The following is a 253,919-nucleotide window of genomic DNA, read 5'->3' as shown; positions in this document are numbered from 1 at the left end:
ATATGACCTATATCAATTTGGTAAAGGTAAAATTCAATATAAGTTTTAATATGGAAACATCCGTGTTGCCCCGATAACACTGCCCTCTATCTCAAAAAGTCAGGGAAGCCTGAAAAGGAGAACTCTCCGATGGACTGTGAAAGTTTTACACCTTTTTTGAAGTGTTAAAAGTCTTAGTTTATTCTGAAGATCTAAGTGTATCTTTCCTATAAAATGGAGCAAAAGATCATGGAGATGCGTGAAGTTTTATCGGCAAAGTGAAGATGGCCGAAACGAGAAAGAAGACCAAAGAGTTGTAGAGTCCAATCATCATTCATGCAGAAGAAGGCTGGATGTGATTCCAATATCCAGAAGATGTATTCGTGACTCTCCCATTAACCCTTCTCATACTGTATTGTCATTCTACATATTCCCAAGACATGAAGAGGTGTTCAATATTGTAAATAACGTTCCTAGGGGTCTCCGGGCTTGTATCTGTATCTCTGTAGGAGTAGTTTAGCTTTGGGCACCTGTCATTTCATTAAATAAACATATCAGATGCATCTCTGACGCTGCTCCTTGCTAAATGTTTCCACTTCTTTTTACTTGGTTTGTCGAGGAAAGAAACCCATCCACATCTTACCTCATAAGATGCCATACAATACTTTTTAACCCATTTATGGTCAGCAATGGCCATGTTAATCTTGACATACTCCGTGAACGTTGCGGAATTGGGACCCATGCCTAAGGGACTGGATTGGTTGACATAAGTTGCCCCATTCACCTTAGGTTCTGTCCTGTACTTTGGATTACTCTTCACAGACCTGGTCCGTCCAGAGTGGCGTGACTATTGAATTCCTGTACTGCTGACTAGTAGTGTGGAGCAGACTACATTCTTCAAATCTAAATGCTTGGTATTTGGCTGTATACATATTTTCCAGGACTCCCTAGGGCGGAAAATGTTTGAAAAACGCTGCCCAACACGTTGCATACATTGGAGAAAGACTTCTATACCTTAATCTGGATCAACATTGGCTGCCATCTTTTATCGTGTTAGAAGTTGTACACTTAGTTATAAGTCTGTGACTCCCTATTCTTTTCTATTAGAGGAGTCTCCCTTTAAAACAAATACAGCCAGCTATCACCATAAGATAACAAGATACACTACTGTCACACTGCTGCTCCAGACAACCCTGCTGCTTCCACTTACCTCCCCTTGATGGCGTCATCAAGGGGAACTCAACAGAGAGACTGAAACATACTGGTGTGCTGTTTTTTTATTTTTACAACCATAGCGGGCTGCCATTTTTATGTTTATTTTTATGTCAGACAGCACTTTAATAGAAATTTAAAGGAGAAGTCCGCCATTTGACAAAATGTCTTTTGCATTGATCCCCCATCTGTAATTTATAGGTAAAACCCATGCAGATGGGAGAGAAGAGCGAGACAAAGTAGACACTTACTAGAAGCAGTGCGTTTGTCTTAGCAGTTGCTTTCTTCTCCTCTACACAGAACAAGCGACATCCACTCATTATAAGGCTTAGTGGCCAGAATGGAAACTGCAATATTTTTTTTTACTATTTTATATTATGGATAGTAAAATCAAAAACTAGAAAAAAATTACCAAAAATCCATTAAGAATATGTTTAAACTTGATTTAAAAAAAGAAGTAATTTCCCTTTAAGATAGAGTCAATTAAAATGAGGAACCTTCAGGGATTTTTGGGTCATAATTTCCTTTTATTAAGTGGAAATAAAAACCAAACACACACAAACTAAGAACTGATTCTTGTAAAGACACCCAAACATAAGCCGATGATGGAGTTACATAGTAGCAGCCAGTTCAGCCAGGGCCTTGGATTAAGGACACAAGGACCTGGCGCTTGAACCTCCTGCTAATGTCGGAAGATGGCTCAGAGATTGCTAAGCATTCATCTTACCTCACGCTGCCCCCTGGCTGCCAGTGTGGTACGTGACCGAGTTCTGCTAGTAGTGAACTTTTGTTTAGTAATATGGAATAGTTCAGAACTAGCGGAATTCCTGTCAAGGACCCACAGAGAGAGGGAGAGGAGGTCATTGTTTTCAGGCCCAGTCTAAAATTAGAAAGTATAAAAATTTCCTTTGGAATATTTTTTCCTTCTGATTCTTTCTTCAACTTTTTCTTGTAATATTTGCATGCCAGACAACCATAGCCATGTTTTATATCCTGGGAGGACTGGTTTACTCTTCGGTTGAATGACACAATAGAAACAAAATAGAATGAAGTAAAAATCATGTAAAAGTTGCATGAAGTCCAGGCCTAAATCTAGAGTAAGTAGATTCGGGTGAATGCATATGCAACAATTTCTACTGGTCCCAATGAATTCTGGACACGGATGTTTAGCAGTGATCTATAGGGATAGTCTGCCATATGAATTTAAAGGAATATCCTGGTTCCAGCAAATAAATCATATTTATAGTAATAATTTTCTATTGTGCCTTATGTATCAATTCAAGATATCTGCTTGTTGTCGTTCAATGAAAATCTTTCAGTCCTAGTCATATGATGGACGCAGCTTTGAGAACTATTTAACCCCTATGTGTCCATTACATGACCAGGACCGATTCCTATTGAAAGGCTTCTACTGAATGGCAGCAAACAGAGATCTTTCAAGTCTCGAGGAACAGATACAGAAAGTATATTAGAAAATTATATGTGAAAGAATATCATTTATTTGCTAGAATTCTAATATCCCTGTAATCTTATGTCACCGGACACGTTCAGTGGTGGAGATCGTCGCATGAAATTGAAGTATTTTTCAGGTCCTGGCCTATGACCAGGCTCCTAGTGTCAGAATCATCTGTAAAAAAAAATCTCTAAAAACACTCAAAAACAATCTGATACAATCATCATAAAAATCAGAATTCAAGATTTTCTCGTGTATTTTACCATGTTAAAGGAGAAGTCCGGCAGATTATAAAATCCGGCAGCCTGCAGGGACAGGGGGGAAATTGTTTACAAGTACCAACTTGCCTCTCCTCGTGCCTGCAGTGAGCGGTGATCTTCAGCGCTGACAGTCACGACCCGGCTGATAGGCTGGCTGATGGGCCAGTCAGTGACTGGGGTGGGACACCGCCACAGTCACTGATTGGCTGAGGGTCCAGTCCATAAGCCGGGATAGGCCTTTTCCCCCCGAGTCAATTCGTCATCACAACTCAAGGGAAAATTCCTTCCAGCGGGGGTTCCGAGGCCCGTCCTACCACTCGCGGCGGGCACACGGAGAGGTTAGTTAGTACTTGTAATCAATTTCCCCCCAGATTTTATAATCCGCCTGACTTCTCAGGATATTGTTCATTTTGACAGCAATTTAGTAGCCAATAGTAGTGGCCACCACTTGGACTCTCATTTATTACACAAACTGGTTTCTCCTGGTTAGTTGGAGTGTTGGCCGGACCGGAACTTCAGAAGAAAAGAACTGTTTCATAGGTATAGTGGTTGGTAAGGAGGCCATGACTGTTAGTGCCCCAGGGCACCCAGGAGACAACCCATCTGCTCCAGTTCCCACACAGATCAGATCCATATGAATTTTAATTTTTGTATATAAAAAGATTCTCCTAATAAATCTGTCCCCACTGCCAATGAAGTGAAAGACACACACCTGCTTTATCCGAACGGACCTAGGGAATCTCCTACAATATAAAGAGTTCAAACGTGCAAAATCACATATTCTACTTTGGAAAAACTTTTTTGTGCCATTCACCACCGCATGGTAATGCTACGGTCCACCTGCCCGGGACGTCCCCCCTTTCCCACCTCTGGGGACACTTATGGCCACCAGTGCACTGACCTTAATGGCTGAATGGGCCAAAACCCATACCAGGGGTCTCCTGTACATTTTTTGTATTTCTGCTTTGGGTGTGGTATAGATAGGTCCACCTGGATTTGCTTCAAGCTCATTCGATGGGGCTATTCTGTAATAAGGGATATGTAACTTATTTCTGCTGCTCATTTTTTCCCTGCCCCAGTGACAACATCTTACTGGATGGTTGCGCCCCCTACTGTGACATCACGTCCTGCTCTGAAGCTGAAGCGGAGGTTCACTTCCATTCCATAAATCCCTTACTTTGTGGTCCGGATGCATAAAGTAGCCTGGTGAGACGAGGCCAAGTCGGTATATGGCATTGCTACCCCATTACAGACAACCTATGATCATCGTCCTCCTGGTTTTGATGGTGATAATTGCCAGTGACTGATTATTTCTCCTGCGGTCTGCACTGGTGGTCCATGTAATATATGTACAGCTGAGTGAAGGTGCTGCTTGTTATGGCCCCTGACCAGAGGCGTCCTCATACCCTGTAGTGGTTATCAGGGACGAAAAATGCAGGTGAAAACATAAGGACAATGTTGCACAAATGTAGCGTTTTCCCCCAAAAATATTAATGTAAGGTTAAGAAATGGACAGAGGTGGCAGCAGAGAGCACTGTGTCAGACTGGAAATAATACACCACTTCCTGCAGGGCGTTAAATTTTAGTTAATTAAAAATCTTTATCACTTTCTGAAACTAGTTTATTTGAAAAAAAAAAAAAAATATATATATATATATATTATAAAAATTATTAAAAAATATTCTGATGGATTTTAGAAGAATTAATATAAAGTTTTTGGGGGATTTTAATTCCTGGCGCTGGATATGACTGATATATTTGATTTTCTGCTCACTCACAAGTCTCTGGGATACGTAGAAGACTGCTGCACTGCTCATTTATGTGGTGAGTAATTTTTATTATGTTGTAATAATTTGCCTATAGATGATGATCACATAATGATTGCTACTGAATGATTAGGTCTCTGTTCACACTGGGGTAACTAAAGTGTTACTGTCACATAAAAACTTATGACTTTACACAGACATCTCAAAATTTTGATTGGTCGGGGTCTCAGCACTGATCACTAGATATAGTCGGGAGAAGCACATGGTTTCCATCTCAGTCTAACTCCATAGACTTACAATGGAGCCTGTCTGATTGAGGTGGGAAGCGAAGAACACAGCCAGGTGCTTCTTCTTACTATAGGTGGTGATTGGTGGGAGTGTCAGGCTGTCAGCACTGACATTGAACCTATTAAAACTTTTGTCTTGTCTATTTAACAGCTAAAGCAACAGAAACTTGATGGTACAGAAGTGTAAACACAGGTTAAAGGTATTTTGGTCAATATTTTTAGCCAAAACCTCAAGTGGGTCCACTTGAGGGTAAGTAACTGGGGCTCTACCAGGGGGTCGGGGACGCTCTGCCTTAGTATTGGGGTGAAAGGTTTCCTTTAAAAATTTAGCAGGTCGATGAGGAGGGTGGAGGTGGGGAAGTCATACTTACCTTCCTTGCTCCTTAGCGCACATCTGTAATGGGCCTCTCCGCACTGTACTTCCTGGTTAGTGGTTTGAGCAAGAAATACTTAGCAGCCATTGTCCCACCTTAGCTACTGATTGGCTAACAGGCATGTCGTATGCCAACCACTAATAAAGAAGTGCAGAGAGTGGGCCACATTACAGTAGCATGGTGAGCAATAGGAAAGGTAAGTATGCTTCCCCCTTCCCTACCTGCCTTAAACTAACAAACAGGATGGAAACCCCCTTTAAGGTTTTTAAAGATTTCACTAAAAGGGGTTGTCTGGGGGGGAGGACCTTTTTCATATATGCCTGGGGGGATGGGGTTTCATGGGTACGATTGAAAAATATTAACTACAATCGCTTCCCTGACTTTCACGCTGCCAATGGTATCATACCTCTCTGTCCCCGCTGTGCTGCCACTTCTGTGCTCTGGGGTTGTGACGTTGCAGGCCTCCCTCAGCCAATCCGTGAATGAGGTGGGACACTGGTGCAGCCAGTGACTGGCTAGGTGGGCTTACAGTGTTGCGACCCCAGAACACAGAAAAGCTATGTGGAGACTTAGCAAAAAGATACCAGTAGCATTGCAGTAGCCAGGAATGAAGTTTAGTATATTATTTTCAATTGCTCCCCTCCCTGGGCATAAATCAGAAAAAAAAAACCTGCCCAGACAACCCCTTTAATAACATAAATAAATTAATATACATAAAATAAATTAAATAAACAAAATAGGAAATCATAATAATTTTAAAACTTTTAACTTTTTACCCACAGCAACCAATCACAGCGCAGCTTTCACTTTAGGCCTTTTTTTTAAATCCGCCCACTTTTGTAAATTCCTTATGCTGGACAGTAAGTTCGGTTTCACGAAACCCCCAAATGCTCGGCATTTGACTCCCAGTGGCTGGAGAAGATGGGTGCAGTAGGGCAGCATCCGTCTTCTCCAGCCACCGGGAGTCAAATGCCGAGCATTTGGGATTTAGCAAAACCAAGCTTACTGTATTTGACGAATAGATTACTATAGAAAATTACCATAAATCCATCGTTCTATGGCTGAAGAATACACCATGTATAGTTAAATAGTTAATAGATTAAAAAGCACAAAAATAATAACTGGAAAATAACCAGAAATATCCAAAAGAAAGATTGTCTTTGTTGCCCGAACAAAAAAGCTCAGCTATCACATATAGTGCTCTGTTAAAATGAAAGCTGAGCAGTGATTGGTTGCTATGGGCAACAACGATTTTCAGTTACTCTCCTCCCTATATTCAAAAAAGGCTGAAAAAAAACTGCCGACATTTGAAAAAAAGAAAATCGAAATTTGTATAGAACCATTTTACATAATAATAGAAGTAAGAATATACTTAATGTAATATCATATCCATCATTACAATAAATTACTAAAAAGTAAAAACCTAGGCCTCATTTTCTAACAAATTTTCTGAATAATTCAATTAAAATTTATATTTTTTTCAATTAAGATCAAATACATTAAAACTACAAATGTGCATTTTGTTTTTCTCTTATTTTTTATATGACTTATAATAATAATAATATAATGATTCTATATAACCTAATGCTTAATAAAAAATAATTAAAAATAAAAATGCAGCTAACTACGGGAAGAATGTAAAGCCAAACGTTTCTATCTTTTATTCTTTAAAGTAGAGAGAAACATGGAGAATTTATCAAGAAAACTAGTTAACAAAAAGTTATATTTGTGCAAATTTTTGAGCACATTTTTTTATTTATTTATTTTTTAATGCTAGAAATGGGCCATGCGTGCCTTAACAAATACCCTCCATAAAGTACAAGCAAAAATATACAGAAATATATAAAACTGATTTATTATATTATATAAATTTTCCCTTGACTATTATTGCTGTTTTTGACTTACTTGTAGTGATTGTGTTACCTTTGGGGTTAGTGTCATTGCTTCTCCGGCCCCGTGGCTCCTCTGCTTCTTGGATGCGGTAAGACTCGTCCTTGTTCCTCATCCCTCTACATCCTTCATTCACATTTGCTGTATGATTTTCCTCCGCTTTTTCTTTCCTCTCCAGACTTAGCCTAAATTTCCGAGCCCACGTCTCCTCAGCATGGCAGATTAAAAATTTCCTTAATCTGCCTTCCCTGGCCTGAACCAAGAATCCCTAGGGGGATTAGCGACACTCATGGACATTTGATGTCAGTCTCCATCAGTCACTTACAGAAAGTGTGACACGTTTATAAGATTTAGGGTTATTTGCACTAACTGGCTCCTAGTAGAGAGCAGAAAGCGGAGATAATCTCAGGTGCATCTGTCAAAAGGCATCTGCTAAGACTCCGAATTCATTTACTCCATTAAATGAGAGTTCTAAGTCAAGGTGAAATCCTTACACCGGTACAGGGTGTTTTCCTATTGCATAATATACGATTTTATTGATAGCAGACAAACATAAAGGGGTTCTCCAGGTCAATAGAAGTACAACTGGATTACGCGGGCAGTAGCAGTGCCCTCCTTTCCCAAAATATCATCTGTTTCAATTTTGTGTCTGGGATCTCAAGGGGTAAATTGGTGCAGGCAATATATTAGAAAGTGAGGGGACTTCCACTACTTGGATCACTCTGTTTAATTTGGGATGTCCTTGTGAACCACTGTAGTGAAATCTATTTCCTTGCCATCATATTGTTTTGTGGTGTTGTAGCCACCGGGGGCACTATAGCTATGAATTGTATATATTTTTCCAGCCCGTAATGCTTAAAACTCTAACTAGGTCAGATGGCCCGAGCTATATCTATGTTATATTGAACAGGAATAAATATTAATGATTCAGTTCTTATTAACAGACTATAGCTGTGCAAATCTGTACCTTGATGGCCACCACAAACAGCAAGCTATGTATCACAGAATAGAATTTAGTGGGAGAATAATTTAATTCTATAAAAAAGTTAAAGGGGTATTCTGCTCAAACATAACTTTTCATATGTTGCTGCCCATGGTGAGAGTAACAATTCATTCCATACTAGTTATTATCTTTTCAATCTCCTTCCCCCAGTTCTGAGCTGCTGCTTTCTGCTGAAGACACAAAAAACTGCATGTGAGCTTTTTTCTCCATCTCTTTAGCCATTCCAAAACGACTGATATAAGCAAGTCCCTGGCAGGCTGTATGTGCAACTTTGTAACTTCTTTGTAATGCTGGAAGGGTTAATCGGAAGTCAAGTTGCTAATGAAGTCCCTGTGATTACCATCCCGGCATTACAAAGTTGCAGATAGGGAGTTTTTTACATCAGTGGAATGGAGGGGGAGACGGAGAGAAAAGCTTACACACAGTTTTTTTGTGTCTTCAGCAGAAAGCAGCAGCTCAGAACTGGGGGAAGGAGACTGAATAGATAACAAGTATGGAGGGAATTATTAGTCTCACCATGGGTAGCAACATATCAAAAGTTATGTTTGAGTGGAATACCCACTATTTGCCTCTACATTGACTCTTCATAGTGCAGCTTGAGTAGCAGCCTCAAGGGCAGTGGGTAGAAAGGTTTAAAGTGGGAAGAACAGGTGTAACCAACAAAATGGACTGGGGAGGACACCATTGCAGCCATTAGTTGTCAATGTCTGAGGGGTAGTGTATTGTGCTGACCTCAGCACCAGGAAGTGGAGCGCAACGGAGACACCATGATAACTGAGGCTGCGGGGGAGCGAGGGAGGTAAGTGTAGTCTATTATTATTTTGTTACACAGCCTGAGTATATTTATGTTAAAGTTTTTTCCAGACATTCCCTTTAAAACTGTACAGCAAAGAGGGCGAACATTCGTGCTGCACCATGACATTGCACGTATTTATCCCACAGCAGTGACAGCACAGACAGCTTGGGGTAGAACGTCTCCAACTCCTCCTTACAGATTTGACGCCAAATGAATATCACATTTGGTCCACTAAGGAAGGTGCCTGGTCTTAGATTTAACCCTGATGTTAATGTAAAGGGAATGGTGCTCCCAATACCTTCTTTTTTTTTTGTGCAGGAATACAGAAGGTTACGGAATGGGACAACAATGGCGTCGCCTGACATGGAGATTGTGTGGTGAGTTATTTGTCCAGTCGCCCACAGTTACTTCCATATACTTAACCTTATTTTCTTTATTGGCATTGTGTCTCATGCCAACCTATTCTTAAAGCATGATAAAAGTAAAGTAAATCATTTTAAGGGGAAGCTTCACACGTACCGGATCCGCAGCGGATTTCATGCTCCCGGCTCCCCTCGCTCCCCATCAGCCAATCAGTGCTGCCATGCACTGATTGGCTGATGGGGAGCGAGGGGAGCCGGGAGCGTCACACACAGCCGCGTCGCCGAGCAGGTAATGTATGCTCGGGGCCGGTGCTGCCGGCGGGGGTGTTAAAGGGGCCAGGTCCCATACAGGAAGGGGATCCGCTGCAAACTCGCAGAGTGAAATCCGCTGCGGATCCGGTACACGTGAAGCTACCCTCTAAAAGCAATGGTCTTGTGGGTATGTGTATATATAGCTATTAGAGATGAGCGAACCTGGAGCATGCTCGAGTCGTTTCGAACCCGAACTTTCGGCATTTGATTAGCGGTGGCTGCTGAAGTTGGATAAAGCCCTAAGGCTGTGTGGAAAACATGGATATACCTTAGAGCTTTATCCAAGTTCAGCCGCCGCCACTAATCAAATACCGAAAGTTTGGGTTCGGATCGACTCGAGCATGCTCCAGGTTCGCTTATCTCTAATAGCTATAATATAGATGTATAGAGATAAAGGAGGAGTTTTATCAAGGTTCACCCCAAGTGTGCACCACAGAAAAGGGGCAGATTCGCCAGCCATATCCGCCATGCGCCTGATGGGCGGGGGGCATCAAGGCGGAAAGGAGGCGTGGCCTTCTCCCACGCCTCATCTATCATTATTTACGTCCACTCGCTGGTGTAAATCATGATACAAATCTACACTTGCAATGCATTATGCAATGTCTGCACCAGGTACAGGGCCGGCAGCTTTACTAAGAGGCGTGCGCCTCTTAGTAAATCTAGCTGGGAAAAAGGGTGCGGGGCTTTATTTAAGACTGACGTACAAGTACACCAGTCTTGATAAATGTCCCCCATAGAGAGTCTTGGCAAAAATATTTTACTTGACGAGTCCTACAGGTATAACTGCGTTAGTTGAAATGGGAATATTCCTTTAATGTATCTTTTTAAAGGTCTGTATAAAGAGGCAGAATTCTAGCTACAGTTCTTGTTTAGCTCTTTGTGGGAACACTATGGAGGAAGAGCATCAGGCTGTTCTTCTCACCTGACCGGTCCTTGGGTTCTCTTTAAAGGAGAGATTAAAGGAATTTAAGCTCCCTGTAGTGCATGGGGCACTGAGGATGAAGGTATGCCTCTTACCTTTATCCTCGGTGCAGTTCCCGTGCAGTTTTAATGTAGAGCTCCATACGATAAAGCCCTTTGGCGCACTGCCCCGTGCCCCAGAGCGCTGATCCGGCCCGGCTCCATTGATAATCATTAGTCAGGGGCGGGCCGGCCGTGGAGCTCTCCAAACGGTCTTACCATACAGAGCACTACATTAAGGCTATGTTCACACTACGTAAGTTCCGCAGTAATCACGGCCATTGTTGGCGATTTGCAACAATGGCTATGATTACTATGTAGCTTACGTAGTGCTGCAGCTGAGGGAATCCCGGCCGGAGTGTATACACATAGTATACTCTCCGGCCGAAATCCCTCGCGGTGCCCCCAAAAAATTAACTGTCAGTTTTCTGCGGCTGCTATTCAATGAATAGCGGCCGTAGAAAACCTGTAAGTGCACACAATGGAGCGTGTGGCTCCGGCCGCATGATCCATTGTGTGCAGCGGTGAAAAACGGATGCGCCCGCATCCAAATTCAACTGCAGGGAAGATCATCCACCCGGTACTGCAGTACCGGCCGGGATGATCTTCTCTTAAACCGGCCATTCGGTGACTCGGCCGGGTCACGGAACAGCCAGTTTCTTATGCCATGTGAACAATGGCCTAAAACTACATGGGAACACCTCTGAGGATGAAGGTAAGAGACATACTCTCATCCCCAGCACCCTGTGCACTATAGGAAGATATCAGCAGGTTCGATTTGTCTTTTTTAGAAAGAAAAAATAAATTCTGTCCTCTTGCAAAAATAGCTAATTTCGATTTAGACGGGGCGGTCCTATTTCCAGCATATGTAGGGCATCTAACTAGGCTTCACATTATATCTGCTCATCTTAAAGCCGTAATCCTCAGTCAAGAAAGTGGCACCACTGTCCCAGAAAAAGTAAATCCGTAGTCTGGTCTTACTTAATCCCTAGCTCCTCTCAATTGTGGAAGTTTTCTTGATTTTTCTTATTAAAGCGTCAGCGTGAAATCTTTGTTCGAATCGTCTCTCGACATTCTGACCGTACTTGGTTCGGTACACGTACACGTATAGCCTGGACACGTCACGTGTGGCCCTTTAAAACTTTGCCTAAACGTATCTCGCAATTTCACCGTTACTCGATTACACAACAGCGAATAGTTTCCGAGAATCCAGGCCTCCAGACAGAAGGTCATTGGGTCTGGCCCAGTGATTTCTATTTTATAGACAATTTTCACTTCCCCTAATTAACACAGTGACCCCAATTTCACAAAGTGAAGGGTATTAGCAAATGGACAGACATGGAGAAGATGAGATAGGATTTGGTTGCTAAGAAAGCCCAAGCCATTCCCCTCCTTCTCTCTCTTTCATTTAAGCAGACTCTTATCCTGTCACCCAAAGTGTCCAGAAAAGTCATTCTTAACCTGCTCAAGTGACGTAAACCCGCAGTACGGAGCCAGAAAGATTGAGTGTGGAAAGGGGTGGGGGAGTGAAGTTAAAACTCATATGCCAATTAAGAGATAAAAAGTTTAAGGGGGCTTGAGCTGGTCTGTGAGTGTCTAGGCTAATCCATCTCAGCTGGGTATATAACTGGAGAGAGGTCACACAATCACCCAACCAAGTGACGGCCAGGTTAGGAGAGCGAGGGAGGAAGAGGAGAGAATTTAAAGGCGAAGAGTGAAAGAGCCAAAGCTAGATCTAAGAGGAAGGAGAATCTGGTGTTGGAGGGACACGCAGGGCATGGCGGCATCATGGAATGAAGCTATATATGCTGCCCGGAGAAAGCATGACGAGGACGAGACCACCAGAAGTAGTATTTTTACATATACTAACAGCAACAACACACGGGGTGAGTAATCCATGCCGTCTAATGGTGCGAAGAAACAGTATACGTATAGATGTATAACCCAACAATTCAAATTACATTAACATTAAAGGGGTTCTCCAGCGTTAGAAAAACATGGCCACTTTCTTCCGGAGACAGTGCCATTCTTGTCTCTAGTTTTGTGTAGGTTTGAAACTCATTCCATTGAAGTCAATGGCGCTTAATTGCAAACCGCACCTGAACAGGAGACAAGAGTGGTGCTGTCTCTGAAAGAAAGTGGCCATGTTTTACTAACACTGGATAACCCCTTTATAGATAGTTGTGATCAATAGTTAGAGTTATGGTGAGATAAGTTACTTTTACTAAAGATTTAGTCATCTTTTGAGTTTTGGTTATGTGACTGATCGGAATCCTCTGTGACTCTTTATATTGGATGGCAATGTTGAGAAGACTATGGGGTTCTACACAATTATATGGTAGTGTTGGGATGACTATGGGGTTCTACACAATTATATGGTAGTGTTGGGATAACTATGGGGTTCTACACAATTATATGGTAGTGTTGGGATGACTATGGAGTCCTACACAATTATATAGTAAGGTTGGGATGACTATGGGGTTCTAAACAATTATATGGTAGTGTTGGGATGACTATGGGGTTCTCCACAATTATATGGTAGTGTTGGGATGACTATGGGGTTCTAAACAATTATATGGTAGTGTTGGGATGACTATGGGGTTCTATACAATTATATGGTAGTGTTGGGATGACTATGGGGTTCTCCACAATTATATGGTAGTGTTGGGATAACTATGGGGTTCTACACAATTATATGGTAGTGTTAGGATGACTATGGGGTTCTCCACAATTATATGGTAGTGTTAAGATGACGATGGGGTTCTACACAATTATATGGTAGTGTTGGAATGACTATGGGGTTCTACACAATTATATGGTAGTGTTGGGATGACTATGGGGTTCTCCACAATTATATGGTAGTGTTGGGATAACTATGGGGTTCTACACAATTATATGGTAGTGTTAGGATGACTATGGGGTTCTCCACAATTATATGGTAGTGTTAAGATGACGATGGGGTTCTACACAATTATATGGTAGTGTTGGAATGACTATGGGGTTCTACACAATTATATGGTAGTGTTGGGATGACTATAGGGTTCTACACAATTATATGGTAGTGTTGGGATGACTATGGGGTTCTACACAATTATATGGTAGTGTTGGGATAACTATGGGGTTCTACACAATTATATGGTAGTGTTGGGATGACTATGGGGGATGACTATGGGGTTCTACACAATTATATGGTAGTGTTGGGATGACTATGGGGTTCTCCACGATTATAGGATAGTGTTGAGATAACTATGGGGTTACCCACAAATATATGGTAGTGTTGGGATGACTATGGGGTTACCAACAAATATATAGTAGTGTTGAGATGACTATGGGGTTACCCACAAACATGTGGCCTTACTTTTTATCTGAAAATATACTACAATTTTGTAAGATGGGCAAGAGATGGTAAGAACCATCAAAATTGGTTGACATCCTAGTTAACCTAAAATTGGACATGTGCCAATTACATGTATTGGAGTGGCTTTGGTTGGGCTCTTACCTGTGTTCGAGGCTTCGTTGAGTGTATTTGTCATTGGTTCTATCAAAACTACCATACAAAATGATGGCATTTTATTGTTCAACCCCTTGGTTCTCAGAGAGATAAGCTGCTGACAGAGCTGCCTGGCTGCAGATTACACTTCCCTTCCCCATAAAGAACACAGGAACGTTCAACCATGCTGAACATTCCAGTGTACAGGGAGGATGGGAAGATAACATTATTGAAGGTGTATGGCCACTTTAGATATGGAGATAAAGTTAGAATACTACCCCCATTTTGGTAGAACAAAGACAAAGAAATTGTAATACTGAAGGATATTAAAGGGGTACCCAAGCAAAAATTTTTTCTTTCAAATCAGCTGGTATCAGAAAGTGCCAGAGATTTGTAATTTACGCCTATTAATAAAATCTTCCAGTACTTATCAGCTGTTGTATGTCCTGCAGGAATTTGAGTATTCTTTCCAGTCTGACACACTGCTCTCTGCTGCCACCTCTGTCCATGTCAGGAACTGTTCAGAGCAGCAGGAAATTCCCATAGAAAACCTCTCCTGCTTTCCAGACTGGAAGAAATACACCACTTCCTGCAGGACATCCAGCAGCTGATAAGTACTGGAAGACTTGAGATTTTTTAATAGAAGTAAATTACAAATTTTTGGCACTTTCTGACACCATTTGATTTGAAAGATTTTTTCTTTTTACTTAACTACCCCTTTAATGTTCAACTATAGTTCATGCCTGGTGGCAATCCAAAAAAAATGTAGTGTTATTTCTTTTACCAATTAAAATTCCCAACATTGGCATAGATTTATTATCTTGTACCCATGGATACTGCATTGGTAGTTCACAAGTATAATTTCCTATAGTTGCATGAAACAATCCCCACCAGTGGGCTGGGAGATCTGTAGCTCTTTGACAGAGTCCTTCCATAGGAGAGTTGGTGGGATACGTGGCCTCCGCAGGTATAATCTTAGTGATCATAGATACTTGGCCCCCCGTGAGTATAATCTTAGTGATCTAAGATACTTGCCCCCCCCCCACGAGTATGATCCAAGTAATAGCGGGATACGTGGCCCCCGTTAGTATAATGTTAGTGATCTTAGATACTTGGCCCCCACAAGTATGATCCAAGTAATAGAGGGATACGTGGCCCCTGCGAGTATAATCTTAGTGATCTAAGATACTTGGCCCCCCATGAGTATGATCCGAGTAATAGTGGGATACGTGGCCCCCGTGAGTATAATGTTAGTGATCTGAGATACTTGGCCCCCACAAGTATGATCCAAGTAATAGAGGGATACGTGGCCCCTGCGAGTATAATCTTAGTGATCTAAGATACTTGGCCCCCCATGAGTATGATCCGAGTAATAGTGGGATACGTGGCCCCCGTGAGTATACTGTTAGTGATCTGAGATACTTGGCCCCCCCCACGAGTATGATCCGAGTAATAGAGGGATACGTGGCCCCCGCGGGAACAATCTTAGTGATCTAAGATTCTTGAAATTCTAATTTTTAAGCCTTAGTTTGAGCTTTAATGATGGGACCTGTACTAATGGGGTATTCTTCCTATAGAGGAGGTGGTTGCACTGTATGATCGGAGAGCCGACATATACAGCACTGTGCAAGAGCTTTAGGCAGGTGTGAAAAAAATAGTTCAGACTGAGACGTCACCCATCAGGGAGCAGGACAGTGACCCAGGGAGTCCAGCCATTGTATAAAGAGTCCTGGCAGTGATGATATGGCGGCGCAGAGCCCTCATCTCACATTATCCAGTCAGTCTGGAATTACATGAAGAGACACAGGGATCTGAGTAGAGACGTCCACAGAAGATCGGGGGTCACTTCTCCAAGATGGTGGAACAATTTCTCCTCATACACTGAGTACTTAGAAGACCTGATGCTGGAGGCAAGGGTCGCACCAAATACTGATGTGATCCCGATTCCTCTTTTCTTCCTTCTCTTTACATTTTGTTCTATGATAAACTACTATGACTTTTATTAGTAAAAGCTTCTTACTATGCCGCGTCCTTACCACACCTGCCTAAACCTTTATGTCCCATGGTCGGTATCTTAAGAAGGACGTGCTCTAATCTCCATGAAGATGGAGATGTCCTTGAAGCTGTCAGCAGAGCGGATTACTTTCTGCCCAGCTCATGGCTTTTGACACTTTGAGGTTACACTGCTGTCCAGTGATGTCACTAATCCTGTCCGTGGGGGGGGCCAACCCCTATACTACATACACAGATCATATACACTTCATAGCTACAGCTTTCTTTACAAATCATGGAGATTGGGAATACACTATAACATATAGGGGAGATTTATCAAACATGGTGTAAAGTAGAATTGTCTTAGTTGCCCCTAGCAACCAATCAGATTCCACTTTTCATTCCTCACAGATTCTTTGAAAAAATGAAAGGTGGAATCTGATTGGTTGCTAGGGGCAACTAATCAATTCTACTTTACACCAGTTTGATAAATCTCCCCCATAGTGCTAGTAATCTCACTGCTTAAAGGGAATGTGTTATCAAAAAATCGATTATTGTTTAAATAAAGTTTTTAGGTTAAACATATTTTAAAGAATTTTTGGTGACATTTTTTTCAATTTTTCTATCCATATTATAAAATAATCCTGAGATTTTGCAGTTTTCATTCTCACCACTAGGGCCAAAACTAAGCTAAGACTCCCTGTTGTATCTATGGCGATAAGAGGAGGCTGCTGTAAGGTGATTTGTACAACATTGCAGCGGCATGTGATACCGGTAGATACAGGAGACAATAGCAGCTCGCTATGACCTCTTCAAAGATCATAGAGCGCACTCAGCAGGGCCGGACTAAGGTTGGTGGAGGCCCCGGGCGGCAATCCCCCCCCCCCAAAAAAAAACCTATGCCACAATCTATACAGATGGCTGCTTACTGTAGGCGACCTAGCACAGACCCCCTCCTCGCTCCTGGCTGTATTGCTAAGCATCCTCCTCTGTTGCGCATGTGATGATTACTACAGGCTGCAGTGCAGAGGAAGATGCCAGACCCTAGAGACAGGATCGGGGAGGGCTAAGTATCAGAGTGTATTCCCACATTGTGTTTGTGTTAATAACGCAATGTGAGAACACAGCACTTTCTGTGCGCTGTGGCCCTCTGTGTTAGGGTCCTACTACAAGGTCTGATATCCCGGGTAAGCAGCACCGTTCTGCTAGGGTTCCAGCTGGTGGGGGCCCCTAAGTGGTGGAGGCCCCGGGGCACGTGCCCCGGGTGCCCTCCCTTTAATCCGGCCCTGGCGCTCAGTAATGTTTCACATTCGTCTAAAGGGGACAAAGTCTGTCTATTGTGGTCTATGTTCATGAGTCTTGCTGTAAAGCATGTCACTAAATGCTGTTAAGAACAGCTCAGGCAAGATGGCCGCCCCCATAACAATGTGCAAAGAGTGAAATAAAGAAAATTACAGTCAGAAAATAGAAACAGATTAGAATAAAAGAACAAGTTTTAGTTTCTGACTCTAATCAGTAAAAGAAAAGTTAGGTGGCACATTCCCATTAAGACAAGCCACAGATCAATGCATCACCTTTAAGAATTGTTATTACAACAGGTCACCAGAATTAGATAGATTTATTGTAAATTATTCCCATTTTTTGTTCTTTACCATTTCTAGGTCCATTTGAAGGTCCCAACTACCACATTGCCCCTCGATGGGTATATAACATCACTACGCTCTGGATGATCTTTGTAGTATGCGCCTCCTGCTTTACCAATGGTCTGGTCTTGGTAGCTACATTCAAATTTAAAAAGCTTCGGCATCCCTTGAACTGGATCCTGGTCAACCTTGCTATTGCTGATCTTGGGGAGACAGTTATTGCCAGTACCATTAGTGTCTTCAACCAGATTTTTGGTTACTTCATCCTTGGCCATCCATTATGTGTGCTGGAAGGCTACACCGTCTCAGTGTGCGGTAAGTTATAGGGACAACTATATGTGGTGGCTTGTATGCTATATGACGTATATTGAAACCATGCTAGGGGCAGGAAAATTGACTGTAAAAGTAGATCTACAATATGGAAAATTATAAAACTTATAATGGAATCTCATTTTTTTATCGTGCTTAAAAATCAAGTGTCAAAGAGGCTGTGCTGAGCTGCGGCATGCATGCCGTCTCCCTCCCCCACCCTTCCCTGCCTTGACTGGGAGGAGGTGTGCATGCTGCAGCTCAGCACAAACTATAATTGTAGCTGTGATATTATATATAAGAAAGCATTTAACAGGGTATTTTTGAGGGGAAAAAATGTTTTCAAATTTACTCTACTGGAGAAACTCACAACTTCCAGCACTCATCAGCTGCTGTACGTTGTGTACAATGCTCCCTGCTGCCATCTTTGTCTACGCCAGGAACTGCCCACAGCAGGAGCAAACCCAGCTGGACAATTCCAAGCATAGACAGAGATGGCAGCAGGGAGCACCATGTCGGATTAGGAAGAACTACATGACTTCCTTAAAGCCAAACAGCCAATAAGTACCAGAAGCCATAATTTTTTCTTTAATTAGAGGTATTCTACAGATATGTAAAACTTTATGGCACCGGTTCATTTAAAAATATTTTTCTCCAGAATACCCCTTTAAGTGTCAATTTAAAGGAGCATTCCATATACTGTATTATACCTAGTGTTGGATCTAAGGGAAAAAGACACATTAATAAGCCTTTTTAGATGTGTAAATGGACACGTTTTTGGTTGTCATGCTGCTCACATTTTCCTGACATTACATAGTGGTTATACGTTCCTGTTCACACTCTTATCTTATTACGAATTTTGGTTAATAAAATGTCTCCTATAGGAATCACTGGTCTCTGGTCCTTAACTGTAATCGCCTGGGAACGGTGGTTTGTGGTCTGCAAACCCTTTGGAAACATTAAATTTGATGGAAAGTTGGCAGCCGCTGGCATCATCTTCTCCTGGGTTTGGTCTGCTTGCTGGTGTGCGCCACCAATATTCGGATGGAGCAGGTAAGTTTGATCAAATGGGCAGCAAATCTCTGGGGATCTCCTCCGTTATAGGGGTGTTTGCCTTAATTTTAAAGGAGAAGTCCGGCGATTTGAAAAATTGTTCAGCAACCTCTCGCCATGCTGGTACACGGTACTGGATTGGCGCTGTGGAGGATCTCCTCCACAGCCGACATCACGCCCCGATTGATGGACTGCCCACTCAGCCAGTCAGTGACTGGGGCGGGACACCACTGCAGTCACTGATTGGCTGAGCACACAATCCATCAGCCGGGTCAGGCATCAGTCATGACCTCATCAGAACTCGATGATGGCTGTGAAATGTTTTAAATCACTGGACTTCTCCTTTAACTCCCTGTTCCAATACAGTTTTCAGATCCTTAAAGGGGTACTCCAGCGGAAATCTTTTTCTTTCAAATCAACAGGTGTCAGAAAGTTATATAGATTTGTAATTTACTTCTCTTTAAAAATCTCAAGTTTTCCCATACTTATCAGCTGCTGTATGTCCTGCAGGAAGTGGTGTATTCTTTCCAGTCTGACACAGTGCTCTCTGCTGCCACCTCTGTCCATGTCAGGAACTGTCCAGAGCAGGAGAGGTTTTCTATGGGGATTTGCTGCTGCTCTGGACAGTTCCTGACATGGACAGAGGTGGCAGCAGAGAGCACTGTTTCAGACTGGAAAGAATACACCACTTCCTGTATTACATACAGCAGGTGATAAGTACTGGAAGACTGGAGATTTTTTAAATAGAAGTAAATTACAAATTTATATAACTTTTTGAAACCAGTTTATTTGAAAGATCAATATTTCCACTGGAGAACGATCCACAAGCTCAGTCCACTCCTCTGATCGATGGCTTCTCCATGATCCCACAGACGTCCTGTGCTCACATCAGCTCCTCATTGATACAACAGCTGCAACACCAACAAGAACTTACCTCGACTATTCTAATATCTTCCTATAGGTACTGGCCCCATGGCTTGAAGACCTCCTGTGGTCCCGATGTGTTCAGTGGCAGCACCGACCCTGGCGTCCAGTCCTACATGATGGTGCTCATGGTCACTTGTTGCATTATTCCCTTGGGTGTTATCGTCCTCTGTTACATAGCTGTATGGTGGGCCATCCGTAAGGTGAGTGATGATCTGAGATCATACAGGATTGCCTTCTTACCTATAGAGATATATTAAAGGGGTTCTCCAGCACTACAAAAACATGGCCACTTTCTTCCAGAGACAGCACCGCTCCTGTCTCCAGTTTGGATGCAGGTTTTGTAACTCTGGTCCATTGAAGTGAATGGAGCTAATTTGCAAACTGCACCTGAACAGGAGTGATGCTGTCTCTGGAAGAAAGTGACCATGTTTTTGTAGTGCTGGAGAACCCCTTTGAGAAACTGTTCAGCATAGACTTGCATGGTTGTGCATGGTCTACAACTCTTTCTGTATTCTCCAGGTTGCACAGCAGCAGAAGGAGTCCGAGTCCACCCAGAAAGCTGAGCGGGAGGTGTCCAGGATGGTGGTGGTCATGATCATGGCTTACGTCTTTTGCTGGGGACCATACACATTTTTTGCTTGCTTTGCTGCTGCCAATCCGGGCTACAGCTTCCATCCTTTGGCTGCTTCCCTGCCTGCCTATTTCGCTAAGAGTGCCACTATTTACAACCCCGTCATCTATGTCTTCATGAACAGACAGGTTGGTCCAATGCTATGTTGTGGTATATTATGTAGGCCTCATATATAGAATAGTCAGTTATTTATGGGGTAAGGTCAGGGACTGTTCACACTGCTTACTGACCTGAGATCATAGGAAGTAATAATATCCTTTAGTTCCATATTGGATCAGAAGATGTGTGGCCCTTTTTTCGGGAGCGTGCACACTACGGAATTGCCGCGTATAACCCGCAACGTATTCTGTCGCTTGTCCCCGCACGCGGCGGCACGCTTTTCCGCCTGTGCCATACACACTATTCTGTGCACGGGCGGATTCCGCTATCCGCCGAAAGAAGTGACATGTCAGTTCTTTTGGCGGATAGTGGAATACACCGGCCCATAGAATGGTGTCTATGGAGCCGTCGGAAAGGCGTGCGGACAGACAGCGGAATTCCGCGGACATTATCCGCGAGAATTCCTCAGTATAAACCCACCCAAACAATGGAATTTCATGTCAGGAAATGCCCAAGGGTGGGTTCACACTATGGAAGCTGCGCAGATAAATTGCGGTGGATTCCTTCGCTAGTACGTGCTCACGGCCATGCGCCTCTCCGCCGGCTTTATAGACACTGTTCTATCAGCCGAAAGAATTGACATGTCTGTTCTTTCGGCGTAATGCGGAATCTACCCGTGCATAGAATGGTGTCTATGGCACGGGCGGAGAGGCTCGCGGCCGTGAGTGCGTACTAGCGACGTAATCGTAATTTATCCGCACAAATTCCGTAATGTGAACCCACCCCAAAGCAGGAAAAGTTTTCTGTGGGCATTTGCTACTGCTATGGACAGTTCCTGACATGGACAGAGATGGCAGCAGAGAGCACTGTGTCAGACTGGAAAGAACACACCACTTCCTGCAGGACATACAGCAGCTGATAAGTACTGGAAGACTTGACATTTTTAAATAGAAGTAAATTATAAATCTATATAACTTTCCGACATTAGTCTATTTAAAATAATTTTTTTTCCCCTTTAATTGCAATAATATATAGAGGAAGGCAACACAAATTCAACCCTAGGCATACAGTACTGTTATTGATCCATATTACATGCATTTTATAGGCTGGAGGTGTCTCTCCTAGAAACATTGCTTCCAGAATTACTTAAACGTTTAATATTTCATCTCTGTTCCCTGTAGTTCCGGAACTGTATCTACCAACTATTTGGCAAAAAGGTTGACGATGGCTCCGAAGTGTCCAGCACGTCCCGAACAGAAGTCTCCTCGGTTTCCAACTCCTCGGTGTCGCCTGCATAAACGTCCTGTGAAATCCTTCCTATGGTCTGCACATATTGTATATACTCATTTGCGGGAGCAGCTATGATTTTTTTTTTCTCCTACTGACACACGCATTGCTTGCCCATTGTCACTGTCCATTGTCACACTATTACTATGACATCTTGTAACTAGCCTGAATGTTACCGATTAAAAAGATGCTATGAAAGATTTCGCAGACAGCAGGACTGTCCCTATAATCTACTTCTATTGAATCCATCCAGACTTGGATATTCAGTGGGGTATCCTAACCAGAGCCACTGCGTCCTGAACTACTATGAAGTCAAATGGGCAACCTATTGAAGGGTAAGGTGAATACAGTGATGGGTGAGGCCTGTGCCTAGGGCGGCAGTGTTGAAGGGGGCAGCAAAAAAATTGGTAAATACTTAATGCAGCTGCTGCCGCCATGCTGTGGCCTGGAGAAACAATTCTATGGGTGAGGGCATGTATATAGTACAGAGGAGAAGGCTGTGGATCTGACCCTCAATGCAGAATACACAGAGAGGATTGCCCTGGGGTAACACTGGGGTAAAGAAGGAACGCTCCAGGTTATGGGAAGTGTGTGGCTGATTTGGTTTTCCTGTGGAATGAGACTCTTATGGTTGGCCTATAGCCGGCCATAGATAACTGTCAATGAAGCGACAGAACTGAATGTCATTGTGTCCAATCCGTTTCTCTCCTTATGGCAGGTAGGGGAGGGTCTGTTGTTGACCATAGGCACGATTTTGCTGAAATTGGTGGGATTTGTCTTCACTCGAAAAATATTGTGTGTATTTTAACAGTATGTATGAAAATAAATATTTCATCCATAGAAATTGCTTAAAAATTCAGTTTGTTACATGATGATTACAGTAGTGGCGCCCCCTGCTGTCCCTGGGTCCGCTCTCCTGTGGACTTACAAGTTCTGTTGCTGGCCATCTCACCAGGTGCATTGATACCTTTGTACATTTGTATAATAAATATATATATATATATATATATATATATATATATTTCATGCACTTGTGCAAAAGAAAGAGAAGACAGTATTAGGCTATATTCCCACAACGTCTTTTTTTGGCACCAAAATGACATCCGGACAAAAAATTACATAAACATAGGTTTTACACTCCATTTAAAGGGGTTGGCCACTTTATAGTAAAATTGTTCAGTATACAGTATTAGTAAGTGTACTCACTGTATATACTGACAGCAGCTCTCTGTGTACCTCATAGAACTAAAATCACACTCCCCTTTTCCAGACTGTGCTGTCCTGTGGTGAGTCTGTCCATAAGATGGCTGACATGGAGCAGCATGTGACAATGCCCCGCCTCCCCAGTGCCCACTACTCAATCTATGGAGGACACTGGGGGCGGGCCATGGTCACATGCTCCTCCATGTCGGCCATATTATGGACAGAATCACCACAGAGTAGGACAACACAACTTGGAGGAGGGGTGTGGAAATTTAGCTCTTTGAGGTACATGGGGAGCTGCTGTCAGTAACTGTAGTGAGAACACTTGCTAATACTGTAGACTGAAGAGTTATATTGTAAAGTGGCCAACCCCTTTGACAGCTTCGGCTGTCCAGACATGATGGGAATTGTAGTTTTGCAACAGCTGGAAAGCCTGCGTTTGACAGGTATCCTGTACTCTTTTAGTAGATAAAAAATAGGTTGAGATAGTAAATATTCCCATTATAATTATTCATTAGGTCTTCAGACTGTCCTGTGAATTATCATTTTGAGCACTACAGTTTCTATGAAGTTCGTTGCTTAGCAACAGGCACACCCCTGAGTAGGTGACAATGCTATGAAGGGATACTCTGGCGATTTTTCTGAACTTGGTTCAGAACGTTATATAGATTTGTATTTTACTTTTATCTAAAACCTCCAGTCTTCCAGTACTTACCAGTTGCTGTATGTCCTGCAGGAAGTGGTGTATTCTTTCCAGTGCTGCCACCTCTGTCCATGTCGGGAATTGTCCAGAGCAGTACCAGATCCCCATAGAAAACTTTTCCTTCTTCGCACAGCTCTTGTCATGGATAGAGGTGGCAGCAGGGAGCACTGTGTCAGACTGGAAAGAATACACCACTTTCTGCAAGACATACAGCAGCTGATAAGTACTGGAAGACTTGAGATTTTTAAATAGAAGTAAATTACGAATCTATATAACTGTTTGACACCAGTTGATCTGAAATAAAAATGTTTTGCTGGCGTACCCCTTTAAAAGATTGATGCTATTTGGTCCTATTAGATGTTGGTGTGCAGGTCGCACCCGGTGAAGGGGAAAAATACTAAATATTAAATAATAAATTATAATTTTTAAGTTAGGATTTGTCCCACAAGTAAATCTCTTATTCATCCATTGTGTATGCGGTTTGATCTTAACCCAACCTGGGTTTTCCTGCTCTGCTCCTGGAATATTCTTCAAATCATATGAAATAAACTAATTTTCAAATTGTTTAAAAAAAAAAAAAACAACTGTAACAAACTATTTGCTGTCACTTTTTTTGGGGGGGGAGGGGAAAAATTATTGATTTTAATCTATGGCATGGTGTAACTCTCACCACTAGAGCACCATCCAACTTCTTCAGCTAGTGGTAATCAAATCTCAAGTCTTCCGGTACTTATCAGCTGCTGTATGTCCTGCAGGAAGCGGTGTAGCAGGAAGAGCAGGAGAGTTTTTCTATGGGGTTTTGCTACTGCTCTGGACAGTTCCTGACATGGACAGAGGTGGCAGCAGAGAGCACTGTGTCATACTAGAAAGAAAACACCATTTCATGCAGGACTTGAGATGTTTTTAATAGAAGTAAATTACAAATCTCTGGCACTTTCTATGACCAATTGATTTGAATGATTTTTTATTTTTTTTTGTTGAACTACCCTTTTAAGGGTTTTATATCTAGACCTTTTCATATCTACTGCCTTCAAGAAAGGAGCCCCCCTCTTCTATCTGGCGTAGCCGGCAGGATTGCAGAACCAGATGTCAACAGTGGCCGACATCATAAGCAGTAGTGCTGATGCCACCAACTTAAAGTGCAAAAAGGCACAAAAGGTAAAAATTGGCAGGGACGGCCGCGGTCAGTGATTGGCTGAGCGGTCTGTCAGTTCAGACAGGCCGCCCTGAAGCTGATGCTGCCGCGCGGGATCGGGAGAAGGAGAAGACCTGCAGCCTGGTGAGGTAAAGTATGAAACAAGGGCTGGAAGGACATCGGTAACGATGTCCCTGCAGCTCTCTCTAAACGATTGTCAGGCTGTGGAATAGGCCCAGTAAATAAGCGCCGATCTAGCGCTCGTTTACATCGTTGATTGGGCCTTGGTCGGCCCGTGGAATAGGACCCTAAATCTACACATTGACTCCTGTTCTCAACCTAATGGTGGATAACCCAAATTCCAACATGTCAATTCTTTAGGCAGACGTCGGAATCTGCCCGACCATAGAATGGAGTCTATGGCATCGGTGGAGGCAAGCGTCAGAATCCGCGGGGGGTTATCCGCCCGGATTCCTCAGTGTGAACCCACCCTAAAAGAGAAAAGGACCCAACTTTAAAAAGCAGTCTTATGGTGACAGTCATACTCTGCCAATGGAAACCTAGTGTCTTGGCTGACAGTCTACAGGAGGTCTGAGCTTTAGGGCAGAGAGGCCACAGAGCCACTGGCCATATAACCAGATGCCATGTAACCCAGTGATATGGGGAGAATTATTTCAGGGTCAGAGCCTGGATCACAAACACAGTCTGTAAAACATATAACAAGACTCCAAAAAAAAGGCTTGAACTGTGGAATCCATGAAAAACAATAGGTCCAATACATTATGTGGACTGTAATTTACAGGAGTGTGTCAGGGGCCCTTCATCTGCAGAATGCCCCATGAGGAAAAGTCATCCCCTCACACCCCACCCCCACACACAACTGCAATGTTAAAACCTTGGTTGGCCATTAGCTTCAGCTTTGCCTGAATTGTAGTTCCCAAGCAGAATATAGTAAAATGTAGGTGTATGCTTGTTTTGTGATTGGAGCGTTGAACATCTGATGTACACGGAGGAATAATCCGCTGTTGATTTGCTATGGTAATGCATTCTGCATCTGACTAGGAGAAGATGTGAGACATCGGAGAACAGGATGACAAGAAACAAGAGCTGCTGATGAGAAGCCGCCTATCAATGACTCAGCCCATCCTGCCATTCATCATGTACTTTTCCCTACTATGATTATGAATGGAGAATTTTTATATCAGAGGTTTTTTTTCCCAGTTATGGTTGTAGATCCATGAGTCAAGTATTAATACCAGTTAGTGAGTAGTTAGATTCTCTATAATGATATACAATGGGGCCCAATAAAAATGTTACTCGCTAAATTAGAAAAAAAAGGTCAAGACTTTGATAAATCCCACAAATAGGCTCAACTTGTTTGAATTTCTATAATTCCATTTAAAGGATTAGAAAAAAAAACATGGCTGGTTTCTTCCAAAAACAGCGCCACCCCTGTCCTCAGGTTGTGTGCAGTATTACAACTCGGCTCCATTCACTTCAATGAATTGTATGTTACCACGGGGGGACTGTGCACGTAACATTGCTCGTGGCTGGTTTGGCTGTCAGTATAAGATGTATGGGGCTCCCTCGATAGTCCACTGACAGGTGGTCGGGCAGTGATTTTGTTTCCTTAGAGCCTGGTTTTGTTAAAGGGAATGTGCCATCAGGTACATTTACGTTAAGTGTTAAACATGAATAGAACGGCACGGGCGAGGGGAAGCCGATGCTGCGGGGTTTTTTTTCAAACCACAGCCTGGTTCCTGCACACGGCGCTGGTCTATTACCGAGGTTCGGCCCCGGCTGAAGCACTGAAGGTGGCCCGGCCTGTCTCCAGTGGGATGAAACCCCAGCACCTCTATAATGCAGCACCATTAGCATCATTGGAGCCACGTCATAGAGGGGCGGGGGGTTCTGCCCACTGGGGACGGGGCGGTCCACCTCCAGTGCTTCAGCTCAGTTCGAAAAGAGGACTGCAGCATTGGCTTCCCTGTGCTGGTGCCGTTCTATTCATGTGTAACATTTAAAGGGAATGTACCAGATGGTACATTCACTTTAAGCCGCAGCCTGTTAACCCTGTAGAGAACACAGGAACACTCAGCCATGGACTGTGAGGAGAGCATACATGGACGGTATCTTACACAGGTTGCATATAGGGAGGAAAGCAGACAAAGGCTGATTGCAGAGGTCAATCACATGGGCTGTGTATGGAGAAAGCAGAGCACCCACAGCGCCACTCTTGTTAATAGGCTGTGTCTGGTAATGCAGTTAAATCACTTCATTTTTTAGGTTCCATAAATGTTGTCACCCTGAGAAGCATAGGAACTTTAACGCCTTTAGATTTGATGTTGCTTAACAACAGACTTTAATAAAACACATGAACAATATTCATCAACATAAGGGTCAAACAGGTATAAGGAGGGGTGTAGGCTTTAGATATTGGGGTGCAAGTTTCCTTACTGCATTGTCATTTTGATCTTATCTAGACCCCAAAACATAGTTCCAAAGCTTCTTCAATTACAATATTGTATTCATTCATCAGCCTATTAAATAGACGCATAGCCTGAGTAACCACCCAAGACCTCTGAAGTGCGGCAGACATGGTGCTCCAGTTGTGGGGGTCACTATGTAACAGCACCACTAGGATCAGTGTGATGATGGCATAAAGGGGGTCTGTAGTAAAGGGGGTGCCCTGTATGAAGACTGCAGAGAGGCAAATCAATAGGATGGTCACCATGACTGGGAAGCAGTTCATCATGAATTTATCATAGAGGCTTCGGCAGGTGTTGGTCACGCCGCTTGGTATTAGGTTTATGACTTTGTTGTATACTATTTGGAGGCCGTTCACCGATGCCGGATTGTTTTTCTGTTCAGCCTCAATGTTGGAAAGGCGACTGTGAAATAAAACCAACTCTTCCTGTGAAAAGAGAGAAGTAATGATAGTATATAGATATAGTATATTATATAGATAGTATATAGCCGAGGCTCTCAGGTTATGCTATGTGGACTACAGACATGCCACATCTCTGGGGCTACTTACACTGTTCTCATGATAAATAACCATTGATCACAATAGGTTGCTTGCTAGACATTATATATAAGTAGTCCCCCAATCTCTGCAATGTCATATATATATATATATATATATATATATATATATGGTAGAAGCTGTGCACTGACCCAGATGTCCCTGTCTCGCTCGCAGGAGTGGTAAGACATCTTTTCCTCCATGAAGAAAATCACCTCCTTCATATTTCCTATCTCTGAATGTTGTTGCTCCTGGAGGTCGTTCATATTTACCAGCAGCTCGCTGTATCTTGTATTGAACAAATAGGAAACAAATCTGAGCAAAGTTCTGACAAACTAGAAGATCCATAACAGGAAACTATATATATATATATATATATATATATATATATATATATATATATTACACTGGTTATATATAATACTTTATGGAGATCGGTTGGTGGCAGATACCTGTTGGGGGTCTATTATTTTAAAAAGTCAAGGAGCGCTCCGTAACCCACTGGATGCCCCTGGTAACTAGTGTACCCTCCTTTGCAGACTAGCCCAGAAGGTTTACTTGGTAGATTCTAGGATTCTACATTCTGGTGTATTCTACAGGTGTAGCCCTGTGTACATAGGTAGCCCTGTGTAATGCTTTATACATGTGTAGTGTCTGTATGCATATCTGTAGGGTATATATGTGTATAGTGTACATTTCTATCTATGATGTATATATGTGTACAGGGTGTATGTAGATCTGTGGTGTATGTGTGTGTATAGTGTGTATGTATATATGAGGTGTATGTGTGTGTATGGTTATCTGTGGCGTATGTGTGTGTATAGTGTGTGTGTGTGTATATATATTGTGTGTGTGTATATATTGTGTGTGTATGCATATATGTGTGTATAGTGTGTGTGTATGTATATATGAGGTGTATATTTTGGATATGCATATATCTGGTGTGTACAGTGTGTGTGTGTGTGTGTGTATTGCGTGTATGCATATATGTGGTGTGTGTGTCTATATTGTGTGTATGCATATATGTGGTGTGCATATGTATGTATGTATGTATAAGGTGTATATTGTGTGAAGGCATATATGTGGTGTTTGTAGTGTGTGTATGTATATATGAGTTGTATATTGTGTATGCATATAAGCGGTGTGTATTGGTCTATATATGTATGTTGTATTTGTATATAATGCGATTGCACCAGTTTGCAGAATCTCTATGTATGTGCTAATCCGTACGTGTGCTGCTGTCTGCATATGTGCTCAGCTCTCTAAAAAATGATTATAAAGTTATATTTCCCACTGACTGCCACCAGGTGGCGATGTTTCTATGTTTGGTTGAAGCAACGCGGTATAACCAACTCTGGATCATACTTACGTACGGGTTAGCTTTGAATTCTGACTTCCCTTTTGACTTCAATGACTTTTGTACATGAACAATGATTTTTGGTCGTGTATACACATTAAATTATCAGCATACAAGACCATGGTCGAGTGTATCTAAGCATAGACATTTATTGGCTCTGTTATTTGCAATATTAAATCTGCCGCCATGTTTTCACCTACCTGAGATGTTGTGCTCGCAGAAATTCCATAATATTATTATAGTCAGAATAATATCCACTACTCAGATGCAGGAATTGTTTTTCTAGGAGATCCTGTCTGTTTTTCACTGCAGTAATCTCTGTGGTGAAGGGGTCAGTACTGCTGCACTTACTGCCTAATGTCCCTGTTATTCCTCCTGCTTGGCTGGAGGATGGAATCAGTGTCAGCGATGGGGCTCTTTTATAAGAATATGGTGGTATGTCTTGGACAGGACAAGCGTATGATGTAGACTCTTGACTGAGGGGGAGGTAGGTGGATGGATTTTCGAGATGGTCAACTGCCTGAGGGCCAACACTCTCTTCCTCTTCATGAGCCAAGTATGGCTGATTCCTCATGTGACCTTGTTCTGGTTCCAGAAGCTTTATTTGAAGTTGCAGTTGAGCGATTTCTGCAGCTATCGGACAGCGCCTATTTTCCAGTCCTAACAGGACTTGAGCGGCCTGATTCTGTTCAGCTATCGGCCACACGTCCAGATATCTGGTGTCGTTCTTCAGTTGGCTCTTTTCCTCCATCTGTAACTGCTCAGATAGCTCCACCATGGTCTGCATAAAATATGGCTGCACGTCCACTTCCTCTGCCCATTCTGGACCGTTCTTATTCTCCACCAAATCACCTACTACCGGACACAGAACAACCTCCTTGACTGCACATTTGCTTCTGCGCATAAAGTTTTCCATCTAAGATTAACAGACAACACTTACTTTACAGCACTACAGTAAAAAACAACAACAAGTTACATAAATGAAAGGAACACTAATTCTAGAAATGAACGATAAAAGTTTAAAAACAGGATTGTCCTGAAACTTGTATAAACACAATTGTTAACGTTGTCTGGGCAAAATAAAAAAGATGGTGAGGGGGTGGTAAACATAATAAGATCAGCCAATCAGTGATTGCAGTGCTGGATACAAGGCAAAGGGGGGAGGCTCCTGCTGCAGGCATCTGTCCTTAAAGCCACGTATAGAATAAGGAGGGCGGGCCTCTGTATGCAGCTCTCCCATCATCCCCTGGACTCTGGGGGAGAGGCTGTACATAGTCTTTGGGGGAGGGGCTATACATGGTCTCTGGTGGAAGGGCTGTACACGGTCTCTGGGGGCGGGGCTGTACATGGTCTTTGGGGGAGGGTCTGTACATGTTCTCTGGGGGCGGGGCTGTACATGGTCTATGGGGGAGGGGCTGTACACAGTCTCTGGGGGAGGGGCTGTACCCTAGGAGACTATAATAATAATTAAGTAACCATTTTTTGGACATTCTGAACAATTACATTTTTCAGCTTCATAAAACACACACACCTTACTGACGTTTCTATACAGGAAATAAAGGAAGGAAATGTGTGTCCAATATGGCTGCCTCAAATGAATATGGAAAAGATAAAAACATTTCCTTTAATTGGTGGCAGTAGACCCTCATACCTTATGATTTAGCTTGGACATCTTGTCATGGTTGACTCTTGGGCATGCATCTTCTGTCTTAACATGAATAAAAAGAAAAACAGTCAAGACCCACAAATTAACTGTCACTATTGCGCAGGAGGCGTCAATAAGAAAGCTATGTCTCTTACTTTCATCCTCAGCGCTGCTCCCATGCACTTGGTCGTTCACGCCACGGTTCGGTAAGACCGTTTGGAGCACTGGGGCGCCATTAGAAGTACTGCCCCACGCCGATAGCTTTAAAGCCCCTCTCCGGCTGAGCTCTTCTAATGATTATAAATGGAGTAGGTGGACCGGGGGTGGGCTGGATCGTGGCTCGGGGGCGAGACAGTGCTCCTAACAGTTTAACCGTACTGAGGAATAATTGACGAAGTGCATGGGAACAGCACCAAGGATGAAGGTAAGAGACATATGTTCCTCCTTGGCGCCTCCTGCACAATAAAGACATATCAGCAGGTTACATTCTTCTAACCTGATGATTGTTCTCCTTTAAAGAGACCCTGTTATTATCAATTTCATGCTGCCTGAAACATAAGTCATCAGGGCGGTCCCCAGCGACTTCTCCCCGCCCTATCAGCCTTGATAGATAGACATCCATCAATCTGAACTGATGGGTCAAAGAGACCCAAGAGTTTTGATCGGTCAGGGTGTTCAGACTATGACTGATCAGGAGAATAAGTTGGGTGAAGAACGCTTTGTGCGTTTATTTCCTGGCTCTGTAACACAGGACCTAGATGTAAGCCTCCTAGTGCAGGTCTATAGGGCCGGCCAGGTTTCATAAACACAGAGCACGGAGAGTAGTGCATGGCAGAGCGGTCATCTCCTCACTTGCTCTTTTGGACCCCGTTCACACTGAGCAAAAACCGCAGAATGTCGCGGTGGAGCTCTCAACTGCGGAATCCCGCCGTGATCAGTGTCCTGCAGTATCTCAATAGGAGGGCGCGCGCCTCTGCTTCCTCTCCGACATGTCAATTCTTTGAACAGAGAGTGTCAGGAACGGAGGCACACGTGCCCTCCTATTGAGATACTGCAGGACACTGAGCGCGGTGGGACTCTGCGGCGGAGAGCCGTTTTTGCTTAGTGGGAACAGGGCCTTAATGGATCAGGGTCTGAGTGTTCCTAGGACGTGTTATTTAGTGACATGTGCAATTTAAAGTGAATGTACCACTAAGTACATCGCTTTGTTTTTTTACATGAACTAACCGGTGCAGAGATGCCGGTGCTACAGTCCTTTTTTTTAAATGCTGCCCGTTTCCTGTGCACAGCGCCGGTCTATTCCTGAGCACTGGCCCGGCATGAAGCACTGGGGGTAGGCCCGTCGGCCTCCAGTGTGATGAAACCCTTCTCCTCTGTGATCCCCGCGCTGGCACCGGTCTGTTCATGTAAAAAAATCTAAGCGATGTACCTAGTGGTACATTTGCTTTAAAGAAAACTTTTGACAAGTCCTAAAGAGGTGTTGCTAGAACAAGCCAGCAGAACTGCTCGCTAAGCATGTTCTCTCTCTATAGTAAAGGCCCTATTACACAAAGCGAATATCGGCCATATTTGTTACAGCCTTTAATCGCTAGAGATGAGCGAACCGAGATGTATCCCAGTTTTCCAGGCGGTCCTCAGGCTGTATCCACCCTCTCCACGGAGCGGGCAGACAGCGGGAATCAGAACCCGAACCTCGGCTGGTTCGCTCATCTCTAATAATCGCCTTGTGTAATAGAAGACAACGAACAGCCAACATACACAATGTTGGCTGATCGTTGTCTTTTAACATGTTGAAACATCAACGATCACGTTGGCAGCTATCTGCTGCCATCGCTCCATGGAATAGGAGTGGCAGCAGCAGACCGCTGCTATCTTCTATGGGCTGCCTAAACGATCTAGTGATTACCCAGGCAGCCCTCCCACAGCTCCGCGTCTCTTACCCACTCACTGCCGATGTGTATATTCGCGCCAACAGTAAGCAGGGAATGAGGAGCACGCGAGCGCTGACTTGACAGGTTGTCCCCACTGACCTTGTCTTCATAACTTTCGGCCTTTTTGGCGTTTGTTATAAGAGGCTTCCTCTCTTCTTTGCTGGCCTTTGTCATCTTTTTGAAGAAGCTCGGCCTCCTGGACAGCCCTGTCCATGGGTATAAGATTACTTTTTTGTGTTCTTTGAGTGGAGGCCACTTGACTCCAGTGGATGGTCCATCATCATCCTCATCTTCGTTCAGTGTAAGGAGGCTGACTGTCTCAGATGTTCTGTCATCGTAGTTGCCACTATTGGTCATACCATTGTCATAGTTGGTGTCTTCACCCTTATTCATAGCTATGATGTCCATAGTTTCTGGCATCTGCTGTAAAGCCATCTTTATTGAGTGTTGACCAAGACTTGATGAATCCTTTTGACTCTGGTCATCATGTGCCAAAATATTGGTTAAACTGTCCCAGCTTTTACTATTTTTCAGCATGTCTAACCTTTATCTTAGATAGTTTACCAGATATACTGTTCTTAATAAAAGATGATAGTAAAAGTACCTGGGAAGATAAATATGCCAAAACTGAACAGGGGGGCATTGCTTTAATGCACACACCATAGAAAAGAGACAGCATTACAGGACTATAGTAATAGTATTCACATTAAAGACACCAGATACACTGCAGTGAATGCGATTTATTGTCTCGAGGCATGCTTTCATTTTCTGAAAGCAAGCCCACTTGGTTTTGTACATGTCATAATGGGATGCAGAATATTTTTTTAGAACAGGGGTCAAAATTTACTAATACTGTCTAATTCTTAATGCAATCTCAGTCTTCAACTATATTTGCATTTCCAGCGCCCCTTTAACAGTGACTTCCTTTTAGGAGAAACTTTATCCCCCGGTGCTGTCCCTTTAAGAGCGACTTGGGTCCTGTCCCTTTAAGAGCAACTTGGGTCACGTCCCTTTAAGAGCAACTTGGGTCCCATCCCTTTAAGAGCGACTTGGGTCCTGTCCCTTTAAGAACCACATGAGTGCTGTCCCTTTAAGAGCGACATGGATCCCATCCCTTTAACCCCTAGGCGACCCTGGACGTACCCGTACGTCCAGGGCCGCCTCCATGCGTTTAGAGCGGGGCCGCGCGGCGGCCTTGCTCTGAACCGCTGCAGTCCTGCAGTCAGACGTTGTCCCAGAGGAGCTACCCACACATCTTACCCCGTCCGGGGTCAGCGCCGTAATGGCGCTGATCCCGGCTCGGCACTCGATTGCTTCTGGCTGCAGCAGTCAGAAGCAATCGATGTGCGTATCTCATCGATCTATGCTGCATATCTATGCAGCATAGATCTCAATTAGAGATCAGTGCACTTATACTAGAAGTCCCCCAGGGGGGCTTCTAGTATAAGGCTATGTTCACACTACGTAAAATAACGGCCGTTGTCCGCGCCCCAAAACTACGGCCGTTGTTTTGAGGTTCCCTATAATGACTGCAATGCAATGTAACTACGGCCATTGAATTCACACTACGTATCAGATAACGGCCGTTGTTTATACGGTCCCGTGAAAAATGAAATGTCAATTATTTCCGGCTGGTAATACTGCAACAACGGCCGTGGATTTCAATGCGGCCGCGAACGTAAAACTTATATCTGCCGAATTAAACTTGATTTGATGTAAAAAAATTTCTGAGTGGTTTCTCGGGCTGGGCGCAGTATTTAAAGTAAATGACCTGTTTCATCCCGTTTATAATCATGCTAGGAATCAAAATGAAACAACGACTAGCCCGTACGATAGTAATTCTACGGCCGTTGTTTTGGTCTCAAAATAACGGCCGTTGAAAATAACGGCCGTTATTTAACGCAGTGTGAACATAGCCTAAGTGTAAAAGTAAAAATAAAAGTGTTTTTATTAATAAAAAGCCCCCTCCCCTAATAAAAGTTTGAATCTTCAAAGAAATCAGAATTATCACAGTGGTTCAGCCTGTCGGATAAAACTGGCACATATTGATCTATTAATGATTTCTCTTATGCCGATGTATACGTTTTATTTGCGGGATAGAATAGTGTTATCAGTTTATAACTTAAACCGCTGTAAAGCAAACCAAACATCACAAATATACTGTTTGATCTATTCAAATCAATGGTAACAAGTCTGTATGCCAAAGTACATACCATTTTGTCATTATTTTACCATATACGAGCAATGTGGTGCTGAAAATAGATGTAAATGAGGTCTTACTTTGTGGGAGAAGCCATGTCTGGCCATGGATAAATCGGCATCACGCACATTACACCCCCGCACCTTTCCCACTCCTCCCTACTATGGACCTACGCCCACCTCCAGCTATTGATGGGGGAGGGGGTCGGGTCACCTATTTAGTGAACTGATCCAGGTTTTAGACTCAGATACCCCTTTAATGGATAAAATTTATTTTAGGAACCTCTAACATACTGACATGGCAGAAGATTAGACTGGTGGGGTCCGCGGGATCCTCACCGATTGAGTCATCTGTCCTCGTGCGCCATGTACGGATTTATTATACGTCCAATAGACTTTCTATGAAGTTATTATTCTGCTTTTTAAGGGGAGGCTAAGAGAAATGTATGGACACAGCATCCGGATCAGCGATGACCCTCCTTTGTGTTAGAGATCAGTGAGGGTCCCAGTTGCCAGACCCCCCAGTCTAATGGTATCCTTAAAGTAATAATGTCTCTATGGGTGTAATATCTATATGTGCTTTACCTGCTGTATATATATACCTGCAGTCTCTATGTATCACTGACCGCCTATAGGTATGTGTTTATCCAGTACAATTTTTCCGTTGAAAAACAAACTGCTGGGTTGCCATAGTGATGTAAATGGGAGTGGCTAATTGCTCACTTGTCCAGTTTACATTAAAGTTTGTTTGACTTTAACATCCTTGTATCCTCTCAGCTGCATATAAGTGTATGTTCACACTATGGAGTCTACTAAAAAAACTTATGGCGGATTTAACAGAATATCAGTGGCAGGCAGCCCAGTCAGAGGCTATTCAATGCCGCATCACATGTCATATCCATGGTGTTAAAAAAATAGACTCTACATAAAATTTATAAAATGGGAAGCATTGCAATTAGAAAAAATGGAAAAATCCATGTGAAAAATACACAGTGTGAACATAGCCTGATACTAAATATATGCAGTTTTTGGTGCCTCCCCTGTCTAAAATTTAAAAAAATTGTGCTTTTCATACATTTATTTTTGCTTTTTGTGTTTTTCTCACTACAAGTCATGTGTATTTTTGATCATGTGACTCTAGGCCCGTGATGGCGAACCTATGACACGCGTTTCAGCACTAACACGCAGCCGCCATTCAAGCTCCAAAACAGCCCCCCAGCCTTACAGTGGGGCCTGACCCCACCACGTATTCCCTGCCCCACGTACCGCCCAGACACAGCTACTGTGACGTCACCCGGCACAGCAGCTGTGTACGGCCGGCCGCAGTGGAACCGCGCTCCAGCCCCGTCTTGCTCCTGCCTCCAGCCCCGTCTTCCTTTTGCCTCCAGCCCCGTCTTGCTCCTGCCTCCAGCCCCGTCTTGCTCCTGCCTCTAGTCCCGTCTTGCTCCTGCCTCCAGCCCCGTCTTGCTCCTGCCTCCAGCCCCGTCTTGCTCCTGTTTCTAGCCCCGTCTTGCTCCTGCCTCCAGCCCCGTCTTCCTTTTGCCTCCAGCCCCGTCTTGCTCCCGTCTCCAGCCCCGTCTTGCTCCTGCCACCAGTGTCGTCTTACGGCGCCACAGCCCGCATCCTGGACCCCAGCAATTATGTAAGTTTGTGTGGGGAGGGATGGGGGTCGGGGGATTGGTGTCGGGGATGGGTCAGGTGGGGTAGTGTGTGTGTGGGGAGGGAGGGATGGGGCCAGGTGGGGTATTGTGTCTGTGGGGATGGGGTCAGGTGGGGTAGTGTGTGTGGGTGGGGATTGGGTCAGGTGGGGTAGTGTGTATGTGGGTAAGGGGGTCAGGTGGAGTAGTGTGTGTGGGGATGGGGGTCAGGTGGAGTAGTGTGTGTGGGGATAGGGGTCAGGTGGGGTAGTGTGTATGTGTGGGGAATAGTCAGGTGGGGTAGTGTATGGGGAGGGATGGGGGTCAGGTGGGGTATTGTGTCTGTGGGGATGGGGTCAGGTGGGGTAGTGTGCATGTGTGGGGGGTCAGGTGGGGTAGTGTGTGTGTGGGGGGGGGGTCAGGTGGGGTAGTGTGTGTGTGTGGGCCAGGTGGGGTAGTGTGTGTGTGTGGGGGGTCAGGTGGGGTAGTGTGTGTGTGTGTGTGTGTGTGTGTGGGGATGGGGTCAGGTGGGGTAGTGTGTGTGTGGGGTCAAGTGGGGTAGTGTGTTGGTGGGTAAGGGGGTCAGGTGGAGTAGTGTGTGTGGGGATGAAGGTCAGATGGAGTAGTGTGTGGGGATGGGGGTCAGGTGGGGTCGTGTGTATGTGTGTGTGTGGAAGGGTCAGGTGGGGTAGTGTATGGGGAGGGATGGGGGTCAGGTGGGGTTGTGTGTGTGGGGAAGGGTTAGGGGGGGTAGTGTATCCAGAGGGATGGGGGTCAGGTGGGGTTGTGTGTGTGGGGAAGGGTTAGGGGGGTAGTGTATCCAGAGGGATGGGTCAGGTGGCGTAGTGTGTGTGGAAGGGTCAGGTAGGGTAGTGTATGGGGAGGGATGGGGGTCAGGTGGTTGAGTGTGTGTGGGGATGAAGGTCAGATGGAGTAGTGTGTGGGGATGGGGGTCAGGTGGGGTCTTGTGTATGTGTGTGGAAGGGTTACGTGGGGTAGTGTATGGGGAGGGATGTGGGTCAGGTGGGGTAGTGTGTGTATAAGGGTCAGGTAGGGTAGTGTATGGGGAGGGATGGGGGTCAGGTGGGGTAGTGTGTGTGGGGATGAAGGTCAGATGGAGTAGTGTGTGGGGATGGGGGTCAGGTGGGGTCGTGTGTATGTGTGTGGAAGGGTTAGGTGGGGTAGTGTATGGGGAGGGATGTGGGGCAGGTGGGGTAGTGTGTGTGGAAGGGTCAGGTAGGGTAGTGTATGGGGAGGGATGGGGTCAGGTGGGGTAGTGTGTGTGGGGATGAAGGTCAGATGGAGTAGTGTGTGGGGATGGGGGTCAGGTGGGGTCGTGTGTATGTGTGTGGAAGGGTTAGGTGGGGTAGTGTATCCGGAGGGATGGGGGTCAGGTGGGGTAGTGTGTGTGGAAGGGTCAGGTAGGGTAGTTTATGGGGAGGGATGGGGGTCAGGTGGGGTAGTGTGTGTGTGTGGTTTGTAGTTTACTTCACACGATAATTATTTTTTGGTTTATTGAGTACAGTTATATATTACAATTACATATTTTTGTTATTTAAACTATAAATATCGCGAAATTATGGTGTTTTTTTCTTGAAGTGACACACCTTCCGAGTTATACTATACACCAAGCTCAAAAGGTTGCCCATCACTGTTCTAGGCACTGAAGAATGTAAAGACAAAAAAGCTGCTAAACAAGCACAAAACAATAATGAAGGTTTCTTCCATACTCTATGGAGGAAAAAATGTCCAAAACTGAGTAAAAACAAAAAAAAACAAAACACCATAGCTAGAGCATGCTTTAAAAGTCCAGTGGGCTGTCCTAATCAGTGACTGACAGTCTTCTCTGTATGAGTGTGTATAGCTGTCAGTCACGGATTAGGACCGCCTACTGGACTTCTGTCAATAAATTACAAGTTCTACTGAATCTTTTCTTTAATACCATATATCAATCTGCTCAGCTCCTCCTGCTCTATGACATGGTTCCCATAGATTAGATCGTATTGTCAATGTGACAGCTTTCCCTTTAATTTTCGTGCAAGAGTGGGAAAAAAACAGACCTTGTTTTCTGATTCCAGAAATTGTATGTGAACATTACTTTAAGATTTTATTTTTTGGACCACAGAGAACCCGATGATTTGCATTGATATCACATTAGACGCTCTCCGTGCACCTGTCAGGATGAGACCAGTAATTTATCGGACGCCTGGGTGGTTGGATACAACATGAATGACGGATGATGTGATGTACAATGATTATTCTCCTCCCATCATGCAGTTCAGGGCTGAATAAAAGATTTCCGTCCCTGTGCTCAGCTGGTCTATTACAGGGCAATCATCTAGTGAGTGGGATCACTGCGGAGGAGTGCGGGAGAAGAGAAGAAGCCTCTGTATACCACAAGCAACCACTGGCATACCAGGTACCATATTTCTCCATTATATTACAGGTTATTAGGACATTGATTATACGATACGCAGTGATGGAGAGCACCGGGAAAGGTTATCCTGATCTCACAAACCGGGATCCAATTCATAGCCGCACTTGGCACTGCTACATCGCTCTGCACAGAGCCGTAATACACTTGGGTGACCATGACGTTCTATTAGCCGCAATAAGTTACATTCGGCTGACGTCATCCGATTATTAGAAAATTATCTCCAATTATTAGAAAACTATCACATTATCCTATAAGCAGTAATAGGCTTTGTATTTTAATAGGGGAATTATAGGATAAATGGATACAAAATCTAATCACTCTCCTTATATACTTAGTGGGTGGATTTTTCACCATTTTCAGGACCTCTGCTTGCTGTCGGGAAATAGAAACATCCTTGTTTGCAGGCAGATGTATCCATTCCCCTTAGAATCAAAGAGATTGGCTCATAGATTGTAAGCTCTTAGGAGCATGGTCCTTACTCCTCATGTTTGATGGTTACATGTGTAACTCTGTAATGTCTGATTTTGTCCATATATGTACTGTGCTGCGTATATGTTGGCGCTATATAAATAAAATTATTATTATTATTATTATTATTATTATTATTATTATTATTATTATCAGCAAAAATCTAGATATTACCCAGAGACATTTTGCTACAATGTACCAGTCCAGTCTGGATTTTTGGCTGTTTGGCTCATTGAGATCTGATTAGACTGGGTACAACTGTACCAAACCCTCAGCTCTTAGAAGTATCTGTCTAACGTTTATACCAGGGGTAGGGAACCTTGGCTCCCCAGCTATTTGAAAACTACAACTCCCATCATGCCTGGACAGCCACAGCTAAAGCTTTGGCTGTCCAGACATGATGGGAGTTGTAGTTTTGCAACAGCTGGAGAGTCGAGGTTCCACATCCCTAGTTTATAGCCTCTGGCTATAAACATGAATCTGCTCATTCATTCACAGCAAGCAGAGATCTAATATATAATGTTTCCACCATGCTCCAGTCACGGCATGACTTTGGGGATGCTAGTTGAAGGGCAGCCTGACTACTTGTACTACAACTCCCAGCAGTCAGCTTTGGCGGACTGTAAAGCAGCATGCAGCACCCTGGGGCAGACACTCTTTATCGCCAGCTCCTATGCTTGTACCCTACACACATGGAGGATGCAAACTCAGCTAATACTGTGGTTGGTTTCTGAAGCATGACCTAAGGCTGCAATGCACTATGTCTATAATATGGAGCTGGGGAAATGTACAGTATTATCAGGGGAGTATTTATAGGCGGTAACTTTTCTCTGCATCGCTGAAAATGTTAGCTCTAAGCTTTTGTAGCTGATATGATAATATAGAATTCAGGTCTAGTGCACTGAAGGCTATTGTCTACATCCCTGGTGGTCTAGGGCAGTGAAGGGTTCAAGTGTGTAGACCAGGAGAAATCTGCGGCAGTAAAACTGCTATTGTCAGCATTCTGAGTGATCTGGGGAAGGGGGTTAATGGCAGTATTGTGAGTGGTGTACAGCAATAAAGGGGTTAATGTCAGTATTCTTGGTGGTGTACAGCAGTGAAGGGGTTAATGTCGGTATTCTGGGTGATGTACAGCAGTGAAGGGGTTAATATCAGTGTTCCGGGTGATGTACAGCAGTGAAGGGGTTAAGGTCAGTATTCTGGGCGATGTACAGCATTGAAGGGGTTAATGTCAGTGTTCCGAGTGATTTACAGCAGTAAAGGGGTTAATGTCAGTATTCTGGGTGATGTACAGCAGTGAAGGGGTTAGTGTCAGTGTTTCGGGTGATGTACAGCAGTGAAGGGGTTAATGTCAGTATTCTGGGTGATGTACAGCAGTGAAGGGGTTAGTGTCAGTATTCCGGGTGATGTACAGCAGTGAAGTGGTTAATGTCAGTATTCTGGTTGATGTAAAGCAGTGAAGGGGTTAATGTCAGTGTTCTGGGTGATGTACAGCAGTGAAGAAGTTTTTTTTTTTTTTTTTTTTATTTAATTTATTTCTTTTTCACAATATAAAACATAATCATATAATATTATACAAATGCCATACAGAATTAGAGAAACAACATTAGCATCTAACAGCGGGTTGCGATTAAATCACCAAAATATACAATATTGTCTAAACATATAATTCCGCCTCCTAGCATAGTTTCTCTGTTATTTCAGAGACATATGGTCCCACCACACATATTTCCCCTAACCAACCCCCCCCCCCCACTCAGAGAGAGAAAAGGAAAGCAAAAAAAAAAAAAAAAAAAAAAGAAACTTCCTCAGTGCCAACCCAACCACTTCCCCCGTCTAGGTCCCTCCATGCTTCTAACCCTCTCCACCTGATTTAACCATTCCTGTTTTGATGGACCGGAGTCACTCAACCAGTTCCTCAGGACCACCAACCTAGCTTGAAACAGAAGAGTATTGACCAGAGCCTTTATTTTTTCCCCTCCCACCCTATCTTCCCCAAGTACCGCATTCTCAAAGGAGAGAGTTCCCACGAGTAGCTCCCTATTCTGTAACTCCTCTGAGACCTGTTGCCAGAACGCTTTTAAGGACTGACAGGCCCAGAAGGAGTGAATCAAGCCAGCCGCTTCCGTACCACATCTAGGACAGCAGGAGTCCTCACGCAAACCAATGCGTTTCATAAGGGCAGGGGTATAGTAAGATCTATGTAGGATTTTAAATTGGGTAAGTCTGTGCTCTGGGTTCGAAGAGGCCCTCAATATCCCTCCTAATATACTTTCCCAACTCTCCTCCGTGAACGGACCCAAGTCCTTCTCCCACTGTTCCCTAAACCCCTTTAGTGCGTTATCATATTTCTGTTCTATTAAAATTTTATATATTTTAGAAATTAAGTGTCTACCCTTACCTAACTTTTTTATCCTATCTATGCCCTCTACATGTGAGACCACGAACAATTCCTTATTCTGTGTTTTAGTAGCCGCTCTTTTTAGTGAATGATATCTAAATACATGGGCCCAGTCTTGACTGTCCCCTAATACCTCAATCCCTTTAAGTGTACCTTCCAAAAAAAAATCCCTAACCTTAAGTAGTGACCTCTGTTTCCAAAAACCCTGAGAAGGGAGCTTCAAAAACTCCACAAAATTACAGTTATCCCATAATTCCGTGAACTCTAAACTATGCTTAACCCTACATATTCTCCTAATCTCCTTCCATATTTTAACTAAGTGTCCAAAAATCCCTTCCTTCCCCTCCCCCCTCACCCAGAGAGCACCAGCCTCCAGATGCACAAAGATATCTCTACAGGTGGCACCAGGCCCTGCTTGATTAAAGAGACCCACACACTCCCCCCCCAATCAGGGGCGGGCTGGGCCGGGGGGCAGGGGGGCATATGCCCCCCGGGCCAGTCTTCCCCCAGCTGTCAGGGCCGCATGGCTGCTGACAGCTGGCTGGAGTCCTCAGTGCCTCCCCTGCTTACAGCCCCGCCCTCTTCAGTCATATTTACCTGTGGCTGTGGTGGATCCGGACTGTGATGGAAGCGGCCGCTGAAGCCCCGCCCCCATGCCGGTAAGCCCCGCCCCCTGTATGGCCACTATGCTTTCTATAAGCCTAAGAGGCTTATGGTAAAAAGCAAACTGCTGTAGGCAGTATCTTCCTCCGGCCACCAGAGGCCGCTCTCTCCTCCCAGCTGGTTCTTCTGCAACTGGGCTAGAAGAGCCTGAAGACAGAGAAGATGGTGTCTGCAGCAAGCAAGGTACCTACACAGGAGGAGATCTACACAGCAGGACATAAGGCAGGGGGAGGGAACCAAGGCTCTCCAGCTGCTGCAAAACTACAACTCCCATCATAGCTGGAGAGCCATAGGCTGTCCATGGATGATGGGAGTTGTAGTTTTGCAACAGCTGAAGAGCCAAGGTTCCCCCTCCCTGACATAGAGGATACATATACACAGGAGACCTACACAGGAGGATACATATATACAGGAGACCTACACAGGAGGATACATATATACAGGAGACCTACACAGGAGGATACATATATACAGGAGACCTACACAGGAGGATACATATATACAGGAGGAGACATACAAAGGGGTACATAGAGCATACATATATACAGGAGGAAGCATATATACAGGGGTACATAGAGGATACATATATACAGGAGGAGGCATATATACAGGGGTACATAGAGGATACATATATACAAGAGGAGACATACTGAGGAGTATATAGAGGATACATATATACAGGAGGAGACATACAGAGGGGTACATAGAGGATACATATGTACAGGAGGATACATATATACAGGGGTACATATAGGATACATATATACAGGAGGAGACATACTGAGGAGTATATAGAGGATACATATATACAGGAGGAGACATATATACAGGGGTACATAGAGGATACATATATACAAGAGGAGACATACTGAGGAGTATATAGAGGATACATATATACAGGAGGAGACATACAGAGGGGTACATAGAGGATACATATGTACAGGAGGATACATATATACAGGGGTACATATAGGATACATATATACAGGAGGAGACATATACAGGGGTACATAGAGAAAAAGAAATGGTGTGGAGACAGCATCCATCAGTGAAAAAATATTTTTACTTTATTTTAAGCCATTGCATATAAAAAGATTACCGACGATTCGGCTCTAACACTTGAGAAAGGCTCAGGAGTGTTAGAGCCGAAACGTCGGTAATCTTTTTATATGCAATGGCTTAAAATAAAGTAAAAATATTTTTTCACTGGATGGATGCTGTCTCCACACCATTTCTTTTTCGCTATTGAGTATCAGGTGTGGGCCCACCTGACGGAGACTGTGCATCCCTGGGAGGTTCTGCTGTTCCAACCTTGGACTTTACCAGGGGTACATAGAGGATACATATATACAGGAGGAGACATATATACAGGAGGAGACATACAGAGGATACATATATACAGGAGGAGACATATATACAGGGGTACATAGAGGATACATATATACAGGAGGAGACATACAGAGGATACATATATACAGGAGGAGACATATATACAGGGGTACATAGAGGATACATATATACAGGAGGAGACTTATATACAGGAGGAGACATACAGAGGATACATATATACAGGAGGAGACATATATACAGGGGTACATAGAGGATACATACATACAGGAGAAGACATATATACAGGAGGAGACATACAGAGGATACATATATACAGGAGGAGACATATATACAGGGGTACATAGAGGATACATACATACAGGAGGAGACATACAGAGGATACATATATACAGGAGGAGACATATATACAGGGGTACATAGAGGATACATACATACAGGAGGAGACATATATACAGGAGGAGACATACAGAGGATACATATATACAGGAGGAGACATATATACAGGGGTGCATAGAGGATACATACATACAGAGGAGTTAGGGCTGGGCGATTAATCAAATTAATTTGCCCAGAAGGTTAGAATCAATTTCGATTAAAACCGTAAATTCAATTTTCACAAAAAATCATTGCAGGTGGAGCAGCGTAGAGTGACGGGTTGGCGGCCGGGCAAGAGGTGCAGGTCAAGCAGTCGGCGCGGAGGTGAGGTGCATGGCGGGCGGCGGTGCGTGGAGTGTTGGGCCGGAGGTGAGGTGCAGGGCGGTCGGCAGTCCGCCTAACAGAGCCGCGACTGACCTACCCCAGCTATACATATCACGTCCTGCTCCCCTCCCGGCCACACGTGCAGGTCCCCGGTCTCTGGAGGAGGCTGCAGGGACTGTAGTGGTGATAACGTTGCTTCGGGTCCTGGAGCTGAACAGCGGGATCTGCATCCCCCGATCCCGCTGTACAGCTCCAGTAATGGCAGTGACGCTATCACCTCTACAGTCCCTGTGGCCTGCTTCAGAGACCGGGGACCTGCACGTGTGGCCGGGAGGGGAACCTGTGTGCCGGGGTGAGAGGAGGAGGGATATATGCACTCCTGCCCCAATCACCCCCAGCTGCCCAATCCCTCTAGAGTCACCCCCAGTCTGCCTCAGTCCCCCTCTGTCACCCCCAGCTGCCCCAGTCCCCCTAGAGTCATCCCCAGTCCCCCTCAGTCATCCACAGTCTGCCCAGTCCCCCTCAGTCACCCCAGTCTGCCCCAGTCCTTCTCAGTCATCCACAGTCTGCCCAGTCCCCCCTCAGTCGCCCAAGTCTGCCCCAGTCCCCCTTCAGTCACCCCCAGTCTGCCCTAGTCCTTATTCAGTCAACTCCAACTGCCCCAGTCCCGCTTAAGTCAACCCCAGTTTGCCCCAGTCCCCCTCAGTCACCCCCAGCTGCCCCACTCACCCCCCAGTTTGCCCCGTACACCCCCAGCTCTCCCAGTCATCCCCAGCTGCCCCAGTTTCCCCCAGTATGCCCCTGTCACCTCTCATCTATACCTTTATTCCTACTACACCCCTCATCTTTACCTGTACTACTACAGCCCACATCTATACCTGTACTACTAATCCCCCTCATCAGTATTACTAATACCCCCCATATCTATACCTGTACTACCTCACCCCTCATCTTTACCTGTACTACTACACCCATTATCCACTATACCTCCACTACTACACTCTACCTAGATGGAGGCACCATGTGTCCCGCTACCCCCCCCCCCCTCGCTTATCCGGAAATGCCCCTGCCTGCATGTGTCCCTGCTACATAGAGGATACGTATATACAGGAGGGCATAGAGGATACATATATACAGGAGTACATAGTGGATACATATATACAGCAGTAAATAGAGGATACATGTATACAGCAGTACATAGAGGATACATATATACAGGGGGAGGCATATATACAGCAGTACATAGAGGATACATATATACAGGGGGAGGCATATATACAGTAGTACATAGAGGATACATATATATATATACACAAGAGTACATAGAGTATACATATATATACAGGAGTACATAGAGGAGGCATATATACAGGAGGACATAGAGGATACATATATACAGCAGTACATAGAGGAGACGTATATACAGAAGTATATAGATGATACATATATACAAGAGGAGACCTACACAGGAGTACATAGAGGAGACATATATACAGAAGTACATCGAGTGATATAAACTATTGTAAAAATACAGTAACCCTAGCTTTCCCAGCATCTTGCGTAGTAGTCAGTATAATGGAGGTCACCCAGCTTTCCCACCATCTTATCCTCAGTATAATGGAGGTCACCCAGCTTTCCCACCATCTTGTACTCAGTATGATGGAGGTCACCCAGCTTTCCCACCATCTTATACTCAGAATGATGGAGGTCACCCAGCTTTCCCACCATCTTATACTCAGTATGATGGAGGTCACCCAGCTTTCCCACCATCTTATACTCAGAATGATGGAGGTCACCCAGCTTTCCCACCATCTTATACTCAGAATGATGGAGGTCACCCAGCTTTCCCACCATCTTATACTCAGTATGATGGAGGTCACCCAGCTTTCCCACCATCTTATACTCAGAATGATGGAGGTCACCCAGCTTTCCCACCATCTTATACTCAGTATGATGGAGGTCACCCAGCCTTCCAGCATCTTGTACACAGTTTTATGGGGGTCACCAGCTTTCCCACCATCTTATACTCAGTATGATGGAGGTCACCCAGCCTTCCAGCATCTTGTACACAGTTTTATGGGGGTCACCAGCTTTTCCACCATCTTATACTTAGTATGATGGAGGTCACCCAGCTTTCCAGCATCTTGTACACAGTATTATGGGGGTCACCAGCTTTTCCACCATCTTATACTCAGTAGGATGGAGGTCACCCAGCTTTCCCAGCATCTTATACTAAATATGATGGAGGTCACACAGCTTTCCCAGTATCTTGTAGTCAGTATGATGGAGGTTACCCAGCTTTCCCACCATCTTATACTCAGTATAATGGAGGTCACCCAGCTTTCACAGCATCTTATACTCAGTATCATGGAGGTCACCCAGCTTTCCCAGCATCTTATACTCAGTATGATGGAGGTCACCCAGCTTTCCAGCATCTTGTACTCAGTAGGTCACCCAGCTTTCCTAGCATCTGTCTATGGGACCGTTCTGTGTCATCACTGAGCCGCCCCATAGACTTATACAGGAAAGTGAGTTCTGACCCTTTCACAGGGCACAGTAGGATATTTGGTCACAAATGACTGGAAGGACCAAAGATGTTATAGGTAAGAGGTAAGAGGCCAGAGTGGTCCTTTAAGGATGGGCTGCCAGCCTGCTACTCATGGGCCAGTGCTGTGTACTTGCCCCCCGGGCTAAAATTTGCCAGCCAGCCCCTGCCCCCAATATAAATGCCAACTGAGTTGCCACATAGTAAAGTCTGAAGTCAGGGAGACTGAACCCCCCGTCCTGTATTCTAGGACAGAAATGAGAGTACTTCAACCTGACTCTTTTCCTTCCCCATATCAAACGATTTAGTACTCGTTCCAAGCTCTTAAACCATTTGTCCTTGATATAAACAGGAGATGCGGATAGATAGAACCCAACCTGCGGCAGAACCACCATTTTAATCAAAGCAATCCTGGCTGACATAGATAAAGGGAGCCTCTCCCAAACCTTCACCTTATCGTCTGTTTTCTTCAATATTTTATTGAGATTATCTTCCTTAAATTTGCAAGGATCAGCTGAGATAACAATCCCTAGATATTCTAACCCCTCATCCGTAGCCAGAATCTTAATATCCCTAATAGGATTCTTTAATGGACCATCCAGAGGGAGAACCGACGACTTGGTCCAATTTATCTCCAGACCCATTGGGCCTCCAATTCTCCGGAACCCTTCCATGATTCCCTCCAGGCAGTCACTGGGGCTGGAGACAAAGAGGAGCAAATCGTCAGCATACAAAAGAATTTTTTCCCTATGCCCCCTGATCCCGAATCCCCGAAAGGGACAGCATTCCCTCAACTATTCTGCCAAGGGTTCAACATAAAGACAAAACAGCAAAGGAGAGAGGGGGCAACCTTGCCTGGTTCCTCTATTGATCTTAAAAGCTGAAGAGGGGGTCCCATTAATACTGACCTGAGCTAGCGGGTTTTTATATAAAAGTTGAATCATGCCCAAAAAATTACTCCCAAAGCCAAATTTCCCCAGGGCTTTCCAGAGATATGCCCATTCTACACGGTCGAAAGCCTTGGTGGCATCGAGAGCCACCAAGGCTCTATCGACCCCCTCCCTTATTTGCATATTCATATAGGTACGCTTAATATTAGAAAAAACGGTCCTACCGGGCATAAATCCGCTTTGATCCTCTTTAATTAACCCCTCAATTATGGTCCCCACTCTTCTAGCTAATAACTTGGAAAATAATTTATAATCAGTATTGAGTAATGAGATTGGGCGATAGGCCTCAATCTCAGCTGAATCTTTACCCTTCTTCTTTATTAGAATAATATTAGCCTCTTCCATAGAACCAGGCAACGCCCCCCCTGCACAGGATTCATTAAGAACCCTTGACAGAACTGAAAGGAGCAAACTAGAAAATCTGCGATAGAATTCGTAAGGAAGGCCGTCTGGACCAGGAGCAGTGTTCCCTTTAATAGAGGCAAGGGTCTCTGTCAGCTCAGAAATGGTGATAGGGTCTTCTAGTTGTAATTTCTGCTCGGGTTTAAGGGTGGGTAATTTTATCTGGGCAAACAATTCTTCATCCAGTACATCCATATTTGGATTGGAGGAAGTGTATAAACCCTCAAAATAGTCTCTAAAACTTGCCAGAATCTGATCAGGATCCCTGACTAGCTTTCCACCCTCTCCCCTAATCACTTTAATCTCATTTATTTCTCTCTGGTTTTGAACTAGGGACGCCAAAAGCTTACCTGGTCTATTCCCTTCTTGATATAGCTGTTTATCCCTAAAAAATCTTTTATTCCTTGCCTTCTCCTCTAAGTAGGCCGAGTACTCCCCCTGTGCTTTTCTTAGGGCCTCTAGTCTGCTAATCTCCGCATCTACTGAGTATCTCTCCTGCTCCAGATGTACATTCCGCAATAGCTGGGCCTCTCTAGCCCTAAATTCACGCTTCTTGACACAGATCTCTTTAAAGTACAGTCCCCTGACAAAGGCTTTCAGAGTATCCCATACCATCTGAATGGATGCGGAGCCCAAGTTCGCCTCCAGGAATAAGTTAATCTCTTTGCCTATGCGCTCATCATTGTCCAGTAAGCGCAACCACTGTGGGTTCAGTCTAAACCGCTTAGGTGACCTCTGGTTACCTCGCACTCCCATGGTTTCCCAAATCAGCAACGCATGATCCGAGACCGATTTAGGCGCATAATGAACCTTACTTAATTCCCTGAGCCCACACTGGTTGCACAGCAGGAGATCTATCCTAGACGCTGAGTTATAAGATGTGCTAAAACAGGAGAAGACATTAGTACTTGGGTGTAGAGTTCTCCACGCATCTACCCAGCCCCCTACTTCCGTAAAGTTCTTTAACGGGGAACTAATTGGCCCTCCTCTTATGGCTGACGACCTCCTATCCCGGGGTTCCATAACACAGTTATAGTCCCCTGATATAAAGATATTCTGGTACTCTTTATCTTTAGCAAAGTTCACTAATTCCACCAATACCTCGGTGGAGAAGGGTGGCGGGATATATACAAATGCCAAAATAGTGGGGACTCCCTCCAACAGGGCCCACAAAAAAACATATCTCCCCCTACTATCCACTCGCGACTTCTTGACAACCACATCCACCTTCTTATGAACCAATACCGTTACCCCCGCAGAGTATGACGACCCAAAGGAATGGAATACTAATGAGGTCCACCTCCTAGCTATTAGATTAGATGTGGGAGCCGTGAGGTGCGTCTCAAGAAGGCAGACAATGGCCGGCAGATACGCATTGACCCTGTCAAATATACTGCACCTCTTGAGACGCTCCCCCAGGCCACGCACATTCCAGGTGATCACCCTAACCATCTATCCGTAACTACACTTAACCACAGACAAAAAAGAGAGAACATGAGTGGGCCAGCAAGAGGAAGAAAGAGAGAGAGAGAGAAGAAAAAAAAAAAAAAAAAAACCCCTCTGAGTGGGGACCCCTCCCAACCCCCCCCCAGCCCTCCCCCCTCCCCCCAGCTCCCAACCCCCCTCCCCCCAAACCCGCACCACCCTCCACCCCCCCCATGGACCCATCCCCACCAGCCAATCTCTGCCAACCAGCAGAAATCCCTAAACTAGCAACCTCCATTGCTCCCGCCCCCCATCCACCCGCAACCCCCAGCCGTCCCCACAGAACTCAAAAACTGCTTTTGGAATATAATTACATCTCCCCTTTATCATAATGATTCCTTATCTAACCAATCTGCTGCCAGCTGGGGAGTAGAAAAGAACAATAGTGTATTATTATACACAATTCTCAATTTAGCCGGGAAGAGCAAAGAAAATTTTATTTCTGCTTGATGCAGCCGTTTCTTAACAGCTGAAAAACTAGCTCTCTGTATCTGTGTGGACCTTGAGAAATCAGGGTAAACCGCCACCTTGTTGCCATTGTACTCCAAACTGCCCTGCGCTCTCAATTTCCTAAGGATAAGATCTCTATCCCCAGAGCACAGCACCTTGGCTATGAGAGTGCGTGGTGGAGCGCCCTGGGGAGGAGACTTAGATGGCACCCTATGGGCCCGTTCTATACCAAACAAAGGGGATAGTGTAGACTCTCCCATTAATTCTTTAATCCAGCTGCAGCAGAATTCAGACGCATTGCTCCCCTCTGATCCCTCAGGAAGTCCTATAATTCTAAGATTGCACCTCCTAGACCTATCCTCAAGATCCTGTATTTTAGTTCTAATATCTGTATTCTCTTTTTTGAGACACTCAACCTCCTTTTGTATATGTCTAACTAAGTTATCTAGGCCAGGCATATCTTTCTCAATATTGACCACTCTGTCCTTAACCTTGTTCAGGTCATCCCTTATCAAGGTGATATCTGAGGATACCTGCAGTACTTGTGTAGACAGTTCGGAGATAGCTTTAAAACATTTTTGGACCTCACTAAGAATTTCTACCAATGCAGGCTGTGGATGACATTCCTCCCCCCCAGTCACCTCGACGGGAGGAACCTCGTCAAGCACTAAAAACCTTGAGCCTGACAGTTCCCCCGCAGAGGTGAGTGAGAGCCTGTCCCTACCGACCACCCCCTTCCCTACCGGCGGAGTCTTCAAAAATTTATCCAGCTTGTTAGTTTCCCCTTTATCTTTCGGAGATGCTTTTAAGGTACCCCTATTACTTGACTTAGCAGGCATTCTTAGCCAATATCATTAATATGTATCCCTAGATAATAAGTATATCCAAGCGAAATCACAGTACAATGCACACACTAAAGATAACAGGTGAGGATGGTGCAAGCTTGAGCTATAACAGCTTCGTCAAAAAAGCTTAGTACCAATAGCATAGGTGTTAAATTCATACTATATTACATAAAGACCCATCTACAAAAGATAACATGCATAAGATGGCTTAATACATGCCACCTCCTGGTGCCACTCAATCTCTGGATAATAAGAAGGGTGAGTATGTCAAAACAAGATTAGAGTACACTGCCCCCTTTAAAGATAATAGGTGAGAGCGATGCCGGCTTAAGCTATAACAGTTTAATCAGAGATACCAATAACATAAGCGTTAAATTCATACAATATTACATAGAGACTCCTCTACAAAAGATAACATATATAGGACGGCTTAATACGTGTCACCTCCTGGTGCCACTCAATCTCTGGATAATAAGAAGGGTGAGTATGTCAAAGCAACATTATAGTACAATACACACTTTAAAATAACAGGTGAGAACAATGCACGCTTGAGCTACAGCATTTTCATCAGAAGAGCTTAGTGCCAATGGCGAAGATTTTAAATTCATACTATATTGCATAGAGACCCATCTGCAAAAGATAACATATGCAGGACGACTTAATACGTGTCATCTCCTAGTGCCACTTCAACTAAGAAATAGTGCATTCAGGACAGGACGGGAGTAACCGGCCATGTAGGCCATCAAATGTGTCCCGTGACAAATTAAAAGCTTCAGCAACTATAGCTCTCCTAGTCCAGGATCGACAAAAGCACCAGGTGAAAGGACTCTCCAGGACAGCCTCAGGGGGAGCACAGTTGTCCAACACGTAGCGGGGGCGAAAAGGGGGGCCAAGCGCCCAGCAAGTCAATGTTCACAAACCGCCACAGGTGCCTCTTTGGTCGGTATACCTTGGACAGGATGCCACAATACCAATCTGGGGGGGGGAGCAAACAAAGCATGAATGTAGGTGTGGAGCTCCTCTCCCCCCAGTTGAATGGAGGGAATCAACAAATTTCATACCTCCCAGCAGGAGACACCAAGTTCAGTGCGGCCCAGTCCGGTCCGTTCCCCAGCGTGGGAACCCAAGGAAGACTGCTATCATGCCCTGCCCCCGGTTGCTCTTAAGTACGACTTAACCAGGCAGCCCCAAACGATCGCCGAGCACTGAGTCCCGGCCTGGGCTCCTCCTGTGGATCCGACAGCTCGTGGGGACCCACCATAGCCTACCTCTCGGCGGAGGGCGCCCATTCTCACTCCACAGGTGTGCGAGGCGTCCGAGATTAACTCTGTGCCGGCGTCGAGTACCTGCGGGATCGGCTACCTCGGTCTGGACTGCCCAGCAGCACTTGCTCCCGTGCCTCCGCCAATCCAGGGGGATCCTCCAGACCACATGACCCAGCAGCGTCAGGATCCAACCAGCGGCCGCCTTCCTCCGGCCGACACCGCCAGGCACCGGCCCCCTCCGCGTCCATAGCTCCCCTCGCAATCGGGGCCCCACGAGCGGCACGCGAAGCTCCATCGCTCCCCCCGGAGCCATCCCCCGTCAAACCGGCGGCTGCCGGCACATCAAATCAGCGGGCGGTCCCCACATGCGGAGAGCCGGGCGGCGCGGGTGAGTAGGAGGCGGGAGCAATCGCAGCGGCGTTACATCATGCCGCGCATGCTCCCCGAGTGAAGAAGTTAATGTCAGTATTTTGGGTGATGTACAGCAGTGAAGGGGTTAATGTCAGTATTCTGGGTGATGTACAGCAGTGAAGGGGTTAGTGTCAGTATTCTGGGTGATGTACAGCAGTGAAGGGGTTAATCTCTGTATTCTGGGTGATGTACAGCAGTGAAGGGGTTAATATCAGTATTCTGGGTGATGTACAGCAGTGAAGGGGTTAATGTCAGTGTTCTGGGTGATGTACAGCAGTGAAGAGGTTAATGTCAGTATTCTGGGTGATGTACAGCAGTGAAGGGGTTAATGTCAGTATTCTGGGTGATGTACAGCAGTGAAGGGGTTAGTGTCAGTATTCTGGGTAATGTACAGCAGTGAAGGGGTTAATGTTAGTATTCTGGGTGATGTACAGCAGTGAAGGGGTTAGTGTCAGTATTCTGGGTGATGTACAGCAGTGAAGGGGTTAGTGTCAGTATTCTGGGTGATGTACAGCAGTGAAGGGGTTAGTGTCAGTATTCTGGGTGATGTACAGCAGTGAAGGGGTTAATCTCAGTATTCTGGGTGATGTACAGCAGTGAAGGGGTTAATGTCAGTATTCTGGGTGATGTACAGCAGTGAAATGTCGGGATCCCTAGTTGTGTAAGGGCGGCTTCACACAAGCAGTTTCTGTGTTGCGCTTTTCTGGCTTTTTCTTTTTTTGCCTTTGGTATTTTTGAGACAAACAGAAGAAACTTCATTGAACTCTATGGGAGAAAAACGTCACAGTTTGCAGCAGGAAATAAAAGAACGCCACACAGTTTTTGGATAAATAGCCACAGAGCCAAAAAATATATAAAATGCCGGAGAGAAGAAAAAAATACAAAAAAAAAAGAGAAAAAAACAAACAAAAATAAAACACCAAGTATGTATGCCAATTGATAAAATGCCATTGACTTACAGTTAAAATCTGACAACGGACGCTTTTGTTTAAATAAAAGCCATGGCCGCGTTTTGTTTGCCACTTTTGTAAAAATTTAAGGCTGCATGAAACCAGCCTTAGGCAGCGTAGAGGTTAATGTCGGTATTCGGAGTGATATAGGGCAGCGAAAAGGTTATTGTTAGGATCCCCAGTGGTTTAGGGTAGTGAAGGGTTAAAGTTTCTATACGTGGAGATCTATGGCATTAGAGCTGCTATTGTCAGCATCCTAAAGGAATTAGGGAGGTGAAGGGGTTAATGTCAGTGTTCTGGGTGATGCAGAGTGGTGAAGAGGTTAATGTCAGTATTCTGGGTGATGTACAGCAGTGAAGGGGTTAATGTCAGTGTGCTGGGTGATGCAGAGCAGTGAAGGGGTTAATGTCAGTGTTCTGGGTGATGCAGAGCAGTGAAGGGGTTAATGTCAGTATTCTGGGTGATGCAGAGCAGTGAAGGGGTTAATGTCAGTGTTCCGGGTGATGCAGAGCAGTGAAGGGGTTAATGTCAGTGTTTTCCAGGTGATGTTGAGCAGTGAAGGGTTTAATGTCAGTGTTCTGGGTGGTGCAGAGCAGTGAAGGGGTTAATGTCAGTGTTCCAGGTGATGTACAGCAGTGAAGGGGTTATTGTTAGGATCCCTATAGGTCTAAAATAGATTTAATGTCAGAATTATTGGTCCCTGGGAGTAAAAGAGTTAATGTTGGTATCCTTGGTTGTTCCAAGAGATGTTCAAAGAGAGAGAGGGGTTAAAGCCAGAATCCCTGGTAATCTAGGGAAGTGAGGGGTTAATGTCAGTATACCTGGGGGGCTAGGACAGTAAGAAGATTCAGTCATCCTTTCTGATCAATATAAGTATGAATTATTGGCAACATACTGAGAGGCCTAGGGTAGTGAATAGGGTCACAGGTGGTCTGGAGCATAGAAGGGGTTACTGTTATAATCCCTAGTGATCTGAGGTAGTGAATAGGGTCACGGGTGGTCTGGAGCATAGAAGGGGTTACTGTTATAATCCCTAGTGATCTGGGGTAGTGAACAGTGTCATGTCAGAATCCCTGGAAGTGAGGGGGTTATTTCCAGCTTTCCTGGTGGTCTAGGACAGGGAAGGGGTTAATGTAAGAATCCCTAGTGGTCTATAGCATTTAGGGGGTTAATGCTAGTATACCTGTAATCTAGAATAATGAGGGGGCTAATATAAGCATGTTTGATTGTCTAGAGAAGTGAGGGGGTTAATGTCAGTATTCCTGGAGGTCTAGGACAGTAAGAGGGTGAATGTGAGGATGGTTGGTAATATAATGCAGTGTCAGCATACCTGGAAGTCTAGGCCACTGAGGGGGTTCACGTAAGCATCAGTAGTGGTCTAGAACACTCAGTGGGTTAATATAAGGGTCTCTGGTGGTCTAGGGCAGCAATGGATTTAATGTCAGAATCCTTGGTGGTCCCTGTTGGTCTGGGGGTAATTTCCAGTATCCCTGGTGGTCTACAGCAGGCAAGGGGATAATTCCAGTATCTCTGGGGGTCTCAGGCAGTGAGGGGGATAATGTCATCATCCCTGTAAATAAGGAGATAATTCCAGTATCCCTGGTGGTCTAGGGCAGTTAAGGGGTTAAAGTAAGGTTTTCTAGAGAAGGGCAGTAAAAGTGTTAAAGGGGTTTTCCCACAATCCACAAGATAAGTGATAACTAGCAGATCCGCTGGGACCCCCACTGATCAGGTGACTTTAGACCAGTGGCGAGGGAGGCATCTCTTAGAGCATAATCAAAATTGCGACCGCTGTTGCTTCACCACTGCATATTGGTCTGCATAGAGGTCTGACTGGTACCATAACCTATACAGTTTGCCTCCATCTGTGGTTATTCACTGTTTGTTATAAGGCTTAGTAGCCAATGTATTATGTACATGTAACAGGGCTCCTGGGGCCGGTGACAAATCTCTAACACGGCCCTCTACCACCCCCTAGTGGCAACAGAATTCACTGTATCATTTACCTTGAATAGCTTGAAGTTCGGGGGGGCTGGTGGAGTATGGAAAAATGAAAATCTTACTATTTTTTATTTAGCACATTACAGAAGGTACAGACTTAATGCTACATCATACCAAGCCAATAATGTAGACAATAAAGTGGAGGGTCCTGCTTACAAGAGCTTACAATCTATGAGGAGGTTAAGTGAGAGTTTATAGGGCTTGATTTGTACGATGGTCCAGCTGTTTTTCAAAAAAAATGTTTGAGTTGGTCACCCAGTCAGACTGCTTATATACATATATTAAAGGAGAAGTCCGGCCGCGAATTAAAATCTCATTACAGGCCAGGGGTGGAGGAAAATAAAAAACAAGTTATAGTCACCTGTCCCACTCTTGTTTTCTGAGCTCTTTACGGTTAGGTCACAACTAGTGATGAGCGAGTACTAAAATGCTCGGGTGCTCGTTACTCAAAACGAATATCCCCCGATACTCGAGTGCTTGTTTCGAGTAACAAACCCCATTGAAGTCAATGGGAATCTCGAGCATTTTTGCAGGGGACCCAAGTTTGGTAGAGAGAAGGTGGTGTGAAAACCTGTCAACCTCAGAAAATGGACGGAAATAGACAGGAAACAGCAGGGGCAGCATGTATGCATGCCTCTGAGGCTGCCTAATGGCACCATTATGCCTAATTCTGTGCAACAGCCTGGTTAAAACAGAGGTAGGCATATGAACCACCCAAAAAACTCAACCTGACACAGCATGGCAGTGAGAACACCCAAAAACTTTGCCTGACACAGCATGGCGGTGAGGACACAGAGAACTTAAATATGGCTTGAGTAAGAAAGACAGAAATCAGAAAATATAGTAGAGGGCCCACTAGTTTTTAGGGGGCTGTGAGGTACAATCTGTTGGTGGCTGCACCTATATATACTCTGTGACACCCCCTTTACACTCTGCAAGCAGTAGTGAACTTAGATATGCCCTGTGTAAGAAATACAGAAATCAGAAAACATAGTAGAGGGCCCAATAAAATAGTACTGAGCACTTCTTAGGGGTCTGTGTGCAACACCTGCTGTCCCCTATCTGCCAGCAGCCAATCAGCCAATCATCAAAATGCACCCCTGGGATATGCCATGAAAAAGGGGCAAATTTGCCCCTTTTCCATGACGTATGACAGCCGTATCCCATACTTGCCTTTTTTTTTGGGGGGGGGGGGGGGGGCTGCTCCCGATTTGCCTGTTAAATGTCCCCCACAGAACACAGGACAACAATGAATATTAGGGCCGCACAAACCCATCGGATGGCTGATGAACACGGCATTGCTTGACAGTCAGCTGATCCCAGGTCTTTTAAACTTGGGAACATATACTCGCCCCATGTAGGTGGTGACTTAGACTTTGCTGAACTACCAGCTGCTACCAGTTAGATTTTTTTGAAATTGTGCACTATAGAAGTGGAAACATTGCCATTAGCTCTATATATAATATCTATATGTCCCGTATCGAATGTTGCCTAGATCCTGTCTTTCACATTTCCTAGTATTGCTGGGGGGACGAAATGTACAGAACAGCAGCTGAAGTCATAAAGATCACGTATCACATCCTTCATACAGAAGTCCATGCGGTGTGACAACAGCTGCAGCACAACGCCAAGGAAAGCCATCTCTCTTAGTATAATTCTGCGGTGATGTCCGCTATGCTGGATAATATGTGCCAGGCATATAATTCTCAGCTCTTAAGAACACGGTTAATTTTAGGTTGTGTGCATTAGTTTTTTTTTTCCTTGTCTCCTAAAAGCCATAATTATTCCATCTACAGAGATGTAGCAGGACTTGTTTTTTTGTGGAACCTTTAATTAAATCCTACAGTATACTGCATGTCACACTCCTCTATATAGCACCTATATCCCCCTACAATAAAAATACATTATGCATGTCACACAAAAATTAAGATTGTAATTACGCCTACAGTTCAGAAGGAAAGTACATAAAAAGACATTTAAAAAAGTAAGCTAGAGGGGGGTCACCTCGACTATATAACACCTTTCCTCTTTGTCCTTAGGCAGCACACATATATCGGCTGTGCTGCCTCCGGACTCGAGGAAAGCAAAATTACAGATAAGACAAATTTTCTCTATATCCCCCACCAACCAACATACAGATGCTCAAATGCAAATACAGTGGTACCTTGATTTAAGAGTAACTTGGATTGAGAGCTTTTTGGTTTAAGAGCTCAAAGTTTTCCAAAATTGTAACTTGGTTTAAGAGCATTGCTTTGGTTTAAGAGCTCCCTGTATTGGGTGGGAGGGAGAGTGGGGGAGGGGCATGGTCTGCATAGTGTGGTCTACAGCACTGTACTCTGATCCAGAAAGTCTCTGTCACCTTCCAAATCATAGCAAATCTCCTTCAGGCTGGGGCTAAATCATAGGACAGGATTGTGGAGGTAATCTCTTCATACCTGTAACCCCTCTATGTGCCCACATATGCCCTGCTCATTCCTTCATGCCCTCGGCAGTCTGTCAGTCCCTATGTTTTCCATCCTTTACATTTCTGCTATAATGTGCCTGCACCTACATTCAGCTATACACACTGCTGCTCTAATGTGCCTGCACTTACACTCAGCAATCCACACTGCTGCTATAATATGCCTGCACCTACACTTAGCTATACACACTGCTGCTATAATTTGCCTGCACTTACACTCAGCTATACACACTGCTGCTATAATCTGCCTGCACTTACAATCAGCTATACAAACTGCTGCTATAATATGCCTGCACTTACACTCAGCTATACACACTGCTGCTATAATGTGCCTGCACTTACACTCAGCTATACACACTGCTGCTATAATGTGCCTGCACTTACACTCAGCTATTACACCAACAGATTATTTTACAGATTTTTGTAAGCCAAAGCCAGGAATCGATTTGAAAAGACGAGGAATGTCAGTCTTTCCATTGTTACCTCTTCTCTGTTTATAGTCCATTCCTGGCTTTGGCTCCAAAAAAATCTGTCAGATAATCTGTTGGTGTGATAAGACCCTTACACTTATACTGTGCCTACACTCAGCCATTCACACTGCTGTACAGAAAAGTTTCTGTCACTGTCCTCCTACACAGCTCTGTGATTCTCAGTTCCTGATTGGTCAATGCTGAATACTCACCCCTTCCCCATTGCTGTCATGTGACCACACAGACCTCTGACAGCAGCCCTGCTTTTCTATTCTAGCCTGTTGTACTACACTACTGCATTATGGGGATCTGCAGTTCCATCCTGTATCTACAAACTGCTGCTGTGTTATCAGGTTTATGCAGTTACTATACATTATACACGACATGCTGACTGTTATACTGTACAGTAACTTATAATATCACATATTCTGCTGTTTCTCATTGTTTGTTTCATCTGTTTTACATGTTGTTCACAATTAAAAATCATTATTTTTGGGGTGTGGAACCAATTGTCTGCATTTCAATAATTTGTTATGGGAGTGATTTGGAATACAAGCGCGGTCCTGAAACGAATTATGCTCGTAATCCAAGGCACCACTGTAATTCAATCTTTATTAATAGCTCTGTCCACATAAAACACAATTAAAACATAAAAAAACAACAGAATTTACAGGTGTGGGGTCTTATATATCCACACAGTATACAGTTGTAATACATAAGTGTCAGGCCAGGAAGTATGAGTACATAGTATATACATAGTACTGAGTATATATAAAGTGCATACAATAAATATAGAACAGATATAGCAAACTGCCAATATAACCTATGTACCACAGACTAATATAAATGAATAGCCTAATAACACATTATGATGGAACAAAAGAAAGGGAAATAAAAAAGATCCTCTAATTGCTGGCCAAACCATGTAATATTGTGAACAAGGGCGACCCCACCTTGGACCCTGATTCAAGTTTCGCCTCTGCGGCTTCTTCGGGAGGTCAAGAAAGCCATGGAGGCAAAACGAGCATTGGGGTATGATGTGGGGTTTACCTTGTCCACAATATTAAATGGAATTATTTGCATTTGAGCATGTGTATTTTTGTTGGTGGGGATATAGGTGTTATATATTTAAAAAATTAAGAATTGTTGGGGTCTTAGTGCTGAGCACATTTTATTCCCCATTTCCGTGCTCTGTCCATCTGATTGTTTTGTAGTGTAATTTTAATAAAGAAAATGTATATATATATATGTAATATGTGTACATTTTTACATTGAGTGGCAACAGTAAAAGGGCACTTGGCCCCTTTGCTGCCACCAGTGGCTGTGTAGGAAACTGCAGGGCTGCTCAAGCCCTGGTCCTAACACAGTTACATTTTGCAAGAGTATGCCTCCCCTGTTGTCTATATAATACATGTATATATGTTACTTTGTTGGGGCCAGGACTTGCACAGAATAAAAAAAAATAATCTTCAGCACTATACCCCTGTAATCTTGTGGTAGACCCGTGTAGCAGGCCAGATTAACCCTGTCTAGATTATACCCGGGTATAGTTTGGCCTAGGCCAGAGTATATCCCGGGGTATAAAATAGCCTAGGCCAGAGTATACCTTGGGGATATATTCTATACCAGGGGGTGTAAAATAGCCTGGTTTTCTTACTTTATCTCTAATTTGTTGAAAAGTGCACATTTTTTATTAGTTTTTTTGTTTTAATCATACTCGGACACACAGCTGCTTCCTCTTGTTGGGATATACAGTACAGTGCTTACATGGAAGTTAATGGAAAAACTCATCAAAACGGAGGCACGCAAGCACTTCCCTTTTTTCATCCACTTTTCAAAAAACGGATGAGAAAAAAAAAAAAAAAAGAGGACTCCAAAAACAGAGCCTAAACCCAGCCTAAAACAGCTTGGCTAAAAAGCTAGGCTAGGGGTGGATTTTGCCCCCAAAAAATGAAAATTTGCACTTTATAAATCTAATGAAAACTGGTTAATAGAACAACCACCACCCCCCGCCCCCTCCTTGCAAACATTGAAAAAGGGTGCAGGCATTTGAAACTGATATTGAAATTGCACAAAACCCTTAATAAGTCTTGCACAGATATTTATGAAGTGCACAAAATCTCCTTATTAGCCCCCAAAAATTATGCAAACACAATGATAAATGTCCCCTATGGGGGAGATTTATCAAACATGGTGTAAAGTGAAACTGGCTCAGTTGCCCCTAGCAACCAATCAGATTCCACCTTTCATTCCTCACAGACTCTTTGGAAAATGAAAGGTGGAATCTGATTGGTTGCTAGGGGCAACTGAGCCAGTTTCACTTTACACCATGTTTGATAAATCTCCCCCCTATGTGTTTAGATTTTTAAGATTTCCATCAGTAGCTTCTCACTAAACTCAGCAATCCCCAATAAAATGATGAAAAATTAAGTAATTCTTGTGTATATCACTCACTGCTGCCGATTTTATGGGGGTATAAAATGGCCATAGGGGGTATGAATTGGACTAGGCCAAAATATACCCTGGAGTATAATCTAGCCTAGGCCAAAATATACCCTGGGGGTATAATCTAGGCTAGGCCAATTTAACACCGGGTATAGTCTGGGCTGGGGGTATACTCTGGCCTGTTACACCGGGATGAAGGAGAAGTAAGGTGAGAGGAGTGAGGCGTAGCGCTGTTGATCACCTCTGCTTTCAGGATACATTGGTTAGGTGATATTCAGGTGAAGGGGAGTGATGAGTTATGGGAATCCAGATGAGGTGTCTACTTAACCTGCATGTACCCGGCGACTTGTGTCAGGTGAGATTATTGTCCGGTTGTCAGCCAGGTCTCATATCTTTCTCCACTCACAGCCAAACTTTACACTCCCCCCATTAAATATCTCGCGCCTCTCAGTGTCGTGAGGAAACCCTCTCATCCGAAAACGATTTGATTTAAATACAAGCTACAAGCATGAGAACGGAATGGGAGATTCACATCTTATTACTCAAGCTGAATGAGCAGCAAGACATCCATTTCTGTCCGTGCTGGAGACATATCCCCGGGAGCTGCCACATTATCAGATCACCAGTTTCATTTACTGTCATAGCAGACAATTCATTTGGCCGCCTTCCCCTCACTAGAACTTTCACTGTCACTGGCTTCCAAGCTTATATGTCTTGTCAGATTGAACTTCGTTGTGACTTCTCAAAGTTTCTTGAGCGCCATCGGCTGAGGTATAAATTCCACGGTCATGGACGCTGCATAAATATCAGATAAAACGGACGATCCTACTTGCCATGTAAATGATATCTTTTATACCTAAGTTGATTAGCCTGACGTTAATGGTGTGAACGGCCAACGTTATGTTAATGGTCTAATAATCTCTTTTACAGATATTCCAACATGAGGACTTTGGCGATGTTGGGCTCCGTACTGCTGCTGGTCATCTTCAGTGGAATGGATTCCTCACATGGGACCAATGTTTTGGGGAATTCTCTGCCAATTTCAGAGCGATTGGTACTGCAAGAAAGGGATGAAGAACCTCAGTACCCAGGTAAAGCATCAATAACTATCCATCATTGGTTCCACCAACAGCACGGTATTCTGTTGTATACAATGTACCTGTGGCAGGTCCCTTGAGCTCAATGGACGCGATGTGGTCTACCAGTGACTATGTTTGGTATACAATTTTTTACAGGACTCAATTATGTTTGGCCCATTGGACTCAAAGGATGCGACATCGGTATGCCAAGGTATACAATGGCATATTGCTTTGTTGGTATGCCCATGTATCTCCTGAACAGAGGGTGGTTAGTAGATTAGTAGACCACTATGACTTGGCTCCAGGAACCCTTGGTGATCAACTGTTATGGTCAAGAGAAGCTTCCAGTGTGTCCAGGCTTAGGATGACACGGCACTCACTGAAGTCGGAAGTAAAAAGCCTTTTTAGCACCATTTTTTTTAACTAATGGAGGGGGTCTGGGGTAAGGGGTAGAGTTGATCGAACCTTGGGAAATCCTAGGTTCGATCGAACGCGAACATTCACGAACCTGCCGCATTTTATTTCCGATGCCTTCCCGGTCCGTGGGAAGGAGGAGACTGCTCGGGTACCGCCTGGAATTCCAGGATTCAGCCTATTACCTAGGCTGAATCCCGGAATTCCAGGCGGTACCCGGGCACTCTCCTCCTTCCCAACAGACCGGGAAGGCATCGGAAATAAAATGCGGCAGGTTCGTGAATGTTCGCGTTCGATCGAACCTAGGATTTCCCGAGGTTCGATCAACTTTAGTCAGAAGTAACCTATGGTTATGACCATATATACTGGAAAAAAAATTCCAATTGGGGAGGGGAGGGGGGGGTTTCAATAATAGTGTCAAATTTTCATCCAAAATTTTTGCAAATGTATAGTTTCTCCTCCATTTCTGAGTTTAATGTGGCTCCAACCATTACTTTAATGTAAAGGGGCTCACAAGCACCAAAAAGTTTGGGGACCTTTAAGCCATATAATATGTTCAGTAATCAACTCACATGTGATAAATCAAGCTAATTTTACCCAACATTTTCAGATTTTGACTCAGGAGAGCAGGATCGATGGCCAACATTGGAGGAGTTGGGCTTGAACAAAAGGTTTCTGGCTCACAAAAGGGAAGAAGAAAATTTTGGAGGGAGCGAAGGACGAATGGCTTATGGAAAGCGTCCAATAAGTGTGAACAGACCAGGTCCAGAAGAAGAGAAGGAGCACGTTGTGAGCAGCCTGTATGACCTTCTTTCCTCACCACCAAGACCTGCACCACAAAGAAGAATCATTGACAATCTTAAGGACATATATGCTGCTGAACTTGTGAAGAGACATCGCCTCCCCCGCAGTCCAGAAGACAACACCCTCAATGTAGAACCTACCAAAGGAGAGAAACTACCAGAACAAGAGACACATAGCAATTGACAGGTGACAGAATAAGTCTGTCACAAAAATACTGGGGAGTAAATATGTCCCTGAGCTGTCGTCCACTGTCATCCTCCTGAAGGGGTTTTCCAGGATAGGGGATAACTAGCTGATCAGTGGTGATCTGATTGTTGGGACCCTCACAGATTATAAGAACAGAGGTCAATGGCCACCAAGCAAGCACACTGCCGAGTCCAAAACTCTGAAATATTTCTATCCCATAGACAGTGCTCCAATCACAACTGATAGGGACAAATGACCTCCGTTCTCATGTTGGATTGGGTTCCAAGCAGTCTGTCCCAAAGTGATCAGATGTTCATCCCTATCCTGCTGACATACTTACCTTCCCTGTTCCCCCACTATTGTCAGATCTTCAGTTCCCTGCTGCGGTCCTGTTCTTCCAGCTTCTGATTTTCCTCTTGTACACACTACTCACTCAGCTCTTTGGCTGACTGAGCAGGAATCGGAATCTCATTGGAAGGTGATTGAACAGGAGTAAAGTGGGAATGAGAAGATCTGGCAGTGGCAGGAGACCGGGAAGGTTAGTATGCCAACTTTTATTGTTTTATCGCACAAGGAGATATGTTGTGAAGTATTAGATTTTCCTGGAAAAACCCCTTCATGGAGCTGTAATTAAAGCCATATAACAATAAGACTAAGGAAGACAACTCAAGCACTTATATTTACTGCTGATCAACTACTATTATTCTATGATTTTTTTGGTTACTATTCCACAATCAGATTATTTTGATGTTTTTGTCCCATAATGGGGTGACAAAGGCTATTGAGACATACTGAAATTATCAGCCCCCTATGGGTTTAAAGAAAATATATAAAAAAAAATGTAGTTTGTATAGAATATTATTGCACTGAATTGCTTGTACAATGATGCAAGGATATCAACAAGCTCTCAAAATGTTTGCATGATTTACTTTGGGGGCATTATATACATATATAGGTTATTAATATGATTTGTAAATGCCATGTATCTGAGGGAGGGAGCTGATCACAACCTGCAGACCCTATAGCCTCTTATAGATCTGCATGTATGGCCTTGTCCTGTGTAGTTATATCAGTGTTGCTTTGTGTGTATTATTGCATAGTGTACAGGATTAGATAGGTGCATGGTTATTTATACCCTTATTTGAAGGGTTATGCTGATGCATCATTTTTCTAGGATATAGCTGCACAATTGTTGAATTGTGTGAAAATCTTGTCACAGCATTTAGGACAAGAGACCCAGTCCCGGCTTATCAGACAGGATGCGTCACCTGTTAATACTATAGGGGACACTAGGGGGTCTTATGGTCAATGTACCCAGAGCTTGCATCCCAGATGCCACAGTTTTTGTTCAATACTATGCAAAGACAGCTGCACAGGTTGCAGCGTGACTGGACAGTGTTATGTGTACACTGTATGACTGTAGAAGGTACGTCGCAGGGTCTTATTCAGTCTTAGACCACCACTGAAGAGATCCTCCAGCAGGCTACATTTCATGCAATAAGTTCACAATGCTGTTTGCATGGACCCTGTGCAGCAACAAATAGGGTCTGTATGGGTCAATGTCAACATATGGTGCCTCCAGGGGACACTGTATACTTATCTTAGAAGCAAGGAGAGGGGAAACGTTTTAAGGCTGGAATCATACATGCAGTTTTTAGGTATTATTTAGACACTAAATGATACACCATAGCGAGAGCATGAATAGAACAAACTGCACAGAGTACTATTCAGTCTGAGACTGACATTGAAAAGATCCTCCGGCACATTAGATTTCAAGTATAAAGGCTGCACTGCGGTGTCCATGGACCCAGTACATAAAAAAATAGGTTCGCCATGGGTTGGTGTCAACATATGGTGTGAGTTTAGGGGACACTGCATACTCCCCTGCTGGTCATGGTGCTGCTGTGTGCCAGACCCCATGAAGCAACAAATAGGGTTCATATGGGTTCATGAACCATTATATGATGCATCTGTGAGACACTGTATACTCCCCTTAGATGCAATGAGAGGAGAAAAGATTCCTGAATTTATACATATATATATATATATATTTTTTTTTTTATTTTTTTTTTATTTTGCATCAACAGTTGCACCAAAAACTGCCTGTGTGAGTCCAGCTTCATACAAATCCCCTATGTGCCTCTGTATGACATAATTGTCGTATTACGGATCAGTGATATTGATCTATAATATGGCTGTGTGAATGAGGCCTTATGCTATACTATATTGAACAATATAGAACAAATGAAAAATGCATCTAAATTTAGTAAATTTCTCTTCAGCATGAACTAACCAGCGTTATAAATTAGTGGTGTAAATGGTGATATTTGTAGATCTATTGTCACGTAAGCTCGTGTATCGAAACATTTTTTTGGCTGCTGAAATAAAACTGAATTCAGGAAAAAATACTTTGGTTATCTATTATTTTAGTGTACTGGACCACCAAGCCCACTGACTATAATGGGCACTTAGAAAAACTGAGTGGATGAGAGTGCCACTTCTTGGATCAGTGGTTACACCCTTCCATCAGTGGCATAGTCCTTAAAGGAGAAGTCCAGGCAAATCGATTATTTTAACAAGTGCTGGGGAGGAGTAGGATAAAAGAAATAATGTGTTCTTACCTCCCCACTCCAGCGCTGGTGGCCGCGTACCGCCGCTCTAGACCCTGCTGGCTTCCTGGTGGGGACCCGGAACGTGACATGTGCTGTCCGCTCAGCCAGACAACAGCTGTAGCGGGGTCCCGCCTCAGCCGCTGACTGGCTGAGTGGACCACACATGTGATATACTACGGACTGGGAGAAAAAGGAACGGCCCTGCAACCCCACTGCTACAGGACCAATCCCCAGGGGCCCCCCATAAACCCAGCAGGCACCGCCGGCAGAGAAGGCTGCCGCCAAACAACACAAGTATGAATAAGGTCTAAAACACTCACCATTACTCCTGCAGATAGAATGGGAAAAATAGGAGGGACTGGTTATGTGTGCCCAGGTGTCTCCTGCTGATTGCGGGTGTCATGTGGTTCTTACCAGGAGAAGTGAACACACTGAGAAAAGAGAGAAATGTAAAATACAGACTGGGAGAAAAAGGAGCGCTGCACCTCACACCTATGGCTGATACTAATGCCACTTGGCTACATTTAAAAACCAACGCCAGGATGTTGTTATATAATTTGATCAAACCATATTGCCCCATGTACCACTTGCCGGTCTCCTGGTTCACATGGGTCCCTACACTAACTCACCACCGTGTCAGTCAGCGACCGCCAACCCTGCAATGCGTGCACAAACAAGGAAGGGAGGCCATAGAACGGCCCTGCAACCCCACTACTACAGGACCAATCCCCAAGGGCCCCCCCATAACCCAGCAGGCACTGCCGGCAGAGAACACTGCCGCCAAACAACACAAGTATGAATAAGGTCTAAAACACTCACCATAACTCCTGCACATGTCAGGTTACAGGCAGTTATTTTCTCCTCCACACAATCCTCTCTGAGCTCTACAGGCGGTTCTCTCCTCCTCCACACAATCCTGTCTCTGAGCTCTACAGGCAGTTCTTTCCTCCTCCAGACAGTTCTGTCTCTAAGCTCTACAGGCAGCTCTTTCCTCCACCACACAATCCTGTCTCTGAGCTCTACAGGCAGCTCTTTCCTCCTTGGCACAATCCTGTCTCTGAGCTCTACAGGCAGTTATTTCCTCCTCCACACAATCCTGTCTCTGAGCTCTACATGCAGTTCTTTCCTCCTCCACACAATCCTGTGCCTGAGCTCTACAGGCAGCTCTTTCCTCCTCCATACAATCCTGTCTCTGAGCTCTACAGGCAGCTCTTTCCTCCTCCACACAGTGCTGTCTCTGAGCTCTACAGGCGGTTCTCTCCTCCTCCACACAGTGCTGTCTCTGAGCTCTACAGGCAGTTCTTTCCTCCTCCAGACAGTTCTGTCTCTAAGCTCTACAGGCAGCTCTTTCCTCCACCACACAATCCTGTCTCTGAGCTCTACAGGCAGCTCTTTCCTCCTCCACACAATCCTGTCTCTGAGCTCTACAGGCAGCTCTTTCCTCCTTGGCACAATCCTGTCTCTGAGCTCTACAGGCAGTTATTTCCTCCTCCACACAATCCTGTCTCTGAGCTCTACATGCAGTTCTTTCCTCCTCCACACAGTCCTGTCTCTGAGCTCTACAGGCAGCTCTTTCCTCCTCCACACAGTGCTGTCTCTGAGCTCTACAGGCAGTTCTTTCCTCCTCCACACAGTGCTGTCTCTGAGCTCTACAGGCAGTTCTTTCCTCCTCCACACAATCCTGTCTCTGAGTTTTAAAGGCAGCTCTTTCCTCCTCCGCACAATCCTGTCTCTGAGCTCTACAGGCAGTTCTTTCCTCTTCCACACAATCCTGTCTCTGAGCTCTACAGGCAGTTCTTTCCTCTTCCACACAATCATGTCTCTAGGTTCTACAGGCAGCTCTTTCCTCCTCCACACAATCCTGTCTCTGAGCTCTACAGGCAGCTCTTTCCTCCTTGGCACAATCCTGTCTCTGAGCTCTACAGGCAGTTATTTCCTCCTCCACACAATCCTGTCTCTGAGCTCTACATGCAGTTCTTTCCTCCTCCACACAGTCCTGTCTCTGAGCTCTACAGGCAGCTCTTTCCTCCTCCACACAGTCCTGTCTCTGAGCTCTACAGGCAGTTCTTTCCTCCTCCACACAGTGCTGTCTCTGAGCTCTACAGGCAGTTCTTTCCTCCTCCACACAATCCTGTCTCTGAGTTTTAAAGGCAGCTCTTTCCTCCTCCGCACAATCCTGTCTCTGAGCTCTACAGGCAGTTCTTTCCTCTTCCACACAATCCTGTCTCTGAGCTCTACAGGCAGTTCTTTCCTCTTCCACACAATCATGTCTCTAGGTTCTACAGGCAGTTCTTTCCTCTTCCACACAGTCCTGTCTCTGAGCTCTACAGGCAGCTCTTCCCTCCTCCACACAATCCTGTCTCTGAGCTCTACAGGCAGTTCTTACCTCCTCATGGCTTGGTGTTTGCTCTGAAAGACATTGTAAACTGTAGGACCTTTCCATAGACGGGGGCGTGTCTCTCCTAATCCTGTGCAATCAGCTGAATTTACCACAGGTGACTCCGATCAAGCTGCAGAAACAACTCAGAGATTATCAAGAGGAATGGGAGGAGCCAGAGCTAAATATCAAGTGTCATAAGAGTCTGAATGCTTATTTGTAATTTTTTTTTAAATATATACGGCTAGGTTCACAGGTTCAAGTGCACTTTTGCAGAGCGTTTAAGGGATCCCTTTTTAAATGGTTACAGAAAAACGTCAACATGTACAGGTGTACAGGTCAACCACATTTTTGTGTACGCTAAAAAAATAAAAAATAAATCCATTTTGAGATTTCTTTTTTATAATGGAAGTCAATGGAAGTCAATTTGCATTAGTTTTTCGCATAAAAGATATACATTAAATGGACTGCAAAAACTTAGTGTGAACCCAGCCTTACCAACTAATTTAAAAAAGAATAGGTTCACGTTGCGTTTTTGCAGTCTGCTTAAAGGGAACCTGTCACCCCCCCGTACCGGGGTGACAGGCTCCCGACCCCCCGTTAGAGACCCCTATACTTACCTGATCCCGCCGGGTCCCGCTTCTGGATTCGGTCGGGTCCCGAAGATCTCAGCCGCTGCAGCCCGGCGCGCGCGCTGAGAGATGAGTCCAACACCCATAGAGAATGACAGGAGAGTCCAGCGCTCCGTCATTCTCTATGAGCGTTGGACTCATCTGTCAGCGCGCGCCGGGCTGCAGCGGCTGAGATCTCCGGGACCCGACCGAATCCAGAAGCTGGACCCGGCGGGATTAGGTAAGTATAGGGGGCTCTAACGGGGGGTCGGGAGCCTGTCACCCCGGCACGGGGGGTGACAGGTTCCCTTTAACGTATTGGAGAAAAATGGATGCAACTGGGTGCATACCTTTAGATCCATTTAAAAATGGATCCTTTTTTTTAGCGTACACAAAAACATGGCTGACCGGGTTTTTCTGTACGCTAAGGGTACAAACACACACACTATATATGCAGCAGATACGCAGCAGATTTGATGCTGTGTTCAGTTATATAGATCTAATCTGCTGCGTATCTGCTGCGTATCGCAGCAGTAAATACGCAGCGTATACGGTGTGTGTGTTTGTACCCTTAAAGTAACTTTAACAACTGATCCATTAAACAGACTGCAAACACGCTGTGTGAATCCAGCCTGACATTCTGTTCTCACATTACGGGTATTGAGAGCTGAATGATGGGGAAAACTTTTATTTTAATTCTAGCACAAAATAAAACCTGAAGGAATATATATATATATATATATATATATATATATATATATATATATATATATCTTAGTTGATGTCTCTGGCCATTTGTGTAATACGCTTTGCACACTTATATTACTACACCGACCCTCAGCAGCCCAGCATGGCTGGCGGCTCTATCAGCGCAGTGTGTGTCATGGAAGACACCAGTGGATACCGGCCAAAGGTCTCAGCTGTAAGTGCAGGAATGCCCAGCAAGTGCTGCCAACTATGCCAGGCACTCCCCGCACATAGTGACAGCTTTGGCATGCTATAAATGAAATATAATATGTGCAGCGGCAGCAGCAGCACGTTCCCTGCTGGCACTATCAGACATGAATGGGCAAGAGATACTCCTAACACCGTACACACTCCTGCCGTCCTGTGCCAACATGTCCTCATCCTCATCTTGTTTTACAGGAGCGACCAGTTCTAGTATCTAACAGGCTCCGTGTATAACAGGAGGTGCCAAGACACCTGTCTACTGGGTGATGAGCCAGGAGAGGCCCTGTATACAGCGTATAATCACTATATATACAGCCCTGTGTGATGTACATAGAATAATGATGTGTTATATACAGCCCTGTGTGCTGTATATCTAATAATGATGCGTATATAACACATCATTATTCTATATCTATCACACAGGGCTGTATATAACACATCATTATTCTATATCTATCACACAGGGCTGTATATAACACATCATTATTCTATATCCATGATACAGGGCTGTATATTACACATCATTATTCTGTATCCATCACACAGGGCTGTATATAATAGAATTACTCTATATCCATCACACAGGGCTGTATATTATAGAATTATTCTATATCCATCACACAGGGCTGTATATTATAGAATTATTCAATATACATCACACAGGGCTGTATATTATAGAATTATTCTATATCCATCACACAGGGCTGTATATTATAGAATTATTCAGTATACATCACACAGGGCTGTATATAACACACCATTATTCAGTATACATCACACAGGGCTGTATATAACACACCATTATTCAGTATACATCACACAGGGCTGTATATAACACACCATTATTCAGTATACATCACACAGGACTGTATCTGATGGCTCCTCATGTATACAGCTGTGTAGTCCAGTATACAGAGGAGGACAGGGGGTGTGTGGGGTGATGGGGAGAGAACACGCCCCTTGCCCCTCCCCTCGGGTGAGCTCATTTCCTCCACAGGGGGGGAGGTCCTCCCTATAAGCCCGGCCCCGTGGTCTGAGCCGTGAGCGCTGCACAGGTTGTAGGAGAAGCCGCATCATCCTCCTCAGCATGGACACCTATCAGAAGCCGGAGGACAAGGAGCTGCAGGCCCTGAGGGATGGCGCCAACCGCCTCAGGATCCACTCCATCCGGGCAACCTGCGCCTCCAACTCTGGGTGAGCGTCCCTCTAATATCGGGGGCCCCTATGTGCTGGGAGCCGGGGGTCCTCCCTACACGTGGTGCCCGCTGGAGACCCCTGCACCACGTGGGCGGGTTATAGTCCCCTGTGCGCACGTGGTGGTGGTCGCCGCCTGTCCCGGAGCCCGGCTGCACGTGCGGCGGCCCCGGTCTGAGGCGGATTGCGGTGTATGGGAGGGCCCAGGCTCTGCAGGGCTGCTACTCCTTCATTGCTCATTGGGGCCCTTCTCATTGTACTAATAATAACTAATAATGCATTGAAACACTGGCAAAACTACAAGGGCAGGGCATGCTGGGAGTTGTAGTTTTGCCACAGGATTGTCTAGCACAATGATCTGACACTTACTGGATGATTTTGGGGACTTACAGTACATAGCAGCCCTGCACTTGGCTACTGATTCTCCATCACATGCTCCCCGTCCGTCCGTTATCCTAATCTTACTATAATAGGCTGGAGAAAGATGATCCCGCTGGGGGTGTAACCTTGCTGCCTATTGCCCTGGGGGCTTATTAGCTGATTAGGATAACCAGTAGATACATGCAGAACTTTCCTCCGAGGGGTCATTGCACTCCGGTCAGGATGGAGTTAAATATTATCCTCCGTCCTTGGGTTTTGAAGGTTTGGAAATTGCAGCATTGGAATTTCATGGCTGTTTGTCCAAAGAATTGTCGTCATTTGGTGGCGGCCTTATTACATGGTGGTGGTGGCGGCCTTATTGGGTGGTGGTGGTGGCGGCCTTATTACGTGGTGGTGGTGGCGGCCTTATTACGTGGTGGTGGTGGCGGCCTTATTACGTGGTGGTGGTGGCGGCCTTATTACGCGGTGGCGGCCTTATTACGTGGTGGTGGTGGCGGCCTTATTACGCGGTGGCGGCCTTATTACGCGGTGGCGGCCTTATTACGCGGTGGCGGCCTTATTACGCGGTGGCGGCCTTATTATGTGGTGGCGGCCTTATTACGTGATGGTGGTGGTGTCGGCCTTATTACGTGGTGGCGGCCTTATTACATGGTGGTGGTGGTAGTGGCGGCCTTATTACATGGTGGTGGCCTTATTACATGTGAAATCTAGGAGTCAGAGCCGGTGGTGATGGGGTCCCTGGGAGTTAAAGGGAGACTTCAAACAAAGCTGACAGTGAAGGGCCTGAGGGGAGGGCGGAGCATGATTCTGTAACACTTACACCTGCTCAAGCATTGCTCTGGTGTTCCTTGTATTCTCCAACCTGTTGCTTTTGCAGAACTACAACTCCCATCATGCCCTGACGAGTCCAATCTGGTGTATTCCAGGAAGAAAAAAGTAGGAGATTGCGGGGGTTCCATCCCCTGTACCCCCTGGCGATCTCAGTTTCGGGTCCTGTCGGCCCCAGGTTGGCATGCGATCTGTGGCTCTATTCATTCCTATGGAGTGACGGAACAAGCAGAGTACAGTGCTCCTCCAGTATACTCTCCTCTTTCTGTCCCTCCATAGGAATGAATAGAGCCGCTGGACCTGAAATGGAGATCGCCGGGGGGTTCAGGGGTCAGATCTCCTACTCTTCCCCTTTCTTGTGAGTAGGGGGAAAAGTAAAAAAAATTTCCCCAGAATCCCCCTTTAACTTTGATCATGCTGTGAAATAGAAAGTCTATTCCAGGTGTGCAGCCCTGTAGCTGTTGCAGAACTACAATTCCCATCATGTCTGGATGGCCAAATCTTTAGCAGGCATGATGGGAGTAGTAGTTCCACAGCTTGACCACCCTGTATTAGACTCTCCTTACAGCATGATGAACTTGTGACTGGTCGCATCTACATGACCATCACAGGACGTCCATCAGTCTAATCAATGTTCCTCCATAACCCTCATCTGTATTGGACATGGTCTATAGTCCCGCTAACTGTGTCATGTCCTATCCTTGTGACAGGCATCCCACATCCTGCTGCAGCGCTGCTGAAATCCTGTCCGTTCTCTTCTTTAACACCATGAAATATGACGCGGCTGACCCTGGCAACTGTAACAACGACCGCTTTGTTCTGTCAAAGGTAAAGACGGCCATGCCAGCTTCTGGGGGGGGGGGGGGGGGGGTCAGATGTCTAGCTAGTTTCAGAAGCATGGGTATAAAGGGGTCATCCAGGATTAGGAAAAACAGACACTTTCTTACAAAAACAGCGCCACCCCTGTCCTCAGGTTGTATGTGGTATTACAATTCAGTTCCATTCACTTTTATGCAACTGAGCTGCAATACCCCACACCCAAACTGAGATTTTTTATTTTATTTTTTTTAGACCATTTTAGGTGGATAACCCGGTAATGTGCCCCCTATCAATAGCTATATCAGTGGAGGTCTGACCACTGCTCACAGTAATGGGGGTCATTTGCCCCCTGAGTGGATGCAATGGCAGCACCAATGCTCAGGCACCGCTCCATTCACTTCATATGCAATATTCAGCAGAGATCGTCTCTTGGCCGTGGTCTGAAGTCCCATAGACGGTGAATAGAGGGTTGGATGAGGTTACATGCTGCGTCTCCTTTTATTTACTGGGACCGTCCTTATGACTGGTGGAAGTTCCTCGCTCATCAACTAGTCATTCCTTATCCTGGCATCTTTAGCAATGACCCTGTTATCCATCTTGCCGTAGGGTTGGTTGTATTCTACATAAGTGACTAAATTACTTGGCCGGGACCCCTAGCCAAAAAGAGTGAAGGGGCTCTGGTGCATTGGGCCCTGTACACACAAGCATGGATGTGCCTGGTACTGCAGCCTGGCCCTACCTGTATGGGACAGCGCTGTAGTGCCTGTATAAACAATTTAGAGGATGCTGGAACCTCCATGCTCTAATAGATAATATTGGTGAATATAATCCTCATGTTTCTTATAACAGGGTCATGCTGCGCCCATCTTGTATGCCGCGTGGGCAGAAGCCGGTTACATCAAGGAATCTGAGCTGCTCAACCTGAGGAAGATTGACAGTGACCTCGAAGGCCATCCTACACCGGTGTGTACCCGCAGGCATATATACTGCTCTATGAATGACTAGAATAAACTCCATTGATGTCCATAGGGTAAACTAAGTCCTGTGAGTCTCCCAGTCAGAAGAAATACTCTGGGGAATGCTGGAAAACTCCCCATCCATATCTGTGGCCTGTAGTCCCATCCTATTCCGGCATTGGCTGCATTACGTATCATGCAGCCACGTAACACTGAGCTGTTATCATTTGCATGCTGGCAGCCAGGGCATGCTGGGATTTGTAGTTTCTCGAGACTTATCAAACATGGTGTAAAGTGAACCAATCAGATTCCACCTTTCAGTTTCCAAAGAATCTGTGAGGAATGAAAAGTGGAATCTGATTGGTTGCTAGGGGAACGGAGTGAGTTTCGCTTTACACCATGTTTGATAAATCTCCCCCATGTTGTATATTGTGTCTTCATCCACCTACATAGACGTTAAGCTTCACAGCTTTCATCTGGGCTTTAAGTGTGAAATGTTAATAGCAGAATTAGAACCTCAGCATTATAGCCGCTGTTTCAGCTTGATAACCCTAGGAGACCAGTCAGCTGATGGTTGGGGGATACGTATATTGTTGGGAGTTCTGACTCCATTTTAGTGAATTTAAGCTTAATTCGCAAACCACAGCTGTACTGGAGACAAGAGTCACAAAAAAGTTTTTTTTTAAACCTGACATAGCCCCTCCACCAATAAGTTTAAGCCATTTTCAAAATAAAACTCTTAAAGGTAAACCTAGTACGGCGTATCATGCATGATTGTTCAATCTAGTACAGTATTCCCACACTGAACAGCGTGAACGAAAAAAAAGTTAAGGATTTTGTCACATTGTCAATCAGAAGAAAATTAATGGCCATTTAAAATTCTCATTTGCACAAATGTGATAAAAAAAAAACTAGAGATTATAACACAAAAAATGATACCTGACCAGCCCTGTAGGTGGAAAAATAAAAACTCTGACAAAAACTTCTCCAACTTCAGCAGCCACCACTAATCAAATGTCGAAAGTTGGGGTTCGGATGGACTCGAGCGTGCTCCAGGTTCGCTCATCTCTAGTCTTATCGCTATAGAGGGGAGTGCAGAACTCCATGCACATCCCGCTAAGGCTATCCTGTTCAGAGAAATGGAATGAATTGGTCACAGAAGCTTTTGTGCCAGTTGCATGATATTAGCAGATTACAGCTGATGCCGGAGGGTCGGGTTGCCATTTCCTGAGCTGGGTGAGTTCCGTATATGGAACTCGCATGGGACATATTTGTGACAACGAAATCTTCTGGTATCTGTTGTGGTCTGGGGATGGCACAGTAGTGATACCCTTTAAATGTCATGTATACCCACCCAGTGGCTTGTCTAGAACCTACATCTGGTTTTCCATGTAAATGACTTCTTGCTTCTCACCAGAAACTGCCTTTTGTGGATGTGGCCACCGGCTCACTGGGACAAGGCCTGGGGGCGTCCTGCGGCATGGCTTACACTGGGAAGTACTTTGACAAAGCCAGGTAAGAATTATGTGAAGGAGGACATGTTGGCCAAAGGAAATCCCAGCCCGATCTCTCCTTACTGTTGTTACTTCCTCAGTTACCGGGTGTACTGTCTGCTGGGTGACGGAGAGTCCTCAGAAGGTGCTGTGTGGGAAGCCATGGCCTTCGCGTCTCATTACAAGCTGGATAACCTGGTGGCCATATTTGATGTCAATCGCCTGGGGCAGAGCGAGGCGGCTCCTCTCCAGCATCAGACGGACATCTACAGGAAGAGATGTGAAGCCTTCGGGTAACCAACCCCCTTCCTGTACACCATCACAATACTGTATCATAGTCTGCCCTTCTGTAGTAACGGTTGTCTGATACATCTGCAGGTGGAACACCTATATTGTAGATGGCCATGATGTGGAGGAGCTGTGCTGTGCCCTATGGCAGGCTGCCAACGTGAAGGATAAACCTACTGCCATCATTGCGAAAACCTACAAAGGAAAAGGCATTACTGGTAAGAAGCGGCGGCTCCTGTAGGAGGCGGTGAGGAGCAAACACTTTTCTTTCTATGAAAGCTACTTTGCATAAACTTCCCATGGGGCCTTGCATGGTTTATAAAACTTTATACACCAGTTTGGTGGTTTTAAAGGAAATTTGTCACTAGGTTTATTCTACCTTAAATGAGGGCATCATAAACGAGTTACAAATGCTGAACAGAACAAATTATTACTTGGTTTTTTAGCCGTTCTCCTGATATGTAGAAAATGGACTTCATGCCGCGCCGCTCCCTCTGCCCTTTTTGGCTGCTGTTTAATAGCTGTGCCTATGCAATGTGTATAGACACAGATGTGCGCAAAAACTCTGGGCAGATCCCTGCCAATCAGTGGCTTGGGGCAGGTGCAGAGGGAGCTGGTGCTCATGAATATTGAGGACAACTTCTGAGCACATGCAGATAATGGAGAGGACTAGGAGGGTCCTTGCAATTCAGAAGCATAAAACCTACTTGCAGTCTCTTTGAGACATTAAGTCCCTGTAAGGATCTGGAAGAAGCGTTACCGGCTAGATAAAGCCTAACTTTTATATAATTTTGTGTTTTCTAGGTGTTGAAAATCAAGATAACTGGCATGGAAAGCCGATGCCAAAGGACAAGGTGGAGTCGATCATTAGTGAGATCCAGGGCCAGATCCAGACCAACAAGACCCTGACCCCTGCAGCCCCAGTAAGGGACGCCCCAGAGGTCAGCATTGCTGATATTAAGATGCCGACCCCACCAAGCTACAAAGTGGGTGATAAGGTAAGAGAATCGGCAATTATTGTGAACACAGATTAATCTGTACCAGTCATCTATCGAATGTCTTGTCAATTTTTAAATACCATTTATTGCAGATTGCGACACGTAAAGCATATGGCCTGGCTCTTGCCAAACTCGGCCACGCCAACAGCAGAGTTGTCGCCCTTGATGGTGACACCAAGAACTCCACTTTCTCCGAGATCTTCAAGAATGAGCATCCCGACCGCTTTATTGAGTGCTTCATTGCCGAACAGAACATGGTAGGTCACCCTGACCGATGTTTTATCCAAGATTAGAAAATTTTTGCTTAAACGGCACAATATGGGGACAACCTGATCATGAGCTACAACTCCCAGCATGGCTGTCAGGGCATGATGGGGAGCTGTAGTTTTGCAACAAGTGGGAAAACACTGCATTAAAGTGTGGGATACTTGAATTACAAACTGAGGAGAAAGTGTCAGATATGAGAATTGCCCAGGGCCAACATAGATATGGTATGTGAACATCAACACATGCTTTGGAGATTAAAGGGGTTATCAGCGCTACAAAAACATGGCCACTTCCCCCTACTGTTGTCTCCATATTGGGTGGGGTTTTGAAACTCAGTTCCATTGAAGTAAATGGAGCTTAATTGCAAACTGCACCTGAACTGGAGACAACAGTAGGGGGAAAAGTGGCCATGTTTTTGTAGCGCTGGATAACCCCCTTTAACTCTCCACTTCCACCTATGGGTTGCCACTCTGTAAATCGATGTATGACCCATAAGTCCAAGTGTATTGTCTAAGGGTCCATTTACACAGAACGATTATCTGACAGATTATCTGCCAAAGATTTGAAGCCAAAGCCAAAAACAGACTATAAGCAGAAATCAAGTAATAAAGGAAAGGCTGAGATTTTTCCTCTTTTCAAATCCATTCCTGGATTTGGCTTCAAATCTTTGGCAGATAATCTGTCAGAATCTTTCTGTGTAAATGGACCCTAAGGCCCAAATTCCTTCAAAAGGAAACTGGCTGTACTTGGGGATTCTCGACCCTTTGTTGTGGTCTGACTCTAAGCAACTGGTTCTGTGATTGAGGAGATCTATCGGGTGTATGGAGACTTATATATGCCAGAGGGAAGAGACTCATGGGAGAGACTAAGGGTCCATTTACACAGAAAGATTTGAAGCCAAAGCCAGGAACAACCAGGTCATAAAGGAAAGCCTGAGATTTCTCCTTTTCGTCTATTCCTGGCTTTGGCTTCAATTCTTTGGCAGATAATCTTTCTGTGTAAATGGACCCTTAGGCTGCCTTTACAGAGAGGTTTATCTGACAGATTTTTAAAGCAAAGTCCGGAACAGACTATATACAGAACAGGTCATAAAGGAATGACTGAGATTTCTCCTTCTCAAATGCCTTCCTGGCTTTGACTTAAAAAATCTGTTTAAAGGCATCCTTATAAATGCTCATGATCACTGCCTCAATGAGAGCCAGTATCCCAAGAGCTATATAGCTGTATATTTTATTCCTGTATTCAGCTTGTGTTTCTCTCCCCCCCCCCCCCCCCCTTTACCTTTTTCAGGTCAGTGTAGCTATGGGCTGTGCTACCCGCAACCGCACAGTGGCTTTTGCCAGCACTTTTGCTGCTTTCCTTAGTAGGGCTTATGATCACATTCGCATGGGGGCCATTTCTCAGTCCAATGTCAACCTCTGTGGCTCCCACTGTGGAGTTTCTATCGGTGAGTACTGCTTCTATCCACCTCTTGTACTGCTGCAGCTCACTGTAACCTTTCTGAACATTAGATTTATACCATACCAGACTATTTTATAGTCTTTAGGTATGTGCACACTGGGGGTTCTGGCGCAGACCCTCGCTAGAAGTTCCATCCGTCCCTTAGGCTCCATTCTCTGCTCAGGCAGATCCCGCTGTCCACCCAAAATGGAATCTGCCTGAGCATATAATGGAGACTATAAGATGAGTGGAACGTCAAGCAGATTCTGCCACATGCCCTCGCTAGAAGTTCTCCGCTCGGAATCCATAGTGTGCACAAACACTTTACTTGTAAAAATGTTAGTTTATTACTAACAATTGAAATGTATTGGAGTAGGGCTGCATTCTCATGTTCCATGAATGTCTGTCCTGGAGTGTTTCCTCGCATGGCATGATCAGTGACTTGTATTTCACCTTCGTATGTCTTCTAGGTGAGGACGGTCCCTCTCAGATGGCTTTGGAAGATATTGCCATGTTCCGTGCCATTCCATCCTGTACAATCTTCTACCCCAGTGATGGTGTTTCCACGGAATATGCAGTGACTCTAGCCGCTAATACTCCAGTAAGTGTTATCAGCCTCACCTACTATGTGTCATGTATTCTATAGTAATCTGTTACTGTCCATTACATGGTGTAAACCCTTGTCCATCTACATTGCAGGGTATCTGTTTCATTCGTACCAGCCGCCCTGACACTGCCATAATCTACTCTCCAGAAGAAAAGTTTGAAATTGGTCAAGCCAAGGTAAAATCCAGAGTCCTTGTGTTGTCTTCCATAGTCACTGCCTTGTTTGGAAGCTATAATACTTTTTGTCCTCTCTATACAGATCGTACGTCAAAGTGATGCAGACAGGGTCACGGTTATCGGTGCTGGTGTCACTTTACATGAGGCCCTGGCGGCAGCAGATGAACTTGCCAAACAAGGTGACACATCACAAAACTTAATACTTACCTGCAATGTCTAGAGCGCTGCAGCATATCCCTACTTGCTGGAAGTGACTGGCCATACAGATACTATGCAGAGATGACTGCTCTCCTGACTAGTTGTGTTCCTCAGAAAACATCAGTGATGGAGCAAAGTTGGTTGTGCTATTCCACTGTTTTCCCTAGAATTGCAAGACCATTTGGGTCTGATCAGTTGGTATACACAGTATGATGCCCACTTAACATTATATATACACTTATAGGAGCCAGACAATACAATGCTGTCGTACTAATGCTAGGGCACAGTAATACAAGTAGGTGCTATGACTGAGGATTAGGAGAACTGATGAAGCCCATCACCTCAGCAAAGCTTCATTTGTCTTCAGGGAGCCGTCACAATAGACTTTATGTCTTCTTCCTAGTGTATTTGAGTATTGTACAATTTAGTATACTCTTCTGCAATTAGCTGTTGGAGAAACAACAAGTCCCAGCATTCCCTAATGGTTGTAGAGCTACTAGTGTGTTAATGTAGCATTGCAAGAAACAAAATGAGACTGCGCTCTATAGCGTAATTCAGACAGGGCTGAAGTGGTGAAAGTAAGGCACAACTCTTACTGATAACATGTGAATGAACCGCAGCCACTCCTGACTAATCCCCCACAGGAATTAAAGACAATCAGTATCCTCCTCCACTCCCAAGGAGGGTAAAATAGACGCAGGTCTAAGAGGTAGTCTTGATATAAAATGTCATCAAATTAATTAAAATTGTGCCAGACACAACGCGTTTCGAGTCCAAGTCAAGTGTCTAATACCATAATCAAAGGTAAAGTATAAGGGTGGAACCACCTCTGGTTACAATATCATGGGGTGGATAACTCTTCAATCCTCCATGATAGTGTTGACATTGGTGGTTCCACCCTTATATTATGGTATTAGACGCTTGATAAAGAGACCGGACCAGTCTCAATGTGTCGTGGCATAATTTAAATTTTTATGAACTTTTATATCACTATTACCCCCCTTGGACCTGTGCCTGTTTTACCTGTCTAGGAGTGGAGGAGGATACTGACTGTAGCATTGCATCACTTTACCTCTGACCGACCCTGTTTGTTTTCTCTAGGCATTAACATTCGTGTGATCGATCCGTTTACCATTAAACCTTTGGACGCAGCAACCATTATATCAAGTGGCAGGGCTACCGGCGGACACATCATCACCGTGGAGGACCACTACAAAGAAGGTAATGCTCAGGGCAAATGCTTGCGTAACGGAGGACAGGTCTGGATCTCTCTATCTAGGGTCTAAGTGGATCTGTCTGCAGCAGTTAACGTTCCAGACTGCTGATGCTGTTAGGATGAGACGACACCTGGTACACTTCATATATCCAGCTGTGTGGTCACTGAGATTTCTAGAAACTTCCATCTATGATTCCTAACGCATCTTGTAAATCATTACATAAACAATATCTCCTATTCCAGAAAAACTGCTAGAAAGTCACCTGCTCCTATCCATAGAGGGTAACTTGGTCCATCGTTCCTGGCTAGGATTGACATCTCTGATGTGCTGTGGTCCCCTCTGCTTCAGATTTACATCCTCTGTGTAATGTTGCTTGTAGATGGGGGTCACTAGCATTTATTCCAATATGTTGTTTTTATATTAAGTGATCTGGCTTTGTATAACAATCTCCCTCTCCTCCTTATTCCAGGTGGTATTGGGGACGCCGTGGCTGCAGCTGTTGCCGGAGAACCTGGCTTCATAGTCCAGAGCCTTGCCGTCAAGGGTGTACCTCGTAGTGGGAAACCTACGGAGCTCTTAGAAACATTCGGAATCAGTGCAAAAAGCATTGTGGAAGCTGTAAAATCTACATTTGCAAACTAATCTGAGACCAAACTCCTGTCTGTCATAGAGCAGCTCATCCTTCTGTGTAAAGCACTTCTCGGCTGTCTGATACTAGTGTGTAACTGGCCTCCCCCTTTTAAAGTGTTGTCCGGGGTTAGAAAGAAAAATGGCTGCTTACCTCCAGAAATGGCACCACTCTTGTCTTCAGTCTGGTTGTGGTATTATTGCTCGCTTGCATTGATGTGAATAAAGCTGAGCTGTAATACCACACACAACCTGAGGACATGTGTGGCGCTGCGGAGGAAGCTATGCTTTCTAATCCTGATCAGCCCCTTTAACATGTCTGCTACCTCAGTGTGAACATGTGTAACCGTTCTGACATTTCCATACCGCCATGTGACACTAGCTGGTTTCTAGAGTTCCTTATGCTGTTCCATTCCTGTTGTCTTGTTTTGCATCACCATGCACTTAATAAAGAGGAGACTGATCTGAATCTGTGTGCATGTTGTGTGTTTTTTTTTTTTTTTTTTTTTTTTTTTTAAATAGATTTACATCTAGATTCTATGTTAAAGGGAACCTGTCACCAAGACAATGCTATATCATGTTATAGAGCAGTAAGAATGCAGCAGATGGATATACTAAGTCTCTTCCCACAAAGAGCTCTCTTTTATATATAATACAGTGGTGCCTTGGATTACCAGCATTATTCGTTCCGGGACCGTGCTTGTAATCCAAATCTGCTCTTAAACCAAAGCAAATTTTCCCATAAGAAATCATAGAAGTGCAGACAATTGGTTCCACACCAAAAATAATGATTTATTTTTCTGAATTACATGTAGAACAGATGAAACAGCAGAATGTGTGATATCATAAACTACTGTACAGTAATGGAGAGGATGGGAAACACAAGAGCTGACAGACTGCAGGGAGCATGAAGGAATGAGCAGGACAGATGTGGGCACAGTATAGCAGCACTCTGTCTGGGGAGAGAGGGGTTACAGCTATGGAGAGATTACCTCCACAGTCCTGTCCCCTGATGTAAGCCCCAGCCTGAAGTGGATCTGCTATGATTTGGAAGGTGAGGGAGACTTCCTGGGTCAGAGTACAGTGCTGTAGACCCCGCTATGCAGACCATGCCCCTCCTCCACTCACGCTCCCACCCAGAACATGGAGCTCTTAAACCAAAGCAATGCTCTTAAACCAAGTCATAATTTTGAAAAACTGAGCTCTTAAACCAAGGTACCACTATTTATAATTTTTTTTTTTTTTTTTCCTTGTAACTTGATGAAAATCCCTCCTCCTTCTATAATGAGTCCAGTGGGTGGTGTCACTCAATGGACTGGACTCTTCAGCATGGAAACATCATAGATTTCAATCAGTAAGTTATGAGATACTAAATTCTTCCCCATAAATATCATTCAGCTCTTTCTGCTCTAACATGATGGCAATAGCTTGGGTAGCATTTTTATGGTGATGGTTTCCTTTTAAATTGGAAAGTGAATCCACAGCTAAGGCTGTGTTCACATGCAGTAAAATGCAATGTGAATGCATCACTTTTTATTATAGTAATTGCTCTTAACGAAATGAAAATGTGTGAACAAGGTCTTGGCTACTGAATGCGGGTGTGACTTCCCATCTCAGAAGCACAACTTCTAAGACTAGGAGGCAAGTGTAGTGTGCAGCTGTGTTCCTACAGTCTTTGCTTTCCTTGAGTCTCTGGGCAAGTGCGTATACCTAAGTGTGCCCTCACACGTTTTAGAGGTGCTTTTCTGGCTAACTTTAAAAAAAAATAAAATAAAATTTTAAGTTGGTGTTTTGACCCGAACATAGACTTAATTGCTGAAGTCTTTGTTCAGGTCAAGATTCCAACCTGGATGCACCAGCTCCAGGAAAAAAGGGGTTAACCAGTGCTACAAAAACATGGCCACTTTTCCCCCTCTCATCTCTAGATTGGGTGGGGTTTGAAACTCTTCCATTTAAATAAATGGAGCTTAATTGCAAACCACCCCTGTACTAAAGACAAGAGTGGGACAAAAGTGGCCGTGTTTTTGTAGCGCTGGATAAACCCTTTGAGCTCTGGTGAAGAAGGAACTGCATCCATCCCAGCAAGGTTGGGGCACTTTTCTGCTTGTATAGGTGCAGTGTGAGATTAGAGTGGCTCCTCGGGGTTAAGCTTAAATGCAATGCATTGTGCCACACTGTAAGCAGCAAAATGATGTTAAGCTTCTACTTTTTTTTTTTTTTTTGGTGGGTATCCAGTGTTAAGTTTGGAGCCTAGTGTTAGCCAGTATAAAATGGCCAATGCTACCGCACCCCAATTGTTGCCCCAGTACCCACCGCAACAGTGGTACTGGGATTGGTGTGTAGGGTTCCTTTTTATTTTTATGAAACCAGCCAGGATAAAAAACAGCAGCAGCCTGGTAGTACCAGGGCGGGAACCTGGCTGAGCATAACTGCTCAGCCAATTGTGGCTGAGCAGCTGATGATGCGCTAGAAGGGGGGTGGCTGGAGTGGTCTGGCTGTCCTCCCGAAGATGTCGTTCGACCCAAAGTCTGTGTGTAAGGCATATCATAAACTTCCATTGACTTCCAGCTAACATCTGGCCCCTGGCATTCTCGCAAAAGAAGAAAGAGGAGTTTTTTTTTTTGTGTGTGTGTGTTTACCAACTTTTAAGGCAGTGTGAAGCTAGCCTAAAGCTGTAGCCTACACTACGAGAAAATTTTATGAACTCCTATGCAGGTGTGATGTCTTCCACTGACACACGCACTATAATGGGGAGGAGGAGAAGGAAGGTGGGGGGGGGGGTACCTAAGGGCTTACCAGCCAACAGGAATGAAACAAACCTACTTAGGGGCATACCTGCTTACTGGAGGATGGACAAAATATACATAATAAGGGAACTGTCTACTGTAAGGGCCAGTTCACACTGAGCAAGATCGTTGGAATTCTGCCGTGCTCAGTGTGCTGCTGTAGGTGAATGAGAGGGCACGCGCTCGTCCGCTCCCTCTCCTCTCCGCTCAAAGAACTAACATGTTCTTTGAGCTGGAAGCGGTTGCAGCGGACGAGCGCGCGTCCTCTCATTCACTTATGTAGGGAACAATATGTCTACTTAGGACATGCCTACTAATCTGCCCACTGGGACACCTAAGATGTTTGGCAGATGCTGAAGAAATAAGACTTTTACCGGAAGTAGTAATCATGGTGTTTGAGGGGTTAGGTGGATGGTAGTGGTCTCCTGTGAGTGGCGGGATACAGTGGCGTAGCTATAGGAGTTGCCACTGTGACTACAACTGTAATGATTTTTATGGTATACAGGTGCTATGTAGAGCTGTCATTTAGCATAATATGGGCAGTGTATAGTGGTTATATTCAGTAACAATATGGTGCGTTAGTCAATTCCTGGTATGTAATAACTATAACTATTTTAGTGAGCATTATGTAGAAAATTGTCTACCTATGTTGTCCTGTACTCCTGCACTGTGTAGATTAGAGAGGAGTGAATTTACAGTACAAACAAAGCGAAACGCTTTATTAGCTTGGCAATCTGCTTATTAGCCGGTCTGTGCCGCTCTGCCCCGGGTACCTAAAAAAAGCTGGATCCACTTTCCCAGTACTGGATCCAGCTTTTCCAAGCACCTGGAGTGGAGCGGCATGGACTTCAAAAGCCGCCGGCTGATAAGCAGATTGCCGAGCTAAAGAAACGATTTGCTTTCTAAATTCGCTCATTTCTGGTGTAGATCAGACTGTACAGACACTATCACAAAATGCTGAGTGCGCATTCAAGCTGCGTGATTACACGCTTCACCAGCCCTCGCTTATGCAGCTGGAGGATCGCGTTCTCTCAGAGACTGATATGATGATCCACCAGTAAAGGATGTCCACCAGAAAGAGCACCTGGGTATAAGGCATAGGATATATTATCAACTTTTGAGGAATACATTCAAGTACTGTTACATCATATTCCAACATACCACCAAAAATGTGCGTGCTGGTATAACGGGGATGGGACGTTACATGTATGTACACATATTTGTCTTGTCTAATTGTTGAATTTTATGTCATTTAACAAACTAATGAATTCATTTTATTGTGGAACTAATTGATATCACTAATTTTACGGAGATGGTTATTGTTGTCTATGTCCTTTTACACAGAAAACCATGACTAAGGACCCAGTGGGGTCTGAAACGCTTCGGTGTTATATGTATGTCCAATAAAGCATTCAATATTATCTGAGCTGGAGAGGAATCTGTCTTCTTCTTTTTGTATATTATACCCCGGAGTCCAGGGGAAGTCTCTCCGTGCTCAAAAGTTTCGGGCAATCAAGCCAGGAGACATGACCACATATTCGTCTGAGTGCTGACCTCACATATGTTGTTTTTTCTTAGCCGGCTAATAAGCCGACTGCCAAGATAATGAAGCACTTTGCTTCGCTTATACTGTAAATTTGCTCATTAATACTGTCTACACAAGCTCTTTGCCAAAAATTATCATTCTGGTATTTTGACTACGATATGACATTTCTTCCTTCCTCTACTGAAATAGTAAGCGTTTGCTCCATTAACATATGTTCACAAACTAATAAGCAACTGGCCTTATTTTCCTTGTGTAATACCCACTCTCTGCCTGCAGATGGCACTGTAGCTCTGCATCAAACAAGCATTATGTAAAACCAAAAAGGATGGATTCATGCTGCTACTGGAAATAAATCAAAACATTTATCAAGGGCTTTGCCCTTATTTTTAGGTGAATTATTGGATTTTTTACACATTTTTTGTTCTATTTACGAACCAGTATTCAACGGACGCATATTTTTTAGAAGCAACTTTTTTTTTTTTTTTTTTTAAATCTGCCTGTTTCAAGTATTCACCCAAAAGTTCCAATAATCCAGGAATTGTGGCCAATTTATCATTTACCACCACCCTTAAAGTCACTATAAAGACATTATAGCATTAGACTGGGAGCGAGTAGATAGGTGGTAAAATTACAAAAATTGCTGCTGTTTTGGTGCTACTTTATGTAGCCCTATGAACATTGTGTGATCTTATATATGTCACAAAACCTGTATAATGAAAAGTTTGATGTCGGCATGTCGTGTGTGGTGGTGCGCGTGGGACACAACAATTGAATAGTAGAGAAGACTTCCAGCAGTCACTATTAGGGTATGTGCACACTACGGAAATGTGACGGAAAATCGCATTTTCATTCTTTAGACAGACGACGGAATCTGGAGACATGCGCACCTGCCAGAGTCCGCGAGCGGGTGCGAGCTGCGGAATCTGTGACGGATTGTCCGTCGCATTTCCGCAGTGTGCACAAACCCTTATGCTCAAGTGAGATTTACTGGCACATCAAGTGAGAATACAGACTGCGCTGTCAAACAGGACGTATTTTGGCAGCATGTGGGAGTCTTCTCTACTATACAAAAACTATAAAAGGCAGACGCACTACAAGGACACCAAACAGATGTGGCATTAAAGGGGTACCCTGACATTAGGTTAAAAAAAATAAACACTGTAGAAGCAGGTAGCATTGTTTACCTGTCTGTCTTAGTGTCAGCACAGCCAAACATTGTGTGCACACAGGGTTACCTATGGCCGCTGTTTGCCAAACTGTGGTCATAGAACATTGACATGTTAAATTTTTCTACGGCTATAGATTACGCTGTATATGAGCACTACAGCCGTCGTTGCATTGACTGCTATGTTCTGTGCACGTTCTGCTATGTTCTGTGCAACTATGGACGTAGTTTTCCATATTTTTTGTGATGTTTTTTGAACATAGCCTAAGGCAGCGTGGTGTAATCACTCTTCACTCTCCCTAAGCATGTGTTCACACATAGGGGGACATTTATCAAAGCCCGTACGCCCGGCTCACCCGATAGGCGGGCTGGCGGAGCTTGGGGGTGGGGGCATGGCCTCCTCCCGCGCCTCATTTATCACGATTTACGCCTGCTGGCAGGAGCAAATCATGACGCAAATCTACACCTGCTGGAAACAGGTGTAGATTTGGTACCCCGGGCGCAGATTCATGCGCCTGGCTGGCCGGATTCACTAAGATGCATACACTAAGACTTATATATATAATCCCCCCCATAGTGTTCTTGCCTCTCTTTTTCTGCCAGTTTGTCAGGAATTGTGTAATTGAAGCAAGATTGCACCATTTTGCACTGTTTTTATTTTCAAAATGGTGCTATTTAATTGCGCAATTTGCAGGAAAAGAACATAACAAAATCGCCATGTGTGAACGCAACCTAATGCTATGTTCAAACATTCACGTTTTGTAATTGCAATTAAAGAAGTAGTCTGGTGTTGGACATTTTTTTCAAACGAGGGAGGAGGTGGCTGAACATAACAACATTCACCAGCGCAGGGGTCCATGCGGTCCCCTCTCCAGTAGTGGGGTCCAGCCTCGGCCGCTGACTGGGCCTGACATGTCAGGACCCTGGTCCACAGTCAGAACAGGAAGCATAAAGGGGACCGGGAACCAGATTAGGGGACAGTGGACTTCAGCACTCGAGTTGGGGAGGTAGGTGCAAAAAGGAAAACTGGCCTGGATAAGGCTTTGGTGTTTCTTTTTAATTTTTTTTTCTTCTTTATTTGTGCACTAAACCTGGAAGCACTGCAATACCAGGTCAATGCCTGGAGAGGACAGAGCAAGCTCTTTTTCCATCTCCGTTCTAAAACACCATTTACTATATGATCCCCAGATAGGGGACGTATCAGATATTACACTGATAAGAACAGATACTACACTTGATTTTAGCCAAAAGGCAAACAAGTGATCATTGTTTATTTTTTTTACGCATCTTTACTGGATCCATTGTCCGATACAAGACTGGTGCCGCTGGCTACTTTATTTTTGCTGTCAAAAATACCATAGCCGAAAAGGGTTCTGCACACCAGTGCAACCTATAGACAGTGTCACTGGTTGAGTTGTAGCTGTTCTTTTGTTACTTATTTTAGGATCTTCATCTTAGAGTTGTGTTTGCCCTATTAACGGGAACACTTGATACCACCGCGGGTGACAAATTTGATAAATAGATGTTGATGGCGCGGCACACGTGTTGCCTTCCCTTGACTTTTAAAGCATTGCTTACTTTTGCTAGTTTCTAATTAAGTTACAATTAAGGCAATTAAGTGGCAGTATGCAGACTGTGCCGTTCCCTGTACTGAGATGGCCAGACATTTAGGGAAGAAAGGGTAGAATTCTCCGGCATTCAGAGGTCAAGTATCACCATGTAGTTTTGCCCTTTGAGTCCATAAATAGATGTTTTCTCTGGATATTGAGGACACTGCTCACCTGTCTAATGTCAGCTGTGTGTGTGTGTGTGGGGGGGAGACATATAAGGGGTCTGTATGAGAAGGAAGCAGCAGGAGGCTCTACACTAAACTCTAAGGAACAATATCAGCAGGACCCCAGGTTATAATATACTGTACCCATGCATGTAGATAAGGTTGGGTATATAGCAGTTATAGACTATTACTGTTCCTTCACAGGATCCCTCCTGAAATCATACAAAACCAATAGACATAATACTGGGGTTCTCTTTTTTTATGTTCTTTCGAGCTCCTTTTAAAAATTTGGTCTCCTGTATAACAAATGTTGAGGGACAAGTAAACCAACAATCCAAGCAGTTCAAACAAAACTTTATGCTGTATTGTTCGTGTGGCCATTTAAAGGGGAACTCCAGCGATTCCATTAAAAATAAAATGCACAAAAAGCATAAGGCTATGTTCACACTACGTAAAAGTACGACCGCTGTTGCCATCGGCAACAACGGCTGTACTTTGTACGGTGTCGAACACTGCCTTATCTGCTATGGAATCCCGGCCGGAGCGTATGCACATAGTATACACTCCGGCCGGGATCCCATACGGCGCCGCAAAGAACTGACATGTCAGTTTTCTGCGGCCGCAATTCAGTGAGTTGCGGCCATAGCAAACCCTGTCAGTTCACACAATGAAGCGAGCGGCTGCGGACGCTTGCTTCATTGTGTGCTATGAGGAGTTCTGATGCAGGTGCGCGCTAATGGGCCCGCATCAGAACCCTGCGGCCGGAAAGATCATCCGGACGGTACTGCAGTCCGGGATGATCTTTGAAGAGACCAGCCGTTCCGTGACCCAGCCGGGTCATGGAACAGCCGGTCCAATACGTAGTGTGAACATGGCCTAAAGGTGCATTCACTAATCCCCCACCATTATGATCACAGTAGAGTGGGGCTGTTTTATATTAAACGTTACATGAGCTGCTGTGTTATACCTATCTATGCCTCAGTTGGAACCGCACCAGTCAGACACTGATGACACAATATTTTCCTAGTGATATGCCACCATTTTCTTTGAAGAGAGAATCATTTTAGTGTTTTATTATAACCCGTAATAACCTGTCTGCTGACATTCAGAAACCCACTAAAATTTCTCTTAGCCTGACCACAATAATTGGAACTGTAGAGCAAGAAAGAGTATCTGTCAAGTTGTAGTTATAGTAAATCCAGGGGAGTTGGGAGTTTTATTATTTAAAGGGGTACTCTGAAAGTTTTTTTCTTTCAATTCACCTGGTTTTAGAAAGTTATATATATTTGTAATTTACTTCCATTTAAAAATCTCCAGTCTTCCAGTACTTATCAGCTGCTGTATGTCTTGCAGGAAGTTGTGTTTTCTCTCCAGTCTTACACAGTGCTCTCTGCTGCCACCTCTGTCCATGTCAGGAACTGTCCGGACCAGGAGAGGTTTTCTATGGGGTTTTGCTGCTGCTCTGGACAGTTCCTGACATGGACAGAGATGGCAGCAGAGAGCACTGTGTCAGACTAGAGAGAATACACCACTTTTTACAGGACATACAGCAGCTGATGAATACTGGAAGACTGGAGATTTTTAAATAGAAGAAATTTACAAATATATATAACTTTCTAAAACTAGGTGAATTGAAAGAAAAAAACTTTCAGAGTACCCCTTTAATAAAACTCCCAACTCCCCTGGATTTACTATAACTACAACTTAACAGCTACTATTTTTAAATAGAAGTAAATTACAAACCTCTATAACTTTCTTACAAGTTGATTTGAAAGATTTTTTTTTATGCTGGAGCACCCCTTTAATCCATCCCTTTCACAGTGTTTTTTTGCTTAGGTTTTGTTTTTTTTGCTCTTTGCCCTCTAAGAGCCATAACGTCCAGATGCCAGCAGAAATATTAAAACCTATAAAAAAAATCACCCCAAGTACTTGCTTCACACCATAATAAAACCAAATACTTTATTATTGACATAAACATTAAAACTATTAAAAATGTTTAAAAACATTTGGGAGTTCGGTGTATACACAGTCACATAGAAGGATATCAGAAAAATATGTGTGCAAGGTGTAACATGGAAATAAAATACAAATATTTAAGGCTGGGTTCACACTACATTTTTGCAATCCATTTTTTTATTCGTCTTTGCAAAATATGTTTTTGTGTGCATCCGTTTTTCCATTTACTTCCATTATAAAAAAAGGATCAAAAACGTTTTGTTTTGTTTTTTTTCATAAACAAAAACGTAGTCGACCACATTTTTGTGTACGTTAAAAAAAAAGGATGCGTTTTGATCCGTTTTTTTCTTCTTTTTTTTTTTTTTTTTTTTATAAAGGAAGTAAATGGAAATGCAAATGCATTTGCAAAAACATTAAAAAAAAAAAAAAGATTGCAAAAACATAGTGTAAACCCAGCGTAAGCTGTAATATAACAGGTGCCAAGTTATGTGTGCTGCAAAGTGACATAAATGTGCCTATATAGCCTCTAATAAGTATGGCAGCACTGAATGCACTACAAGGATTACTGAAGGTTACACAATTACCAACAAATCCTGCGCCACCAAACAATAGCAGCAGCATTGACCAAACCTGATCCTGTCCTACCTGAACCCCGAAGCGTGTTTCACCCCAAATGGCTTCAACAGGGGGGAATAAGCTATCGAGATTAAAATGATTTAAAGTGATTTAAGAATTTACAAGCGGCCAGAACAAATTAAACAAGGCATGTGGGAGTGCCATAAACAGCTTTTCCTATGCTTCTGAGAGACAAGTACAGCTGCATCAACAAGAGGACAACCTGTCAGTCCTGCCACGCAGCTAGGCCCACTGCCTATATTTAGGGCTCAGGATCACACAGGCAAAACAGAATCGATCTTATTAGAAACGAAGGGGTTAATAGAAGGGGAAGGTTAGCAAATAATGGGCCAGATTATTGGAAGGGTGAATGGGACAGTTGCCACCATCCACAACCCCTCTTCACATACTCCCAGCAGGATTAAAGATGTAACAAAGCTGTAATACGTAGCAGAAGGAGAGATAACACAACTTATACTGAAATGTATTATAGATTGCTAAGGGTCCTATCACACAGGACGATTCTGCAGATTATCACTCCATGTAATAAAGATGTCAGCCGAGGAGCACACATTTATAAATCATTGGCCGTCAGCTACACATAACTAGGTGTAATAGTGATGTGTTCAGGGAAGAAAGAGAGCGCTGCACCTCACACCTATGGCTGACACTAGTGCGTCTCGGCTGCATAAAAAACATCAGAATTTTGTGTATGAATTGATCAAGCCGCGTGCAGGTATCTGATACACATGGGTCCCTACACTAAGTCCACACTGTGTCGGTCAGTGACCACCACCCCCACAGGCGTGCACAGTCAGGGAAGGGGGGCCATGGAATGGCCCTGCAACCCCCATGCCACAGGACCAGACCCAAAATGCCCTCCCAAAAAACTCCCAGCCAGCACCGCTGGCGGAGGAAGCTGCCCCCAAGCAGCACAAGTCTGGATAAGGTATTGCGCTCACCATTGCTACTGCAGATAGAATGGGACAAACAGGAGGGATAAAAGCACATGCACTCAGGTGTCTCCTGCTAGTACATGGGGCAGTATGGCTTGATCAATTCATACACAAAGTTCTGATGTTTTTTATTTAGCCTAGGGGCACCAGTATCAGCCATAGGTTTGAGGTGCAGCGCTCTTTTTCTTCCCTGAACCGTATTTTGTTTCTCTCTTTTCTCAGTGTTTTTGCACTCCTCCTGGCAACCCACATGACCGCAATTAGCAGGAGACACCTGAGTGCACATGGTTTTAATCCCTCCTGTTTTTTTCCCATTCTGTCTGCAGCAGCTATGGTGAGCGCAATACCTCATCCAGACTTGTGCTGTTTGGGCGCGACCTTCTCCGCCGACGGTGCTGGCCGGGTTCTGGTGTGGTGTTTTTGGGTCTGGTCCTGTAGCATGGGGGTCGCAGGGCCGTCCCATGGCCCGCGTTCCCTGACTGTGCACGCCTGCGGGGTTGGTAGCCGCTGACCGGCACGGTGTGGACTTAGTGTAGGGACCAATGTGTATCAGAAACCTGCACGATGGTACATGGGGCAGTGTGGCTTGATCAATTCATACGCAACATTCTGATGTGTTTTTTATTTAGCCTAGGGGCACCAGTATTAGCCATAGGTGTGACATGCAGCGCTCTTTTTCTTCCCTGAACCGAATAGTGATGTGTAGCTGGCAACAGGCAAAGCTGACACAGGCTCAGCCTTAGGCTAAGCCTGGCTCAGCCACCGTAGCTATGACACAGGGACTTACCGCGGGATAGCATGGGCGCAGCTGCTGCACCCATTTCATCCCAGGACGTAAATGTACATCCTTGAGCGGCAATGCACCGCAAAAAAGAACGTACAGCTACGTCCTTGGTCCTTAATGGGTTAAAGGGGAACTATCAGCAGGTTAGATGAATCTAAGACTAAGAAGGAAAGTATGTCTCTTACCTTCCTCCTCAGCGCCGTTCCGGTGCAGTTAGTTTTTCGCTCCCTTTTGCACCCTTTAGGAGCACTGCCCACACCCATAGCACCGATCTGCCCTCGTCCGGCCCCTCCAAATAATAATGAATGGAACGGGCTGGCCAGGGGAAGTGCTGCTAACTGCACTAATATAGTATGGGGGCACAGGGGGCATAAATACTTTAGGGGACACTATTATTATATGATAGCATGGGGACATTAATATTGTATGGGGACACAATTACTGAATAGGGGCACAGGGGGCATTATTTTGCATAGGGGCACAGAATGCAATATTACTGTATGGGGGTGCAGTAGGCAGGCGCCTAGCTAGGGTTCATGGCGCCCTATAGCAATAAACTGCATGGGGCCCCATGAATTCTGTAGGCCCTCCTCCCCAGACAGCCTGTCCGCCCCTACAAATATACTCACCGACCCAAATAAAGCCCATAGTGATACTTCATTCTCCCATCTGCTGACACACAAGTGAGTGAGTCTGCTCGTGCATCGGGGACCCGGGAAAATTAACGCTGGTGCCGGTTTAATAGAGCATGTGTATGCTGGGCAGGGGGTGATTCGGGCCAGCAGCTGTGTGTGTGTGTGGGGGGGGGGGGGGGGGGACAGTGGGTGTGATGCTGTCTGGGCTCTCGGATGTCCGGGGGGTGGTGATACTGGTGTGAGCTGTACCATGGAGGCAGACCACACTACTCCAGGGCAGGCCCAGGGCCCCCCTGCTACACGAAACCCATAGCAGCTGCATGGTCTGCCTCCATGGTAGCTATGCCAGTGGCAGTAGGTGCATTATTACTACATAGGGGCAATAAGTGCATAATTACTGGGTGAAGACATTATTTGGAGCATGGGATCAGAGTGGCGACAATAATAGTGACAGGGGCATTATGATTAAGTGGGGGGGGGCACAGTTGAAGCAGTATTAGTGAAGAGGGACATAGTTGGAGCAATATTAGTAAGAAAGACCACAGTTGGGCCATTATTCGTGAAGATAATATTACAGCATAGTACATAACGGGGGCAGCAAACTCTGCAGAGATGGGTCATCATTGGGAGAAATTTTTGTAACCGTCTGAGCCATATGGAGAAGAAAAGAGAAAGTCAGTTCTCTATTCAGAGATGATGCCCCCTCTGAGGCACTGGATGTAACAATAATCATTTATATGGGCTGCAGAGCTCCTATATAATACTATCTACCATTATATAGGCTTTGCAGTAGGTGCAGTAAATGTATTCATGGTGTGGAGGCATTAGTGATTAGGCCCTTGTATAGCGCTGTTAGTAAGTACAGAACTGTATTATGCAGAGATATACGGTTACATTTATAAATTATTCAGGGACAGGGCTGATGTATCTATGGGTAAAGGTTTCATGATACAGTAATATGCAGGGAGAGAAACTGGATGAAGATATCTACGCCTATCTAGCCTTATGGTTAAAGATATTCATTTGCTCTGAATCAGGGACATTAGTGCACTAGGCAAATGATAGAGCTTTTATCTACACTGACAAGACAGTGGGGGAGATATAAGAGGGTGCACCAGAATTTTGGTTTGAATTTTAGAACAATCAAAAAATAAATTAGTTTTACACCATGCTTAAAAAAGGGCCGAATCAACGATGTAAACAAGCGGCGATCTGCTAGATCGCCGCTCGTTTACTGGGCCTATTCCACGGCCCGATGATCGTTGAGCGAGGGCTGCAAGGACATTGTTACCGATGTCCTTGCAGTCCTTGCAGCATCATACATTACCTGTCAGGTCTTCTCCGTGCTGTCTTCATCCCCGGGTCCCGCGTGCTCTATCTTCAGAATGGCCGGTCAGCTGACCGGCCAAACTCAGCCAATCACAGGCCGCGGCAGTCCCGGCCTGTGATTGGCTGAGCGCTCCGTCAGCTGACCGGCCATTCTGAAGATTAGAGCGCGCGGGACCCAGGGATGAAGACAGCGCGGAGAAGACCTGACAGGTAATGTATGATGCTGCAGCCTGTCAAATCGTTGGTCGCCCGCTGCGCACCGCTATTCAACCGTAGCGATGCGCGGTGGGGGAAAGATGATTTTAGGTCTGGCTCTAAATGAATGATCAGCCGATGACACGATCATCAGCTGATCGTTCTCTCTATTTCACCAAACGATAATCGGCCGAATCGGGCCAAATAGGGCCGATCCGGCCGATTATCCTTACTGTGGAATAGGGCCCTTACTGGAAGAGGCATGGTCTAAAACTTGGACTACTCCATTTTAAGGTCTAAACCTAAACCAACGATTGATTTATCGGCTGATCGTTGTCTTTATTACACGAAGTGTAATAGGGCCTTTAGAATATGTTCCTATACAGTATTTTTGTTCAGTATTTTGCAACCAAAACCAGGAGTGGATTGAAAACACAGAAAGGCTATGTTCACACACTGTTAAAATTAAGTGGATGGCCGCCATTTAATGGCAAATAACAGCCATTTTTTTAAATAACGACAAACATTTGACATTAAATGGCAGCCATCCACTCAATTTTAACAGTGTGTGAAGATAGCCTTTCTGTGTTTTCAATCCACTCCTGGTTTTGGTTGCAAAATACTGACCAAAAATACTGTGTGTTAACATAGTCTAAAGGCCCTATTACACTGCGTGTAATAAAGACAACGATCAGCCGATGAAACGATCCCTAGGAACTCAGCGCGGGTGTCAGCAGGGAACCCTCAGCATTCCGCTCATCCCAGGTAACAAAGTCTGGGGCCTGTGTCGCCCATTAAGAAAGTTCAGCCGAGTCTAGTGGGCAAAAAGGTGGTGTGGAGACTGAAGTCAAAGGTCAACACACGGGCACAGGTCTTCTTCTTATTCTTCTAAGTATTCTACCTCATCCTCCAACATCCCCGCAGAGCACACTACTACATGGGTTGAGACTCTCACAGCATCCTCCTCTCTGCTACTCTACTTCTTGTATTACTTAGTACAACGCAACCAACACAACTATCTCCTACACTGCACTTCTACAACAGATCTGGTTGTTCTATTGTCAAGTGTGTCTCAGAGACTTTATTCAAGGAAACCTCAGATTGTCTATTTTGTATTACCTGCTGCAAGTAGTAAACCAACTCAACTTTATTCTCAGACTCTGTGATTATTTACAGCAAACACTGCAACCTTAGGACACTCTCCCCTTTCTGTGGGTGGCGTGTCCAACTACCTGGGAGGGTCATTACATCGCTCTGGCCATCCGTGAACACTCTATCCCAAGGGACCCCGTAGCAACCAGGCAGGATACTGACCACAGAAAAAAAGGGTACAGCCGACCTGATAAAAGAAAAGCAGGCGTGCCATCACACCTGTGTGCCCACCTGGCACTGGCGTCACGTGACAAAACATCCCAAGGTGTGGCTGTATCTTGGCCATCCACCACAGAAGTGGTGTCACACTACACCTAGCAAGTGACTGGCCGCTCCTCCGATATAACATCACACCAGGGGTACACCACACTGGGATTTGAAGTATAAATGAGTAGACATCTCAAGGGGTTGTCCCCTCGGAAACTACAACTCCCAGCATTCTCTGAGAGCTTCGTAAGTGTAAGGCATTCTGAGAGTTGTAGTTATTGTTATTCAGGGAGTTGTGGTCACAGATCAGTGCAGGATAGGACCAGGTCAGCATGTCGCTTCTGATGGGGTTTTTATTTGGGTGCCCCCCATGATCAGTTCTATTGGTTGGCCACAGGTACCCCAGTCCCACACTGGGGCCTGCGCAGACTGCAGTGCAGTCCTCTAGCGGGCTCTGGCATCTGTGCTGTGCTGTAGGCCCCCCCAAAAAAACCAAGACACATGTAATGGATACCCGGGCATACATATGTGTGTACACCTAAAGCCAGAAAGGTGGAGATACAAATAGGTTATGGGGGCCTCAAAAATTTTTTTGCACAAGGGCCCTCTGCAGTCTGTGTCCACCCCCGGTGTGGCTGCATGGGATTTCATAGAACACAATGTCATTTGCAACAACGGACGTTATTTATTGAAATAATAGATTGTGTGAACATATCCTAAAAATGCACTGGATTTTTGAGCAGCCTGAGCCATTGTTAAAAATCTTGCTCACTCCGTTTAGTCTATGCTAAAACTATGCTAAGAACTATAAGAAGTAAATAGTTTTTATTGCTCCCAAGGTCATACTGTGCGCTACAGTATTTCTATGTTTAGTAAAACACTTTGAGGAATACGATGCTCAGACTGACAACAAAAGGAACAGTTTTACACAGTACAGATCAGTTAACAGTTCGTTCAACCTGCAAACATTGGACTTTTTTAGCAATGGATAACATTTTTTTGGGAGGGATAAACACCTGCTTTATTACATTAGGAGTCTGCAGTAGCACAGTAAATGCTTGTTATATATGAACGTACCACAATACTGGCTGTGCCCTATGGTCAGTGTGTATTTATGCAATCATTTCCCCCCTGCAGTGTCACATAACTGTTAGGCCTCGTTCACACTATGTATTTTTTTATTAAAAAACTGCCGTTGTTTAATCACAGCAGCCGATTGCATTAACCCCTATGGAATCCCGGCCGCAGTGTATACACACTGTATACACTGCGGCCAGGATTTCATGTGGCCACACAGAAAAATGCCATGTCTATTTTGTGCGGCCGCTATTCAGTGAACAGCAGACGCACGAAATAGACTGTGCACACAATGTAAGTATGGCTCCAGGCCGTACTTTACATTGCCTGCTATGGCAAATTGGAATGCGGGCACACCTGAATTCCAATAAAGTTGAAGTGATGCTTACACGGCCAATACTGCGGTATCGGCCAGGTTAAACATCTCAGACAGTGGGGGTTCTGTTACATGGCCGTGTCACAGAACGGTCGCTGTTTTGCCATGTCCTTAAAGGGGTTGTCTAGCGAGAAACTGATATCAAAAAGTTATATAGATTTGTAATTTACGTCTATTAAAAAATCGAGTTTTCCCATACTTATCAGCTGCTGTACTCTAGACTCCATATAGTTATATGATTGGTAAATATGCTCTTCCAACTGCTTAACGTCCTAGACACATTAGGTTGTTGTACAAGATTTTTTTCTAATATTAAAGAAGTCCAGCAAAAATAAAAAATCTGGTACAGGCAGGGGGGAACATAATAAAGTATATTTACCCATCCCCTTGCCCCCACAGCACCATTATACCATTCCTAGACCCCCAGTGTCCTTCATCAGTCTCCCTCTTGCAATGTCACAACCCAGCTGATGGATTGTCTGCTCAGCCAGTCAGAAGACTGGGGCGGGACACCGATGCAGTCGGTGACTGGCTGAGGGGGCAATCCACCAGCTGGCTTGGGTAGTTTCACCCGAGTCACAACATACCAAGAAGACAGGGAGAAAATGAGTTCCAGGTGTGGATCCAGGAGCTGTAATACAGCACTGCAGGGGCACGGGGACAGTAATTATACCTTCTTTATTATGTTCTCCCCAACCCCTGCCTACACTGTACTTTTTATTTTTGCCAGACTTCTCCTTTAGAGCGAATGTACCAATAAGGATAATATCATGGTGGCTGGTATGGAGATCCTGGTGGCGTGGTCCATTTTTTAAAATTGGTTTCCAGTTCCTGCCATCTGCGCCAGTTTCTTCATATGAAAATTGGGCTAGTCTATGCACTGATGGTGCGCCTATTGCCCCCACCATTTGAGGTGCCGATTTGCATATGAAGAAACTGGTTCAGATGGAGATAACCGGATGGCGATTTGAAAAATGGACTGAGACACCGGGATCCCACCAGATGATAGAAGTAATATTTTACTGTCCTTAGTGGTACATTCGCTTTTTTCAGCAATATGGTTAAAAATTATTAATAAACCTTAAGATGACATCTTTAGCTTGTATATTGGAGGGTTTTGTGGTGGATTATTCTTTATTATTCCTGAACCTCAGTGTTCAAACAATTCGTTATTCCAACAAAATTTCCCTCGGTAAGTTTTGCTTGGTATTCGAACATTGTTTGGTATCCGAACAAAATAAGGGGAGATAACTGTCAGCTACTATTGTTCAGCTGACAATTACTGAGGTGTTCAGGAACAGGGCAGTTTCTAGGTAATTTTGACTACAGGGCAAATCTTGATAAAAGCGCCCCCCCCCCCCCCCCCCTTTTTCCAAGTGATTTATTTGGGTTGTTGCTAGAAAGAAGCAGTGTGTGTATTATGGCATAGTTACCCAACCTTTCAGTGACTCACAGGTGACGCCTTCTTTGATCTGAGGCGTCACTTTCCTTTTCCTCTCCATCTGGCCCTGGCCTCCATGACGGTTTCTTGCAGCGACAATTCATCTCTTCTGAACCTGCGAGACAAACATCTTAGAATCTGCACTTTTACAACTTCCACTTTTTTGTGTCATGTGCAGTAAAGTCACTAGGTATGTGAGATGCCCCCTGTATATAGGATCTCCTGCAGTGTTGTGCCCCATAGTAATAATGCCTCCTGCATTGTAAAATTTCCCCTACTGGGCACCCTCATATAGTAGTAATGTCCTCTGCTGTGTCCCCCATATAGTAATAATGCCCCATGCTGTGCCCTCATATAGTAACAATGCCCTTGCTGTGGGCCCATATAGTAAAAATACCCCCAGTGTGCTTTCCATATAGTAATAATGTCCCTGCTGTACCCCCATATAGTAATAACGCCCCCTGCTGTGCACCCATATAGTAATAATGCCCCTGCTGTGCGCCCATATAGTAATAATGCCTTTGCTGTGCGCCCATATAGTAATAATGCCCCCAGTGTGCCCTCCATATAGTAATGTCTCCTGTTGTGCCCCCATATAGTAATAATGCTCCCTATGCTGTGCCCCCATATAGTAATAATGTCCCCTCTGCTGTAACTCCTATATAGTAATAATGCGCCTGCTGTACCCACCATAGTAATAAAGTCCCCCTCCTGCCTGCAATTAACCTGACCGCTATCCCCACACACACTACCCCACCTGACCCCCTTTACACACACACTACGCCATTTGACCCTCCACACACACACATACATACTTCCCCACCTACCCCCACACACACACTATCTCCTCTGCCCCCCCTCCACACACTATCCCCTCTGACCCCCCTCCACACACTATCCCCTCCGACCCCCCCTCCACACACTATCCCCTCTGACGATCCCCCCTCCACACATACACACTACACCACCTGATCACATACTCCCCCACTTGATCTTACACAGGTCGCTGCCACCGCTGCTTTCAACTCGACCTGCGCCTCACCTATGCCAGTGCAACATATTGACATGCTCTTCCAATCAGTGCAGAGCAGGACCGTGGAGCTGCTGCGGCCGGCCGTGGTGCAAACGGCCAATCAACAGTCGTAGCAGCTGCGGGCAGGATTGTTGCTCAGTTGACCGCAGACCAGGTGGTCTGGGTGTGGGGGCGCATGGTGCGTTATCCAACCCACACTGTGTGAGGTCCCCGGTTGTGCCACCAGCGGCCCCTAACTGTCGGCGCCCCGTGCCCTTGCCCGGCCTGCCCAATGCAAGAAACGGCCCTGTTCAGGAACACCAAAGTTACAGGGGCGGGGTTTCCCGTCATTATGATGGGAATCCCTGCTTCTTTACAGGGTGTTTCCACAGCTGATAGAAGCAGGAGTGCATGGCAAGTTTAAAAAGCCGTCCGCTCCTGCATCTCTCTGCTGCAGGGAACACAGAGCAGGGATTTCCGTCATAGTGGAGGGAGTCCCCTTCGTTGCCGCCCCCCTGCACTGCTTACCAAGCAGCTGCTGGCTCCCTGTTCCCCTGGCGGATCCGACTCCTCCGCTGGCCTGCAGCAGCTCCCAGCACCCTTTTTTAGGCCGCCGACACCCATGCACCACAGGTTGGGGAGTCAGCAGAGGCAGCAAGAAGAAGTGGGAGCCGTCGGCTGTGGTGCAGAGGGCCAAGGGTTCAGGAGTATGGGCGCCGGCGGTCTAGATAAGGGTGCCAGGAGCTGCTGCAGGCCGGCGGACTAATCAGATATGACATGGATGAATCAGAATCAGAGATCCAGTGGCTGCTAGGTAAGTGGTGCAGGGGGCGGCAACACAGGGGATTCCCATCATTATACCGTTATTCCCAGCTCTGTGTTCTCATAATGACAGGAATCCCCGCTGTAAACGGGTGTTCTCCGCACTCGTTTAGATTGGGGAATCATGTCATTATAACAGGAATCCCTGCTCCTTCACAATCAGTAGTGGTGCAAGATGAACCGCCACTTACTGACAGTCTTTACACTCTCTGGGCCAGGTACTCTGCACCTGAACAGAACAGAGGTACCACTGTATATAATAAAAAATATATTACTGAACACATTTGTGGCTCACAAATGCTGAGACCTTGTTATGGTAGAACCATTGAACATGCTTTCATAAATAAACAGATCTATTTGTGCTATTTGTGGGTGCTGTTGTTTCGTTTATGGGGTTCTTGCAGCTGGTACCCGGGTGCGGGGTGCATACCTGTCATTATGACTCCTCTCGCTTAATACAACTGCGTGAAGTTCGTGTAACTATAGATAGTGTATGAGCCCAATTGAATCAGAAAATTCAACTATAATTGAAAAGTAAACTGTGAACATCTTTGGAAAGGCACTATTCAGATAAGGTAAAACTGGAAAGGAAGGAAAACTATTATAACCTGAATCCTCTACTTACATTTTATGGGGTCCTTCCACCTGTTTCATAATCAAAGGCTGCAATTATCCTCCAGTTTGTTCTTGACCATTGTAAGAGGTCAGGAAGGTGAGAACAGCCAAACAGGTTGCTTTACACAGTTTATAACATTTCCATTTACTTACTAAGAGTTGTAACACTTAAAGCTGCACTTCTGCAACTTGTGAGTTACGAAAACAGCTTAGCTTGTGGCACTATGCTGTTTACGTAACTGCCATTAATGTAAATGGGAGTTAATGTCAATGGGAGTTATGGCCTTCCGCCTATGCTGTAGGCCATACCTAAAAAAGTCCCAGAATACCCCTGAACAGCTGATCTCAACTGGGAAAGCGGGAGCAGCCACAATTTGGAAAATGGTATTACATGTTGGAATGTCTCTCTTGTCGCTAATACGGAGAAGGGTCCAAACAATCATCATCATCAACAATCATTATTTTGTACCTCAGCCTGCAAAAAGCAAACCTATGTATGTAAATATGTCCAATCATTAAAGTTAATATGTCCCAGTGCATAGCAGAATTTCTAGCAGTAATTTGACCCTTGCACTAATCTATAAGTATTGACATAGGATATACAGCGCTGAGCAATTGTAAGAATGTCAGAAATCTCTTGCATGCAGTAAATAGAGGCCGCACCATCCAAGCAACTACCATTAAAATAGCCGAATGTGAATGCAGGGCCAACACAGGGTAGTATAGAGCACAGTATCTTTTTTTTTTTTTTTTTACCTAACACATGGGATGCTGTTCTTCTCAGTAATAAGCCTTATTACAGGTTCTAATTAAAAGGTGAAGAAAGTTTGGCCTTTTATTAGTTTACCTGTACCTTTAACTATATGACTATACGTTTTTTATATTTTTCCAAAGAAAAATTCAATGAATAAATTGTGTTACCTAGGATGTGTTCACACAATGTCGTTTTGTGGCCGTCTTTTTGGACGGCCATCCTTTTGATATCAAAAGATGGCCGTCTTTTGACAATTACGGCTGCAAATAATAATCACAGCCTTAAAGAGTAAGCCATAATGTTGAATCAGCAAGTAATTAAACCCAGCACCCCCACTATCAGTTGTTTGGCAGAGCTGCATTGTGTCTGTGCTGGGGCACCAGCTCTGCTAAAACGGCTGAATAGTGGAGGTACTGGGTGTCGATGTATAGGCCATGAATATTAAATGCTGGAACACTGCTTTATGGCCCCCATACAAATTAGAAAAAATAGTCTGGAACCTACATATTTTGAAGGGACCAGCAAATGTATGTGGTGGACCTCCAACTCTTACCCAACAGATTATGAAGGATAGGGCATATTAGATTTAAGGAGATGAGTCAGGAATGCTTTGGCACACCCAACATTCATGTGTATGTAGGGATCCGAAAAGATTGCAGTTAGCAGAAAAAACATTCAGCCAAGAACTAGTGCATGTATATGGGTACCTTTACCCTTTAAGCTTGTCCAGACATCTCGTCTATAGGGAAATGATAAACTACTATTATTGTCCTCCATAGATATATTGTGCGATTATAGACCCACTGTCTAGATCAAGCAAGTAAAAGGAAATTAACAAACTTCTGTGCTGCAGTCCCTGACACTGCCAGCTCAACATTTATACGGTCCCTTGGTTGACAGAGACACAATTGTCCCACCCCCATTCTACCCCACCTCCCTCAACCCAGTCGCTGACCTGCCTCTTCTTTACATTGTCACCCTGATAAATCAAAGTGACTTGCTGTACATATTCGCTTACTTATGTAAGGCTGTGAGACCACAAATGCATGATCCAGATCATTGGTCCCAGAGGCTGTAAAATGAAGTGTCATTAAGTGTTTTTTACAGTATTTTGGCACATATTTTGATTCATAAATGGCCCCAAATACATCCCAATTACATCAATTTTGGTCTATAGCTATTGCTACAGTCTAAAAAAAACCTTAAAATACGGCCAAAAATAGTGTACATAAAAAAAGAGAATGTACAACGACAAAAAAGTCAGCTAGTGGGGGTGTCTCAAAACACACTTGTGCTGTGACCATGTGGTCCCTCCTGTTCAGGACGTCAAGCCGCTTGATGAATGCCCACTTGTAGCGGCTAAAGTATCCCTGAGTCAGTAGTCTGTCAAACAGTGTGACACGCTGATAATGAGGATAACAGGAGCTGTTTTCCATTAACCCTTGAGCTTCAGCTGTGAAATGGTAAAAGCTTCAAATACCCGCTCCAATTTAGTGTACGCTCTGTAAAAAAAAAAAGGAGCACTGTTCCAAAAATTTGTTAGCGATGAACAGATCTGTCACTAAGATACTTACATGATATTTAATATCCCCGATTATGAGGTACTAATCCTAAATCTGAAAGCAAAGAGAAGCCTCCCCACTGAAGACATTTAATAACTACTTAATAAGCTAGTAGAGTTGTGGGATCTATTCCTGGATACATAATATGTACTTCTTATGAAGGAAACCATACAGTTGTAAACATGTACAATAGACGTATACACATCTACTGATGTATCCTATTTATTTGCATCAATGACGTTTTTTTCCGAAAAAATGGCAGCCTCACATTTCCGAGTCGTTTCCGAGTCCAGCCTCACATTGCTTTTAAAGAGAATTTAAAAAGTTTTATCCCTAGTATGGGCCATCAATATTAGATTTACAGGGATCCAAAGTCTGGAACCCTTCAAACCCTTTGAAACACTTGTGCACATGTAACCTCTGGTCAATGGACTTTAATCTTGTCGTATTCAAGCTAAAGGGGCAGCGGCTCAGTTTCTTGCACCACCATTACAAGAACAAGTGAAGGCAAACATTGAAGAAGCTGTGGCACTTGTGGGGCATACAGGTGTCGTCACCTTTCCTACGAAGATGACCCTATATGTCCTAGCCTGACAGTTTTTGTGGCCAGCAAACTGGTAAAAATGGGGCTAATTCTCCTTTATAAAAGATTATGAGGCATGTAGGCTTTTAACATGCCAGATCCTTTTTCTCAAGGGAGATAAGTTGCTGTCAGACATGAGTTTTAACATCAGGGATGGGGAACCCTCGGCCCTCTAGCTGTTGTGAAACTACAATTCCCATCATGCCTGGACAGCCAAAGCTAAAGCTTTATATATCCAGACAAGGTGGGAATTATACAGGGTGGGCAATAAGTACGGATACATTGTGAAAAAAAATAAAGTGGTTGCTGATATCACCTTACCATTTGTGGCATATTAGTACACTAAAAGGGGAAAACATTTGAAACTAGGTAACACCCATGGCGACCTTCCTGCCATTTTGGATTCAACTTTACTTTTTTCAATGGGAAGGAGGTCATGTGACACATCAAACACATAGGGGGAGATTTATCAAACTGGTGTAAAATATAATTGTCTTAGTTGCCCCTAGCAACCAATCAGATTCCACTTTTCATTAATCACAGGTCCTTTGGAATATGAAAGGCGGAATCTGATTGGTTGCTAGGGAAAATTCTACTTTATTCTATTCTATTTTATTGTAGCTTTATTTATTATTGAGTTATTGACATGTTTCTTATTGTTACAGCCATTGACATGTCACAGAGGTTAACCAACGCAGTACCCGGGTCTTTGCAGCAGACGTCAATTCAAGAAACCCTACAAGACCACCCATCTCTCATGCCACAGTATGTCCCTGGAGTGTGGCATCAGTTGAACGTCCATTTAACCGATACTGGCTACACATAGATGGCACCCTTAAGGACAGAGCCAACTTGCATTTTTGCACTTCTGTTTTTTTCCTCCTTGTGCTTAAAAGGCCATAGCACCTGCATTTCTTCACCTACAGACCCACATGAGCCCTTATTTTTTGCGCCACTAATTGTACTTTGCAATGACAGACTGAATTTTTTCATAAAGTACACTGCAAACCCCCCCCCCAAAAAAATTCAATGTGTGGTGAAATTGAAAAAAAACAAAACAACGCATTTTGTTTATTTGGGGGGGTATGTGTTTTTGAGCCGTTCACCCTGGGGTAAAACTGACTTTTTATATATGTTCTTCAAGTCGTTACGATTACAACAAATTGTTACATGTCTAACTTTTATATTATGTGATGGCTTGTAAAAAATTCAAACCATTGCTCCATTCCCAGGCTTATAGCGCTTTTATCCTTTGGTCTATGGGGCTGGGTGAGGTGTCATTTTTTGCGCCATGATGTGTTCTTTCTATCGGTACCTTGATTGCGCATATGCAACTTGATCACTTTTTATTACAATTTTTCTGGATTTGATGCGACCAAAAAATGCGCAAATTTGCACTTTGCAAATTTGCACCAAACATGTTTGTTTATTTAATTATTTTTATTTATAACATGGGAAAAGGGGGGTGATTCAAACTTTTATTAGGGGAGTTTTTTTTTTTTTTTTTTTACTAATATTAACACTTTTTTTTCCTTTTACACTTATATTAGAAGCCCCCCTGGGGGACTTCTAGTATAAGCACTGTGATCTCTCATTTATCTATACTGTATATAGTAACACAGCATAGATCAATGAGATAGGCACTCGATTGCTTTCGACTGCTGCAGCCGGCATGAGGGACGGCAGGAGCGCTTCGGCCGGCCCCCCGAAGATTACATCACTGTCAGAAGACGGCGGACGGGGGTCGACACGTATCAGGTATGTATAATGCACTACACTTCCGGGTCCACGGGCAGGGGTCGGGGAACACGGGGAAGGGGGCCATTCACATACATAACATACATTACAAAGTTGTATAAATTTGTAATGTGTGTTATTTTGTGAATAATTTCTTAGCGCCGCACTACCCCTTTAAAGAGCCAGTGACTGGAGCAGAAGTGGACGTGCTGAAAGTGACAGAAAAAAAAGTCCTGTATAAAAAATATTATTATTTTGCTATCTGTTTAACAAAAAAAAGAAGTAAAAACATATGTTAAATAGTTTGGAATAAGGTTATCCTTCAAAAATATAAAGTAAACTTAAATGACTGCTTTGTTTTATTGGGTAAAATTATATTTGGTTTAAAAAGAAAGGAAAAGGAAAGAGGAATTCCAGTAAATAAACCTGCCCCAAAATATACTGTAGAGAAATGTAAGCTTGTCCTATAAATAGTGTAAATAGTAAGAAGTAAAATCAACAGGAATTACAATTTGTTTCTAGTTTGTGAATGCAAATTTGAGTGTTTCTATAAAATATTACTGGGTTGTATGATTGCACAGGGCAGGTGCAGTGTATCCAGACCTCCTACTACATTATGTGGGTTATTTTTACTTGTGATGCACTGACAATTTGGGCTTGTTGCACACTTAAGGAAATGTGAAGACACTTCCTTTCTTGTAGTGAGCTGAGTAGGCAGGTGGGCTGCGCTATATAAGCAGGCTAGAGGGTCCTTCGCCTGTCACATTTGTGTTGGTGGTGAGTACTGTGCTCTGCGTATTTTTTCAATGTGATTACATGTCTTAGAGGAAAAAAAAATCTGGTTTATATAAATATTAACGGAGGTGTAAATATTTAAAACTGCACCTCCTATGATGATACTAATTTGCCGAAAAGAAAAAAATATTATAAATTCCAGAAATAAGCCATAACCACTGGATGACCTCGGTATTACTGTAGTCCAACCCTAGTGGTTTAAAGGTCCCTTATGTGAATCTGGATAATAGTACATTTTTAGAATAATGAATTATGAATTTTCACTTGATTTCATCCACAATATTTGCTTCTTTCCTGCAGAGGGGGATCACCACTTTTTTTCCACCCTCTTCGACAACAAAAGGTGAGTCTTTACGTTTTTCTGTTGTCTTGAGTGGTCATTTGGGCTAAAGGACCGCAATGTCATTAGAAAAATCTGTATCCAATATACTGACAATGACAGATACCTTGGTGGAACATATATATATATATATATATATATATATATATATATGTCTAGTTTGTGCCTATCTGAAAGAATAGTGACATTTTTTTTTGCCTTAATTTTTAAAAGCCATACACTATGCCGATAAATGTCCCTACCCTGTCACATACTTACAATAGACTTCTATTAGAGAATTATGTTTACATTATTATATATGCAGTTGTGTAGCTCCATGCTGTTTTCTTATCACATAACAGCTGATACTATTTAAAGCTATGTTAATATATGTTAAGTATATTTTGAATTACTCACTGTCATTGTTGCAAATTGCAACACCGGCCGTGATCGATTCAAAATATACGTTGCATTAAAGTCAATGGAATCCCGGGCGGAGTGTATACACACAGTATACACTCCAGCCGGAATTCCTAGCGGACGCACGAAGACTGACATGTCATTTTCTGCAGCTGCATTTCATTGAATAGTGGCAGCACAAAACTGACAGAGCAGAAAATGTAAAGTGCAGCTCCGCTTTACATTGTCTGCAATGGTGAATTGGGATGCGGCAGCACCTGACTGCACCCACATCCCAATTCAAAATAAATGAATTTCATCTTCACTCACAACGGCCGTTCTGTGACACAGCTGGGTCACAGAACCAATGGTGTCTTACTTAGTGTGAACCTGGCCTAATAATGTGCAAAAACAATATCAGACCAAAATCTACAGACATGTCCAAGGGGCTTACTTTTGGCATAGGTCTTTCCCTTTAGAAATATTTAACTATTGTACAATATACGGGTCAATACTTGTAAAAATAGCTTTTAAGGGACAAAATTAATACTATACATGGGGACATTTAAAGTGCTTGCTACACAAAGAAATTTTGGGGAAACATAAAATTTATAACATTTTACACCCATTATTTCTAGCTAGCACATTTTTTTTTATGGCAGTTCCCATTGCACACAATGTTTGATATTGTTGTGCGGCTCATGAATTAATGCATTTATTTATATTTATGGTTTTTATTATACCAGTTAAATTGGGAAAAATGCATGTTATATATAAATGTAACAAAAAAACTATTAGACTACATGGCAGAACAAAAAAAAGAATAGCGAAAGTCTCCCAAAATGGTATAAATTCTTGTTAAAGGGATACTCTGGAAACAAAGCAGAAAAAAATATTATTTTTGCCAAAGCATTGCTTTAATAAAATAATATTACTTTGTAATATAAACTTATGGAAAAAAAAGATAGTGTTTTTTTCATAGCCTCTACCATTGAGTGGTAGCAGTAAGGAACGAGACAGCGAACCACTTCCTAACACAAATTTTGGTGGTAGCAGATGAGTCTAAGTTGCCCCTTGCAAAGACAAAACTATACATTTATTTAAGAGAAATTATCTTACAAAGTAATGTGCATAAACACAGGTGCACAAATTACGTTAATATTTTAAGCAGAAAATTTCTAGGTGGCTTGTCTTTCTGTCTTTCTGTCTTTTGCCAGTTCATGATGAATTTTCTGTATAAAGGTAAATGTTGTGAGTTCTGTATCCTACGTTATCTCTCGCAGAAACCAGCAACCATGGGTGACAGTGAGATGGCCGTTTTCGGCGATGCCGCCCAGTATCTCCGTAAAACAGACAAAGAAAGACTGGAGGCCCAGAACAAGCCCTTTGATGCCAAGAACACCTGCTATGTAGATGATCAAAAGGAACTCTACGTCAAAGGTTTAGTCACCGCTCGTGAAGATGGAAAAATCACTGTGAAGACTGATGATGGGAGGGTAACTATTATAATATATAAACTTTATCAATGAGATGACATATAAAGTAATCTTTGAGCATCACTAAACATATTGTCCTCTTTCTAGACTGTAACAGTAAAGGAAAGCCAAGTTTACCCTCAAAATCCTCCAAAGTTCGACAAAATTGAAGACATGGCCATGATGACTCACTTGAATGAGGCTTCTGTGCTTTATAACCTCAAAGAGCGTTATGCAGCCTGGATGATCTACGTAAGTTTAAAAGGTTCTTATTACTATAGAGTTTGGCAAAGATTTAAAAGATCTATAGAGTTTAAGGCTATGTTCACACTGCGTATGAGTCCGGCCGCATTTCGTACGCCACCGTACATGTGCGGCTAAAACTATGGGCGTGGGAAAAATCAACATGCGGCCGGATGCGTACGAACTGCTAACATACGCCCGTAGTACAGTTATGCTTCCCTAGCTTGTTTCGAAGCGATCTGAAACAGGTCATTTACTTGGAAATCTTCGCCCAGCCCAATAAAACTCACAGAACCTTTTGGTTCGAAAAATCAAGTTCAATTTGGCTGAAATAAGTACTTCGTACGGGACCGCATGGAAATCCACGGCCGTGAGTTTCAACATTTCCGTTCTCAAACAATGGTCTTGTTCATTTTTCACGGCGCCGTATATGATCCGGCCGTAAGCTCATACGTAGTGTGCATTGTGCGGGCGTATATCGTATACCTTCAAGCGAACACATCAACCTCAAAACTACGTGCGTATATTCGCGGTTCGCACTACGGCCAGAAACATACGCAGTGTGAACATACCCTAAGATAGTGAAAAATCTACACCATTACATGGGGCTGTATTATTCCAAATTTTGTGAAAAAGTTTAGACAAGTAGAACAAAATTTACATTAGTTGGGGAACATGAATAAGGAGACAAATATGTAAAATACTGTATTAAATGTGTTACAGACCTATTCTGGGCTTTTCTGCGTCACTGTCAACCCCTACAAGTGGCTGCCAGTGTACGACCCTAAAGTGGTAGCCGGCTACAGAGGCAAGAAGCGTATGGAAGCCCCACCACACATCTTCTCCATCTCTGATAACGCCTATCAGTTTATGTTGACAGGTACACACTCCTTTGTCAAAAATTAACATTATAAAAATAGCTCCACTAGATATCTTATAATCTATATGTAAAACCTGATACCTTCTTTTTGACAGATCGTGAAAATCAGTCTGTCCTGATTACGTAAGTTACATAAATGACATATTTCTCAAATATTAAATGTCTATAAAGTCTACATATTTATAATGTATCTGATCTCCTCTTTATCTCCAGTGGTGAATCTGGTGCTGGAAAGACTGTAAACACCAAGCGTGTCATCCAGTACTTTGCAACAATTGCAGCTCTGGGAGATTCAGGAAAGAAGAAGGAACCCAGCAACAGCATGCAGGTATGGATTACTTGGAAGCATCTCCTCTAGTCAAAGTTTCCTGTCCAGGAAAAGGCAAACCAGAAATATAACATATATTCAGAATTCTTTATGTTACATGCATTATCCACAGTGCAGAATAAAGAAGTCATTTACTGTTTACACTCTTTAGGGAAATCTGGAAGATCAAATTATCCAGGCTAACCCTCTGCTGGAAGCCTTCGGTAATGCCAAGACCGTGAGAAATGACAACTCCTCCCGTTTTGTAAGTATTATAGGTGCAATTTCACACATACATTTTATGCATTACAAAAAAAAACTATTTATAAGCTTTCCAACTGTAAACATTATCTTGTTTAGGGTAAATTCATCAGAATCCACTTCGGAACCACAGGAAAACTGTCTTCCGCTGATATTGAAACATGTAAGAACTGAATTTTGCATGTTTCTCTTACGTATTTTGGCATATGACATGTACCGTAATGTCCCTTTCTTTATACAACTATAGATCTGCTGGAAAAGTCCAGAGTAACATTTCAGCTTTCAGCTGAAAGAAGCTACCACATCTTCTACCAGATCATGACAAACAAGAAACCAGAGGTTGTTGGTAAGTTTAGTTTTCGAAAGAGACTCCAAATCTGAAAGGACTTTAGATAGATCACAAATAGACCATAGATGTAATTAAGAAAATTCCTAGAACAAGCATTGTGTCTTGTTCACTAACTTGGTTATGTTCTTATTGTATTTAGAGATGCTTCTTATCACCACCAACCCATATGACTACCCTTGGATCAGCCAGGGTGAAATCGTTGTGAAGAGTATTAATGATGAAGAGGAATTTATGGCTACAGATGTAAGTGTGTGGTACTTGAAAAACATATAGGGTTAGTGACTCACGATACAGGTTAGTGACTGACGTTCTCATAATGTATTATATTCTAACAGACCGCTATTGACATCCTGGGATTCACTCCAGAAGAGAAGGCTGGCATCTACAAAATGACTGGTGCTGTCATGCACAATGGTAACATGAAATTCAAGCAGAAGCAGAGAGAGGAACAGGCTGAACCAGATGGCACTGAAGGTTGGCACTTATTTTTAATATGCAATAGGATAACCGTGAAATGATCTCTTCTAATCATCTAATTACAATAACATGGTGCTATGTGTTCTAAATGCAGTTTCTGACAAAGTTGCATACTTGATGGGCTTGAACGCTGCTGACTTGCTAAAGGCTTTGTGCTATCCAAGAGTAAAAGTCGGTAATGAATTTGTCACCAAGGGACAGACTGTACCACAGGTACTTTAGGAAGAAACAATTTATAAAGGCATATAAAGGTGACAAATTTAATAAACCTGTTGGTATGAACACTGTTGTACTATCCACTTTAGGTATACAACTCCGTCGGTGCCCTCAGTAAGTCTGTCTTTGAGAAGTTGTTCTTGTGGATGGTCACACGTATTAACCAACAGCTGGACACCAAGCAGCCCAGACAGTTCTTCATTGGTGTGCTGGATATTGCTGGTTTTGAAATCTTTGATGTGAGTATTTAACCTATTCTGGCCTTATTACACTTCTGTCCATGCCAGATTGTAGTTTCTCATATAATTTTTCTCAATTACAGTTCAACAGCTTGGAACAGCTTTGCATCAACTTCACCAATGAGAAGCTGCAGCAGTTCTTCAACCACCACATGTTCGTCCTGGAACAAGAAGAATACAAGAAGGAAGGTATTGACTGGGAGTTCATTGACTTTGGTATGGACTTGGCTGCCTGCATTGAGCTCATTGAGAAGGTAAGCTTACCATTTCTTCTAGTCTGTATTAAAAATCTATGTTACTCAGGAGCTCAATAAAATTTCTTGTGTGCTTTTAGCCCATGGGCATCTTCTCCATCCTTGAAGAGGAGTGCATGTTCCCCAAGGCCACTGACACATCCTTCAAGAACAAGCTTTATGAACAGCATCTTGGCAAATGCAAGAACTTTGAGAAGCCCAAGCCCGGCAAAGGAAAGGCTGAAGCTCACTTCTCTCTGGTGCATTATGCTGGTACTGTGGATTACAACATCTCTGGCTGGCTGGACAAGAACAAGGATCCACTGAACGATTCTGTCATCCAACTCTACCAGAAGTCTTCTGTCAAACTGCTGGCCTTCTTGTATGCAAGCCACGGTCAAGCTGAGGGTAAGGAGCTGATTAATATGCCCTTTGTATTGACAGTGTGTAGTTAGTTTGCTATATAAAGATGATCCCTAACACTTCTTTACTAATATTTAGCTGATGCTGGTGGCAAAAGTGGAAAGAAGAAGAAGGGAGGTTCCTTCCAGACTGTGTCCGCTCTCTTCAGAGTCAGTATAAAGAATTATATAACTTTGTAATTTCATATGTACATGATTTACTGTAATATGGGATCTTCATCAGACTTCTCAATTTACTGAATTGTGTATTATTTTGTGTTTGCTTCAGGAAAATTTGAACAAGCTGATGACCAACTTGAGAAGCACCCATCCTCACTTTGTGCGTTGTCTGATCCCTAATGAGACCAAGACTCCAGGTATTGATTTATATATTATATTTCAGTGTTAAAATAGAGGACATTAGCATTTAATGTAATTTTTTTCCAAAACAAAGTTTATTGAATATTGAAAAATTACAAATCCCTTAAGGGGAATTGTTTTATTGATGGAATTCTCAAATGAATTGTATGCTCTCAGGTATCATGGATAACTACTTGATCATCCACCAGTTGAGATGTAACGGTGTATTGGAAGGTATCAGAATTTGCAGAAAGGGATTCCCAAGCAGAATCCTCTATGCTGACTTTAAGCAACGGTAAGTTTAATTTTCTTCTGCCAAAATTCATTATACACATAAGTGTAACCATTTATAGAATTCCACTTATCTTATATTATATCTTACAATATGATTTACTTGTTTTTTCCCTATTGCTTTTATTTTTAGTTACAAGGTACTGAATGCCAGTGCCATTCCCGATGGACAGTTCATTGACAGCAAGAAGGCATGTGAGAAACTCTTGGGCTCAATTGATGTTGATCACACACAATACAAATTTGGACACACTAAGGTATATAGCTAGTAACTGTCAAACATCATGGTAAATTTATCTCTTAGTATAACTATAATCTAAAGTGTTAACTTTTCATACCTAAAGGTGTTCTTCAAAGCTGGTCTTCTGGGTACCCTGGAAGAGATGAGAGATGAAAAGTTGGCCCAACTTATCACTCGCACTCAGGCTCTTTGCAGAGGTTTCCTGATGAGAATTGAGTTCAAGAAGATGACGGAGAGAAGGTATTTTTTTTTTTCAAAAGATATTGTTTTTGATTAATACTTGTGTATCTGTAAAACCTTACACAAAATGTTTTATTCAAAAAGGGAAGCCCTGTATGTCATCCAGTACAATGTCAGATCCTTCATGAATGTCAAACACTGGCCATGGATGAAACTGTACTTCAAGATCAAGCCCCTTCTGCAGAGTGCCGAGACAGAAAAGGAGATGGCAAACATGAAGGAGGAGTTTGAGAAGACAAAGGAAGCTTTGACTAAGGCAGAAGCCGCGAAGAAACAGCTAGAAGAAAAACTGGTTGCCCTTGTCCAAGAAAAGAATGACTTGCTTCTTCAAGTCCAATCAGTAAGTATATTTGCATATATCCCTACATCCGATCACATCAAATAATTCAGCACGCTAATATGAATTTTAATTTCTGTAGGAATCTGAGACTCTGAATGATTCTGAGGAAAGATGTGAAGGCCTCATCAAGAATAAGATCCAGTTGGAATCAAAGATCAAGGAAATCACTGAAAGACTTGAGGATGAAGAAGAAAGCAATGCTGAGCTCACTGCCAAAAAGAGGAAATTAGAGGATGAATGCTCTGAGTTGAAGAAAGATATCGATGACTTGGAACTTACCCTGGCTAAAGTTGAAAAGGAAAAGCATGCCACAGAAAACAAGGTAAAGTCAACAATTAGAATGGACTTGCTTTTCAATTTATTCACATAATATGTTTGTAAGCTATTAAGTGTTTGCTAATTTCAGGTTAAAAACCTTACTGAAGAACTGGCAACTCTTGATGAAAATATCTCCAAAATCACCAAAGAGAAGAAGGCTCTCCAAGAAGCTCACCAGCAAACTCTTGATGACCTCCAGGCTGAGGAAGACAAAGTCAGCTCTTTGACAAAAGCCAAGACAAAGCTGGAACAACAAGTAGATGATGTAAGTAGTTGAAAAGTATTTCATTTATATCAATACACAATTTGGATGAATGCCATTATACAGCAATTAAATTACATTTTCTACTCATGTAGCTGGAAGGTTCTCTTGAACAAGAAAAGAAACTCCGTCTTGACCTTGAGAGAGCTAAGAGAAAGCTTGAAGGTGACCTCAAACTATCTCAGGAAACAGTCCTGGATCTTGAAAATGATAAGCAGCAAGCCGAGGAAAAACTTAAAAAGTGTGTAGTTAATGTTCTATATACTTAATGTTCTTTTTATGCAAAAAGCCTTTACATAAAAATGATATTTATAATGTGCCATCTTTTTACTTCATAGGAAAGACTTTGAACTTAGCCAGCTGCAAGGAAAGATTGAGGATGAACAATCCCTGGGAGCACAGCTGCAGAAGAAGATCAAGGAACTGCAGGTAAAGCCCTAGAAAACAAGATTACTATATAATGTCATAAATCAAGGATTTTATAACATATTATCACTAACTGCTGCTTTCTAGGCTCGTATTGAAGAACTTGAAGAAGAAATTGAAGCTGAACGCGCTGCTCGCGCCAAGGTTGAGAAGCAAAGAGCTGATCTTTCTAGAGAACTGGAAGAAATCAGTGAAAGACTTGAAGAAGCTGGAGGTGCCACATCCGCCCAGATTGAGATGAATAAGAAGCGTGAAGCTGAGTTCCAGAAAGTGAGACGTGATCTGGAAGAAGCCACCCTTCAACATGAAGCTACAGCTGCTGCCCTGCGCAAGAAGCATGCCGACAGCGTTGCTGAACTTGGTGAACAGATTGACAACCTCCAGCGCGTGAAGCAGAAACTGGAGAAGGAGAAGAGTGAACTGAAGATGGAAGTTGATGATCTTGCCAGCAACCTGGAGAGCATCTCTAAAGCTAAGGTAAAGCCATTTCCTAAATGATCTCTATAAATATCCTTGTGTTATGATAAAATTTCTTACTTTAATGTTTATGTTTGTAGGCCAACCTTGAGAAGATCAACCGTGTTGTTGAAGACCAACTCAGTGAAGTGAAGTCTAAGGATGATGAACACCAGCGTGTGATCAATGACCTTTCAGCTCAAAGAGCTCGTTTCCAGACAGAGAATGGTAAGTTTTCTGTTTACACATCATTTAAAAGAGAAAGCATTTAATTTTTTATGTGGTCATCAGTCAATTAATATAATGGTATTGAGAAAAATGATACTTTATATCAGATTATATAACTCTGATAAAACAAAGATGTGGTTAATATTTAAATTGAACACAAATGCAGGAGATAATCTCATAAAATAAGAGATAGACAGCTATATTCTTAAAAAAAAAAAATCACAAAACTTTAAATTGCTTTTTCATTTGCTAGGTGAGCTGTCCCGTCAACTTGAGGAGAAGGAAGCTCTGATTTCTCAGCTCTCCAGAGGAAAGCAGGGATTCACCCAACAGGTGGAGGAGCTGAAGAGACAACTTGAAGAGGAAGTAAAGGTATTCAGATAACCTTATTTAAATAAAGTTGATTACTGCACAAACATTTGAAGACACAATGTTTTAACATGCAAATTTTCTGCATATATTTTAGGCTAAGAATGCCCTTGCCCATGCTCTTCAATCTTCCCGTCACGACAACGACTTGCTCCGTGAGCAATATGAAGAGGAACAAGAAGCCAAGGCTGAACTTCAGCGTACTTTGTCCAAAGCTAATGGAGAAGTTGCCCAGTGGAGGACCAAATATGAAACTGATGCCATTCAGCGCACAGAAGAGCTTGAAGAGGCCAAGTTAGTTTAAAGACCATAATTGTCATTAAAATAAAAAAAATCTAAATACATTTTTAAATACAGACAACAACTCCTTTGACACATTCAATGTATTTATAGGAAGAAGCTGGCTCAGCGCCTACAGGATGCTGAGGAACAGGTAGAGGCTGTGAACTCCAAGTGTGCCTCCTTGGAAAAGACCAAGCAGAGGCTGCAGGCTGAGGTGGAGGACCTTATGGTTGACGTGGAGAGAGCAAACGGTGCAGCAGCTGCTCTTGACAAGAAGCAGAGGAACTTTGATAAGGTAGAATCGCCAACCCCCCAGTGCAATAATGTTTGAATTCAGATGATGTCCAGGCACACAGACTATATTCTATGAAATCATTTTTTAAGGTCCTAGTTGAATGGAAGCAGAAGTATGAAGAGGGACAGGCTGAGCTTGAGGCAGCTCAGAAGGAAGCCCGCAGCGTCAGCACAGAAATCTTCAAGCTGAAGAATGCTTATGAAGAAGCCCTGGAACAGGTTGAGACTCTGAAACGTGAAAACAAGAACTTGCAACGTAAGTTTATTTCTCAATTTCTTTTCACTGATATGTTCTAAATAGTTGTTCTACACTGAGATATTAAACTGTTTGACAAGAAGAATTAATAATGCTTTATCAAATTTAAACAATGTTTATATTTATCTCTTCTGGTTTTTAGAGGAGATCTCAGATCTGACTGAACAGATTGGTGAGGGTGGAAAATCTATCAATGAGTTAGAAAAGGCCAAGAAACAGATTGAGCAGGAAAAGAGTGATCTGCAGGCAGCTCTGGAGGAAGCTGAGGTATGTTGCTTAAACCTCACAATGTGACTTTGTGAAGATATATAATGTGGGCATAATGTATCACTAATATTTATTTACCTTACTTTTAAAGGGATCATTGGAACATGAAGAAGCCAAGATCCTTCGCGTCCAGCTTGAGCTTAACCAGATTAAATCTGAGGTGGACAGGAAGGTAGCAGAGAAAGATGAGGAAATTGAACAGCTAAAGAGAAACAGCCAAAGAGCAATTGACACAATACAGAGCACACTAGACTCTGAAATCAGAAGCAGAAATGATGCTCTCAGACTGAAGAAGAAGATGGAAGGAGACTTGAATGAACTTGAAATCCAACTCAGCCATGCTAACCGCCAGGCTGCAGAAGCACAGAAACAACTGAGAAATGTGCAAGCACAACTGAAGGTATGCCAAACACCATCTCCAATTATGTGCCATGTATAATACCAACCTCCAGTATGCATAACCACCTGCTCTAATGCCAATGTCTTTGTCTCTACATAATCTACAAAAGTGAAATTGTGACAAAGTAGTTACACAGTTCATCTATTTTTTTTAAATACTTTTTAACAGGATGCTCAATTGCAATTGGACGATGCCCTGAGAGGACAGGAAGATCTGAAGGAACAGGTTGCCGTCATTGAACGTAGAAACAATTTGCAGCAGGCTGAAATTGAAGAGTCTAGGTCTGCTCTGGAACAAACTGAAAGATCTCGCAAGATTGCAGAACAGGAACTTCTGGATTCCAGTGAACGTCTTCAGCTTCTGCACTCTCAGGTAAGGTCTCTTGCTAAGCTGCAAGAACATAAAAAAAATTCATATAGACCATGTGCAATATCAAAATTATATTTTCTCTATCAGAACACCAGCCTGATCAACAGCAAGAAGAAGCTTGAAAGTGACATTGCCCAGCTCCAGAATGAAGTTGAGGAATCAGTTCAGGAAGCAAGAAATGCTGAGGAGAAAGCCAAGAAGGCCATCACAGATGCTGCTCTTATGGCAGAGGAGCTGAAGAAGGAGCAGGACACTAGCGCTCACTTGGAAAGAATGAAGAAGAACCTTGAACAGACAGTGAAGGACCTGCAGCACCGTCTGGATGAAGCTGAACAGCTGGCACTGAAGGGTGGCAAGAAGCAGCTTCAGAAATTGGAAACCAGAGTGAGTACATTTGGTCTTCAGAAAAATGCTTAAAGAATTAAAAAGAGCAAAACTGATATCCTTATGCTATTGCAATCCTTAGGTCCGTGAGCTTGAAAATGAGCTGGACAATGAACAGAAACGTGGTGTTGAAGCAATCAAAGGTGTTCGCAAATACGAGAGGAGAGTGAAGGAACTGACCTACCAGGTAAAATTACATTTCAGACAAAAAGTTTTAATTTATGAAGTTGAATTGCTGAAATATTAACATTTTTTGGTCTTTCTTTAAAAGACTGAGGAAGACAGGAAGAACGTCCTCAGACTTCAGGATCTGGTCGATAAGCTGCAGCTGAAGGTTAAGGCCTACAAGAGACAGGCTGAGGAATCTGTAAGTAGAATCTAATTGTTGAAAACAGTAATTGGTTAGAAACAAATAAAAAGGTATACAATCTCTGATTATTGTGTGCTTCTATTTCCAGGAGGAACAGGCCAATGCTCACCTGGGCCGCTTCAGGAAAGTTCAGCATGAACTTGAGGAGGCTGAGGAGAGAGCCGACATTGCTGAGTCCCAAGTGAACAAGCTGAGGGCCAAGAGCCGTGACATTGGTGGAAAGGTAACAACTGAACATAGTAACATAGTTTGTATGGCTGTATACATATATATGCATCCACTTGTCTATTACCCTGCAGTGTTGATCAAGAGGAAGACAGCCCCGTATGAGACAGAAAAAATTCTTGCTGACTCCAAATCTGGCAATAATAATAAATCTTTGGATCAGCAACCCTTTTTCAGAATCTAGTGACTGCTGCCTGTAGTACTTTTATACTTCAAAAATGATTACAGGTCTCTTTTGAAATCTTTTTAGTTATTTCCCATGACAATTTCCTCTGGCAGAAAGTTCCATAGTCTCAGTGCTCTTACAGTATATAACTTCCTTGTATGTTGATGTAGAAACTTTCATTCACCTAGATGTAGAAGACGACTCCTTGTTACAGATATATGTCTCACTTTAAGTAACATATAAAAATAAAAATATTTTTTTCTTTTTTACCTGCAGAAGGAAAGCGAAGAGTAAAGAGTATGAATGGCTGAAGATTCGGGAAATCTCAAAATGGGAACTTCTCGGTTGTTAATGTTGTCTTCCCCTATCCCTTAGTGTTTTATTTATCTCCTTAATAAATTTCATATGCAAAACTTTTAAAATTGTGTCATATTGTGTTTGTACAGTCCACAAATCACAATTTTATTACAACTGGAATCTGTAGTCTTTTTATTCTATTAGTTGAATTATCTGGCATTGTCTCATGTAATATATAGATAATGGGTGTACAGTGACAGTACAGCTGAAGTATCAAACGCAAGCAAAGAATGAAATACTATGAAAGAACAATTCAAACTGTACAAAACACTTAAAGGGAATGTGTCACCTAAATTTTCCTTTACTGATTAGAGTCATATACAAAAAAAATAGTTATTTTATTGTAATCTGTTACTATCTTATGACATACATTTTTTTTCTATTTCACTTTCTGTACATTATTATGGAGGCTGCCATATTGCCTGGGCTGTTCTTAACAGCCTTTAATGACATGCTTTACAGAAAGTCTGAAGGACATAGATTGCAATAGACAAATTATGTCTCCTTGAGATAAATGATTACTGAGCGTGCTCTATGACTGCAAGATTTCAGGATTATTTTTTAATGTAGAGAGAAAAATAAAAAAAAAACATTAAAAAATGTCACAAAAAATTCTTTAAAAGAATGTTTAACCTAAAAACCTAAAAATGTTTAACCAAAAAACATTATTTAAACTGATGACAGATTTTCTGATGACACATTCCCTTTAATTTGAGTATTAAGTGGTACAAGATGCCTAACATTATGGAAGATTTATCACCTGTGTCATATTGGGTTAAAACCAATAAAGATCACAATTGAGAATGAACCTGTTAAGTGTACTGTTCTGCAGTATCTTTGGTCATCATGCAGATTCTAGTTTAGGAGGACTTTAAATATCTGTTCCTTTTGGGCTTAGGAATCCAGTAGTTGTCTTGAATCAGTAAATGACTGACAGCATATTTTGCATGAGCACACATACCGGGTAGGACCGCTCATTGGACCCAGAGTTAGCAGAAATTTAAATAACTAAACAAAACTATATTTGCAATGTGCTCAGCACCCCCTGCTGTATTATATAATGCACTTTTATTAGGAAAACCATGAAATTTATTGCAAATAATGCAAACATGGTGCTTGGTAAAATATAGTTTAAAAACCTATTGAACTAGGAGCTATATCACAAGTACTATATGTTTCCTATTAGTATAGTGCCATCCATTACATAGTTAAAAAATTATTGTTACATTTCCTTTTAAATAAATTTGTCTACTTAGGCTCGTACATACAAATGAAAATTTTATCAGCTAGTATAAAAGACAGACAGAGCGAGCACTCCCAGGACTCCCAATTTTTGTGAACTAAATAAAATTAAACATTCCACTCTCAGCATTGTCAGCGTACACTACAGATACCCCAGTGAAAAAAATGTAATCTGTATGGAGAATACCCCCCCTCAGTCATCACAAGGCCACGCCTAGGCGCACATCTATCATGTCTAATGATAAAATTGTTCCTACTCCATTTAGATCCCTAAAAGGATAGGAACATTTCAGGAAACCTGACTCCTTGAGATATTTTTTTTCAAAAATGTATCTGACATAGCATTTGATTTATTAGGGTTAGTGTTCTCATAACACTGGGTCATGGCATCCCATATCTACATGGAGTTCACATGTACTCCTTGGTTACCATATTCCAAAACTATTCTTGTCTTTGTCTTAAAAAACTGTGTTTGAAACAGAGACAGGAGATTATGGGCCACCTGGTACACACCAACAGACCTTTATGCTCACATAGTCTGCTAGGTCCCACATTCTGTTTCTTAAAGAGAACCTTGGTTTTAAATTACCCAAGCCACATGCAGCATAAAACGGAGACAGGCTACCTTATTACAATAATGTATGATTCATTATGAAATGCTGCAGGATTTAAGAAAATTGTGAAGTCACGTACACACTTCCTAGCATGTGACGTGGATGCCACTGCAAGGGGTTAATCTATTTCCACTCACTCAATCTTGCACTCACCTACCACTCAGGTGGCAAATTGAGCATAAATCACACCCCAACACAGTCCCAGCACCTCAACACACATGCTGCCACCACCTTTCAAATTAAGTGTGAAAGGACACTGTCAACCCACAACACCACTCACTATCACTCACAGGGTGAAAACTAGGGATGGTCCGAACCGAGTTCGGTTCGGGTTCGTACGAACCCGAACCCTCGGTAATGATTCCCGCTGTCTGCCTGCTCCGTGGAGTGGGCAGATCCAGCGGGAGGACTGCCTGGAAAACTGGGATACAGCAACAGCCATAGGCTGCATCCCAGTTTTCCAGGCGTTACTCCCGCTGTATCCGCCTGCTCCACGGGTGTTGTGCTTGAGTGGGTCTATCCATTCTTTAAAGTAGATAAGAACTCAAGGTTTCCTGAGACCCTCAATAAACCAGGCCTAGTGTTTCCTGACCAGAGACCCTCAATAAACTGCTCAGAGTTTATGATGCTTGGACAAGCTAAGGTATAGTGGGTGGAATACACATAACAGTCTATTGTGTTTGAATAAGTAAAACACTTTCATAACCACCTATAATATAACTACACACTCATGAATAGGGACAGGGCTGTCCATATTCCTCACACGTACCTATACCATTGGCTGGAAATGAGTCATCATTGTGGACCCCAGTGGCTTCTACCCACTCCAAGAGCCTTGATTGATAAACCGCTCTGTATTAACATATAGACCAGCTAACAGGGGCACAGAGAAGCCACAGAGACTTGGCTCAAATGGCTCAGAGTCTAAATCACAAAGAGTGTTGTAAGTATGCTTCCTCTGAAAAGCTGGATCACTTCAGAATGGATCATACATTACTGTAATAAGGTACTCTGTCCTTCTTTGTTGCTGCCCATAGTTTGTGCCATTTGTAGTGGTCCCAAAATAAGTGGTAACTGGGCCAGTGGACCAAGGGGACAGTAGTACAAGGAGTTAAGGGGATAAGCAAAGATGAGTAAGGGTACTGAGGTCTTTGACAAGTGAGGTCAGGGTGGGTAGCACAGGTTTGTACTAAATTAGCCAAACACATGAGGAGGTCAAACACATGAGGAGGTCAAACACATGAGGAGGCAAATACGCTGAAAGGGAGCAGGCCGAAACTAATGGTCCTTTTTCACTTACAGATCTTTGGCCGTCCGCAGTTGCAGACAAACACCAATCAGCAAGACCGACACTCGTTTGCAGTGCACTTACAGGCCATGACTAATCACGTAGCTCTGCTGCATGAACCATGAGTGCATCATTTCTGCGGCCATTTAAATATATTGCTATGTGGTCAGCCGACAAGTGGCGATATTCCTACTCCTCGGCTAATCGCTGACACTTTGACCATTTCTAGTAACGTTTGTTCCTGATAATAGGCCTATGTATAAGGGCCCTAAATTAAGCTGGGTTTATACACAGTTGCAGAACCCTTCATTGAAACACCAGGAAAAGCTAGTGATCAGGCAGCTTAGTGAGGGCAAAGCAGCTAAAATAGGTGGTACATAATGGAGATTGGTGGGCAGACCTGGGAACTACAGGAAGAGACAGAGAGGCACAGACTGCACAAAAGAAAGGTAACCCAGCAGCTGTGTCTTCCTGGAGGTGCTGCACACTGACAGGAGACAGCTGTTGGCCTGCTTTGCTATGCAAATATAACTAGCAACCCAGACGTATGCCACCCAAATGGAGACCAAAATGATTCTGCATGTAAACCATGATTACCCTGACCTTGATGTGGCTTCGACTACTTGCATTTCTCTATAGAAACATTGGGGGAGATTTATCAAAAGTAAAGTGAAACTGGCTCAGTTGCCCCTAGCAACCAATCAGATTCAACTTTTTATTCCTCACAGACTCTTTGGAAAATGAAAGGTGGAATCTGATTGGTTGCTAGGGGCTAGTTTCACTTTACACCATGTTTGATAAATCTCCCCCATTATCTGTATCACGTTTTTCATTGTTTTTAACTGCTTGGTGAATGATTAGAGCAGTCTGCATATTGTCTAAAGAAATTCTCACCACAGATTCTTAGATTGGTAGGTGATAGCTCCAGGTGTCACATTTACCACTGCCACACCAGACCAGACCAATACTGCCATACTGTGACTGGATAACACCGCCATACCAGACCAGACCAATACTGCCATACTGTGACTGGATAACACCGCCATACCAGACCAGACCAATACCGCCATACTGTGACTGGATAACACCGCCATACCAGACCTGACCAACACCGCCCTACTGTGACTGGATAACACCGCCATACTAGACCAGACCAATACTGCCATACTGTGACTGGATAACACCCCCATACCAGACCTGAACAATACTGCCATACTGTGACTGGATAACACCGCCATACCAGACCTGACCAACACCGCCATACTGTGACTGGATAACACCGCCATACTAGACCAGACCAATACTGCCATACTGTGACTGGATAACACCACCATACCAGACCTGAACAATACTGCTTTACTGTGACTGGATAACACCGCCATACCAGACCTGACCAATACTGCCATACTGTGACTGGATAACACCACCATACCAGACCTGAACAATACTGCTTTACTGTGACTGGATAACACCGCCATACCAGACCTGACTAATATTGCCAAACTGTAGCTGGATAAGACCACCATACAAGACCTGACGAATAGCACTCCCCACCCCCCTTTGAAAAGACACCAGATTTACTGGCAAGTCTGAAAGGGAGGTGGGAGACCAATAATTACGGCCCTGCCCGGATGTCTGCATTCGGATGTCAGCACCTGCTCTATAAGACGACACCTGGAATATAAGACGACCCCCTGACTTTTGAGAAGATTTTTCTGGGTTAAAAAGTAGTCTTATACGCAGGAAAATACAGTTATAACTAAATCATACTACTTATCAATATCATATAATGTACTATACTATAAGTGATAACATACTTTACAAAATATTCAAAGTGCTTACATGAAATCTGTTATTTAGCAGTGAAGCTACAACTCTTTACATGTGCTGTCAGACATAGAGATTTGTAGGCAAACAGCAGGGGCCTTTGACTGGCAGGGAGTTCTGGCACAAAGTTAGTCTGTTCCTTTGTTTTAGGTTACATATGTTGTGTTGATATTAATGGAACAAGTCTACAACTCAGAATGAAGGGTAATAAAATTAAGAATTTTACAAACAGGGTTTACATGCAGTGCTCACGCACAGGCAAGGTGTGGCCAGAAATACGCTGGCAAGTAGTTCTTCTGCAAAATGGTTTTTAATAACTGTGCAATTTTGCTGGTAAAATTGGTGCTAACTAGGGATGGTCCGAACCTGGTTCGGTTCAGGTTCGTACGAACCCGAACTCTCGGAAATGATTCCCGCTGTCTGCCCGCTCCGTGGAGAGGGTGGATACAGCGGGAGGACCGCCTGGAAAACTGGGATACAGCCATAACCATAGGCTGTATCCCAGTTTTCCAGGCGGTCCTCCCGCTGTATCCACCCACTGCACGGAGCAGGCAGACAGCGGGAATCTGATGCTGAGTGTTCAGGTTCATATGAACCCGAACTTCGGCAGATTCGGACCATCCCTAGTGCTAACCTGGTGAAAAAGTGTCAAAAAGTATGCAACAAACACATCATAAATGTGGTGCTGAGTGGCTTGGTGGTTTGCATGGTTACCTCGGAGCACTGGGGTCCTAGGTTTACATCCCACTAAGGACAACATTTGCAAGGTGTTCAAACCCACCGTGAGAAGCAGGCATGGTTGAAAGGAGTGTAAGGTGTATGGGTCTCTCCTAGATGATGCTGATGGGGTGATGGGTCAGGTGTGATAGAAAATACCAACCAATCCCTTTGTTCTGGGAAAGATAAGCCACAGCCCGAGTTCTCTGGCTGCTGCTTAATCCTCCCCTCCCCATAAAGAAGAGGATGGAGAGAGGGTGGGACACAACTGACGATTGTTCAGCTGTCAGTTATTGAAGGTGTATGGGGACCTTAATGGATAAAAAAAAAAAAAGCAAAATATGTAACATGTTTATTTTTTTTCTGTTTTTAACCCCTTAGTGACCGCCATGCTGCCTTTTCACGACGGTCACTAATGGGCTTTATTACGATGCGTACGCTTTTTAACGGCGTACGCATCGGAACGAATAGCCGCCCGGCGGCGGCTGCAGAGCGGGTGATCAGCGGTCACCCTCCTGTAACTGCCCAGAGCGGAGGATTCTGCCTCATGCTGACAGGGGTGGCCGTGGCTATTGCCTGTCAGCATGAGGCATGATACAATACATTGCAGTACATCAGGTACTGCAATGTATTGTATCAGTGATCTAACAGTGATCTAAGTATTTAACACTAGTGTACGGTAATGTACACTAGTGTAAAAGAAAAAAAAAGTGAAAAAAAATGTGCACCAAACACAACACAGCCCCCCCCCCCAGCCCCCCCCCAATAATAAAGATGCATTACATTCCCTATACCCAATAAATTGTGACATAAAAGTGATCAAAAACACAAATCCTATACATATTTGGTATTGTTACGTCCGTAACGACCCAATCTATAAAACTATATCAATAATTATATCGCACAACACACGCTGTAAAAAAATAAATAAAAAAAACAGTACCAGAATAGCTGTATTTTATCAATCCACTTTAGAAAATACGTCATAAAAGAGATCAAAAAGTCATATACATATAAAACTTGGTATCAATAGAAACTACAGATCTTCCCACAAAAAATAAGCCCAAAACCAGCTCTGTCGCGCAAAAGATAAGAACGCTATGGATCCTGCAATGCGGCGACAGTTTTTGTGGGATTTTGCTAGGAAGATAGTTTCTATTGCGTCAAAGTGATAATAGTTAAAAAACCTACACAAATGTGGTATCGCCGTAACCGTAGTGACCCAGAGAATACATGTATTATGTTATTAGTGACCACCGATACGGATTTTTACGGCGCTCACTAATGGGCTCTATTCTGCTGCCATCAGCTCTTAATGGCGATGGTGCAGAATAGTGCAGCGGCGCCGGTAATGCCCGAAGCCCCCTCCTCTCAGCTACCGGAGGTTGGGGCAGAGTGTGGGGTCAGTCCCGGCAAGTCCCCTCACCGGCAGTGATTATCAGTTATTATCAGTATAACGGCGGCTACCGGTAACAGACATTGCCAGTGCAGCTGAACGCTTTCATCTCTTCTCACCGTGAATCCACAGTGAGAGAAGATGAGAACATGTCCCCCCCCTGACCCTCCCCTCGCAGGGCGGCCATCTGGTCCAAGATGGCCGCCGCCATCTCTGTGAACAGACTCTGTTCACAGTGATGGATTCCTAAAAATGATCAAAGCTTCATTCTCTCCACCACCAGAGGTGGCGGAGAGCATGGGGCAATAATCGGTGACCACCCGGTGTGGTCCCAGTACAAGTGATCAGCGGTATATACTATATACCACTGATCGCTTGTTCCAAATGGTGCCGGCACTTTTTTACGCCTGTCACCAAAGTAAAGTGCCCTGGATTACTCGTAACCACCCTGGATTACTTGTAACCACCCCAGATTACCTGTAACCACCCCAGATTACCTGTAACCACCCCAGATTGCCCGTCACCACCCCAGATTGCCTGTAACCACCCCAGATTGCCTGTAACCACCCTAGATTGCCTGTAATCTCCCCAGATTGTCCGTAATCTCCCCAGATTGCCCGTATCCACCCCAGATTGCCCGTATCCACCCCAGATAGCCCATAACCATTCCAGACAGCCCGTAACCACCACAGATTGCCCGTAACCACCCCAGATTGCCACAGACTGCCTGTAACTACCCCAAATTGCCTGTAACCACCCCAGATTGCTCGCAACCACCCCAGATTGCTCGCAACCACCCCAGATTGCCCGTCACCACCCCAGATTTCCCGTCACCACCCCAGATTGCCCGTTGCAACCCCAGATAGTCAGTGAACACCACCAGATTGCCGTCATCACCCCAGATAGCCAGTGAACACCCCCAGATTGCCCATCACCACCCCAGATAGCCAGTAACCACCCCTAGATAGCCAGTAAACACCCCAAGATTGCCCATAACCACCCCATATAGCCAGTAAACACCCCAAGATTGCCCATAACCACCCCATATAGCCAGTAAACACCCCAAGATTGCCCATAACCACCCCATACAGCCAGTAAACACCCTCAGATTGCCCGTAACCACCCCAGATTGCCCGTGACACCCCAGATTGACCGTAACCACCCCAGATTGGCACAGACTGCTCGTAACCACCCCAGATTGCCCATAACCCCACCAGATTGCCTGTTGCCACCTCAGATAGCCAGTAAACACCCCGAGATTGTCCACTACCACCCCAGATAACCAGTAAACACCCACATATTGCCTGTAACTAAAATGACACTCCTTCTCTTCTGAGCCCTGCTGTGTGCCCATACAGTGGTTTATGCCCACATATGGGGTACCATTGTACTCAGGAGAACCTCCGTTACAAATTTTGGGGTGCTTTTTCTCCCCTTTTCCTAGTGAAATTGAGAAATTTCAAACTAAACAAACATGTTATTGGAAAAATTAAATTTTTTTCATTTTTACGGTCTAGTTTTGAATACTTTCCTCCAATACCTGTGGGGTCAAAATGCTCACCACACCCCAAGATGAATTCCTTGAGGGGTGTACTTTCCAAAATGGGGTGACTTTTGGGGGGGGTTCTATTCTGTAGACATTACAGGGGCACTGCAAACGCACCTGGCTCTCAGAAACTTCATGCACTGAAAATGCTAATTGGCGCTCCCTTCCTTCTGAGGCCCGCTGTGTGCCCACACAGTGGTTTATGCCCACATATGGGGTACCGTTCTACTCAGGAGTACCTGCAAAACATATATTGGGGTGAGTTTTCTCCCCTGTTCCTCGTGAAATTGAGAAATTTCAAACTAAACAAACATGTTATTGGAAAAATTCTATTTTTTCATTTTTACTGTCTTCTTTTGAATACTTTCCTCTAATACCTGTGGGGTCAAAATGGTCACCACACCCCAAGATGTATTCTTTGAGAGGTCCACTTGTCTAAATGGGGTGACTTTTGGAGGGGGGTTATTCTGCTGACACTACAGGGGCACTGCAAACGCACCTGGCGCTCAGAAACTTCTTCAGCAAAATCTGAACTGGAAATGCTAATTGGCGCTCCTTCCCTTCTGAGCCCCGCTGTGTGCCCATACAGTGGTTTATGCCCACGTATGGGGTACCATTGTACTCAGGAGAACCTGCGTTACAAAATTTGGGGTGCATTTTCTCTCATGTTTATTATGAAAATGAGATACTTTAATCTTAACAAATATATTATTGGAAAATTTCTATTTTCCATTTTTTTCCAGCCTAATTGTGAATACTTTCCTCCAGCCCCTGTAGGATTAAAATGCTCATTATACCCCTAGATTAATTCTTTCAGGTGTCTAGTTTCCAAAATGGGGTCACTTATGGGGGTTTCCAATATACAAGCCTCCTAAATCAACTTAAAAAAATAACTGGTCCCTAAAAAAATCAGTTTTGGAAATTTCATGAAAATTTGATAATTTGCGGATACATTTCTAAGCCCCGTAACACCCTAAAAAAGTGAAATATGTTTACGAAATGAAGGCAGAATAAAGAGGACATATTGATAATGTGACTTACTACCTAATTTTTGTCATGTGACTTTCTTTTTTTAGAAGCAAAGTATTTCAAAGTTCGTAAAGTGCAAAATTTTCAAATTTTTCATTATATTTTGATGTTTTTCACAAAAAACACGCAAGACAGTGACCAGATTTTGCCACTAACATAAAGTACCATATGTTACGAAAAAACAATCTCAGAATCGCTAGCATACGTTAAAGCATCACTGAGCTATAAGCGCATAAAGTGAGACAGGTCATATTTTGAAAAATGAGCCTGGTCATTAAGGCCCAAACAGGCTTGGTCCCTAAGGGGTTAAATGGCTGGCTTTTTTTAACTGTTTACACGTTATTTAATGTTGCACCTGTAAATTACAGGTTTTTTTCTTAAATAAATAAATTAATATAATTAATAGCCATTCCCCAATGGGTGTTAAGGGTGTATTTACAAAGTTAGGTTTTTATTTGCAATTATTAAAGCCAAAGCCAGGAGCAGGTTATAAATGGAGGACAGGTTATAAAGGAAAGACTGAGATTTCTCTTCTTTTCAAATCTTTTCCTGGTTTTGCTTTCAATAATTGCAATTAAAAACCTTAATGTGTGAACATACCATAAACAGGGCTGAAGCAATTTTGGTCAATTGTCACAAATTTTGGGAAAATCTGTAGCCAACAGCATGATGCCAGGATAGGGGTGCGGTCATTGACATGCTTGCAGTAGAGGTTTGTCCTTCGAAATATCTATTGATGCTGAGTTCCTTATATCTGAGGTTAGAAGATATTACATATTTTGCACTACTATTAAAGGAGTTGTCCGGAGAACAGAAACATGGCTGAAGCCTTCTGCTCCCCACTGCTAACTTTCATTTAGGGCAGGAGAATATACGCTAGCATGCATGGTCAAATAGCTGCACAGCATCTCCAGTATTGTGCAGACACGGTACAGCTACTGGACATTGCGCATGACAGCGTTTCCCCCGCACTCGATGATTGCAACTTAGCCCTGCTCGCCACATCTCAGAAAGGCCCCCCATATGAGACTTAGGGGCCTATTCCAAGGAGTGATAATCAGCCGAATCGGCCCAATTTGGCCGATTATTGCTCGGTGGAATAGAGAAAACGATGATCGTGTCATAGCGGTGCACAGCGGGTGACTGACGATTTAAGAAGCAGCATACATTACCTAGCAGGGCTTTTCCTCCGCTCCATCTTCCTACCCGGGTCCCGCGGCGCAGTATCAGCTTCGGTGCGGCCTGACTAAACTGTCAGACCGCTCAGCCAATCACTGGCCAGGACTGCCGCGGCCAGTGATTGGCTGAGCGGTCTGACAGCTCAGTCAGGCCGCATCGAAGCTGATGCTGCGCCGCGGGACCCGGGTAGGAAGATGGAGCGGAGAAGCCCTGCTAGGTAATGTATGCTGCAAGGGCTGCAAGGACATCGGTAACGATGTCCCTGCAGCCCTCACTAACGATTGTCGGGCTAAGGAATAGGCCCAGTAGATCGGCGCTCGTTTACATCGTTCATCGGGCCCTGCCCAGCCTGTGGAATAGGACCCTTAGCCCTGATGCCCACATGCATTTTTGCATTGGTATTAAAGGTCATTACAAGTTTTAATTCCACCTTGGCAAAACGGCCAGTCAAATAGTCAGATACAGTCAAATAAGAACAGAATAACAGTATAACTGAACAACAGCATTTGCCATTCTATAGTCATAAAGAAAATATGGCATCATGAATAGGGTACCATAATAAAATACCTAATGGATCGGTACAACTGACACTTGTATGAGGGCAATGAAGTTAGGCATGTGGGTGTCTAATGCAGGGTCAGTATGTTTTTATATTTTGAGGAACTTTCAAAAATAGTGTATCAAGTCCTTGTGGAGATAAAGTTAAATATGCTGTTATGCAGTGAGGCGGTCAACTCATTCATTGAATCTTCTCGACCTTTCGGTCCCAGTGAATCACAGAGGGAGGATCAGAGGATTTCTAGTGAGCTGGTACATAGCCATTGCCACATTTATCAAAGGTATCAGGAGGGATATGCAATAGACCTTCAAAGGGATATATTAGAACAGAAATCTGGAAGAGGAAGAAGGCAGGGGTTTTAGGGATCTTTTTCTTTGGGGGGGGGGGGGCTTAAGCAATAGGTGCATTTTTTTACATTCTTATTTGATATATGGGAAATGGGGGACAATTTACATTTTTATTATGGCATGGATTTATAGTTAAAAAAAAAAAACAAAAACATTTAAACACTCCCACGCCTGCTGCCTTTTAACTCGTTCCTCCCGATCCTCCCTGTGTGCTGTGAAAAGCTAAATCCAGTCCTGGGAAAATTGGAGAAGTTTCCCAGGACTGGATCCAGCTTTTCCCAGAACTAGGTGAGGTGCGGCATGGGGCGGCACTGAGTTAAAGGGCAGCTGGCTGATGAGCCGATTGCAGAGATAACAGAGCGCTTCACTTCGCTATTACTGTAAATACTATTATCTCTACTTATAGAAACCTCTGGACAGCCCATCTGGGCACAGCAGAAGCAGATGTTCTGATGGCAGTCTACATGCAGCCTGATCCTGCCAGCTCAGCCACACCTGGATATAATGGAGACTTATGCTACGTTTACACGGAACGATAATTCGCCCGATCGTACGATTAACGATGTCGAAGTAACAATGTGTTTTTCATAACGATCAGCGTTTAGACGGTACGATATATCGTCCGGAAAATTTGTTTTGCGATCGTTTTGCGATCTCACACATAGGGTAAATCGGTGAACGACTGTTTACACGGAACGCTCTGCAAATTTTTTGTGAACGATCGACGACGATTTGAGAACTTGTTGAAAGATCAAAAAGAACGATTTATCGCTCGTCGCTTGATCGTTCGCAGCGTTTACACGTACGATTATTGTCCGATTTCAATCATTATCATGCGAATTCGCACGATAATCGTTCCGTTAAACACAGCAATAGGGCTGTATTACATGGCTCGACATTTGCTGTTAGTGCTCGTTTACTGAACCTATTACAAAGCTCAATGATCATGCAGCAAGGGCTGCACAGATATTGTTGGTGATGTCCATGCAGCCCTTGCTGTGTATATGAAAATAATTAAGTTTTATTTAGCTGTTCGGGCTCCCTGGTGTCCCCCTGGCTTTTCCCTGCTCACCATAGCCACCACAGAAGCTTTTAAATCTATATGTGCAGTGACAGGCTACTTAACCAATCATGGGCCAAGATAGGACAGCGCCATGGCCAGTGATTAGCTTAATGGCCTGTCACTTCAGAGATGGCTTCAGAAGCTTCATCAACAGCTGTGGTGAGTGGGAAAAAAGCAGGACAGGGAGCATGGACAGGTAAGTAATAGTGTATTATTTTCTATATACTTTTATCAGCCACCCACCGCGGCACTTTTACATGGAGGAATGTGTGGACCGTGGAAGATATCTGCCCCATGTATTAGGACCCTTAGTGGTACATCTCTGCAGCATAAAGCCCTCCATGTCTAGCTGTGTCTGTGCTTACACAATTATTGCCCAAATCTATCGCCGCCCAAACTTTGCCAGATTATGCACATCGCCCTTACCACCACCCTTCTCTTATCCTTACCACTAGCCTGGCCCTTATCCTTACTATAAACCTGCCCCTACTGCTCCCCATGTTTATTAGAAACCTGCTCCTTGTGGCCCCCATCCTTATCACCAACCTATTTTCCTGCCCATAATTAAAACCAAACTGCACCTTTGCGCTTCCACACACATAATTCCTCTAAATCTGCCCTTCATGCCTCCCACCATTAACAAAAGGTAGGGTGATATCAATCTGTCACTGTCGGTTAGCAAACATTTTGTTTTGATCGGTCAAGTGCTGCGTGTTTTCCGATCAGGAGAACAATCGGGGAGAAGAACGCATGGCAGCGCATCCTCTTCCCACTCTCTGTAAGAAAAAAAAAGACGTGCTCCATAGACTTACATTATGAGTGTGTCTTCTCCCTGTTCGTTTTCCCGATCAGTATGGGTCTGAATCTGATCACACAGACTAGGACCAATCAAAACTTTTGACATTTCTCTAAGACAAGCAAAATGACAGTGACACTTTAAATTTGTCCTGTATAGGAAAAAGTATGTGATGTTCCTTTTATATATGCAGATTATCTGCCAAACATGCTGAATATTGTCTTGTGTTAAAGGCCCAGCAATTAGCAACTGGACATGTGTTCATCATCTGACTGTATAGATCGTGCAGCCCTGTAAATTGTCATTTGTCGGCAGCACAATCTCTCATTTAAACATGGTATGTACTGATAATAATAATGAAGAGCCACACGAAAGACACAGCAATTGTAATTCTACTGATCATTCCCAAAAAGTGGGGCATCTACATGGACATTTTAACAACCGCTGATTGATTTGTACATTATCGATGCTCCTTTTGGACGGTTGGCCCTTATATGCCAACCATTTGTATTTAGTAATAGGGCATAATTCCATCCCTTTAAATTTAGAGGTTTTCTCTATTAAATATTTTGTAAATGTATAGAATGCCAAGTTATACCATTATATTTGAGTGTATTCACTAACATTGGGGCAAATCTGTGTGTTTCCAAAGTGGAACATACACAAATAGAACATCATATTAAACATACAGTATCTTAGTAAATATATTTCAATGAAGAGTTGAATTAAGTAATATAAATGTTGGTAAATAAACTTTCACCAATATCCCCCTAATAAAGTTTGGAATTAAATTTATTTATATTCTGTGAAAAGTCTATGTGTCAAAGATATAATGTATATGCTTTACAAGGAAAGAGTTCCAGGGTATCCAGACCTCCTGTTGCATTATGTGAGTTATTTTTACTTGTCATGGATAGACTATTTGGGCTTGTTGCACTCTTAAGGAAATCCGAAGACACTGCCTTTTCTGCAAAGAGCTGAGTAGGCAGGTGGCTGGTCTATATAAGCAGACTAGAGGGTCTTCAGTTTGTCACATCTAAGTTGGTGGTAAGTGCTGTACACTATGTCATTGTGGTGGGGCATTCTTGATAAATTTGGTGGAGGAAAATACAGAGATACTTGACTATATAATTAATATTTTTTATATTTAACTATGTTATATTTAACTATATTTAACTACGATGTAGTGCTAATTATCAAACAGTTGTTTACATTTAGTGTTACATTTATTAGTATACTTTTATTATACTTGTTTTGCGTTCTTTCATAGCATGACACTGACTTTTAATCTCTGACTTTTAATCTAATTTCTCTAGAGGGGGGGACCACCAAAAGATTATTTTTCCATCGTCAGTCGTTAAAAGGTAAGTCACTGTACATCTTTGTGATTTGCTTTGAAATATGGCACTTGTACATTCAGTTGTTATAAGGCTGTCCATATACATTACATACCTGTTAGCTGGTTGCTTATGTAGCAACAGCTATCTCTACTGCCCCTTTTCCATAACTAACTCCTCTAGCAACAGCTTATTTCTTTCAGAACAAAAGGATAAGTTATGTTAAAATTTACCAATCTGTTGCTGGAGGAGTTACACGATCCAATAAACATTAGATTGTTTACCAATCTTGTTAAAATCAGCAGGTTCAAACTGTGTTGGCTAGCTTATGGCAGCTGCCAAAATAACCTCATCTATGAGTCTAGCCTTAGACAACCCACTAACATAAGAAACTTGTAGAGGCTAATCCTCTATTTGTGTCTCTTCTCTTCATAGAGAAGAGGGGTCCTATTTAGAGGACCCACCACCTCTGTCCATTATCTAGATATCACTTGGATTTCAATTAATACAGGGAATTTTATATATAGCATAACATCTAAAAGATCATGAACCCCCTTCAGGTCAACGCACATGATATAGAGACATGTGCCATAGGTAGCTCTTATGTAGCAACATCCTCTGTGTTGGACTGCATAGTAATCAAGATAATTTTTATTATATATGTGGGAGGGAATCCAAATACAACTGAAAGTATACAAAAACTACACAAACACATGAAGCATTTTTTTCCAGATTAGTTACATTGTTCAATTAATAATCCCTTTCAAAATAACAAATTATTATTATATTTATATAATATAAAAGTTTAATTTAATTATAGCATAAAAGTAACAACAGCATGGACGACTTTAGTATAAGGCATATGGGCAACTTAAGCTGTATAGGTAGATAAGTCCCTATGCCTTACTAATTTAGGTGGGTAATGGTGCGTTTACACAGACAGATTTATCTGATCTTTGAAGCCAAAACCAGGAGCAGACTATAAACAGGGATCAGGTCATAAAGGAAAGACTGGGATCTATCCTCTTTTTAAATCCATTCCTGGCTTTGGCTTCCAAAATCTGTCAGATAAATCTTTCTGTGTAAACGCACCCTAAGTGTAGAATGCCTGTAGAATGTGCAACTCACAGCTGCACATGGTCAGCCTAGCAAAGCAACTGTGTAAACTCAATTTATAGACAGCTCTCTTTAGATAGAGAATAGCTTGTAAACAGAACACATTACCTGAAAGCTTTGGATTGTCATAAAATACTGCAACATTACTGACTGGAGCATAATGATCCCTATTAGAGATGAGCGAACCTGGAGCATGCTCGAGTCGATCCGAACCCGAACTTTCGGCATTTGATTAGCGGTGGCTGCTGAACTAGGATAAAGGCTATGTGGAAATCATGGATATAGTCATTGGCTGTATCCATGTTTTCCAGACAACCTTAGAGCTTTATCCAAGTTCAGCAGCCCCAGCTAATCAAATGGTTCGAGTTCGGATCGACTTGAACCCGAACCCGGTTCGCTCATCTCTAGTCCCTATTAATGGGACCTGCCAGGATGGAGTTCAGTAAAGGACTAGACATGTAAAATAATGAAAAAAGTTGTACATTTCAAACACCTTAAAAGTTAGATATGTTCTCTATAAGTACTGATTTTACATTGCTTCGTAATTTTTAGTTATATTTTACTCATAAGTAAATCTAAAACATGTAATGAAAAAAATATAATATATATAAATTCTCGCAGAAACCAGCAACCATGGGTGACAGTGAGATGGCCGTTTTCGGCGATGCCGCCCAGTATCTCCGTAAAACAGACAAAGAAAGACTGGAGGCCCAGAACAAGCCCTTTGATGCCAAGAACACCTGCTATGTAGATGATCAAAAGGAACTCTACGTCAAAGGTTTAGTCACCGCTCGTGAAGATGGAAAAATCACTGTGAAGACTGATGATGGGAGGGTAACTATTATAATATATAAACTTTATCAATGAGATGACACATAAAGTAATCTTTGAGCATCACTAAACATATTGTCCTCTTTCTAGACTGTAACAGTAAAGGAAAGCCAAGTTTACCCTCAAAATCCTCCAAAGTTTGACAAAATTGAAGACATGGCCATGATGACTCACCTGAATGAGGCTTCTGTGCTTTATAACCTCAAAGAGCGTTATGCAGCCTGGATGATCTACGTAAGTCTAAAAGGTTCTGATTTCTATGGAGTTTAACAAAGATAAAAATTTTAGGAAATAATGTCTGTCTGTCAGACCTACAAATTAGTGAAAAATCTACACCACCATTTTATGGGGCTGTATTATTCCAAATAATTATATGAAACAGTTTAGATTAGTATAACAAAATTTATATTAGTTGAGGAACCTTGGGAACTGACATAGGGTAACAAATACTTAAAATATTGTTTTAAATGTATTACAGACCTATTCTGGGCTTTTCTGCGTCACTGTCAACCCCTACAAGTGGCTGCCAGTGTACGACCCTAAAGTGGTAGCCGGCTACAGAGGCAAGAAGCGTATGGAAGCCCCACCACACATCTTCTCCATCTCTGATAACGCCTATCAGTTTATGTTAACAGGTACACATTCAGTTGACAAATATTAACATTATAAAAATAGCTCCACTGGATATCTTATAATCTATATCTAAAACCTGATACCTTCTTTTTGACAGATCGTGAAAATCAGTCTGTCCTGATTACGTAAGTTACATAAATTACATATTTCTCAAAAATTAAATGTCTATAAAGTCTACATATTTATAATGTATCTGATCTCCTCTTTATCTCCAGTGGTGAATCTGGTGCTGGAAAGACTGTAAACACCAAGCGTGTCATCCAGTACTTTGCAACAATTGCAGCTCTGGGAGATTCAGGAAAGAAGAAGGAACCCAGCAACAGCATGCAGGTATGGATTACTTGGAAGCATCTCCTCTAGTCAAAGTTTCCTGTCCAGGAAAAGGCAAACCAGAAATATAACATATATTCAGAATTCTTTATGTCACATGCATTATCCACAGTGCAGAATAAAGAAGTCATTTACTGTTTACACTCTTTAGGGAAATCTGGAAGATCAAATTATCCAGGCTAACCCTCTGCTGGAAGCCTTCGGTAATGCCAAGACCGTGAGAAATGACAACTCCTCCCGTTTTGTAAGTATTATAGGTGCAATTTCACACATACATTTTATGCATTACAAAAAAAACTATTTATAAGCTTTCCAACTGTAAACATTATCTTGTTTAGGGTAAATTCATCAGAATCCACTTCGGAACCACAGGAAAACTGTCTTCCGCTGATATTGAAACATGTAAGAACTGAATTTTGCATGTTTCTCTTACGTATTTTGGCATATGACATGCACCGTAATGTCCCTTTCTTTATACAACTATAGATCTGCTGGAAAAGTCCAGAGTAACATTCCAGCTTTCAGCTGAAAGAAGCTACCACATCTTCTACCAGATCATGACAAACAAGAAACCAGAGGTTGTTGGTAAGTTTAGTTTTCGAAAGAGACTCCAAATCTGAAAGGACTTTAGATAGATCACAAATAGACCATAGATGTAATTAAGAAAATTCCTAGAACAAACATTGTGTCTTGTTCACTAACTTGGTTATGTTCTTATTGTATTTAGAGATGCTTCTTATCACCACCAACCCATATGACTACCCTTGGATCAGCCAGGGTGAAATCGTTGTGAAGAGTATTAATGATGAAGAGGAATTTATGGCTACAGATGTAAGTGTGTGGTACTTGAAAAACATATAGGGTTAGTGACTCACGATAAAGGTTAGTGACTGACGTACTCATAATGTATTATATTCTAACAGACCGCTATTGACATCCTGGGATTCACTCCAGAAGAGAAGGCTGGCATCTACAAAATGACTGGTGCTGTCATGCACAATGGTAACATGAAATTCAAGCAGAAGCAGAGAGAGGAACAGGCTGAACCAGATGGCACTGAAGGTTGGCACTTATTTTTAATATGCAATAGGATAACCGTGAAATGATCTCTTCTAATCATCTAATTACAATAACATGGTGCTATGTGTTCTAAATGCAGTTTCTGACAAAGTTGCATACTTGATGGGCTTGAACGCTGCTGACTTGCTAAAGGCTTTGTGCTATCCAAGAGTAAAAGTCGGTAATGAATTTGTCACCAAGGGACAGACTGTACCACAGGTACTTTAGGAAGAAACAATTTATAAAGGCATATAAAGGTGACAAATTTAATAAACCTGTTGGTATGAACACTGTTGTACTATCCACTTTAGGTATACAACTCCGTCGGTGCCCTCAGTAAGTCTGTCTTTGAGAAGTTGTTCTTGTGGATGGTCACACGTATTAACCAACAGCTGGACACCAAGCAGCCCAGACAGTTCTTCATTGGTGTGCTGGATATTGCTGGTTTTGAAATCTTTGATGTGAGTATTTAACCTATTCTGGCCTTATTACACTTCTGTCCATGCCAGATTGTAGTTTCTCATATAATTTTTCTCAATTACAGTTCAACAGCTTGGAACAGCTTTGCATCAACTTCACCAATGAGAAGCTGCAGCAGTTCTTCAACCACCACATGTTCGTCCTGGAACAAGAAGAATACAAGAAGGAAGGTATTGACTGGGAGTTCATTGACTTTGGTATGGACTTGGCTGCCTGCATTGAGCTCATTGAGAAGGTAAGCTTACAAGCCATTTCTTCTAGTCTGTATTAAAAATCTATGTTACTCAGGAGCTCAATAAAATTTCTTGTGTGCTTTTAGCCCATGGGCATCTTCTCCATCCTTGAAGAGGAGTGCATGTTCCCCAAGGCCACTGACACATCCTTCAAGAACAAGCTTTATGAACAGCATCTTGGCAAATGCAAGAACTTTGAGAAGCCCAAGCCCGGCAAAGGAAAGGCTGAAGCTCACTTCTCTCTGGTGCATTATGCTGGTACTGTGGATTACAACATCTCTGGCTGGCTGGACAAGAACAAGGATCCACTGAACGATTCTGTCATCCAACTCTACCAGAAGTCTTCTGTCAAACTGCTGGCCTTCTTGTATGCAAGCCACGGTCAAGCTGAGGGTAAGGAGCTGATTAATATGCCCTTTGTATTGACAGTATGTAGTTAGTTTGCTATATAAAGATGATCCCTAACACTTCTTTACTAATATTTAGCTGATGCTGGTGGCAAAAGTGGAAAGAAGAAGAAGGGAGGTTCCTTCCAGACTGTGTCCGCTCTCTTCAGAGTCAGTATAAAGAATTATATAACTTTGTAATTTCATATGTACATGATTTACTGTAATATAGGATCTTCATCAGACTTCTCAATTTACTGAATTGTGTATTATTTTGTGTTTGCTTCAGGAAAATTTGAACAAGCTGATGACCAACTTGAGAAGCACCCATCCTCACTTTGTGCGTTGTCTGATCCCTAATGAGACCAAGACTCCAGGTATTGATTTATATATTATATTTCAGTGTTAAAATAGAGGACATTAGCATTTAATGTAATTTTTTTCCAAAACAAAGTTTATTGAATATTAAAAAATTACAAATCCCTTAAGGGGAATTGTTTTATTGATGGAATTCTCAAATGAATTGTATGCTCTCAGGTATCATGGATAACTACTTGATCATCCACCAGTTGAGATGTAACGGTGTATTGGAAGGTATCAGAATTTGCAGAAAGGGATTCCCAAGCAGAATCCTCTATGCTGACTTTAAGCAACGGTAAGTTTAATTTTCTTCTGCCAAAATTCAGTATACACATAAGTGTAACCATTTATAGAATTCCACTTATCTTATATTATATCTTACAATATGATTTACTTGTTTTTTCCCTATTGCTTTTATTTTTAGTTACAAGGTACTGAATGCCAGTGCCATTCCCGATGGACAGTTCATTGACAGCAAGAAGGCATGTGAGAAACTCTTGGGCTCAATTGATGTTGATCACACACAATACAAATTTGGACACACTAAGGTATATAGCTAGTAACTGTCAAACATCATGGTCAATTTATCTCTTAGTATAACTATAATCTAAAGTGTTAACTTTTCATACCTAAAGGTGTTCTTCAAAGCTGGTCTCCTGGGTACCCTGGAAGAGATGAGAGATGAAAAGTTGGCCCAACTTATCACTCGCACTCAGGCTCTTTGCAGAGGTTTCCTGATGAGAATTGAGTTCAAGAAGATGACGGAGAGAAGGTATTTTTTTTTTTCAAAAGATATTGTTTTTCATTAATACTTGTGTATCTGTAAAACCTTACACAAAATGTTTTATTCAAAAAGGGAAGCCCTGTATGTCATCCAGTACAATGTCAGATCCTTCATGAATGTCAAACACTGGCCATGGATGAAACTGTACTTCAAGATCAAGCCACTTCTGCAGAGTGCCGAGACAGAAAAGGAGATGGCAAACATGAAGGAGGAGTTTGAGAAGACAAAGGAAGCTTTGACTAAGGCAGAAGCCGCGAAGAAACAGCTAGAAGAAAAACTGGTTGCCCTTGTCCAAGAAAAGAATGACTTGCTTCTTCAAGTCCAATCAGTAAGTATATTTGCATATATCCCTACATCCGATCACATCAAATAATTCAGCACGCTAATATGAATTTTAATTTCTGTAGGAATCTGAGACTCTGGCTGATTCTGAGGAAAGATGTGAAGGCCTCATCAAGAATAAGATCCAGTTGGAATCAAAGATCAAGGAAATCACTGAAAGACTTGAGGATGAAGAAGAAAGCAATGCTGAGCTCACTGCCAAAAAGAGGAAATTAGAGGATGAATGCTCTGAGTTGAAGAAAGATATCGATGACTTGGAACTTACCCTGGCTAAAGTTGAAAAGGAAAAGCATGCCACAGAAAACAAGGTAAAGTCAACAATTAGAATGGACTTGCTTTTCAATTTATTCACATAATATGTTTGTAAGCTGATAAGTGTTTGCTAATTTCAGGTTAAAAACCTTACTGAAGAACTGGCAACTCTTGATGAAAATATCTCCAAAATCACCAAAGAGAAGAAGGCTCTCCAAGAAGCTCACCAGCAAACTCTTGATGACCTCCAGGCTGAGGAAGACAAAGTCAGCTCTTTGACAAAAGCCAAGACAAAGCTGGAACAACAAGTAGATGATGTAAGTAGTTGTAAAGTATTTCATTTATATCAATACACAATTTGGATGAATGCCATTATACAGCAATTAAATTACATTTTCTACTCATGTAGCTGGAAGGTTCTCTTGAACAAGAAAAGAAACTCCGTCTTGACCTTGAGAGAGCTAAGAGAAAGCTTGAAGGTGACCTCAAACTATCTCAGGAAACAGTCCTGGATCTTGAAAATGATAAGCAGCAAGCCGAGGAAAAACTTAAAAAGTGTGTAGTTAATGTTCTATATACTTAATGTTCTTTTTATGCAAAAAGTCTTTACATAAAAATTATATTTATAATGTGCCATCTTTTTACTTCATAGGAAAGACTTTGAACTTAGCCAGCTGCAAGGAAAGATTGAGGATGAACAATCCCTGGGAGCACAGCTGCAGAAGAAGATCAAGGAACTGCAGGTAAAGCCCCAAAAAACAAGATTACTATATAATGTCATAAATCAAGGATTTTATAACATATTATCACTAACTGCTGCTTTCTAGGCTCGTATTGAAGAACTTGAAGAAGAAATTGAAGCTGAACGCGCTGCTCGCGCCAAGGTTGAGAAGCAAAGAGCTGATCTTTCTAGAGAACTGGAAGAAATCAGTGAAAGACTTGAAGAAGCTGGAGGTGCCACATCCGCCCAGATTGAGATGAATAAGAAGCGTGAAGCTGAGTTTCAGAAAGTTAGACGTGATCTGGAAGAAGCCACCCTTCAACATGAAGCTACAGCTGCTGCCCTGCGCAAGAAGCATGCCGACAGCGTTGCTGAACTTGGTGAACAGATTGACAACCTCCAGCGCGTGAAGCAGAAACTGGAGAAGGAGAAGAGTGAACTGAAGATGGAAGTTGATGATCTTGCCAGCAACCTGGAGAGCATCTCTAAAGCTAAGGTAAAGCCATTTCCTAAATGATCTGTATAAATATCCTTGTGTTATGATAAAATTTCTTACTTTAATGTTTATGTTTGTAGGCCAACCTTGAGAAGATCAACCGTGTTGTTGAAGACCAACTCAGTGAAGTGAAGTCTAAGGATGATGAACACCAGCGTGTGATCAATGACCTTTCAGCTCAAAGAGCTCGTTTCCAGACAGAGAATGGTAAGTTTTCTGTTTACACATCATTTAAAAGAGAAAGCATTTAATTTTTGTATGTGGTCATCAGTCAATTAATATAATGGTATTGAGAAGAATGATACTTTGTATCAGTTTAAAAAATATATAACCCTGCTAAAACAAAGAAGTGATTAATATTTAAATTTAACACAAATGCAGGAGATAATCTCATAAAATAAGAAATAGACAGCTATATTCTGAAAATAAAACCCACAAAATTTTAAATTGCTCTTTTCATATGCTAGGTGAGCTGTCCCGTCAACTTGAGGAGAAGGAAGCTCTGATTTCTCAGCTCTCCAGAGGAAAGCAGGGATTCACCCAACAGGTGGAGGAGCTTAAGAGACAACTTGAAGAGGAAGTAAAGGTATTCGGATAACCTTATTTAAACTTATTTAAAAGTTTATTACTGCACAAACATTTGAAGAAACAATGTTTTAACATGCAAAATTTCTGCATATATTTTAGGCTAAGAATGCCCTTGCCCATGCTCTTCAATCTTCCCGTCACGACAACGACTTGCTCCGTGAGCAATATGAAGAGGAACAAGAAGCCAAGGCTGAATTTCAACGTACTTTGTCCAAAGCTAATGGAGAAGTTGCCCAGTGGAGGACCAAATATGAAACTGATGCCATTCAGCGCACAGAGGAGCTTGAAGAGGCCAAGTAAGTTCAAAGACCATAATTGTCATCACAATAAAAAAAAAATCTAAGTACATTTTTAAATACAGACAACAACTCATTTGACACATTCAATGTATTTATAGGAAGAAGCTGGCTCAGCGCCTACAGGATGCTGAGGAGCAGGTAGAGGCTGTGAACTCCAAGTGTGCCTCCTTGGAAAAGACCAAGCAGAGGCTGCAGGCTGAGGTGGAGGACCTTATGGTTGACGTGGAGAGAGCAAACGGTGCAGCAGCTGCTCTTGACAAAAAGCAGAGGAACTTTGATAAGGTAGAATTGCCAACCCCCCAGTGCAATAATGTTTGAATTCAGCTGATGTCCAGGCACACAGACTATATTCTATGAAATCATTTTTTAAGGTCCTAGTTGAATGGAAGCAGAAGTATGAAGAGGGACAGGCTGAGCTTGAGGCAGCTCAGAAGGAAGCCCGCAGCGTCAGCACAGAAATCTTCAAGCTGAAGAATGCTTATGAAGAAGCCCTGGAACAGGTTGAGACTCTGAAACGTGAAAACAAGAACTTGCAACGTATGTTTATTCCTCTATTTCTTTTCACTTAAACTTATTAAACAGTTCATTTACATTAAGACTTAACATAATTTGACTAAACAATTTGCTTTATCAAGGCTATGTAATGTTCATATTTGTCTTTTCTGGTTTTTAGAGGAGATCTCAGATCTGACTGAACAGATTGGTGAGGGTGGAAAATCTATCAATGAGTTAGAAAAGGCCAAGAAACAGATTGAGCAGGAAAAGAGTGATCTGCAGGCCGCTCTGGAGGAAGCTGAGGTATGTTGCTTTAAATTTAACCTCACAGTTAAATTAAACCTCACAGTTTGTGAAGATATATAATGAAGATTTTTAATGGAGCTGATTTACTAAGACAGTATGGTTGTCAAGAACCCTACACCCTAGGGTTTTAGGTTCACAAACCGACAGATACATAACAGTAAACTGGCAGGCAAATAGACATAAAAACGACTCTTTTCCGACAGAAGCAAATAGTAAAAAATAAAAAAAAAACTCCAATGTATCACTAATATTTATTTACTTTACAATGTCTTAATTTACTTTTAAGGGATCATTGGAACATGAAGAAGCCAAGATCCTTCGCGTCCAGCTTGAGCTTAACCAGATTAAATCCGAGGTGGACAGGAAGGTAGCAGAGAAAGATGAGGAAATTGAACAGCTGAAGAGAAACAGCCAGAGAGCAATTGACACAATACAGAGCACACTAGACTCTGAAATCAGAAGCAGAAATGATGCTCTCAGACTGAAGAAGAAGATGGAAGGAGACTTGAATGAACTTGAAATCCAACTCAGCCATGCTAACCGCCAGGCTGCAGAAGCACAGAAACAACTGAGAAATGTGCAAGCACAACTGAAGGTATGCCAAACACAATTCCCAATAACTGAGCTCTGCCTAATGATGCATGTATGATACCAACCTCTAGTATGTATAACCACTATCTTTACTGTTAATGTCTTTGGGGGACATGTATCAAGCTGCGTATTTTATTTTTTCGGCGGAAATTGCGTCGGGTACGCCAGGGGGCGGGGGGAAGGTGTGGAGGGGGCGGAAGGGGGGGCGCGGACTCAAAATCTGCACGATTCATCTTTAGTTTCGCTACAAAATATGCAGGAAAACTACTCCAGCTCTAAGCTGGCGTAGGTGTCCTGCCGTGCGCAGCGGCGCGCACAGGATTTATGTAGAGGCAGTCCGCCTCTACATAAATCTCTGTAGTGCTGGAGCTGCGGGGACATTTTTAAGTCTGGCGCAGAAAACGTCGGACTTAATTAATGTCCCCCTTTGTCTCTAAATGTTTTGTGAAAATAGAATTGTGACAAGGTCATTACATAGTTCAATCATTTTTTTAAATACTTTTTAACAGGATGCTCAATTGCAATTGGACGATGCCCTGAGAGGACAGGAAGATCTGAAGGAACAGGTTGCCGTCATTGAACGTAGAAACAATTTGCAGCAGGCTGAAATTGAAGAGTCTAGGTCTGCTCTGGAACAAACTGAAAGATCTCGCAAGATTGCAGAACAGGAACTTCTGGATTCCAGTGAACGTCTTCAGCTTCTGCACTCTCAGGTAAGATCTCCTGTTAAGCTGCAAGAAGATAAAAAAACATTCATATAGACCATGTGCAATATCAAAATGATATTTTCTCCATCAGAACACCAGCCTGATCAACAGCAAGAAGAAGCTTGAAAGTGACATTGCCCAGCTCCAGAATGAAGTTGAGGAATCAGTTCAGGAAGCAAGAAATGCTGAGGAGAAAGCCAAGAAGGCCATCACAGATGCTGCTCTTATGGCAGAGGAGCTGAAGAAGGAGCAGGACACTAGCGCTCACTTGGAAAGAATGAAGAAGAACCTTGAACAGACAGTGAAGGACCTGCAGCACCGTCTGGATGAAGCTGAACAGCTGGCACTGAAGGGTGGCAAGAAGCAGCTCCAGAAATTGGAAACCAGAGTGAGTACATTTCTTGGTCTTCAGAAAAATGCTTAAAGAATTAAAAAGAGCAAAACTGATATCCTTATGCTATTGCAATCCTTAGGTCCGTGAGCTGGAAAATGAGCTGGACAATGAACAGAAACGTGGCGTTGAAGCAATCAAAGGTGTTCGCAAATACGAGAGGAGAGTGAAGGAACTGACCTACCAGGTAAAATTACATTTCAGACAAAAAGTTTTAATTTATGAAGTTGAATTGCTGAAATATTAAAATTTTTTGGTCTTTCTTTGACAGACTGAGGAAGACAGGAAGAACGTCCTCAGACTTCAGGATCTGGTCGATAAGCTGCAGCTGAAGGTTAAGGCCTACAAGAGACAGGCTGAGGAATCTGTAAGTAGAATCTAATTGTTAAAAAAAACAATAATTGGTTAGAAACAAATAAAAAGGTATACAATCTCTGATTATTGTGTGCTTCTATTTCCAGGAGGAACAGGCCAATGCTCACCTGGGCCGCTTCAGGAAGGTTCAGCATGAACTTGAGGAGGCTGAGGAGAGAGCCGACATTGCTGAGTCCCAAGTGAACAAGCTGAGGGCCAAGAGCCGTGACATCAGTGGAAAGGTAAAATTTTTTTATCTATTACCCTATATGACATGAGAATTTTTATGAACAATATACAACTAACATATTTTATTTTATTTACTTGCAGAAGGAAGGCCAGGAATAAAAAGCACAAATGGCTAAAGATTGAGGAAATCTTAAGTCACCCCTCACCCTTCCTCATTAATTTATTTTCTAAATAAACTTCACATCTGAGCTTTCCAATACGGTGTCATGCTGTATAATTACATATTATGGTTTTACATCTTGCATGTACTAATTTAATTGTCAATATGTGCAAAGGTATTGTTCAGGGAGCAGATTATGGCTGAAGCCCTACGGTGCTCACCTGTGAGTCCTCATATATCCCAATCATCATGTGTGGTTATAACCACATCCGCACGCAATGTTCAATACCAGCTTAATGTCGCAGAAGTTTCGGTATATATGCCTGCCCCCTCCGTGACGTGGTTCACAGAAACTTAAGCCATCTTCTGTCTCATAGAAAACCTCTCCTGCTCTGGACAGTTTCTGTCTCGGCCAGAGATGTCAGTAGAGAGCACTGTGTCAGACTAATAATAAAACATTTCCAGCATGACATACAGCAGCTGATAAGTATGAGAAGACTTGAGATTTTTTAATAGAAGTAAAATACAAATCTATATAACTTTCCAACACCAGTTGATTTGTAAGAAAAAGATTTTCGCTGGACAACCCCTTTAATACTGTCCTATCAATTAGCATTGGATAAAGGGAGTAAATTTGAGCTATGTGATATTCAGGTTTCTATATCAACTGTCGGTTGACAAAGGGGTTGGGCATGATATAATTTGACTACCCAACCCCTTCATTCTCAAGAGAGATAAGCTGCAGCCACAGCATTCTTGCTGCAGCTTCCTCCTCTCCCCATATAGAATACAGGAACATTTATGTTTATGGGAGGACGGATGAAATAACTGTTGGTAGAACTATTGTTTGACGGACAGTTATTACTCAGCCAGTCACTGTCCAGGACTACCACGGCCAGTGATTGGCTAAGCAGCCTGTCAGTTCAGAGACCCACTCTGAAGCTACAAAGGTGGCTACGGCAAGCGAGTAGAAGGCAGAAGAACACTGAGAGTATGGAGGGGTAATGTATATGATATTTTACACAATCGCCAACCATTGGCTGCATGATTTTAGGTGAGGACCAAAAGACACAATCAGCCGATGATCACTGATGATTGGCTGATTGTTGTCTCTATTACATGGAGCAATAATCTGATTATTGCTCTATTTAATAGGGTCCTAAGTCTCAGGTGAAGAGATGTTAGAGACGAGTGACTTCATGCACAATTTCAATGATATTGAACCATTTGTGCATTCTTATCAGAGTTCATTCAGACATGTGATATCTTTATTCATTTTAAGGGGAGAAACATTAAGTATCAACTGTGGACAAATGACAAGTGCATGCAAGACTTTGCATTAAAGTGGCTCAAAGCGATCTCTACCACTTAAGACGATCTCTACCGCTATATGGTTTCATGGTTTCAAATTTTATGCATTTACATTCGTTCCCAATGTTACACTGCTAGCTTCTCCTGACACTTGTTCCCAATGCTATTGTTCTCTAAGTAGTGGTGATTTTGTTGTTATACACTACTTGTCTCTCCCGGCTGAAATATGTATTTTGTGAATGGCTGATAAGTGCATTCTGTTTCTATCTAGTGGTAATTTTTGAGCTATACACCGCGAATACTAACTATGCTCCCAATACAAATTGGTTTCCTCAATCATATGGAGATTACTGCAGGTCTCCCCATACTGGCTCGGTGCTAAGTTAAAATTACTCACCCATGTCCACTGACATGTGTTGGTAGATACATGAGAGATCGCGGAAGAGATTGCCTAAAGCCATTTTATTGCAAAGTCTTGCATGCACTTGCATGGAGTTGATCCACTATGCCCCCCTCCCCTTCAAAAATGAATAAAGGTATCACACCTGTTTAAAGTCTGAAAATAACGTGTAAATGATCAAGTACAGTTGAAACTGTAAATAAAGTCACCCAGGCTGGGACATGTGAAGCTAACATGTCTCAGCCTGAGAGTTACCCACAATCTCTAACAACCCTGTGATACACGTTCCAAAAATACTAGAATAATACAGTGTTAGGCCATGTTCACACAATGTATGTTTTACATAAATCACCTCCGTTGTTGCAATTTGCAACAACAGCCGTGATTTATGCAAAACATACATTGCATTAGAATAAATGGAATCCCGGCAGGAGCGTATACGAATAGTATACACTCCGCCCGGGATTCCATCCGGCCGCACGAAAAAACTGACATGTCATTCTTCTGCGACCGCTATTCATTGAATAGCAGCCGCAGAAGACACGTCAGTTCACACAATGGAGCGAGTGGCTCCGGCCGCACGCTCCATTGTGTGCAGCAGTGAATTGGGATGAGGGCACACATGGGTGTGCCTGGATCTCAATTCATCAGAACTGAAGATCATCCGGCCAGTACTACAGTACCAGCCGGGATGATCTTCTCTGACACCGGCCGTTCTGTGACCCAGCCTGTGTCTTACGCCATGTGAGCATGGTCTTATTTTAAAATATTGTTTTGTTGCCCTATATCACAAATTGTTATCATTAGATATCATTAGATATTAATAAAAGTTAAAGTTTAATTCATACAGCCACTGGGGAAAGTTAGGTACATTATATGAGGAGCTACAACTCCTTATTTCTGTAAATCAGAGTTACATTCATGGTCTAACCTAAAAGATTTACAGGCTGGGCTCAGCACTAGAAGCTGAGCCATGACAGTCAATCAAGACGAAAAAGTTATCCTTTAGAATTACTCCCATCTTTTATCATTTTTTTTTGTACTGCAATGTGAACAGAGGGTAAGATTGGTGGACACATGGTTCCCAAGTCTGACAATGCACATTCCCCTTCGTATTTTTTGTGCTAACAATGGAACAAAATCCAGCAGAAAGATGGAAGCATTTTCAAGTGTTATGAGGGAATCCATTCTGGGTTTGGCCCAAACATATGGAAAGGAACATGGACCTAATGTAGATTACAGCTAAGTTTGGTTATAATTAGAGATGAGCGAACCTCGAGCATGCGAGTCCATCCGAACCCGAACTTTCAGCATTTGAATAGCGGTGGCTGCTTAAGTTGGATAAAGCCCTAAGGCTATGTGGAAATCATGGATATAGTCATTGGCTGTGTCCATGTTTTCCAGACAACTTTAGAGCTTTATCCAACTTCAGCAGCCCCAGCTAATCAAATGCCGATCATTCGGGTTTGGATGGACTCGAACCCGATTCGCTCATCTCTAGTTATAATCAGTGACAGCGGGGAAAATAAAGTGCTGGAAGCTTTAAATACATTCAACTAGTTATTGATAAAATACATTTGTCCTTATTTTGTTTGATTGTAATTCTTTTGTATACCTATGATTATTTTATGCTAAAATAAGCACATAATTAAATAATCAAAAGATGAACAGCTTGGACAAAATCTGACTAGCAGGGAGTCTGTGCCATTGAACTGACCTTAAGAAAAAGCTTTTCACACATGAACCAGTGCATGACCCTAATGCCCTAGTGTCACACAGAGAAGCACTAAGCTCCCAACCAGTTGTCTCACTAGTGTGAAAAGGACATCATGGGGAGAATTATTAATACTGCCTTTATTTTTGTCAGCATAAAACTTGACAAGACAGACAGATGCATCAAATTTAGCATAGTGGTGCACTTTGGGGGATTAACAAAACTAAATGCAATTTCTGGTTCAATTTACATGCCTTCTGCTAAATTTAATATATGACACATTATACACTTAGTGCTTCAATATACAGTGCCTACAAAAAGAGACTTAGCTCACAGAGATAGGGCATTGTTTAGTGAAGAGTGTGCATGGCGTAAAATGGGCAACCATGGACCAGTTAAGTAACCAAATTGTGGTATAATGAACTAATTTAGTGCTTCTTGTTCGGGGATTCATCAAAACTGGGGTATCTGTAGGTTAGTCTAACATAAATCCTCGCCCTATGTCCCACGCCAGATGTATTGAGAGGCGCACCCCTCAATATGGTGACAGCTGTGTGGCAGTCGTAGAAATCTACACCAACCCCCTCAGTGCCTTGCCATGCCCCCCTGCCTGTCTATCAGGCAGACAAGGCATATGCTGGAAAAAAGTTGCAAATTTCTGCTGACTGGGATAAATCTTTACCCCTGTGTTAGCCGGCCTAATTTTACGTTAAAGGAGAAGTCCGGCCAAAATTAATTTTTGATATGTTGTTACTTATGAAAAGTTATACAAATTTCTAATGTACATTAATTATGGGAAATGCACATATACTGCTATTTCCCTTAATTTAGTAGATCAGGAAGTGTTAGAAATATCTCTGAAGAAGTGACGTCACGACCCAGGGTGTAATTCCTATGGAGTGTCCAGCAGGGGGCGCTCTCTATATAGAAGTCTATGGGACTTTATTGTTTCTATGGGTTTCTATGTAATGTAATGTAATGTAGTGTACAGTGCTTTATTGAATGAATACATCTATGGAATACTTTGGGGAGCAAGTGTCCTTGCTCCCCAAAGTATTGCATAAATGTATTCATTCAATACATTCAATAGACAGTAAGCCCGCCGATCCGCCGCATTCCCGCCGATCCGCCACACGCTGATCCGCCGCATTCCCGCCGATCCGGACCATATACATTGAACTACAGCTCCCATCATCTGCTTCTAGTATGAATAGGTGATGGGAGCTGTAGCTGGGTAAGGGATATGACATGCCGCCGGGCGCAGGGGGGAGCCGCTCAGTACACAGGAGCGCTCCCCCCTCCTCCTCCTCCTCCTTCCGGGATAACTTCCGCCTATACCAATGCTGACTCCCTGCCTGGCCGCCGCTCTCCGCTCACATATACCGGCTCCCGGCATCAGCGCGGACACCAGGATGCATCGGGAGCCGGTATGTATGGGGGGGAGAGCGGAGAGCGGCGGCCAGGCAGGGAGTCAGCATTGGTATAGGCGGAAGTTATCCCGGAAGGAGGAGGAGGAGGGGGGAGCGCTCCTGTGTACTGAGCGGCTCCCCCCTGCGCCCGGCGGCATGTCATATCCCTTACCCAGCTACAGCTCCCATCACCTATTCATACTAGAAGCAGATGATGGGAGCTGTAGTTCAATGTATATGGTCCGGATCGGCGGGAATGCGGCGGATCAGCGTGTGGCGGAAATTCGGCGGAAATTCGGCGGAAATGCGGCGGATCGGCGGGCTTACTGTGTATTGAATGAATACATTTATGCAATACTTTGGGGAGCAAGGACACTTGCTCCCCAAAGTATTCCATAGATGTATTCATTCAATAAAGCACTGTACACTACATTACATTACATTACATTACATAGAAACCCATAGAAACAATAAAGTCCCATAGACTTCTATATAGAGAGCGCCCCCTGCTGGACACTCCATAGGAATTACACCCTGGGTCGTGACGTCACTTCTTCAGAGATATTTCTAACACTTCCTGATCTACTAAATTAAGGGAAATAGCAGTATATGTGCATTTCCCATAATTAATGTACATTAGAAATTTGTATAACTTTTCATAAGTAACAACATATCAAAAATTAATTTTGGCCGGACTTCTCCTTTAAATGTAAGGGCCCATTTATGTGGCCCGATGTATGTATATAACACAATCAACTACATAAGACCTCATTTGAAGAGACTTTACATTTGAACATTTAACAACACATCACTATTAAAAAATCACATTAAAACCTTGTTAAATGCAGGAAGCAGAACAACACATTAAATGGCAAGAGGGTACGTGGCAGTATTCAATATATATATATGTGGAATGTGGTGGACAAAAAGATAAATTGAAAGCAAAGTCAAATCCAATAGGGTCAGAAAAACCTCCACTCCACCACGAGGTACTGTAGGGCGCAGATTCAAGTCCAATGTAACCCTCAGACGATAATAAATGATTTAGCAATTAAAATGCAACACAACGCGTTTCCAAACCGCTCTGGTTTCTTTTTCAAGGGTCATCTGCCAAGTGTCAAATCCAATAGGGAGCACAGGTAATAAGCACTACTATTGTCAGGATAGGGGGTAGGGACAAGACACGACAGTGAGCCCTAATGCTGAACGCACCAACTGTCCCTACCTACTTGCCCCAAACGGCCTTCGGCGGCCGTGGACAACCACGAAGACGTTTCCTGTACTAGATACATGCACACAGAACAAGACAAACAAACAAACAAACACAATAGCGGATAGTCAAACAAGCAAGGTCAGAACCAAATGGGCAGCGTAGTACAAAATCAGGTTACAATTGAATAGTCAAAAAGTCAAGCCAGAGGTCATGTAACTAAGTCGAGCAAGCAGAGGGAGTAGGCAGGAGGGAGGGAGGAGCGCAGGAATAGACAGGGGGAGCTAGGACCAGGGTATGAAACCTAATATCCAGTGTTGGGTGACTGCCTTAGCGTTCTTTTATGCTGACCAAGAGCCTGGTCCGGATCCCCATAGGACTGGCGCTCTGATCTTCCAGGTTCCAGATAGGCAGAGAAACCAGTCAGTCTAAAGACCTACTCAGCTGCATAAATCAAGTCTCCCAGTGATCAGTTTAACTCCCGTATTGCCAGGAAGCTGAGAAGAAAGCGGGTGTGGCACATAAAAGTAAAAACAGACCCAGTTCACACCAGGTTACTGTACAAGCCTGACAACTATGTATAGGAAAAGAATGGACTGTTTATAATAAACTGGAATCCACCCAAAGCAGATAATGACCCCCCCCAAAAAAAAAATGCCTTTCAAAATAAAGAGATATATCTGTATACAAATGTTACAAACTATACTACAGCATCAATCCATTAGCCAACTCACTCAACACTGCGTTTTGCATAATAGCTTTACTATTAGCTTACTAAACTAATAGCCCTATTCCACCGGACGATTATCGTTCGCATAATCATTAACGATTAATGATCTCAAACGACCGCTATTGCGAAAGACCTGAAAACGTTCACTCATTTCCATGGAACGATAATCGTTACTTATGATCGTATTTGCGATAGTTTTTTCTTCGCTATTTATTCGCTATTGCGTTCGTATCTACTGCAAACGACCGAACGACGTCTTATTCAATGCGAACGATTTGCAAACGAGCAACGATAAAAATAGGTCCAGATCTTATAAAGCGATCAACGATTCCTCGTTCGGTCGTTAATCGTTAACTGCATTTCAACCGAACGATTATCAATTCGAACGATTTAACGATAATCTGAACGATAATCGTCCGGTGGAATAGGGCCCTAAGTGTGCGTTTTCCAAATCCGAAATCAAAACTGTTAGGAAATTTTGTCTTGCAAAAGTTAGCCCACATCAATTAGGAACTTTGAAAGCATTACAAAATTATGAACAGAATGAGTTTTAATACAACAAATACCTCATGTACATCAAAATTTTGGAGTAAACAGTTATAAATCAAGTTGTAATTAAATAACAGACTTTCAAGAAGTCTTGTATTCTAGTTTATTGTTTGAGCAATGTCAAGGACTGCTAAAAGTGCTTCAGGCATCTGTGTGGAACCTCTCTCCATGTTCGTCACTTACATTTGCCATATTGGGTAAAAAAAAAGTCAAGATGGGAATGTAAGAAAATTTTTTATTTACATTCGGCAGCCAAGTTGTTCATATGCCTTTAGCATGTTGTCTACTAGTTCAGCATTTCTGCTTGTTTGTTTCCAAGGAAGTTTTGCACTAATAGCAGAAATTGAAGAAACTGACAAAAAAAACCAAAAACTTTTGGTTTCATTTTAGTGAATGCGCCATGTAATAAAAGTTATCAAAATGTTCCATGAAAACCTACTGATGACTGTGCAAAAATAGAGCTCCATAAATGAAAAAATAATAAAAAAAAATTATAGGTTTGGAATATGGCAATGCAGACCAACAGAAACTACATACCCTTGGTATCACTAAAATTACACTGACCCAAAAAATAAAGTCAACATGTCACTTTTGGCATAAATATTAAACCCCCACATGCATATAAGCTATGACAAGCAACTTTTTTTCTGGAAAAAAGATCCTTAGGGTTAATTCATGACACATACACTATAAATTCTGCATATTTGAGATACTAATTTAATTTAAATTAGAAACCCTTTAAAATGCTATCTTCTGTTTACCTTTCATTTAAAAATCTAGCCCATAATGCATCCAATTTTTGCTTACGTACAAAATCGGCAATGCTTTAAGCATCCTTCTCTTCATATCTAGATTTTGTTAGAGACCACCTTTTTCCCTTCATGGCGATTCCAGCCTGCAAGTCATGTAGAAGACTATCTGGCTTGCCAGTTTGAGGAATATAGTCCTCTATCATTGCTATTTTGCTGAGGAGGCTGGACTGAGCTCTTCACTCTCATCCAGCAGGTGATAGCAGTAGAGGACATATCCACTACTGAATTCTTAGGAAACTTGCTGATGCAGTTCTGACTTTGTGTATGTCACACACATCAGCCCTAAGTAACTTTAATTTCTCTTTTGAAATTTTAACGTGTCTTAAATTGGGTAGAGGTTACTGCAAAGACAATCCTGACCATACAGAAGTGTTTCTCTTTAACCCTGGTGTTCAATAGAACCTAGGAAGCAGTCCTGCAGAAGATACAGCCAACATGGACGGTAAGCTTTTGCTCAGCCTGATCAAATATGTTCATGGTTGACAAAGCAGTCCACAAACTATAGACAGAACATGACACCAATGACTAAAAAGAAGCTTGCTTGAGATAGCAGTAGTAATAAAAATAGGCAGTTTCTATAGGATGTAGCCAACAGGACAAAAATCCAAAAAGCAATCTGAAAAATACCACCAAACAGTTATTTAATAACATAGCCATACAATCTCTGAATAATATTAATACCCAACAGTAAATTAATATGGCCATTCTGTAAATGAATGAATGTATAAATAAATAAATGGGTGGCAGCTGGTTACAGATCTAGTTGAATGAACCAGTGAACACCAACATCCCTAGTGGCATAGAGTAGCAAAAAGGTAATGCCAACATCCTTGGGGTTAGAAATGGGTTACATCTTTTCTGGTGTCCTAGGATTGGGGGAAAGAACATGCTAGAGGTTTAGCGTGGTGAAAGGGTAACTGCCATCTTAAGGTTATAGGGCGGATAATGTTCTCTTCCCTGGAGGACTATAGTAACAGGTGATTTAAAGTGTGCCTGTCGTGAAAACCTTGGCTTTTTTTTTGCATTTATGCCATTTACGGTGCAAGATCAGGAACATGATCAATTAATAGTTTAGGCAATTCTGCACGCAGCGATAGCGAGTAGGAAGAATCGCATCTCGGGGGGAGGGGGGGTGCACCAAGGCCATTTTAATGGCATTTAAATGTCGCTGTCAGTTTTGACAATTAGCCAGATAATAGCTGCGGTCGCTGGGAGTGGCGCAGTACAGAGTGGGATCACAGTATCTGAATCCCCTAGCAGGGCCATGTCGTTCAATTACGTCATAGGTCGTGAAAGGGTTAAAGAACACCTGTCGAGTGACTCATATACACTTTTGGGGAAATTTATTAAAAGGCTAAAATGCCTTTTTCAGGCGCAGATGGGCCCGATCAGCGTAAAAATAAAAAAATTAAAATTTGCAAATTGTCTATTTGCATCAGACTGATCTGCGCCAGTGGGGAGGAAAGGAGGCGTTTGCATAAGGGGGACTTAATAAATGTCCCCCTTTGTGTCTTTTGGTGCCCTAATTACACTGAACACCATTTTTATCTAGTGTTTATGCTCCCCCCCCATTGCCAAGATTAAAATAGTTAGGTTCGGTTCACACTGCTTTTTTGCAATCCATTCAACGTAAACGTTTTTAATTGGTTGCTTTTGACGGACAGAAAAACTTAGTCAAGACTACTTTTGTGTCCATTTAAAAAACACATCCAATTCGATGCGTTTTTTTTTTTTATAATGGAAGTCAATGGAAAAACGGATCCAAACGGATGACACACAATTACATCCGTTTTTTTCCATGAAACGTACACTACTGTTCAAAAGTTTGGGGTCACCCAAACAATATTGTGTTTTCCATGAAAAGTCACACATATTCACCACCATACGTTGTGAAATGAATAGAAAATAGAGTCAAGACATTGACAAGGTTAGAAATAATGATTTGTATTTGAAATAACATTGTTTTTACATCAAACTTTGCTTTCGTCAAAGAATCCACTTTTTGCAGCAATTACAGCATTGCACACCTTTGGCATTCTAGCTATTAATCTGTTGAGGTAAGCTGGAGAAATTGCACCCCACGCTTCTAGAAGCAGCTCCCACAAGTTGGATTGGTTGGATGGGCACTTCTGGCGTACCATACGGTCAAGCTGCTCCCACAACAGCTCAATGGGGTTCAGATCTGGTGACTGCGCTGGCCACTCCATTACCTATGATAGAATACCAGCTGCTGCTTCTGCTGTAAATAGTTCTTGCACAATTTGGAGGTGTGTTTAGGGTCATTGTCCTGTTGTAGGATGAAATTGGCTCCAATCACGCGCTGCCCACTGGGTATGGCATGGCGGTGCAGAGTGATAGCCTTCCTTATTCAGAATCCCTTTTACCCTGTACAAATCTCCCACCTTACCAGCACCAAAGCAACCCCAGACCATCACATTACCTCCACCATGTATAACAGATAGCGTCAGGCATTCTTCCAGCATCTTTTCATTTGTTCTGCATCTCACAAACGTTCTTCTTTGTGATCCAAACCCCTCAAACTTGGATTCATCCGTCCACAACACTTTTTTCCAGTCTTCCTCTGTCCAATGTTTGTGTTCTTTTGCCCATCTTAATCTTTTTCTTTTATTAGCCAGTCTCAGATATGGCTTTTTCTATGCCACTCTGCCCTGAAGCCCAAAATCCCGCAGCCGCCTCTTCACTGTAGATGTTGACACTGGTGTTTTGTGGGTACTATTTAATGAAGATGCCAGTTGGGGACCTGTGAGGCGTCTGTTTCTCAAGCTAGAGACACTAATGTGCATATCTTCTTGCTTAGTTGTGCAACACGGCCTCCCACTTCTTTTTCTACTCAGGTTAGAGCCTGTTTGTGCTGTCCTCTGAAGGGAGTAGTACACACCGTTGTAGGAAATCTTCAATTTCTTAGCAATTTATCGCATGGAATAGCCTTCATTTCTAAGGACAAGAATAGACTGTCGAGTTTCAGATGAAAGTTCTCTTTTTCTGGCCATTTTGAGCGTTTAATTGACCCCACAAATGTGATGCTCCAAAAACACAATCTGCTCAAAGGAAGGTCAGTTTTGTAGCTTCTGTAACGAGCTAGACTGTTTTCAGATGTGTGAACATGATTGCACAAGGGTTTTCTAATCATCAATTAGCCTTCTGAGCCAATAAGCAAACACATTGTACTATTAGAACACTGGAGTGATAGTTGCTGGAAATGGGCCTCTATACACCTATGTAGATATTGCACCAAAAAACAGACATTTGCAGCTAGAATAGTCATTTACCACATTAGCAATGTATAGCGTGTATTTGTTTAAAGTTAGGACTGGTTTAAAGTTATCTTCATTGAAAAGTACAGTGCTTTTCCTTCAAAAATAAGGACATTTCAATGTGACCCCAAACTTTTGAACGGTAGTGTATATGTTAAACGGATTGCAAAAACACAGTGCGAACCCAGCCTTAAACTAAAAAAAGGAACAAAAACACAAAAAGTCATATGTACTGTAAGGTTATGTTTCAACAACTTTTGGGCGGCTGTCATTTTGGTGCCAAAATATGCAAATTACGGCCTAAACTTGTACCACTGATAACCTCAACTCAAACATAAAAAGACCTTATGTAGCTCCATTAATGGAAAAAAAATGTACAGTTCTAACAATCTGGCAACATAAAAATAAATATGTTAGTGTTTTACTGTGCAAATGTAGAAAATAACTATGAAAAAAATATATAGATGTGGTATCATTGAAAAACAACCCCTCATATTCTTGCATCAATGATAAAAACAAAAGAGAAAGTGCACCCAAGGCCATAAAGGATTGCACCCTGAAACCATTAAACAATCGGATAAATGTTTCTGTTTTCTGTCTTTAACTTGCATTATGATGGATTTTATACATGGCACTAACAAGGTTATAATTGCTACTGCTCCTTTTATGTAGACAAAATGCATTACATTCTTTTTTACATTAGAGTATTCTTTCATTAGGAACATCCTGTTACTGGACTCAGTGAAAAACAATCCCCATTTTAATGATAGAATGCAGATTGCAAACGTTACATTGATATCCAAGTATTTACAGTGTCTTCCAAATTAGACTTGATATTTTCTCATGTGATGAACAGACAATATTGTGTCCTAGGGCATAACTAAGGTATTATCAAGATCCATCCTGTTAGTGCTGACAGCCAAGCTTGCAGAAGGATGCCATATATAAGTTTACTCGATGGCCTTCATTCATCTGATTCCTTCTCTGGTCTTGGTGAGTATTGTTTGTCTTTGCTGCATGTAAAGACAAATATGAATGCTTAGATCTCTATACTTTGTCTCCCACACAAATTCACCTTTCAAAAGTTTAAAGGGGTTGTTTGTAGATTAGATTTTTTTTTTTTTAGAAAGGACCCCGTGTGTGGCAAAAAAAAGGCCTACTTATCTGCCCCAATCCCTCACCGCTGATATTTTGATGACTTTTATCTCCAATGCTCCCAACTTTTTCCGGCTTTATCCTGCATTGGTGACCTACTTCAGCCAGTTATTGGCTGACTGGGCATTTCCTGCAAGGTCGGCAAGACATCTGAAGCAGGAGGAAGCATAGAGCACAAGGACCAAGGGCCATCAGCATAGCAGTGTTGGAGGACTTTAAAGGGGTTGTCCGGCGATAAAAAATTATTCACAGAATAACACACATTACAAAGTTATACAACTTTGTAATGTATGTTATGTCTGTGAATGGCCCCCTTCCCCGTGTTTCCCCCCACCCACGCTAGACCCGGAAGTGTGGTGCATTATACTCACCGCATCTCGTGTCGTCCACGGTCTCCGATCCTCAGCAGTGACGTCTTCTTCGGGAGGCCGGCGGATCTTCCCGAGTGCCGGCCGCCCTCTGCAGCGTCATCCGAAGCTCAGCCGCGATTGGCTGAGCATAACTGTGCTCAGCCAATCGCGGCTGAGCAGCTGATGACGTGGCCGCGTCATGTGTGTGTTATTCTGTGAATAATTTTTTATCGCCGGACAACCCCTTTAACCCTTTGAGGACCAGGCTCAAAATGACCCAGTGGACCGCGCAAATTTTGATCTTAGTGTTTCAGTTTTTCCCTCCTCCCCTTCTAAGAGCTCTAGCACTTTCAGTTTTTTATCTACAAGCCATGTAAGTGCTTGTTTTTTACAGGAATAGTTGTACTGTGTAATGGCGTCATTCATTTTACCATAACATGTATGATGGAATTCCAAATATATTATTTATGAAGATATAAATTGGTGAAATCGCAAAAAAGAATGCAATATGGTAACGTTTGGGGGGTTCCTGTGTCTACGTAATGCACTATATGGTAACAGCGACATGATACTATTATTCTATAGGTCAGTCCGAACACAACCATATGCAGGTTACACAGATTCTCTAATGTTATATATTTTTTTTAAATGAAATCCTTTTTTTTGGCAATTAATTATAAATAAAATGGGACTATTGTGACGCTTCTAACGGTTTTATTTTTTCACCTACGGGCTGTATGGGGTGTCATTTTTTCCGCCATGATCTCTAGTTTTTATTAATACCATATTTGTGAAGATCGGACGTTTTAATCACTTTTTATAAATTTTTTTTATATATAATGTAACATAAAATCGGTAATCCGCGCACTTTTTTCCCTCTTTTCGTGTACGCCGTTTACCGTTCGCAATGACGCTTGTTATATTTTAATAGATCGGACAATTACGCACGCTACGGTATATTATATGTTTATTTGTTTATTTATTTTTATATGTTTTATTTATATAATGGGAAAGGGGGGTGATTTCAACTTTTATTGGGGGAGGGGTTTTGGAGTAGTGTGTAAGTGTTTTTAACTTTTTTTTTTTTACACATTTGAAGTCCCTTTGGGGGACTTGTACATACATTAGTTTGATTTCTACACTGATGAATGCTATGCCATAGGCATAGCATTGATCAGTGTTATCGGCGATCTGCTCATTGAGCCTGCCTGTGCAGGCTCAGTGTAGCAGATCGCCGATCGGACCGCACGGAGGCAGGTGAGAGACCTCCGGCAGTCCGTTTCAATGATCGGGACCCCCGCAGTCACACTGCGGGGGTCCCGATCGGTAAGTGACAGGGGACTCCCCCTGTCACTCACACTTAAACGCCGCGGTCGCGCCGCGATCGCGGCGTTTAAGGAGTTAATGACACGCGGCAGCGCGATCGCTGCAGCGTGTCATTGCCGGTGAGGTCCCGGCTGCTGATTGCAGCCGGCCCCCACCTGCTATGAAGCGCGCTCCGCTCCGGAGCACGCTTCATAGCGGGAGAAACACCCAGGGCGTACAGTTACGCCCTAGGTCGTCTGGGGACAGACTTCCATGGCGTAACTATACGCCCTGGGTCGTCTAAGGGTTAAAGTATCAAGAATTTTATAGAAAAATTTTAAGTTTATGCTAAATTCTTACAAGAGAAAGAAGTGCAAAGGTACAAAGAGAAAGAAGTGACCATTTCCCTTTTCTTGGTACATGGTTAAAAAGTAGTCCACATGAACAAAACTTAACAACTACTTAGTTCTCCCAGTTTCCCAGGACTGGATTCATCTTTTCCCAGCAACTGGGGAGGAGTGGCACGGAGCAGAGGAGACTTAAAAGCCTGCAGCCTAATGAGCAGAATGCCGATAGGAACAAAGCGATTTGCTTCGTTCCTACTGTATATACGCTCATCTCTAATTTTGAATATTGGTCTTACACAAAAAGCCCTCATATGGCTCATTATATGAAAAAATATATGCAATTAAGGGTTATGGCTCTTTGAATGTGAGTAATAACAAATTTGCCAAAAATCTTCTATGAGGAAAGGGGTTCAATTTACTTTTCTATTTCTTTTATTTCTTTTTTTAGATAAGTCATATCCTTTTTTCCTAGACTTTACTTAAAGGTAAGTGGTGAAGTCCACAAGACCCCTGAAATAATTATTAATAAGTATATATCATTCTCCAGATGTGAAAGACAGAACAAGGAAGGTGCATCAGTGTGTCACCTGTTAAAGGGGTAGTTCAGCAAAAAAAAAAAAAATGTGGAAGTGGAATTGTTTTCAGTCTGAAGAGGAGAGGTTTTCTATGGGGATCTCTGGGGCAGCAGAGAGCACTGTGTCAGACTGGAAAGAAAACACAACTTCCTGCAGGGCATAAGCTGATAAGTACTGGAAGAACTAAAGCCAAGTACTAGAAGATTTTTTAATAAAAGTAAATTAAAAATCTCTAGCATTTTCTTGCACCAGTTGATTTGGAAAAAACTATATTTTTTGTGAACTTCCCTTGTTTTGCAGAACAGGGATCAGTGGTCAAACGTGGATCCATTGTAAAAAAAGGATGTGTGGATGACCACACTGAAATCAATTGGTCCTTTTTCTGTCAGTAAATGAGGATCCTGATTCAGACAGAAAAGAAATGATCTGTGCATGAGGTCTAAGACCTTCCAAGAAAGTTTTTCAAGAAATTTTTTGTTCATGTAATGATACATGTAATGATAAGCCCTATATAAATCATTTTTCTATATTATTACCACCATATGTTTTTTTCGATAATCATTCACAGATTACTTATAGTCTACTTAAAATATGCTCTTGCAGAATTCAGCAACCATGGGTGACAGTGAAATGGCAGTCTTTGGTGAGGCTGCCCAGTTTCTTCGTAAAACCGACAAAGAGAGACTGGAAGCCCAAACCAAGCCATTTGACGCCAAGAAATACTGCTTCATAGATGACGCAAAGGAACTCTATGTAAAAGCTGTCATCACTTCTCGAGAAGAAGGAAAAGTCACTGTCAAGACTGACGATGCAAGGGTAAAGATGATAAATATATCTAATAAGGACAGGCCAGTTTCTAGGTGAGAAATAACTTTAGTTTTCTTTCTCTTGAAGACTGTAACCGTAAATGACAATCAAGTTTACCCTCAAAATCCACCAAAGTTTGACAAAATTGAAGACATGGTCATGATGACTCACCTGAATGAGGCCTCTGTGCTGTATAACCTCAAAGAGCGTTATGCAGCCTGGATGATATATGTAAGTCTGAACAGTTACTTTAAATTGAATACATATACGTAACATGCACATAAAATTGTCTTTCCACAAATCTTGACTATAATTCATATACTGCAGACCTACTCTGGCCTTTTCTGTGTCACTGTTAACCCCTACAAGTGGCTGCCAGTGTACGACCCTAAAGTGGTAGCCGGCTACAGGGGCAAGAAACGCATGGAAGCTCCACCACACATCTTTTCCATCTCTGATAACGCTTATCAGTTCATGTTAACAGGTAGAGGTTCTTCTTTTGAATACATTCTTGGCTAACATTATGTTTGTATAGTACTGACCCGCTGTTACTTTGCCTTTTTTTTGACAGATCGTGAAAATCAGTCTGTCCTGATCACGTAAGTTGCAAACCCTATTCTTATATAATGATGCCTCTTCTACATTTTTTTGGCATAACATCATTATATTGCAATTTACTTGTAGCGGAGAATCTGGTGCTGGAAAGACTGTAAACACCAAGCGGGTCATCCAATATTTTGCAACAATTGCAGCTATTGGTGATTCCGGGAAGAAGAAGGACTCTGGCAGTGGCATGAAGGTAACTTATTACTCTAAGGCACGTGTGTTTCAGTGTTAATAAATATATTTCATACCAACCTCACAGAGTATGTGGATAAAGAGATGTAACTGAGGTAGTAGTATTTGCTCATAAAAATATGCCTCTTTACAACACTGTGAGACTATATACCAGAAGCTTGTGTTAATAAGGTCAGCTATGTAACTGAGAAGACGCTGTACACAGAAAGCATATGCCAAGTTTAAGATTCCAGGATGTAGATTTATGAGGCTACAGTTAAGAACAGCTCCTGACACTATGGTATACTAACTATTACTGCCGCTGAAATTAGAGTAGATAATACAATAAAGAGGAAAGCCGTAAACTGGAGTCAGATTCCCAAACGATTTTAGTAAAGTCCTTAAGTAGTTTAACTCTATGTACTCTACACATGTCTACCAATATGTTTATTGGATAGTTCCATAGTTCCTAATTAGCATAGGGATTAAACTCCTAATAGCACGGAAATGGCCCTAAAGATGAAGGCAAGAAATTTACCTTCATCCTTAGCTCCCCGTGCACACTAGGGACATATTAGCAAGTAAGATTCTTCTTACCTGCTGATAGTTAATACTTAAATTTTCCCAAGTGATTATGATAATACCAATGTAAAGACATTATTATATCAATATATGGTATCGTGACAAGAGATATTTTGATATTTAGTTAGTTCGTGGGTTATATAGACCTTGCCTATTACCCCGAGCATAGAGGCAGCTCAAATCTATTAGCAATTAATTTAAAGAATGATGTATGTCAGACCAGCCCGAGCTTAAAAGCATGTGCAACCAGAGCCATGGTGATCAGTTTCAGTAAACAAAGGTTTTCTTCATAAAGAAATGTATGTACAAATACAGACTGTATAGCCATTTTGTGAAGCTTTTGTAAAACTGGGGGTTACAAACAAAAAAAATCAGCATTTGACAGTCACAGTGAGTGGCCAAGATCCCAGATGTTTATCCATCTATATACCACAGTCAATTGCCAAAAACTGGTCAATCCCAATGTTTGATCTGCCCCTCTTTCCTTCCAGAACACAAACACAAGGCACCCAATGGTTTTCTTGGCAACTGGAAACCTGATGGCCTCTATGGTTGCCATGATTTTTACTATCTCAGGGTGGAATAGGAGAACCGCAATATGGCGCACTGCAATAAATAATACAATGTATTGTATGTAGTTTATGTTTTGCCCAATGTATTCTTACAGCTTAACATGTCTTTTAGGGTAGTTTGGAAGATCAAATCATACAAGCTAACCCTCTTCTAGAAGCCTTTGGCAATGCCAAGACTTTGAGAAATGATAATTCATCTCGATTTGTAAGTATTAGTGAAAAAATATCGGCACATTTCTATGTTAACCATTACAGAATTATGGTCCTGATTTTCATTGTCTTGTTTAGGGTAAATTCATAAGAATTCACTTCGGGACCACTGGAAAGTTGGCTTCTGCTGATATTGAAACATGTAAGAATAAGCGTGTGAACAATATATGATTTTACACTATTTCATGTGCCAAGTTGTGTAGTTCATTTTTTATATTGTTAAATCCCTTTTGTTCTGCTATGTTTAATGGCTTACAGTTTTTATGTTATATTTTGTATACACCTGCAGATCTGCTTGAAAAGTCCAGAGTAACCTTCCAGCTTTCTGCTGAAAGAAGCTACCACATTTTCTATCAGATCTTGACCAACAAGAAACCAGAGCTTATCGGTAATTTCACCCATATTATAGAAAATAAATACTAAATGACATTGTACAGTGGTAATACTCTCCATTAGAAGTAATGCTGAGGCTTGGGCAGCTGAGTATATGTAATCTAGCTCTCCTTCAGGAGAAAGAAACATTTCTCTAGTGCCACCTATAGTTAGCTGCTGTCTAAGTCAATGCCTGATTCATATAAGAGCCTTGAAGCTGAGAGAGAAGACACATATCAGTAACCCAGTTGTTTTATTTATTTTTAGTTGTCATCTGCGACACAGAGCAGGCTAAAACACAGTACAATACATAATAATAGTTTAGTAGCACAACAGCATAACATGTCAATCAACAAGCAAACATGAGTGATAGGCAAGGTGGTCTTAAAGGAAAACTGACAGCACAAATATGCATATATCCATGCTGACTAGAGATGAGCGAACCTCGAGCATGCTCGAGTCGATCCGAACCCGAACTCTCAGCATTTGATTAGCGGTGGCTGCTGAAGTTGGATAAAGCCCTAAGGCTATCTGGAAAACATGGATATAGTCATTGGCTGTATCCATGTTTTTCCGACAACCTTAGAGCTTTATCCAAGTTCTGCAGCCCCCGCTTAATCAAATACCGAACGTTTGGGTTCGGATCGACTCGAACCCGGTTCACTCATCTCTAGTGCTGAGTGCAGTTTATACAAGCAGTGCTTACTTGCAGTGCGTACTGTGAATGTCATTGGGAAATTGGCAGCAAAGATATATGCACTTCCGTGCTGTCAAATTTCCCTTCTTCAATGTTTGGTCTGTCCATTACGAAATAGTTTCTGACCAGGCTGTGAACCAAGATGGATACCCTTCGTTTTCTAATAAGCCATAAAGTGTCCATAGAGCACCAAACTCCATGAATAGTTTTAATGGTGTGATAGTGTAGTAGTCTATAAATGACCAAGTGGTATGACTGGATGCTACTGCGCATGCAAACGGCCCTTGGCAAACATGGCACTGTAATAAAGCATTAAAGAGGATAGCAGACAGTACTTGATGTTACATTCATGCCCCCTTCCCCAAGCAGCCATCCAAGCCAGGTCCTTGTGCAGATGCAAAATGGAGACTACGCTATACCAGAAACAAAATTAAAGCTAGCATATACTTTCAAAAGGCACAAATTGTCCTAGAATTACACCTATAGTTAACCTGCTAAAAGCAACATTCTTCCAAACGGTTTGATCTGTGACTGTAAGGAGCCATGGAAAATAGTCTCTGGTCTCCACAACTCACTCTTATGCCAATCCAGCTGGTGTTCCCTCACAAACTTGAAAAAGTACCAGAGAAGTCCGAGTTGTATAGGTAGAAATTATGCCACTATATGAAACTCAACCTACACTAGAAAGGCAGGGGAAAGAAGCAGGATCTGGACCGGCCTGCTGAGCAACGTTGTATTGTCAGAGTCCTCTGAATGCAGTCACACACAAAAATAGTAGTTCTAATAATCATCTTTTTGAAAGACATTTAGCACTTTAGAAGCCTTAAAATATGAGGCTCCCGACCCCCCACTAGAGCCCCCTATACTTACCTGATCGCGCCGGGTCCCGCTTCTTGATCTGGTCCGGTGACGGAGATTTCAGCGCCCGAAGCCTGGTGCGCTCCTGAGATGAGTCCAACGCTCATAGAGAATGAATGAAGCGTCGGACTCACCATTCATTCTCTATGGGCATCGGACTCATCTCAGGAGCACGCATCGGGCTTCGGGCGCTGAAATCTCTGTCACCGGATCAAGAAGCGGGACGGCGCGATCCGGTAAGTATAGGGGGCTCTAGGGGGGGGGGGTCGGGAGCCTGTCACCCCGGCACGGGGGGGGGGGGGGGGGACAGGTCCTCTTTAAGCACCCTAATCTTACACATGCTATTACATACTATTATTTTACTTTGCACTTCTATCACATACATCATTTTATCAAAACTGGCCATGTTATCATTGTTTTCAGAGATGCTCCTTCTCACCACCAACCCTTATGACTACCCTTCGATCAGCCAAGGTGAAATAGCTGTGAAGAGTATTAATGATGAAGATGAGTTATTAGCCACCGATGTGAGTAGCTAACAGTTTACTGTAAGGAACACGGGCTAAAAGAAGCAAAACAGTTCTTGTTTACCTACCTTGTTTTTCCATGCCCTTATAGACTGCTATTGACATTCTCGGGTTCAACCCAGATGAAAAAGTTAGCATCTACAAAATGACGGGTGCTGTCATGCACCATGGTAATATGAAGTTCAAGCAGAAGCAGAGGGAAGAACAGGCTGAGCCAGATAGCACTGAGGGTTAGTGTTTATTGCCATTGAGTAGTAGAGTCATAAAAGTATCAATTACAAGGATTAATGTGCTGTGTATTCTATACCTAGTTGCTGACAAAATTAGTTATTTAATGGGACTCAACTCTGCCGACTTGCTGAAGGCTTTGTGCTACCCAAGAGTAAAGGTTGGCAACGAGTTTGTCACCAAAGGACAGACTGTACCGCAGGTATTTAAGATGACTATCAAAAGAAATAAGCTAAACTATAATTCAGTATGTTTTACAAATACTGCTTTGTTTTCTCTTGAGGTGTACAACTCCGTTGGTGCCCTCTGCAAGTCTGTGTTTGAAAAGCTGTTTTTGTGGATGGTCGCTCGTATCAACCAACAGCTGGACACCAAGCAGCAAAGACAATTCTTTATTGGTGTGCTGGATATTGCCGGATTTGAAATCTTTGACGTAAGTATTTAATTTATTCTTGCCTTATTACTCTTGTCCTATTATTCTATGTCAACCTTACTCTGGTTTCTCATACAATTTTTCTCAACTGCAGTTCAACAGCTTGGAACAACTTTGCATCAACTTCACCAATGAGAAGCTGCAGCAGTTCTTCAACCACCACATGTTCGTTCTGGAACAGGAAGAATACAAAAAGGAAGGTATTGATTGGGAGTTCATTGACTTTGGTATGGATTTGGCTTCCTGCATTGAGCTCATTGAGAAGGTAAGCTCACAAACCATTCCGACTAGTCAGTGTTAAAGAGCTACATGTTAGTCAGGAACTCAACATTTGCTGTACGCTTTTAGCCCATGGGCATCTTTTCCATCCTCGAGGAAGAGTGCATGTTCCCCAAGGCCACTGAGACATCCTTCAAGAACAAGCTTTATGATCAGCATCTTGGCAAATGCAAGAACTTTGAGAAGCCCAAGCCCGGCAAAGGAAAGGCTGAAGCTCACTTCTCTCTGGTGCATTATGCTGGTACTGTGGATTACAATATCACTGGTTGGCTTGATAAGAATAAGGATCCACTGAACGAATCTGTCATCCAACTCTACCAGAAGTCTTCTGTCAAACTGCTGGCCTTCTTGTATGCAAGCTACAACGCTCCTGATGGTGTGTTCTGGCTCTCAACATATTTTGTATTGAACTTCATATTTAATTTTTACATGCTAAAAGCTATAAGAAACCTGTAATCTTATTCACAGCTGACAGTAGTGGCAAGAGTGCAAAGAAGAAGAAGGGAGGCTCTTTTCAGACTGTGTCTGCCCTCTTTAGGGTCAGTATCATTTACGCTCAACTGTTAATTATATAAAAACAACATATATGCTTTATTAAATGTACACATCATGCTCTAATTTCTCTTAAAGGGGTTGTCCGGCGATAAAAAATTATTCACAGAATAACACACATTACAAAGTTATACAACTTTGTAATGTATGTTATGTCTGTGAATGGCCCCCTTCCCCGTGTCCCCCCACTCCCCACCCGTGTACCCGGAAGTGTGGTGCGCTATACATACCTGTCACGTGCCAACCACGGTCTCCGATCCTCAGCAGTGATGTCTTCTTCGGGCGGCCAGCAGATCTTCCCGAGTGCTGGCCGCCCTCTGCAGCGTCATCAGAAGCTCAGCCGCGATTGGCTGAGCATAACTGTGCTCAGCCAATCGCGGCTGAGCGGCTGATGACGCGGCCACGTCATCAGCCGCTCAGCTGCGATTGGCTGAGCACATTTATGCTCAGCCAATCGCGGCTGAGCTTCGGATGACGCTGCAGAGGGCGGCTTTTATTTTATTTCTGCTCGGCTTTTTTTTGATTTTTTTTCCTTTTAAAGAAATATTCTATAGGCTATGTACACACACTGTACTTTTTATGAAAAGAATGTCCGTTGTCAATTAAAACAACTGCCATTCTTTTCATAATGCAATCATGTGCATTGAAGTCAATGCAAACAACAGCCATTGTTTCACACAATATATTGAACAACGGTTGTCGAAATGGAGTGGGAACATAGTCATATAATTGTGTTGGAAAAAAGTGCACTAGTCAAAATGCAGATGAAATGGATTTTCATGTTCTTATCGTTGTATGTAATATATAATTGTATGTTTGCTTAAGGAAAACCTAAACAAGCTAATGACCAATCTGAGAAGCACTCACCCTCACTTTGTGCGTTGTCTGATCCCCAACGAGACCAAGACTCCAGGTACTCTTTTTTTATTCCAGAGAACTTAATTGTTTGAGTTTATATTCTCTATTACAGCTATTTTACTTTACGTAGGTATCATGGACAATCATTTGATTATACATCAACTGAGATGTAATGGTGTTCTGGAAGGCATCAGAATTTGCAGAAAAGGATTCCCAAGCAGAATCATCTATGGTGACTTTAAGCAGCGGTAATTATTCTACACAAATATTTTTACAACTTAAGTATAATGTTTAATGCTTCTAGCAAAACAGATTGAAAAATCATGGCCACTTCTTCTCTTAAAGGGAACCTGTTACCTGGGGAAGAACCCACACAACCCCTGGATAAAGGATCATATACTTACCTCCTCCTGTTGGTCCCGCTACAAATGCCGGCCTTGCCGCTGAGAAGTCACTGCCCACTCGCTAAATATGTAAATGAGCAGAGATTAGTTTGATGGTCTTAGGAAATCAATGGAGCAGTGATCTCCTATAGACATTGGACTCATCTCTGCTTATTTACATATTGCGAACGCAGACAAGGGGGCGGCGATTTCTCAGCGACAGCACTGGCATTGGCAGCGGAACCAGCAGGAGGGGGTAAATATATGATCCTTCATCCAGAGGTAAGGTGGGTTCTGCCCCGGGTGCCAGGTTCCCTTTAATTGTGGTTGACAGTGGCCACCTCACCTGGTGAGACAGAAGTCAGGGGACCTTTGTTCTGGAGATAGGTGTAGGTCTTAGAGGTGGGACCCAAATCTGTAGATATTTAAAGGGAACCTGTCACCCCCCGTGCCGGGGTGACAGGCTCCTGACCCCCCATTATAGCCCCTTATACTCACCTAATCCCGCCGGGTCCCGCTTCTGGAGGTGGTCGGGTGACGAAGATCTCAGCCGCTGCAGCCCGGCGCGCGCGCTGAGAGATGAGTCCAACGCTCATAGAGAATGACAGGAGAGTCCAGCGCTCCGTCATTCTCTATGAGCGTTGGACTCATCTCTCAGCGCGCGCGCCGGGCTGCAGCGGCTGAGATCTCCGTCACCCGACCACCTCCAGAAGCGGGACCCGGCGGGATTAGGTAAGTATAGGGGACAGGTTCCCTTTAAGGCATGCCATAAATTTCTAAGGGAGGAAAACTCCTTCAATGTTAAAGATGCTGATGTGGCCTGGACCTAAAGACAAGGACTTTGTATTGTTGGCAGACATTTAAAGTATTCTGGTATATACAGGATTACCTAAGAAATATACAGATTAAATTTCTCTCAGACATTTAAAAAATAAAGAACAGATTGGAGATGTGGACCAATTTCCCATTATCTTACTTTACTGCGAGTACTGATTTGTCATTTTGAACTATATTTAACCATATGGACATGTTTCCACTGTATCCAGGCTTTGTACACATGGCCTTGCATGGGCACAAGACTCAAAACACACAACATAAATTTAAGGATAGTTAAGACAGAACTTTTTTCAACTTTTTAAGTCTTTATAACTTAACCACACTTTTTTCTCCTATCTGATAGTTACAAGATACTTAATGCAAGTGCAATTCCTGAAGGACAGTTTATTGACAGTAAGAAGGCATCTGAGAAACTCTTGGCTTCAATTAATGTTGACCACACAGAGTATAAATTTGGACACACCAAGGTATATAAACAGTACCTTCTTCCTATCTTATTCATACGTCTTCTCTGGCCTTTAAAAATGGTTTTCTGTGTTTAAGGTGTTCTTTAAAGCTGGTCTCCTGGGTGTTCTGGAAGAGATGAGAGATGAAAAATTGGCTGAATTGATCACTCGTATTCAGGCACATTGCAGGAGTTTCTTAATGAAACGGGAGTTAAAGGAGATGTTGGCAAGGAGGTAACATTCATTTTTGCTACAAAAATTCACAAACAACCTACTTGTACAAATTATTAATGTACAAAATTTTCAAAAAGGGAAGCCATATATGTCATCCAGTACAATCTCAGATCCTTCATGAATGTCAAACACTGGCCATGGATGAAGCTGTACTTCAAGATTAAGCCTCTACTAAAGAGTGCTGAGTCGGAGAAAGAAATAGCAAATATGAAAGAGGAGTATGAGAAGACAAAAGAAGCTCTAAACAAGTTAGAAGATAAAAGGAAAGAGCTAGAGGAGAAATTGGTTGCCCTGGTATCAGAAAAAAATGATTTGCTTCTCCAAGTGCAGACGGTAGGATTTTTAGTAACATTATAATTTGTGATTAGTACTGTAAATGACTCACTTATATCTTTAAAAAAAATCTGCAGGAATCTGAAACTTTGGCTGATGCTGAGGAGAGATGTGATGGTCTCATAAAAAGCAAGATCCAACTTGAATCTAAGATAAAGGAGCTAAATGAGAGACTTGAAGAGGAGGAAGAAAGTAATGCTGAGTTGACCGCCCAAAAGAGAAAGTTGGAAGATGAATGTTCTGAGCTAAAGAAAGACATTGATGACTTGGAACTTACTCTGGCTAAAGTAGAAAAGGAAAAGCATGCAACAGAAAACAAGGTATATTTAAAGCTTAGTAGACAAAACAATGGTTTGGGAAACAGGTCCCCACTTTGTAAGCCAAGCCTTGTAAGTTAACAGTATGATGTTAAAACATCAGTATTATGCCACTGTTCTGGCTGTAGGAAATCTGTGTTATATTGAGCAGCAAAGTGGTGGTGATTGGGGGGGGGGGGGTCATGAGCTACATGTGGTTCTTTAGGCACTAGTTGGTGACTAATACTTTAAGATAATTGTTATAGGTTAAAAACCTCACTGAAGAATTGGCTGCTCTAGAAGAAAACGTATCCAAAATCACCAAGGAAAAGAAGGCTCTTCAAGAAGCTCACCAACAAACTCTTGATGATCTTCAGGCTGAAGAGGACAAAGTCAGCTCTTTGACCAAAACTAAAACAAAGTTGGAGCAGCAAATTGATGATGTAGGTATTTGTAAAATAATATGTTTTAAAAGATTTATTTATGTTAAGATTGTTATTTAAAAGTTGAATTAAAATTCTTATCTTTCCAGCTAGAAGGTTCTTTGGAGCAAGAGAAAAAACTTCGCCTTGATCTTGAAAGAATCAAACGGAAGCTTGAAGGTGACCTGAAATTGTCTCAAGAAACAATCATGGATCTTGAAAATGATAAGCAACAAAATGAAGAGAAACTGAAAAAGTTTGTATTATTTCTTTTACTTTGATTGTGCAAAATAAATTATATTTAGATGTAAATATGAAATAATAATTGTCTTCAACAGAAAAGATCTTGAAATTACCCATTTCCAAGAAAAGATAGAGGAGGAGCAGTCCCTGGGATTACAAATGCAAAAGAAGATCAAGGAACTGCAGGTCGGGCACCATGAAACCAAACCGATCTATTTTTCACCATGCTTTTCCTTTAGATTGATAATCAACCTTTGTTTTCTAGGCTCATACAGAAGAACTTGAGGAAGAAATTGAATCAGAAAGAGCAACTCGAGTCAAAGCTGAGAAGCAAAGAGCGGACCTCTCTAGAGAGCTGGAGGAAATAAGTGAAAGACTTGAAGAGGCTGGAGGTGCAACATTTGCCCAGGTTGAGTTGAATAAGAAGCGTGAAATGGAATACCTGAAATTGAGACGTGATCTCGAAGAAAGCACCCTTCAGCATGAAGCTACAGCTGCTACCCTACGCAAAAAACATGCAGATAGCATAGCTGAGCTGGGAGAACAAATCGATAACCTGCAGCGTATAAAACAGAAACTGGAGAAAGAAAAAAGTGAACTGAAAATGGAAATTGATGACCTTTCAAGCAACCTAGAGACAATCTCTAAAGCTAAGGTAGTGGAATTCTGTATACATACTTCTTAGCTGTTCCTCCCTAGGTATGATACGGTAGCACCAACGTTAATGTTTTTTTCCCCCAAAGGCCAATCTAGAAAAAATGAACCGTGTAGCTGATGATCAGCTTAGCGATATGCAGGCCAAGAATGAGGAGCAAAAGCATTTGATTAATGAACTAACTGTCTTAAAATCTCGTCTTCAGTCTGACAACGGTAAACTAAAATATTTATAACAATTTCCATTTATTTAAATTTCTTGACTAGTACAAGTTTTTCATGCAGTACACTTTAGCAGACAAAAAAATGTGGTAATTCACTAAAACATTGTTGTTGTTACAAAACTCTGGCACCTGTATATAGAAAATAATAAAGAAGCTATGCTTACCTCTCAATGCTGTCCTCCTGCCAAGTCTCTGTGTTCCCTGCTGACTGCAGCTGCCACTGTCGCAGACAAAAACGTCTCTTACATTCCACTGATTACGTCAATCAGAACTACGGCCGTAGTTTTGAGGGGTGAAACATAGCCTTATTTTCAATGGGATCCCGGCCGGAGCGTACACACATCGTATGCGCTCCAGCCGGAATCCCATGCGGCGCCGGAAAAAACTGACATGTCAGTTTTCTGCGGCCGGAATTCAGTAAATTCCGGATGCAGAAAGACCTGTCAGTTCACACAGTAAAGCAAGCGGCTCCGGCCGGAAAGATCACCCTGCCGGTACTTAAGTACCGGCCGGGATGATCCGGGGTCACGGAACGGCCGGGTGTTCACTTTGTGTGAACATAGCCTTAACCTGCGTATCAGACCATGATATACGACTTTAAAGGGGTAGTGCGGCGTTTAAAAATAAATTATTGTCGACCCCAGCCGCCGACAGTAATTTGGTGAGTATACCGCACCACACTTCCGGGGGTGGGGGGACACGGGGAAGGGGGCCTTTCACTTACATAACACACATTACAAAGTTGTATAACTTTGTAATGTGTGTTATTTAGTGAATCATTTTTAAACGCCGCACTACCCCTTTAAGTCTTATACTTCCAGCCTTGCCAGATTTCAGAATGTAAAACAGGTCTCTTAAGTTGGAAATGCAAAACTGTTAGCATCAGTATAACGATTCCTACTGTGTACCAATATGTAATTTTTTTATGTTTTTCAATGTACCCAACTATTCACTTTTATGTTTTTAATTCTAGGTGAGATGTCTCATCAACTTGAGGAGAAGGAAGTTCTAATTTCTCAGCTTTCCAGGATAAAGCAGGGATTCAACCAGCAGGTGGAGGATCTTAAGAGACAACTTGAAGAGGAGTCAAAAGTAACCATGCTTTTCTGATTAGATCAAACTTCATAAAAGTGCAAATCTCTGTAAAAGTTTACAATATTGTGTTGTCTAATTAAGGCTAAAACAGCTCTGGCCCATGCTCTCCAGTCTTCCCGCCATGACAATGACTTGCTCCGTGAGCAATATGAGGAAGAGCAGGAAGCTAAGGCAGAACTCCGTCATGCTTTGTCCAAAGCTAATGGTGAAGTTGCCCAATGGAGGACCAAATATGAAACTGATGCCATTCAGCGCACCGAGGAATTGGAAGAGGCCAAGTAACTAAATTAAACCCTAAGGAACACAAAGTTACACAATTTAAAATGCATAATACTTATTCATTTTTTAACACATTTATAGAAAGAAGTTGGCTCAGCGCTTGCAAGAAGCTGAAGAACAGGTAGAAGCTGTAAATTCTAAATGTTCCTCATTGGAAAAGACAAAACAGAGACTGCAAACTGAGGTGGAAGACCTAATGGTTGACTTGGAGAGAGCAAACAGCGCAGCAGCAGCTCTTGATAAGAAACAGAGAAACTTTGATAAGGTAGATTTTTAAGTTCACTTCTACTGTCTTATTATGATGCTTTCATACTGTGCTCTGGAAATCTGCTGTGCCATATATATATAGCCAACACATGCCAGCACAAAGAAGATGTGATATATATGTTATATATATTCTTATAGGTTCTTGTGGAATGGAAACAGAAGTATGAAGAGGCTCAGGCTGAAATGGAGGCAGCTCAGAAAGAGGCTCGTATGCTGAGTACTGAAATTTTTAAGATGAGAAATGCTTATGAAGAGGCCCTGGAAATAAATGAGACCTTGAAACGAGAAAACAAAAACTTGCAACGTAAGTGTATTTTTCAGATTAAATTTGCTGATCCTGTATTCCCATTCTTATATGTTCACACAACGTAAGGTTCATATAAATCACGGCAACAACAGCTTTGATTTATACGAACCTTACGTAGTGCTGCCTTCTAAGGAATCCCGCACATAGTATACACACCAGCCGGAATCCCTAGCGGCGCTGCAAGAAACTGACATGTCAGTTCTCTGCGCCCGCTATTCATTGAATAGCGTCCACAGAAAACCCTGCCAGTTCACACAATGGCCAGGGCAGCACACTCTATTGTGTGCAGTGGGGAGTTCTGATGTGGGCGCACATGGATGCGCCTGCATCTGAATTTAGCGGCACTAAAGATCATTTGGCCGGGATGATCTTATCTGACGCAGGTCGTTTCGTGACCCGTCCGAGTCACGGAACGGCCGGTGTCATGAAGCGGCTGAACATAGCCTTAAAAGGATATTCTAGCAAAAGACATTTGAAACATCTCATGTCTGTCACATGGGGATGCTTCCTGTGGTTTAGTCCACTGCACAATTTTTACCAACTCCTCTCAGTAGAGTTGCATTTGGCTATTCTCTTTTCATGTTTGGCTATTTTCCTCCATGTTTCAGAGGAAATCTCCGATCTAACAGAACACATTGGTGAAAACGGAAAACTGCTCAATGAACTAGAAAGGGCAAAGAAACAAATGGAACAGGAAAAGATTGATTTGCAGGCTTCCCTAGAAGAAGCTGAGGTATATAACTACTCGAGTGGCCTACTGTCTTATCCGTAGGATAGTTGATAAGCTGGTAACTGGTGAGAGAAGAACAGTTGGAACTCCCTATGATCATAAGAATTTTGGTCCTACCTGTGAATGGATCAACAGCAAGCATGCTTGGCTGCCACTCTATTCCTTTGCTATGAGACTTCTTAAGATAGCAAGAGCTGCATTCGATAATCTCCAGCAGACCCACAGCAAGTTAAAGTGGTGGACGAGCATGTGTGGGACAAGGAATCTCCTTTCTTGGAACTGGTGGAGGTCCTTGTGGGTGTACCCTCACCAAAAAGCTATTTATCCCCTATCCTATGGATAGGTAAAAGGTTTTAATCTTGTGTTAACCCCTTTAAAGTAAATCTATATCCACCAACCTCACCACAATTGGCACTGTTCGTTTGAGGAATACAAATCATTCCCTGTCGTGTTTTTCAAAATGTGCCCGGTGCCATGGTTGAGGTGAAAAACGATCTTTTATTCTGCAGCAAGGCCTAGAGCGTTTGTGCCCTAGGCCTGCAACACCTCTTCTCCTTCTTCATCCGTCCTCCCCTTGTTTTAAGCTACACTCCTGGGCTGTATTTCTCCTACTCAGTCCTGCTTGAAATACAGTGCATGCGCTAAAGCGACCCGCGGCAGAGTGGATACACTGGCATCTAAACTAGAACATGAAGCTTTGCTACATCAGTGCACCCACGCCACTGTGGGTCACTCCACTGCATGCACAGTATTTTAAGCAGGGCCGAATAGGAGAAACCAAGCCTAGGTGCATAACTAAAGACAAGGGGGGGGGGGGGGAGGGGAGAAGGAGAGACGTCTCAGGCCTAGTACATGGAAGCTCTAGGCCACATCTCCTTGACAACCACTGCACATTTTCAAACACACGGCCGGGAAGGATACAGATTCTCCTTTAAGAGAACCAAACACCTATATGAGGAGGAGAGCTGTGCTCGGCAGCTGTAAGGTAAAGTAACACTCCCTCAGGGAGGTGATTGGTTACTTTTAAAAAGGTTATCCAGTGTTAGAAAACTGTTGCTTTATTGCTGCGTTCATATAGAAAATAATAAAGAGCCTATGCTTACCTCTCTGTGCTCCCCAGTGTCTCCGCAGACTGCAGCCACCGCCCCTTTCGAGGCGGATTTGTCTTGGGAGTGACAGCCCGCTCAGCCAAGTATTGGCCATGGTGCTGCCTGGTTTCAGTCAGTGATTGGCTGAGTGGGCTGTCACTCCCGAAATGAGTTAGAGGAAGTGGCGATGGCTGCAGTTAGTAGATGACATTGGAGACACCCCAGGGGGACAGTAGGGGAGCACGTATAGGTAAGCAAAGGATTTTTATTATTTTCTACATGACCGCAGCTATATAGCAAACATTTCTAATACTGGTTAATCCCTTCAAATTGAACAGTAAATGGTCTCCATGCTTTTAATAAGAAATAAAAAGTAGGTAGTTGGTGAATCTGTCCAGTGAAATTTATGACTATAGCCAGTTTTTATTTATTTAATTTTTTTTATACCTATAAAAGGGTTCGCTGGAACATGAAGAATCAAAGATCCTACGTGTCCAACTTGAGCTCAACCAGGTTAAATCAGAAATAGAGAGAAAGATTGCAGAGAAAGATGAGGAAATTGACCAGCTGAAGAAGAACAATCAGAGAATTATAGACACTATGCAGAGCACCCTGGATTCTGAAATCAGGAGTAGGAATGAAGCTCTGAGGCTGAAGAAGAAGATGGAAGGTGACCTGAATGAAATGGAGATCCAGCTTGGCCATGTGAACCGCCAGGCTGCAGAAGCACAGAAGCAGCTAAGAAACATCCAAGGACAACTGAAGGTCATTTAATGTAAATGATATCCGAATAAATGGAATTTTCCAGTTTTCACAGTATCCAATTTAACTTTTATTTTTTCCAACAGGATAGTCAGCTGCAACTCGATGATGCCTTGAGAGAGCAGGAAGCATTGAAAGAACAACTTGCTGTCACTGAACGTAGAAACAATCTGCAACAGGCAGAAATTGATGAGTTTAAGGCTGCTCTGGAGCAGACGGAAAGAGCTCGCAAGACTGCAGAACAGGAACTTTTAGATGCCAGCGAACGGCTTCAGCTCCTCCACTCACAAGTAAGGCCTTTTACGAATAAACGCTGAAAGTTTCTGAACCTGACCATAAAGTTTTGTGCAAATAATCGCCCTATGTTCATTTACGTACGTATCATGAATAATACCAATTCTTCTTTAGAACACTAGTCTGATCAACAGCAAGAAGAAGCTTGAAAGTGACATTCATCAGCTCCAGCATGAAACTGAGGAAGCTGTTCAGGACTCCAGAAATGCTGAAGAGAGAGCTAAGAAGGCCATAACAGATGTAACTTTCCTATAATTAAATCTATAAGAACCAATCTATGTACCAACCTTTTTATTTGTTCAAATAAAAAATTTTTTGCTTCTTTTCAAGGCGGCTCTTATGGCAGAGGAGCTGAAGAAGGAGCAGGACACTAACGCTCACTTAGAAAGGATGAAGAAGAACCTTGAACAAACAATAAAGGACCTTCAGCATCGTCTAGATGAAGCTGAACAGCTGGCACTGAAGGGTGGCAAGAAGCAGCTCCAGAAACTGGAAGCCAGGGTAAAAACTTTTTATACAGCAATTGGCATAGTATTAATTTCACAGGTGTAAAAATTAGAGTAACATTTTTATTTAACAGGTTCGTGAACTGGAAAATGAGTTAGATAATGAGCTGAAACGAGGTGTCGAGGCTTCCAAAAGTGCTCGCAAATATGAGAGGAAAGTGAAAGAATTGACCTACCAGGTAAAGAGCCCTTTTTCATCTTAAAAAATGTACATCACTATCTATATAAACCATTGAACATAAACATAATGTTAACATTTATTTTCTCCATTTAGACTGAGGAGGACAGGAAGAATAATATGAGACTGCAAGACCTGGTCGACAAGTTGCAGTTGAAAGTTAAGGCCTACAAGAGACAGGTTGAGGAATCTGTAAGTCCCTGTAGATGCATGGTAATCCTTGTGAGTGGTGATTGATGGACATTGACTGAAAAGTATAGGGAAGACATTGCTATAGTCAATATCTTAAAATCATTGGGAGAATACAGGCTTAGGAAAAACATGGCCACTTTCATCCAGAAGCAGCACTTCTCCTGTTCTCAGTTTAGATGTGAGTTCTGCAGCTCAGTTCCATTGAGGCAAATAGAGCTAAATTGCAAAACCATACTTTGCCCAGATAAACCCCTTTAAGCAACACATGTCTTTTCAGTTTTGTGTTTACTACTTTGAGGGTGCATCCCTCTTATCTATTCTAATGTCCTAATTTAGGCCATGTTCACACAACATAAGTTTTGTATTAATCACGGCCGTTGTTGCTGCAGTTGTACTGTAGCCTATGGGATCCCGGCCGGATGGAAAACTGGCACAAGCCTGACAGGTGTTCAATGGTGAACTGGAATGGTAGTGTGAATCCGGCCTTAAAAGGATTGGGGCTCAATTATGGTACCATGACAGAGACATTAAGCCGCTACTGTATGCAGCTTGTCTTGCTGTTAACTGAGACTATATCTGAATAAGTGCCCTAGTGTAAAAATTCTGCTTCTTAAAGGGAGTCTTGTCACTAGTTTCAAAATATATCACAACTGCTGACAGCACCATACAGATATCAGGAAGGCCTCAGTCATATGAATTGCAGTGGATAGACCTTCCTGTTTGAGAACTTTCCCAGACTCTCCCCTCAGCTATGACTGACAACTCTAGCATCCAATTAGAAGACCTTTAGAGCTGTCTATGATAAATGAGTGGAAAGGCCAGGAAAGCTCTCAATACACCCAAAGTAGAATTACCAAGACTACAGATATGATTCCATTATCATCAGCAACGCATCATCAGCAACGCTGTTGTATATTTTAAGCTCCATACTGTCAATGTCTTTTGCTCAGGAAGAACAAGCAAATGCCCACATAAGTCGTTTTAGGAAGGTTCAACATGAGCTTGAAGATGCAGAAGAAAGAGCTGACACTGCTGAGTCCCAAGTAAACAAGCTAAGGGCCAAGAGCCGTGATGTTGGCGTAAAGGTAACATAAAGACAATATTTTTTACATTACTATATGTGAGTATATATACCTTGTATCTTTATTTCTTTATGTTGGTTATATCATGCTTAGATATTTTGCAGCACTGTAAATAAATTGTCATTATTCACAATACCAAACCCATTGAGCTGCTGCGTTGATGCTAGATTGTGTAACTTCTCTATATGAGTGTGTATATGTTGTACTTACAGCCTGTATGACATTTTTTGTTTTTATTATCTTTTCTTTTACAGAAAGAGACCAAAGAGTGAACACCTTTCTACAGATATGGAAAATAAATCAATAATTCTATTCATGCTCTCCTATCATTCGTCAGAAAATAAAATATTTCAAGCATGTTGCCTTGCGTTGCATTTTTAATCACTGCATACCAAAGTTTTAAGGTTTTATTGTTTTCCCATTTTTTTCTCAGCAGCATTGGCATAATCTCTTGTTGCTCTTTATAAATCATGAGCAAGCTGTTATTAATGGGGTACTTCAGAGAAAAAAAATTGTATTCAAATCAACTGGTGTCAGAAAGTTATACAGATTTGTAAATAACATTAACTTAAAAATCTCCAGTCTTCCAGTACTTATCAGCTGCAGTATGTCCTGCAAAAAAAGTGGTGTATGTTGACTAGTCTGACACAGTGTTCTCTGCTGTCACCTCTGTTTGTGTCGGGAACTCAGGAACTATGCAGAGCAGTAGCAAATCCACATTAAAAACCTCTACTGCTCTGTATGTTCCTGTCATGGACAGAGGTGGTAGCTTAGAGCACTGTGTCAGACTGGAAAGACTACATTACTTCCTGCAGGACATACAGCAGCTGATAAGTACTGTAAGATTTTTAAATAGCATAATTTACAAATCTGCATAACTTTCTGACACCAATTAATTTGTTTTATTTTTTCTTCTCTGGGTACATTTACACATATTTTATCTAAAGTGGATTTTACGGTGAGAGTTTGCAGCAAAATCCGCAGCGGATACCTGTAATTTCAATTCAATGGGATGACATACTCCCAGCGGGATTGTCATCCCGCAGCGAGTATGTCAAACTCTGCGCCATTAACCCCCGTGGCCCTGAACCATACTGTATAGGGTCCCCGTTCCAGCTTATTTTGGGTGCTCCCAGCGGTCAGCCAATCAGTGTGTCACGGCAGCGCACTGATTGGCTGACCGCCGGAAGATGCCAAGAGCTCCTTCCAGACAGACTGCTACGAAGCGAGCAATGTCTTTCTGTAGAAACTAGACCTTGAGTCCAGTTCAGTATGTAGCAGGAGAAACACCCTGGACGTACAGTTACGCCCAGGGTCGTCTGGTGACAGACTTCCATGGCGTAACTGTACGTCCAGGGTCGTCTAGGGGTTAAGGTGTACCTGTCATGACCTGTCATTGCCATATGTATGCTGTCAGTTTTGCTGTCCATCTTGAGCTAGTGGGCGGGCCTGCCTTTAGATCACTTAGGCTGCATTCACGTGTCCCATAAAATTGTCCGTGATTGTGAATGCAGCAATTTACACGATCTATGCCGCGACCCCCACCGCGAAAAAATAGTAAATGTTCTAGTGCAGGTTTACATATATTTTTTAATGTTATATATATTTTTTTATGAAATCCTTTTTTTTGGCAATTAATTATTAATAAAATGGGCCTATTGTGACACTTATAACGGTTTTATTTTTCCACCTACAGGGCTGTATGGGGTGTCATTTTTTCCGCCATGATCTCTAGTTTTTATTAATACCATATTTGTGAAGATCAGACGTTTTGATCACTTTTTATAAATTTTTTTTATATATAATGTAACATCAAATCGGTAATCGCAGCAAGGATCCTACCCTCCCCCGCTTCTGCCATCACATCTGACTACTCACCTACTCCTCCTTTCCGGCCGGCAGTCATTGAAACATTCCACATGGAGGTTAAGCCCCAAAAGATCATAGCTAAAGAAGCTGGCTATTCACAGAGTGCTGTATCAAAGCATATTAATGGAAAGTTGGAAGTAAAAAGTGTGGTAGAAAAAGGTGCACAAGCAACCAAGATAACCACAGCCTTGATGGGATTGTTACAGCGTGACTACGGTTTTTATAAACTTTGTATTGTAGGGTCCATCAGTCAGGGTCCGGCTACTGAGAACCCCGCCAATTGTTGGAACAAAGGGGCAAGTGCACGCAGGAACGCGTGCTCTGCCCCTTCCTCTCTGCTACAGGAAGCTAAATTCTGTAGACTGCTAATGCGAGAAGTCTACAGAATTCACCTCCCTATAGCAGAGAAAAAGAGAAAGAGCAGGCGCTTGCCCCTTCGTTCCAGCGATTGGCAGGGTTCTCAGCAGCCGGACCCTGACTGATACCCACTTCTGACATGTCAGAGAGTTTTAATAACAGTAGTTACACATTCAGAAATAGCCATTCAAAAATTTGTGGGAGATTGACAAGGAACACAGACGTACCAAAGACATTGGCTACAAGTGTTGCATTTCATGCGTTAAAGGTGTGCTCCGGCGGGGGGGGCACTTTTTTGGGGGGACCGGGGAGGAGGTGGCTGAAATAAAAGACGTCCACTTACCTCCCCGGTTCCAGCGGCGGGTCACTCATCGCGGCACTCCGGTCCCCGGCCTCTTCCGGGTGTCTGACGCCGCCCGAGACGCTACGTCTCAGGGCCGCTCAGCCACTCAGTGAAGGAGGCGGGATCCGAGCGGACTTCAAACGGATCCCGCCTCCTTCACTGATTGAAGTCTGACACTGACATCTCGGGCCCGCGTCAGACACCCATAAGCGACCGGGAACCGGAGCGCCGTGATGCTGGACCCGCCGCTGGAACCGGGGAGGTAAGTGGTCCCCCCAAAAAAGTGCCCCCCCGCCGGAGCACCCCTTTAAGCCACTCATGACCAATAGACAATACAGAAATGTCATACCTGAGCCAAGGAGAAAAAGAACTGGACTGTTGCTCAGTGGTCAAAGGTGTTATCAGATTAAAGTAAATGTTGCATTTCATTTGGAAATCAAGGTCTCTGAGTCTAGAGGAAGAGTGAAGAGGCACATAATCTAAGCTGCTTGAGGTCTAGTGTGAAGTTTCCACAATCAGTCATAGTTTGAGGAGCCATGTCATCTGCTGGGGTAGGTCTACCAGGAAATATTAGAGCACTTCATGCTTTTCTCTTCCAACATGCTAGAAGGAAGGTGGTAGATGGAATGTTCATTTTCCAGTGGGACTTGGCACCTGTCCACACTGCCAAAAGTACCAATACCTGGTTTAATAACCGCAGTATCACTATGTTTCATTGGCCAGAAACGTGCCTGATCTTAACCCCGTAGAGAATCTATAGGGTACTGGCAAAAGGAAGATAAGAGACACCAGTCCGAACAATGCAGACGAGCTGAAGGCTGCTATCAAAGAAACGTGGGCTTCCATAACACCTCTGCAGTGCCATAGGCTGATCGCCTCCATGCCATGCCAGTCATTGATGCAGTCATTTGTGCAAAAGGAGCCCCATCCAAGTATTAATTGCATTTACTGTACATACTTTTCATTTGGCCAGCATCTTTTTTTTTTACAGTTGGTCTTATATAATATTAAAATTTTCTGAGACAATGGATTTTCAGTTTTCCTTGGCTGTAAGCCCCAATCATCAACATTAAAGGAGAAGTCCGGGCAAAACCTATTTTTAATCATGTTATAACCTAACGAAAGTTATACAATTTCTCAATATACACTAATTATAGGAAATGCACATATAATGCTTCACCCCCACCCCCACCACGCCCATTTAGTAAAGCATGCAGTCTTCTTTTACTATCAAAAATGTTGATGTCACAACCCACTGTCTAACATACAGCGGTACAGGCTGGGCTGTGGCAGGGAGGGAAGTGTGAAGTGGTGTAAGAGAGAGACTACCAGGATGATGTGACATGTGAAACATAAGAGCAGCCAAGTGTCCTCTGTGTCCTGCTCTCTATGCGCTCCAGCAGTGTATCGCTTGTCACCTTGCTCCACATGGCACGTCTTCTCAGGGGCTCGCTGATGCTGGTGACTGCATTCCCCAGGGAGCTGAGGGGGAAGAGGAACCCGGTCTCCACTCACCTGTGTCCTGCACGATGTGCCCGGCTCAGCGCTGCCCCTTACCGGATGATGACAGCTCCAGTGCAGGGAGGGGAGACAGACCACCAGAATGATGATTCACATGTCACATCATCCCGGTGGTCTCTCTCCCTTCCTGCACCTGAGCTTACCCTGCTTCACGCTCCTATCCTCGCCGCAGCACAGCCCACACTTCTGTATGTTAGACAATGTGTTGTGATGTCACAATTTTTGGTAGGAAAAAAAATGCATGCTTTAGTAGATGGGGGGAAAAAGCATTACAGTGGTACCTTGGTTTAAGAGTAACTTGGTTTAAGAGCGTTTTGTTTTAAGAGCTCACAGTTTTTCAAAATTGTGACTTGGTTTAAGAGCATTGCTTTGGTTTAAGAGCTCCCTGTACTGTGTGGGAGCGTGAGTGGGGGAGGGGCATGGTCTACAGCCCTGTACTCTGACCCAGGAAGTCTCCCTCACCTTCCAAATCATAGCAGATCCACTTCAGGCTGGGGCGTACATCAGGGGACAGGACTGTGGAGGTAATGTCTCCATAGCTGTAACCCCTCTCTCCCCGGACAGAGAGTGCTGCTATACTGTGCCCACATCTGCCCTGTTCATTCCTTTATGCTCCCTGCAGTCTCTGTCCGCCCCTTGTGTTTCCCACTAAAAAAAGTTCAGTTTGTAATGACTTTTTATAATATAGGGACTCACTTTTTGAATTGAATTACTGAAAAAAATTACTTTTTGATGATACCCTAATTTATTGAATGCACTTGTACTACAAGGCCATGTTCACACACCGGCCGTTCTGTGTTTCGGCGGCCGGTGTCAGTGAAGATAATCCCGGACGGTACTGCAGTACCAGACGGATTATCTTCGTTTGTGCTGAATTGGGCGCTGAATGAGTGTGCCCCCGCATCCCAATTTACCATTGAACACGGAGCCGCACTCTCCATTGTGTGACCCGCACTCTTCATTGTGTGACCTGTCAGGCTTGTGCGGCTGCTATTCAATGAATAGTGGCCGCACAAAAGTGACATTTACATTTTTTGTAGGGCTGTTTAAAGAAGACGCCCCCTGTAGAAACTGAATATAACTCATAAGTCGTCATAACCTCCATAGAACCAGAGTCTACCAGTATATGGTCCCTTTATGAGGGCATATTGGATTTTATTCAGTAGTAGTATGGCGGTACAGTGTCATTGTGTGGCGGTATTGTCTCTTGTATGCCCGTATAACATTATTCTCCTCACAGTTTTTTCCCCTCCAGTTTTTTAGGTTACACAGAAACAAAAGCACTGTGTGCACTGCCTCAGTCAGCATGTGGTAGGAACTGATGGTAAAAAAAACAGAAATGGAGCAACAGATAAAAACTATAAGGGTATAAACCCACTTGCCGGATCTGTTGCGAGTCTATGTGATGCGATATTACTGAAGCAAACTAAGCTGCGATAGTGTAGTCCATAGATTTCAATGGGATAGAGAAATCGCAGATGATAGTCTGCGTATTTTGTTAACCTTGTTGAAACTGCGATTTTGCTGCGTTTTTGTTAACTTTGGAGGCAGTGAGTAAAGTTTCCCGCCAGGACGTCATGACGTCATGACGTTAGAACGTCACTTCCGACCAAGGTGCTTGAGAAGAAGCAAGGTGGAGGAGAAGGAGGGCCATTTTGTTTAAAATACTGAGGGAATCTTCAAGAGCAGCGATGACAACGTATAGTCGCATGGGCATTAACGTGTCGCGACTGATATCCCTGGTAAGTGCACAAGTACAGGTGATAGTGGCGCTTCGGTTACTGCAGATATACCGCAGCGCCACTATCACACGATGCCTCGTTTTATGCAGCCTCCTCCGGGGACCTCCATGTGCGGGTAGGAGTTGATAGTTAAACCCGCAATGGGGGGCGGGTTAGCTGCGGGGAGTGTGTGCGGCCGGGAGGAGGGCGCGCACATTTGGAAAACTAGATACTTTCCCTTCGCCCCCTATCTGCCCCATGCTCCCGACATTCTTCCACATGCTCCAACAGGTCTGGCCCATTTCCCCCTCCCCCTAGTGTACCACATGCAGGCTCCCCTACACCCCAGCTCCCCATCCCACCCCACCCCCGGATACCAAGGTTTCATGTGGCCCCATGCTCATATATAAGTTCCTGACCATCATCTAGACTTGTACTACGGCACCCCTCATCTTCACATGTACTACTTCTCCCCCCTCTTCTATATCTGTACTACTACAGCCCTCGTCATTACCTTTAATACTACAGCACCCCTCATCTGTCCCTGTAATACTACTATACCCCTCATCTGTCCCTGTAATACTACTATACCCCTCATCTGTCCCTGTAATACTACTATACCCCTCATCTGTCCCTGTAATACTACTATACCCCTCATCTGTCCCTGTAATACTACTATACCCCTCATCTGTCCCTGTAATACTACTATACCCCTCATCTGTCCCTGTAATACTACTATACCCCTCATCTGTCCCTGTAATACTACTATACCCCTCATCTGTCCCTGTAATACTACTACACCCCTCATCTGTCCCTGTAATACTACTGCACCCCTCATCTGTCCCTGTACTAATACTGCACCCCTCATCTGTCCCTGTACTAATACTGCACCCCTCATCTCTCCCTGTACTAATACTGCACCCCTCATCTCTCCCTGTACTAATACTGCACCCCTCATCTCTCCCTGTACTAATACTGCACCCCTCATCTCTCCCTGTACTAATACTGCACCCCTCATCTCTCCCTGTACTAATACTGCACCCCTCATCTCTCGCTGTACTAATACTGCACCCCTCATCTCTCCCTGTACTAATACTGCACCCCTCATCTTAGGGCTGGGCGGTATACTGCAAAAATACAGATATCAGCGGTATTTCTCCTCCCCAAGCAACCCCATACTCATTACAGCGCCCTAGCATCCCCGCTCCTACCATGCCTGACCTGTTAGTTCTGCCGCCCAGGAGGAGGGGGGTTGATCCTCCCTATCACCCCTAGATCCCGGCCAGGGCGAACATAGACTGGCGCAGGGCAGATGACAGGAGATTGTGCCTTGGGCTGACTGAGAATGCAGGTGATCAGACATGTCGAGCAGGCTGCGTCCAGTGCTGGTGCCGGGACTGCTCTCTCCTCCTAGCTGGCGGCTATGTTATGAGGTGCTCATGTGTGATGCTGAGCCAGGGACACTATCAGCAGAGAACATTACACTCGCCTCCCGCACCACGTGCTGTGCAAACACTAAGTGATGTGAGCCCAGGAAGTGTGCGGGGAGAGAGTGCTGTGCCTGGGGCAGCGAAGAGCTGCCAGCCAGTGACAACCTAACCCTGCTCACCTGCACTGCGTCTGCATCCACTTTTTGTACTGGACAATAGGGCCGGTTAAGAACAGGACTTGACAGAATGAAGAAGGGTGGGTGTGGGTGTGTGTGTGTGTGTGTGTGTGTGGGGGGGGGGGGGGGGGGGTAGATAGATACTATTTAGAGAGGAGAGAGAGATAGGAAGCTGCTGGTGGGAGTTCTTTCAGAAATAGAGAGAGATAAGAGAGATAGAGATAGATAGGATATAGATAGATAGATACTGTTGATGGATAGATAGGAGATAGATGATAGGAGAGAGATTAGATGTATGGATAGATAGAAGATAGAGAGATAAGAGAGATATTGTTGATGGATAAATAATTAAGAGATAGATGGATGGATGGATGGATGGATGGATGGATGGATGGATGGATAGATGGATGGAGAGATAGATAGGATATGGAGAGATAGATACGTAGCTGCTGGTGGGAATTCTTCCAGCTTGGCCTTTGACTGCATTGTAATTGTATGCAGTCAAAGGGTAAGCCGGAAACTCTCCAGCATGCAACCAAAGTGACAGCCCAATGGCAGGATTTTGTCAGCATATCCTGAGGGCCACTCTAAATGATTGGTACTTTTTTAAAAAGAAAATATAATGAAACAAAAATTCTTTAGTTCATCCCGGCCAAATGAGTGTGGCGTATAAACAGGGTGTGTCATAAGTAGTTTTCATTACTGCGGCTGCCTGTACGATTAATCGTGATATTGATTTATCGCCCAACCCTACCTCATCTATACCTGTACTACTACTCCCCCCTCTATTTCTGTAATATTACACCCCTTGTCTTTATCTGTACTACTGCTGCACCCCCCATGTTTACCTGTACTACTAATGTACCCCTTACCTTTACCAGTAGTAATTCTGCACCCCTCATCTGTACCTGAACTACTAATGGACCCCTCATCTGTCCCTCTAATACTACTGCACTCCTCATCTCTACCTGTACTACTACTACACGCCTCATCTATACTTGTACTTCTACTCCCCCCTCTTCTATTTCTGTACTACTACACCCCTTGTCTTTATCTGTACTACTACTGCACCCCTCATCTTTACCTGTAATACTAATATAATTTTACATTGCAGGTGGAAGGATATCCATGCATTTGGGATATAACGCACCCAAAGTACAGCGACCGTCATGCGAAGCATGACGTGTGGACCAAAATAATTAGAGAGCTGTATCCGGACTTAAATACAATGTCTCCACGGTTGCAAAAGCAAATTAGTGAGTGTAATTTTATTTATTTTTTTTTGTTTTGTTAATGTCAAAAGTTAAATAGGTATCTGCACAGGTTCCTCTGTATATTTCAAATACTTTCAAAGCATTCATTTCCTGGCTATCTGCAAAGTGTTAGCATAATTTCATATTAAGGATAATGCTAAATTAGTATGTGTTATGTTAAGTAGTTGTCAGTATATTTAATTGTTCAATTCGTTTTTTAGGTAACGATGTGCGCAATCGTTGGCGATCAGTACGAGACCAATTCCGGAAATATCATAATGAAAGAGGAAGAAGCGGGTCATCACCACCAAGGCGACCATTTGTCTACTCAGACCAACTACAATTTTTAATTTCTGGTAGAGAGCTAAGAGAGTAAGTATTTTAATTAACCATCCTTTCAATTGTTTTGAACCACTTCAGAATTTCGATTGTATGTTATATGGATGCTAGTGCAAAAATAGAAAGCAACTTAACTTACAAGGTATTGCTTTGTTTAAAAAAATGTTTAATTTAAGTTACACATTCTATCCAAAAAATTGCAAGTGCTACCATAATTTCAATCATTATACAATTTCATTGTTATAGGACGGATGGAAACATTAATGCTCCCGAGACTGAGACCGAGGAGAATATGCTTGCTTCATCAGACTCAGCAGGTGATTTTGCACTCTCCCAGGAGACTGTAGCGGGACCATCTCAAGCCTCCGGCCAAACAGAAATTCGACCACCTATGACCTCTGAAGGGGTGCCACCTTTGCCCAGACAAAGGGCAAGATCCTCATCAAGAAGCATCCTGCCCCGCGCTGTTGAAAAAGAAACCTTAGAATTAATTCAACGCGTGGATAAGGAGGATCACTGGGATCAGTTGGGTGCAACTATTGCGGCACGTGTGCGCCAGCTTCCTAGCAATCGCCAATGGGTATGTGTGCCTGCCATATTTGAACTCTTGACCTACTATTCTAATACTCACCAAATTCCAACCAATCTTTATATTTTAGGTGGGTTAAAGAATATATTTGAACCAAATGTTAACACCCCTGCAGTAGAGGGACCACAATTTTTCCATCATCCCAGTATGTTTCAACCTATTCAACATAGATTTCATGGAGATAACGTAAGGCACTCTGCTGAAACACAAGATGGCTCTGTCAGAGAGTCTACTGTCTCCACACAATCCAGTTTCCTAGGGCTGTTAAACTCCCCTATTGAAAACACCAGTATTCTTACACAGAACACATACAGTACTCCTAGCACTGAAGTGACACAACGTCAAACTACTAGTACTCCACCAATGTCTTTCCCACCATTCTAAACTCATTTTACATTGCATTGCCCCACATGTATGAGGTGTGCAAATAAGGGCTAACCGCATTTTTTTGGTAATGTTCTTTTAAAATTAATGGCCAGCTTAACCTGGTGGTTTGTGTTTACACTATTTATGTTTCAAAAGTCATGTTTACAATCAGCTGTTCACAACTGTAATCTTGTGAGGATGGAAAAGCTCAAAAATGAAGATGGCAGTAGAACATCAGTTTTACCACACTACTTACACTATGCTGCATGTTTGGTTGTAGCTGAATGTCCCCCATGGTTTTGCCAGTCTAAATTCTAATTGTTATGTCCAAAAAAGACAAGCTTCAATATTGCACAAGAACAAAAATCAAATAGGTTAACAGCTTTTGAATAATTGCTGCACTAATAATGGAGTGCACCAATTATTTGATAATGTTTCCCTATCCCAAATTTTTAATAATTTTTTTTCTAATTTTACCCCCACTAAGATGCGACCTATAGTGTTGCATATTTATTGCTTTGCTTACCATATTCTATATAAACATCACATGCTGTCTTTGCATTTTGTCAGATAGGAAACAGCCTTTACCATGTTAAATTGCATAGGGAATCCTTAGTGTTTTTTGGCTGCAGATACTCCCATGTATTACTTGGTTTGTATAATTGTTTTCAGCCACTGCACTACACTACATGCAATGTTGCCCCCTATATTCTTCAGCCACCAAAGAATACGTTCCCCCGCCCCACTCCATCAGCTTAGGAGCAGGGCTGTCTGAAATGACAGACCGCAAAACCAATCACTAACTAGGACCATAGCCCCCCGTGATGGCCTGAGTGGTCTGTCCTTTCAGACAGAGCAACTCTGAACCAGCTTGGACTCGCTGGACCTGGAGAAAAAGACCAGCGCCCGGACAGGTAATTTATGCAGCTGGTGCTTCCAGGACATTGGTAACGATGTCACGGCAGCCCTTGTTCCAAGATCATCGTGGCCCTGGATTGGGCCCCGTACACGAGCGGTAATCAAGTCGATCAGCCCTCGTTTAGGTAATTGATTGTCCGGGGGAATAGAACCCTAACTTCATCATAAACTCTTTCGTCCAGAGCTTACAATCCAATAATGACTTGGCAAACTTCTAATTGAGACTTGACCCCTCACAGATTGTTCATTTCTTAGCTGATGAACCTTTATATTTACATATCTTTTATATGTGTTTTTATGTTTTATGAAGTTATGTAAGAATAAGTGCTCTATGCAATACAAATAACAGACATATGATTATACACTTGTAAGTGGGCCTCATAGTTTATACATATGTTTAAAAAGTTACTTCTAATTTCAGCAGACAATACATATGACCTTAGTGCCTTTTGAATGTATCCGTAAAATTAACAAATGGAGCGGTTCTGCCGCCCTCACAAACACAACCTCATTGTAGGTAGATGGGGGACATGGGTGGAAATTAGAAATAATGAGTCTAATGCAACACACTTTTGGGTCTACCGTGGATTGGTGGAAACACGAGAAAGGGGGCCATTGACATACCTAACACACATTAAAAACTTGTAACACTTAGTAATGGGTATAAGTTATTTGGCTATATATTTTTTTCTCTTTACTACCCCTTTATCGGAAGTCTAAAAAAAAATTGCACTACTCTTAATAAACCTAATGATGTATTGCTAACTATGTGCAAATGCCTTATGGAACTGATTTGTTATATTGTTCAGACAACAAAATTCATCGTTATGTTCTTCTCTAATCAGCAATTTAACATGTCTGATAGACCAATTGCAATGCTGTAATTTGTAGAGTTGTGTGTGGAGCACTTTGAGGTTACTTACCAAATATTTTGCATTGAACTAATGTCTCATTCCTATGTAGATAGTATAATACACATATTCCAAATGGCTTTGTGCAGGTAAATATTCTAAACAAATTACAACAAAATGTCTAATTAGACTATTGCATTTGCCCACACAGGTTACAGTAAACAACAATTTGCACTTATATCAACAAGAGCACATGAAGGCCCATTTTCCTTGCACTACATCATGCCTTTGGAATTCACATCCTTGATAATAGGGTGATGTCTATATCCATCTTGCAGAGCTGTTTTGATGGAGGAGCTGTTAGGGGGATGCAAGTGGGCTGTAATGCCTCTCTGCCATTGTCCACCCATGTCACCATAGACCAAAAAGTATCTGGGTGTGTTCATACTACCGAATTTTGAAGGACAATGTCTGCAGATTTCCATCGGCTGTCCCCGCTCACGGGCGTGTGCCTTTCCGCTGGCTCCATATAGACCATGCTATGGGTGGGCGTATTTCGCTATCTGCCTAAAAAAGTGTGTTCCGTGCTCTTTAGGCGGAACACGGAATACGTCGGCCCATTGAAGGGTGCATATTGAGCCGGCCGAAAGGTGCGCGGCCTTGCGCGTGGACATACCGCAAAATTCCGTACAGTTTTTCCAAGAGAATTCCTTAGTATGAACCTGCCCTTTGAAGGATGGTTACTGACATACCCTTTTATGTATCAGGACATGAGCCCTTGATGCAAGATGTAGAGCAAGTGATGCTGCATGTTAGAAGCACTTTATTGCTATTCTGTTGCATATTTGTTTCCATAACTTGTATTGTTAAAATTGTTTGGTAGCAACTTTTTAAAGCACTCTTCTAAGTATGTTTATACAGTAGCATAACACAATAGGGTTTTACCGCATCCTCTATTGATGTATTACTTTTTTGCAAAACAAGTGTTATGAGTAGTTATAGCAGACCAATTAATGTTTGAAGGGCAAATTACTTGCACCAGAATATCTATATTGTTCCTTCTATTACACTGTTGGCCTATCTCCAAATACCAGGTCATCCAAAATGTATGTTTAGTAGGGACACTCACATCATATTAGCATGTGTCATGTTAAAGTGTTGTCATAATGTGCACACCTGCTATATTGTTGTAAAGCAGGTAGTGTTGTGAGAAAGGTTTAAAAATTTGTTATTGTTTGTGGTTTATTATAATTGCCAAATGACCCACGGGACCTGTTTTGAATGTTAAAATATTGTAATGGTTTTTTATATGCAGTATAGCTTTTACAGATTTTGGAAAAGCCTCTAAAATGTAAAGTTTATTTTTCATAAAGCATTGAGAACTGCAATTTCTTGTCTGTGTTTTTATTTTTTCACTTTATGTTCAAAACAATGATTTCAATACATTTGAGGCATGAATGTAATTATAAAGACCATTAAATTATTAATCAATCCATTATGCTATGTTCACACAGAGCAAAAGGTGCTGATTATGCGAGGAAAAATTTCCACCTGATATCAACTGACACAGAATGTAAGGGGAATCCCTGTGCACTTCTCCACGGCATACTCGAGGAATCCGCACTGATTCCGCATGCATTCAGCGCTGAAATTCAGCTAGTATTCGGTGAGTAATAATACAGGGAGGTGCCAAAAACAATTTCGCAGACTTTGGAGACTAGGCTATCTGGTCCCTGAATATTCTAGAACAGATCACCTCAGAGCTGGCAGAGGAAAAGGAGCAGAGCTGAACAGAAATGGCAAAACATCACCGCTTTGCCATTGATGGAGATGCACTAATTTCAGAGGTATGTATGTTTTGTTTGGGAAACTTTTGCTGTGTTCATATGCTGTGTGCATGCTGACATTGTCATTTCTTTCCTGTGGGCCCCTGGTATCACCTCCTTTGGGTTATCTTGGGATTTCCCCACCATTTTTCCCCCCATTGTTGCGCTGATTCAGCGCGTAATTTCCGCTTGTATTACGCGCTGAATACACGCGCATTCAGCGCTGAAACAGAAAATCAGAGCCACATTGATTTGTATAGGCTTCCGCTACCAGAAGAATGAACATGTTCATTCTCCTGGCGGAGAGCGGATTAGCCACGGAGCTGTCAGCGAGGAAATTCCACCGTGTGAACTGCAGAGCGGAATTTCCATTCAACACAATGGAAATTAGCTCTGTACCTATTTTAATGGCAGAAATTTCAGTGCTGATTCAGCGCTGAAATTAAGCTGTTTTTGCTCTGTGTGAACGAGCCCTTATCAGGCGATGCTGTATGTTACATAGTGACTGAGGGTGTATGTAAATGAGTTACGTATGTATGTTGATAATTGCAGCAAGCAGGTATTGATTGTACAAACCAGTTTTCTGGGTTACACTGGGCAGATACTGTGATAAACTTTTCCTTATTTTTGTTCACCTGCACATATGTCCTAAAGAAACTGGTTTAGCCAATCATGCAATCTGGATGGGTTTTCCTGAACAATTGATGATCATTAGTGGCGGGCACACCTAACATTTTTGCACAAATGTTACAGTTTTTTTCATTTGCACTTATTACACCAGACCCCAGACAATCCTTTTATGTAATAATGTTACGCACTGCTGAATAAGTATCTCTGGGTGTTCTGGTCGACAGGAAGTCTCCCCGAATAGAAACAAGAAATGTCTCAAAGTAATTTTTTTCCCAATCACTAGGTGTCTGGTCGGGCTGACCCTTATAGCATACCATTATTCGTCAGCTCACAAGCAAACCACCACCCGTCAGCAAAAAAATTTTTAGGATTCCTGCAATGATCGGCGGATACTTTTCTGGCGGTATTTGATTTTTCATAATCATGATTCAAGACCTGTTTTTTAAAAAAAGAATAAAAATATTTTAGAATGGGCCATAAATATGTGCTTTACATAGCTCTGATGCTCATTAGCGTACCTCGGGTGTAGACTTGCAATGTGTTGCTTTTTTGCTTGGCATGTGTTTGGGCAAGATTCCATGTTCTGTATACACATAGCACACACCTGTGGAGCCATCATCGCAGAAAGTTGACATGCACATTTGCCATGAACAGTGCTCTTGTAGTCAAAACCCTTCAAACTAATGTAGAGAAATCAAAAAAGTGATAGTTGAATTCACCATGAGAACATAGCAAGTATCTCACGTTATGTCTGGCCACAATGCTATCTAATGTGCTTACCTCAATACAAATTTGCTGTGATTTTGTTAAAATGATAATATAACCCTTGCACTGCCACACAAATTTTGACTTAAAACTGGTGATGCTGGTAAGATCTCTTATAACATCTGCAAGAAAAATCATAACATTACAATAGTATAAATAGCTGCTCTAGCTGTATGCAGAAACCTAACTTTAATTTGGCCTAACGTGAAACACGTGAAAACACCTCTCATCCACACAGCCACTTTGTACCAATGACATTCTACCATCATGGAACCATGTCCAGATTTTGTGTCTACTTTTGTCAGTGAACTTGAGTTCAGATAAGTAGTTTTTTATGTAAATTAAGCTGTAATCGGCTTGTCCATCATAGTTATGATGATGTAATAGCATTAATATAAAAGTGTGGCAGATTTAAACCTTTTTGAAATGCACAGCATTAATAGGTTTGAAGCTCATAGAATGGAGAAAGGGAAGCAAGGAGGTAGAAGAGTGTGTAGTCCAACCTGTGTCAGGCATTCGCTTCAGTTGTCCAACGTAGACAGGATACAACTGTATGTTGCTGTAGACTGGGTTAAGAGAAAAGGTACATTTAAATCTAGAATTAAATAAAACTGCACAAGTGACACTATTAATTGGGTTTGTAATATTGTGTCAGACATTATTTCTTAGTGGTGTCCAGAGGCAAACAATAACTTAAAAGGGTGGCTCATCATACTCAGTTAGGTTGGTTAGAAATTTATAATTAACGGTATGGCCTCCCTAATAGTTTGCCTTTCCAAACCATTATTTTCATTATGCATTTGTGTATAGCTGTATTAGTTGTTTGGCCCCGATGACAGTAAATGTGTGTGTAAGGCCCCATTCACACGTTCGTGTCAGTTTTTACTGTCAGGAAATCCTGATCAGGAGGCCTTAAATGTCATCAGGATAGTATCAGGATTTCCTGATGAGAAAAAAAAAATAGGACATGTATTTCTGCAAACTGTATGGTCACAACTTGCAGAATTACAACTCCCATCATGCTTGGCTGACAGGTCATGATGGAAGTTGTATTTCTGCAGTCTGTGGTCACCCAGGTTGCAGTACATGACGAGAGTTGTACCTCTGCAGCCTGTGGCCATCCAGGTTGCAGAAGTACAACTCCCATCATGACCTGTCAGCAAGGCATGGTGGGAGTTGTACTTCTGCAACCTGGATGGCCACAGGCTGCAGAACTACAACTCCCATCATGGCCTGTCAACAGGGGCATGGTGGGAGTTGTACTTCTGCAACCTGGATGGCCACAGGCTGCAGAACTACAACTCCCATCATGGCCGGTCAGCAGGGCATGATGGGAGTTTTAATCTCACCTGTCCTGGTCTCCTGGCCGCCGGGGGGGGGGGGGGGGGGGGGGGGGGGGGGGGGGGGGGGGGGGGGGGGGGATGGTGCGGGTGCCGCGAGTGGACGCAGGGGGGTGCGGGGGTACCGCGAGTGGCCGCGGGGGGGGGGGGGGGGGGGGGGGGGGGTGCGTGGGTGCCGCGAGTGGCTGCCGGGGGTACCTGCGGATGAAGAGGCAGCGAAGAGGCAGCAGGAGCAGAGGCGGAAGGTGAGTGGAACTCCGGACGCTTTCCTGATGTGCATCAGGAAAGCGTCCGGGGCCCGGGCGCTCCCATAGACTCCTATGGGGGCGTCCGGGCCGGATTTCCGGACGAAAATAGGACCGGTTATAAAAAATCCGGTCCTATTTTCCGGAACGGACAGCCCTCCGGAAAATTCCGGAAGGGTGTCCGTGTCCAATGAAAGTCTATGCGTCCGGAAATCCATCCGGATTTCCTGATAGGAAATCCGGGTGGTTTTTCAGGACGTGTGAAGGGGGCCTAAGTAAAGGCTACATTTGAAGTGTGCCTATGCTCATGTATACTAATGTTATTTGTATATACAGTATGTAGATGTTACAATGTCAGTAGGAAGTCAAGATTTAAAATTACATTGGCAGAATTGGTAGTTGCGTATTCACAAATAAATAAATATTTTGTCTCCAGTAGATACCTGTAAGTCAAATGATGTCTGTGAACCCAGAGGTCTGTTAGAAAACTTGTTCCACGTTGTCTAACACCACATGGAAGCCCTGGGACCTCCGTGCAGAAGTGGCTACTCATCACCGACACAGGCATATTGCCAGGGCACGGCACCTTCAGGGGACATGAAGTAGTCAGCGTACCGATCCCGGATAGCTACCCCCAAATTGGATGGAGGAAGGAAGTCCCAGTTGACAACATTATCAAGAGTGGCTTGCTGGTTCTCCACTATGTCATGCACTCCATTTGGATGTGCATAATTGTGGAGAACACAGCAAGCCTTGATAATGTTGTCAACTGTCCTCACATCCAATTTGATGGTAGTACCCAGGACCCTCCACTGATTACTCATGATCCCAAAGGTGCATTCCACAACTCGACGTGCCCTAGACAGCCGAAAATTAAAAATTCTTTTCCTGGTATCCAGTTCTCTTCGTGGATATGGGCGCAGCAGGTTGGTTAATAAAGGGAAGGCCTCATCCGATATCATCACAAAGGGAACTGAATCTGTGGAGCCAGGTAAAGGTTCGGCAGCTGGGAGCGTTTCGCCCGCTCGGAGAATTTGCAGCCCAATCTGTGATGCTTGCAACACCCGAGAATCCCCAGTACTGCCATAGGCGCCAACATCGATGGCAACAAATTTACAGTTTGCATCAGCCACCGCCATCAGGACCACAGAGAAAAATTTTTTATAATTATAATATCTGGATCCTGAGTGCGGTGGCTGTTGCACCCTGACATGTTTGCCATCGACTGCGCCCAGACAGTGTGGGAAATTGGCAACAGTCTGAAAGCCTGCTGCAACCTGCCGCCAAGTCTCCTCGGTTGGGCTCGGCATCACCATAGGCTGCAATTTCTGCCAGATGACGACGCATGTACACTTCACAATTCGGGAGATGGTTGTGAGACCAACTCTGAATTGGAAGTGCAGGGATGCATAGCTCTCGCCTGTGGCTAAAAAACTGTATTTGATGAAAGCCAAGTAAGGACGGCCATTCCAGCATATATGAAATAAAAAGAGAAAAAAAAATAAACAATCAATAACAGATTGGAATCTAATATACAGTCACATTTTCAGTGACACACTAAAATAGCGAAGGTTAACACTTAAAAAATATTGCTATATTATTAGAATTATTAGTAGTATTATACTGCAATATAGCTATTTAGAAACAATGGTTAGGTATTTAGGACGACAAAGACAGGCCTCCCAATTACATTTAAGCGAGGAGTAGTGAAATGTCTGCACTATTTATAATTCAAGAAAAGGGGCTTGTGTCCTTTTTTTCCCAAGCATTTTATTATTGAGTATGGTGTATATGAAAATCTCCCCCCCCCCCCCCCCCCCCTTTCATAGCGACCATTGTAGGCATAGGTGGATTGGCCATAGTGTTGAAATAACATAAATCATTATACGTCGTAATGACTTGTTAACACACCCATTCATTGAATAAAGTGTATTAATCATGCTTAGAAGCCCCATGTAAATGGCAGTCAAAAATGAGGTTTCCAATTTGCTTTCATTGCTGCTAGTTGTATTCAATTTAACTTTGTCGTGCACATAAACTTTTGCTGAAGTCCTGTTATGTTTGCATGTGGGAGCAAGTATTCTGAAGATAATTCAAAGCAAAATTTGACTTACAAACAGTAATGTGTTATTCCCATTACAGTCACATAGATGTAATATTGTAAGTTATATAATGTACAACCCAGAACACAACTCACCGCAAGGTGATGAGTAGCCTCTCCTCTGCACATATTGCTCGTCTCAGTCGCGTGTCTTCATACGTAATGTCAACCGCAACAATTCTCAACAGAGTGTCAAATTGTTCCACCGATAGGCGGCAAAAGGCTGGAAATTTATCCTCATAACTAAATGATTATCAAAAAAAAAAAAAATCATAGACATTCCACTTAATATACGTCAACTGTACTGAAAAGAGCACAACACTTCATTGCAATGTAATTTTTATATGTAGTGTTTTTTACAAAACGCAGGAGGTAATGTAGACCTGAAAACTGACTATGACAACAGTAAAGGCCAGAATTAGCACACCAACGTCACCAGGGAAGTCCAGGAGGGTGGTGGGTCCAAAGTTAAAAGTGGGGTTATCATATCCGGTTAGAAATGGGGGGAAAATAAAATTGGTTACAGAATGTGAAAAATCTGGAGTGGTGGGCAATATAATCATGGGGGAATACTAGTCAATTGGGGCAGAATAGCACTCCCAACACTTTCCAAAGGTTCGCCTGCTAAGCCACAAAGGATGTCAATACTCCCTACAACTACTCATAAAGCAGTTACACTCCTTCTGCTCAGACATCCTTTATGTGTTATATTCAAGTTATGTCAAGGAATACTCAAAGTGTATTGTTGTCAAACTATCAACATAATGCCTAAAACCCAAATGGGTGGCTGTAGCAGACGTGTAAAGGAGCCCTTAACTATGGCACACATATAATTGTTATTTAAATGCCATTGCTGATGTTTACTGTCATTATGTTAGGTGCAATTGAGTGAGAGACTGTTTTGGTATGTATTTCCACTACCCCAATAATAAAAATCACCATGACACCAAAGGAAACTTACCGACGCAAATCCAGATATAAATTGTAGAACACCCCTGCACTATCATGATCCTGCAGTATAGGATGGACCCAATAGCGATGTATTTGTCTTTCCTGAAAATAATTTATTCTATCATTAACTGTCTTGCATAAGTCCACTCAATCTTTATGGTGACAATATTACATTTTACAACATGGGTCAGTAAACATATGAAACTATCTTTTTACACACATCCAGCCACCTAAGGGCTAGCTATTAGAAAGAGAATGTCTTATTGACTTTATTTTTGAATTCATTCATTAAAGGCTATCACAGCCCTGCAAGGACCATAATAGGAAGCCCCAAGTTGATTGTCTTACATTGTGTTATATAATCGCATTGGTTGAGTTTGTGCTTTGCTTTTTTGTGCCCATTGTCACTTAGCATATGCTAAGCATTGGCTACTATGTGGGGCGCTATATAGGGGCATTGGATACTATGTGGGGCATATATGGGGGATTGGATACTATGTGGGGAATATATGGGGGATTGGATACTATGTGGGGCACTATATGAGGCATTGGATACTATGTGGGGCACTATATGGGAGCATTGGATAATATGTGGGGCACTATAATGGGGGCTTGCCTACTATGTGGGCACTATTGGGGGGATTGGATACTATGTGTGGCACTATAAAGGGGGATTGAATACTATGTGGGGTACTAAAAGGGGGATTGGCTATTATGTGGGGCACTATATAGGGGGACGAGTATATATTAAACTCTATATTGTATTTAGCAAAGTTGGGGGGTAGTCTTAGGGTCCTATTAAACCAACAGATTATCTGACAGATTTTTTTAAAGCCACAGCCAGGAATGGATTTAAATAGTAGAGGAAGAAGAAAACAGGAAAGAGGCGGCGCCTCGTGTGATACCGTACAGTAAGGAAGAGGGAAGGTCAGGTAAGTCGGAGGCTCACCTTGTTGCCCCTTGGGCTTTATGCATATCACCCCTGACATGGGGTACCGTTGTAGAGTCCGAATGGTCCTGGTGCTGGAGACTGCAACCTAGTATGGAGTAGCACGCCGGGATGCTCCCTAAGTGGGGGCCCATGCAAAATTCCTGGAAAAGAAAAAAGGAAAAATTGCCAAACTTCTTGGAAACAGCAGCACTGTCTTCACGAAGTCATGGTACCAAAGTTTTTAGGTGAAAGCAGTAAGAAGTGTTTATTTCAGATAGCACAAATATAACGCGTTTCCAGAGCCTAAGCTCTCTTCATCAGATACAGTGCCTGTATCAGATATAGGCACTGTATCTGATGAAGAGAGCTCAGGCTCTGAAAACGCGTTATATTTTTGCTATCTGAAATAAATACTTCTTATTGCTTTCACCTAAAAACGTTGGTACCATGACTTTGTGAAGACAGCGCTGGTGTTTCCAAGTAGTTTGGCAATTTTTCCTTTTTTCTTTTCCAGGAATGGATTTAGGGAAGAGGAAAAATCTCAGTCATTGCTTTATGACCTGTTCTCTGGTCATAGTCCATTCCTGGATGTGGGCCCAAAAATCTGTCAGATAATCTGTTGGTGTAATAGGGTCCTTAGATGCCCAGTGATCTTATAAACCAGAAAATATGGGTAGTCTAGGAATGAATAATGTGGTTCAATGACAGGTAAGCCTGAATTTATCAGGGGCTGAGAGGGTTCCTTCCATGTGGACTACACAAATTAGTAATGGACTTGTAATGTTGGGTTTACACAGAGATCGATTTATCAGCTTAATCTGACTGATATGTGAAGCCAAAGACATGAACATGGTAAACACATGAACATCATGTGTTCCACATTCAATCATGGCTTTGGCTTCAAATACCAGTTAGAACAATCTTTCTGTGTGGCCCCGTTCCCACTGAGCAAAGGTAGCGGAAATCCGCGATAAAATTGTCCACCACAGAATGCCGTTAGCGTCCCACTCATAATGGGAGTCTATGGGAGGCGTACGGTCCTGCTCTGTACGCGCTGAATAATGAACATGTTCATTCTTCAGCGCGTACAGAGCAGGAGCACGCGCCTCCCATAGACTCCCATTATGAGCGGGAGGCTAACAGCATTCCGCGGCAGACAATTCCGTCACAGAATCCCGCTACCTTTGCTCAGTGGGAACGGGGCCTAAACACAGCCATAGTCAGGAGCAGTCATCAATTCACTCATTTTTTTGTGTATTTGAATTTCTGAATTTAAATTTAACCCACTGAAACTTATTGCATTGGTACATTTAAAAAAGGTGGTTTGAACTCAAATGGCTGAACAACATGGCAAAAGGAGATTATATGCCTCCCACCTTACACCCACAAAATGACAGTCAATAAACTGATAATGAAGTTTACCTCATGACGTCTACACACACTTAATGCCAGACGCAATAGTAATTTTAAATATGGCCTCCTAAGGCGAAGTGGGCGATTAGAAGACATGTTCTGTCACAGTAGAAATCACAACCTTTTTCACCTCACAAGAAATAGATTGAGGTAAATTCCTGTCACAGCATACAATTTATGCAGAGTGTATTATTCCCACACACACATCAACAACCTTTATTGAACAACATGACAAGTGAACAAGCTACTAGAAAATCGCTAGAGGAGACTCGCATATTACAAAACGCACCTGCGATTTTCTCCTAACAAAATCGCACACAAAACGCATCACCAATACTTGCGAGTTTCCTGCGCATTCAATAAGAAGGACTCGCAACAGATCCGGCAAGTGGGTTTATACCCTCATGAAAGATTTGGATCTTTTTTGAGTTTTTGACCAAAACTATCACCTGACACAGATGTGTAGAGCCGCGGCGGGACGGGTCACGTGACAGATACAGCCTTACCGGCTCCTACACTCTCACCACACAGGACTTTTTACCTCATAAATGAAGCAGTGGCGCACAAAGTCGCTCACCCCGCCCCTATACGAAATTAGCCAATCAGCGCCATGAACTCTATAGAGGCGGGCACTACAAAGAGAAGGACGCAGCGGTCGACCAATCACTGAGCACAGAGGGTGAACACTGAGGAGTAATGCGCGAGGCCATTGGGCGGGAGAAGCTTTTCAAACTAAACGGAATTACTTGCCTCTCCCGTCGGCGACTGAAGCACCGGAAACAGGCGGAGAAGAGCCGGCGGCGGTCCTAACATCCGTGACCGGTACAGACGAGCGAACCTTACCGGCTCCGTCGCGTACATGGCTGTATAGTCTCTTCGGTAAGTTGTGTGAGAGCTGTGCGCGGGCGGGTTGGGTTTTGTCTTGTGGTTTGGTTGCTGCGCCCTCCCGTCCCGTTATTTCCTCTGTAGGTCACGTGACCAATACTTTTGTAAACTTGTCTTTTTGCTGTGGGGCTTCCAGCTGTCGTGGCACTACAACTCCCAGCATGTCCTGATGACCTCATACACGAGGGGGGCTGTTGTTACACTGCAGCTGGAGGTGTCTGCTCGGCCCATGACCTTAGGCTTGTGTATATACAGCCCCTCATCTTTTATGCTGTATCTCTATGGTCTACAATCAGTGGCCTTCCTGGTATTATAAAACCATAACTCCCAGTAGTATGTGACTCTTAGGGCCTGATGGGGGTTGTAGTTGTGCAATAGATCCTTCTAGCAGTCGCCGTGTAAGCCGTCATTTGCTATCCAAGACATTGTTTGGCAATGCCACCCTCTCATAAGCTATGTACAAGGGAGCAGTCTTCTAAGGTGCTGTTCACACTGGTCGTGACATCCGCTGTGATTTATCCATCAAAAACAGGATGCCAATATTGCTTGATGTCTGATAGAACCGCTAATGTAGTCCCTGACCTTTGTGTGCAGAGAGCCGGACGTCTGGTGCTGGACAGGTCTCCAGTATACTGACGTCTTATACTGGTGCCCAACTTCTTGGGTTCATTTTACAGATGAAAATTATTAGCCAAGTCTAAGGTATCAGCCATTGATTGGTTGGTTTTGTATAGAAAAAGTATTTCCAGCTTGCCAGTGCCTACAATTCTCGAGAAAAGTCATATCAGGAAAATGATGGAACCCCCCCTCCCCTCCCAAATTAGTCATCGTTGGGGTCTTGACCGGCCAATGCGGCTCAGTCTTGGTGAATAGACTCTCTGCAATGGATGCCCGAGTGGCCGCACTTGGGAACCTATTCTAAGGGCAAGGCCAATTGTTGCTCTGTGTAATAAAGACAACAATCAGCCGATCATTGTCATCGGCTGATCGTTGATATAGATCAAAACCTATATTTGTTGGGCGCCAACCGCGCACCGCTACGCGTGATATACTGACGATATACATTACCTTTCCAAGATCTAGGGCTGCTCCTGCGGTCCGCTTCTCCCCGGATCCCGCACGCTCTAACTTTAGAGCGGCCGCTTAGCCAATCACAGGCCGAGACCGCTTAGTTTAAGCAAGGGCTGCAAGGACTTCGGTAACAATGTCCCTGCAGCCCTTGTTAAACGATTATCAGGCCGTAAAATAGACCCAGTAAACGAGCGAAATCTAGCAGATCGGTGCTCGTTTACAGGTATTATCGGGCCGATAACACCCTAAAGCTGCATGTTTTGGGAGTTCAGCCGGTAAAACCTGAACCGCCAGCTGATTGGTGGGTATCCAACCAGTCACAATGAGTCCGGCACAATGCGTGTGTGCCACCATGTTGGGAAGCTTCTTAGAGAACTAATGGATTGCTGTCCGCCGATGCTCTATGTGCTCCGTATATCGGTTCTGAGGTCGGTGGTGGTCTTAACTGGTTGGACCCCCACCAGTCGGCTTGTCATCCTCTAACCCGTGGCTTCGGTTGGGAATAACTGTAGGGCTACTCCAGCAAGTATCAAATCAACTGGTGCCAGAGATTACTAATTTACTACTTTTATAAAAAAAAAGTCTCCCGTTCTGCAGGAAGTGGCGTATTCTCTCCAGTCTGACACAGTGCTCTCTGCTGCCACCTCTGTCAATGTCAGGAACTGTCCAGAGCAGCAGCAAATCCCCATAGAAAACCTCTCCTTCTCTCCAGACTGGGAAAAATACACCACTTCCTGCGGGACATACAGCAGCTAAGTACTGGAAGACTTGGGATTTTTTTTTTTAATAGCAGTAACTTACAAATCTTTAGCACTTTTTGGCATTAGTTGGGTTTGAAAGAAACAATTTTTATGCTGGAGTACCCCTTTAACAAAGCACAGTGCAAACCCTGCTTAATGCACTACTTTTTTAGAGAATATATTATAAGTTGGGCAAAACAGTCAATGTTCGAGTTTGGCAACATTCGGCAACCCAAGTGCTCAGCGTTTGATTCCCTGGAGAAGATGGATGCTGGCCTTGGGCTGCCAGGAAAACATGAATGCTGCCTGTATCCGTGTTTTCCAGTACTCCCTATGGAGGCGTCCATCTTCTCCAGCTGCAGGGAATCAAAAACGCTGAGTGTTCACGTTTAGGTAACTTTGCAGAGCCCGAGCATTGGTGTGTGAGCTCAACACTACTTATACGTGATGTGCTTATTACACACCACTAAATGTCAGGTGTTATTGGATGCATCTGGTAGGTACGGCGGGCCGGTCCCTGCCCCTCACATTGTACTGTATACATCAGGGCTGTCAAACTCAAGAATTGTAGTTTTGCAACAGCTGGAGGGCTGCTAGTTGACACCAGTGGTATACGTTGACTATAGTGTTGGGCTGTTGCTATGGGCCTGTCTGTTGAGAAGTTGGGCAGACTATACACACTGGTTATGGGGAAGTACATGATGGCTTCCTGTGTGACTGGCAGAGGCGTGTAGTGAGGAGCAGAGCTCTGCTAAACCGCAGACCTTGTGATTCGAGAAACGGTTTTTGATTTCGTAGGTGAGAAATATGAGCTTTGCGGAAGCATTAAAGGGAACAAATCACTTAAACGCATGTAAAGCTATGGGAATGTGCTGTAGCAGCACCCAGCATACTTCCCAAACATGCTTTTATACCCCCCGTCCCTGCAATGTACAAGCCAAAAACTTACTTTATAAACTCGCCGCCCTGTATGTAAATTACCCCCAAGTAGTCCTCTGGGCGGGGAGCTGCGGGCAAGTAGTCACGGGCGTTCTGCAGTGCTAATCACGCCCCTCTGGGCGTGATTAGCCTGCATAATTGTGGCGGCGTCATCGGAGGCGCGCTGTCTCTAACGTTAGCACGCCTACGTTCTTGCTGTGCCGCTCATGCGCAGTACAGCGGGTCCGGTCTGCGCACGTGCTGATGAAAGCCTCAAACTCATTGCTGGAGATCCGGCAATGAGTTCGATGGCTATTTTTCACCTGCGCAGTACGGCGCAGACCGGACCCGCTGTACTGCGCATGAGCGGCACAGCAAGAACGTAGGCGTGCTAACGTTAGAGACAGCGCACCTCCGATGACGCCGCCACAATTATGCAGGCTAATCGGCGTGATTAGCACTGCAGAACGCCCAGGGACCGTGACTACTTGCCCGCAGCTCCCCGCCCAGAGGACTACTTGGGGGTAATTTACATACAGGGCGCCGAGTTTATAAAGTAAGTTTTTGGCTTGTACATTGCAGGGACGGGGGGTATAAAAGCATGTTTGGGAAGTGTGCTGGGTGCTGCTACAGCACATTCCCATAGCTTTACATGCGTTTTTTAAGTGATTGGTTCCCTTTAAAGAATGGAAGATATCTGAGCCTGGCCACATCCAGAAGGGTATATTGTACCAATCTTCTACAGGTTATACTCTGAATGCAAGTTCTAATGGTGATCATTGGAATCTATAGCAATACATTAAAGGGCTATTTCCATCGTTACTTATATAGTTATACAACTTTATGAGCCCTACAAGTATATTTTTGCAAATCTATTAAAGGAGAAGTCTGGCAATTTTTTTTTTTTTTATTTTTTTTATTTTTTTATTATTTTTATTAAAGTATTTTACTTCCCTCAAAGTTATACAAATCCCCAATATACACTTATTACGGGAAATGCTTATATAAAGTGCTTTTTTTTTTCCCTGCACTTACTACTGCATCAAGGCTTCACTTCCTGGATAACATGATTGTCACTTCCTGGATGACATGGGGATGTCACAACCCGACTCCCAGAGCTGTGCGGGCTGTGGCTGCTAGAGAGGATGATGGCAGGGGGATGCTCAGTGCCCTGTGTCCCTCAGTGTCCCTCTGCCATCATCCTCTCCAGCAGCCACAGCCCACACAGCTCTGGGAGTCAGGAAGTGACATCACCATGTTATCCAGGAAGTGACATCACCATGTTATCCAGGAAGTGACTTCACCATGTTATCCAGGAAGTGACTTCACCATGTTATCCAGGAAGTGAGTCCTTGATGCAGGGGAAAAAAGCACTTTATTGGAGATTTGTATAACTATTGGGGGAAATACAATATATTAATAAAAAATTCTGCTAGACTTCCCCCTTTAATTTAGCAAACTTGCCTCCCTCTCCTGATTGTTACTCCTCTCCTTGTTGACACCTCGCTGTCTACATTACTGACCATTGCTCTGCTCTAAAAGCAGTGGCCTGGCAGGTAGTTCAGATGGGAATACATTTTCAATGAGTCATGCTTCCCAACACAAACAAAACACCCCTGGAGGGCATACCCACCCCCCCTACTCCTTCCAGCTCCACCAACCATGTAAAACAACATAAAGAGCCATGTTTTGAAAATTATAACAGTTCTGCGCAGTAAAAGTGTTTGGTAGCCTAGTGAGAAGATCTAGGCCGAACCTTGCATTATGCCTACTGACAGGCAGTGACCAGACAGTGCAAGGGAAACACAAATAATTATTCTAGCCTGTGAACAATATGATTTACGTGCGGGGGCCTGAGGATATGAGTTCAGGGGTAGCCATCCATTTGCCTCAAAGCTTCTCAAATTTCTTGGTAGCTTTCCGTTTTTCATAAGCATACTTCTCTATACCCATCAGCCAGTTAACCTTTCCCACAAATTCCGACACTGAAGGGGGGCCTCATCTAGCCAGTGTTGGGCAATAAGCTTGCGTGCCATAAACAAGATGCGCGCTACTGCATTTTGTTCCACTACATTCAATGCTAAATCATCTACATATCCTAGTATATAAACAGTGGAGATTACTGCAATTCCACCATCATGCTCCTTTTTACCTGGCTCAACAAGGCACTAAATCCTGCCGTCGTTCGGCACAAATGATCACTGCGTTGTCTCTGCAGCCACTAACATTCATTGTTATCAGCTGCACGTCTCAAACTTGTTTATACAGAGATGTGCGGCCGATAACGGTAAATTTTACCTCTGCACATAAAATCACCACTTCTATGTGGGCTGAATGAGCGATTCTAGGAACACTCGTTGCCAATAATTGGTCCATGTGATTGGGCTTTTATGGCCCTATACCAACCAGATATAACCTAATACCATGGGTAGGTGAATAGCATGGTTTATCCTGTGTCAATGGCATAATGCTGGAATGATACTAGCAGCAAGCAGTCAGGTAGTTCTTAAAGTGACTGTACCACCAGGCCCAGGCTGAAGCACTGGAGGCGGCCGACCCACCCTTAGTGGGAGGAAACCCTGGACCCTCTAGAATAGGGTTCCATTGATTCTAATGGAGTCACGTCATGGAGCGGCCGGAGTTTCTTCCCACCAAGGGTGGATTGGCCCACCTCCAGTGCCTGGGCCTGGTAGTACAGTCACTTTAAAGTTGATGATTGCTGAAAAAATGAGAGAACATAACGATCTGAGTGACTGTGATAAGAACGGATTTATGATGTCTAGATGACATAGAGCACAGGTGTCAAAACTCAGGCCCTCCAGCGGTTATAAAACTACAATTCCCATCATGCCTGGACAGCTAAAGTTTTGGCTGTCTAGGCATGATGGGAATTATAGTATTGCAATAGGGCCTGAATTTGACACCCTTATGGGGCATTCCCAGTATGAGGTGGGCAGTACCTGCCAATGATGAACAACTGATACACAAATTAATGGGAATCGTCTAGGGGTAAAGGCTAGCCCGTCTGGTCTGATCATACAGCAGAGCTGGTGTAAGGATAATTGTTGTAAATGTAAAAAAAATTGCTATGAAAGGAGTCGGATCACACAGGACCTAGCATTTTGCAGTATTGCCAACTGGTCAGAGTGCCAGTGCTGATACCAGAGTACAGTGAACATCAGAACTGGACCTCAGAGAAATGGAAGGTGCCTGGTCCGATTTTTAAATAAATCATGTGGACGGCCGTGTGTGTCACCTACCTGTGGAAGAGATGGTACCAGGAAGCACGATGGAAAGAAGACAAGATGGCGGTGGCAATCTTCTGCTGGAGACCTTGTGCCTGCTTCACAGCATGGTTTCACACATCAGCATTTGTAGCCAGAAGTGGAACCAGCACAAAGGAGAAACTATAATAAAATGATTTTCTCTTTGCACTTTTTTCCTGCGTTCTGGGCCCACATACAGCATGGCAAGGCGTACTAGTGCTAGAGCCCAGGACACCCAAAGCCCCGCCTCCTTGACTCTATTTATGTCCTGAAAAAAAGTAATGTTTTTTTAATGAAGGAAAAAAAATAAAGAACATGTAATGAATGCCTCTGTTGCCTATAGAGTATTATCACCCGATCAGTAGGCAGGCAAGGGGTGCAGGGTTTTTGCTGAGACTGGACTCAGATGTATACGGAGCCCTACAAGCATCTCATGTCTGTCATTAACACTTGTCTGGGTGACGTTAATCATCATCAAGAAGAGAATCTGCTTTACTACTTTGCTTTGTCTCAAACTAGGTCACGGGATTACTGTCATGCAGCGATTTGTTTAACTTTAAACTTTTTTTTTTTTTTTTTTTTCTCCCCCCTCCTCCTTGGTAGGATTACTTGGCAGAGAAAGCGTTTCACTTCACCCTCCCTCTTCTGTTTCTTTACTAGAAAGTTATGCTGTCAGCTCCACATCTAATGGGACTTCTGCTTTATCCACAGGTTCCTCTGCAGGTTTTCCTTGTTTGGCAGTAACACGATGGACACAGAAGACGTTGCAGCGTTGCGGGCTGAGCTTGATCGCGTGTCGGCCGAGCTGCAGGAGACAACCGAGGAGAAGTTCCAGGCTGCTCAGTATGGGTTGGCTGTGCTAGAGGAGAATGCAGAATTGAAGCAGAAGTATTGTGACCTAGAAACTGAATGCGATGCATTGAAGCTGGAGATAAAACAGATGAAGGAGGTATGGGGGAGCTGGAGCACAGGCCACTTCTATATTCCGATGTCCAGGGTGTTTCTGTGCCATAAGAAAAAAATTCATAATGAGATGTGAAGGTGGGAAGTAGAGCCGAGCAAATCTACAGGAGGCTTCACTGAATCAAACAAATGGGCCATTTATTCGTTTAGTTCTACTTTCCAAGTATTTAGATTCCCCATGAAAAGAATTATCAAGGACTTAAAGGAAATGTGCCATCATAAAATTACTTGTATAAATAATGATTTTATGTTGAACATATTTTTTTAAAGAATTTTTGATAACCTTTTTACTAATTATATTTTAAAATCCTGATATTTTGCAGTTTTTTATTCTCATCGCTGGGGCAAAACAAAGCTAAGACTTCCTGTTGTGTCTGTGGTGATCAGAGGAGGCTGCTGTAAAGTGATCTGTACAGCATTGTAGCGACATGTGACACCATTAGAGACAATAGCAGCTCCCTGTGGACTGACCTCTACACAGGTCACTGAGCATGCTCAGTGATGTTTCACATTCATCTCAAGGGGACAGAATGCCTATTGTCTTCTATGTTCATAAGTCTTGCTGTAAAGCATGTCACAAAATGCTGTTAAGAACCGCCCAGGCAAAATGTCAGCCCCCTTTAAAAATGCAACAAAAGTGAAATAAAAAAATATTAGTAAGAAAATAGAAACAGATTAGAACAAAAAGAACAAGTTTTAGTGTCTGACTAATTGGTAAAAGAAAACTTAGATGACATGGTCCCTTTTTAAAGGGGTTATCCAGAGCTACAAAAACATGGCCACTTTTCCCCCTCTTGTCTCCAGATTGGGAGGGGTTTGGAATTCAGTGCTATTGAAGTAAATGGAGCTTAATTGCAAACCACACCTTAACTAGAGACAAGGGGGGGGGGGGGAGAGTAGCCATGTTTTTGTAGCACTGGATAACCTCTTTAATATGGGTACTCTAATTCTCTCCTAAACCAAAATCCCCCAAACCCTACTGGGCTAACTTGTTATTTTTATTATTATAATTATTTCAACACTTCTGCTATGCTTGTTCCTTGGAAACTCTTATAAAACGCTGTTCCATCTTCAAGATGGCGCCTTTTGGGAAACTAAATCTTCCCGCCCCTATGTTCTAGTCCCTGTCCTACATCATCTGTGGGCTGGGTTAGCAATAGCTTTTTATAGCTAACCTGACCCTAAGAGGTCACATGTCCCCTGTCTTCAAAGAAGGGTGGGTGAGTGGTCAGAGCCGAGGTGCAGAGGACTCTGCTCTGAGCATTTTGCCCGTTTTTTGAGGGGGTGAGTTGGCTCCAAAAGCAATACAGAAAATCAATGTATTTTGCAAATGGAGGGATCAGGAATGTTTTATTGGATAGAGCTTGGAATTTCTTTGACAAAATACCCCTGTCCTCAGGTTGTGTGTGGTACAACAATTCAGCTCTAGTCGCTGAGGACTGAGCTGCAAACCTTCACCCAAACGGAGGACAGAAGAAAGTGTTTTGCTAAGTCTGGACAACCCTTTTTTAGACTCTGGCCTGTATCGCTCAAAATATCTCGGCAAGTGTAACAAATTTAGCGCTACTAAATGAATTGACTTGATTCACATGATTCTGCTTTGGCTCAACACTAATGGGCAACATTATCTGTGCACGTTGACCTCGGTGCTACATGTATGAAAGCAGAGTGGAACAAAGTTCAGAGCGATGTCCTCTCTATGGGATAATGTGCATACCTGTGAGTGGAGCGCAGTGCTGTTGGGAGCTAATGTGTTGCTGTAATGACCCTTCAGTCATGCGAGGTGTCTAGGTCTTGTTAAGCTTTTGCGGTCTGTAAAAGTGTTGTCAGTCCCTTAAATAGTTGACGTGTAAGTTTTTAATAAAGTTCTTCATGTGAACGACCAGATATCAAGTTTGTGTGAAATTCTCGAGTAGAGGGTGTCCTGGTCCTTGTCAGAAAGCTGATCTGTTGCATGTTTATTTGGCAGGCACTAGCAGAAGCCCACAACAACCAGAAGAGAACAGCTGCTGATGGGGAAAGCAGAGAAGAAAGTCTGCTGAAGGAAACTGCATCCAGGGAAGCAAAGCTCACTGGGAAAATCGATGAGCTGCAGAATGAACTCCGGCAGATGAAGTCTTTCCTTACTAATACCTCAGCTGACAACGAGCGGCTCAACCTGGTCATACACAACCTGAAGAAGGTATGTACCTGAATACGGAAGGGGCAGAAGCCAAGGAACCGTAATCTAACCTTCCCCTTTTACAGCATTCATTAAAGGGGATTGTACAGGATTAGATAAACACGGCTGCTTTCTTCCAACTACATTTGTTCATGGGTCGTGTCTAGCTCATGTTCTGTGTGGTGTTGCAACTCGACTTCATTCACAAACTGTGGGATACTATTTCTTGAAAAAAGCAGCTGAGTGTTTCTAAAACTGGTAACCACCTTTAAAGGGAATATACCAGCATGTGCATCGCTTTAAGATTTTAACATCAATAGTCCGGTGCCGTGGTTCATTCCCGGTCACCAGCCTGAAGTACTGGAGGTGGGCCCGCCCTTCATCATTGGGAGGAAACCCCCAATGAGCAACATGGTGGTTAGCACTGTAGCCTTGCAGCGCTGGAGTCCTGGGTTCATATCCCACCAAGTGCTGCAGAATCTGTGTGCACTATACAAATAACCCCCCCCAGTTGCGGCCCCACTACAATCAATGGAGCTGTGTCAGAGGTTTCATCCCACTGGGGGTGGGGAGGCCCACCTCCAGTGCTTCAGGCAGGCCCAGTGACCGACTGAATAGACTGAAGTCATGCATGGGAACCGGGCCGCAGTTAAAAAAAAAAAAAAAAAAAAAAAACTACGGCACTGGTATACTAATGAGAATCTCAAAGCGATGGACCTGCTTGTACGTTCGCTCTAAACATAGGATAAATATAAAAAAGGTATTAACAGCCCTCCAGCTGTTGCAAAACTACAGTTCCCATCATTCCTGTCTGCAGTTTTCTCAGCAGCTGTATCCAACACTGAAGTTTGGTGCCTGAACCAAAAAAACAAAAACAAAAAAAAAACGGTCCAGACAGGAATGATGGGAACTGTAGTTTTGCAACAGCTGGAGGGCTGTTAATACTTTTTTATATTTATCCTATGTTAAGAGCGAACGTACAAGCAGGTCCATCGCTTTGAGATTCTCATTTTAAAAGGGCTTATGTACAAAATTCAAATGCTTGTGGCGTTTCCACTACAACACAAACTTCCATTGGTGGCTGCGGATGTATGGGGGGGGGGGGGGGGCTAAACTATGACTGGTACATGTTAATTTGGAGAACTGTACGTAATTTGACAGACAAATGGAAAGTTGGATTTTGCTGACTGCAAAGGTCCAAGCAGAAAATTGTTCTTCTTGTTTAAGCGTCTCAGGATTGCCAAGGTTTAGTGCAGTTTTTTTGCATTTTTATGTGCATATTTCTCAAGATAAGGTATGAAAGGTTTATCTGCTTCGTGCTACCCAGAGAAATGCTGGCTGTGCCTAGTACTGTCTGTCTTCTCTTCCACAAGCACAGTCCCCTCATTGTTGTGTAGACACTGGAGAGTCTTTGTGCTGTATCGTGTCTGTGCGTATTGTGAATGAGTGATTGCAAAGGAAAGTAATCATTTTGAATTCTAAATACCATTGTCTTCAATAGGCCCCTTCATAGCAATTGGTGCAGCTCCAGATTCCCTCCAGTAATGCTGTGTCTGGTCTCTGCTGTATGTCAGGAAGTATAGAAGCGCCCACTTATTTATAAAACAAATGTGTGTAATATATAATATAGTGAATAGAGATGAGCGAACCTGGAGCATGCTTGAGTCAATCCAAACCCGAACTTTTGGCATTTGATTAGCGGTGGCTGCTGAAGTTGGATAACTATGTGGAAAACATGGATATAGTCATTGGCTGTATCCATGTTTTCCAGACAACCTTAGAGCTTTATCTTAGTTCTGCAGCCCCCTCTAATCAAATACCGAACGTTCGGGTTCGGATCGACTCAAACCCGAACCAGGTTCGCACATCTCTAATAGTGAAATGTCTTGCGTGGTTTATAGCAGGGATGGGAAACCTTCGGCCCTCCAGCTGTTGCAAAACTACAATTCCCATCATTCCTGGACAGCTAAAGCTTTGGCTGTCCAGGCATGAAGGGAATTGTAGTTTTGCAACAGCTGGAGGGCCGAAGGTTTCCCATCCCTAGTTTATAGGGTAAGGAGAGAGATGAGATGAAACCACCAGAAGTGTGTGGTTTTTTTTTTTTTTTTTTTTTTTTTTATAATGGGCATCATCTTTAATGTATTACACCTACTCTTACCATACTCTTACCATACTCTTACCATATCTGCAATAGTGGTGCAAACATGCAGGGTGGTGCTGTTTCTAGACCCCCCCCCCCCCTCCAAGAACGCTACTTTTCCCTTTTTGTCATAGGAGCTAAAAATGGCCACATTAGTTTCTAGTGATCCATGCCTGGTGCATTTTTGTGTAGTTTTGTTCTTCCAGTACTTTACTGTTGGTTATTCTGGGTTTGTTTGCTAAGAATCTGCAGTGCCTGAGTGACATAGGAATTGTAGTTTTACAACTGCGGGAAGGCCGCAGGTTTAACACTTTGGAGACTACATTATCTAGTCTAGGTCTGTGCTGTTCACATGTCTGAGCAATATGTTGGAAACAGCTCTGTTAGGTCAGTATGCATCCGTGTGCGCCTGCATCAGAACTCCTCACTACACACGCTGCTCGCTCCATAGTGTGCACTGACGGGGTTTTCTGCAGCCACTATTCAATGAATTGCGGTTGCAGAAAACTGACATGTCAGTTTTCTACGGCGCCGCTAGCGATCCCGGCCAGAGAGTATACAATGTGTATACACTCCGGGTGGGATTCCCTCAGAAGGCAGCACTACGTAGGTTCCGTGGGAATCACAGCCGTTGTAACCGGCCGTGATTCCCACAGAATTTACGTTGTGTGAACATAGTCTGTGGAGTAAAATGCAGAGTGAAGCACTCAACCCTGTGCTTCCCCCAGCTCTGTGGAGATCTGAGCATACAAACTGTGTAGTGTTTGTAATGGTTTAAATTTCTTATGCAATCACTTTAATCTATAGCATATTTATTCCTCCCCACAACTTGTGTAGGAATGCCATGACACTGAGAAGGAGAAAGTTCAGCTGCGGGAGGAAATAAAACAGTGCAAAATGAGGGAAATGAGACAGCTGCAAGACTTCTCCGAGCTCGAAGAAGAGAATATCTCTCTGCTGAAGCAAGTATCCGGATTGAAGGAAAACCAGGTGATTTATTGAACTAAGAAAAAAAAAAATCAAATACCTCTACCTATGGGTAACACATCACACTGAGTGCTTGGAAAAGCTTTGGCCAGTGGTCAAAACTAGAGATGAGCGGACTGCCGGACTTTTGGTCCGCATCATCGCGCTCTCATTATGCCTGAGATCCCGGTCGCATAGTTGCGATCCCGCGAATGTGCGGCCAGGGAATTCACCATGGATTCCCTGGAATATCATGGCCGCATATTTGTGGGATCAAAACTATGCGGCCGGGGTCACAGGCATAATGAGAGAGCGAACTGCTTTCGGACCAAAAGTCCAAACAGTTCGCTCATCTCTAGTCAAAACTTCTTACTTCATATGTCGCGATCATTACAGACTATCATCCCATGTAAAAGACCAGCAATCGGCCAATGAACAAGCAAGCGCTTGTCCATCAACTGGATATTCTATGTAGCCTATAAAGGGGTGATTTGATGCATTGAATAGGCCTTGCTTGCTTCAGCCCATGGAAAAGGACCATAAAGGGATTGTCCAGACTTGGGGAAACCATGGCCGCTTTTGTCCAGAAACTGCACCTCTCCTGTCCTCTGGGTGTGGTTTTGCAACTCAGTTCCTTGAAGTAAATGCAGCTGAACTGTATTACCACACACAACCTGATAACAGGGGTGGCACTGTTTTTGCAAGAAAGTAGCTGTGCTTTTTTAATCCTGGATAACCCCCTTTAACAGAACCTGTAGATATGTGGCTGTTTCACTGCAGTATTGGGTGATATTCTGCATTGTCTTCCTCAGGTGGATTATGAAGCGATAAAACATGAACTGAAAAGACGAGATGAAGAAATTGACATTTTGCAGGGCCAGCTGGATGAGCTGGTGAGGTTAAAGGATATCGCTGAGCGTCAGCTAGAGGAGGCCCTGGAGTCACTGAAAAGCGAAAGGGAACAGAAAAATGAACTCCGGAAAGAGTTATCGAGTTACATGAGCTACGACTCCATAGGGAACCTGCAGACTCACTTTGAAGACCAAAATGAAGAAGAATTTGACAGTGGATATAACTCTGGTGGCCTTAACAAGTCAAATGGAGAGATTCTGATGTCCACACCACGTAACAGCGACGTCTTCCATCCCGGCCCTAAAATAACGTCTGACCTCTTCACTGAACTTGGTCTGCCGGAAATCCAGAAACTCAAGCAGCAGCTATTACAGGTATTTGTCATTCTCTCCTCCCTGACCAAATGCACTGTGCTCCATGTTTTTAAGTGGATAAAGGCTCTATAGACTCCTTCTGAGTAGATATATAGATATATCTTTATGGTTTTATACTTCTAAAATAAAGCGTTTTTCCAGTGTAAGTCTTTACCTCAGATAGATGAACGTTCTGCATATAGGAAATAAGGATTTGAGGATGTTTGAGTCTGTGTCACATGATAGTCATAAGAACGTCTTCCTTGTACTTCTGTCTATTCTATCTGTAATGTTGCAGAATGGCAGTGTGTGAGTGATAAATCTCTACAAAACAGTTTATCGTCTGTTCAGGGGATATAGATGTTACCTACTTATAAAATGTACTCTATTTGATTTTGTGTCAGCACCGTTGTCCTAATAGGTCCAGGTCAACACAGCCTGGTTAAAGTGTGATTTAAAAGTCACAACAGAGCCCCTCTTCAGTACTGCCCATCACCACTAGTCACGGGTGTGTACTGGTATTAAAGGGGTACTCCAGGGTGGGGCAATAAGTCTTTGCACATTACAGGGGCCAGAAAGCTATACAGACTTGTAAGTTAGTTCCATTTAAAATTTCCAGTCGTCTTGTACCTATAAACAGCTGTATGTCCTGTAGGACAGTGATTTTCAACCTTTTTTTGAGCCGCAGCACACTTTTTATACTTAAAAAATCCCAGGGCACACCACCAACCAAAATGACACTAAAACAGTACATATTATACATATAGTTCACAGAGTTCACTCTTGGGGATTTTAAATCTACTTCTTATCACCACAAGAGCTGCTTTTTAAGCCCCCAAGAGTGAAATATTTCTGGCAGAGGTCCTTTCAATAAATTTATTTAAAAAAAGTGAGATAAAAAAGGATAACCCCCTCATATATACAATCCCTTGTAACCTCATACATACAGTCCCATGTATTCCCATATTATATACAGTGTATGTGTGTGTGTGTGTGTATATATATATATATATATATATATATATATATATATATATATATATATATATATAATCAGTCCCATGTGTGTCATAATATATATCAGTCCCATGTATATGAGCACATAATTATCAGCACCATATACTGTGGTGATGTGCACTGTATAGCGCCACAGTATATGGTGCTGATAATTATGTGACTCATATACTGCAATGTAAAGGGGTACAATGAGAAGTACTATGGCCATGAGGCCAGAGTACAAGTGCCCCCTGCTTTGCCCTCATACAGTAATAATGCCATTTGCAGTATGCCCCCATATAATAATGCCCCCTGCAGTATACCAGTATGCACCAATGGTTTAAAAAAAATCAAACACAAAAACATCATACTCATCTAATCTGCGCTGTGTGGCTGCAGGCAGCCGCTCTCCCTCCTCTTCAGGCTCCATCCTGTGAGCCGCAGGGACTGAACCTCTGGCAGACGTGATGACGTCACATCATGACGCCTTCCGGAGAGGTCACGTCCCAGCGTCCCATAGGCTGCTGGCATGAAGTGCTGCGGCCTATGGGAGTGAATGTCAGAGCGACACTCTGCTCGATCTCGCCCGCTCACTGTGTGAGCGGGCGGAACATCAAACCGATCGGCATATCCCTAGAAGCTGCGCACTCGCAGCTTTTAGGGATATTAAAGGGAGAGTGCCACATTTCCCACCGGGATCCCGCGGCACCCCGGTTGGGAAACTCTGCTGTAGGAAGTGTTGTATTCTTTCCAGTCTGACAGAGTGCTCTCTGCTGCCACCTCTTCTACTGCTTTGGACAGTGCCTGACATAGAGGTGGCAGCAGAGAGCACTCTTGTCAGACTGGAAAGAATACAACACTTCCTGCAGGACATACAGCAGATAAGTACTGGAAGAAACTGAAATCTATTGAACTTCCTGATACTAGATTTGAAAGCTGCTATTTTTTTTTTTTTTTTCTTCACCAAAGTGCTTCTGTAACCCCTTAAAGACCAGTGACTGTGTAAATGTACCTCATGGTGCTGCTAACTGGAGTACAGAGGTCTCACAGCAGGAGTCCTCTGTACAGAGCCGCTCCTGGCTATCCGCCAGCGCGGACCAATTGGCCTCACCAGCTAAGTTACCATTTAAGTGACGTTAAACACCTTCCACCGTGGTCTAGTAGCAAGATCGGCTTACCACAATGCGATTGCGAGAAGCCTCAGTGACTTGCTCAGGTCCCGGCTTGATGGCCACGAAAGGCTGCCTTCAAGCGCTGACTACGTATGTTCTGCATTGATCCCTATGAGTTGAGAAAATGACAGTAAAGCACTTCTCAGCTCTGCAGTTGGGCTTATCAGCCGGCTGCCTTTAAACTCCTCTGTGCTGCTCCCCGTGCTTGGAAAAACTGGGTCCAATCCTGGGAAACTTCTCCCACTTTCTAGAACTAGATCCAGATTTTCCTGGCACAAATTACATATGTAAAAATAATTAATTAATTAAAAATCCCCAGAGTGCATCAGTATTTTGGCCAATTTTTTGTAAGTTAAGGGTGCGTTCACACCTACAGGATCTGCAACAGATTTGATGCTGTGTTCAGTTAATTTAAATGAAATCTGCTGCAGAAAATCAGCTGCAGATCCTGTAGGTGTGAACGCACCATAAAAAAAGCATTTTATATATAATGGAAGTCAATGGGGGAAAAAAAGAATCGGCAGCAAAATCTGTTGCAAATCCAGTGTCGGTGCACCCTATGAGAGGATTGACATCCCGCTGTGTTTATGTAAGTTACCAAATCCATACAAGAAAGACAGGGCGCTACTAGCAACAGTATATCAAATTAGTCGTATGGGGTGCTCAACCCAATATGACCTAGAAAAGTCTAAAACACTCCAAAAGAAAAAGGTATGTCATATACACATGGGTGGCACATCCAAGAATAAGACTATATCCTCACCAATGTATGCAATAAATCTTCATGTAATAAACTACAAGTGCAAAACAGACGTGATAAAATCCTTTAAGAACACTTACTGGCCCGTGTCTAATAACCACGGTACCAGTAGCCTCCGACAAGTACCAATGTAACACCCCTTCCTATTGGCCCAAGTAATGTATATCAATAATGAAAGGCATATAAGTGAATGAGTATACAGATATGCTCATGGACCTATACTCTGATGGACACACAACCAGGAGTGACTCAAGATAACTGAAAAATAGGAATCAAAAAGGGAAGTAAGGAGAGAGATCACCATAGGAGGGAGTCCATGGGGGGGGTCCTAGAAACCCCACGCGTTCCGTCTCTGCCACAAGACTTTCTCAGGGGACCCTTTTCCAAACTTGCCCGGAGATTGTCGCCGCTGTCAACCACAACACAGTCCCAAGCCTGACCCTTTTTTATTTATTTTATTTTTATTTTATTTTTTTTACATCACTCCACCTTCAAAATAAATGTGAATTAAAAAGAAAAATCAGGTCACATCACAAACTATATAGGTTGACCATTGTTGCAATCGTAGTGCAGTAACAGTTGGTGTGTTACCTTATGTTATCTAACATAGTTGTAATTTTAGTTCATAAAATTTAAATATTTTTTGCAAATTTGCCGCACTCTTCACTCCCATTGACAGTCTTTCTAGGTTATTGACAACCATTCTCCTTTAAAACGGTCTGGCATGTATTAATGTATATATTACATGTACAGTGTTGGGTTGTTGCCTCACAGATGTTACTTGAAGGATATGTAGCTGGAGAATGACCTGCTGCTCTTCTTGGTTGAGGGCCGCACACATCCTGCTGTATGGGGTCACCACTTTTTTCATAGTACGGTGGTATTGGTCATGTGCAGCTATTACATAGGCTCCTCAGTCAGTATCGTCCTCTTGTTATAAACCATGTTTGCATAGCTGCTGACATCCTCTTAGACCTCAGTTTCCTCCATGTCAATATTGGGCTTCCTTTTGTTTTCTCATGCAAAAAAAGTAGTGATGGAAACCATGTCAGTGTGTGTAGCCTCCTCTGGGAGATGTGATGTAAGTTATAGACAATTGCTTAGTGAATGTATACACTGCTCTGCACACATGAAACCCCCCATGTGTTACAAAACTACAATTACCGTCATGCCTGGACATGTCAAACAACAAATGTACTAACTAAACACACTAGGGGAGATTTATCAAACATGGTGTAAAGTGAAACTGGCTCAGTCGCCCCTAGCAACCAATCAGATTCCACCTTTCATTTTCCAAAGAGTCTGTGAGTAATGAAAGGTGGAATCTGATTGGTTGCTAGGGGCAACTGAGCCAGTTTCACTTTACATCATGTTTGATAAATCTCCCCCACTGTGTGAGAACATGCCACACTGTCCCACTGTCCCACCTATGGCATATGTTTGACACAAGGATCCTTTTATCCATAGGTAGATCAGTCAGCAACCAATCTCCTGATACACCTTTTAGGCTTGCTCTAATACATGTGGTAATAGTGCAGCAATTTATGCCATTACAGTATATACCCGTCCAGTGAGATGGTTCTTTTTTTTTTTTTTTTTTTTTTTTTTTTTTATTCCAGACATGAGTTTCAGAAGCCCAGAGGGTGTCCCGTCCCCCCCTAAATGCAAAAGCCTGTCTATGTACATCCCTACACCCTTCTGTTTGCTTCTATCAACCTTCAGCTGCTTCATTGACATCCACTAGGCTTTACTTATCCCTCCTGAAATGAAACCCTGCACAAGTTCTCAAAGTTCAGCTCTCAGTAGATAAGGTTGAAAGTAAAATCTAGTAGATTTCTAGCAAGTAATTGGGGACAGAAAGAAGTGAACACAGGGACATTGCACGCAGGCAGTAATATGTAGAGACCTGGGCTTTTGCATCCAGAGCAAACACCCCCTGGGATTTTGGAGTAGATTTCCATATTAATAAAACAGAAATCTCTGCACTTGAGGGCTCACTCTGCAAAAGCAAGGTATGCGTGAAATCGGAGAAGAGCTATACAAACATACATTTAGTTTTAGCACCTAAAACCCTGTGATGGGTCCACTTTAAGATGCTCTTGGCACATACACCAGATATATTGTAGCTTTAACTACTGTATTCTTCTTGTCCTAAATGTGCTCTCTGCTGTTCTGCAGGCTGATCGTGAGAAGGCCACTATGGAAGTTAACATGGAAGAAATCCGAAGAAATTTGGATGAGATGAGCAAGGACTTGTGTAATGAACAACTGAAAAATACTGAACTGGTCGAACAAATGACAATTATCCAGAAAAACAGTAATCCTAAACCGCATTTGGGGAGCGGAGATGAAATTTCACAGTGTACCTGTGGACAAGAAGGGGCAGAAGTGTTAAGGCTTGAGAGAGAGCTAAAGGAAGTAAAGGAGCGATATGAGAGGTTCGAGAAGAGGTACCGAGAAGAAAAGCAAGAGTGGGAGACGAACAAGCAGATGGTGGCCGAGGAGCTTCATACATCTGTGAGATCGGAGAATGACGATCGAGGACTCTTGTCTGTTCTTCAGGAAGAGTTGAGGACTGCACGGAGATTGTATTGTGACTTCCAAAGTAAGCTGAACCTGGCACAAGACGAGCTGTTGTCATTCATAGAAGAGCTGGCCCATCTCTATAATCACGTCTGCATGCGCAATAACCTGACACCCAACCGCGTTATGCTCGATTACTACCGAGATGGCAAAGGAGCCAAGTTGCATTTCAGAAGGCGAAAATCTTCAGACTTTTTTGGTAAGCTTTTGGTAAACCCTGACTTGGAGATAGCTGACCTTCACAGCGGTGACCGCTCACCTATGAGCAGCCCCGATTCCTCCATAGGGTCAGATTTTGGTGACTCTGTAAGGGAACCTCTCAGCATCACCCACCTTATCGCAGTTGTCAAAGACCAGATCAAACACCTACAGGGCGCCTTGTCTGTGTCATGGCATCACACGTCGCTGGATACCATAACATCGGAAATGGACAAGGAAAAAGAGGTTCTGGTGGAGGAGATAATGAAGCTGAAAGCTTTGCTGAGCACTAAGCGGGAGCAGATCGCTACCCTGAGGACTGTTCTGAAGGCTAATAAGCAGGTACATTTTGTCTTTATCAGGGCTCCCGGTTTGATATTATTTATTTTTTAAGTCTTCCCTTTATCTATGTCTTGTCATTGTTAGTATTTGTGTCATTTTTATACTTTTTTATTTTTCATAATTTAATAAATTAAGTTTAGTTCTCTTTTTTTAAGATTTGTGTTTTTTATTCCCACAATCCTTTAGGTGTGTTTGCATGTGTGGACGGAGCTTGCTTTGATGTGCGTAGACCTTTTTGGAGCTTTAGATGTTTATGAAGTGCAGAAACTTAAAGGCCAGGTCCATTCACTGAGACTTTCTGCAACAGACCTGCCACATGTGTTTGCTTATTGCATTGGTCAATCCGCCATAAGTATATGAATGTGTCATAAAAAACATAACTTCTACTTCATGGCTATGTTCCACAATGTACATTTTATGAAAAGAACGGCCATTTTAAATTAAAACAGGTGTCTTTTCATAGTGAAATGGGTTGCATTAAAGTCAATGCAAATAACGGCTGACAAAGTTTTAAACTACAGCTATTGAAATAATTGACATTTTAATTTATTTCTGGCCATTCATTGATTGCGTCCCAAACAACGGCTGTTGTCTGTACGCTGTGAACATAGCCCAAAAGTCCTGCAATAGCAAAACCACAACTCCTTCTATGCCCTGCCAGCCTGTAGTGTATAATAGTGGTTGTAGTTTTTCAACACCTTGAAAGCCACAGGTTGAAGAACACTGGTCTGTCTGATGTCTGCAACATCTTGTCCACCAACTGAGGCAAACTCCTTAGTAAGTGTTACCCTAGAGCCGACCGGTAGTGGCTAGTAGTCTATGCAGGTAGAAATCCCAGTCCTCCAGCTCCTTTTGTATGAATACTGTGCTATAAATTCTATGCCTTTTGCCCTAGATGCATAAGGGCTGATTGTGGGAAGCATGTGTAGACACACTAATGCCATATGTAGTGGTCCATGGTATTATTATTAGTTGTGTGTGGTTTTTTTTTTTTTGTTTTTGTTTTACATAGTTTTTCTAACTTCAAAATTCCTCCTTCCCAGAAATCTCACAAATTTGCTTTGTCAGGTATTATAATTCAGTCCCAATACACTGTGTTGCCAAACCCACCAACCGTGCAGACCAGGGGTGTTAAGCATACGGCCCTCCATTTGTTGAAAAACTAAAATTTGCATGATGCTTTGGCCGTCCAGGCATGATGGTAATTGTAGGTTTCTGACTGCTGGAGGGCCACATGCTTGACACCTGTGAACTAGAGTATATGGTGGTTACCCACCTCTTCACCCAACATTTAAGAACAATCGGACATGTTTTTAACTCCTGGGTCTTTTAGCTTTTTGGGAATAAGCCATAGTCCAAGAAGTCTGGCCCTGGCTTACCCTTCCTGTCACAAAGCTCACCTTTGAGTCAGCAGCTGTCTTGTATGGCTGTGATAACCTAGGACAACATTAAGGTGCATTGCCCTTTTCTATGAAAAGTAATATGTCAATTGGGTGCTGACGTATCTGCACTGACCCCACTTACTCCTATGGCTCGCTTAATCAGCTAGTAACTTGGGTAATTTACCCAAGTGTAGGTTGACACATACATTGGGTTTGCTGTGGAGTATGGTATACGTAGGTATACACCCTAACAGTCTGCCTCTATTTGAGGTGTGACCGGGCAGTTAAGCTGTGTAGTTGTGATCTCCCATAATGCACTTAAAAGCAAACCGTGAGAATTCAGAATTTATCTTAAGATTTTGTTACTTGCTGTGATCAGATACGGAACCGGAAGCCTTACAGAATAGCAGTACGTTAGTGGTGGACTTCTCTCCAGCTGTTGTAAATCTATAACTCCCAGCAAGCCGACAGCTACAGACATGATGGGAATTGTAGTATTAGGGAACACTGATGTATTCCATGGGAGCCCTTTTCTGGGACTGCCGGGATGTAACTTTGTCCATAGGTTGGCCTTATTGCTATGCGACATGAGCAGGTTGGAAACTCCGTAAAAAGTACAAATCTTTCCATTAAATTTTGTGTTCTGATGCTACTCTGGGATCTGGCTAAAATACTAAAGCTGCCTATACGATATAACATTTTCTGAAAAAAGCTGACGTTGCAGGGTCAATCCGATCTATTGGTCGGCCTCCTAGGACCAGATATTGTCAGGAAATTGCTCTGTTGCCATCAGTTCAGGGCATTATACACTCTGCAATGCAGGGATTTGTGGTCATAATAGATGCTTATGGCCATATTATAGGTGCTGGGATGTGGCCTTGGCCCAATAGTCTTTACTGCAGTTATTCTATATTCAATCCACAGCAAACTTCTCTTTGGAATCCCCTGTCTTATCTCAGCCCAGCCTTAGGGTTATATTAGCTCTTGTGTTTTTCATGCAAACATCTTGTGAGTTGTCATATGAGCAACTCTGTGTCTTGCATAGAGTGTATTTGCATTACAAAAAAAAATGCAAAATGGATTAATATGAGTCCCTAAAATAAGTCTCCGCATACCGTCTTAAAACGCCAAGTGTGGCTATGACACATCAGGTGTGTTGGGTGTTTACATGGTTTACTGATCCTAATAAATCCGGAGTCTCCTCAGTAATAGTGACTAAATATATTATTATAGCTTCATGACTGTTCTTTATAGCCGCCTGTAGGAAACACACCAGAAGGTCATCAAAAGTGAAAAGTGATACTAGTGACAATAAGCCAGAACAATAAATGTATAAATCACAGGTGCCAATCTCCCGGCCCTCCAGCTGTTGCAAAACTACAATGCTTATCATGCCTGGACAGCCAGAGCTTTGTGTTTAGCTGTCCAGAGATGATGGGACAGCCCCGGTAATAATGCTGTTTGGTTTAGAAGTGCCAGCGACAACTTGCACCAAGTTCTGCTTCTTGCAGGGCAAGAGCCCTCATGATCCTGCATTAGCCCAGATTACGTGTCCGGTGATCAGGGGTGGTGACACCTTTGTCGTACACATTTCTGCGTATGACTGGTCTACAGAGTGGCTGATCCACTTGACTTTTTTATGCTATCAAAATTATAAGTGATCGCTCACTAGTTACCACCCCATCAATACTCCCAAAAAATAAAAAAAAAATTACACTTTACCAATGATGAGGACAGTTTGTAACTTTTTTGCTATGTCTTCTAACGTGGACCTGACTTCTGTTTAGACAGCGGAGGTAGCTATGTCAAACCTGAAGAGCAAGTATGAGAATGAGAAAGCGCTCGTATCTGAGACCATGCTGAAGCTGAGACGTGAGCTCAAGGCCCTGAAGGAGGATGCTGCTACGTTTTCATCAATGCGCTCTGTGTTTGCAAGCAGGTAAGACATGACCAGGGGCGTAACTAGAATGGCTGGGCCCCATAGCAAACTTTTAATTGCCCCCCCCCCCCCCCCCCCCCCCCCCTCAACCGACCACTACACAGTCAACACACCCAGCTCTACACAGGGTCTGTACTACATATAAATTACAGTGCAAATATATTTAGTGACTCACAGGGGACGTCTTCTCTGATCGGAGTTCTTCCCTTTTCATCTTCTCCATCTGTCCTGGGCCATTATGAGAACTTCTCCGAGCCACGAATCCACAGAATCTGCCAGACAGACATATTAGGCTCCTCACTCTGGCACCATCCTCATCTCTATACACACTGCACATCTGTATTGGCCCCTTTAAGCCCTCTTTCAGTGGGTAGCCCTGGCTCCCTATAGATAGTCCCTTGTTCAGTCTTCCACATAGATGGCCCTGTGTGCATCTACTATAGTAGAGAGCCCCTCTGTGTTTATAGTAGATGACAACCTCTGTGCATCCCCTATACCAGGGGTAGGGAACCTCGGCTCTCCAGCTGTTGCAGAACTACAACTCCCATCATGTGTAGACAGTCAAAGCTAAAGCTGTAGTTTTTAAACAGCTGGAGAGCCAAGGTTCCCTATCCCTGCCCTGTAGTATATGGCCCCCTCTGTGTAGTCCCCTTATAGATGACCCCTCTGTTTAGTCCACTAAAATAAATACCCCCCCTCTGCGCATGCCCTATTATATACATCCCGCAGTGTAGTTACCCTTATAGATGCCTCCTCTGTGACGTCCTCCTTATAGATTGCCCCCAGTGTTGTCCCTCCCCCATATATATAGCCCCAAGTGTTTTCCCTCCCCCATATATATAGCCCCAAGTGTTGTCCCTCCCATATATATATATATATATATATATATATATATATATATATATATATATATATATATAAACATATAAGCCCCCAGTGTTGTGTCTCCCCCATATATATAGCCCCCAGTGTTGTGCCTCCCCCATATATATAGCCCCCAGTGTTGTGCCTCCCCCATATATATAGCCCCCAGTGCTGTGCCTCCCCCGTATATATAGCCCCCAGTATTCTGCATCCCCCATATATATAGCCCGCAGTGCTGTGCCTACCCCATATATATATATATATATATATATATATATATATATATATCCCCCAGTGCTGTGCCGCCCCCATATATATATAGCCCCCAGTGCTGTGCCGCCCCCATATATATATAGCCCCCAGTGCTGTGCCGCCCCCATATATATATATATATATATATATATATATATATATATATATATAGCCCCCAGTGCTGTCCCGCCCCCATATATATATATATAGCCCCCAGTGCTGTCCCGCCCCCATATATATATATATAGCCCCCAGTGCTGTCCCGCCCCCATATATATATATATAGCCCCCAGTGCTGTCCCGCCCCCATATATATATATATAGCCCCCAGTGCTGTCCCGCCCCCATATATATATATATATATATATATATATATATATATATATATATAGAGCCCCCAGTGCTGTCCCGCCCCCATATATATAGATATATATATATAGCCCCCAGTGCTGTCCCGCCCCATATATATATATATATATATATATATAGCCCCCAGTGCTGTCCCGCCCCCATATATATATAGCCCCCAGTGCTGTCCCGCCCCATATATATATATATATATATATATATATATATATATATATATATATATATGGGGCGGGACAGCACTGGGGGCTATATATATAGGGGCGGGACAGCACTGGGGGCTTATATATATATATATATATATATATATATATATATATATATATATATATATATATAAAGCCCCCAGTGCTGTCCCGCCCCTATATATATAGCCCCCAGTGCTGTCCCGCTATATATATATATATATATATATATATATATATAGCCCCCAGTGCTGTCCCGCCCATATATATATATATATATATATGGGCGGGACAGCACTGGGGGCTATATATATATATATATAGCGGGACAGCACTGGGGGCTATATATATATGGGGGCGGGACAGCACTGGGGGCTATATATATATATATATATATATATATATATATATATATATATATATATATATATATATATATATATATATATATATATATATATATATAGCCCCCAGTGCTGTCCCACCCCCATATATATATATAGCCCCCAGTGCTGTCCCGCTATATATATATATATATAGCCCCCAGTGCTGTCCCGCCCATATATATATATATATATATATATATATATATATATATATATATATATATATATATATAGCCCCCAGTGCTGTCCCGCCCCTATATATATAGCCCCCAGTGCTGTCCCGCCCCATATATATATATATATATATATATATATATATATATATATATATAGCCCCCAGTGCTGTCCCGCCCCATATATATATATATATATATATATATATATATATATATATATAGCCCCCAGTGCTGTCCCGCCCCAATATATATATATATAGCCCCCAGTGCTGTCCCGCCCCATATATATATATATATATATATATATATATATATATATATAGAGCCCCCAGTGCTGTCCCGCCCCCATATATATATAGCCCCAGTGCTGTCCCGCCCCCATATATATATATATATATATATATATATATATATATATATATATATATATATAGCCCCCAGTGCTGTCCCGCCCCTATATATATAGCCCCCAGTGCTGTCCCGCCCCATATATATATATATATATATATATATATATAGCCCCCAGTGCTGTCCCGCCCCATATATATATATATATATATAATATATATATATATAGCCCCCAGTGCTGTCCCGCCCCCATATATATAGCCCCCAGTGCTGTCCCGCTATATATATATATATATATATAGCCCCCAGTGCTGTCCCGCCCATATATATATATATATATATATATATATATATATATATATATATATATATATATATCCCCAGTGCTGTCCCGCCCCCATATATACAGCCCCCAGTGTTCCCCTCTGATAGAAATAAAAAAAACTCACAACTCGCCTAACCACACGATCCCCCGTCGGTCGCATGCCTCTTCTTCTCTCTTCATCTGCACCCGACAGATCAGCAGCTTCCAGGCGAAGTCCCGGGCAGCGCCACTACTGAGCTCAGTGTGCGCCGCGGCGGCTGGGACTTCCGGTACAGGGTGCGCATCACTTCCTGTACCGGAATTCCCAGCCGCCGCGACGCACACTGACCTCAGTGATGTCGCTGCCCGGGACTTCGCCTGGAAGCTGCAGATGGGGCGGGGGCAACACTCTTGTGATCGCAAGCATTTGCTTGCGGTCACAAGAGTGATTGACAGGGCGGGAAGCCTATGGCTTCTCGCACTGTCAATCAGAACACTGAACACCCGGGAGACCACCGGGTGTTGTAGGCAGTAAGCTCCGGGGGCCCAGGCCACGGGCCCCCCGATGCTAGGGGCCCCGTAGCAGCTGCTACGGCGGTAGTTCCGCCCCTGGACATGACTAAATGTTTATAGAATAATTTGTGCACGTCAAGCTCTGTTTGACCAGACGGGTCACGTCACATCATAGTTTCTGTGGCATGTTACCTAAATCCTGGCACAAATGATATGAAAGTACAGCAAAATAACAGAACACACACTTTCCCTCCTATATATCGTATATGGAGTGCTTTACTAGTGTGTACCCAATGGTGGACCTGCAACAGTTGCCTGGCATACAATTACCATACCTAGTACTAAATCCATAACAATGATATTCTGATCTATAGTCACGACCATTTGCTGCTAACATTGGGACTTGTGCCTTTTTAGATGTGACCAGTATGTTAACCAGTTAGAGGACATGCAGCGCCAGCTTGTGGTGGCCGAGGATGAAAAGAAGACCTTGAATGCCTTGCTCCGGATGGCCATCCAACAAAAACTGGCCCTCACTCAACGCTTGGAGGGACGGGAAGCAACTCAGGATACCTCTAAGTCGAGTCGTACAAAATCTATCACAAAGGCAAAGACTCGATCTTCAAAATCAAAAGTAAACTGGTACGTAATAACAAAAAAAAGTGTGTATATATTTATTTATTTTACACATTGCTGATGAATAGCCTAGACTGATGTCTCCTTACTTGTGTATGGGGGGAGATCTATTGGTAAAGACCAGAGGGGTGTGGGAACTACAGAGGATGTGCCTGATTACTCTGTAACCCTAATCCCAGCCATGGTTATAACATATAATTCGCTCTGAAACAAACCTGTTCGTTTGGACAGCATGAAACTCGTGACTGGTTCTTTCTAATTTATACTGCAGGCGTAAAAAAAAAAAAAATTTGGTAACGTGTGGAGGATTGACTAAAATCTTACCTTGTGCTATATATCCAAAGTGAATGTGCCATGAAGCCTGGGCTGAAGCACTGGAGGCGGGCTGACCTACCCCCAGTGAAAGGAACCCCCATACCTCTATGATGTAACTCCATTTAGTCTAATGGGGCTGCATCATAGAGGGACATGGGTTTCCTCCCACTGGGGGTGGGTGGGCCTAATGGTACATACACTTTAAAGGGGCCTTCCAGGCTTAAACTACAGGATAAGAATATGATAGAAAGTGGCCATGTTTTGTGTGTGTGGGCTTTTGCACCTCTGTTCCATTGAGGTGAATGGAGCTGAAATGTAATACCACACACAACCTGAGGACAGGAGTGGTGCTCTTTTAGAAAGAAAGTAGTCTAGTCTTTGTTGTGTGTGTTTCCCCCCCCCCCCCCCTAATGCTGGATAATCCCTTTAAATCTCCAGAATCACATGTTGTGTCACTGCTTGCCATCCTGTATTACTATATATGTTCTGTTCTCTTTACCTAGAAACTATAATCGCTTCCATTATCCCGGCCTATGGCTCTCACTGCATGTGATCACCAGCCACAAATACATTCCCACGTAAAGGACCTAGAAGACACCATGCACAATGGTTACTGGCATCCTGCCTGGAGTGAACATGATTCCTGAACCTCTTAATAATAATTCCTAGAATTTCCTTTGGGTGACAAAGATGTAAAAAAAAAATTTAACTTGAAAAATTTTATGTATATAATTTTTTTAATCCACAAAAGTGCCTTAAATGGTTAAAAGTCAACTAACTTATTTTGATGTTTTAACAGAAAACTCACTAATATGGTTTCTCTGTAACTGTATGATTTTTAACATTTTATAATTCTAGAATCTGTGTTTTGTTTATTTGCCCTAGGGGTTGATAGTATTGGCTAAATGTGAAGCTTCTTTGGAGCCGTAATAATGTATTAGACCAAGGGGTTGGGACACTTGCGGCCCTCCATCTGTTGCTAAAGCTTTGGGTGTCCGGCATGATGGGAATTGTAGTTGTGCAACAGGTGGGGGGCTCAGAGTTTGACACCTGTGTATTAGACAAATGTGTTATGGGCTGTTCTCTTAGGATAAAACGAAAACCTGAATTTCTACATTTTACTTGTTGTTGAGTAGTCAGGTGCAGGACTCTACATGTGCAGTGTTTTCGAGCCAAAGATTAATACAGAAGGGAGAAGCCATTCAAGTCTGTTTCCAGTTTTGTATCTACTGCTGTGAATCCAGGTAAAAGGGGCACATGACTGTATAGTACAGGGGTAGGGAACTTTGGTTCTCCAGCTGTTGCAAAACTACAACTCAACTACAGCTTTGGCTGTCCAGGCATGATGGGAGTTGTAGTTTTGCGACAGCTGGAGAGCCAGGGTTCTCTACCCCTGGTATAGTAGAGCCATTCAACCTTAGAGAAGAACTTCTCACCATACTATACGATCATTTGCTGATATGGTGAGGTTCACATATGTCCCACGACCCAGCACAGTTGTCATCTGGCATGCAAGTGCAGGCAAAACAGAAGGAAAACTGTGCCGTATGGACGATAGGTTTAGCAGCAAGATCCTTTCAACCTATGGGACATGAAATGCAAAAAAGATTTTGATCATAAGACATATAAGAACTCTGCTATGGCCACAATGATCAGCTCTAATTTACAACACTGCGGAAACGTGTTCCATATAAAGCAAACACTGTGCACATTGGAGTCTAGCTTGTTTCTTCTACAAGAACCAGCCTGCTTGGTATAGGCTTCAATGGATTAGGTAACTAGTAATAAAAAAAATTATAATAATAATGGTGCCCAATAGGGATGGTTTGAACAGAGTTCGGTTTCGTACGAATCCAAACTCTCGGAAATGATTCCTGCTGTCTGGCTGCTCCGTGGAGAGGATAGATACAGTGGGAGGACTGCCTGGAAAACTGGGATACAGCCTATGGCTGTATCCCAGTTTTCCAGGCGGTCCTCCTGCTGTATGGAGTGGGCAGACAGCAGGAATCTGATGCTGAGTGTTCGGGTTTATACGAACCCGAACCTTGGCAGTTTTGGACCATCACTAGTGCCCAACTAATTGATACACTTTAACTATCTCCATCTGTTGCAAGACTACAACTACCAGCATGCTGGATATACTGGCATGTTGGGGGTTGTATTGTAAAAGCTGGGCAGCTACAGGTTGAAGACCACTGTTGCATACTTTGATGCTAAAAATAATAAAATTGACATGTTGCAGTTAGAGAGGAGTGTAGCTTGACTCTGATTCTTCAGCATTTGGATAAGTTTTGGTGTACTCCTAGAGCCAAAGAAGTCGGATGCAGTCCTAGAGTCAGGGGAAACATGGATAAAGCCATAGGCTGTATCATGTTTTCCCAGACTCCCTAGGGCTGCATCCAACAATTGATCCACCGGTAATCAAATGCTGAACTATCTGACTCAAGTATGCTCATCTCTAGTAGGAATACAAGGACTTATGCATAGAGGGAGAAGGTGTTGTAGGAAAGTTGAGATCCACAAATAACACCCTGGAAGACCATCTGTTGGGCTGCCGCCAACTATTTTAGGAAGATAACGTTTGAAGGGTTTTTTCCAATTTAGAAGGACCAAATGGTGAATGGCCTATTCCTAGTGGCTGTTGATTATTCAGACTCACCCAGCACTGAAGCAAATGTGTAATAAAATATTTTCGGACTTTTTTTCCTCTCACTTTTATTATAACAAATCTTGTTTTCTTACTGTAATGCTAAAGGATATTTCCAAGGATTGTGGGGGATCAGCATCTTCAAGACAAAATGGATTTAAAGTGACTTTATTTCTCATAATGTATTTTTAATATGGGACCCTATGTAAGTGGCATACATTGCACTTGCCCTATGTGTACCACCTTAGACAGAGCTCTCTTCCCTTTTTACATGTATTAAGGTTTCTGTATTGCAGCCACTGGTGTAAACAATAGTTGATGCTTATTCCTAACAAATGTAATATAATGCTTGCACATAAGAGTATTTATAGAATGGTAACCTTTATAAATGCATTGGTAAAGCTATGTTCACCTTAAAGCAAATCTGTGCTGGACCCCGCACCCTCCAAAACTGCTGGTGCTGTTCTGTAGATTTATCATGACATGTCTGTCCCCGGGGGTCTACCAGTATCCTGGCTGACAACAATTGTTTTAGTCCAGCGGGGCTTAAAGCATCTGTGCTCTAAGCCTGAAGCTCCTTGAGTCTCAAACAACGGTGTATTATGCGTTCCTCTGGCTGAACATGATTTTCCACCCTTACAAGTCTGCTGGCCATACAGGTGTGAATGAAAATCAATTAACCAGTCACTTTCACACTACGGCAGACGGGTCTTTAAAAGTTCTCTGAAAGCTATATAACCAGTTGATATTAGAAAATGGGTGTGAATATTTAAATCTTGTAAGATTTTTATGTTGAATGTATAATATATATATATATATATATATATATATATGAGAGAGATTGCATATAGGATACTGTATGAGCCTTATAGCTAGGCTGCGGCACTCTGTATACTTACATAACAGCTGGCACATGACTAGTAGGAATGTGTATGCCGCCCTCCCTCCCTGCTGGTCAGAGCTGTACGGGGGACATCACAAGGCTTCTATTCTGCCAGAAAGCAATGTGTGCTCTGTATTTTAGTCCCCTTCTAGGTAAACAAAGTACGTTCTTGGAGCTTAATGTGTTACCTGTTGATCTATCGGTCACAGAACAGACTTTCGGCCTGTTAAACAGTGTGTGAGCTTATTTTGCATTGTTTCATCTGTCTGCTGTGCTCCTTAATACACATTTAATGTTAATCTGTAGAACTAGTCACATGGCCACATAACATACTAAAATATTATAAAAATGCAGACTGGCTTCTCGGAATGTGTAACTGAATTTCCTGTCTAGAAGACATCCCATCAGTATTGAAGTTTAAGAAATATGACATACCATTAGTAGTAGGTATCGTGGAAGTTTACCTATATGCTTATGTTAAATAAGCTTTGGTAAGCTTAATCTTTAAAGGGTATCATCCCAGAAGCTGATAGGGTTCCTGAGAATGATGAGCCTCACATTGGCTGGATTCCATGTACAAGTCCTAGTAATTGGAATATAGTTTGAGTGACTCGACCAGCATGGGAAATATCCACAGTAACCTGATCTTCCTGTGTCTGCATACAGACCAGGAGCTGCAGGGTGGTCAGAGGTAAGCTTTAAAGTGGATCTGTCAGCGGAACATACAGTCTAATGTAAGAGTAGAATGCCATGCTAGGTGACCTGTCGGCCCTTGTTAAAATCAATGGAGTCTGTTGGGCTTTATTGGTGGCAGATGCAGTTATAAACCTAGTCTTACAGCTAGAAGTATATATCGGACTTATACTGTATACTTTGTGTTCCTGGGGCTTCTAGGAGTATGACCTGTAGTTATAGTGCTTGAAAAAGCAGTAGATTGTAATCCGTATTCTTTTTCTTCTAGCTATTCGTCTGTGATTTGATACAGCCCGAACCGCTTTTCACAGACTCCTTTCAAACTGCGTTTCAAAGCCCTCGGCAGTGACAGGTGTGCTGTCTATTCTTGGTTTCGATCGGATTTGTCGTTTTAAAGAAATTCACGTTTAACCTCTTAGTGTCCCATGACGTACCTGGTACGTTATGGTGGCACAGGGGGAGTTCAGAGAGGGGTCCCACGCGGCAACGGGACCCACGCCAGCTAATAAAGGCACTGCCCAGCTGCAAATCACAGCCGGGAGCGGCACCGTTCAGAGTGGGGTCCCAGTGGAATACATTGCACTGGCCTGCAGCAGGCCAGTGCAATGTATCACCGATCTAATGGATCTTTGCTTTGTATATACACAGCATTGATCTTTATGAGACATCAGTGCTGTCTATATACAAGTCCCCCAGGGGGACTTCTAGCTAATGTAAAAAAGTGTTTTTATTAATTAAAAAAAAAAAAAAATCCCCTCCCCTAATAAAAGTCCAAATCACCCCCCTTTTCCCATTTTATAATTATAAATAAACAAATAAATAAACATTATTTGCTATTGCCACTTGCGTAATCGCCCGAACTATTAAATTATCACATTCCTGATCTCGCACGGTAAACGGCGTCAGCGCCCAAAAATTCCAAAGTGCAAAATTGCGCATTTTTGGTCGCCAAAAAAACTTTGATCAAAAAGTCGCATATGCGCAATCAAGGTACCGATAGAAAGAACACATCATGGAGCAAAAAATGACACCTCACACAGCCCCATAGACCAAAGGATAAAGGAGCTATTAGCATGGCCATAGGGCGATTTTAAGGAACATATATTTGTTAACAATGGTTTTGAATTTTTTACAGGCCATCAGATACAATAAAAGTTATACATGTTCCATATCATTGTAATCGTAACGCCTTGAGGAACATGCATAACAAGTCGGTTTTATACCAGGGCGAAGGGTGTAAATGCAAAACTCCCCGAAATCCAAACAAATTCCGTTTTGTTTGTTTTTTTTAAATTTGACAGCGCAAATGATTTTTTTTTCCCGGTTTTGCAGCATATTTTATGGAAAAATAATGCCTGTCATTGCAAAGTACAATTGGTTTCGCAAAAAATAAGGGCTCACTGTATCGGAAGTGATAGCCCAAATGAAACACTTCCTATTCCTAGATAGAATAGAATGCGAGAGGATAAAAGAAGCAAGCGCTAAACGATTTTTTAAAAAATGGAAAACTTTTATTGTAAAATTTCTCTAACCAAGAGATCAGGGAGTTAGTGCAGCCGTTTAACGGCACAAAGTGGTACCTAACATCCGAGTTGGCTGGAACTTTGGGCCGTCTGAGGATTGCAGGCAACCAGGTGTAATATGTATAATGTAGTGCATGCCAATGATTTGATTCTCATGCTGCATCTGTGGAAGGGGTAGGGTAGGGGGGGGGGGAGTTTCACTAAGTTGCGTTTTGTAATGGAATTTGTATTACATACCTGACTATGTCTGGATCGGTAATTTGGGCGCATGATGTAAATGTGCTCGAATACTGCTGTACACCATCTTATTTGAAAATAATAAAAAAAATAATTGAGAAAAAAAAAAATAAGGGCTCATATGGGTCTCTCGGTGAAAAAATGCAAGCGCTATGGACTTTTACACATAAAGTCAAAAAAGCGAAAGTGCAAAAACAAAAATTGACTTTGACCTTAAGGGGTTAAAAACCTAATTTCTCATAGGAAATAATGGCCGCTCTGTAAACTCGAACAGCCGATCACAGCACATATGCAAATTTATAGCAGCCAATAGAAATTCTAAGGTCTTGTCAGTCAATGCCTGACAACATCCACTTAGTCACATGTCCACTATTAGCCAATAGAAGAGGGAAGGTGCTTAAAGATTTTGTCTCACTTACATTAGACAGATTGTCTTGGTAACCGAGCAATGTTCTTTACCATTATAAGCAGCAGAGGTCAGTCAGTGATGTAGCAGAGCTGAGTTGGTGGTGTGAGCTGACACCACATGACACAGCTGAACTGAGTCGGCATTGTAGCTGAAATGATACCTGCATGACACAGCAGAGCTAAGTTGGTGTTGTAGTGGAGCTGGTAGCTGCATGACACAGCAGAGCTGAGTCGAGGTAGCGGAGCTGATACCGGCATGAGTCATTAATTCTATAAAGTGACAGTACCAAAGTCGCTCTTAAAGGTACATTACATAACTCGCTCTTAAAAGCACGGTACCAAAGTAGCTTTTAAAAAGACAGAACCAAAGTCACTCTTAAAGGGATGGCATTAAAGTTCTTAAAGGGACAGCACTTTAGTTCTTCAAAGGGTGGTACCTAAGTTGCTTTTAAATGGACAGTATATAGGTCCCTCTTAAAGGGTTGGTACCAAAGTTACTCCTTAAGGGACTGTACCAAAGTCACTCTTTTCCAGCACTATGTATTTCTCTGGAAATGCAAATCTAGTTGGAATATATTGCCTGTACGTAGAATAGCACAGTCAGCTGACAGAGACAGAAGCACGTTTAATGAAAATTCCAACCAAAACTGAGATGTCATGTAATACCCGAAACAAAGCCCGAGGGGGCAGAGCATGACACAGGATTTACTATTTGGTGCTCTTTGAATCCCTTTGACATGCACGTCCCCCGGCTCTGTACTAGGTGTAATACGGTATATCTAATCTGCTCAGATTAGTCCTTTAGTTGAGCTGGAGGACTCTGTTTCCTCAGGTATGGCTAATGTGAGTGAATCTAGGACATTGACCTGTGGGCAGACACCATGAAGTCTTTTCTCATGGTTGTATATGAATGTGAATGACATTGTACAGGGTGTCCTATGCTCATACACAGATCCCACCGTAACGTGTTAGGACAAGGCTTGATGGGATGGTAGCAGAGGACGTGAGTGTTCTATGATGTAACATACAAATCCGTCAAGCTGACGGCCATCTGGTGTTTACATCCAACCACATACCTGCCGGCCCTTATATCTCCGCACACAGCAGCCTTCAGTGCCTGTTTGGTATGGCGGACCACCCACCAATACTAAAGATGGGATGTGTTCTGTCCTGCAGTGTGCGGACTGGGTAGATGAGTAGTGAGTGCCCGCAGCTGTCCTGTCGCACTCTTACACATCTCATACCTTTCTCATGCCCTAAAATAAACTGTTTAGTACTAGTGATACAGGCGTGCTTGAAAGTTTGTAAACCCTAGCAAATTCAAGAGAACTTGTAATAAGACAACATCCAAGCACACAAACCGTTCCACTATGGAAGTGAATGGTCACATTATTTGCAGGATACGATGTCACCCCATTCACTTTCAGTGGCTACGATGCAACATGAGACTGGTTTGTGGCCGTTTGCAGGAAGGACGTATGACTAGTAATCACTAATGAAATCAATGGTCAGCTGTGTCAGAGGAAGAAAATAGGTCAAGGAGGAGGAGCACAGAGTATTGGCGGTCAGCAGATCATTGGCCACTTCGGTTTCAAGAGGGTGATGGGGAAGGAAACCAAACTGAAGGAGGTCAGAGAGAGGTGGAGAATGGGGAGCTCTGTCCAAGGCAGATAAACGGGAGAAACAAGATGGGACACATCCATGGCTTTGTATATACCCCCCTCTAGTGGCCATGGTATGAATTACAACATTATTATAGTATGTAGATGGGGTGTCATTTATGTTTCATTGTAGCTTTGTATTTTGTCATCGCTGTAGACCAGTGTTTCTTAACTCCAGTTCTCAAACGCACCAACACGTCATGTTTTGAGGATATCCCATACAAAGAACACGTGATAATTCCTGATGCACTGTGTATAATTCTATTAACTGTGAAATACTAAGGAGATCCTCAAAACCTGACCTGTTGGTGGGTCTTGAGGACTGGAGTTGAGAAACACTGCTGTAGACGATTGTATAGGACACTGAGAGGGAGAGATGAGCGAATTTACAGTACAAACAAAGTGAATCAGCGATCTTCTTAGCAGCCAGCTGCCTTTAAAATCTGTGACGCTCCGTCCTTGGTGCCTGGGAAAGCTGCATCCAGTCCTGGGAGAAGTTTACCAAGACTGGATTCAGCTTTCCTAGGAACCCAGGGTGGGCTGGAAATTCAGTTGGAGAATTGGGAAGGAAAATCTATTGCAAAGGTACTGGAGGAGCGCCATAGATAAAGCACATTACATGTGATGATGATGTAGATCTGAGCTGAGGTGCGGGGGAATCCGCAGGGGATATTATAAGCCAGAGACCTAGATATAAATCTAGCCTTTCTGACACTTGTTTTCCCCATGGAGAGATATTAGGTTACAGTCAGGATGATGTGATACAAGTCAGTGGGACTTTTTGTGGCATTACTGGAGCTACTGCTGTAGTCCTGAGGAAAACATGTAGTCAGTTCACAGTAGTATGAAGAAGCATTCTAGTTAGTTTTCCATTTTCATATCCATTCACACTCCCCATTACGAGTCCTATAGCGCCATCTGTTTCATCCCAGCACAGCTGCACCCACGTGTTTCATTACTGTAAGTGGGTCATGTGATCAGTCTGACCCACAGAAAATGACAGTGTTTTTACGTGTCAGAGGAAGTAGTAAGCTAACTTAGGAAGTAGTAAAGTCCCAGTGACATCCTCATCCATAAGGCTCTATTCACATGTCCGGAGTGAAGCCCATGGCCACGAACCCACGACTATGGACTTCACTAAGGAACGTGCATCAGTTCTGCTCTGTGCTACAAAGTTGGGTCCTGTGCTTTGGCCGTCCAGGCATGATGGAAATTGTAGTTTTGCAACAGCTGGAGGGCCGAAGGTTCCCCATCCCTGGTCTATAGGTTCTGTGTAGCCGGATAATCCCTTTAAGGAACAGAATTAGGGAATGTGTAAACAGGTTTTACCATTCATCAGTTGGGTTGGAGTGTCACCAGATAGGACCAGAAATTCACTAATAAGAAAAGTGACCTCTACAAACATCCTTAGGCCATGTTCACACGTAAAACACCGTCCGTTCTGGGATCTGGCTGGGTTATAGAACGGCCGGTGTTGCTGAAGATCATCCCGGATCTTAATTCCTGATTATTCGGGATGCAGACGCATCAGGTCGGAGCCGCATGCTCTATTGTGTGAACTGACATGTTATGTGCGGCCGCACAAAACTGACATGTGAGTTTTTCGTGTGGCCGGTTAGAATCCCGGCCGGAGCGTAGTCTATGTGTATACGCTCCTGCCGGGATACCATTAATGCGCATACAGCGTATGTTTTGTATAAACAACGGCTGAGATTTATACAAAACATACGTTGTGTGAGCATGGCCTTAGGCTGATTGACTTCCTATGAAACCGGCCCTACATGTGCGTCTGATATAGAGGAACTAGACCGCCATCCCTTCCTGGTATAGGGACTGATATGAGCCTGATCTGAGGAGCTGCTGATATTACTAAGCTATCCTATACACTGTAGAGGGCTGCTATCAGTCTGCTATCCTATACATTGTAGAGGGCTGCTATCAGTCTGCTATCCTATACATTATACAGGGCTGCTGCTATCCTATACACTGTAGAGGGCTGCTATCAGTCTGCTATCCTATACATTGTAGAGGGCTGCTATCAGTCTGCTATCCTATACATTATACAGGGCTGCTGCTATCCTATACACTGTAGAGGGCTGCTATCAGTCTGCTATCCTATACATTATACAGGGCTGCTATCAGTCTGCTATCCTATACATTATACAGGGCTGCTATCCTATACACTATACAGGACTGCTGCTATCCTATACACTATACAGGACTGCTGCTATCCTATATACACTATACAGGACTGCTGCTATCCTATACACTATACAGGACTGCTGCTATCCTATATACACTATACAGGGCTGCTGCTATACTATACAGGACTACTGCTATCCTATATACACTAGACAGGGCTGCTGCTATCCTATACACTATACAGGACTACTGCTATCCTATATACACTATATGGGTCTGCTGCTATCCTATACACTATACAGGGCTGCTGCTATCCTGTACACTATACAGGACTACTGCTATCCTATATACACTATACAGGACTGCTGCTATCCTATACACTATACAGGACTGCTGCTATCCTATACACTATACAGGGCTGCTGCCATCCTATACACTATACGGGGCTGCTGCTATCCTAAACATTTTACGGGGCTGCTACTATCCTATATACACTAAACGGGGCTGCTGCTATCCTATACACTATACAGGGCTGCTGCTATCCTATACACTATACAGGGCTGCTGCTATCCTATATACACTATACAGGGCTGCTGCTATCCTATATACACTATACAGGACTGCTGCTATCCAATACACTATACAGGGCTGCTGCTATCCTATACACTATACAGGGCTGCTGCTATCTTATACACTATACGGGGCTGCTACTATCCAATACACTATACGGGGCTGCTGCCATCCTATACACTATACGGGGCTGCTGCTATCCTAAACATTTTACGGGGCTGCTACTATCCTATATACACTAAACGGGGCTGCTGCTATCCTATACACTATACAGGGCTGCTGCTATCCTATACACTATACAGGACTGCTGCTATCCTGTACACTATACAGGACTACTGCTATCCTATATACACTAAACGGGGCTGCTGCTATCCTATACACTATACAGGGCTGCTGCTATCCTATACACTATACAGGACTGCTGCTATCCTATACACTATACAGGACTACTGCTATCCTATATACACTATACAGGGCTGCTGCTATCCTATATACACTATACAGGGCTGCTGCTATCCTATATACACTATACAGGACTGCTGCTATCCAATACACTATACAGGACTGCTGCTATCCTATACACTATACAGGGCTGCTGCTATCTTATACACTATACGGGGCTGCTACTATCCAATACACTATACGGGGCTGCTGCTATCCTATACACTATACGGGGCTGCTGCTATCTTATACACTATACGGGGCTGCTGCTATCCTATACACTATACGGGGCTGCTGCCATCCTATACACTATACGGGGCTGCTGCTATCCTAAACATTTTACGGGGCTGCTACTATCCTATATACACTAAACGGGGCTGCTGCTATCCTATACACTATACAGGGCTGCTGCTATCCTATACACTATACAGGGCTGCTGCTATCCTATACACTATACAGGACTACTGCTATCCTATACACTATACAGGACTGCTGCTATCCTATACACCAGTGATTTTCAACCTTTTTTGAGCCGCGGCACACTTTTTATACTTAAAAAATCCCGGGGCACACCACCAACCAAAATGGCACAAAATGACACTAAAACAGTACAAATTATACATATAGTTAATAATATAGATTCTAAATGTATTTATACTCAGTGTGAAACCTGGGCCTGTTTTCTTCTCCCCCCTGTGCTTCTCTCCTGTGCTTCTCTCCACCATACTTCTCCCCCCTACTTCTCTCCTGTGCTTCTCTCCACCATACTTCTCCCCCCTGCTTCTCTCCACCATACTTCTCCCCCCTGCTTCTCTCCTGTGCTTCTCTCCCCCATGGTTCTCTCCTGTGCTTCTCTCCCCCATGCTTCTCCCCCCTATGCTTCTCTCCTGTGCTTCTCTCCACCATACTTCTCCCCCTGCTTCTCTCCTGTGCTTCTCTCCCCCATGCTTCTCTCCACCATACTTCTCCCCCCTGCTTCTCTCCTTTGCTTCTCTCCCTAATGCTTCTCTCCACCATACTTCTCCCCCCTGCTTCTCTCCTGTGCTTCTCTCCACCATACTTCTCCGCCCTGCTTCTCTCCTGTGCTTCTGTCCCCCATGCTTCTCTCCACCATACTTCTCCCCCCTGCTTCTCTCCTGTGCTTCTTTCCCCCATGCTTCTCTACCCCATGCTTCTCTCCACCATACTTCTCCCCCCTGCTTCTCTCCTGTGCTTATCTCCCCCTGCTTCTCTCCTGTGCTTCTCTCCACCATACTTCTCCCCCCTGCTTCTCTCCTGTGCTTCTCTCCCCCATGCTTCTCTCCTGTGCTCCTCTCCACTATACTTCTCCCCCCTGCTTCTCTCCTGTGCTTCTCTTCACCATACTTCTTCCCCCTGCTTCTCTTCTGTGCTTCTCTCCCCCATGCTTATCCTCCCTGCTTCTCTCCTGTGCTTCTCTCCCCCCTGCTTCTCTCCTGTGCTTCTCTCCCCCATGGTTCTCTCCTGTGCTTCTCTCCACCATACTTCTCCCCCCTGCTTCTCTCCACCATACTTCTCCCCCATGCTTCTCTCCTGTGCTTCTCTCCACCATACTTCTCCCCCCTGCTTCTCTCCTGTGCTTCTCTCCTCCATGCTTCTCTCCTGTGCTTCTCTCCACCATACTTCTCCCCCCTGCTTCTCTCCTGTGCTTCTCTCCCCCATGCTTCTCTCCACCATACTTCTCTCCTGTGCTTCTCTCCCCCATGCTTCTCTCCACCATACTTCTCCCCCCTGCTTCTCCCCTGTGCTTCTCTCCCCCCTGCTTCTCTCCTGTGCTTCTCTCCACCATACTTCTCCCCCCTGCTTCTCCCCTGTGCTTCTCTCCCCCATGCTTCTCTCCTGTGCTTCTCTCCACCAAACTTCTCTCCCCCCTGCTTCTGTCCCCCATCCCCAGGTTTCTCTCCCCCCCTTCCTCCTCACCTCCTCCAAGATGGTCGCCGCTGCTGTCCGCCTCACCTACTGTCCGCTTGTAAGGCCCGGACGTGCTCCTCCAATCAGCGGAGACCGGGAGCGTGGTGCGCTGCGACGGGCCGTATCGCACACGTTGATTGGATGCGTGCATCATGGCCCACCGCAGCGCACCATGCAACCGCCCACATTATAATCCGCCACTGATCGCTGCGCATTGCCAGGGAACAAAACACAGGGGCACCATAGTTTGGGGAACTTTCCCCGCGGCACACCCGACCATGACCCGGCCCACTGGTTGAAAATCACTGCTATACACTATACAGGACTGCTGTTATCCTATATACACTATACGGGGCTGCTGCTATCCTATACACTATACAGGGCTGCTGCTATCCTATACAGGGCTGCTGCTATCCTATACACTATACAGGGCTGCTGCTATCCTATACAGTATACAGGGCTGCTGCTATCCTATAGACACTATACAAGGCTGATGAATGGTGTCCTCACACATGTTCCTTGTATTTCCCACGGCCGGTCATGCACTCGGAGTGGTCGCTGGCAGCAGCACACAGACGCCATATCTATATGAGGACGCACCATGCAGAGCAGCGCTATAAGCTGCCGTACACAAACTGCTTGTTCCTGTGTTGAATAAAATGTTTCCTGAAATGCACAAACAATGGAGGATTCTGGATGGTGGATGTAGGGCTGGGCGATATGGCCTAAAATTTATATCACGATATAATTTGATGCATGCACGATATAACGATATATCACGATATATAAAAAAATGTTTGTGTGTATACTCACCCCCCCTTGCCAGTCATCAGCCTTCCCCTGTGCCAGTGATCAGCCCTCCCCTATGCCTTCAGCCTCCTTTGTGCCAGTTATCACCCCCTTGCCAGTCATCTCCCCTCTCAGTTTTCCAGCCATTTCATGTGCCAGCCATCATGTCCCCCCAGCCAGGGCCATCATCAGCCCCATGCCAAGCCATCTGCCGCCCCCGACCCCTCTGCTACTTACCTTTCCTGCAGGGCTGGCTGATGGAGTCCGCGAGGCGAGACGGGCCGCGTCTTCTTCCCAGCATGCACTGGGAGACCTGACGTCACACGCATCAGCGCGCTAGCGCGCTGACGATGCGTGAACGGAAGGCCCTGCAGCGCGGTACCACGGAGCGGTAAGTGAGAAGCTTATTCACTACCGCTCCGTGGTATATCGCGATATGACGATATGCCAAAAATCTATATCGTCAACTGAATTGATGACGATATTTTGGCATATCGTTTATATCGCCCAGGCCTAGGTGGATGGCAGCCGCATTATAACCCGAATGAGATGTCATCTAATGAAATCTTCACTTCAAGACATGTATATACTTTGCAGCATAGATTATAGATATATGAGATTATTTTATAGACAGTTTATATATTATACTAGAAAATGTACCCGGCGCTGCCCGGGTATAAAGTGTCAGTGTGCCCAGGAGGCCAATCTATGTCCTTGTTTTTTTTTTTTGTTTAAGGAAAAATCGCCAGTAGCTTTATATGCCCCTATATACCCAACAGTTCCGCACTGTTTATGTAAATTGTAGCTTATGCACATTAGAAATAAACTAAAAACGTCAAACATCCATCCTGTATACCTGTAGTGTATAGTTGGGGTGGGGGACTGTATACCTGTAGTGTATAGTTGAGGGGGTCCTGTATACCTGTAGTGTGTAGTTGGGGGGGGGGCTGTATAACTGTAGTGTATAGTTGAGGGGGTCCTGTATACCTGTAGTGTGTAGTTGGGGGGGGGAAGGGGCTGTATACCTGTAGTGTATAGTTGAGTGAGGTCCTGTATACCAGTAGTGTATAATTGGTGGGGGGCTGTATACCTGTACTGTATAGTTTGGGAAGTACTGTATATCTGCAGTGTATAGCTGGTAGAGGTCCTGTATACCTGTACTGTATAGTTGGGGGTCCTGTATACCTGTGATATATAGTTGGTGACGGTGCTGTATTCCTGTAATGTATAGTTGGTGGAGGACTTCTATACCTGTAGTTTATAGTTTGAGGGTCCTGGATACCTGTAGTGTATAGTTGGTGGAGGTCTTGTATACCTTTAGTATATAGTTCTGGGGTCCTGTATACCTGTAGTGTATAGTTTGGGGGTCCTGTGTACCTGTAGTTTATAGTTGGTAGCGGTCTTGTATACCTGTAGTGTAAAGTTTGGGGGTCCTGTATAGCTGTAGTATAAAGTTGGTGGAGGTGCTGTATACCTGTAGTATATAGTTGGTGGAGGTCCTGTATACTTGTAGTGTATAGTTTGGGGTCCTGTATACCTGTAGTATAGAGTTGGTGGAGGTCCTGTATACTGTAGTGTATAGTTTGAGGTACTGTATACTTGTAGTATATAGGTGGTGGAGGTCCCGTGCACCTGCAGTGTATAGTTTTGGGGTCGGTGCAGCAATCTACAATCTATAGTAATGATGGGAGTTGTAGTTCTGGGAGAGCTGGTTCTAGAAAGCACATGTTCTTCTGCAGAGATCCAGCCTGTTTAGGGTGTCTTATGGCAATGCTTCATGGGAAATAGTAAGAACTAGGGAGGAGATTTATCAAACATGGTGTAAAGTGAAACTGGCTCAGTTGCCCCTAGCAACCAATCAGATTCCACCTTTCATTCACAGACTCTTTGGAAAATGAAAGGTGGAATCTGATTAGTTGCTAGGGGCAACTGAGCCAGTTTCACTTTACACCATGTTTGATAAATCTCCCCCTATGTCTCCTCCAGGAGGAAGGAAATTGCCCTTATAGTGCCCCCTATAGGTGTACTGTGGAAGTTAGTGTCTAGCCCACCCTGCTGCTCTTTAAAGGAAACCAATCTTTAAAAAACTAAAATAAAAAATCTTTTGAATTGTCAGAAGTTTTGATCAGTGGGAATCCAGTTGTTAAAACCCCAAAACAGATAAAAGAAATAGGCGGCGGCATCAGAAGATGATTAGAAATGAGTATACATCCCAGGAAAGAAAGGACTGAAAAAAATGGACTGCACCTCACAAATAACTGAAATCAAAGACAAATTTTATTGTACATAAATGCCGGGGACAAAGACTATTAGGGTGGGTTCACACTGAGGAATTCTTGAGGAATTGAAGCAGAAAGTTTTCTGTTTGAAATTCCTCGCCTATTCAGCTCTGGCAGAAGAGAAGCAGAATTTGAGCAGAAATTGAGCGGAATTCATGCAGAATTTCAAGCAGAATTAAATCCTCATTGACTTCTATAGGATTCCTCTAGCATAATCTGCCCAAAGAATTGACATGTCAATTCTTCAAGCGGAAAGCGGATCCGTGGCGTTATTTTCAGCGTGGAAATTCCGCTGTGTGAACAAATAAGCTGAAAACCCATTAAAGCCAATGTACATTCACAATGTTTATTCTTCACAGGCGGAATTCCGTCGAATTCCGCACGCATTTTGCAGCGGAATCCGCCTGAAAATCCGCGAGAATTCCTTGGTATGAACCCACCCTTAAAATCAATTAAAATACAAACCGACCACTGGCTCAAATATGGCCATGTGGAACCGAACCCAATGATATAATAACCTTATGTAATGACCATGATCACAAAAAAAAAAAGTATGAATGAATAAATAAATAATTCCTATAAACAAAATAAATACATATATACAATGATAAAGGAGTATGTATGTGAAAATGTGATGCAAAATGCTACCTAATAAACATACATGTAATACAATGCAAAAATCCAAGTGCAAGTGCAGAAAAAATTGTGCAAACAAAGGTATCTTGGTATAATACAACCAGCAGGGCCATCACACAGTGGGTTAGGAGAGGCATCCCACGCGTTTCGTCACATAGACTTCCTCAGGGATCCCTGTATTCATATATACTTATTTATTTATTTTTTGTGATCATGGTCATTACATAAGGATATTGTATCCGTGGGTTCGGTTCCACATGGCCATATCTGGGCCAGAGGTCTGTTTGTATTTTAATAGTCTTTGTCCCCGGCCTTTATGTACAATAAAATTTGTTTTTGATTTGAGTTATTCGTGAGGTGCAGTCCTTTCTTTCCTGGGATGTACGTATTTTTGGATTGTTACGACTTGCACTCACTTAAATATTGTTTACATGGTGCCAGTCCAATTATATTATAGGATTAGAAATGAATGGAAACAGCGCTCATATAAGAGTTTTTGTTATAGCAATGAGAAGGGGAAGATCTCAGCTCCAGGGCCCCCAGCAATCACAACTTCTGACAAGATAATTGGTCCCATGATTGGTTGACTTACACGATAACTACCTATAGGTGGCACTAGAGGGACAGTTATCTGCTATCTAGATTAGAACTAATCTGTGTTCAGCAGCTGGAGAGACACAGGTTAGACCCTGCTGGTTTATAGACTCTTCCCCCTGACATCAGCCGCTGGGGAGGCCAGGCTTAGTGGTTGTGTAGGGAGCAGAAGAAGCTGTGACAATGTCATCACACACAGTGAGCAGAAGTTACACCCATCCCATCAAAACATGGGAAGAGAAGAAGTTAGTGCTGGGGAGAAGTAGGCTTGAGCTGTCTTTAGTTCCCTGTTAGTACCACAATTCCCTAGTTTATCATTAAAGTGGCCATAAAAAGCGGATTTTAACAATGAGCCTTTGGATTTGGGGATTAAGCCTACAGAACAACTTTGCATCAGTTGGGGTTTATTTTGTGGTATCTGTACTGAGTTCTCCTTTAACCCTTTAAGAACCAGGCCCAAAATGACCCAGTGGACCGCGCCAATTTTTATTTTTGTGTTTTCGTTTTTCCTCAACCCCTTCTAAAAGCTCTAGCACTTTCATTTTTCTATCTACAGGACCATGTAAGGGAGGTTTTTTACAGGAATAGTTGTACTTTGCAACGGCTCCTTTCATTCTACAATTACACATATGATGGAACCCCAAAATATTATTTATGAAGATATAAATTGTTGAAATTGGAATAACATTTGGGGGGTTCCTGTGTCTACGTAATGCACTATATGGTAAAAGTGACATGATACTAGTATTCTATAGGTCAGTCCGAACACAACCATATGCAGGTTTACACAGATTTTCTCATGTTTTTTTTTTTCATATTAAAATCCTTTTTTTTTTTGCAATTAATTATTAATAAATATTGTATAGGGGCTGTATGGGGTGTCATTTTTTGCACCATGACCTCTAGTTTTTATTAATACCAAATTTGTGCAGATCAGACGTTTTGATCACTTTTTATGAATTTTTTTTATATATTATGTAACAAAAAAAAAAAAATCAGTAATCCTGGTGCTTTTTTCCCTCTTTTCGTTTACGCCGTTCGCTGTACGGGATGGCGATTATCTTTTCATAGATTGGACGATTACGCACACCACGGTATATAATATGTTTATTTATTAAATTTTTTTATGTTTTTTATTTATATAATAGGATAGGGGGGGTGATTTTAATCTTTACTGGGGGAGGGGCTTTGGGGTATTTTTTACATGCAATCATCAGGCATAGCATTGATTAGAGTAATAGGCACTCTGCTCATTGAGCCTGCCGCCGGCGATCCAACATAGCAATCGGGACCCCTGCAGTCACACTGCGGGGGACCCGATCGGTAAGTGAGAGGAGCAGCTCCTGTCACTTAAACTGGCGTTTAAGGGGTAATGACAGGCTGCATTGCGATTGGTGCAGTCTGTTATTAACGGTGAGGGCCTGGCTGCTGGTTGCAGCCGTCCCCCACCTGCTATGAAGCGTGCTCTGCTCCGGAGCGTGCTTCATAGAACATTAGATACCCAGGACATAAATATATGTCTTGGGTCATCTGAAGACAGGCGTCCAGGACATACATTTAAGTCCCGGGTCGTCTAGGGGTTAATTCCTTACAGGGGTAGTCTCATTTCACAAAGTTTTTCCCTATCTTATGTCTAGAGGATTGTGGGACCCCCACTGATACCGACAATGGAGGGAGTGGAGCAGTAGCAACCTAAGCAACGAGCTGTTCACAATGGGAGGGAAAGAGCAGCATATCAGGAGGAGGAGACACGTTTGCTAAATTTATATATTTGCAAAAATATTTGACTTTACGAGACCTACAAGTATAACTATAAGAATTAAGATGAGAATATCACTTTAAAGCAGAAACTGCCAGCTAGAAAAGACTCCCAAACTGCTCACATGTAACCACTGGTTGTCCGAGGCTGCAGTCACCTAAAGTAAGAGCCACAGAGGTGTGGCCAAGGCGTGGAACTTCTCTGGCCACGCCTCCAAGACACTTTAGAGCTTAGAGTGACAAGCTCTTTCAAAAATGCCTAATTTAGGTGTTGATTATGGTTAAATCTTTACTTTCTTCCTTCATCCAAGTCTGTGATTCTTTGCAATAGTTCCCACGTAGTCCATGTAGGGGAATGCACTGTCTGCAATAGGTGTGCACAAGATAAATGGAAGGATTGCAGAACACGTCGCAGGATGTCACTAACCTGTGAATAATTTTGCCCTGAGGAAGTCATTGTCAGGTTTGTCTAGACAACGTTCAGAATGACATGAGGAAAATAATGATTCCTTAAAAGTTAAGAACATTGAGCAGGTTACCCTTCCTATGCGGAGGAGGCCGGTATAAGCTTCTATATACATATACACTATAATGGTTTCTCAGACTGGAGTCTCTGGATGATCATATAGTTTTACTAATGCCTACTATTTCCTGCATTGACAATGATTGCAGTCAAATAAAATATACAGTATATATATATATATATATATATATATATATATATATATATATATATATATAACTGTGTGATCACTCTCCAGAGTCAGCTGCTCAGCAATATATACATATATATATATATTTTTTTTGCAGCATATGGTTTTTTCACTTTTTTTTTACGTACAGTAATATTAGTCATCACCAATGTAGATGTAGTGTCTGTAAGAGATGACTGTAAGAACCAACAAAAACCTCTTCTATGCAACAAACCCTGTGAACTATAACTTTTATTAACACTGGTAAAAAGTAAAAAAAAATGTGCTGGGCTTATGAGAATAATTTAAAACCTCTTCTATAATCTACACCTATAGTCACAGGCAGCTATCATCAATGCAAATAGTCTCCAGCATAATGTGTCAGAGCGTTGCAGTAGTCCCTAGACGAGCTTTACTTACAATTGGCCCCAACAATGTTGTTAATTACAATACAGTGTAACAACCTTCTGACACCTTATGCTGAAAACTGCATTGATAGCTGACTGCCAATACCAATACAAATAAATAGCAAAGTCCTCGGTAGCACTCAAAAACCTTAGGGGACAATTCTGGCTTCCCTTAGGATGCAGTTTTCACCCAGGTCATGGATCCCAATCGGCCCATTCAAGTCCAATATAGAAGAAAATGGATAAACACTTAGATCTTTATTCCTCCATAAAACAATGCAGTGACGTTTTGACTCTTACGAGTCTTTTTCAACAAGACTCGTAAGAGTCGAAACGTCACTGCATTGTTTTATGGAGGAATAAAGATTTACGTTTTTATGCTGGACGCTGTCCTCTGTTTTCTTCTATATTGCTAATACCAATACAGTCATAAGAGCAATACACCTCTATAAGCCGGTCTGACGTGGAGTCACATGCTCCTGGTGTTTATCTCCTGCTTGTGTGAAGTCCTATACTCTGAACATGTGGTTATCTCCCCCCTCCTATAGGTTCCAGAATACTGTTGCATAACCCACTGATCTCTAGCTATTACAAACATCTAAAGCTATATCCAGTGACTTACTAGCAATGTTCTTTCTCATTTTAGACATATAGTGGTATATACACTTCTACAGACACTAGTAGTGCCGATCTTAAAAAAGGGCTCTCGAACTTCCCCAGGTAACTATACACCTGTAAGCTTAACGTCCATTGTGGGGAAACTATTTGAGGGGCTTATAAGGGACTACATCCAGGAATATGTAGTGGCTAATAGTATTATAAGTGATAACCAGCATGGTTTTACTAAGGACAGAAGCTGTCAAACCAACCTAATATGTTTCTAGGTGAGTAGAAGTCTGGATGGCGGCGCGGCTGTGGATATCGTGTACCTGGATTTTGCAAAAGCGTTTGACACAGTTCCTCATGGACGTCTAATGGGTAAATTAAAGTCTATGGGTTTGGAAAGTTTAGTCTGTCACTTAATTGAAAACTGGCTTAATAATCGTACCCAGAGAGTGGTGGTCAATGATTCCTACTCCGAATGGTCCCCAGTAATAAGTGGTGTACCCCAAGGGTCAGTACTGGGCCCTCTTCTGTTTAACTTGTTTATTAATGATATTGAGGATGGAATTAACAGCAATGTTTCTATCTTTGCAGATGACACCAAGCTTTGTAGTACAGTACAGTCTATGGAGGATGTGCAGATGTTACAAGCTGACTTAAGGCCCTATTCCACGGGTCGTTTAGAGGAGCAATATCGTTCATATTCGGCCGATAACGGCCGCTACGAACGATATTCGTCCCGTGGAATAGAGTGCAACGATCAGCCGACATCGTTCATGTCGGCTGATCGTTGCAGTCGCTTGTTTTTCAACATGTTGAAAAACAAGCGACTGATATAGCAGCGATCTGCTGCCGTCGCTCCGTTGAATAGGACCGTCGGCAGCAGATGCTGCTATATCCTATGGGCTGCCCGGACGATCAGCGATCCCCCGGGCAGCCCCCCCAGCAGCTCCCCGCCGCCCCTCCCGCACTCACCCGCTCGCTGACGCCGCGTTGAATAGCGGTGGCAGCGAGCGGGGAACGAGGAGCAAACGAGCGCTATTAGCTCCAAACGACTCGTGGAATAGGGGCATTAGACACACTGGGGGAGATTTATCAAAGGGTGTAAAATTTAGACTGGTGCAAACTACCCACAGCAACCAATCACAGCTCAGCTTTCCTTTCAGCACTGCTTAAAGCTGAGCTGTAATTGGTTGCTGTGGCAAGTTTGCACCAGTCTAAATTTTACACCCTTTGATAAATCTCCCCCACTGAGTGTTTGGGCCTCCACTTGGCAAATGAGGTTCAATGTGGATAAATGTAAAGTTATGCACCTGGGTACTAATAACCCGCATGCATCATATGTCCTAGGGGGAGTTACACTGGGAGAGTCGCTGATAGAGAAGGATCTGGGTGTACTTGTAGATAATAGACTACAGAACAGCACACAATGTCAGTCAGCTGCTTCTAAGGCCAGCAGGATATTGTCATGCATTAAAACAGGCCTGGACTCACGGGACAGGGATATAATATTACCGCTTTATAAAGCTTTGGTGCGGCCTCATCTGGAGTATGCC

At 43.1% G+C, this 253,919-nt stretch overlaps 9 protein-coding genes, 1 long non-coding RNA gene and 1 other non-coding gene across 17 annotated transcripts; 7 read left to right on the top strand and 4 right to left on the bottom strand.

The window, feature by feature from the left end:
* The first annotated feature begins 12,431 nt into the window (after positions 1 to 12,431).
* On the top strand, positions 12,432 to 22,191 carry LOC138802772 (red-sensitive opsin). The gene is made up of 6 exons (XM_069986407.1): positions 12,432 to 12,540; positions 17,798 to 18,094; positions 18,973 to 19,141; positions 20,103 to 20,268; positions 20,588 to 20,827; positions 21,980 to 22,191. Exons 1-6 carry the CDS (start codon positions 12,432 to 12,434, stop codon positions 22,094 to 22,096), a joined length of 1,098 nt encoding a protein of 365 aa, XP_069842508.1. The 3' UTR covers positions 22,097 to 22,191.
* Positions 22,192 to 27,464: 5,273 nt separating this feature from the next.
* LOC138802638 (transmembrane and coiled-coil domains protein 1-like) lies at positions 27,465 to 35,986 on the bottom strand. Of its 3 annotated transcripts, none has more exons than XM_069986157.1 (6): positions 35,886 to 35,986; positions 33,184 to 33,688; positions 31,160 to 31,216; positions 29,709 to 30,424; positions 28,304 to 28,439; positions 27,465 to 28,040 (listed from the first exon to the last, which is right to left on the bottom strand). In XM_069986157.1, exons 2-6 carry the CDS (start codon positions 33,619 to 33,621, stop codon positions 27,606 to 27,608), a joined length of 1,782 nt encoding a protein of 593 aa, XP_069842258.1. In that variant the 5' UTR covers positions 33,622 to 33,688; positions 35,886 to 35,986; the 3' UTR covers positions 27,465 to 27,605. The 3 variants fall into 3 exon arrangements, with proteins under 3 accessions (XP_069842258.1, XP_069842257.1, XP_069842259.1); XM_069986156.1 differs by having other exon boundaries at positions 35,869 to 35,964; XM_069986158.1 differs by lacking the exon at positions 28,304 to 28,439 and having other exon boundaries at positions 27,869 to 28,040; positions 35,869 to 35,964.
* A 25,520-nt stretch (positions 35,987 to 61,506) lies between these two features.
* LOC138802604 (uncharacterized) lies at positions 61,507 to 172,442 on the bottom strand. Of its 3 annotated transcripts, none has more exons than XR_011364785.1 (5): positions 172,355 to 172,442; positions 69,100 to 69,223; positions 67,034 to 67,144; positions 63,684 to 63,940; positions 61,507 to 62,675 (listed from the first exon to the last, which is right to left on the bottom strand). It is a non-coding gene; the product is annotated as an uncharacterized lncRNA (long non-coding RNA). The 3 variants fall into 3 exon arrangements; XR_011364783.1 differs by lacking the exon at positions 172,355 to 172,442 and adding an exon at positions 155,893 to 155,995; XR_011364784.1 differs by lacking the exon at positions 172,355 to 172,442 and adding an exon at positions 71,493 to 71,950.
* On the top strand, positions 71,653 to 82,610 carry TKTL1 (transketolase like 1). The gene is made up of 14 exons (XM_069986087.1): positions 71,653 to 71,846; positions 73,766 to 73,883; positions 74,724 to 74,837; positions 76,248 to 76,345; positions 76,425 to 76,616; positions 76,702 to 76,829; positions 77,416 to 77,609; positions 77,702 to 77,866; positions 79,167 to 79,323; positions 79,787 to 79,917; positions 80,016 to 80,099; positions 80,182 to 80,278; positions 81,399 to 81,518; positions 81,984 to 82,610. The coding sequence occupies exons 1-14, from the start codon at positions 71,740 to 71,742 to the stop codon at positions 82,154 to 82,156; spliced, it is 1,878 nt and encodes a 625-aa protein (XP_069842188.1). The 5' UTR covers positions 71,653 to 71,739; the 3' UTR covers positions 82,157 to 82,610.
* On the bottom strand, positions 88,714 to 88,902 carry LOC138766725 (U2 spliceosomal RNA). Its single transcript, XR_011358763.1, has one exon. It is a non-coding gene; the product is annotated as a U2 spliceosomal RNA (small nuclear RNA).
* Positions 108,303 to 120,783, top strand: LOC138802602 (myosin-1B-like). The gene is made up of 39 exons (XM_069986086.1): positions 108,303 to 108,358; positions 110,017 to 110,229; positions 110,317 to 110,460; positions 111,175 to 111,331; positions 111,427 to 111,454; positions 111,545 to 111,659; positions 111,811 to 111,903; positions 111,999 to 112,062; positions 112,147 to 112,245; positions 112,388 to 112,491; positions 112,584 to 112,722; positions 112,820 to 112,938; positions 113,031 to 113,180; positions 113,264 to 113,434; positions 113,515 to 113,821; positions 113,915 to 113,985; positions 114,104 to 114,191; positions 114,352 to 114,469; positions 114,599 to 114,722; positions 114,810 to 114,946; positions 115,031 to 115,286; positions 115,366 to 115,608; positions 115,693 to 115,869; positions 115,962 to 116,107; positions 116,205 to 116,295; positions 116,380 to 116,769; positions 116,850 to 116,976; positions 117,230 to 117,348; positions 117,443 to 117,639; positions 117,739 to 117,922; positions 118,012 to 118,177; positions 118,320 to 118,444; positions 118,536 to 118,844; positions 119,013 to 119,216; positions 119,301 to 119,597; positions 119,680 to 119,784; positions 119,869 to 119,964; positions 120,056 to 120,190; positions 120,635 to 120,783. The coding sequence occupies exons 2-39, from the start codon at positions 110,029 to 110,031 to the stop codon at positions 120,650 to 120,652; spliced, it is 5,814 nt and encodes a 1,937-aa protein (XP_069842187.1). The 5' UTR covers positions 108,303 to 108,358; positions 110,017 to 110,028; the 3' UTR covers positions 120,653 to 120,783.
* LOC138802601 (myosin-1B-like) lies at positions 135,633 to 147,855 on the top strand. Its single transcript, XM_069986085.1, has 39 exons — positions 135,633 to 135,682; positions 137,393 to 137,605; positions 137,693 to 137,836; positions 138,081 to 138,237; positions 138,333 to 138,360; positions 138,451 to 138,565; positions 138,717 to 138,809; positions 138,904 to 138,967; positions 139,052 to 139,150; positions 139,293 to 139,396; positions 139,489 to 139,627; positions 139,725 to 139,843; positions 139,936 to 140,085; positions 140,169 to 140,339; positions 140,424 to 140,730; positions 140,824 to 140,894; positions 141,013 to 141,100; positions 141,261 to 141,378; positions 141,508 to 141,631; positions 141,719 to 141,855; positions 141,940 to 142,195; positions 142,275 to 142,517; positions 142,602 to 142,778; positions 142,871 to 143,016; positions 143,114 to 143,204; positions 143,289 to 143,678; positions 143,759 to 143,885; positions 144,146 to 144,264; positions 144,366 to 144,562; positions 144,664 to 144,847; positions 144,937 to 145,102; positions 145,239 to 145,363; positions 145,653 to 145,961; positions 146,467 to 146,670; positions 146,756 to 147,052; positions 147,138 to 147,242; positions 147,327 to 147,422; positions 147,517 to 147,651; positions 147,740 to 147,855. The coding sequence occupies exons 2-39, from the start codon at positions 137,405 to 137,407 to the stop codon at positions 147,755 to 147,757; spliced, it is 5,814 nt and encodes a 1,937-aa protein (XP_069842186.1). The 5' UTR covers positions 135,633 to 135,682; positions 137,393 to 137,404; the 3' UTR covers positions 147,758 to 147,855.
* On the top strand, positions 160,111 to 181,861 carry LOC138802600 (myosin-4-like). Its single transcript, XM_069986084.1, has 41 exons — positions 160,111 to 160,161; positions 162,774 to 162,810; positions 163,504 to 163,716; positions 163,795 to 163,938; positions 164,035 to 164,191; positions 164,279 to 164,306; positions 164,392 to 164,506; positions 165,751 to 165,843; positions 165,927 to 165,990; positions 166,138 to 166,236; positions 168,199 to 168,302; positions 168,394 to 168,532; positions 168,614 to 168,732; positions 168,814 to 168,963; positions 169,058 to 169,228; positions 169,312 to 169,618; positions 169,711 to 169,781; positions 170,620 to 170,707; positions 170,783 to 170,900; positions 172,216 to 172,339; positions 172,416 to 172,552; positions 172,630 to 172,885; positions 172,963 to 173,205; positions 173,448 to 173,624; positions 173,714 to 173,859; positions 173,942 to 174,032; positions 174,112 to 174,501; positions 174,590 to 174,716; positions 175,698 to 175,816; positions 175,901 to 176,097; positions 176,180 to 176,363; positions 176,504 to 176,669; positions 177,281 to 177,405; positions 178,947 to 179,255; positions 179,339 to 179,542; positions 179,661 to 179,786; positions 179,877 to 180,047; positions 180,127 to 180,231; positions 180,327 to 180,422; positions 181,373 to 181,507; positions 181,759 to 181,861. Exons 3-41 carry the CDS (start codon positions 163,516 to 163,518, stop codon positions 181,774 to 181,776), a joined length of 5,814 nt encoding a protein of 1,937 aa, XP_069842185.1. The 5' UTR covers positions 160,111 to 160,161; positions 162,774 to 162,810; positions 163,504 to 163,515; the 3' UTR covers positions 181,777 to 181,861.
* Positions 181,862 to 189,593: 7,732 nt separating this feature from the next.
* LOC138802767 (uncharacterized) lies at positions 189,594 to 191,763 on the top strand. Its single transcript, XM_069986400.1, has 3 exons — positions 189,594 to 190,177; positions 190,396 to 190,546; positions 190,760 to 191,763. Exons 1-3 carry the CDS (start codon positions 190,150 to 190,152, stop codon positions 191,484 to 191,486), a joined length of 906 nt encoding a protein of 301 aa, XP_069842501.1. The 5' UTR covers positions 189,594 to 190,149; the 3' UTR covers positions 191,487 to 191,763.
* Positions 191,764 to 198,588: 6,825 nt separating this feature from the next.
* Positions 198,589 to 203,453, bottom strand: LOC138766379 (uncharacterized). The gene is made up of 3 exons (XM_069943955.1): positions 203,449 to 203,453; positions 200,241 to 200,387; positions 198,589 to 199,477 (listed from the first exon to the last, which is right to left on the bottom strand). Exons 1-3 carry the CDS (start codon positions 203,451 to 203,453, stop codon positions 198,589 to 198,591), a joined length of 1,041 nt encoding a protein of 346 aa, XP_069800056.1.
* Positions 203,454 to 204,071: 618 nt separating this feature from the next.
* LOC138766329 (protein bicaudal D homolog 2-like) lies at positions 204,072 to 237,386 on the top strand. 3 transcript variants are annotated; one of them, XM_069943863.1, is made up of 9 exons: positions 204,083 to 204,318; positions 211,031 to 211,268; positions 213,252 to 213,464; positions 216,421 to 216,573; positions 217,362 to 217,775; positions 222,861 to 223,805; positions 226,975 to 227,126; positions 230,938 to 231,162; positions 231,975 to 237,386. In XM_069943863.1, coding segments are annotated over exons 2-9 (2,304 nt in total). In that variant the 5' UTR covers positions 204,083 to 204,318; positions 211,031 to 211,067; the 3' UTR covers positions 231,976 to 237,386. The 3 variants fall into 3 exon arrangements, with proteins under 3 accessions (XP_069799966.1, XP_069799964.1, XP_069799965.1); XM_069943864.1 differs by lacking the exon at positions 204,083 to 204,318 and having other exon boundaries at positions 210,963 to 211,268; XM_069943865.1 differs by lacking the exons at positions 226,975 to 227,126; positions 230,938 to 231,162; positions 231,975 to 237,386 and having other exon boundaries at positions 204,072 to 204,318; positions 222,861 to 223,856.
* Positions 237,387 to 253,919: the final 16,533 nt, after the last annotated feature.

Source organism: Dendropsophus ebraccatus, chromosome 10 (assembly GCF_027789765.1).
Source record: "Dendropsophus ebraccatus isolate aDenEbr1 chromosome 10, aDenEbr1.pat, whole genome shotgun sequence".
Taxonomy (NCBI): domain Eukaryota; kingdom Metazoa; phylum Chordata; class Amphibia; order Anura; family Hylidae; genus Dendropsophus; species Dendropsophus ebraccatus.
This window is presented reverse-complemented; position numbering and strand designations above follow the sequence as displayed.

Bases quoted from the DNA above. Each gene is read 5' to 3' on its own strand.
- LOC138802600 (XM_069986084.1), top strand. From the start codon at position 163,516: ATGGGTGACAGTGAAATGGCAGTCTTTGGTGAGGCTGCCCAGTTTCTT. The intron at 174,717-175,697 runs GTAAACTAAAAT...TTTTAATTCTAG, and splicing joins TCGTCTTCAGTCTGACAACG to GTGAGATGTCTCATCAACTT. The intron at 176,098-176,179 runs GTAACTAAATTA...ACACATTTATAG, and splicing joins GAGGAATTGGAAGAGGCCAA to AAAGAAGTTGGCTCAGCGCT.
- LOC138802602 (XM_069986086.1), top strand. From the start codon at position 110,029: ATGGGTGACAGTGAGATGGCCGTTTTCGGCGATGCCGCCCAGTATCTC. The intron at 110,230-110,316 runs GTAACTATTATA...TCCTCTTTCTAG, and splicing joins TGAAGACTGATGATGGGAGG to ACTGTAACAGTAAAGGAAAG. The intron at 118,845-119,012 runs GTATGCCAAACA...ACTTTTTAACAG, and splicing joins ATGTGCAAGCACAACTGAAG to GATGCTCAATTGCAATTGGA.
- LOC138766379 (XM_069943955.1), bottom strand. The intron at 199,478-200,240 runs GTGAGTTGTGTT...CATCAAATACAG, and splicing joins AGGCTACTCATCACCTTGCG to TTTTTTAGCCACAGGCGAGA.
- LOC138802601 (XM_069986085.1), top strand. From the start codon at position 137,405: ATGGGTGACAGTGAGATGGCCGTTTTCGGCGATGCCGCCCAGTATCTC. The intron at 140,731-140,823 runs GTAAGGAGCTGA...ACTAATATTTAG, and splicing joins AAGCCACGGTCAAGCTGAGG to CTGATGCTGGTGGCAAAAGT. The intron at 147,243-147,326 runs GTAAAATTACAT...TTTCTTTGACAG, and splicing joins TGAAGGAACTGACCTACCAG to ACTGAGGAAGACAGGAAGAA.
- LOC138802772 (XM_069986407.1), top strand. From the start codon at position 12,432: ATGGCGGCATCATGGAATGAAGCTATATATGCTGCCCGGAGAAAGCAT. The intron at 19,142-20,102 runs GTAAGTTTGATC...ATCTTCCTATAG, and splicing joins CCAATATTCGGATGGAGCAG to GTACTGGCCCCATGGCTTGA. The intron at 20,269-20,587 runs GTGAGTGATGAT...TGTATTCTCCAG, and splicing joins TATGGTGGGCCATCCGTAAG to GTTGCACAGCAGCAGAAGGA.
- LOC138766329 (XM_069943863.1), top strand. From the start codon at position 211,068: ATGGACACAGAAGACGTTGCAGCGTTGCGGGCTGAGCTTGATCGCGTG. The intron at 223,806-226,974 runs GTACATTTTGTC...ACTTCTGTTTAG, and splicing joins TTCTGAAGGCTAATAAGCAG to ACAGCGGAGGTAGCTATGTC. The intron at 227,127-230,937 runs GTAAGACATGAC...GTGCCTTTTTAG, and splicing joins CGCTCTGTGTTTGCAAGCAG to ATGTGACCAGTATGTTAACC.
- LOC138802767 (XM_069986400.1), top strand. From the start codon at position 190,150: ATGTCTCCACGGTTGCAAAAGCAAATTA. The intron at 190,178-190,395 runs GTGAGTGTAATT...TTCGTTTTTTAG, and splicing joins ACGGTTGCAAAAGCAAATTA to GTAACGATGTGCGCAATCGT. The intron at 190,547-190,759 runs GTAAGTATTTTA...TCATTGTTATAG, and splicing joins TCTGGTAGAGAGCTAAGAGA to GACGGATGGAAACATTAATG.
- TKTL1 (XM_069986087.1), top strand. From the start codon at position 71,740: ATGGACACCTATCAGAAGCCGGAGGACAAGGAGCTGCAGGCCCTGAGG. The intron at 74,838-76,247 runs GTGTGTACCCGC...GCTTCTCACCAG, and splicing joins TCGAAGGCCATCCTACACCG to AAACTGCCTTTTGTGGATGT. The intron at 79,324-79,786 runs GTGAGTACTGCT...TATGTCTTCTAG, and splicing joins CCACTGTGGAGTTTCTATCG to GTGAGGACGGTCCCTCTCAG.
- LOC138802638 (XM_069986157.1), bottom strand. From the start codon at position 33,621: ATGCTGAAAAATAGTAAAAGCTGGGACAGTTTAACCAATATTTTGGCA. The intron at 31,217-33,183 runs GTCAGTGGGGAC...ATTCATGTTAAG, and splicing joins CCGAAAGTTATGAAGACAAG to ACAGAAGATGCATGCCCAAG. The intron at 28,041-28,303 runs GTCAGTGCACAG...CTCTTTTCACAG, and splicing joins AGCGAGACAGGGACATCTGG to GAAGAGTTGGTTTTATTTCA.